Source organism: Bufo gargarizans, chromosome 3, assembly GCF_014858855.1.
Source record: "Bufo gargarizans isolate SCDJY-AF-19 chromosome 3, ASM1485885v1, whole genome shotgun sequence".
NCBI classification, from domain to species: Eukaryota; Metazoa; Chordata; class Amphibia; order Anura; family Bufonidae; genus Bufo; species Bufo gargarizans.
In genome coordinates, this window is record NC_058082.1 from 110,084,382 (window position 1) to 110,329,171 (window position 244,790).

The following is a 244,790-nucleotide window of genomic DNA, read 5'->3' on the forward strand; positions in this document are numbered from 1 at the left end:
CGGCGTGTCACCGTTTAATTGACACTGGCGTCACGAACTCTTTAACTACCTGCCTGTTCCAGTATTTGCCCCAATTGAAGACGACAGTGGATCCCAGGTTAGTGGTCAATCTGCACTACAAAGCCCAGCACACACTACTGACCCCCTGGGACACTGCACTTGGTTGTGCAGGGAAGGCACGGCTCTCTTGGAGAAGTAGTGCCGGCTGGGAACAACATACTGTGGGACAGCAAGCGACATGAGCTGTTTGAAGCTGTCTGTGTCCACCAGCCTAAATGACAGCATTTCATAGGCCAGTAGTTTAGAAATGCTGGCATTCAGGGCCAGGGATCGAGGGTGGCTAGGTGGGAATTTACGCTTTCTATCAAATGTTTGTGAGATGGAGAGCTGAACGCTGGCGTGTGACATGGTTGAGACGCTTGGTGACGGAGGTGGTGGTGGTGGTGTTGGTGGTACATCCCCTGTTTGCTGGGCGGCAGGTGCCAACGTTCCTCCAGAGGCGGAGGAAGAGGCCGAGGCGGCAGCAGCAGAATAGGCCGAGGCGGCAGCAGCAGAAGAGGTAGCAGGGGGAGCCTGAGTGACTTCCTTGGTTTTAAGGTGTTTACTCCACTGCAGTTCATGCTTTGCATGCAGGTGCCTGGTCATGCAGGTTGTGCTCAGGTTCAGAACGTTAATGCCTCGCTTCAGGCTCTGATGGCACAGCGTGCAAACCACTCGGGTCTTGTCGTCAGCACATTGTTTGAAGAAGTGCCATGCCAGGGAACTCCTTGAAGCTGCCTTTGGGGTGCTCGGTCCCAGATGGCGGCGGTCAGTAGCAGGCGGAGTCTCTTGGCGGCGGGTGTTCTGCTTTTGCCCACTGCTCCCTCTTTTGCTACGCTGTTGGCTCGGTCTCACCACTGCCTCTTCCTCCGAACTGTGAAAGTCAGTGGCACGACCTTCATTCCATGTGGGGTCTAGGACCTCATCGTCCCCTGCATCGTCTTCCACCCAGTCTTGATCCCTGACCTCCTGTTCAGTCTGCACACTGCAGAAAGACGCAGCAGTTGGCACCTGTGTTTCGTCATCATCAGAGACATGCTGAGGTGGTATTCCCATGTCCTCATCATCAGGAAACATAAGTGGTTGTGCGTCAGTGCATTCTATGTCTTTCACCGCTGGGGAAGGGCTAGGTGGATGCCCTTGGGAAACCCTGCCAGCGGAGTCTTCAAACAGCATAAGAGACTGCTGCATAACTTGAGGCTGAGACAGTTTCCCTGGTATGCATGGGGGTGATGTGACAGACTGATGGGGTTGGTTTTCAGGCGCCATCTGTGCGCTTTCTGCAGAAGACTGGGTGGGAGATAATGTGAACGTGCTGGATCCACTGTCGGCCACCCAATTGACTAATGCCTGTACCTGCTCAGGCCTTACCATCCTTAGAACGGCATTGGGCCCCACCATATATCGCTGTAAATTCTGGCGGCTACTGGGACCTGAGGTAGTTGGTACACTAGGACGTGTGGATGTGGCAGAACGGCCACGTCCTCTCCCAGCACCAGAGGGTCCACTAACACCACCACGACCATGTCCACGTCCGCGTCCCTTACTAGATGTTTTTCTCATTGTTATGGTTCACCACAACAACAAATATATTATTTGGCCCAATGTATTGTATTCAAATTCAGCGGGATATAAATTTGAGGCCTAGTATTTAGGCGCTGGGTGACCGGTATGGATTTAGTGACAGAATTAGACTTGGAAATGCACAGAAGCGTGTGTGTGAAGTTATTCTGAATGACCCTATGTGCACCTTGAATATTATATACCCTTTTTGGGATAGATTTCAAATAGCTCTGATATAGCAGGAACCACTAAATTATGAAATTGCTAAATTGGGAATTGTATTTCAACCCAGAACAAAAAATGTGCTTTGACGGACACTAAATATCTTGCCCAGCAACAACAGTACAGCGGTAACGAGAGATTTAGCAGGATATAAATTTGAGGCCTAGTATTTAGGCGCTGGGTGACAGGTATGGGTTTAGTGACAGAATTAGACTTGGAAATACACAGTAGAGGGTGTGTGTGAAGTTATTCTGAATGACCCTATGTGCACCTTGAATATTATATACCCTTTTTGGGATAGATTTCAAATAGCTCTGATATAGCAGGAACCACTAAATTATGAAATTGCTAAATTGGGAATTGTATTTCAACCCAGAACAAAAAATGTGCTTTGACGGACACTAAATATCTTTCCAAGCAACAACAGTACAGCGGTAACGAGAGATTTAGCAGGATATAAATTTGAGGCCTAGTATTTAGGCGCTGGGTGACAGGTATGGGTTTAGTGACAGAATTAGACTTGGAAATACACAGTAGCGGGTGTGTGTGAAGTTATTCTGAATGACCCAATGTGCACCTTGAATATTATATACCCTTTTAGGGATAGATTTCAAATAGCTCTGATATAGCAGAAACCACTAAATTATGAAATTGCTAAATTGGGAATTGTACTTCAACCCAGAACAAAAAATGTGCTTTGACGGACACTAAATAACTTTCCCAGCTACAACAGGACAGCGGTAACGAGAGATTTAGCAGGATATAAATTTGAGGCCTAGTATTTAGGCGCTGGGTGACAGGTATGGGTTTAGTGACAGAATTAGACTTGGAAATACACAGTAGCGGGTGTGTGTGAAGTTATTCTGAATGACCCAATGTGCACCTTGAATATTATATACCCTTTTAGGGATAGATTTCAAATAGCTCTGATATAGCAGAAACCACTAAATTATGAAATTGCTAAATTGGGAATTGTACTTCAACCCAGAACAAAAAATGTGCTTTGACGGACACTAAATAACTTTCCCAGCTACAACAGGACAGCGGTAACGAGAGATTTAGCGGGATATAAATTTGAGGCCTAGTATTTAGGCGCTGGGTGACAGGTATGGGTTTAGTGACAGAATTAGACTTGGAAATACACAGTAGCGGGTGTGTGTGAAGTTATTCTGAATGACCCTATGTGCACCTTCAATATGATCTACCCTTTTAGGGATAGATTTCAAATAGCTCTGATATAGCAGAAACCACTAAATTATGAAATTGCTAAATTGGGAATTGTATTTCAACCCAGAACAAAAAATGTGCTTTGACGGACACTAAATAACTTTCCCAGCTACAACAGGACAGCGGTAACGAGAGATTTAGCAGGATATAAATTTGAGGCCTAGTATTTAGGCGCTGGGTGACAGGTATGGGTTTAGTGACAGAATTAGACTTGGAAATACACAGTAGCGGGTGTGTGTGAAGTTATTCTGAATGACCCAATGTGCACCTTGAATATTATATACCCTTTTAGGGATAGATTTCAAATAGCTCTGATATAGCAGAAACCACTAAATTATGAAATTGCTAAATTGGGAATTGTATTTCAACCCAGAACAAAAAATGTGCTTTGACGGACACTAAATAACTTTCCCAGCTACAACAGGACAGCGGTAACGAGAGATTTAGCAGGATATAAATTTGAGGCCTAGTATTTAGGCGCTGGGTGACAGGTATGGGTTTAGTGACAGAATTAGACTTGGAAATACACAGTAGCGGGTGTGTGTGAAGTTATTCTGAATGACCCAATGTGCACCTTGAATATTATATACCCTTTTAGGGATAGATTTCAAATAGCTCTGATATAGCAGAAACCACTAAATTATGAAATTGCTAAATTGGGAATTGTATTTCAACCCAGAACAAAAAATGTGCTTTGACGGACACTAAATAACTTTCCCAGCTACAACAGGACAGCGGTAACGAGAGATTTAGCAGGATATAAATTTGAGGCCTAGTATTTAGGCGCTGGGTGACAGGTATGGGTTTAGTGACAGAATTAGACTTGGAAATACACAGTAGCGGGTGTGTGTGAAGTTATTCTGAATGACCCAATGTGCACCTTGAATATTATATACCCTTTTAGGGATAGATTTCAAATAGCTCTGATATAGCAGAAACCACTAAATTATGAAATTGCTAAATTGGGAATTGTACTTCAACCCAGAACAAAAAATGTGCTTTGACGGACACTAAATAACTTTCCCAGCTACAACAGGACAGCGGTAACGAGAGATTTAGCAGGATATAAATTTGAGGCCTAGTATTTAGGCGCTGGGTGACAGGTATGGGTTTAGTGACAGAATTAGACTTGGAAATACACAGTAGCGGGTGTGTGTGAAGTTATTCTGAATGACCCAATGTGCACCTTGAATATTATATACCCTTTTAGGGATAGATTTCAAATAGCTCTGATATAGCAGAAACCACTAAATTATGAAATTGCTAAATTGGGAATTGTACTTCAACCCAGAACAAAAAATGTGCTTTGACGGACACTAAATAACTTTCCCAGCTACAACAGGACAGCGGTAACGAGAGATTTAGCAGGATATAAATTTGAGGCCTAGTATTTAGGCGCTGGGTGACAGGTATGGGTTTAGTGACAGAATTAGACTTGAAAATACACAGTAGCGGGTGTGTGTGAAGTTATTCTGAATGACCCAATGTGCACCTTGAATATTATATACCCTTTTAGGGATAGATTTCAAATAGCTCTGATATAGCAGAAACCACTAAATTATGAAATTGCTAAATTGGGAATTGTACTTCAACCCAGAACAAAAAATGTGCTTTGACGGACACTAAATAACTTTCCCAGCTACAACAGGACAGCGGTAGTAACGAGAGATTTAGCGGGATATAAATTTGAGGCCTAGTATTTAGGCGCTGGGTGACCGGTATGGATTTAGTGACAGAATTAGACTGGGATATGGCCAAAAAATAACCACACTATTGCTGGTTAAATGCACTTGGTGACGGGCGCAGCTTGCCCCTGATGTAGTATATGGCCAAAAAATGAACAGACTATTGCTGGTTAAATGCACTTGGTGTCACAGCTTGACCAACCACACTACTGAGGGTTAAATGCACTTGGTGACGGGCGCAGCTTGCCCCTGATGTAGTATATGGCCAAAAAATAAACAGACTATTGCTGGTTAAATGCACTTGGTGTGACAGCTTCACCCTGATGTAGGCTTTAGCCAGAAAACAACCACACCATTGAGGGTTAAATGCACTTGGTGACAGGCGCAGCTTGCCCCTGATTTTGTATATGGCCAAAAAATGAACAGACTATTGCTGGTTAAATGCACTTGGTGTGACAGCTTCACCCTGATGTAGGCTTTAGCCAAAAAACAACCACACCATTGAGGGTTAAATGCACTTGGTGACAGGCGCAGCTTGCCCCTGATTTTGTATATGGCCAAAAAATGAACAGACTATTGCTGGTTAAATGCACTTGGTGTGACAGCTTCACCCTGATGTAGGCTTTAGCCAAAAAACAACCACACCATTGAGGGTTAAATGCACTTGGTGACAGGCGCAGCTTGCCCCTGATTTTGTATATGGCCAAAAAATGAACAGACTATTGCTGGTTAAATGCACTTGGTGTGACAGCTTCACCCTGATGTAGGCTTTAGCCAAAAAACAACCACACCATTGAGGGTTAAATGCACTTGGTGACAGGCGCAGCTTGCCCCTGATTTTGTATATGGCCAAAAAATGAACAGACTATTGCTGGTTAAATGCACTTGGTGTGACAGCTTCACCCTGATGTAGGCTTTAGCCAAAAAACAACCACACCATTGAGGGTTAAATGCACTTGGTCGCAGCTTGTGCTGGCGCACCACAAGACACAAAATGGCCGCCGATCACCCCAGAAAAATGTGACTGACAAACGGTCTGGGCAGCCTAAAAACAGTGAGCAATTGAGGATCAGCAGCTCAATGATCCACAGCTGCAGATCGATCAGTTAATCAAGTCCTTTGGAGGAGTTAATCTGCCTAATCTCGCCCTACTGTCGCAGCCGCAACCTCTCCCTACGCTAATCAGAGCAGAGTGACGGGCGGCGCTATGTGACTCCAGCTTAAATAGAGGCTGGGTCACATGGTGCTCTGGCCAATCACAGCCATGCCAATAGTAGAAAGCGTCACAAAAGCGCCAAGAAAGCGACGAACACCGAACCCGAACCCGGACTTTTACGAAAATGTCCGGGTTCGGGTCCGTGTCACGGACACCCCAAAATTCGGTACGAACCCGAACTATACAGTTCGAGTTCGCTCATCCCTAGTTACGAGTCATTTGTCAAAACCACACTCAGGTGGTATTTCACCCCTGAGAGGCTGCATCTCATATACCCGTCCGCTTCCCCCCTCTGCTGGAGGAATTGCGGACATAAAGGCACGTTGTTCCATGTCCTATGGGATTGCCCAATAGTCAAACCCTTTTGGTTAGATGTTTTCTCCCTAATAGGGCAGTTCTTGGGTCCACAACCAACTCTGTGCTCCCCTTCCCCCTCGCTGGCATTGCTTATGATCGGAATTACTGACTTTCCCGCAGGATGTAGGGGTTTGGTTTGTCATATTCTCCTATCAGCTAAACTGGCCATTACCTCGAAGTGGAAATCCCTCCACCCGCCCATGATATTAGAAGTAATCCAAAGGGTTAACAAAACCTGTCTCTTTGAACAAATTATGGCTTCTGCATCTAATAACGCTATCTGCAATACTACAAAATATGAGAAGACATGGAGATTATGGAAATCCTCAAGACACATGTCACCCTCCTAATTCTTTCTCAGCTACAGCAAGGTTTACAGATACCTACCACCCCCCCTTGTACTCCCCCCCCTCCCCCCCCTTCTCCCCTCCCCCCTCTTTCCCCCCTTCCCCACTGGTACACACTGAGGAATTGCTGATGCATTATGTTTTGTTATTTGTCATTTTACTTTGACAATTGCTTTGATCTTTGTTCTTTTAAACTCACCTGTTTGGGAGATTAATTCCAAGCATGCCTGTGCTCACCTGCGTGTGTTGTACAGCATTATTTGCCTTATGATATACTTCAATAAAAAAAATTATTGACTCTAAAAAAAATAGTTATTACTTTACATTCCCCATATGTCTACTTCATGTTTGGATCATTTTGGGAATTATATTTTATTTTTTGGGGATGTTACAAGGCTTAGAAGTTTAGAAGCAAATCTTGAAATTTTTCAGAAATTTTCGAAAACCCAATTTTTAGGGACCAGTTCAGGTCTGAAGTCACTTTGGAAGGGCTTACATAATAGAAACCACCCAAAAATGACCCCATTCTAGAAACTGCACCCCTCAAGGTATTCAAAACTAATTTGACTAACTTTGTTAACCCTTTAGGTGTTCCACAAGAATTAATTAAAAATAGAGATACAATTTCAAAATTTCCCTTTTTTGGCAGATTTTCCATTTTAATAATTAGCAGCCAAACCAAATTCAATATTTATGGCCCTGATTCTGTAGTTTACAGAAACACCCCATATGTGGTCGTAAACCGCTGTACGGGCACACGGCAGGGCGCAGAAGGAAAGGAATGCCATACGGTTTTTGAAAGGCAGGTTTTGCTGGACTGTTCTTTTTTTTACACCATGTCCCATTTGAAGCCCCCCTGATGCAAGCCTAGAGTAGAACTCCAGAAAAGTGACCCCATCTAAGAAACTACACCCCTCAAGGTATTCAAAACATATTTTACAAACGTTGGTAAACCTTTAGGTGTTCCACAAGAGTTATTGGCAAATGGAGATGAAATTTCAATTTTTGGGCAAATTTTAAATTTCAATAAATTTTTCCCAGTAACAAAGCAAGGGTTAACAGCCAAACAAAACTCTATATTTATGGCCCTGATTCTGTAGTTTGCAGAAACACCCCATATATGGTCGTAAACAGCTGTACGGGCACACGGCATGGCGCAGAAGGAAAGGAATGCCATACAGTTTTTGGAAGGCAGATTTTGCTGGACAGTTTTTTCTTTTTTACACCATGTCCCATTTGAAGCCCCCCTGATGCACCTCTAGAGTAGAAACTCCCAAAAAAAGGCCCCATTTTAGAAACTACAGGATAGGGTGGCAGTATTGTTGGTACTAGTTTAGGGTACATATGATTTTGTTGCTCTATATTACACTTTTTGTGAGGCAAGATAACAAGAAATAGCTGTTTTGGCACCGTTTTTATTTTTTGTTATTTACAACATTGATCTGACAGGTTATATCATGTAATATTGTTATAGACCAGGTTGTCACGGATGCGGCGATACCTAATATGTATACTTTTTTTTATTTATGTAAGTTTTACACAATGATTTCTTTTTTTAAGCAAAACAAATCATGTTTTATTGTTTCCATAGTCTGAGAGCCATAATTTTTTCAATTTTTGGGCGATTACTTTGGGTAGGGTATGATTTTTGCGGGATGAGATGACGGTTTTATTTGCACTATTTTGGGGTGTGTGTGACTTTTTGATCACTTGCTATTACACTTTTTGTGATGTAAGGTGACAAAAAATGGTTTATTTAGCACAGTTTTTATTTAAAAAAATGTACGGTATCGACGCGGCGATATCTAATATGTATACTTTTTTTATTTATGTAAGTTTTACACAATGATTTCATTTTTGAAACAAAAAAAAATCATGTTTTAGTGTCTCCATATTCTGAGAACCATTGTTTTTTTCTGTTTTTGGGCGATTGTCTCAGGTAGGGATTCATTTTTTGCGGGATGAGGTGACGGTTAGATTGGTACTATTTTAGTGGGGAAACGCCTTTTTGATCGCTTGCTGTTTTTTTACTTTTTGTGATGTAAGGTGACAAAAAAATGATTTATTTAGCACAGTTTATTATTATTATTATTTTTTAAGGTGTTCATCTGAGGGATTAGGTCATGTGATATTTTTATAGAGCCGGTCGATACGGACGCAGCGATACCTAATATGTATACTTTTTTCCCTCTATTTTTTACCAATTTTTTTTTTTACTTTATTTGGGGAAAATTACTTTTTTATTTTTTCAACTTTTTTTGTTCACTTAATTTTTTGCCCCACTTTGGGACTTGAACTTTTGGGGGTCTAATCCTACAATGCATTCCAATACTTCTGTATTGGAATGCATTGGCTGTAAGAGTAATACAGTGAGTATTACTCATACAGCTTCCGGCCTGTGAAATCCAGGGGGCTGGATCTCACAGGCTCTTCACCGGAAGGCAGCGCGATGCCTCAGGAAGGCATCGCGCTGCCTTCCATGCCATAGGGTCCGCCCCCACAGCCCCATGAGGACCCGATGGCACCGCCGACTACCGCCGCCCGCACAATAAAAAGCGCTGCCTTCCATGCCATAGGGTCCGCCCCCACAGCCCCATGGGGACCCGATGGCACCGCCGACTACCGCCGCCCGCACAATAAAAAGACACAAACCGCAGGTCTGAATTGACCTGCGGTTTGCGGCATTCGTTGAAACGAAAGGGGGGGTTCACGGGACCCCCTCTTCCCACGCATTTAGCCTAGATGCCTGCTCACTGATTTGAGCAGGCACCAGGTTCCGATCACCGCCCGCTTGGCGGTGGTGATCGGAACCATACATGACGTACCGATACATCATGGGTCCTTAAGGACTCGGGATTCATGCCGTACCGGTACGTCATGGGTCCCTAAGGGGTTAAGGCCAAAGTCGTGGACACAACAAATTACGTCCCTAGGATGTGCAGCAGAGCCCTTAGGCTTGAGTGCTCTATGAGCCCTGTCCAACTCGATCTTATGCGAGGGTGGTTGCCCCAGGATCATGTTAAAAATGGCTTCCAGCGTAGCAAAGAGATCTTCGTCACCGGTAGCCTCTGGAAGACCCCGTACTCGGATATTATTCCGGCGCCCTCGGTTATCCAAGTCCTCTAAATGCCGTCCCATGCCCCTGAGCACAGCCGTTTGGGCAGAAATGGATTCATGAAGAGTGGATATATATTTCCTGGTGTCGTCATGGGCATTTTCCAGGGAGTCAACCTGGTCCACCACATGTTTAATATCAGTGCGAACTGCCGCAATTTCAGCTCTGCGGACTTCTGTAACTTCAGAAATAAGAACCCAAAAGTCCTCCTTTGTAGGAAAACGGCTAAAATAGCTTCACCAGGGCTGTGTGAGGTTCAGGTAGGGATGGGGGTCCAAAACGGCAAGTGATGGAGGGCTTGGGGATGTGGCCCAGATGTCAGAAGGGAGAGGAGAGCTGCTGTCCCCTTGGTCCAGCAATGGTGGGGCTGGGGGCTGCTTATTTTGCCACGGCTCATGTAGGGGGGTCCCAGGAAGGCTAGATGCAGGGTCCCCTGGGGTAATAGCCCGTCGCCTAGGAGCCACAGTACCTTTACTTGATGTCGCCCCCCTGAGAAGTGGGTCCAGGAGCCATTATGGCGGGATCCCCCCTTCCAGCAGCAGCAGGCCGAAAATCCGGGGCAGCCGGTGAGAGCCCCAGCACAGGGGATCCGTACGTGGACACCGCCGGCGGCGATCCGGTTCCCTGGAGAGTTCCAGCAGGGGTATGTAGCACTATGTCCTTCTCCCTGCTCAGGTCGCTGGAATCAGGCGGGGCGAGGGAGGAATGGCTGGAGGCCCTCTGTGCCTTGGTGCTGCGTGGTGGAAGCGCCAGACCCGGAACGCAATCCCAGCACTGTTCGAGGGTCCTAGTAGGTGAGGGGGATAGGGGAGGGAGAGGGGTCTTCTTTGGAGCCACTTTTTTCCCCATATGATCCAGGCGTGTTGTATTTGAGTTGTGGCATATGATCCAGGCGTGTGTATCCTCAAGTTGTGGCATATATATTGGAGTATCAAGTTCCACCGGTAAAACGGGACTTAGCCAAGGTTATTCACAATATTACGCTTATGATAAATAAAGCGGACGACCTGGAAAATTGATCCCGCCGCAACAATCTTTGCTTAATAGGAATTCCAGAGAAAGCTGAGGGACAATATTCTGTCAGATTTTTTTTGAAGATTGGATCAGAAATATGGTCGCTAAAGACTACCCCCTGTCTCCTTTCTTTGCAATTGAAAGAGCGCACAGGGTGCCATCCCGTCCTCCGCCTCCGGGGGCCCTCCCAGACAATTTTTTATGAAGCTTTTTATCTTGCCTAGGGCGGCAAAAATCCTTGCACTGGCCCTGCGCACAGGACTAAACAGACACTTGTCATGCAAACTTATTAATGGCTGGGGCTGCTGTTTGGGAGTTCTGATGATTATTTCTATGTCTACTTTTTATGTGTGCTTGTTATTGCTTCCTATGTTGTGGGTTGCAGGAGAATTTTCCGTGCCTCACACTCTCCGTTGCGGCTGCTGAGAATGTCCCTTCTTGTAGAATGTTCTCTTATGTTTTCTTTTTATGGGGGAATTTTTTGAGCAGAGAGACAACTTCGCAATACGGTTGGGCGATGGGCTCCAGCATAACGTATTTTTTGCTAGCCTACAAATATATGTACTGTTGAGTGATGGCGGGTAAATCCAATATTATAGCGTGGAATGTGAGAGGCTTGTGTGCTAAGCCCTGGACCTTTCAAGCCTTACACTCTACCTTTTCTTAGCCAAGGTCATTCACAATATTACGCTTATGATAAATAAAGCGGACGACCTGGAAAATCGATCCCGCCGCAACAATCTTCGCTTAATAGGAATTCCAGAGAAAGCTGAGGGACAATATTTTGTCAGATTTTTTTTGAAGATTGGATCAGAAATATGGTCGCTAAAGATTCCCCCCTGTCTCCTTTCTTTGCTATTGAAAGAGCGCACAGGGTGCCATCCCGTCCTCCGCCTCCGGGGGCCCTCTTAGACCATTTTTTATAAAGCTTCTACATTTCCAGGACCTGGATAGTATTCTTCGCAAGGCCCGGGGCTATCCGGATCATTCCATCGGTGGATACAAGATCTCCCTTTTTCCGGACTTCTCGGCTGAACTGCAACGACGTAGAGCCCGCTTCCTGGATGTGAAACGCACTCTGAGGTCTCATGGAATTAAGTACTCTATGCTCTACCCGTCTAAACTACGTGTACAATTCCAGGGCAAAATCCACTTCTTTGAGTCGCCGGAAGACGCCTACTGTTGGACTGAACAACTAGGATGCCTATATGCCGTGCCAAGAGAAGATCCGTTGTCACAGACCTGAAGATGTCCTTCTGCAGCATTGACGGACATTTGCCTTCATACCAGGGCGGATGAGTATTCTGCTCTCTATTTGCACTAACCTTACTTTCTTCCTGCAGGACAGTATCTGTCGATAATAATGTCTTTTTGCCCTTTCCTGTTGTAGGTTGATATATATGTTTTTTCAGGGGCGCTGCATGCTGCCATGAAGGTTTTTTGATACCAACAGGCAGGGCTCGCGCCACCTGTAATGCGACCTAGGCAGCCGTCTAGGGCGCAATTTAGCAGGGGGCACCGGAACTGTGCGGTTCAAAAAAAGCAAAACGTTGGTTAAGTGGCGGCCGGCCGGCGGAGCCCCTCATGCTGCGCCGCCTCAAAGGCTGAACACTCTAGTAAGCAGGGCCGCCACTTCCATAGAGTCCTTAGGGCCCCCCCCCACACACCGGCCCGCAACTAACTATAGGCAGGACAGTCACACGGAGATGGGCGCTTCTCTCCAGTCATCTGTATCGCCGTCCTCAGGACAGCGATACAGATGGCTGTGCAGCAGGGCAGGGGAGGGAGAAGTGTGTCCCTTCCCCTTCTTCTGATAGGCTGCCGGCCTAGTGCCTGCAGCCTATCAGAGGCCGGTGCAGGCGGCGCGATGACGTCATCGCGCCGTCTGAGCCGTACAGCGCGGGGCACAGGCCGGAAGAGGCCTGCATTGCATCGCTTCCAAGGAGGTAAGTATAAGTGTTTTTTGTTGTTGTTGTCAATACTGGTGGCTACTGGCACATGATGGGGGGGCTGTGTTGAAGTGGGGGCCGAGATCCCCAAGGGTCAAGCCAAGTAATTGCATTCGTGTGAAATATGTTTATGTTATACACATATAGCCTACACTGTGCCACACAATATACAGTTTCTTCTGTAAAAGTCATCAAGTGTCAAGGGGGGGGGGGGGGCCCTTATTGTTTTTCGTCCCAGGCTTGTTTCTTTAGCTATGGCTGAAGTTATGGTAGTTATTCTCCACCATTCTTAATAGGGGGCTTTATTACAACATATAACTCTCTTTCATTGAAATGCTGAGAAAGGGGTGGAACATATGTGATGTCATGATATGAGCAGATTATCTGATAAGGGGGGGCGGCAATTTTTATCTTGCCTAGGGCGGCAAAAATCCTTGCACTGGCCCTGCGCACAGGACTAAACAGACATTTGTCATGCAAACTTATTAATGGCCGGGGCTGCTGTTTGGGAGTTCTGATGATTATTTCTATGTCTACTTTTTATGTGGGCTTGTTATTGCTTCCTATGTTGTGGGTTGCAGGAGAATTTTCCGTGCCTCACACTCTCCGTTGGGGCTGCTGAGAATGTCCCTTCTTGTAGAATGTTCTCTTATGTTTTCTTTTTATGGGGGAATTTTTTGAGCAGAGAGACAACTTCGCAATACGGTTGGGCGATAGGCTCCAGCATAACGTATTTTTTGCTATCCTACAAATATATGTACTGTTGAGTGATAGCGGGTAAAACCAATATTATAGCGTGGAATGTGAGAGGCTTGTGTGCTAAGCCCAGGACCTTTCAAGCCTTACACTCTACCTTTTCTTCGCAAGCTAGAGGGGTCAGTATTCTGGTTCATAGAGCCATTCCGTTTGAATGTAATTCTAGTAAATTAGACTCGGAGGGGCAATATGTGTGCTTACATTGTACTATTTTTAGGGTACAGTTCCTGTTAATAGCTGTCTACATTCCACCCCCATATTCCACTGTGGCAATCAAGGACATTTTGGAATGGATCTCTTACATGCCGCAGAATCCAACTTTGATGGTAGGAGATTTTAATAATTGTCCTGATCCTGAATTGGACAGGTTATCATCGTCGCAGGCTGCAGCGCCTTGTGGAGAGACCTCATTGGCAAGACTATTGAGAGAGGTAGATTTATATGATCTCTGGCGGATTAGATTTTCAATGGAGAGACAATTGTCTTGCTTTTCGGCCTCACACTCCTCTCTGTCCAGGATAGATTTGCCTATTGGGTCGCTGGAGGCCTCTTCTTATGTGTCGGTAGTGGAATACTTACCCCGCAGCCTCTCTGACCACTCCCCCATTCACCTTGGATTGATGCTTGAGGAATCTGGGAGTTATCGGTGTATGTCACTGTGGAAGCTTAATCCATTCTGGATTCAATTATTGGATGAGGAAGAGCCGCTGACCAGATTCATCATATAATTCTTTGATAATAATGAAGGGTCTGCATCTCTCAACTTGGTTTGGGATGCTATGAAGGCGTATGTAAGGGGCCTCTTTATTCAAAGAATCCAGAGGCGTAAATCTAAGTCTAGGGCACTTACTAAGGCCATGCAACTAGAGGTGCAGACATGGGAACACAGGTTCATAGACACCCCGTCCCCACATGTAGTGGCCAAGTGGAAAGAAGCACAAGTTAGGCTCAATGAGCATTTACTACTGTGAGACAGTGACAGGTCTCTCGCAGGTTGGAGGCAAGGAAGGGGTGGATAGTGCGGTCCACACCCCTGTTCCACCTCAGGTGAGACAAGCTGGATGTAATCATCCTGGAATAAAGCACCTCCCAGAGTGTCAGAAGGGGGGAACTGTGTTACCTGAAGACAGAGGCCTGGAGGCTCTGTCTGTGTGGTCTCAGCTGGGCAAGGCTGAGGGACCACAAGGCTGGGAGATAGCCTGGAGGTGGGGGACAAAGCGACGCCTGGGAGGGTCTCAGGGCTATAGTCAGGTGGACTATTAGGCCCCAATCACCCACAAGAGACATTGGTCTGGTGGACAGGGGCCTGGATGCTCTGTCTGGGTGGTCTCAGCTGGGCAAGGCTGAGGGACCACGAGGCTGGGAGATAGCCTGGAGTTGGGGGATGAGGCGACGCCTGGGAGGGTCACAGGGCCATAGTCAGACAGGCTACTGAGCCCCAATCCCCCACAAGAAACAGTGAACTAGAGACAGTGGGCATACTGTGCTCTGTACAGCCAGGAGGCTGTGGGACATTGGTTGACAAAGCCGCACGGGTTCACAGGGTGTGAACTGTAACTTAGGTGAGTCAGGAAACTCTGTGTTAGTTAGAGCCTAGCCGGGCAAGTGTTTATTATTTTGTCATTTTGTTGTTGCTGGTGTTACACAATAAATGCACCGTGTGGACATTATATCCGTGTCTGGTGAAGTAACCTGTGAGAATGACCCCCGGAGAAGAGCTAACACCCCACACTACATATAGCTAGTAATAAACAATTCTTTTTACAACAAAAATATTTTGAGGCGGGTGAAATTACAGGTAGCTTACTAGCAAGGGTGGTCCGTTCACAAGATGGTCCTTCTAGAATTGCAGCCATACGGACTCCTGACGGAGATCTCTCTGTGGAGGATGATACTATATCGAAGGCATTTCATTGCTTTTATAGAGAGTTGTACACCTCAAAGATAACAGTGAATAAAGAGGATATTCAACAATATCTTGCTCATATATCGCTTACTAGGTTATCACTGAAATTTGCTGCTCTCCTGGAAGAACCACTAACACTAGAATTAGAGATTGCCTTGAGCTCCTCTCCTAATGAGAAGCAATATAGGGAGTGTCTCCTTCCTCATCTATTAAATATATTTAATGATGCCCTACAAGTTGGTATCCTCACCGCATCCATGCGTGAAGCTATAGTGGTAGTGATTCCAAAGCCAAATAAGGATTTAACTCAACCCAAATCTTATAGACCCATGTCACTACTACCACATGATGTCAAAATATTAGCTAAAGTATTGGCCAATAGGCTTAATAAAGTTATATCTCCGATAATTCACAAAGATCAATCTGGGTTTAGGCCAGATAGAAGCACGGCAGTTAATCTAAGGAGATTGTTTCTTAATACACAAAGACCAGTACACACAGGGGGATGTCAGGCTGTAGTGTCACTAGACGCTGCTAAGGCCTTCGACAGTATAGAATGGGGTTATCTATGGGAGGTGCTGACCGCTATGGGTTTTGGTAAAGGCTTTATCTCCTTGGTACAGTTATTATATTACTCCCCAGTTGCAAGAATCAGGGCAAATGGGTTGCTGTCCGAATATTTTCCGCTACATGGGGGTACTCAGCAGGGATGCCCCTTGTAACCCTTACTATTCGCAATTGCCATTTAATCGCTTGCCTGTCTGTTGCATACATCGACCCACTGGCGGGGTTTTCAGCTGGATCACCGGGAAGAGAGAGTCTCATTATATGCGGACGACCTATTACTATATGTAGGGAACCTACAATACTCCATAGATTCTGTAATGCAGGAAATTGTTGGATATGGGAATTATTCCGGACTCACCACCATTAACTGGGATAAGTCCACGATTCTTCCACTTGATCCACTCCCAGCCTTACTAGATGTAAAAGGCCTACCCTTACAAGTAGCTGATAGATTTAAGCATCTAGGGGTGGTGTGACCTCATCTCCGATTGATTACATTAAATTAAACATAGAACCATTGAGTGCCAAATTTGTCACTAAATCTAATATTTGGTGTAAACTACCTTTATCAGTTATCGCAGTAATCTTATAAAAATGGTGGTTATGCCTCAGTTGTATCTCCTCCATAACTCTCCAGTTTGGATTCCACAAAGGTTGTTTTTTAAAATTCAAGAGATTTTTAGATCCCTTATTTGGAGGAAAAAGCAGCCGAGAATAAGCATTGCAAAGCTCCAAAATAATAAAGAGGGGGCGGCCTATCTTTACCAAATCCATGGTTCTATTTCATAGCTGCCCAGAGGCAACATTTTAAAGGATGGCTCCAGACTGAAGAGTTGGATTCTTCGGCTGCCATTATCTCATCCATAACAAACAAAGGGCTCCGATTGCCACGGTGGAAGTGGGTTCCTTTTGCTTGACCACATTCCCTACTCTGTCCCTAGTGACCAAAGTATGGTCTAAATTTAAAAGTATGATTGGTGTCAATGTTTTTTGTGATGCTACCCCTTTATGGCGTAATCCCCAAGTGCCTGAGATATTTTGTCTGGAAGGTTTTTCTCCATGGGAGAGAAAGGGCCTATTGTTCCTAGGACAACTTCAATCAGAAGGAGTTTTCAAATAAATCCTTTACGCAGTTGCAGGAGGAGTTTAGTTTACCTAACAAATTTTTCTACCAGTATTTTCTACCAGTCTCAGACGCAATTTCCCAGGGGTGTACAGATCTCTGATTTTCCCCCTGTGGTTAAACAGTTATTAAAAGCCTCTTCCACTAAGGGCCTTATATCTTTGCTATATAGGCATATTATATCTCCTCCTCTTCCACTACCATTAAGGCAAGGGTCCAATAGGAAAAGGATCTTGGAGCATTGTCTCAGGAGCAATGGACAGATATTTTGGCCCTCACTCCCTCTCTGACGGTTAGAGAATCCCAGCGACTATCAAAACTGTACTTTATACATCGAGTATATAGAACCCCACAATTTATTTTCAGAACTGGTGTGCGTTCAGATTCAAAGTGTCCCAGATGTGGGGAAGAGGATGAGACATTGCTCCATATGATTTGGAACTGTGCATGATTGCGATCCACCTGGGAGGATGTTAGACGTATTATAACAATGGCAACTCAGATACGTCTACCCGATGACCCTAGGGTTTGTATACTGGGAATACTGGACTCTCCAGGACTGGGAGACAGGCACTCCCTATGTATTCATAGACTCCTGTTCCAGGCTAGGGTACTAATAGCTAAACACTCTATACGAGAGGCTCCGCCCACAAATCAAGAGTTTATTAATAGAATGAATATAATTTTGAGATTGGAAAAGGGAGTATACTCTAAACGAAAATGTCCAAATAAGTTTCTATCTTTATGGCAGGGGTGGGTTGAGTCAGCGCAACTAGCGTCTCAGGCATTAGTTCATGGAGGCACACTACACACAATAGTCCCCCATTATAAACTAACAATACCTAACATAAATAAAAAACACAAACACAGAAGTTGGATGAAAAGGCCGCAATGCTTTATTATGGGTTACCAAAATATTACCATAAATTATTACTCAATAAATTAGCATAAATAAATAATTTAACCATTAAAATTCCGTCCAATAATCATTAAAAACCACAATCCACTCAGCTGTAGCTGAGCGATAAATCCCACTAATAAAGCACGCGACATAAACAGGGAACAATAATCTAAAGGGAGGGAGGGCGGGCGCAGGTCACAATCTTCTTAAACTGGCACCTCAATACAGCGGAACACCGCAATATAAAGGTGCCAGCTTCCCGCCGTTTTGCTCCCTGTCAAATCAGAGTGATGGATTTCTCCCCCAGCAACCGCCGTAGCCAATCAGGAGAGATCTGGCCAACTTGTCCAAAACTGCTTCCAACCAGCCAAAACCGGTTTCCAGGTAAGCTTAACTTGAGGTAAAATTCACCTGAGGAAATAAGAAGGGGGGGGGGGGAGAGAAAAGGCGCCAAATACCCCTATAACTACAATTAACCCTTTATGTGTATGTGCCCCCATGTCTCCCCCAAGCTAAACGCTCTGGGGGGGCTCATCCAAGACTGTATACGGGGACAAGTGTCTTTCTTACACTCCCTCTCCAGGGGAACCATATAGTTACCGTATAATGTTCAAATGGCTGGCCTATTGTAGATAGACGGAACTGTTTTGGCGCCCAATTGTATAACTACTCTTAAATATACAGATACGGATGTCTCTCTGCTCAGGTTGGGTTGGGGTGGGGGGAAGGGTGTTACTGTGTTATTTTATACAAGTTACAATATTCAATTACTTAAATGCTGCAATATTTATATGGATCTTGATTTACCATAATTGTCATGGGTGTCTGCGTACACCAATGTTTTTGTAAGTTGATGTACTTATGTCCGACTATACAAAAAACTACGGACTCCTTGATGATATTCATGTGATAATGTTTATTTAAAAAAAAAATGTGTGGTATACCTCTGCCTATGTGCTGTATACCTGTAACCATGCAATGTATATATGTACTAATGTACGGTATACCTCTGCCCATGTGCTGTATACCTGTTCCTGTGAAATGTATAACTGTATGCACGCAATTTATAACTGTACCCATGTGCTATATACTATACCTGTGCATATGTGCTGTATACCTGTCCCTATCAGCAGTACATCTATAACGTACTGTATAACTGTGCCGATGTGCTGTATGCCTATTTACCATAAACATGTTCCCATGCACTGTATACCTGTACTGTACCCATGTTCTATATCCCGTATTGGTGCCCATGTACTGTATACCTGTGCCCATGTGCTATATACAGTTGCAAGAAAAAGTATGTGAACCCTTTGGAATGATATGGATTTCTGCACAAATTGGTCATAAAATGTGATCTGATCTTCATCTAAGTCACAACAATAGACAATCGCAGTCTGCTTAAACTAATAACACACAAAGAATTAAATGTTACCATGTTTTTATTGAACACACCATGTAAACATTCACAGTGCAGGTGGGCAAAGTATGTGAACCCTTGGATTTAATAACTGGTTGAACCTCCTTTGGCAGCAATAACTTCAACCAAACATTTCCTGTAGTTGCAGATCAGACGTGCACAACGGTCAGGAGTAATTCTTGACCATTCCTCTTTACAGAACTGTTTCAGCTCAGCAATATTCTTGGGATGTCTGGTGTGAATCGCTTTCTTAAGGTCATGCCACAGCATCTCAATCGGGTTGAGGTCAGGACTCTGACTGGGCCACTCCAGAAGGCGTATTTTCTTCTGTTTAAGCCATTCTGTTGTTGATTTACTTCTATGCTTTGGGTCGTTGTCCTGTTGCAACACCCATCTTCTGTTGAGCTTCAGCTGGTGGACAGATGGCCTTAAAGAGGACCTTTCACCTGGAAAAACATTGTGAACTAAGTATCCTGACATATACAGCGGCGCCCAGGGAACTCACTGCACTTACTATTATCCCTGGGCGCCGCTCCGTTCTCCCGTTATGTCCTCCAGTATCTTCGCTCAGTAAGTTACAGCCTATGAGGTTTTTTCTCCCAGACTGTGAGCTGTCCGCTGTGATTGGCCAGCGCTACAGCCGAGGAGGAGGAGACACCCAGCAAAACAAGGGCAGACTCCGCCTACTATAACTTACTGAGCGAAGATACCGGAGGGCATAACGGAAGAACGGAGTGGCGCCCAGGGATAATAGTAAGTGCAGTGAGATCCCTTAGTTACTTAGTTCACTATGTTTTTCCAAGTGAAAGGTCCTCTTTAAGTTCTCCTTCAAAAATGCCTTGATAAACTTGGGAATTCATTTTTCCTTCAATGATAGCAATCCATCCAGTCCCTGATGCAGCAAAGCAGCCCCAAACCATGATGCCCCCACCACCATACTTCACAGTTGGGATGAGGGTTTGATGTTGGTGTGCTGTGCCTCTTTTCCTCCACACATAGTGTTGTGTGTTTCTTCCAAACAACTCAACTTTGGTTTCCTCTGTCCACAGAATATTTTGCCAGTACTGCTGTGGAACATCCAGGTGCTCTTGTGCAAACTGTAAACAGGCAGCAATGTTTTTTTTTTTTTGGACAGCAGTGGCTTCCTCTGTGGTATCCTCCCATGAAATGCATTCTTGTTTAGTGTTTTACATATCGTAGATTCGCTAACAGGGACATTAGCATATGCAGAGACTTTTGTAAGTCTTTAGCTGACACTGTAGGATTCTTCTTCACCTCATTGAGCAGTCTGCGCTGTGCTCTTGCAGTCATCTTTACAGGACGCCCACTCCTAGGGAGAGTAGCAGCAGTGCTGAACTTTCTCCATTTATAGACCATTTGTCTTACCGTGGACTGATGAACAGCAAGGCTTTTGGAGATACTTTTTTAACCCTTTCCAGCTTTATGCAAGTCAACAATTCTTAATCGTAGGTCTTCTGAGAGCTCTTTTGTGCGAGGCATCATTCATATCAGGCAATGCTTCTTGCGAAAAGCAAACCCAGAACTGGTGTGTGGTTTTATAGGGCAGGGCAGCTGTAACCAACACCTCCAATCTCATCTCATTGATTGGACTCCAGTTGGCTGACACCTCACTCCAATTAGCTCTTGGAGGTGTCATTAGTCTAGGGGTTCACATACTTTTTCCACCTGCACTGTGAATGTTTACATGGTGAGTTCAATAAAAATATGGTAACATTTAATTCTTTGTGTGTTATTAGTTTAAGCAGAATGTGATTGTCTATTGTTGTGACTTAGATGAAGATCAGATCACATTTTATGACCAATTTGTGCAGAAATCCATATCATTCCAAAGGGTTCACATACGTCTGCTTGATACTGTACCATACTACTGCCCATGTGCTGCATACCTCTGTACTCATGTTCTATATACCTACTGCTGCTCATGTGCTGTATATCTGTCCATCCACTGTATACCTGTACCCATGTGCTGTATACCTCTGTCCATCTGCTGTATACCTATGCCCATGTACTATATACCTTACTGGTGCCCATGTGCTGTATACCTCTGTCCATCCGCTGTATACCTGTGCCCATGTGCTGTATACCTCTGTCCATCCACTGTATACTTGTACCCATGTGCTATATACCATACTGGTGCCCATGTGCTGTATACCTCTGTCTATTCGCTGTATACCTGTGCCCATGTGCTATATACCATACTGGTACCCGTGTGCTGTATACCTCTGTCCATCCGCTGTATACCTGTGCCCATGTGCTATATACCATACTGGTGCCCATGTGCTGTATACCTGTCCATCCGCTGTGTACCTGTGTCCATGTGCTATATACCATACTGGTGCCCATGTGCTGTATACCTCTGTCCATCCGCTGTATACCTGTGTCCATGTGCTATATACCATACTGGTGTCTGTGTGCTGTATACCTCTGTCCATCTGCTGTATACCTTTACCCATGTACTATATACCATACTGGTGCCAGTTTGCTGTATACCTCTGTCCATCCGCTGTATACCTGTGCCCATGTGCTATATACCTTACTGGTACCCGTGTGCTGTATACCTCTGTCCATCCGCTGTAGACCTGTGTCCATGTACTATATACCATACCGCGTGCTGTATATCCGTGCGCATGTTCAGCCCTCCTTCCGATGACACACCGTGAGCGGTCCCTAATGCCTGCAGTTCACCCGCACGCCTGAAGAGGCGCTGGTGCTGCATCTCTACGGCTTTGCTACAGCAGGGCGGAGGCAGAGACGGATGCGAGCTAGAAGTAAAGCGCAGAGGTCGCCGACAATTCCATTAGGACGGAGGTAAATACTGACAGGCTGCGTGGTGTCCGTGTTTATAACGTGTTTGATGTATATGGGTAGAGGCATGACTGCAGATGTCTAGACGGGGGTGTAGATGCGCCCATTGTCTGTGCTGGGATTGTCCTCAGGGTCCATTGTCTGTGGCAGCTGCCGGGATGCTGACTGCGTTCACCATTATCCAGCCCAGCGATCATGGCGATCTGGAGTCCCCCACGTCTGTGGAATGGGATTGTCATCTGTTCTCCTGTGCCCCTGCACTGACACACAGTGCTTTCCTGCCTTTCACTCTCAGTCTGATAAGAGACTAAGATGTCCTGATTTCTTATTGTGTAGAGCACAGTGCAGATGGTCTATCATCTCTTATTATACAGGAGCATAGGCAGGGTATTATCTCCTATAGATTAGCCTCTGGTGATAATGCACCGAGCGCGCTAACAGGAGGAGAGCACAGAAACACTGCAGCAGACTGCAAGCTAACCAGAAACCCGCCAAACCCTTCTGATCCAATATGTAACAGCTTCAGAACATCTGAAATAATCATCTGCAGTGTTCCTGGCAGTAATCTGATCAGACGTGGCTCGTCACATGAAGAATCCGTTCTTGGTTGTGTAGAAAATCGCCTTAAGGGGCCATTCACACGTCTGTAAGTGTTTTGCGGACCACATATGGTGGATCTGCAAAACACGGATTTCGGATGTGTGCATTTAGCGGAACGCAAATGGCCATCCCTATGATAGAAATGCCTATTTTTGTCCAGACAAGAATAGGACATGCTGTATCTTTTGTGTGTGGCCGCAGAACGGAGCTACGTAGGCAGACAGCTCACAGTGCGCTGTCAGCATCTTTTGCGGCCCCATTGAAATGAATGGGTCCACACCCGTACAGCAAAATTGCGGAACGGAGGTGGACCCAGAACAACGGACACGGGAATGGACGCTAAAATGAATTAATGAATATACAGACAATCCAAAGTAGATAGTAAAGTTCCCCATACGTATTTATGGGGGGCTCCCTAACTCAGGGATCAGCCACCTTCATCACGCCAGCTGTTCTGAAACTACTACTCCCAGAATCCTCCTTTCTACTCTCTCCATTGGCAACGCCTACACGCTCTGCCAAACTAAACGTGTATGATGAGTCGGGGTCGGCACACCTCATAACACATTGGGGTCCATAGAAATAGCCAGACAGAAAAATACTGCATGGGGCACAGGGAGACATCCGGAGTTTAAACTGACGTGCCAGATGCCAGAGACGATCCCATAGAAAAGTATAGGTTCAGATCTGGCAGTTTCCCCCCTGGCGTTTCGCATATGACATATGAGAGCCCAGCCGTGAAGGTGTTTTCCTGGAGTTAGAGGGGTTGCTCATGTGTTCTACACTGAAGGCCTATCCTCAGGATCGGATATCATTATCTGATCGGTGGGGGTCCGACTTCTGCCCCCGCAGATCAGCTGTATGAAGAGGCTGCAGCACTCTCTTTTAAAAGAGCTGATCAGGCGAGGTGCTAGGAGTGGGATCACCACAATCAGGTATTGATCAGGACAGAACATCAATATTGTGCCCTTTATGTAAAGATGAATCTATGACAAGTCCATATAACAGTAGATCATATGAGGATTGTGTTGGCATGATGGCACATGGTATAAAGTGATGAGACTGCACAGCGCATGACGTGTGATGGCCTTTAAGAACCATACCCATGAGTAATGTGTGAAAGGGCTTACAGTAGATACGATATAATCATGATAAAATTATTTCTACTTGTCATTTCACTTATCAACATTGTCCATAAACTTGAAAACCAACGGTACTTTCCACACTTGCGTTAAAGTTTTCCGGTATTGATTTTCGTCTTCGGGGCTCAATACCAGCAAAAAAAAAAAAAAAAAGTTTTATCCTAATGCATTCTGAATGGAGAGCGTTCCGTTCAGGATGCATCAGTTCAGTCCCTCTTACGTTTTTTGGGCAGAGAAAATACCGCAGCATGCTGCAGTTTTCTCTCCGGCCAAAAATACTGATCACTTGCCGGAATGCCGGCATTAATTTACATTGAAGTGTATTAGTGCCGGATCCGGCATTAAGGGATCCGGCTTTCCGCAGATCCGTCTCACAAATGCATCCATTTGCGTCAGGATTCCGGCGACGGAACTGCCTGCTGGAATCCTCTGCCGCAAGTGTTAAAGTACCCTAATTTAGCTTAAAGCGGTTGTCCAGGCTTTTACCATTGATGACCTATGCTCAGGATAGGTCATCAGTATCAGATCGGCGGGGATCTGACACCCGACACCCCCGCTGATCAGCTGTATGAGGAGACGGCGGGCGCAGTGCGCACACGTGCTGTCTCACGTCTCTCTTCCTGTCCACTGCTGCTACTGCTGCCTATGGTCTTTGCCGTAGACAGCAGCAGTGGACAAGAAGAGAGACGTGAGACGGCACGTGTGCGCACTGCGCGCGCCGTCTCCTCATACAGCTGATCAGCGGGGTGACGGGTGTCAGACCCCCGCCGATCTGATATTGATGACCTATCTTGATTATAGGTTATCAATAGTAAAATCCTGGACAACAGCTTTAATAGAAGAGCACAGAACCAGACCACATCAGAGAGAACCGATGCTCCATTGTACAGTATTGAATGAATTGCAGGCCTGATTCATTTCTTGAAGGGGCATTTCCTGAAATACAGTTTTTTTTAAATAAATGACAGAATAGAGAAAAAAAAAAAAAAAAAAAAAAAGACTCACCGTCACCAATCCCCTTTATTGCACTCACCGTGTCCCTTCTGCTCTCCGCTTCCAGGAGATGCCTGCTCAGCTGTGACCCACCTCTGCCAGTGATTGGCTCAGTGGGCATCTCCTGTCATTTCCTGTGTGTCCATGACCAGGGAGTGTACAGCAGTGGGGACAGAACGGCTGCTTTATTTTCTTCCTTTATAAACCCATTCAGCCAGTCTGTCCCATGGAAACTGATCAAGCGCTTGTGCCCACAAATTCAAGGGCCCCGTGCCTGTATTGTTGACAGTAAATGGCCAGTCTACAGTATACAGGAATGGTGATGTGAACCTACTCTAAGGGCTCATGCACAGAAGCGTAATGTCTCGGTGCCTGTGCTGCAGACTGCAAACAGTGGTCCACAGTGCACAGGCACTGGCCGTCTGCACTCTGTGGATGCAGACTTATTGACTTGAAAGGGTCCGCAATTCGCAAGATACAACTTAAGATAGGACACCCATCTTTTCCGTAGCAAAGGCACGGATCAGAAGCCCACGGAGGCACTTTGAAGCGCTTCTGTGGGCTTTCTGGACCATGCCTATGCACCGCAAAGAGATAAAATATGTTCTATTTTTGTCCATACCTTGCGGATCGCAGACCTATTCGAGTCAGTGGGTCTGCATCCGTAAACAGAATGCACTCGGCCGGTGCCTGTGCATTGTGGACTGCTGTTTGCTGTCCGTAGCACAGACACTGAGCCATTACGCTCATGTGCATGAGTCCTTAGAGTAGGTTCACATCACCAATCCTGTATATTGCGGACTGTCTGTTTACGGTCCGTAATACGGGCACGGGGCCCTTAATCAGTTGTTTCCACAGGATAGACTAGCTGAATGGGCACTGAGCCATTACGCTCGTGTGCATGAGCCCTTAGAGTAGGTTCACATCACCGTTTCGTTTTCCGTTCTTAAGATTCGGATGCTTTTTTTTAAGATTCCGTTATGCTCAGTTATGCAAATGTTGCATCTATTTTAGCCATTTCTGTCTGAGATCCGTTATTTTAGATGGAAAAAAAGAACGAAAAATGAAACAGCCTAAGGCTACTTTCACACTCGTGTTTGGTGCGGCTCCGTCATGGATCTGCACAGATTGATCCGTTCAGATAATACAACCGTCTGCATCCGGATCCGTTTGTATTATCTTTAACATAGCCAAGACGGACCCGTCTTGAACACCATTGAAAGTCAATGGAGGACGGATCCGTTTTCTATTGTCAGTGAAAACTGATCCGTCCCCATTGACTTACATTGTGTGTCAGAACGGATACGTTTGGCTCAGTTTCTGAAAGCAGTGTTTTGGTGTCCGCCTCCAAAGTGGAATGGCGACGGAATGGAGGCACACTGAGCGGATCCTTTTACCTTCAGAATGCATTAGGGCAAAACTGGTCCGTTTTGGACCGCCTGTGAGCCCTGAACGAATCTCAAAAACGGAAAGCTAAAACTTGTGCAATAACCATTAAGATTTTTAGGCATATCTTCTTTGGATAGCTGGATGATAAATATGGCCACCACAGCAACTTCCACGATGTCTGGAACCTATATGAGAGTCGCTTCTACACAGAGGAGAGCGCTTTCTGGGGGAAATGCCCATGACTTGCCCTACACAGCCGCCACCACTACACCCACCGAAGCTTGGGCCATAATCGCGATGGAGCTTTAGGGTATATTCACACAACTGAAAATCTACTTCATACGTGTGAATGGGTTTGTTTCTGCAGCATGCTTTCTTCAAGTCCCATGTAGATGGATGCGGCGGTCAAAGAAATGTATGCAACAAACCTAAAGCATGTGAAGATTACCTTAGAAATTTTAGAAGGTTGCAGCTTTTTCTGTAGGTTCCCTTTATTCTCATACACAGAGTATGAAATATATATATTATATATATACCTTAATTACAGGGGTAGTAAAAGTCTGTGCCTACTGCCCGCGGTGCAGTCGTATTTACAGTAGGCATGCCTGTAGTTTATTTACTCTGGAATCCATTCAGGAGTAAGGTTTGTGTGCTTTTATTGTTTAATAGGGGGAATATATATATATCTATACACACAGTGCTGCCCATAATTATTCATACCCCTGGCAAATTTTGACTTAAAGTTACTTTTATTCAACCAGCAAGTAATTTTCTGACGGGAAATAACATATGTGCCTCCCAAAAGATAATACGACGATGTACAAGAGGCAGTATTGTGTAAAAAAAAAATACTCAGCTTTTATTTACATTTGAGCAAAAAGTGTCCAGTCCAAAATTATGCATACCCTTCTCAATAATCAATAGAAAAGCCTTTATTGGCCATTACAGCAATCAAACGCTTCCTATAATCGCAGACCAGCTTTTTGCATGTCTCCACAGGTATTTTTGCCCATTCATCTTTAGCGATGAGCTCCAAATCTTTCAGGTTGGAGGGTCTTCTTGCCATCACCCTGATCTTTAGCTCCCTCCACAGATTCTCAATTGGATTCAAGTCTGGACTCCCGCTGGGCCACTCCAAAACGCTAATGTTGTTGTCTGCTAACCATTTCTTCACCACTTTTGCTGTGTGTTTTGGGTCATTGTTATGCTGAAATGTCCACTGGTGCCCAAGGCCAAGTTTCTCTGCAGACTGCCTGATGTTGTCGTTGAGAATCCTCATGTATTGCTCTTTTTTCATGGTGCCGTTTACTGTAATTAGTTTCCCTGGTCCATTGGCTGAAAAACACCCCCAAAGCATTAGGTTCCCACCAACATGTTTGACAGTGGGGGTGGTGATCTTTGGATTGAAGGCTTCTCCTTTTTTATGCCAAATGAAGGAAACATCATTGTGACCAAACAATTAAATTTTTGTTTCATCTGACCATAACACAGAAGACCAGAAGTCTTCTTTGTCCAGATGAGCTTTTGCAAAGGCCAAGCGAGCTTTTGTGTGCCTGGTCTGCATCCGTGGAAACCAGCAGTGTGCAGTGTCCGTTGGATTGTCTGCCTTGAGACATTGCCACCAGCATTGCCCAGATTCACCAGGATGGCCTTGGTGGTGATCCTTGGATTTTTTTCACCTCTCTAACTATCCTACTTGCCAGCAAAGGTGTCACTTTTGGCTTCCGACCACGTCCTCTGAGATTTTCCACAGTGCGGAACATCTTGTATTTTTTGCTCAAATGTAAATAAAAGCTGAGAAATGTTTTTTCCCACAATAATGCCTCTTGTACATCGTCTTATTATCTTATGGGAGACACCTATGTCATTTCCCGTCAAAAAATTACTTGCTGGTTGAATAAAAGTAACTAAGTCAAAATTTGTCAGGGGTATATAGTCTGTTAATAATTTCTTGTTTATTGTATTTTTATATTATGTTCATGTAACCTCCTTTTTGATGTACAGGGCCATGGAATTAATAGTGCAAGCTTATCCACGTGGATATGGCTGCGCCTTCAGGCCTTTTTCACATGTCATTGAATCACGGACACTTGCTGTCTGTCTTTTCCATGGAAAGCACACGTATCCCTTTATTTTTAATGTGTTCTTGTTCCTCCACCGGATGCGCATTTTAAAGTTTGTTTAGTGATTTCTATCAGTGATTGTGAGCCAAAATCTGGAGTGGAGACTACACAGATAAAGGTATAATGGAAGGATCTGCTCCTGTTCTGTATTTTTGATCCGCATTTGGTTTTGGCTCACAGTCACTGATGGAAATCACTTATCAAACACTGACGTGTGAATAAGGTCTAGAGGTCCCTTTCCACTGGACAATTCATCAGGTGATTGTCGGGAAGGAAGCACCTAGTCATCAGTGAAGGAGGCTGCTCATTTAGGGGTCGTTCACACGAACGTGTGAAGCCCACGCTGTGGACCGCAAATTGCGGTCCGCAATGCACGGGCACCGTTCGTGGGGCAGGCGCATGGGGATCGCAGACCCATTCACTTGAATGGGTCCGCGATCCTTCCGTTCCGCAGAAAGATAGAGCAAGTTCTATCTTTTTGCGGTGTGGAAGCACGGAACGAAACCCCAGAAAGCACTCCGTAGTGCTTCCGTAGTATTCCATTTCGTTCTGCATCTCCGGATTTGCGGACCCATTGAAATAAATCGTGATGCGGAATGGCCACAGAACGGTGCCCGTGTAGATCTCCTCTACATTATGGGGAGCAGTGATCGCTAATGTTATCGCTCGTCCCCATATGGAATTATTGTTTGCCGCCAGCAGAGCGTGTTTAGACGGTACCATCTGCTGCCCCAAACGCAGATTTAGGCAGGGACGGACTGGGAATTTAAAGTGGCCCTAGAAAAAATACTGAAAGTGACCCCGTTTTGTACTCCGGTCCAAATAGATAGAAAGCAGGGCCAACACAAGTAGACGGGGCCAGCAATACAATACTGCGGCACATTATACTTCTCAACCAAGCCAAATACCACAGTCCATCAATACTGTCAGCAGCACAAAATACATCCCCAAAAACGTCCACTGTCCGACCGCGAGGAGGGCCCAGGCGACCCCCTGGGCATCGGCCCACCGGGAAATTTCCCTGTAAGGTCTATGGCCAATCCGCCCCTGAATTTAGGTGTCCGCCCCAGTTTTAAAGATAGATATAGGAGTAAGGGCTCGTTTACACGAACGTGTTATGCCCATTACCGCATTTGCAGATCCGCAATACACGGGCGCCGTTCCGTGGCCATTCCGCATTCCCATTCATTTCAATGGGTCCACAAATCCGGAGATGCGGAACGGAATGGAATACTACGGAAGCACTACGGAGTGCTTTCTGGGGTTCCGTTCCGTGCTTCCGCACCGCAAAAAGATAGAACTTGCTCTATCTTTTTGCGGAATGGAAGGATTGCGGACCCATTCAAGTGAATGGGTATGCGATCCCCATGTGCCTGCAATTTGCGGTCCACAGCACGGGCACAGGCTTCACGCGAGTCCTTAGATATATAATAGAGATGGGACCCACCCCACATGTGACATTTGTGACAACTGTGAGTCTTCTGAGGAAGCCCATGAGTGTGCTGTGGTGATTGTACAGGAAGTTCTCGCTTAATTTTAGCTCACGAGTAACAAACTGGTGACATTCGTGGAATGTCTGTAAATGGTGTTTGTAACTACTTTATGCCGCCCTCAGTGAAGTTGATGACAGGTTTCCTTTAACGGGGACCTGTCAGCTCTGCAGACAAGCCTCTTTCAGTAAGGACTTGTACTCCGCTTGTAATAACAGTTCTAGAACTTTTCTTACTACTCTGCCCTGTGCAGTTCCTCTCTTATTTCTCCTAGAAATGTATGAATAAATTGGCAATTTGTTTTGACCATCCCCCTTGTTGTAGACACTGTCAGTTCCGATTGGACTGTGTTAGAGGGTGTAGGGGCATGCCATGCTATGAGTGGGTGCTTGGTATTTTATAGTGAATATAATCATTTACTGAACTAGACATATGTATCAGGGGTCAGTACAGAGATCTCTCCCATCATCTATTTATACCCAATACTGTGGGGATGAGGGGACATCCTCTGCGTCTGGAGGAAAGAAGGTTTCTACACAAACATAGAAGAGGATTCTTTACGGTAGGAGCAGTGAGACTATGGAGCTCTCTGCCTGAGGAGGTGGTGATGGTGAGTTCACTAAAAGAGTTCAAGAGGGTCCTGGATGTACAGGTGAAACTCTAAAAATTTGAATATTGTGCAAAGTTCATTTATTTCAGTAATGTAACTTAAAAGGTGAAACTAACATATGAGACTCATTACATGCAAAGCGAGATATTCCAAGCCTTTATTTGTTATAATTTGGATGATTATGGCTTATAGCTTATGAAACCCCAAAGTCACAATCTCAGGTCCCCTTTGCTCAGGGGGTTTGGATTAATTAGCTGACCAGAGTGACACTTTGAGCCTAGAATATTGAACCTTTTCACAAAATTCTAATTTTAAGCTGCATTCATGCAATTCCTTTTAATTTCCATTACTAAAATAAATGGACTATTGCATAATATTCAAATTTTTCGAGTTTCATCTGTATTTCTGGTTCAGTTCAGAATAACAGGCTGAACTGGATGGACAAATGTCTTTTTTTAGCCTTACAAACTATAGGGGAGATTTATCAAACTGGTGTAAAAGTAGACCTGGCTTAGGCTACTTTCACAATAGCGCTTTTTGCGGATCCGTCATGTTTCTGCAAAAACGCTTCCGTTACAATAATACAACCGCCTGCATCTGTCATGAACGGATCCGGTTGTATTATGTCTTCTATAGCCATGACGGATCCGTCTTGAACACCATTGAAAGTCAATGGGGGACAGATCAGTTTTTTTTTGTGCCAGATTGTGTCAGAGAAAACGGATCCGTCCCCATTGACTCAGTTTTGTCAAGCGGACAGCAAAACGTTGCAGGCAGTGTTTTGGTGTCCGCCTCCAGAGCGGAATGGAGGCAAACTGATGCATTCTGAGCGGATCCTTTTCCATTTAGAATGCATTAGGGCAAAACTGATCCGTTTTAGACCGCTTGCGAGAGCCCATGATGGATCTCACAAACGGAAAGCCAAAACGCTAGTGTGAAAGTAGCCTTAGTAGTCCCTAGCAACCAATCAGGTTTCACCTTTAATTTTTCATAGGGGGGGAAAAAGGGGGGGGCCAAGGGGGGAAGAAGGGGGGGAAGGGGGGGGAAAGGGGGGGGGAAAGGAGGGGGGGTAGAGAACACCAACTGCCTAATAAACGTGCCATAAAATATGGGGTCATTGCCCCCATGTGTCCCCCAAGCTATACGCTCTGGTGGGCCCTTACATTATCGTATCAGGCTTTCTAGCTGCTTTCTGGTCTCCTTAATTTTGCTGACACTTTCCTGACAAATGAGTACACAGACATGCAGGGTCAGCGGTTAGCGTCCTTTCCTATTGTGCATCGGATCACCAGGTTGACAGTCCCAAAAATAAAAATCACAGCATCAGAGGAGTTTCCTGAAAATTGTCTTTAGAAGTTAAGCAGTCCAGGCAATGCAGTGATTCAAGTACCTATAGAGAACTGCCGCATGGAATCAATAATAGCCTTTATCTGCAAAGTTCAGATAGATGAAATATTTAAAAACAAGTTCAGGGAAAATGGCGACATCACCGGAAGAGGACACAACGGCAAAAATTCATAATAGTCTAAAAAGTGAAAAGCTGAATAAAGTGCAAGTGCAAAAGATACAAAAGAAATCTATATGCAGGACAGAATCAGTTACCCATAACGTGTCTCCTCTGGGATGGCGCCAACCCCGACGCGCGTTTCGGTGAACCTTCGTCTGGGGGTGGCGTCATCGCTGTAGTACACACTCTAAATACTCCAAAAACACCAATGACAAAGCTCCACACCCATTGCTGAATAAATTATTGCAGGCACCTGGGTCCACGTTCTCATAGGAAACTGGTCGCACGTATGTGACGCAAAACGTCATGTGACCTAATATCGCATCACATGATGACGCAGGCAATCCCGCGATACTACCATTGCAGGCTAGATACCGGCTGCATTAAGTTAATTGTGTGCATGCGCAGACCCGACATTACCTCTCTTTAAACATGATTAGGCTACATGCACGTATGGGGTTTCGTCCCATACGTCCGTTCCGCAAAAAGATAGAACATGTCCTATCTTTTTGCGGAACGGCTGGATCGTGGACCCATTCAAGCGAATGGATCCGCGATCCGCTGCGGCTGCCCCACAGACTGTGCTCGTGCATTGCGGCCCGCATTTTGCCTGCCGGAGCACGACCATGGGGCACACACGCCCGTGTGAAAGAGGCCCAAAGAAGTGATAAATGCGGTGATTCAGCAGGAAACCTACAAACAGGTAGCATTTCCTGCGAAAATGTCACATCATTTTACATGTACATGACTTAAAAAAACAGCAAAGAAATGTTCCAAGAAATACATGTGATCTATTGCTTTTTTATTATTTTTGAGAAATGCCAGATATGAGCATTTTTTATGCGAAATGTTTGTGTAGCATTTTCTAGGACAATACTAGGGGAATTTATTGCCCAGGCATGTCGGATGTGACATGCTGTAAGCTGACACTGTAACATGCAACATGTAATTTCTGGGATTCGAGTCCCCACCTAGCCCTTGGTTGAACTTTAGACTTATGTCTTTTTTCAACCGTATTAACTACGTACCTATTAACAGATACACCTATACAGAAAAGCTGAGTCTAAGAAGACCTCAAATAAATAAGGATCTTTATTGAATATATGTATGAAACAGAATAAGAATAGAGATAAAAATACATCAAGACAAAAGTGCGGTATACACCTGAGCAAAAGTTACATAAATACAACTCTCAAGGGAGGGATGCAAAAAATAAGACACCCCTTAACCACAACTACATTAATGATGCTAGTGCATCACAGTGCATCAAAATTGTACACTAAAAACATCCCTCATATATAATGTAGCATTGGTCGATCACCTACCCATTAATAGGGAGGTCACCTCAGGAGAACCGCACACTTTTAGGCTACTTTCACACTTGCGGCAGAGGATTCCAGCAGGCAGTTCCGTCGCCTAAACTGCCTGCCGGATCCGTCGAAACGTATGCCAACTGATGGCATTTGTCAGACGGATGAGGATACTGATCTGTCTGACAAATGCATTGAAATGCCGGATCTGTCTCTCCGGTGTCATCCGGAAAACGGATTCGGCATTTATATCTTTCTAATTTTTTGCGGTCTGAGCAAGCGCAGACCACAAAAACTGATCCATCTTGCCGGAACACTCGGAGCCGGCATTAATGCATGTCAATGGGAAATGGCAAGTGTTTTCAGTAATTTTGGGCAGAGGTAAAACCGTAGCATGCTGCGGTAATATCTCCGTCCTAAACAGTCAAAAAGACTGAACTGAAGACATCCTGATGCATCCTGAACGGATCGCTCTCCATTCAGAATGCATGAGGATAAAACGGATCAGTTCTTTTCCGGTATTGAGCCCCTAGGACGGAACTCTATGCCGGAAAAGAATAACGCTAGTGTGAAAGTACCCTTCCAACTAAGGCGACTTTCACACTTGCGTTCAGGGCTCCGCTTGTGAGTTCCGTTTGAAGGCTCTCACAAGCGGCCCCGAACGGATCCGTCCAGCCCTAATGCATTCTGAGTGGATGCGGATCCGCTCAGAATGCATCAGTCTGGCGGCGTTCGGCCTCCGCTCCGCTCAGCAGGCGGACACCTGAACGCTGCTTGCAGCGTTCGGCTGTCCGCCTGGCCGTGCGGAGGCAAACGGATCCGTCCAGACTTACAATGTAAGTCAATGGGGACGGATCCGTTTGAAGTTGACACAGTATGGCTCAATTTTCAAACGGATCCGTCCCCCATTGACTTTCAATGTAAAGTCAAAACGGATCCGTTTGCACTATCATGAACAAAAAAAATAAAAACAATTTTTTTTGTTTTTTTTTGTTCATGGTAATGCAAACGGATCCGTTCTGAACGGATCTAAGCGTTTGCATTATAGGTGCGGATCCGTCTGTGCAGATACCAGACGGATCCGCTCCGAACGCAAGTGTGAAAGTAGCCTAAGTCATTTCTTTTGCAACATTTCAGTGTGACAAGCGAGTGGACTAGGTGTGTTGCCTTCTGGTGTAGGAAGAAATTGTGCACATACGGTACGCGCTGGGACATGTACAGGAAAGCTTTGCATGTTGCATACCACCCGACTGTTTGCATAGTCAAAGAGGGATACTTTCGGCTCATTTTGTGAGGGATGGGACATTGCTTCAGCCAGTGACTGACAGCCTTCATAGCCATTTCAAGACAGTAGCAGGAAGTGAGGTGCAGAGGGGACCTAACGCCATCAGAACTGAAGCAGTTGGGGATCGAGGAGTAACATTTTTGATTTTATTTTTTTCCAGCATGTGCTACCCCTGGGACACTTATCTTCTTGCAATTCAATATCCCTTTAAATATTAGCATATACGTCATCTGATTATACATATTTCAATGTCTAAATTGCACAAAATAATGAAGTTGAGGTATAATATACAGGTAGAAACCCTACACATAGCAATGTAGTACATTTATTAGAGCACATTTATTTTTCAGGTCAAAAAGAGGGGCATTTAAGGAGCAAAGAGGGACTTGGGTAAAAAAGAAGGAGGCACGCATTTGTTCTTTATTGCAGTACTTAAACGTTGACCACCAATATACCGTACATTACTTGTGCCAAATTCACAACCGCTGTGCCAGTGTCGGACTGGGATGCCTAGGACCCACCACTAAAATTTATTTTGGAGGCCCACCATGCAGATACATCCAAATATTATCTGCTATAGGCACATGCCCACGAACGTAAAGCGCTCTGTGCCCATGCTGCGGACTGCATACGGCAGTTCCTCAATACACGGGTCACCAGCTGTGTGCATTCCGCATCACGGATGCGGACCCATTCACTTGAATGGGTCCTCAAATTCGGAGATGCGGATCAAAAGCATGGGTCAGAACCCCGACTGAAGCACTACGGAGTGCTTCCGTGGTGTTTACGTCGGATGCGGATCGCGGCCCCCATTCAAGTGAATGGGTCCGCTATCCGCATGCGGCTGCCCCATGGTCGGTGCACGTGCATTGAGGACCGCAATTTGCGATCTGCAGCACGGGCACGGAGCCCTTACGTTCGTGGGCATGTGCCCTAACACAGCAGCAAGATGCTACCAGATGATTGAATATAGGGGTCCCTGCAGCAACTTTGTGAAGGTAGGTCCTGGGGAGAAGAGGACACTGGCAGCTTTCCTCTATACCTAGAAGACATCTCAGCTCTGATCATGTCTATAATAATAAACTGGGGAGTTTCTTTAATAATCTATCAAGGCCGGTTGAGGTGCTGTACACTGAGTATATGTATGTAGTGCTGTAAGCCTACTGTGTTATGTGGCACTCATGTAGGGGGTGGGAGACTAGGGGCCCACCAGGGGATTCTCCTGTACCCCTCCGAGCCTGGCCTGTGCACTATTTCTGTGTAATGCAGTCTTGTCCATTGTCACAGATAGAATACTGCTAGCAAAGTGATTTATAAATGTATGTTAGCGTCGTTAATGTGTTATTTTTTTTTGGGGGGGGGGGGGGAGCGCAGAGGCTCAGCACGAAAGAAAGCAAAGTCCATCAGCTCACCTATTCTGCACGAATGTCAGGGCTGCCTCCCAGAGATCCCGTGACTAGGCTCATGAACATATTTTGTTTCCGTGTCCATTCTGTTTTTTTTTTGTTTGTTTTTTGCGGATAGGATGCGGACCCATTCATTGTAATGGGTCCGCAAAAAATGCGGACAGCATACAGTGGGCTGTCCTCATCCATGTGTCCATTCCTTAGCCCCACAAAAAAAAACAAACATAGAACATGTCCTATTCTTGTCCGCTTTGCAGGCACGGATAGGCATTTCTAAAATGGATCTGCAAAAAATGTATGCAATACAGATGTCACACGGACATCATCTGTATTTTTTGCAGATCCGTGTTTTGCGGAATGCAAAATATATATGGTCGTGTGCATGAGCCCTAAGATTGCCTTTGCACTCGAAACGTTGTCGATTTTAACCTTTGTACCTGCCCAAAGATGAAGTAAAGGATTGAAGATTCTAAGGCCCCTTTCACACGGGCGAGTTTTCCGTGCGGGTGCGATCCGTGCGGCGAACGTATGGCACCCGCACTAAATCCTGACCCATTCATTTCTATGGGGCTGTGCACATGAGCGATGTTTTTAACGCATCACTTGTGCGTTCAGTTGAAATCGCAGCATGCTCTATATTGTCCGATTTCGACGTAACGCAGGCCCCATAGAAATGAATGGGGTGTGTGAAAATCGGATGGCATCCGCAAGCAAGTACGGATGCCGTGCGATTTGCACGCACAGTTGCTAGGAGACGATCGGGATGGAGACCCGATCATTATTATTTTCCCTTATAACATGGTTATAAGGGAAAATAATAGCATTCTGAATACAGAATGCATAGTAAACCAGCGCTAGAGGGGTTAAAAAAAATAAAATAAAAATTTAACTCACCTTAGTCCACTTGATCGCGAAGCCCGGCATCTCCTTGTGTCTCCTCTGCGCTGAGCGGCTGAACAGGACCTGGGGTGAGCTGCTCCATTAAATATCGCTTAAGGACCATCGATGACGTCACTCCGGTCATCACATGGTCTTTTACCATGGTGAATCACCATGGTAAAAGATCATGTGACGTACCATGTGATGACTGGAGTGACGTCATCGAAGGTCCTTAACCTGTATTTAATGGAGCAGCTCACCCCAGGTCCTGTTCAGCCGCTCAGCGCAGAGGAGACACAAGGAGATGCCGGGCTTCGCGATCAAGTGGACTAAGGTGAGTTAAATTATTTTTTATTTTTTTAACCCCTCTAGTGCTGGTTTACTATGCATTCTGTATTCAGAATGCTATTATTTTCCCTTATAACCATGTTATAACAACCGCAAGTGTTGCAACAGATGTCACAGCATACACCATAGGCCGTGACATCTGTCTGCCGTGACCTCCGACCTGTTTTCTGATGATGACTATTGCCTGATACCTCCATGCTTCTCAACAATGTCTCTGACCCGCATGAGTCAGAAGCCAACCACATCGGGAGGATTCCAAGAGGTAGCGTCCTGGTGGTTCCCCTGCAGCGAAGACCAGATCCTTGTAAGGGTGAAAATCAATCTCAAATGTTGCTGGGCGCTGTGGTTCTATACCCAAGGCCCGTGACAGATGTATCCCACTGTATGTATAAAATTTTTTACTGTGTCCTTCTGAAAAGCATAGAGAACTACAATTTCCTCTACAGTGAGAAATGTGGGGCAATACATATAGCACAGAACATTCTTGTGATAAGCTGGATGTATGGAGGCCTGTGGACCCCATCATCAGTTTTCCTGGTGCACCCACCCAAAAATGTACAGAAAGACAAATGGGAACTGAGCCTAAGGCCATCTGCATACGAGTGCGGGTGAACGCACATAAGATCCGCACAATTTATGTTCGTTTCTGCAGAATATCCGCACCAAAATCCACAATTTCTAATTGTGGATTTTGGTGCGGATTAGATGCTGTTTTGATCCAGATCTCACCCTTCCATTAAAAAGGGTGAAACCCGCAGCTAAAACCGCAAACATAATTGACATGTTGCAGATTTGGCAATCTGCAATGCAGGTCAATTTCCGCACAGAAATAATCTACAAAGTGTACATGAGATTTGTATAATCTCATACACTTTGCTGGTACGGTACTAGGCCCTGCGGTTTTTCCGCACAGGAATCAGCAGGGGAAAAAAACGTGCGTATTCCGCAACGTGTGCAGGTGGCTTAAGGGTGCTTTTACAAAGGCAGATTTCCTGCCAATAACAAGCACTGATCGATGATCTGCAAGTCAATCAGCGCTCGTTATTATTTTCATTTTTAACGTTCCATGGTGGTGAGGCGGGGGAGTGCGCAGTTATTACTACAATCGCTCGGAATACCCTTCTGTAGACTTAATATTATGTTGGCCAAACATCCTCTGTTTACACAGAAATGTGCTGCCAACAGGAGATCATTTTTTATGGCCGCATAAAACCTAGGCAAGCATTTGCTTATTTGTCGGGTGATCGGTTGACTGTTCACACAGGCAGTGATTGCAGATGAACATTCCTATGGACGTTCGTTCATCCGATCATGGGTCTAACGTATGTAGAAGGCGCTTAAGGAGAACATACTGCTTATGAAAAAAATCAATACTCACTGATGACAATATATCAATCTATGTACATACTTTAGATAAAACCACCACAGATGTTAATTTAGCCAAGAGAGAGATAGGGTAAAGTACCCAAAGTCTCTATTATCAATGTATTTTTGAGTTGTTAGATAATGCGTCACTATTACTATTGATGTGACTGGATGAAATGACATAATACCATATATTTGATACTGAGCTTTTTGCATGAGTAGTCTTGTAGGAGGGTATATGGCCATAATTGGTGTTTTGCTTGCTCATAACCCCCCCCCTAACAACCCCTGCTAACAAAGAGTGGCTCCCACTCTGGCAGATATGGCCAATCCATGTATTAGGGGGCCTTCACGTGTGGCGGAAAAATCCACCATAAAATGCGCAGCATAAAGACTTTTCCAATGTCATCCCGTCGGAGTGAAAAATGTCAATCCTTGCCCTGCGTTTCCCTGCGGAATAACATTCTGCTGCATGAATAATGTTTGTGGTCTCCATTATAATGTGTTGTGGTCTCCATCCATTTCAATGGGGGATGTAATCTGCACAGAAATCGGCATACTAATCCGTGCATCAAAATCTGCACCATTGTGAAAATCCGCACCTGCTTATTTTCTGGCCGATTTTTCCACCAGGTGTGACAGCATTCTCATAAGGTCAGCCATTCATTTGAATGTAGCTGATCGCTGGATCTACTTCAATTTTACCTTGTAAGGGCTCCTGCACACGACTGTATGTATTTTGCGGTCCGCAAAACACGTATCCGCAAAAAATAAGGATGACTTCCTTGTCCTAATCATGCCCTGAATGAGGACAATAATAGGACACGCGGAAACGTAATACACATGGAGTAACTTACATTTATTTAATTTTTTAGTAAATTCTTTTTTTTCAAATTTTCACACAAATAAACGTTAGCATGATGACTGGTGTCTATCTAGTGTTACAAATAAGAACTACGACAATCACCACTTATTGCATATAAGATCTGCACGGTGCATGTGACCATGGCCAGCCGGATGTAAACATCAAGGGGACCGGAGCAGGTAATTATGAATCTTCTTAGGAGACATGCTGCGGGCACGTGATAAAAAATATTTATTACCTGAAAACCCCCTTTAAGGACTCTGCCTAGTTGGGAACTTAAGAATGTGGTGATTCTTTAAGTTTTTTTCATCTCCACGCTTCAGAAGCCGTAATTTTTTTGTTTTCTGTTGAAAACAAAAAGCCATTTCAGGGCTTGTATTTTGCAGGAATAGTTGTATTTTGTTAAATGTAGGTGTGCATGTATTGTGTAAAAATTGTATAAAAATGTATTGTATAAACAATTGTATATTGTAAAAAAAAAAATTGATGATGATGCAAAATCACATTGGTTCCGCCACTGTTTTTGGGGTTTTGTTTTTATTCCATTCATCGTACTGTATAAAGGACAAATATATTCTCTGGGTCAGTACGATACCAAATTTATGGGGGGGTTTTATGTTTGTTTTTGCACAGTCAACTCTTTTTTTGATTTTTTTTTTGTGTCCCTTGTGTTGTGTATTCAAAGACCCAAAACGTTTCCATTTTTCTATCAATGGAGATGTAAGAGGGTTTGCTTTTTGTGGTGGTGGTTTTCATTGGTAGTGTCTTGGAGTTACAAACTACTTTTTGATATCGTGTAAAAGGTGTCATGGGATGGTGATATCTCTTGTAGGTGACCTAATCTATTTCTAGTGGGAACTCCCCAAAGTTTATGTCCATGCCAACATTTAGAAAAATCGCCAGTTTATCTTGACATTTGTCTCCTGAACCCTCTGAGTAAATTGTGTTATACAGTTACCGTATGATGGTGTCATTTGGTCACAGTATGGTGGTATTGACCAGTTACACTGCTGTGGTGTTATCCGGCTAAGGTATAGTGGTGTTATCCAGTCACAGTATAGTGGTGTTATCCAGTCACAGTATTGTGAGATTATCCTGTCACAGTATTGTGAGATTATCCTGTCACAGTATGATGCCGTTAGCCAGTCACTGTATGTGGGTGTTATTCAGTTACAGTATGGTGGTGTTATTCAGTCATGGTATCTTGGTGTCATCCTGTCGCAGTATCACTGCACATTGGTATTATTCAGTTACAGTATGTTGGCGTTATCTAGTCACAGTATGGTAGTGTAATTCAGTCATAGTATAGTGGTGCTATTCAGTCACTGTATGGTGGTGTTATCGAGTCACAGTATAGTATAGTGGCATTATACACAGTATAGTGGTGTTATCCAGTCACCGTATGGTGGTGTTATTTAGTCACAATTATGGTGATATTAACCAGTACTGTCTGGCAGTGTCTAGTCACAGTATGGAGTTGTCTAATGATAGTATAGTGGTATTATCCATTCACGGTATGGTGTTGTTGTGGTATTATCCAGTCACGGTATGGCGGTGTTATTAAGTCATTGTATGGTAGTGTTATCCAGTCACAATATAATGTGGTATCTAGTCACAATATGGTGGTATTATCCAGTCATGAAATGGTGGTGTTATTTAATCATAGTATAATGGTGTTATCTAGTCACAGTACGGTGGTGGTATATAGTCACAGTATGGTTGTAATATCGAGTTAAAGTATGGTCATATGATCTAGTAAGTCACGGTATGGTGGTGACATTTAGTCACTGTATTACTATTTGGGATAATTGGTTAATCAGTATACAGTATAAATTTCAGATTTACATGGGTAACAAAGTCCACACCATGAACAATACCAATATGATCAATCCTGTCACCGATAAACATATATACGGCCTCACAATTGCTGATCAGTCTCTGATAGATGATAGCTTTATCTTTACATTGTGAGCTGTATACGCAGCCCATATTGCAGATCCTGTGCCCTGAAGAAACCAGCAAAATAGAAATATAGTTTACTGAACAGGGAGGGTGCGGAGTTAGTGGATTTGTAAGAGATGACACAGCGTAATAAACTTGCTTGGAAGGAAGTATTTTTTGGTAATGTTTAGCAACTCTAAATGTAGGAGGTTCTGTTATTGTAGTCCATTTATGGATTCAGGTCCTGGTCCTCAGAAGGGCTGGATTTCTTCTGTACTGTCAATGGTCAGAGATCGAGCTGGTTACTGTGTGGGTTTAGATTTTTTGATTGTTTCCCTAGTTGTAGCATTTATACAGCGTGGTGTGGTTGGGGATATTATAAGGAATTCTGCACAACCTCCTAACCTTGGGAAATGACACATAATATTGGCGGTCTCTGTTTACATCTCCTTGTAGATAGCTGCAGATGTTTGAAGGATGAGACGGTTGAGAATAGAGCTGTTTTAGGCTATGTTCACATGGCTCAAATGTGTCTGAGAAAAAACAATGGCAGATCTGCCTAGGTAAGAGTGCATTATTGGTGTCAGAAATAACATGTCAGCATTTTTATATCATCTGCATAAAAAAACACAAAAAAAAAAACATGTGCACTAGATGCATTTTTCCCATTGAAATCAATGGAAAGCTATTGGTCATAGTTTTGATGCACGTTCCCCTGCGTAAAACATCTGTTTAAAGTGACAGAGTATGCCTCATGTTTAAAGCTGTGTTCACATCAGGTTTTTGTCCCACATTTAGAGTATATTCTTCGTCACCAAAGGGTTCCAGTTTTGACTATGCAGTACTTTTTCCATCTAAAAAAGCAGATCTTATAAGACAGAAATGTCTCAAACGAATGCAAATGTGCATAACTGATGCACAGGATGTTTTTTTTTTTTTTTTTTTTTCAATTTTTTCTTTTCCATTCTGACGGATCAGAAGAGCAAAAATGAAACAGTGATGTGAACTCTCCCTTACCTATATTTTATTTATTTTTTTGCTGGACTCTGCAAAGCATAGTATATTAATATTTTGCATCCTTTTGTTTTCGCAACTTATATGTTAAGCATGGGACAAAAACATGTGAACACAGCCTTTGTCCTGTAAACATTGCCTTAAAAGGAACCTGTCAGCAACTTTATGCTGACCTCACTGACTGCAGCATAAAATAGTGACAGAAATGCTGATGTCAGCGGTGTGTCACTCATGAGCTAAAAGTAAGTGGTTGCTGAGAACCAGCATCATAATCATTGCAGCCCAGGCCTTGAGAAGAGTCAGATCTATCCGAGGAGAGTCCTGGTTATACATAATCTCCTGCTCTCTCGCCCGTCTGCTGAGGACTGGCAGTTCTCTGCTAGAGAGAAAGGGAGACAACTAGGTAGAGGTCTGTCAGTCATCAGCAGGTGGGCAGGAGAGCAGGACTTCATGAATAACCATGACTCTTCTCAGGTGGCCATGACTCTTTTCCAGGACCAGTCTGTAATGATTGTGAAGTTGGTTCTCGGCAACCACTTACTTTTAACTCATAAATGACAGACCGCTGAAATCAACTCACCTGTCTCTACTTTATTCTGCTGTTAGTATGGGCGGCATAAAGTTGATGAAAGGTTCCCTATAATATCGTATCTTTCCGTTGGGAACCAAAATCATAATTTCTGGCAAGCACGTCATCCTTTTTAAAGGGGTTTTCTGACTGTTTTATACTGATGACCTATACTCAGGAAAGGTCTTCAGTATTTAATTGATGGGTATCTGGCACCCGGGACCCCCACCGATCAGCTATTTGAGGTGTCTGCAGCACTCCAGTGAGCTTACAATAGGCCACTGATGTTACGTTCATCAGTAACGTGGCCTACGTGCAGCTCAGTACTATTCAAACTATACCAAGCACATCCGCTATACGGTGTACGGCACAGTGCTTGGTGAGCTGAGAGAAGGCTGCAGCGCCACCACAAGCCACCAGTTCCTTCTCAATCAGCAAGGGTACTGGGTGTCGTAGCACCACCAATCAGATACTGATGACCTATTTGGTTAAGTAACTTTTAGTCTCCCTGAAGTGCCTTTTGCTCAGATCTAGTAATATAGTGGGTGAGGAATAATTTCCATTGCCCAAAGAATCACTTAGCCTGGTATTCTTTATTCTTCACTGCTCCACTGAGGCAAACCAGAAAAAAAGGCTACAATTTGCTAGGGAGCATAAAGATTGGACTGGAGCAATGGAAGAAGGTCATGTGGTCTGATGAGTCCAGATTTACCCTGTTCCAGAGTGATGGGCGCATAGGGGTAAGAAGAGAGGCAGATGAAGTGATGCACCCATCATGCCTAGTGCCTACTGTACAATCCTGTGGGGGCAGTGCTATGATCTGGAGTTGCGGAAGTTGAAATAGAAATTGGATATTATCCAGCTCACCTGTATCAATCCTGTGGATAGGTGCACAGAACAGACCCAACCAAGTCCAGATAATCACGCATGTGTAGGAAAAAGGATCCAGCACTCGTAGTCAAAGTTCTCCGGTCCCGGTCTTTTATTCCACCAAAAGTATCATGTACAAACACAGTAGCACCTTCTCCCACTCTCCCCTGATTTACGCGTTTCGAACACTTCTGTTCTTACTCAAAATCCAGTGTGTCTGTTCCGCCATGAGCTTATATATGCTACACCCCCATCTGCCCAGGAAGAAGGGGCCCCAGACCTAGTCATTAGTGCATCAGAAACCTGTTCAAACACTATACAAAATACACCCATGATAAGTAAAATAAGTTGAATTTTATTAAATAATCCATGTAATTCTATGTGGGCGAGTTGGCACCAATGAAATAAAATAAACATGCGGGTCATGAATAGAAACATATGATATGTACCCGCATGTGAAATCTTTTTCATCGTTGTATCATGTTCTAACATAAGTCGCAGGTGTTATCAAAAATATGCCATCTCCATGCCACTTTATAACAAATCGCATTATGGGAACATGGTTCAGAGGACTCTTCTGTACAGGTATGGTTCTTTTTTCTCTTGGAGCATATTTTTGATAACACCTGCGGGTACATATTATATGTTTCTATTCATGACCTGCATGTTTATTTTATTTTACTTATCACGGGTGTATTTTGTATAGTGTTTGAACAGGTGACTAGGTCTGGCCCCCCCTCTTCCTGGGCGGATGGGGGTGTAGCATATATAAGCTCATGGCGGAACAGACACACTGGATTATGAGTAAGAACAGAAGTGTTCGAAACAAGTAAATCGGGGGAGAGTGGGAGAAGGTGCTACTGTGTTTGTACATGATACTTTTGGTGGAATAAAAGACCGGGACAGGAGAACTTTGACTACGAGTGCTGGATCCTCTTTTTTTCTACACATACAGTACGTTGCTGCAGTTGGTCAGGTCTAGGTTCAGTAACAGTATGTGCTCCAAGAATGAGGTCAGCTGACTACCTGAACATACTGAATGACCAGGTTATTCCATCAATGTTTTTTTCTTCTCTGATGGCACGGGCGTATTCCAAGATGACAATACCAGGATTCACCGGGCTCAAATTGTAAAAGAGTGGTTCAGGGAGCATGAGACATCATTTCCACACATGGATTGGCCACCACAGAGTCCAGACCTTAACCTCATTGAGAATCTTTGGGATGTGCTGGAGAAGGCTTTGCGCAGCAGTCAGACTCTACCATCATCAATGCAAGATCTTGGGGAAAGATTAATGCAACACTGGATGGAAATAAATCTTGTAGAAGCTTATTGAAACAATGCCACAGCAAATGCGTGCCGTAATCAAAACTAAAGGCTTTTTTTTTGGCGGCCACTTTTTTTTGGGGGACAGGCAGTGTGTATATAGCCCTTATGCCTCATTAGCCCCCATTATCAGCCCTTATGCCTCATTAGCCCCCATTATGCCTCTCATTAGCCCCCATTATGCCTCTCAATAGCCCCCATTATGCCCCTCATTAGCCTCCATTATGCCTCTTATTAGCCCCCATTATCCAACCAGCAGCCTCATTTTTTATAAAATAAAAAAACACTTACATCTCTGCTCCAGGATGCCACGGCTCCTCGCCGCCCGTGATTTTCTTCCTCCTGATGTCGGCTCTCGGCTGTGCGCTCTGAACTGGCGCGCACAGCGTGACATCACAAAGCACCTCTTGCTGTGCGCAGCCCTGCACAGCCGAAACCCGAGGACCAGGAAGCGGTAAGTACAGAGTGTTCACCGCTTCCTGGTCCTGCGGTTCTAATGAAAGTGCTTCATTAGTATTTGCCAGCCAGCAGGGCTCGAGGCAGCTGCCGGAGGTGACAGAACCTAAATTTTGAGGCTTCATTAGGGTGTGCCCAGGCACAGCCGGCACACCCCTGTGCGCACCCCTATGACATTTACTATATGAGGACCTTCTCTGAGGCCAAAACTGCTTTCCCTCACTTCCCATACACACTTGCTGTAGCCAGCATCTCCCTGCCAGCCAATCAGATTGGATTACTGAGAGACACGCCTCCTCACTCTGAAGCCTAATGCAGGCATGCAGTGTGAAGGACCGCCCCTCCGTCTTCCTGTCTTCTTAACCAGAGACAGACAAGCCATAGCAACTGTCTTTTAAGGGAGCAGTGGAAAGGGACAGGGGACATTAATGAAAGCTATTATTATAAGGTAATTACAGATATTTTGGTAATCACTGACAGACTAACTCAGGTTTACATGCCTAGCTCTAATAAACTAGCAAATAAAATAAAAAAATGACAGTAACTCTTTAAATGAGATCTCTACTTTTGCATTGTTTGGGCTTTCTGCTCCCTTTCCTGTTATTCCATTTCACATTGCAGCATTTACTGGCTGCCATCTCCATGACTCCAAGGCCAGTAACTGAGTTCATACAGCAATTACCTCTTAGGCCCCTTTCACACGGGCGAGAATTCCACACGGGTGCAATGCGTGAAGTGAACGTGAATCTGAACCCATTTACTTCAATGGGGATGTGCAGATGAGCAGTGATTTTCACGCATCACTTGTGCGTTGCGTGAACATCGCAGCATGCCCTATATTCTGCGTTTTTCACACAACGCAGGCCCCATAGAAATGAATGGGGATGCGTGAAAATTGCATAGCATCCGCGAGCAAGTGTGGAAGCAATGCGATTTTCACGCATGGTTGCTAGGAGATGATGTTAGTAAATTGATAAAAGTCAATTTACTATATTATTTTGGTTATTATGGTTATAAAGGAAAATAATATCATTCTTAATACAGAATGCTTACTAAAATTTTGCTTGAGGGGTTAAAAAATAAAAAATAAACTAACTCACCCCATCCACTTATTCGCGCAGCTGGCATAGTCTTCTTTCTTCATCTTTCAGGAGCTGCAAAAGGACCTTTGGCGACGTCAGCACAGGTTCTGCTGAATGAAGATAGAAGGATCTTCGATTACGTCATCAAAGGTCCTTTTGCAGGTCCTGAAAGATGAAGAAAGAAGACTATGCCAGCTGCGCGAATAAGTGGATGGGGTGAGTTAGTTTATTTTTAATTTTTTAACCCCTCAAGCAAAATTTTAGTAAGTATTCTGTATTAAGAATGCTATCATTTTCCTTTATATCCATGTTATAAGGGAAAATAATAAAATTAATAGAACACCTAACCCAAACCCAAATTTCAGTGAAGAAGTCCGGGTTCGGGTCTGGGTACCACATTCAGTTTTTTCTCACGTTCGTGCAAAACGCATTGCACTCGCACGGAAAAAACGACTGCAGTTGTGCGCCTATTTGCGCGGTTTTCCCGCAATGCACACGTGACGCATTCGGAGCAAATCCGGAACTCCCGTGTGAAAGAGGCCTTAGTGCATACGTGTCAGTGTTCAGGTTCACACAGAACTACCCATTATGCCTCGTTAGCCCCCATATGCCTCAAACTGCCTGACAGATTTTTTCTTTTTTTGTATTATTAATTATTACATAACAACATCAGGGTACACAAACCCTAAGGCCTCTTTCACACGGGCGAGTTTTCCGCGCGCGTGCAATGCGTGAGGTGAATGTATTGCACCCACACTGAATCCGGACCCATTCAATTCTATGGGGCTGTGCAAATGAGAGGTGATTTTCACGCATCACTTGTGCGCTGTGTGAAAATCGGAGCATTCGCTTTATTCAGCGACCCAGGCTTAATAGAAGTGAATGGGGCTGCGTGAAAATCACAGGCATCCGCAAGCAAGTGTGGATGCGGTGAGATTTTCACGCATGGTTGCTAGGTGACGATCGGGATGGGGACCCGATCTTTATTATTTTCCCTTATAACATGATTATAAGGGAAAATAATAGCATTCTTAATACAGAATGCAAAGTAAATTAGGGATGGAGGGGTTTAAAAAAAAAAATAAATTAAACTCACCTCATCCACTTGTTCGCTCTGCCCGGCTCGTCTTCTTTCTTCTTCTTTGATGATTTGGGAGGAAAAGGACCTTTGGTGACGTCACTGCGCTCATCATGAGCGCGGAGCTATCACTTGGCCATCACATGTGATGAGTGCAGTGATGTCACCAAAGGTCCTTTTCCTCCCCGGTCCTCAAAGAAGAAGAATGAAGATGAGCCGGGTAGAGTGAACAAGTGGATGAGGTGAGTTTAATTATTATTTTTATTTTTTTTAACCCCTCCATCCCTAATTTACTTAGTATTCTCATTTATCAGTAAGATTGGCCTATATGAAGATGGTCTTCAGGATCCTTTCCCTCCTTGTGTATTAAGGTAATGAAGGCTGTATTCATGTGGTCAGATAGTCTGTTCCCTTCACAATGGAAGTGAATAGCGCTGCTGTCAGGGAGAAGGAGTGACACTGGCGTCTCCTCCTCCTTGCTCTGAATGTTGAAAATACCGAGGGCCACAGCGGGCGAATGGAGTGGCGCCCAGGAATAATAGTAAATGCACTTAGATCCCTGGGCGCCGTGTCGGCAGCGGTATAACAGACTTTAAAACCAGGGCATGCGATCTGCGGCAATTAACCCCTCAGATGTGGCACCTGATGGGGTTTATTGCCGCCGATGGCAAGCTACGGTTTTACGACTGAACTGAAGACATCCTGATGCATCCTGAACGGATTACTCTCCATTCAGAATGCATAGGGATATGCCCGATCAGTTATTTTCCGGTATAGAGCCCCTGTGACGGAACTCTATGCCGGAAAAGAAAACCGCAAGTGTGAAAGTAACCTTACAAAAACCTCTGGAAGAGCATGACATTAGGAATGGATTAATGGAATTTATTTACCAAAAAAATTAAACATATATTCTACATAATTAAAAAACTAATCTTTATTTCATGATGGAATAACCTTTGGATGGTAATATGTTTTCCTCAAAAAGCATTTTATAAAAAAAAAAATTTGATTAAAATAAAAAAATCGAATTTTTTCGTTTTGTTTTTTTTAAATCATTGAGTTTTATCCACCCTGGTGAAAACATTGTAATGCTTGGCTCTGTCAACGTGGAGAGGGCATGGCAGTTGCAGAGAGCAGAGCATCTATGTGTAACAGCAATGCCCCCGTTGCTCCTAGAGGCTCATATCCATATTTAAACCTAATTTTTCTCAGCAATGAGGGCACATATGAACATGGGACTAACACACATGACTTCAGCTGCCAAGTGCACATTTAACAGGTCAGCCAGTTTAGTTTCGTAGGTAGAAATCTGCTATCAGATAGACTTTAAGGCCTTTTTTTTAGGCTGAGTCATTATGGGGTTAACGTGAATATACCAGCCAGATATATCTGTGACAGCCAGATAAGGACTGTCCTCTGCATATCTGTTTCCTTGCGCAGTAATGTAATCACGTTTTTGTATGCTTTTATGTTTTTGACATAATATGTTTATGACATTTTTAGCCGCCTTCCTTTTTTTTTTTACTATTCATTTAGCCAAGGTTGCTTTCAAGGTTATCACTGTACTGGGAGTTTCCTGAGTAGCAAGCAAACACAACTACAATACATTTAACTACTCATTTTGAAGGGAGTTTTCCGGGACTGAAGAACTGATGACATATCCTTAGGATGGGTCATCAGTATCATATTGCGGGGATTGTGACAGTGGCACCCCCACTAATAGCTAATAGAAGGACCTCGGGCACTGAAAACAGGCATTGGGACTTCACATCCACCATGTAGTGGCCAGGGCTAGTGACTACAGAGCTGCTCCCATTCATTTTATATTCACCTATAGCAAAATCGGGCCTTGTAGCAGCTAGTAATAAATAAAGGAGCCACATGGATTGAATGCGAAGCATACCTGCAAATTTTATAATGAAACTCCATGCAAACCAACAAAAATAAATAATATATATAAATATATATATATATATATATATATATATACACACATACACTTAAAATGGCATAAAAACAGATAATAATGGAGTGAACATATATGTTAAAGGGGTTCTGCAGTTTGTTTTAAACTGATGATCTATCCTCTGGATAGAGCATCAGCATCTGATCGGCGAGGGTCCGATACCTGGGACCTCGGCCGATCAGCTGTTTGAGAAGGCAGCGGTGCTGGCACTAGCACCACGGCCTTCTCACGGTACAGTGACGTCACGACTAGTATCACTGGCCTAGTTGTGGCTAATCTCCACTCAAGGGAACAGAGCTTAGCCCCTCCCAGGCAAGTGATACTAGTCGTGATGTCACTGGGCCTGAGGGAAACCGAGAGAAGGCCGCGGCGCTCCTGGAGTGCCACTGCCTTCTCAAACAGCTGATCGGCAGGGGTTCCCCGGTGTTGGACCCTCGCCGATCAGATGCTGATGATCTGTCCAGAGGATAGATCTTCAGTTTAATAGAACTGCAGAACCCCTTTAAGTTGAACACGTGCAAAACAGTGGTGTGGAGTCACACAGTGGTCTGTACTTGTTCCTATTGAGTTTTAAGATTCTCTGGCAGAGGATCTCAATACTGGAATAAAACAGATCCGTTTTGATTTTGTACATCAGGATGCATCTGTTCCGTTAGGATGCGGTTGTGTGAAATCAAAACGGAAAAAAAGAAATGGATCGGTCACTACATACATTGAAAGTCAATGGGTGGTGGATCTGTTTTTTTAGGCTCCATAGGATCCCTCACCATTGACTTACATTGTTTTCAGTGCCAGATCTATTTATTTCCATTTTTGTGACCGGACACAAAACCGCAGCTTGCAGCGTTTTTGTGTCCGGTCACAAAACAAATTGCTGCCAGAACGGAAAACATCCTGATGCATCTTGAACGGATCTCTTTCCATTCAGAATGCATGAGGACTAAACGGAAATGTTTTTTTTCCAGTATTGAGGTCCTCTGCTGGATATCAATACTGGAAAACAACAACACAAGTGTAAAAAATAGCCTTACTTAGAAACTTTTTTGATGGTCATAGACTCCCTTTAACATCTTTATTGTATGTATGTGTATATCTAGTTTTGATATACAACAGATAGATATGGAAGTGTAGCTAATTACATACCTCCCAACTTAATGGAAGGTCAAAGAGGGACAATTTTGGTTCACTGTGTGAAAGATCCATTTTCCCTGTATATTTGTGTAAGAATTTATTATATATAAATATATATTAAACATATACTATATACACCGCCTGGCCCCAAAAAATGTTGCCACCTAAAAAAAAAGGTTAGACATGCCTTTAGCTTTTATTATGGCATGCATTCGCTGTGGCATTGTTTCGATAAGCTTCTCCAATGTCTCAAGATTTATTTCCATCCAGTGTTGCGTTCATTTTTCACCAAGATCTTGCATTGATGATGGTAGAGTCTGACTGCTGCGCAAAGCCTTCTCCAGCACATCCCAAAGATTCTCAATGGGGTTAAGGTCTGGACTCTGTGGTGGCCAATCCATGTGTGAAAATGATGTCTCATGCTCCCTGAACCACTCTTTCACAATTTGAGCCCGATGAATCCTGGCATTGTCATCTTGGAATATGTCCGTGCCATCAAGGAAGAAAAATCCATTGATGGAATAACCTGGTCATTCAGTATGTTCAGGTAGTCAGCTGACCTCATTCTTGGAGCACATACTGTTGCTGAACCTAGACCTGACTAACTGCAGCAACCCCAGATCATAGCACTGCCCCACAGGCTTGTACAGTAGGCACTAGGCATGATGGGTGCATCACTTCATCTGCCTCTCTTCTTACCCCTATGCGCCCATCACTCTGGAACAGGGTAAATCTGGACTCATCAGACCACATGACCTTCTTCCATTGCGCCAGAGTCCAATCTTTATGCTCCCTAGCAAATTGAACCATTTTTTTATGGTTTGCCTCACTGATTAGTGGTTTTCTTATGGCTACACAGCTGTTCAGTCCCAATCCCTTGAGTTCCCTTTGCATTGTGCGTGTGGAAATGCTCTTACTTTCACTATTAAACATAGCCCTGAGTTCTGCTGTTGTTTTTCTTCGATTTGATTTCACCAAACGTTTAAGTGGTTGCCGATCACGATCATTCAGGATTTTTTCCCACCACATTTTTTCCTCGAATACGATGGGTCCCCACTATCCTTCCAGTTTTTAGTAATGCGTTGGACAGTCCTTAACCCAATTTTAGTAGTTTCTGCAATTTCCTTAGATGTTTTCTCTGCTTGATGTATGCCAATGATTTGACCCTTCTCAAACAGACTAACATCTTTTCCACGACCACAAGATGTGTCTTTCGACATGGTTGTTTAAGAAATGAGAAGCAACTCATTGCACCAGTTGGGGTTAAGTAACTTGTTGCCAGCTGAAAGCTAATCGCCCCATGCAGTAATTATCCAATAGGAGGGCCATAACTATTTGCTTAGTTAAATCCAGGTGGACAGGCAGTGTATAATACACCTTCTTACTGGGTCTTATTTGAGGTTGAATGCAATAAATGAGACACAAGAGTGAACGTATTAAAAAAAGATATATTGTATAATGTGGAAAATTTATACCATAGTTAGTATTGATGAGTATATACGGAGTTACAGTGGAACAAAAAGAAATAAATATTACATAGAGAGAGACTTATACACACATATTGTGTATGACGTTTCATATACTTGATTAACAAACTACTGTGCAATTATAGCTCTTGTGTGAGCTACAGACAACGTATTTATTAAGACAGACCTTCCACAACACACAGACGACCAAACAAGTCAAAATAAAAATGCCAGATTGAATGCTGCTTCCTATACCATTATTTGTTTATCATGGATGACTTTACTGGTATTAAAGGAGCATGCAATCTGTTAAAAAAAAATTAAACTTGCTGCCAGTGAGACCAATGCACAAAAATATACAAACTATTGCACAATCAGAATGTCTAAATGAGACTACGCCTTATTTACACCTGGCTACATTCCTAGAGAGGTGTGATTGTCCCCAAATACAATCCTCTCCATCATATTTGCCTCACAATAGCAGCTACTTTCTTCTACTACAGTGCAGGCTTTGGAGAAAAAAACAAAACAACAAAAATTCAATTTAGAATTTAGCCTGCCTGACTGTACATTATATTATTAAATTGAGAGGCTTCTCCTTTAAAAAAAAAAAAAAGTGAAAAACAAAAACAATACAGAAAGGTCCTCTAATATCTATTTATTGCCTGCAAGGAAAAATATTGTTAAAACCGCACATCTCCAGGTTCTTCTGTAAATTTCTAAGTTTTCCTAAAAGACAAAACTAGTAAAATATTAATAATAACAGACAGAACCTTCTCAAGAGGAGGTTCAAATTGGGAGGCCCCTTCTTCTGCTCTCTTAACACAATTTGGTGATTTTAAACCTTCACTTTCTGCTGGTCTTCTCTGCAATTTAACTTGCCTTATTTCACTCTATAGTTTTTCATTTTGAGCCCCGACCACATGAAATAGAACCCAGTGAGAAGGTCTTCGGCGGCCATATTGAAATTGTCTATACTTCCACCATGAAGCTGTATTTTCCCGCTCTTTTACCTCCATTTTAGGTTCACTCTCTCCACCTTTTGGGACCCTTGCTGGACCCTTTATAGTGTAGCAATTTCTTGAAATATGACCAGTCTTACCACAAGTATAACAAGTCTTCAAATGCCTTTCTTTTTGTGCTGGGCAATACCTTGCAATGTGACCCACCTGTCCACATGCATTCAACCTTATTGTCTATTTCCTGTGACTCGCTTACAGAAACCTGACAATACCTCGCAATATGACCCAGCCGACCAAGTAAAGCATTTTACTGAACATAAGGCTTAAATCCACCGTTTGTATCAAGAGTTCTGACAGAAGACACTTGGACCCTGTTCTTCTCTGTCTTACACCTTTCTCTTTTAGATTGATCAGCCTGATTTGTGCTGGAAGAAGCAGTCGGCCCAACAATATGGCTTCCTGCTGCCTTCAGCCTCTCAGTTAGTTCCTCGTTTTCAACTTTTAAACACTTGTTCTCGCTACCATTAGCTGATCACTAACAGACATAGCAGCAGCACTTTTAGCAGAAACTTTTAATGCTTCAATATCTCTAGTTAGTACTTTCATACCTTTATATAACTCAGCCAGATACTCAACTTTGTTGTGTAGAAATTCATTTTGCTCCTGTAGCTTTGAATACTGTTCTACAATCCAGCAGGCAGCAAAAACTACAGCACATTTCCCTTCCGACTTTGTGAACTTCTTGCCAGAAATTGCATTGGTCACAAAACTTTTGGCTACTAACCAAGGGTCTCTAGAACCACCATTACATTTACAATCGTTTTAGTATCCTTGACCTTTGCAATCTGTTTTCAAGAAACATTCCATGGTAAATTCTACACAAACAACTATACAACCAGCTATAGAATATTACATTCACAAATGTACCTCACAACTACACTCCAACCTTCTACCTGGGGTTTGCCAATTATGTAAGAAATTATTATATATAAATATATATTAAATATATTCTATATACAATACACCCTTTTAGGGTACTTTCTCACTGGCGTTATTTTTTTCCGGCACTGAGTTCTGTCCTAGGGGCTCTATACTGGAAAAGAACTGATCAGTTTTATCCTAATGCATTCTGAATGGAGAGCAATCCGTTCAGGATGCATCAGGAATTCAGGATGTCTTCAGTTCAGTCTTTTTGACTTTTCAGGATGGAGATAATAACGCAGCATGCTGCGGTTTTATCTCCGCCCAAAATTCTGGAATACTTGCCGTAATGCCGGATCTGGCATTAATTTACATTAAAATGTATTAGTGCCGGATCCAGCATTAAAAATATCACAATGCTGGATCTGACCTTCTGGTCTGCGCATGCGCAGACCTTTAAAAATGTGGGGGAAAAAAATTAGAAACTGATCCTTTTGTCATGACAAACGGACAGACGGATCCGTTCTTGCAATGCATTTGTAAGATGGATCCGTCTACAATTGCTTTCCGTTTGCATGCAGATTGCCGGATCCGGCAGGCAGTTCCGGCGACGGAACGGCTTGCCGGATCACTCTGCTGCAAGTGTGAAAGTAGCCTTACTGGGTCTGATTCCAGGTTGGATGCAATAAATGAGACACAAGAGTGAACTAATAAAAAAAAAGATATATTGTATAATGTGGAAAATTGACACCATAGTTATTATTGATGAGTATATACGGAGTTACAGTGGAACAAAAAGAAATAAATATTACATAGAGAGAGACTTATACACACATAGCAATAATTACAATTACTTCACCAATCCAAGATGACAAAACTTATACAACAGACAACTCTTTAACCTTACAGTACATATTTACCACACAGGGCCTTTTTAGGTCTGTCCACCAGTCTCCTCTCCTGTCCCCTTCTAAGTTTCTCCCAGTCTTTTCCAGCTTCCTCCAAACATGGATCTTTTATCCCTTGAAAGCTCTCAACACCCCCCTCCTTGTTAAAGCCCCATATCGGTTATCTGTGAGAAATGGAATCTTGGTCAACCAGTTATTTTAGCATTTTATGACACTCTGCTCTTGTTCACACAATTTTGGTGCCTTTTGTTCTCTGCCAATCAGCATATGTAAGAAATACAGGATCCTACAAGGCATTCATCTGTGAGAATCAAAAGACAAAAGGAGCTAGATGCAACATACTAAGGCTAGTTTCACACTAGCGTTCGGCTGTCCGCTCGTGAGCTCCGTTTGAAGGGGCTCACGAGCGGACCCGAACGCTTCCGTCCAGCCCTGATGCAGTCTGAATGGATGCGGATCCGCTCAGACTGCATCAGTCTGGCGGCGTTCAGCCTCTGCTCCGCTCAGCAGGCGGACACCTGAACGCTGCTTGCAGCGTTCGGGTGTCCGCCTGGCCGTGCGGAGGCGTGCGGACCCGTCCAGACTTACAATGTAAGTCAATGGGGACGGATCCGTTTGAAGATGCCACAATATGGCTCAATCTTCAAACGGATCCGTCCCCCATTGACTTTCAATGTAAAAGTCTGGACGGATCCGCTCAGGCTAATTTCACACTTAGCCATTTTTTGCCAATATAATGCAGATGGATCCGTTCTGAACGGAGCCACCGTCTGCATTAATATAAGCGGATCCGTTCAGAACGGATCCGATCGAACGCTAGTGTGAAAGTAGCCTAATGCGTACAGTCACCTACCCGTCTCCGAGTCACACAAATAAATTCTTTATAATTAGGGTTGAGCGAACCCGAACTGTAAAGTTCGGGTTCGTTCTGAACTTTAGTATTTTTGGACCCGAAAACCGAACTTTTCAGTAAAAGTTCAAGTTCGGTGTTCGGTGAGTTGATGGCGTTTTTTGAAAGGCTGTAGAGCAGCCAATCAACAAGCGTTTAACTTGTGTTAAACGCTTGTTTAAGCATAGCACATGTGCATTTGTGACAGTCAAATACAAGGTCTAAATACTGCAGGTATATTCAGGGTTTAAAAAAACAACCATTTTTTGCAAGACCCTACATCTGGGGCATTTGCTGACAGTCCAATACAAGTATTAGATACTGCTGTTATATTCTGGTATTTAAAAAAACACCCATTTTGTGCAAGACCCTACATCTGGGGCCTTTGCTGCATTTGTCACAGTCAAATACAAGCGTTAGATACTGCTGTTATATTCTGGTCTTAAAAAAACACCCATTTTGCGGCCTTTGTTGCATATGTGACAGTCAAATACAAACTTTAAATACTGCAGTTATATTGTGGTTTTAAAAAAACACCCATTTTGTGGCTAGACACTTCATTTGGGGCCTTTTTTGCATTTGTCACAGTCAAATACAACCAGTCAATACTGCAGTTACATTGTTGGTTGACAAATTAAAATTTTGGGTGACCGTGAAGTAATTGTATAAAATTCGCCTGTCACACTGTTGTGTGATCTCAAGAAATGTTTCCTCTTTATGACACCGGCACTGCCTTACTCTCGGTGAATTTAATTGACTATTGGCGGTTACATTGTCGCCTGACATAAACCATCTGTTAGTTTGGTTGGTGAACGCAAAGAATGAGGAGAGCTTCAAATAAGGGACGTGGCCCCGGTCGTGGTGCTGCTGTTAAAGCTCCTGTTGCAGGGCGAGGACGTGGTCGATCTGTGCCAGCTACACGTACAAGTAAAACACCTTCCTCAGGAGCGAGTAGGCGACAGAACCTTCAGCGTTATTTGGTAGGGCCGAATGCGGTTCTACGAATGGTGAGGCCAGAAAAAGTACAGGCTATAGTAGGTTGGGTTGCTGACAGTGCCTCCAGTTCCTTCACATTGTCTCCCACCCAGTCTCTTGCTGAAAGATCAGAGTTGGCACCTACAGCCCATCTCCATCAGTCTTTCACCTCACCCCCTTGCAAATCAGCCAAGCAGTCTGAGCCCCAAGTCATGCAGCAGTCTGTTATGCTTTTTGATGACTCTGCTGGCAGGATTTCCGTGGGCCATTCAAATAGCCCTGCACCAGAAGTGGAAAAGATTGAGTGCACTGATGCCCAACCACTTATGTTTCATGAGTAGGTTATTGGCTATTTCCTCAGGGGCCTCGCCTAACTGCTCTGACCCCACTTATTACCTTAAACTCCCCGAATAAAACACAGAGACCAAATTTGGATTATAATGGCCACAGCAGCCGTTTATTAACATTAATACAATAACCATAAATAACATCACAGTTTTTTACCCCTGACGAGGGAGGTCCTTGAAGCCCAAAATTCGTTTAAACACAACTCCCCAAAACTGGCACATCCATCTTGCCTCCAGCCGTAAAGCACCAGCTCGGAGACCACCTGACGGACGCCTTTCATCCGAGCCAACTGTCCAACCATGGGAGTCCAGCCCCACCATTGAGGCCCTCTTATTCTCCTGAAGCACCCGTACCACCAACTTCGAGGACCTCCCAACGACGCGCAACCTGACTCATCACCCTCAGAGTTGCGCATTCCTCCACACCCCCAATGCTCGCTCAATTCCTCCTTGTAGCCCCAACGACCACAAGTCAATACCTTCAGATGCACACCATCCGCCCTCCAAAATACCCCCACACCCGGCTCCAACTCTGAATGCCTTACCGCCACCGCCTCAATCCTGGCCATAAACTTACCCAACACCCTATTCACTTTAATCCTTGCTTTATTAAGGCGCTCCACCGAACGTGCCCCACGCCACACCTGTCGAGGCACTATGTCAGACCATACCGTCACCATGCCCGGGAATAAAGACCACAAACGTAACAAATCAAACTTAATATCCCGTAACAACTCTCTCACAGGCCTAACCCCCAAATCGTTTCCCCCCACATGAAGCACCAACACATCCGGCCCCCTACTCAACCGTACATAACGATGAACTTCCCTTAACACCCCTTCCCACAACATACCTCTCACCCCCAACCATCGAACAACCGCGATGTCTCTGTCAAACCCCAACTGCCAACCCTCATGACGAACATCTGCCCTCAAAGCGCCCCAGAACATGAATGAGTGCCCCAATATCCAAACCAACGCAGAGCTGGAACCTGAAAAATATGACAAAGCAAACACAAGAACATATCAGTCCAAGTAACTTCTACAACAATCCCACCCGAATATACAAACCGGATTCCAAAAAAGTTGGAACACTAAACAAATTGTGAATAAAACTGAATGCAATGATGTGGAGATGGCAAATGTCAATATTTTATTTGTAATAGAACGTAGATGACAGATCAAACGTTTAATCCAAGTAAATGTATCATTTTAAAGGAAAAATACGTTGATTCAAATTTTCACGGTGTCAACAAATCCCAAAAAAGTTGGGACAAGTAGCAATAAGAGGCTGCAAAAAGTATATTTGAGCATAACGAAGAGCTGGAAGACCAATTAACACTAATTAGGTCAATTGGCAACATGATTGGGTATAAAAAGAGCTTCTCAGAGTGGCAGTGTCTCTCAGAAGCCAAGATGGGTAGAGGATCACCAATACCCACAATGTTGCACAGAAAGATAGTGGAGCAATATCAGAAAGGTGTTACCCAGCGAAAAATTGCAAAGACTTTGCATCTATCATCATCAACTGTGCATAACATCATCCGAAGATTCAGAGAATCTGGAACAATCTCTGTGCGTAAGGGTCAAGGCCGTAAAACCATACTATGCCCGTGATCTCCAGGCCCTTAAACGACACTGCACCACAAACAGGAATGCTACTGTAAAGGAAATCACAGAATGGGCTCAGGAATACTTCCAGAAACCATTGTCAGTGAACACAATCCACCGTGCCATCCGCCGTTGCCAGCTGAAACTCTACAGTGCAAAGAAGAAGCCATTTCTAAGCAAGAGCCACAAGCTCAGGCGTTTTCACTGGGCCAGGGATCGTTTAAAATGGAGTGTGGCAAAATGGAAGACTGTTCTGTGGTCAGACGAGTCACGATTCAAAGTTATTTTTGGAAATCTGGGACGCCATGTCATCCGGACCAAAGAGGACAAGGACAACCCAAGTTGTTATCAACTCTGATGGTATGGGGTTGCATGAGTGCGTGTGGCATGGACAGCTTGCATGTCTGGAAAGGCACCATCAATGCAGAAAAATATATTTAGGTTCTAGAACAACATATGCTCCCATCCAGATGTCATCTCTTTCAGGGAAGACCCTGCATTTTTCAACAAGATAATGCCAGACCACATTCTGCATCAATCACAACATCATGGCTGCGTAGGAGAAGGATCCGGGTACTGAAATGGCCAGTCTGCAGTCCAGATCTTTCACCTATAGAGAACATTTGGCGCATCCTAAAGAGGAAGGTGCAACAAAGAAGGCCCAAGACGATTGAACAGTTAGAGGCCTGTATTAGACAAGAATGGGAGAACATTCCTATTTCTAAACTTGAGAAACTGGTCTCCTTGGTCCCCAGACGTCTGTTGAGTGTTGTAAGAAGAAGGGGAGATCCCACACAGTGGTGAAAATGGCCTGGTCCCAACTTTTTGGGGATTTGTTGACACCATGAAATTCTGATTCAACATATTTTTCCCTTAAAATGGTACATTTTCTCAGTTTAAACTTTGATTTATGTTCTATTCTGAATAAAATATTAGAAGTTGGCACCTCCACATCATTGCATTCAGTTTTTATTCACGATTTGTATAGTGTCCCAACTTTTTTTGAATCCGGTTTGTAGGACCTAAACCTAACCGACTCCCATCTTCCAATTCTCTTGATCACTTCGTCACTCATTCCCAAACTAGCCGCCTCTGTAGCCGCCCCTATCCTGAACGAGTGCCCCGTAAAATCCCCCGCTGCAATACCCAGCTTCTGTAAACACTGCCTAAACACTGCCAGAAACTGGTAATACGATAAATACGATCCGTCCATGTGTCTCAACAACGGTTCTACCTCTGCCACACCATCCACTACATACTCCCGCAAACACCGTACTGGACAAAGTGAACAACCAGGCACCTCAAACAACCTAACATAACTCCCCCTACCTTCCTTATCCATTTTTGACCTACGGATTTGTATCACCACCCTGTCCCCTGAAAGCACCACATCCTCCCTTAACAACCCCCCGCCAATAGCCTGCATGCTTTGACACACCAACTCACCTAACCAAAACGCCCCAGAAAACGCTAAAGAAAAAGCTGACCTAAACAACTTCACCTCCCAACTCGAACTACAAACCAATTCCAACTGCGAACCCAGGTTCAATAACAGCTCAAAAAAGACTGGTCTCCTTCTGTCCGCAACCTTCTTCCCGCGCCACCAACCCCGCAACACCTGCTTCACTAAGAACATCTTTGTCACATCCGGCCAACCCCTCAATTTGAAACCAAAAGCCAGCCCCACAATCAATTTCGCCACCGACCAACCCAGCTCCCTAACATGGCCCAGAAACAATAATAACGGGATATCCCCCTCATTCACTTGAGCACCCAACTCCTCACACCACCGCTGCCACTCATCCCACACTTTACCGTAAGCCAACCACGTCCCGGTACTCATTGAATCCCGCAGCAGCCTCTCTATGGTACCTCCAACAGCTCCCACATGGACTCTGGACACTCCAATCCCTGGCATCCACTCCCGGCGCTAACTACAGAAACCGCTCGCACTGCGAACGAGAAAGGGCATCCGCAATACAATTAACAACACCTGGCACATGCACCGCTACCACCCAAGCATTACGCGAGAAACAGACTAAAACTAAATGCTGTAACAAACAAACCACCGGCGCCGCCGCCGCCGTCATACTATTAATGGCCTGCACTACCCCCAAATTATTACAATGGAAACAGAATTTTTTATCTCTAAACCGCTCCCCCCACAACACCATTGCTAACACAATCGGGAAAAGTTCTAACAGCGCCAAATTCCGAACCCATCCCTTCTCCACCCAAGCCATCGGCCACCTGCCCGCACACCATTGCCCATGACAGTACACCCCGAAACCCGAACCGCCTGCTGCGTCCGAAAATAACTCAAAGTCAAAATTATCCACAGCTGCCCCCAAAACTAATGTCCTACCATTAAAATGCTGCACAAATTCCGCCCATACCGCCAAATCCCCTTTCAATTCCCTCCCCAACCTAATAAAATGATGAAGGCCGTAACCCCCGTCGTAGCCCCCGTCAATTGTCGACAAAAAATCCTCCCCATTGGCATAACATTTAACATGTTGCACATGGATAAAACGTTTTTTTTTCTTCTTTAACTGAATAAAGCCCGCTAAGTGAAAGGCCTCATTACATTCGGTTGAGCTAGCCCTACAAGACATTGTGCCTGGTTTAAAAGTGAACTTCATGTTGACAGATTCCCATTAAATATGGAGCGAGCTGTTTAGACAGTGCCCCCAGCCTGAGCAAGAAACAGGTGAAATCTGCCTGTGGAAGCCATGAATGTTGATATGGACACGTGTCTGTGTGTTTAGAAGAATTAGGTAGTAGACCTAGAGCCTGATAGTGAGGGACGCTGTATGTGATATATAGCTGGTGATCAGACGGTCTAGCGTTTTTAGTGCTGCTTTAGAGTTTAATTATTTAGTGCTGATGTGATCTCCATGGGAAGCTGGCTGAGGCCACTTTGAAACTAATTCCCTTGATACCACTCAACATTGTGTCCAATGTGTAGTCAGAAACTGAGATTTTTGTCATGTTGAAATTAACGTACAGAATAATGCTACATTCACACGACCATATGAATGAGCCCTCATCGGAAGGGATGCGGACCCGTGTTCCGTTCTGTGGCTCCTCAAAATAAATAGAGCATGTCGTATTCTTGGACAAGAATAGGCATTTTTTATGGTAGCGGCTGCCATCTGCGGTCGGCAAATTGCGGAATGCACACGGGCCGGTGTCCGTGTTTTGCAAAACACTACGGACATGTGAATGTAGTCTAAACCTTCTCCACCTATACTTATTTGAATTAGATTGTGTATTGGGTGGCATTCATTTTATCTATTCTAGAGCAAACAAAAACTGAACAGTAAGACCAGGTTCACATCTGCGTTGTGAACTCTGGCACTGTGATCCGGGCACTGAAAAAGAAAATTGTAGTGGCTCTCCTGTTTTGGTTCCTGGATATAGGTGCACTGTTCTCAGACTGCCCCACAGCATAAATAATATATCTAAAGTATTAACAGGCACTCAATCATCATGAATTGTACCGAAAACAGATATTGTATCAAAATATAAATAGGTCAGTATAGCACAATCATCCAGACAATATATTAACTGTTATATTATAAAAATAAGTTTCTGTCTGTCTGTTCTTTATGCGTGACCAAACGACTGGACCGATCTTTACCAAAATCGGCACACAGGTACATCAGGTGTCCGGGAAGGTTTTAGACCGGGTCTCAGCTCTCTAGGCTGCACCGTTCCTGAGATATTCCCAAAAAATGCCTGCATTAGCCAATAGAAGCCAGCAAGTCTTTCTTTTTATTTCCCAACTGCCATACACACAATCACATGTTGTGACGATGGGGAGTGGGGGAAAATTCTCCACCATATAGCGTGGGTAAATGGGGAAGCAGCTAGGCCTGGACACCAGGAAATGGGAGAAAGTCATATCCTAAGCCGCCCTAATCCTGGCCCTGACTCCTAACCGTATGAACAGACCTAGATGTTAGGTGGGCTCATACACAGAAACCTCGGACTCTGAGTCGCCCTGATGATCCCTGAATAAAGGTTAGGAGCAAGAGACGACCTGTTCCTCCAGAACGCAGATGAACAGGAGTCTCACAGGCCAAGCAGCAAAGGTAAGGGAAGACAGTGAGCAGCAACTGAGTCGGCAGGTAATAACCCAGTGATGCGACAACACACCGGAACAACAAGCACTTACCTGCCGCAGCAGCAATGTAGAAGTCCAGCACCAAGACTACCTGGACCCCTATGCGGACCGAATGCATAGCGGCCCCAGGCAGATCTGCTCACTAACTAGTGGTTTCTCCTCCGGGGAACCCAGGTGCCCTCTCACTGAGAGCACAGACAGAGAGGGGAATGTCTAGCAACCATGCTGGACAACACACCAAACAGACCAGACATGGAACACAACACTAGACATAACAACACACCCTGTACATAAACCCTCACCAAACATATACAAGGGAAGAAATGGAAAAATACGTAAGGATGACATAGAGAAGACAGCTGTGGAGGTTTCTGTTAAGGGGGCAGGAAACAGTAGAGGCCACAGATAAGGGGACGGTCCCCTATGGAGATCAGTGTTAAGGGGCGTGGTGCTGTATAGGTCACTGTTAAGGGGCAGGCCCCTGAGGAGGTCAATGTCAAGTGAGTAGAGTGCTCCGAAACTCACTGTTAAAGGAGCGGGCTGCTATGGAGGTCCCATTTCAAGGAGGTGGGGCACTGTAGGGGGGGTCAGTGTTAAAGGGTTAGGGGCTGTGGAGGTCACTGTTAAGGGGGCGGGGTACTGTAGAGGTCACTGTTATGGGGGATACTGTCTATCTTTTAACGTCACACAGAAACAATAAATGAAATAGGTGAAATATATCCACGCAAGGCCGAGTCCTTCTGCTAGTATTGTATACAATACAAACTTAAAAAATAGAAAATAATTATATTTAGTTTGATTTATGAATCAGTACTCATAGTGAATAGTTGTATTTTTTGCGATATAGACAATGATATAATAGGTCCAATTTCATTAATGAATCAATACACATGATTATCGACATAAAAAGTCCTGTTTCATTCATAAATCACTATACATGATTCTCAGCATAACATCTTGATCCAGATGTTATTAATCAATGTTTACGATTCATAGTGTGTATATATTAATCCCTTAATAGGTATAGATGATAATGTAGTTTATGACTTGGTCAGTTGTTATCACTCTGTTAGAAAAATGTATACAGATTATATGACTCTCTTAATTATGAAGGATAAAATGTTACCACATTAAATTCTTCTCTGGAGCTAGTCTTTTGTGCGAGCAGTATTCCACTTCTAGACTGAACCTCCTTTGCTGCCCGTGTTACAGCCTGGTGCGTGCCCTGTGTTCGGCGTAAGCACGGGTATATTTCATCTATTTCATTTAATGTTTGTGTGTGTCGTTAAAAGATATCGACAGTATCCCCCATAACAGTGACCTCTACAGCACTCTGCCCCCTTAACAGTGACCTCCACAGTCCTCCACCCCTTAACACTGACCCCCCACAGTGCCCTGCCACTTTAAAATGGGATCTCCACAGCAGCCCATACCCTTAACTTTGACCTTCAAAGCAGCCCGCCCCTTTAACAGTGAGTTTCACAGCATACCACACCCGTGACAGTGACCTCCACAGTACCCTGCTGCCATAACAGTGACCTCACAGTACCCTGCTGCCATAACAGTGACCTCCACAGCAGTTGCCCCTTTAATAGTGGCCCCTGCCCCCTTAACAGTGACCTCCACAGTGTCCGCCCCTTTAACTTTTTTTTGCAGAACGGAACAGCTGGCCGTAATATAACAGTCCTATTCTTGTCCGTTATGCGGACAATAAGGCTGGGCCTACATGACAACAATTGTCGCGCGACAATTTTTATAATGGTAGTCTATGGATAGGACTGTTCTATTAGGGGCCAGCTGTTCCGTTCCGCAAAATACGGAATGCACACGGACGTCATCTATATTTTTTGTGGATCCGTTTTTTGCGGACATACGGTTGTGGGCTTTAGGCCTAAGGGTCCATTTACATGTCCGCAAAATAGGTCCGCGTCCGTTCCAGGTCTGCAAAAAATGTGGACAGCACACTGTGTGCTTTTAAGAAAAAACAGGATATTGGGTGAGCACTCTACACTTGGTCTTGTGATAAAAGTTTAATTAAACTCAGATTAAAATACTTATATAGCATAAAATTAACACGTGTATGACATAAATAATATGCACCATAAGATGTAAGAAAATAAAACAATTCACATAAAATCACATAAATTCACAGGTGGGAAGGATCCCTTGTGTCCACAGTGATTGGCTGGAAATTCTGTATTGCTGCAAAGTGATAAGGTGCTCTGCAGTTATCCAGACTCAAATATATATGTGTATAAGTATACACGCACTAGGGGTATATAGTCTAGTCTCTAGTTTGTAGACAATCTTAGATGGTGACCTTCATTCACACAATATTGTATATATGATTAAGTTCCTTTTGGTGGATGACACAATAGATCATGTATTGCGTTTGTTGTAGTCTTGTGCCTGTGATATTTAGGTTTTGTGGCGGTAATATGCAGGTTTTTATAGGTAAACTCTTCTTACCTTCCTTTTTGTTCTTATTAATCTTTCATGCCTTTCTCAAGTTTGGCGTCTCACTGCGCACTCCTCAAGCCAACTTACCCGAGATCTCGCGGGAATTGAGGCACTGTTCCGGCTTTACCTGGCTCACGTGACTTCCGTGTAGTGCAATAAGTGCTGTCTGCATCCGCACATCTGTTCCACAGCCCCGCAAAGAAATAGAACATGTCCTATTCTTGTCCACAGCCACAGAAAAGAAAAGGCATTTGCGGTTGAAAAATGCAGAATGCACGTGGCAGGTGTCTGTGTTTTGCGCATCTGCAATTTGCAGACCGCAAAACTATTGCGGACCTGTAAATGGACCCTAAGGCTACATGCACACAAACGTTGTTTTGGTCCGCATCCGAACCGCAGTATTTGCAGCTTGGATGCAGACCCATTCACTTCAGTGGGGCTGCAAAAGATGTGTACTGTCCGCACCCGTTGCTCTGTTCCGTGGTCCGCAAAGGTCCGCAAAAAAAAAAAATATAACCTGTCCTATTCTTGTCCGTCTTGCGGACAAGAATAGGCAGTTATATTAATGGCTGTCTGTGCCGTTCCGCAAATTGCGGACCGCAAAACACACAACCTAAAAGAGAAGGTGGTATTTATTCATCTTCCCTACAGTGATTTGCCTTGTTTTTTCTATCACTTTCATTGGCGTTTTCAGCAGTTTTTTACGTTGTCAGTGCCACAGCCAGATGTTATTTTAAAGTCTATAGAAAACGAATGAAAAGTCTACATACACAACACGTCTGTCACTTTTGTGGGTTTGTGGCGCAGCATAGTCACGAGTTTTTCCTGAGGTTTTTCATAGAGCTTGTTTACAGGACCTCACAAACAGTGGAAAAATGGTTCATCCCCACAAATTTTGTCTGGCATTTTTTGGGGGTGTAAAAATGGCAGCATAATTGCATGCATTTTTTTGGTCACATGCGTTTTTTGCCCCTTTTTTGTGGTGTTTTTTTTCCTGCGCTTTTTGCAAACAATGTGCTTGTCCACTAGTGCACACAATCGACAGTACCAAAAAGCCCTTTTTACTGCAGAAATTGTAACAAAAAACACAGGTGCAAAAAGCGGCACATAAAACTCTGATTGTATTGGTTATCGAAATATCAACTCTTTCAATACTTCAGTGCCCTGTTCGATACGATACTGACATTGTCAGTATTTCAATACTAAGCTTTGCTATTGGGCAGCTTAGTAGCAGTCCTGATTACGGAATATAGCGTGCGCACAACATGGTGTCATCAGCAGCCACATTATAATGCATTTTGCACGCGCGTGAGAAAAATCGGCATGTTTGGTACCCAAACCCGAACTTCTTCACAGAAGTTCGGGTTTGGTGTTCTGTAGATTGTATTATTTTCCCTTTTAACATGGTTATAAGGGAAAATAATAGCATTCTTAATACAGAATGCATAGTACAATAGGGCTGGAGGGGTTAAAAAAATAATAATAATTTAACTCATCTTAATCCACTTGATCGCGCAGCCCGGCTTCTCTTCTGTCTTCTTCTTTGCTGTGCATAGGAATAGGACCTTTGATGATGTCACTGTGCTCATCACATGGTCCAATCATATGGTTCCTCACCATGGTGAGGGACCATGTGATTGGATCATGTGATGTGACGTCACCAGAGGTCCTTAGCCGGCAGCTCAACATTACAGAAGAAGACAGAGATCCGCAACTACGCGATCAAGTGGACTCGGTGAGTTAATTTTTTTATTTTTTTTAACCCCTCCATCACTATTTTACTTTGCATTCTGTATTCAGAATGCTATTATTTTCCCTTATAACCATGTTATAAGGGAAAATAATACAGATCGGGTCCCCAGCCCGATCCTCACCTAGCAACAATGCGTGAAAATCGCACTGCATCTGCACTTGCTTGCGGAGGCTTGCGATTTTCACGCAGCCCCATTCACTTCTGTGGGGCCTGCGTTGTGTGAAAAATGCAGAATATATAGCATGCTGCGATTTTCACGCAACGCACAAGTGATGCGTGAAAATCACAGCTCATGTGCACAGCCCCATAGAAATTAATGGGTCAGGATTCAGTGCGGGTGCAATGCGTTCAACTCACGCATTGCACCCGTGCGGAAAACTCGCCCGTGTGAAAGCGGCCTAAAGGTTCTGGATTAAATCCTCGTAGGGGGTCTAAGGGAATACATGCAGACTTGCTCCAATTAATCTTTAAACCCGCAATCTTCCCAAATCTTTCAAATATCTCATATGTACGTTTCAATGAATCGTGAGATCCTAAAAAAATGCATAAAGTCATCAGCGTACATAGAGATTTTCTCCTGATGGCTCCTGTATTTAAACCCTATTACGTTTTATCTTGTCTAATCATATTAGCCAGGGGTTCCATCACTAAAGCAAAGAGTAGGGGAGAGAGGGGACAGCCCTATTTCTAATTAGAAGGAGTCAGTCAGGTCCTCATTAAGCACTATCCTTGCTTTTACATCTGTATAAAATAAATGTATCCATAAAATAAAATTCTCCCCAAACCCCATTCTCTTCAGAGTAGCGATCAGGAACGTCCATTCTATTGAATCAAATGCTTTTGAGGCGCCCAGAGTTACTATTAATCTTTCCCCACTATTATCTGATTTTAATTGCATATTTAAAAAACATTGCATTATATTATCCGTAGTTGTTTTATCTGGCATTAATCCGGTTTGATCTATATCTACAAGTGACTTTACAACTCCTTTTAATCTATCTGCTAACACTTTTGCCAGATTGTATTATCTGTGTTTATCTAGGTCTATAAGATTCCATTAATTTAGGATCCTTCTCTGGTTTCAAGATTAATGTGATTAATGATTCCCTGTCAATCTTTTCCTTTCCCTGGAAGCATTCCACATCTTGTAATAATTCATTGGTCAACACTTTTCGATGGATTTTATATAATTCAAAAGGTATTCCATCTGAACCCGGAGATTTATTTTTTACTATGGAATCTAGTATCTTGTCTATTTCAGGTAGTTCAATTTCCCTTTCTAGTCTTGCTTTCTGATCTTCGGACAAGGTTACAATGTCCATCCCTTCAAAAAAAGCATATATTTCATCCTGTCTATGGTTTGATCTACTTTTACTGTATATAACCCTAAAAAATATTCTTTCAACATTTTCTTTTTGAGATCATGTTCTTGAACCAAGTACCCATTTTCATTAAGCAAACTATGAATATAATTAATTCCCTGTTGTGCTCATATTATTATTGAAGCTAACTTCTTTCCTGGCATTTTGCCTATGTTGCTCTGCAAGCAAATATAATTCCTCCTTATACTATATTTGTTTTTCCTCCCATCTCAAATACTTTTCCTCTGTTGGAGTTTCCTCACATTCCCTTTCCAGAGTCCTCAACTCCTGTTCAATTAGGCTGATATATGTACGTCAAAATACCTTGTCTGTTTTAGAGAAACAAGAAAACATATTATGCGGGCCGGAGCTGCCTGCTGGATCCGTCAAAACGCATGCGAACTGATGGCATTTGTCAGACGGATCAGGATCCTGATCCGTCTGACAAATGCATTGAAATGCCGGATCCGTCTTTCCGGTGTCATCCGGAAAAACGGATCCGGCATTTATTTTTTTCAAATTTTTTGTGATCTGAGCATGCGCAGACTGCAAAAATTGATCCATTAATGCATTTCCATGGGAAAAAATGCCAGATTTTTGGCTGGAGATAAAACCGCAGCATGCTGCGGTATTATCTCCGTCCTGAAAAGGCAAAAAGACTGAACCGAAGACATCCTGATGCATCCTGAACAGATTACTCTCTATTCAGAATGCATGGGGATAAACTGATCTTTTTTTCCGTTATTGAGCCCCTAGGAGGAAACTCAATGCCGGAAAAGAATAACGCTAGTGTGAAAGTACCCTAAGTGCTCTATTCTATTAAGTGATATTTCGTGAATTTTTTAAAACACTGCTCTTTTGAAAGGGGGGGGGGGGGGTATGAATACATTTGCTATGAGTTCTTTTGCATGAGGGAGGGCCCCTGGAGAGAGAATGCAAAAAAAAAAAAGATGAAAACCCCCCCCCCCCCCCCCCATGACCCAGACGGTAACACGGTAACAATCCTCTGGCTCTCTTGCTTAGCACATTCTCTGAGTTTTTAGTTATATCTTGGTCAAACTCCTGCATGAAACATACAATATCTCTTCTTTCCACCCCTTCGGGAAAACCAAGAGGCGACTGTTTTCCTTGTTTACCATTCTTTCCTCCCTCTATTATCTCTCCAGTATCTCTCTCCTCCAATCGGGAAATCTCTCCAAACTCACCTTCCATATTACCTGAAACAATTTGTTCAATAGTATGGGCAGACAGAGCCCTCCCCTCAACTGTCAGCCTCCCCGCCTTTTCTGGTTTGGCTTTAGGGGATGTTATCTGTCTGGTCATACCTGTAATCAGTTGTTGTTTAGATCTATCACTTTTCTTACAGCCTGGAGAGATAGAAGTATCCAGATTTATAGGTGGTTTCCCTCTTTTGCCGGCGTGATATTTGGACATATTTCAATCAAGTTCCCCCCCCCCCTTACTTCTTCCCCCCTTTCCCCCTCCCTTTGCCCTTCCTTCCTCTTTCCCTTATCCCCTCTTTTCATCCCACTCTTTCCCTCATTGTGCCCCTTAGTTCTTTCTCTTAACCCTTGATATAGTCAAAGTTATACAATGTCAATCTAATTAATACAATCCTCTCGACGTTAAAATTCCTTCTCACAAATTTCTCTCATACAAATTTTGCACAATATAAATATTAAAACATCTTATAATGTCTTCCATACATAATATAATAGTTGTAAATAGGCTGTACTTTCTTCCACAAGGGCACAAGGTTTAAGATGTACTATCTGGAAACCATATATATTTCCCAATTTTTTTATTTTTTTCCCCTTTCTCTTCTCTTCCTTTCTCCTTTTACTTTTCCGTACTATGTACTCCTCCTGCAAGCGTTCATTAATTTATTAGACCTACTTCGAGAATCAGTAAATATCATATAGTCACGGCTTAATATCTTGGAGGAAGGAGGGAAAAAACTTGATTAATTGTCCCTTATTATTGAACACAGTATCAGTATTATAGTCATGTAAGCAACCCAGCCGAGCCAAATCTTCTATAATAATTTCATACAATTCATACGTGTCAGTTTTAGAGTACAAATTCCCATGCCTGTTCAACCTCCAGTCAAGTTTACCACACTATTGCAGCTAGTATATTAATATATTATTGAGGGCATCTACCATAACCCCCCACCACAGCTCTGCTCGTCAGGTAAAAAACAAAGATTGAGAGGGTGCTTATTCTCACGTGTCCCGACAGTGCAAACATCCTTCTCTGGATTCCATCCAAGCTAGCTCACCTTCCCCGCAGGGGTTTGAGCTTCTGCTTTGACAAGCCTTTGCTTCCTGGTGAGCAAACTCCAGCTTGTTCACCTTCCCCGCTATAGATCTCTTGTCCCTCCGGGGATCCAACAGCCTTCAAAGCCGGGAGATGCTAAGGCTTTCTCTTCTGTCCAAACCGGAGGCGCCCCTCACCGTCCTCCTCTCACCCAGCGATAAGATACACCTGCAGCAAATACTGGGATGTTGACTGGAGCTTCGGTATTGCAGAGGGGTGATGTGCGCGCACTAAAGCTCCCTCTCCACAGGTATCAGGGGCCAGGTGTCAGGTATCAGATGTCACAGTCCCTTGCATAAACGCAGGAGCTGGGAGAAGATCAGTAAAAGGACAACCCTTTTTCAGGGTCTATCAGGGTCCAGTAAATGGAGCTCCCGCTATGTGCGCATATCGATGCACGACAGGTTGGGCCTCGGGCTTGGGGAGAGGAGCCCATGCTATGTGCTGAGTTCGCTCACATGCTCACCTTCTTGCCTTACATACAGTACACTAAGATTACTATGTCTGTACAAACAATTATACGTAAGTACAAACAAGATGGGAATGTCCAGCCATCATATCGCTTGGGAAAGAGATGAGTTCTGTGTCCAGAAGATGAACGTGCTTTGGTCCGACATGTGCATATCAACCCAAGAACAAAAGTAAAAGATGATGGTGGAAGCTGGTAAGATTGTGTCATATACAGAGTGAACCGAGTACTGTATCAACATGGGCTGAAAGGCCACTCTGCCAGGAAGAAGCCATTAGTTAAAACTTGGGTGGACATGGGTCTTCAAAATGGACAATGACCCGAAGCAAACTGCCAAACTGGTTTCAAAGTGGCTTAAGGATAACAAATTCAATGTTTTGGAGTGGCCATCACAAAGCCCTGATCTCAATCCTTTTGAAAATGTATGGGCAAAGCTGTAAAGACAGTTGCGAGCAAGGCAACCAACAAACATGGCTCAGTTACACCAGTTTTGTCAGGAGGAATGGGCCCAAATTCCGACCAACTATTGTGAGAAGCTTGAGGAAGGATATCCAAAACGTTTGTCCCAAGTCATACAGTTTAAGTGCAATGGTACCAAATATTAATGAAATGTATGTAAACTTTTGACTTTGCAGAAAGTAATAAAAATGCCTTAAAACATTCTCTCTCTCTCTCATTATGCTGACATTTGGCAAATAATAATAATTATGGTAATTCTAATTGACCAAAAACAGGAAAAGTTTATTCTGATTTCATGTCAAATATTGAGAAAAACATGCATATGTGTCTTTTTATATAGTGTATATAAACTTCTGGTCTCAACTGTATAAACAATGGACAGGTGGTAAATTTAAAAAAAAACATTTGGGCAAAGTATTAATTTGATATCGAGTATTGTGATACTTTACTTGGTATCTGGCATTGTGACAATAATGGTGTGATCCCACCCAATAATGGTATAAATAAAGGAAAAAAATGTGCTATATACACGTGGACATACAGCCTTAGACTTGAAAAAGTAGTGTTTATCTACTCCGAAACGCGTTGTCACATGTGTAAATAAACAGAATTGTCTCCAACCACTTGAGGTTGTGTTATTGCGCCAGGAGGTATAACAAACGGGGCACCACTAATACTCCACACCCCCTTGTCTCTTACCCAATAATGTGCATTTTAAATGTTACAGAATAAAAAAAGCCACCAGGAACGATTGTGAAAAAAAAGCTATGAAAAAGGTTTTAATCTCATAATGTTTTTAAAATTTTGCATGTGTGTTTGACAGAGGCCTTTCAAACTCAAAATGCTGCTCATTAGGTTTATTGCCTACTTGAATAAGTCACCTGGGGCAGGAATTTGTAATCACAGTCTTTGTTGACTGAAGGTTTGTTCCTCACTCCAAGCATGTAAATTCTTCCAGAAAATGCTTTTAAATTTACCAATTTACTTTCCATGGACAGTGGTACGAGCACAGAAATCTCAGTTGTATCTTCTATGAATGAGGTTCTGTTGTACAGGAATCATCTTTGCTATGGGATAAGCCAGGTTAATAGATAAGACGTGGAGAGTCTGCTAGTTGTAGATTGTTTAACTAACGTTATAACTATCATGAAAGCTCCCCACCACATATAGAGTGATAAATGGTGGCCTAGTGCAAAAAAATCTAAATGATATATTCAATTGGCTAGTAGTAGTCTACTTGGCTTTTTTCCGGGGACCACATTGATGGGCACTGTAGTCAAGGGCCATCTGTGAGAGTGTACAGAAAAAGCTATGCAATGTCAACAGCAGGTAAAGTGGCACAAGGCTTTCCTAGATACTAAATATGCTACAACTAGGCTATTGCATTGATTAGTGGAAATTCGACCACTGTATGCCACCTACGGTATGTCTTTGATGAACCTATGATAGAACATGCCACCAGTGTTTTACCAGAATATATATGTATTTGACACTTATTAAACTCTGCGCCTGGCAAATGGCCATCAGTGAGGCCACATGGAAAAAGTAATACGGGATATATGGTAGCCATAGCCCATGCCACCAACTTCCAGTTGGTGGTGGTGGAGGGTCTAACCAATATTTCCTGGCTGATCGTGTTGATCATATTGTGGTGATATGCCACCTAAGTCTTTGGTGAGACAACCCCTTTAACGGGACACTTCCCTCCAATACAATAGTTTGTATTTCATTTTTAATGGCATAGTAAGTACTATGAAATAATAATAATTAAAAATAAAACAGCCAAAGAAAATGTGTTTTACATAAATATTGAGTTTAAATAATACCCCTTTTAGATAGAAGCAGGGGTGGACTGGGAACTTAAAGTAGGCAGGGATAACAGAAGTATGAGGGGCAGCAATGCCACAGTGCAGCACAAGATATCGCCCTGCAGAACCAAGCAACCCCCTGGGCATCAGCCCAATGGGAAATTTCCATGTAGGGTCTATGGCCAGTGCACCCCTGGATGAAAGTGTTCAGTTATGATGTTTTGATCTAAAACTTTTCCAGTTTTCAGTTTTTTTAACCTTAGACTACTCTATATAATACCAGGGATGTTTTAAACACAGAGAATAGAAAATGCTTGACAGTTGGATTTGAAGGGGTCCTCCGGAAATTACATATTGATGACCCATTCTCAGGATAGGTCATTGATATTTTCAGTATCACTCCTACGCTGACGACACACAAATCTACCTCTGTGGTCCAGATATTACCACCTTACTATCAAGAATCCCACAATGTCTATCTTCTATATCATCCTTCTTCGCCTTTCGCTTTCTAAAACTTAACATCGATAAAACAGAATTCATCATCTTTCCCCCATCTTGCTCTACCCCCCAACAGACCTATCTAGTCAATCAAGTCCGCTGCCTTGGAGTGACCTTGGATTCTGCCCTTTACTTCAGACCGCACATCCAAGCCCTTTCCACCACCTGCCAACTCCAACTCAAAAACATCTCCCGCATCCGGGCTTTCCTTAGCTTTGAATCTGCGAAAATGCTTGTACATGCCCTCATCATCTCCCGCCTAGACTACTGCAACACTCTCCTCTGTGGCCTTCCAGCTAGCACTCTCGCACCCCTCCAATCTATCCTCAACTCTGCTGCCCGACTAATCCACCTCTCACCCTATTACTCTTCTGCCTCTTCCCTCTGCCAATCCCTTCACTGGCTCCCCATTGCCCAGCGAATTCACTTCAAAGTACTAACAAATACATACAAGGCCGTCCATAACCTGTCCTCTCCCTACATCTCTGAGCTACTTTCCCGATACCCCCCCCACACGCACTTTCCGATCCTCACAAGACCTCCTTCTCTCCTCTCCTCTTATCGCCTCTTCCCACAATCGACTCCAAGATTTCTCTGTGCATCCCCCACACTCTGGAACTCACTACCCCAACATATCAAACTCTCACCTATAGTGGAATCCTTCTAAAGAAACCTGAAAACTCACCTCTTCAGACAAGCCTACAACCAGTGACCTTGCTGCCTTTATACCGCCATGAACAACTTCACCCACACCTACTGTTTCCTTCTCCCATACCATGTAGATTGTAAGCCCTCACAGGCAGGGCCCTCTCTCCTTCTGTACCAGTCTGTAACTCGTCTTGTTTATGCTTAGTGCAATTGTCTGTATTATGTATGCATACCTCTTCTCATATGTACAGCGCCATGGAATGAATGGCGCTTTAATAATAAATAATAATAATAATAATAATATGAGATCAGCAGAGGTCCGACTCTCGTACCACTACCTAGCAGCTGTACACGGGGCTCCATGAGCTCCAAGGCCTCTTTCTAGGGCATGTAATGTCACGTTCATCGGTCACATGGCCTAGGCGCAGCTCAGTCTCTTTGAAGTGAATGGGCCTGAGTTGCAATACCAACCACTACTAAGGCTGCCAATCTCACAGGAGTGCTGCCCCCTGCTCAAGCAGGTGATAGGTCAGGGTGACAGGAGTTGGACCTCCACCGATCTCATATTGATGACCTGTCCTATCCAGAGGATAAGCAATCAATATGTAAATCCCAGAGAACCCCTTTAATAAGTGAACCGAGGCTTAGCTTTGCTTGAAGCTGCCTTGGCTTACACTGCATTATACCCTGTCCCCACCCCGATCAGCTGTTAGAAGAGGACAGCACTCTGGGATCATCTTCCTATGCCATGGGGCTGAGCTGCAATACCAAGCACACCCGCTGTACTACAGGGCACGGTGCTTGGAAAGCTGCTGGCAGCCGGCTGCACTCACTAGAGCTCCGGTGAGCATGCTGGCTCCCTGTAACAGATCTGATAATGATGACAGATCCTCACATTTTCCAAAATTCTATACTTTTTCTCTCCTTCCAAATCAAATGAGACCAATGATTTGTCTGTTCCTGGACTGAGCAAATAAAATCAGTGTTGCAAACATAGTGAACAATCAAAAATGCAGCAAGATCTGTCAGAAGTTTCTTGGCATAAAAGGAAAGATTCCTACATTAATAATTCCCTATTGCCAACAGAACATTTTTGTTAGCTCCCAAAAATGTTGCTGGTGTTTGCATTATATATATATATATATATATATATATAGTACAGACCAAAAGTTTGGACACACCTTCTCATTCAAAGAGTTTTCTTTAATTTCCATGACTATGAAAATTGTAGATTCACACTGAAGGCATCAAAACTATGAATTAACACATGTGGAATTATATACATAACAAAAAATTGTGAAACAACTGAAAATATGTCATATTCTAGGTTCTTCAAAGTAGCCACCTTTTGCCTTGATTACTGCTTTGCACACTATTGGCATTCTCTTGATGAGCTTCAAGAGGTAGTTACCTGAAATGGTTTTCACTTCACAGGTGTGCCCTGTCAGGTTTAATACGTGGGATTTCTTGCCTTATAAATGGGGTTGGGACCATCAGTTGCGTTGTGGAGAAGTCAGGTGGATACACAGCTGATAGTCCTACTGAATAGACTGTTAGAATTTGTATTATGGCAAGAAAAAAGCAGCTAAGTAAAGAAAAACAAGTGGCCATCATTACTTTAAGAAATGAAGGTCAGTCAGTCCGAAAAATTGGGAAAACTTTGAAAGTGTCCCCAAGTGCAGTCACAAAAACCATCAAGCGCTACAAAGAAACTGGCTCACATGCGGACCGCCCCAGGAAAGGAAGACCAAGAGTCACCTCTGCTGCGGAGGATAAGTTCATCCGAGTCACCAGCCTCAGAAATCGCAGGTTAACAGCAGCTCAGATTAGAGACCAGGTCAATGCCACACAGAGTTATAGCAGCAGACACATCTCTAGAACAACTGTTAAGAGGAGACTGTGTGAATCAGGCCTTCATGGTAGAATATCTGCTAGGAAACCACTGCTAAGGACAGGCAACAAGCAGAAGAGACTTGTTTGGGCTAAAGAACACAAGGAATGGACATTAGACCAGTGGAAATCTGTGCTTTGGTCTGATGAGTCCAAATTTGAGATCTTTGGTTCCAACCACCGTGTCTTTGTGCGACGCAGAAAAGGTGAACGGATGGACTCTACATGCCTGGTTCCCACCGTGAAGCATGGAGGAGGAGGTGTGATGGTGTGGGGGTGCTTTGCTGGTAACACTGTTGGGGATTTATTCAAAATTGAAGGCATACTGAACCAGCATGGCTAACACAGCATCTTGCAGCGGCATGCTATTCCATCCGGTTTGCGTTTAGTTGGACCATCATTTATTTTTCAACAGGACAATGACCCCAAACACACCTCCAGGCTGTGTAAGGGCTATTTGACCATGAAGGAGAGCGATGGGGTGCTGCGCCAGATGACCTGGCGTCTACAGTCACCAGACCTGAACCCAATCGAGATGGTTTGGGGTGAGCTGGACCGCAGAGTGAAGGCAAAAGGGCCAACAAGTGCTAAGCATCTCTGGGAACTCCTTCAAGACTGTTGGAAGACCATTTCAGGTGACTACCCCTTGAAGCTCATCAAGAGAATGCCAAGAGTGTGCAACGCAGTAATCAAAGCAAAAGGTGGCTACTTTGAAGAACCTAGAATATTACATATTTTCAGTTGTTTCACACTTTATTGTTATGTATATAATTCCACATGTGTTAATTCATAGTTTTGATGCCTTTAGTGTGAATCTACAATTTTCATAGTCATGAAAATAAAGAAAACTCTTTGAATGAGAAGGTGTGTCCAAACTTTTGGTCTGTACTGTATGTCTTTTTGATCGTTTGGAATTACACTTTTTGTGATGTAAGGTGACCTAAAAAATGGAATTTTTTTTGCTCAGTTTTTATTTTTTTAAATTTTTTTCACTGCCTTTATCTGAGGTGGTAGATTATGTGACATTTTTATAGAGCATGTCGTTACGGATGCGGCGATACCTATTATGTCAGGTTTTTTTTCATTTATTTTTTTAAACACTATTTTATAGTGAGGGGACTTTTTTTATTTGAAACTTTATTTTTTTATTATAAAAAAACAATTTTTGGTCGTCACTTTTTTTTTACTTTTTATATATGTCCCACTGGACAGGGTTTGATCCCTGTTTCAATTCAGTACAATACATTCTGTATTATACTGAATTGAACTGTCAGCTTCTTACACAGTAAGACACTGACAGTTGCTTAGGAGACCCAGCCCTCAGGCTGGATCTTCTGGGCTTCCATAGCTGGCAGACCCCGATGCCTGTGTAAGTGCTGACTGCGGCATGTGAAAGGGTTAATCCGCCGACATCACCGCATACAGCGATGCCAGCGGATGCAGCAGGGGCCCGGCTATCAGTAATAGCCCGATCAAATCACGTACATTCACGTGAGGATGTGATTTTGCGCAAAGGGGTTAAAGCTTTGGTTACGGCAGTTACAGACACATATCTAAGATATAACTCCCAGAGAAGAACTCCTGACCTCCCTTTCCACTTTTATTAAAGCTGCAGATTTTCTGTCAGAATCTTCCTCTGATGCTGTACAGTTTTCAGCAAGATCTGCAGCTATTTGGTTGAAATCCTGGAAGGGACAAAAGGGTTTTAAAGCGAGATTGTGTTCCCATCCCTACATGCGAAGGTTAGGGACTTTTCTGGTCATCTTTAGATTATTTTCTGGAAAAGGCATCTGATAGAAAGAAAAGTTTTCCTGTTCCTCAAGTTTTTTGGGGGGGAAGTCAAAGGGTTTTCAGGGTAGACAGAGGTTCAGGCAATCAGATAGTAAAGACAAAGCATGCAAGAAAACAGGGTTTCTTTTTAAGTCTACCCGGGATCCCAAATCCAAAGATGCAATGATGTCAGATGTCAGGTAGGAGGAAGACTTTCCAGTTTTTCCAACCTGGGAAAGTATTACAAACAACAAATGGATTTTAGACATCATAAAGAGAGGGTTTCGAATAGAATTCTCCTCTCGTCTGGAAGATTTTTTTCGTTATGACCAAAAGAAAAGGAAAGGGCAGTAGCGTTAGAATAGGAGTTTTTTTTTCTCTTCTTCAAAAAGAAGTAGCATTCCCGGTTCCAGAGGAAGAAAGGGAGAAAGGTTTTTACTATCTGCTATTTTAGGAAAAACAAAACCAAATGGCTCCTCCAGGGTTATTCTGAATCTAAAACGGCTGAAGTAGAATCTAAAATTTCGCATGGAAGCTATAGCCTGTACCCTAAACCTTCTTTTCCAGGATTGTTGGATGACAAGCTTGAATTTAGAAGATGTGTATTATCAAGTCCCAATAGATGTCAGTTCGCAAAAGTTTTTAAGGACAGCAGTTTGGCTGCAGGGCTCCCTACTCCATCTCCAGTACAGAGCCCTTCTGTTTGGCATTGCACAATCACCTTGTGTTTTAGCCAAAATGATAGCAGAGGTAGTGACTTTTGTAAGGGTAAGGGCAATCTCCCTGGTGCGCTATTTGGGCGACTTTTTAATGTACTATCAATGAAAACAGACATTAAAGCTTCAGACAGATCGTGTTATTCTGCAAGCGCCAGAATAGAAGATAAATTGGTCAAAGTCAAGCCTAGACCCATCACAGGAATGCTTTTTTTTTAGGGATTCTGTTAGACTCCCTTCAGCAGAGATGTTTTGTTCCAGAGGAGAAGGTGACCTCGCTCATTCTCAAAATCAGGGATCTCTTTCAAAATGATTTCTGTTCACTGAGACAAGCCATGTCAATTCTAGGATTAATGAAATCTACAATTCCTGCAGTACTATTCGCTCAGATACATTAAAGGCCAATACAGTCAGATAGCCTAATGAAATGGAATGGCTCTCCCCTAACCTTGGACGTAAAATTCCATCTGTGTTTCACAGCAAGAGTGTGGCTTCTATGATGGACAGACCCAAAGAATTTGTCCTTGGGAGTCCCATGGTCTTCACAAAACTAGATCACTATCATGGCTGATGCAATCCCATGAGGGTGGGAAGCCCATTCGGGAAAGGACTTTTGGCAGGGGCGATGGGACCTTCAAATAAGGAGTCAATCTTCAAACTTCAAGAAGCTGAAAGCAATCCAGCAGGCCATTCGGAAGCTCCCTCCACATCCATCAGAAAGGAGAATAATTTATTCAGACAAAACTACAACAGTCTCTCACATAAATCATTAGGGGCTACAAAAGTAAAGAGTTTAGTACACCTAACCCAGGAAATTTTTCAGATAGCAGAAAAAACTGCCCGTTTCTTAGATCAGTTCATCTAAAAGGGAAGGACAACTGTGTAGCTGACTTCCTGAGCAGAAAGGAAAATAAAACAAGGGAAGTGCCTAAACACTTTAGTGTTCAGTAATTCTTATTGCCCCAAAAGATCATGGTTCACAATGTTACTGCGGTTGATAATGGAGCCTCTATGGATGCTTCCAGCATGGGAGCATCTCCTGTATTATGTCCCAGGCCATAGCTGCTTCAACCTGCAGCTTGGAGATTGAGAGGGTAATAGGGACCCAAAGAGGGTTATCTGACAAAGTAGTTTCTACGTTATTGGCTATATTTAAGGATTTTAGATACTTTTCAACTTTTCGTGGATCTAGCCTGGATCCTTTACAGGCCCTTATATATACCCGATATATTGAATTTTCTGCAGGCAACTTTAGATAAAAATTTAAAATGTGCCACACTGAAAGTACAGTTTGCAGCCCTCAGTTCCTTTTATGACGTTAGGTTGGCGTAACATTCACGGATAAAGAGATTTCTCTCGGCAGCATTCAGGCTACACTCCTCTCTGAGATCCCTCACTCGCCCCTGAATTTTTAGGCCCTTGCCTTTTTTTCTTACTTCAGGTGGTTTCTGATTACCAAGAAAGATATAGTTCTACCCTTTTTTTTTTTTATCAAGATCCCTCCAGTTCTAAAGAAGATAGTTTTTTACTGCTTAGGCTAGTTTCACACTAGCGTTCGTCGGTCCGCTCGTGAGCTCTGTTTGAAGGAGCTCACGAGCGGACCCGAACGCCTCCGTCCAGCCCTGATGCAGTCTGAATGGAGCGGATCCGCTCAGACGGCATCAGTCTGGCGGCGTTCAGCCTCCGCTCCGCTCGCCTCCGCACGGACAGGCGGACAGCTGAACGCTGCTTGCAGCGTTCAGCTGTCCGCCTGGCCGTGCGGAGGCGAGCGGATCCGTTCGGACTTACAATGTAAGTCAATGGGAACGGATCCGCTTGAAGAGGTCACCATATGGCTCAATCTTCAAGCGGATCCGTCCCCCATTGACTTTACATTGAAAGTCTGAACGGATCCGCTCAGGCATCTTGCGCACTTAGAAAATTTTCTAAGTTATTAATGCAGACGGATCCGTACTGAACGGAGCCTCCGTCTGCATTAATATGATCGGATCCGTTCAGAACGGATCCGATCAAGCGCTAGTGTGAAAGTAGCCTTAGATGTCAGGAGGTGTTTAATAGCCTATATTGAGGCTACAAAGGAATTGATTATAGATGAAAACTTGCTGATTTATAGAGCAGCCACCTGGTCATCTCTGCAATACTTTTATAATACTTTATAACTGTATCTGGGTGCTGATGCATCCTTTGGGAGCAAGGTGCTTCAAGCAGTAGTCGTCCCCCCCCGCCTAAATGTTTTGTTCATACTTTAGTTCATATTGGTGAAGGGAAAACAATAATTGCTTACCAGCAATAGTTTTTCTTGAAAACCCATGACCCAAATTTTCCCAAACCTTTTACGTCAATATGCTGCGTTTAAGCTCTTTTCTTTTTGTTAATTTTCATGATTAAGATCCCAATTAAGTCTAGGAAAATAAATTGCCATAGGGTTCCCTGACGGGGGTCTGTTACTTTTTTCTAACCTCTTTTTACTGAATTTTTTTTCTTATTCGCGCCTCCGGAAGGTCTTTTACTTGTAAATCACTGAGGTGTGGTGGGGGTGTGAACTTTTTTTATATCCTCAGGTTTCCTCTCCCGGATGGGAGAACCTTCTCGCATGGGTGCTGTCATGGGTTTCGAGAAGAACAATTACCAGTAAGCAATTAATGTTTTCTGGAGTATTTTTCTTATCTACAATCATGTTTCCATTACATAGCACTCCATGAAACATGATTGTTTTTCCTGTTGGTTTCAGAATAAATCCTCATACTTACCAACAGTTGAAAAGGAAACATCGTGGCATTTAGGCTCGCCCCGAGGATAACTCAGTGAGCAGAACAGAGAAATTAGAAAAAGAGCAAACAGCAGGTGGCGCTACACAGATAGATTTTAGTTAGTTAACTCTATGGCTATACTAAATTTGTAATTACATGCCATTACAAAAGTATTCAGATCCAGGTGCTGGTTTGAAAAACGTAGAATATTTTTTTCGTGGCACATGCCCTTTAACGATTGCCGATGAACATGCTGCATCATCAATCGGTGCTTCTTTTTTTAAAAAAGTTTTTTTTTTATAAATCTTTATTACAATTTTTCCAACCATTACAATCTTAGGTCAGCAATCAATTAAGGGTACTTTCACACTTGCGTTTTTCTTTTCCGGCATAGAGTTCCGTCACAGGGGCTCTATACCGGAAAAGAACTGATCAGTTTTATCCCCATGCATTCTGAATGGAGAGTAATCCGTTCAGTTTGCATCAGGATGTCTTCAGTTCAGTCGTTTTGACTGATCAGGCAAAAGAGAAAACCGCAGCATGCTACGGTTTTATCTCCGGCGAAAAAAACTGAAGACATGCCTGAACGCCGGATCCGGCATTTTTTCCCATAGGGATGTATTAGTGCCGGATCCGGCGTTCAGAATACTGGAATGCCGGATCCGTTGTTCTGTTATGCGCATGCGTAGACTGAAAAAAATAAATGCCGGATCCGTTTTGCCGGATGACACCGGAACGACGGATCCGGCATTTCAATGCATTTTTTCGACTGATCAGGCATTTTTAAGACTGATCAGGATCCTGATCAGTCTTACTAATGCCATCAGTTAGCATACATTTTGCCTGATCCGGCAGGCAGTTCCGGCGACGGAACTGCTTGTCGGATCTCTTTGCCGCAAGTGTGAAAGTAGCCTTATTCTTACATTATATATAGTTTTCCATTCCCCCCCCCCCCCCCCCCCGCTTTCCCCTACAAGAGAGAAAAAAAAAAGAAAGAATAATCAAAAAAAAGAACCACATTCAGTCGGACATAATCATTGGGGTCTGGGGTGATCTGAATTCCCAGGTATTTAACAGGTTCATTAATCGTCCTAATTTCCAACAGTCCCGGTCTGAAGTTGTTCAGGGGATCAATCGGGATACATGCTGATTTAGACCAGTTTATACTGAGACCAGCACGTTTACCATATTGCTCAAATACATGAAAAATCCTAGTGAGTGGTCCATGTGAACCCACAAATAACATAATTTTTTCCTCATGAGTACCATATCTGAACCCCACAATTCCTGAATCTTGCCTAATCATGTCCGCAAATGGCTCAATAGCTATAGCAAACAGCAGAGGGGAGAGGGGACATCCCTGTCTAACCCCTCTGCCAATTGGTATGCTACCCGAATGTTCTCCATTTACTATCACCCTTGCGGAAATTTCAGTATACAATAGCTTTACCCATGTAACAAAATGGTCACCAAATCCCATTTTCTTAATTGTGTTAATCAAAAAGGGCCATTCTATTGTATCGAAAGTCTTTGAGGCATCTATAGTTACAATCAACCGTTCTCCGCAATTTGTGGGTTCAAGCTGGGTATTCACAAAGTATCTCATAATGTTCTCTGTAGTGGTTTGTCCTGACCTGAACCCTGTTTGATCCTCATGAACAAACACCGAGATCACACCCCTAAGTCTAGTTGCCAAAAGCTTAGCTAGTATTTTATCAGTGGTGATCAATGAAATAGGACAGTATGTGTCCATTAAAGTTGGATCCTTGCCCGGCTTTAAAATAAGTGTAATTGAGGCTTCTCGCAGGGAGTCTGGCAATTTTCCCATCTGCTTCGAGGTCTCCCACACCATAAGCAGTTTCGAGATTAATATTTCTTTATATTGAGCATACACCTCAAACAGAATGACATCCATTCTTGGGGCCTTGTTCTTTGTTATCCTATTTAACATATCCTTCACTTCTAAAGGGGTTAAAGGGTCTTCCAGGGACTTACGTTGATCTATTGTTAACCTAGGGATATTAATTTCATCCAGAAACTGTTGTATTTGCTCTGAATTTTTATTTAACTTGCTACTGCATATATCAGCAAAATATTTTTGAAGTAATTCTATTTTGGCTGTTTGTTCAGTATTTTTATGTCCCAATTCATCAACTAGGCAGTGGATATAATTTTTTATTTTTTATTTGTTTTGGGTCGCTACCAAGGCCGCAATTTTTTTTTCAGGTATGTGTGCATATATATAGTTATCCCATACGTAATTTTCTTTTTGCGGTTCTACCAGTAAAAGCAGTTTTAATTCAGAAGCTTTCTCTATCCACACGGTATAATTTTGCTCTGTAGGGTTTTCAATATACTTTTTTTTCATTTTTTTCCGTCTCTTTCCAATTTTGTTATTTTCTCTCTTATTCCTTTCTTATATATTACTGTATATTTTGTAATAATCCCTCTGATAAAGGACTTGGCAGCCTCCCATATCATATTAACTACCGCTGAACCATCGTTCATCTCGAAGAACTCTACTATCTCTCCCAAGATCTTACTGTGTCTATTAATCATATTTATCCATCCTATATTTATATTCATCCCTTTATTTTTATTTTTTGTGTTTTAATATTTATATTAATTGGATTGTGATCCGAAATTCCCCGTTGCCCATATTTCATCCCTACAATATCTAGTAAACCTTTTTTCATTTGTGAAAACTAAATCAATCCGTGATAAGCTCCTGTGAGTCTTTGAAAAACACGAATATTTCCGTACGTTTGGGTACATAACACTCCAAATATCAATCCATCCCATCTCTTCAGTGATATTTTTTAATTTAGATCCCATACAGGGCCCTTGAATATTCCCTATTTTACATCTATCTAATCTTACGTCCATTACGTTGTTAAAATCCCCCAGAACTCACAGTGATTTATCCCCTGCCTTAAGTGCAATATCATACATTTTTAGTAGGACATCAGTTTTAACCCCTTAAGGACTCGGCCCTATTTCACCTTACAGATTTGGCCATTTTTTGCAAATCTGATCAGTGTCACTTTAAGTGCTGATAACTTTAAAAGTCTTTGACTTATCCAGGCCATTCTGAGATTGTTTTTCCGTCACATATTGTACTTCATGACATTGGTAAAATTAAGTTAAAAAAATTAATTTTTATTTATGACAAAATACAAAATTTACCATAAATTTGTAAAAAATTTACAAAATTCCAAGTTTTAATTTCTCTACTTCTATAATACATAGTAATACCTCCCAAAATAGTTATTACTTTACATTCCCCATATGTCTACTTCATGTTTGGATCATTTTGGGAATGATATTTTATTTTTTGGGGATGTTACAAGGCTTAGAAGTTTAGAATCAAATCTTGAAATTTTCAAAAACCCAATTTTTAGGGACCAGTTCAGGTCTGAAGTCACTTTGCGAGGCTTACATAATAGAAACCACCCAAAAATTACCCCATTCTATAAACTACCCCCTTAAGGTATTCAAAACTGATTTTACAAACTTTGTTAACACTTTAGGTATTCCACAAGAATTAATGGAAAATAGAGATACAATTTCAAAATTTCACTTTTTTGGCAGATTTTCCATTTTAATAATTTTTTTCCAGTTACAAAGCAAGGGTTAACAGCAAAACCAAACTCACTATTTATGGCCCTGATTCTGAAGTTTACAGAAACACCCCATATGTGGTCGTAAACTACTGTACGGGCACATGGCAGGGCGCAGAAGGAAAGGAATGCCACACGGTTTTTGAAGGTAGATTTTGCTGGACTGTTTTTTTTTACACCATGTCCCATTTGAAGCCCCCTTGATGCACCCCTAGAGTAGAAACTCCATAAAAGTGACACCATCTAAGAAACTTCACCACTCAAGGTATTCAGAACTGATTTTACAAACATCGTTAACCCTTTAGGTGTTCCACAAGAGTTATTGGCAAATGGAGATGAAATTTCAGAATTTCAATTTTTGGGCAAATTTTCCATTTTAATCCATTTTTCCCAGTAACAAAGCAAGGGTTAACAGCCAAATAAAACTCAATTTTTATGGCCCTGATTCTGTAGTTTACAGAAACACCCCATATGTGGCTGTAAACAGCTGTTCTGGCACACGACATGGCGCAGAAGGAAAGGAATGCCATACGGTTTTTGGAAGGCAGATTTTGCTGGACTGTTTTTTTTTTTTTTTACACCATGTCCCATTTGAAGCCCCCCTGATGCACCCCTAGAGTAAAAACTCCAAAAAAGTGGCCCTATTTTGAAACTACGGGATAGGGTGGCAGTATTGTTGGTACTAGTTTAGGGTACATATGATTTTTGGTTGCTCTATATTACACTTTTTGTGAGGCAAAATAACAAGAAATAGCTTTTTTGGCACCGTTTTTTATTTTTTTCATTTACAACATTCATCTGACAGGTTAGATCATGTGATATTTTTATAGACCAGGTTAGGCGATAACTAATATGTATACTTTTTTTTTATTTATGTAAGTTTTACACAATGATTTCTTTTTTTAAGCAAAAAAAAAAAAAATCATATTTTAGTGTTTCCATAGTCTGAGAGCCATAATTTTTTCAGTTTTTGAGCGATTACCTTGGGTAGGGTATGATTTTTGCAGGATGAGATGACGGTTCTATTGGCACTATTTTGGGGTGCGTGTGACTTTTTGATCGCTTGCTATTACACTTTTTGTGATGTAAGGTGACTAAAAATGGTTTATTTAGCACAGTTTTTATTTTTTATTTTTTACGGTGTTCATCTGAAGGGTTAGGTCATGTGATATTTTTATAGAGCCGGTCGATTCAAACGCGGCGATACCAAATATGTATACTTTTTATTTATTTATGTAAGTTTTACACAATAACAGCTTTTTTATTACAAAAAAATGATGTTTTAGTGTCTCCATATTCTGAGCCATAGTTTTTTTTATTTTTTGGGCGATTGTCTCAGGTAGGGGCTCATTTTTTGCGGGATGAGGTGACGGTTAGATTGGTACTATTTTGTTGGGCAAACACCTATTTGATCGCTTGCTGTTGTACTTTTTGTGATGTAAGGTGACAAAAAAATTGTTTATTTAGCACAGTTTTTATTTTTTATTTTTTACGGTGTTCATCTGAGGGGTTAGGTCATGGGATATGTTTATAGAGCTGGTCGATACGGACGCGGTGATACCTAATATATATACATTTTTCCCCCTATTTTTTACCAATTCTTTTTTAACTTTATTTGGGGAAAATTACGTTTTTGTTAATTTTTACTTAAAAATTTAAATTTTGGGGTGGGAAATCTTTATTTTTTCAACTCTATTTTTCACTTAATTTTTTGTCCCACTTTGGGACTTGAACTTTTGGGGGTCTAATCCTTTACAATGCATTCCAATACTTCTGTATTGGAATGCATTGGCTGTATGAGTAATATACAGTGAGTATTACTCATACAGCTTCCGGCCTGTGAGATCCAGGGGGCTGGATCTCACAGGCTCATCACCGGAAGGCAGCGCGATGCCTTCCTTAGACACCATCCTGCCTTCTATGCCATCGGGTCCCCCCCCCCCCCACAGACACATGGGGACCCGATGGCACCGCCCGCTGCCGCAACCGCAGGTAAAAGCCGCAAACCGCAGGTCTAATTCATGTCAGTAGTAAGAGGATATATGTTTCGTCAAACTAAAAGTGACAGGTACCACGCCCTCTTTTATACAGTTAAACCCGCCCCTTTTATATTGATTGATAGTGTTTGATATAAACTTGATATTAAGTTTATATCGTTTGATACTGCTTGATATTAAGTTTATATCGTTTGATACTGCTTGATATTAAGTTTATATCGCTTGATATTGTTTGATATAAAGAGTATTCGTCCATTAAGGTCTTACCACTTCTGTTAGCTTCTTACTACAGATGGCAACATCCTCCCAGACATTCTTCTCAGATTACTGGTAGGGCTAGAACAGGATGTTGAGTACAGCTTACTACAGATGGTGAAATCTAATGTCCGGCAGTTACAAATAAAAAAAAAAAAAAAAAAAATAAGAGAGACATCAACTAATGAATGTGCTAATAGTTGCAACATGTGTTTTACAACAGGACCCGCCTATATAAAACAGGACACAGTCGGTGCATGGTTAGCACAGAGATACGTATCCCCGTACATGCATAGGTCTATCCAAATATCTGTCTATATCCAGCTATCTGTTATCTAGCTATGTATCTATACATTCATATACCCCATCTAGCTAAATTCTATCTATCCTTCTATCTATCTATTATCTATCTATCTTTCTAGCGACCTATCTATAGTCTATCTATCCATCTATCTGTTTTCTATCTATCTACTTATCTATAGTCTATTTTTCTATCTATCCATCTATTATCTATCCTTCTATCTATCTATCTATCTATCTATCTATCTATCAATTATCTATATTTCTATCTACCTATCTATAGTCTATCTTTACATCTATCTGTTATCTATCTATCTTTCCATTTATCTATCTATCTATACATCCATATACCCCGTCTATCAATTATCTATCTATCTAGCCATCTACCTGTTTTCTATCTATCAATTTATCTACATATCTATCCTTCTATCAATCAATTATCTATCTATCTACCTATCAATCTATATAACAATTTTTACATCTATCTATCATCTATCCTTCTATCTATCTAGCTATCTATTATCTATATTTCTATCTACCTATCTATAGTCTATCTTTACATCTATCTGTTATCTATCTATCTTTCCATTTATCTATCTATACATCCATATACCCCGTCTATCTAAATTCTATCAATTATCTATCTATCTAGCCATCTACCTGTTTTCTATCTATCAATTTATCTACATATCTATCCATCTATCAATCAATTATCTATCTATCTATCTATCTATCTATCTACCTATCAATCTATATAACAATTTTTACATCTATCTATCTATTATCTATCCTTCTATCTATCTATCTATCTATCTATCTATCAATTATCTATATTTCTATCTACCTATCTATAGTCTATCTTTACATCTATCTGTTATCTATCTATCTTTCCATTTATCTATCTAGCTATCTATACAGCCATATACCCCATCTATCTAAAGTCTATCTATCAATTTATCTACCTATCTATCCTTCTAGCTAACAATTATCTATCTATCTTTCTATCTACCTATCTATAGTCTATCTTTCCATCTATCGGTTATCGATCTATCCATTTATCTGTCAATCCATTTTTATCCAGACAACTGTCGATCTATCTATCTATCCATCTATCTTCTGTCTATCCATTTAGCTATCCAACTATCTATCTATCCAGCTATCTGCTATATATCTATGTATCTATACATCCATATACCCCATCTATGTAAATTCTATCAATTATCTATCTATCTAGCCATCTACCTGTTTTCTATCTATCAATTTATCTACATATCTATCCTTCTATCTATCAATTATCTACCTATCAATCTATATAACAATTTATCCATTTATCTATCTTTATAGCTATTTCTATCTATCCATTTTATCTATCAATCCATTTTTATCCAGACAACTGTCTATCCTATCTATCTATCTATTATCTATACTTCTATTAAATGTATATACTGTTGTGCACTGTCACAGATGTCCTAAGACATATCCTACACAACCAACCCCCAAAACTATGTGTCAATACACACCTTAGAATTTCTATGTGCCAAGTATCCCCACCACTCTGTGACAATATACACTGCAATGTTGCAAAGTTGTATTCATTTAAAATGTTTACACAATTTCAAAAATGTTGTACAATATGCTGTAAAAATGTCAAAATGAGCAATTTATCCGTATATCTATCTACCCCAATCTAACGTCTTAATAGATAAATATTTTATCTATCTATCTACCTATCAATCTATATAACAATTTATCAATTTAGCTATCTATCTTTCTATCTATTTCTAACCATCTAGCTACTATAACATGACTAGCTATCAAACATCTATCTATTTACATTTCTATCTATCAAACATCTATTTATCTATTATCTATCTGTCTATTATCTATCTATCTATCTATCTATCTATCTATCTATCTATCTATCAAATGTATCTTTCTATCTATCTAACTGGCTGTCTTTCTATCTATTTTGCCTATCAAGCTAACCATTTATCTAACAATTTATCCATTTATCTATCTATCTTTCTATCTATTTCTAACATCTAGCTACTATAACATGGCTAGCTATCAAACATTTATTTATCTTTCTACCTATCTAACTGTCTGTCTTTCTATCTATTATCTATCTTGCTATCTATTATCTATCCATCTTTCTATCTATTATCTAGATGTCTTTCTATCTATTTAGATATCTATTTATCTAGCTTCTAATATCTATCTAACTTCCAATCTTTCTATCTATTTTCATATCAATATATCCATTTATCTAACAATTTATCCATTGATCTGTCTTTCTATCTTTCTATCATTTTTTCTATCTATCCAGCTAGCTAACAATTTATCCATTTATCTATCTATGATCAATTTATCCGTATATCTGTGCCAATATAGACAGACAAACCCCACCACTCTGTCAATACACAATTTGAAATGTATACACAATACAAAATTTCAAAAATGTTGTACAATATGCTGTAAAAATGTCAAAATGATCAATTTATCCGTATATCTATCTTCCCCAATCTAACGTTTCAATAGATAAATATTTTATCTATCTATCGACCTATCAATCTATATAACAATTTATCCATTTATCTATCTATCTTTCTATCTATTTCTAACCATCTAGCTACTATAACAGGGCTATCTATCAAACATCTATCAAACCATTTTTATCCAGACAACTGTCTATCTATCTATCTATCTAACTATCTGTTATCTATCCATTTATCTATACAAATATCGATTATCTATGTATATATACATCCATATACCCATCTATCTAAATTCTATCTATATATCTATGTATCTATACAGAGAGAAAGTGTGGGCAGCACGCTTGGTGAATAAAGTCTTTTTTTACTTTCTTACAACCTGGATGTGCTGCGGAATTTCTTATTTTTTATGTATCTATACAGCCATATACTTCATCTATCTAAAGTCTATCTATCAATTTATCTACCTATCTATCCTTCTATCTAACAATTATCTATCTATCTTTCTATCTACCTAGCTATAGTCTATCTTTCTAGCTATTTCTATCTATCCATTTTATCTATCAATCCATTTTTATCCAGACAACTGTCTATCTATCTATCTATCTATGGATCGATACAGCCATATACCCATCTATCTAAATTCTATCTACCTATCTTTCTAGCTACCTATCTATAGTCTATCTATCCATCTGTTTTCTATCTATCTACTTATCTATAGTCTATTTTTCCATCTATCTATCTATTATCTATCCTTCTATCTATCTATCAATTATCTATATTTCTATCTACCAATTATCTACATTTCTATATACCTATCTATAGTCTATCTTTCCATTTATCTATCTATATATCTATGTATCTATACAGCCATATACTTCATCTATCTAAAGTTTATCTATCAATTTATCTACCTATCCTTCTATCTAACAATTATCTATCTATCTTTCTATCTACCTAGCTATAGTCTATCTTTCTAGCTATTTCTATCTATCCATTTTATCTATCAATCCATTTTTATCCAGACAACTGTCTATCGATCTATCTATCTATCTATATATCCAGCTATCTGTTATCTATACATTTATCTATCCAACTATCTTATCTATTATCTATCTTTCTATCTATCTATCGATCTAGCTATCTAACAAATGTATCTTGCTATCTATCTAACTGGCTGTCTTTCGATCTGTTTTCCCTATTATTCTATCCATTTTTCTAAAAATGTATCCATTGATCTGTCTTTCTATCTATCTTTCTATCAATTTTTTTCTATCTATCCAGCTATCTAACATTTTATCCATTTATCTATATATGATCAATTTATCCGTATATCGGTGCCAATATAGACAGACAAACCCCACCACTCTGTCAATACACAATTTGAAATGTTTACACAATACAAAATTTCAAAAAATGTTGTACAATATGCTGTAAAAAATGTAAAAATGATCATTGTATCCGTATATCTATCTAGCCCAATCTAACGTTTCAATAGATAAATATTTTATCTATCTATATACCTATCAATCTATATAACAATTTATCCATTTATCTATCTTTCTATCTATTTCTAACCATCTAGCTACTGTAACATGGCTATCTAGCAAACATCTATCTATTTACATTTCTATCTATCAAACATCTATTTATCTATCTAACTGGCTGTCTTTCTATCTTTCTTTCTATCTAGTATCTATCTTTCAATCTATTTATCCATTTATCTAACAAATGTATCTTTCTATCTATCTAACTGGCTGTCTTTCGATCTGTTTTCCCTATCAATCTATCCATTTATCTAACAATGTATCCATTTATCTATCTATCTATCTATTTCTAACCATCTAGCTACTATAAGGCTACTTTCACACTAGCGTTGTTTTAATCCGGCGTTCAATTCCGACACTGGAACTGCCCGTCGGATCCGGAAAAACGTGTGAAAACGGATTACATTTGAATCCTGATCAGGCTTTCGATCACAATGGAAAAATGCATTGGAAAAAACGGATCCGCCATTTATGGACTTTAACTTTTTTTTCACATTTTTCGGGTTTAACATGCAAAAGCCGGATCCGTTTTGACTGAACACACGGGGCCGGATCCGGCGTTAATGCAAGTCAATGGGAAAAAAGCCTGATCAGGCGTTCAGTCAAAGTGTTCAGGCTTTTTGGCCGGAGGTAAAAATACTGCATGCTACGTTTTTCTCAAAAGCCTGATCAGTCAAAAAGACTGAACAGAAGACATCCTGATGCATCCTGAAGGACTGACTCTCCATTCAGAATGCATTAGGATAAAACTGATCAGTTCTTTTCCGGATTTGAGCCCCTAGGACGGAACTCAGCGCCGGAAAAGAAAAACGCTAGTGTGAAAGTAGCCTAACAGGGCTATCTATCAAACATTTATTTACATTTCTATCAAACATCTTTTTATCTATCTACATAGCTAACTGTCTTTCTATCTATTATATATCTAGCTTTCTTTCTATCTATTATCTATCCATCTTTCTATCTATTATCTATATGTCTTTCTATCTATTTTAGCTATCTATTTATCTAGCTTCTAATATCTATCTAACTTCCAATCGTTCTGTCTATTTTCCTATCAATCTATCCATTTATCTAACAATTTATCCATTGATATGCCTGTCTATCTATCTTTCTATCAATTATTCTAGCTATCCAGCTATCTAACAATTTATCTATATATGGTCATTTTATCCGTATAGCTGTGCCAATATAGACAGACAAACCCCACCACGCTGTCATTACACACAGCAATGTTGCAAAGTTGTATTCATTTGAAATGTTTACACAATTCAAAATTTCAAAGTGTTGTACAATATGCTGTAAAAATGTTAAAATGCTCAATTTATCCGTATAGCTATCAATCTTTCTATCCTTCTATCAATCTATCTATTTATCTTTCTATCAAACATCTATTTATCTTTCTATCTAACCGTCTACCTTGCCACTATCTTTCTAGCTATCACATATCTATTTATCTATCATTTTATCTATCTATCTACATACCTACCTATTTGACTATTTATCTAACAATTTATCTAGACATCTATCTATCGATCAATTTATCTATGAACAATCTAACTATCTACCTATCTATCTATTTATCTATCTATCCATTCTATCTATCTGGCATTCTATCTATCTTTATATTTATTATCTATCTTTCTATCTATAACATATCTATTTATCTATCAATTTAGCAACCAACAACATATATATATATATATATATATATAAAGGAAAAATGGCGGCACTGGTACGCAGTCTAGTGGAAATAGGGTGCACGTCTCCAGGGGAATAGGCTTCTTACCCCAATTTTGTAGTCCAGAAAAAATGGGCGGCACTCCAGGAAAAAGTACAAGTGAACTTTAATCACCCACCTGGGTGATTAAAGTTCACTTGTACTTTTTCCTGGAGTGCCGCCCATTTTTTCTGGACTATATATATATATATATATACACACAACTATTTATATAGCTTCCAACAGCTATCAATTTATCTATCTATTTATGTTCAATTTATCCGTATAGCGGCGCCAATATAAACAGACAAACCCCACCACTCGGTCAATACACACAGCAATGTTGCAAAGTTGTATTCATTTAAAATGTTTACACAATTCAAAATTTCAAAGTGTTGTACAATATGATGTAAAAATGTTAAAATGCTCAATTTATCCGTATAGCTATCAATCTTTCTATCCTTCTATCAATCTAGCTATTTATCTTTCTATCAAACATCTATTTATCTTTCTATCTAACCGTCTATCTTGCCACTATCTTGCTAACTATCATATATCTATTTATCTATCAATTTATCTATCTATCTATCTTTATATCTATTACCTATCTTTCCATTATCTTTCTATCTATAACATATCTATTTATCTATCAATTTAGCAATCAACAATCTATCTAAATATCGGCCATTTTATTTATCTAGCTTCTAATATTTATCTAACAGCCTATCTTTCTTTAAATTTTATACAAAATTTATAGTGTTTGACATAAAGTTTTAGTTTGATATAAAATTTTTAGTGTTTGATATAAAGTTTATATCGCTTGATATTGTTTGATATAAAGAGTATTCGTCCATTAAGGTCTTACCACGTCTGTCAGCTTCTTACTACAGAGGGCAACATCTTCCCAGACATTCTTCTCAGATTACTATTAGTGGTAAAACAGGACGTTTGAGTACAGCTTACTACAGATGGTGAAATCTAATGTCAGGCAGTTACAAATTAAAAAAATAAATTTGCTGTTAAATTTATATTGATTCTTGCTACATTTGTATTCATCCATTAAGGTCTTACCACTTCTGTCAGCTTCTTACTACAGAGGGCAACATCCTCCAAGACATTCTTCTCAGATCACTGCTAATGCTAAAACAGGTTGTTAAGTTTCATTTTGATACACTCCCTGATCACCCCCCTGTCATTGATAACCCCCCCTGTAAGGCTCCATTCAGACGTCCGCATGTGTTTTGTGGATCCGATCCACAAAACACATGCAGACTTTTATCAAAATGAAACTTAACAACCTGTTTTAGCATTAGCAGTGATCTGAGAAGAATGTCTTGGAGGATGTTGCCCTCTGTAGTAAGAAGCTGACAGACGTGGTAAGACCTTAATGGACGAATACTCTTTATATCAAACAATATCAAGCGATATAAACTTTATATCAAACACTAAAAATTTTATATCAAACTAAAACTTTATGTCAAACACTATAAATTTTGTATAAAATTTAAAGAAAGATAGGCTGTTAGATAAATATTAGAAGCTAGATAAATAAAATGGCCGATATTTAGATAGATTGTTGATTGCTAAATTGATAGATAAATAGATATGTTATAGATAGAAAGATAATGGAAAGATAGGTAATAGATATAAAGATAGATAGATAGATAAATTGATAGATAAATACAGACGTGGACAAAATTGTTGGTACCCTTTGGTCAATGAAAGAAAAAGTCACAATGGTCACAGAAATAACTTTAATCTGACAAAAGTAATAATAAATTAAAATTCTATAAATGTTAACCAATGAAAGTCAGACATTGTTTTTCAACCATGCTTCAACAGAATTATGTAAAAAAATAAACTCATGAAACAGGCATGGACAAAAATGATGGTACCCCTAGAAAACACAGAACATAATGTGACCAAAGGGACATGTTAATTCAAGGTGTGTCCACTAATTAGCATCACAGGTGTCTACAACCTTGTAATCAGCCATTGGGCCTATATATATGGCTCCAGGTAATCACTGTGTTGTTTGGTGATATGGTGTGTACCACACTCGACATGGACCAGAGGAAGCAAAGGAAAGAGCTGTCTCAAGAGATCAGAAAGAAAATTATAGACAAGCATGTTAAAGGTAAAGGCTATAAGACCATCTCCAAGCAACTAGATGTTCCTGTGAGTACAGTTGCACATATTATTCATAAGTTTAAGATCCATGGGACTGTAGCCAACCTCCCTGGACGTGGCCGCAGGAGGAAAATTGATGACAAATCTAAGAGACGGATAATCCGAATGGTAACAAAAGAGCCTAGAAAGACTTCTAAAGAGATTCAAGGTGAACTTCATGCTCAAGGAACATCAGTGTCAGATCGCACCATCCGTCGTTGTTTGAGCCAAAGTGGACTACATGGGAGACGACCAAGGAGGACACCATTGTTGAAAACGAATCATAAAAAAGCAAGACTGGAATATGCCAAACTACATGTTGACAAGCCACAAAGCTTCTGGGAGAATGTCCTGTGGACAGATGAGACAAAAATCGAAGTTTTTGCCAAGGCACATCAGCTGTATGTTCACAGACGAAAAAATGAAGCATATCAAGAAAAGAACACTGTCCCTACTGTGAAACATGGAGGAGGCTCTGTTATGTTCTGGGGCTGCTTTGCTGCGTCTGGCACAGGGTGTCTTGAATCTGTGCAGGGTACAATGAAATCTCAAGACTATCAAGGAATTCTAGAGAGAAATGTACTAGCCAGTGTCAGAAAGCTTGGTCTCAGTCGCAGGTCATGGGTCTTGCAACAGGACAATGACCCAAAACACACCGCTAAAAACACCCAAGAATGGCTAAGAGGAAAAAATTGGACTATTCTAAAGTGGCCTTCTATGAGCCCTGACCTCAATCCTATTGAGCATCTTTGGAAGGAGCTGAAACATGCAGTCTGGAAAAGGCACCCTTCAAACCGGACACAACTGGAGCAGTTTGCTCATGAGGAGTGGGCCAAAATACCTGCTGAGAGGTGCAGATGTCTCATTGACAGTTACAGGAAGCGTTTGATTGCAGTGATTGCCTCAAAAGGTTGCGCAACAAAATATTAAGTTAGGGGTACCATCATTTTTGTCCATGCCTGTTTCATGAGTTTATTTTTTTACATAATTCTGTTGAAGCATGGTTGAAAAACAATGTCTGACTTTCATTGGTTAACATTTATAGAATTTTAATTTATTATTACTTTTGTCAGATTAAAGTTATTTCTGTGACCATTGTGACTTTTTCTTTCATTGACCAAAGGGTACCAACAATTTTGTCCACGTCTGTAGATATATGATAGTTAGCAAGATAGTGGCAAGATAGACGGTTAGATAGAAAGATAAATAGATGTTTGATAGAAAGATAAATAGCTAGATTGATAGAAGGATAGAAAGATTGATAGCTATACGGATAAATTGAGCATTTTAACATTTTTACATCATATTGTACAACACTTTGAAATTTTGAATTGTGTAAACATTTTAAATGAATACAACTTTGCAACATTGCTGTGTGTATTGACCGAGTGGTGGGGTTTGTCTGTTTATATTGGCGCCGCTATACGGATAAATTGAACATAAATAGATAGATAAATTGATAGCTGTTGGAAGCTATATAAATAGTTGTGTGTATATATATATATATATATATATATATATATATGTTGTTGGTTGCTAAATTGATAGATAAATAGATATGTTATAGATAGAAAGATAGATAATAAATATAAAGATAGATAGAATGCCAGATAGATAGAATGGATAGATAGATAAATAGATAGATAGGTAGATAGTTAGATTGTTCATAGATAAATTGATCGATAGATAGATGTCTAGATAAATTGTTAGATAAATAGTCAAATAGGTAGGTATGTAGATAGATAGATAAAATGATAGATAAATAGATATGTGATAGCTAGAAAGATAGTGGCAAGGTAGACGGTTAGATAGAAAGATAAATAGATGTTTGATAGAAAGATAAATAGATAGATTGATAGAAGGATAGAAAGATTGATAGCTATACGGATAAATTGAGCATTTTAACATTTTTACAGCATATTGTACAACACTTTGAAATTTTGAATTGTGTAAACATTTCAAATGAATACAACTTTGCAACATTGCTGTGTGTAATGACAGCGTGGTGGGGTTTGTCTGTCTATATTGGCACAGCTATACGGATAAAATGACCATATATAGATAAATTGTTAGATAGCTGGATAGCTAGAATAATTGATAGAAAGATAGATAGACAGGCATATCAATGGATAAATTGTTAGATAAATGGATAGATTGATAGGAAAATAGACAGAACGATTGGAAGTTAGATAGATATTAGAAGCTAGATAAATAGATAGCTAAAATAGATAGAAAGACATATAGATAATAGATAGAAAGATGGATAGATAATAGATAGAAAGAAAGCTAGATCTATAATAGATAGAAAGACAGTTAGCTATGTAGATAGATAAAAAGATGTTTGATAGAAATGTAAATAAATGTTTGATAGATAGCCCTGTTATAGTAGCTAGATGGTTAGAAATAGATAGATAGATAGATAAATGGATACATTGTTAGATAAATGGATAATTTGATAGGGAAAACAGATCGAAAGACAGCCAGTTAGATAGATAGAAAGATACATTTGTTAGATAAATGGATAAATAGATTGAAAGATAGATACTAGATAGAAAGAAAGATAGAAAGACAGCCAGTTAGATAGATAAATAGATGTTTGATAGATAGAAATGTAAATAGATAGATGTTTGCTAGATAGCCCTGTTACAGTAGCTAGATGGTTAGAAATAGATAGAAAGATAGATAAATGGATAAATTGTTATATAGATTGATAGGTATATAGATAGATAAAATATTTATCTATTGAAACGTTAGATTGGGCTAGATAGATATACGGATACAATGATCATTTTTACATTTTTTACAGCATATTGTACAACATTTTTTGAAATTTTGTATTGTGTAAACATTTCAAATTGTGTATTGACAGAGTGGTGGGGTTTGTCTGTCTATATTGGCACCGATATACGGATAAATTGATCATATATAGATAAATGGATAAAATGTTAGATAGCTGGATAGATAGAAAAAAATTGATAGAAAGACAGATCAATGGATACATTTTTAGAAAAATGGATAGAATAATAGGGAAAACAGATCGAAAGACAGCCAGTTAGATAGATAGCAAGATACATTTGTTAGATAGCTAGATCGATAGATAGATAGAAAGATAGATAATAGATAAGATAGTTGGATAGATAAATGTATAGATAACAGATAGCTGGATATATAGATAGATAGATAGATCGATAGACAGTTGTCTGGATAAAAATGGATTGATAGATAAAATGGATAGATAGAAATAGCTAGAAAGATAGACTATAGCTAGGTAGATAGAAAGATAGATAGATAATTGTTAGATAGAAGGATAGGTAGATAAATTGATAGATAAACTTTAGATAGATGAAGTATATGGCTGTATAGATACATAGATATATAGATAGATAAATGGAAAGATAGACTATAGATAGGTATATAGAAATGTTGATAATTGGTAGATAGAAATATAGATAATTGATAGATAGATAGAAGGATAGATAATAGATAGATAGATGGAAAAATAGACTATAGATAAGTAGATAGATAGAAAACAGATGGATAGATAGACTATAGATAGGTAGCTATAAAGATAGATAGATAGAATTTAGATAGATGGGTATATGGCTGTATCGATCCATAGATAGATAGATAGACAGTTGTCTGGATAAAAATGGATTGATAGATAAAATGGATAGATAGAAATAGCTAGAAAGATAGACTATAGCTAGGTAGATAGAAAGATAGATAGATAATTGTTAGATAGAAGGATAGATAGGTAGAAAAATTGATAGATAGACTTTAGATAGATGAAGTATATGGCTGTATAGATACATAGATATATAGATAGAATTTAGATAGATGGGTATATGGATGTATATATACATAGATAATCGATATTTGTATAGATAAATGGATAGATAACAGATAGTTAGATAGATAGATAGATAGACAGTTGTCTGGATAAAAATGGTTTGATAGATGTTTGATAGATAGCCCTGTTATAGTAGCTAGATGGTTAGAAATAGATAGAAAGATAGATAGATAAATGGATAAATTGTTATATAGATTGATAGGTCGATAGATAGATAAAATATTTATCTATTGAAACGTTAGATTGGGGAAGATAGATATACGGATAAATTGATCATTTTGACATTTTTACAGCATATTGTACAACATTTTTGAAATTTTGTATTGTGTATACATTTCAAATTGTGTATTGACAGAGTGGTGGGGTTTGTCTGTCTATATTGGCACAGATATACGGATAAATTGATCATAGATAGATAAATGGATAAATTGTTAGCTAGCTGGATAGATAGAAAAAATGATAGAAAGATAGAAAGACAGATCAATGGATAAATTGTTAGATAAATGGATATATTGATATGAAAATAGATAGAAAGATTGGAAGTTAGATAGATATTAGAAGCTAGATAAATAGATATCTAAATAGATAGAAAGACATCTAGATAATAGATAGAAAGATGGATAGATAATAGATAGCAAGATAGATAATAGATAGAAAGACAGACAGTTAGATAGGTAGAAAGATAAATAAATGTTTGATAGCTAGCCATGTTATAGTAGCTAGATGTTAGAAATAGATAGAAAGATAGATAGATAAATGGATAAATTGTTAGATAAATGGTTAGCTTGATAGGCAAAATAGATAGAAAGACAGCCAGTTAGATAGATAGAAAGATACATTTGTTAGATAGATAGATAGATAGATAGATAGATAGATAGATAGATAATAGACAGATAGATAGATAATAGACAGATAGATAATAGATAAATAGATGTTTGATAGATAGAAATGTAAATAGATAGATGTTTGATAGCTAGTCATGTTATAGTAGCTAGATGGTTAGAAATAGATAGAAAGATAGATAGCTAAATTGATAAATTGTTATATAGATTGATAGGTAGATAGATAGATAAAATATTTATCTATTAAGACGTTAGATTGGGGTAGATAGATATACGGATAAATTGCTCATTTTGACATTTTTACAGCATATTGTACAACATTTTTGAAATTGTGTAAACATTTTAAATGAATACAACTTTGCAACATTGCAGTGTATATTGTCACAGAGTGGTGGGGATACTTGGCACATAGAAATTCTAAGGTGTGTATTGACACATAGTTTTGGGGGTTGGTTGTGTAGGATATGTCTTAGGACATCTGTGACAGTGCACAACAGTATATACATTTAATAGAAGTATAGATAATAGATAGATAGATAGGATAGACAGTTGTCTGGATAAAAATGGATTGATAGATAAAATGGATAGATAGAAATAGCTATAAAGATAGATAAATGGATAAATTGTTATATAGATTGATAGGTAGATAATTGATAGATAGAAGGATAGATATGTAGATAAATTGATAGATAGAAAACAGGTAGATGGTTAGATAGATAGATAATTGATAATATTTAGATAGATGGGGTATATGGATGTATAGATACATAGATATATAGCAGATAGCTGGATAGATAGATAGTTGGATAGCTAAATGGATAGATAGAAGATAGATGGATAGATAGATAGATCGACAGTTGTCTGGATAAAAATGGATTGACAGATAAATGGATAGATCGATAACCGATAGATGGAAAGATAGACTATAGATAGGTAGATAGAAAGATAGATAGATAATTGTTAGCTAGAAGGATAGATAGGTAGATAAATTGATAGATAGACTTTAGATAGATGGGGTATATGGCTGTATAGATAGCTAGATAGATAAATGGAAAGATAGATAGATAACAGATAGATGTAAAGATAGACTATAGATAGGTAGATAGAAATATAGATAATTGATAGATAGATAGATAGAAGGATAGATAATAGATAGATAGATGTAAAAATTGTTATATAGATTGATAGGTAGATAGATAGATAGATAATTGATTGATAGAAGGATAGATATGTAGATAAATTGATAGATAGAAAACAGGTAGATGGCTAGATAGATAGATAATTGATAGAATTTAGATAGACGGGGTATATGGATGTATAGATAGATAAATGGAAAGATAGATAGATAACAGATAGATGTAAAGATAGACTATAGATAGGTAGATAGAAATATAGATAATAGATAGCTAGATAGATAGAAGGATAGATGATAGATAGATGTAAAAATTGTTATATAGATTGATAGGTAGATAGATAGATAATTGATTGATAGAAGGATAGATATGTAGATAAATTGATAGATAGAAAACAGGTAGATGGCTAGATAGATAGATAATTGATAGACGGGGTATATGGATGTATAGATAGATAGATAGATAGATAAATGGAAAGATAGATAGATAACAGATAGATGTAAAGATAGACTATAGATAGGTAGATAGAAATATAGATAATTGATAGATAGATAGATAGAAGGATAGATAATAGATGGATAGATAGAAAAATAGACTATAGATAAGTAGATAGATAGAAAACAGATAGATGGATAGATAGACTATAGATAGGTCGCTAGAAAGATAGATAGATAATAGATAGATAGAAGGATAGATAGAATTTAGCTAGATGGGGTATATGAATGTATAGATACATAGCTAGATAACAGATAGCTGGATATAGACAGATATTTGGATAGACCTATGCATGTACGGGGATACGTATCTCTGTGCTAACCATGCACCGACTGTGTCCTGTTTTATATAGGCGGGTCCTGTTGTAAAACACATGTTGCAACTATTAGCACATTCATTAGTTGATGTGTCTCTTATTTTATTTTTATTTTTTTTTATTTGTAACTGCCGGACATTAGATTTCACCATCTGTAGTAAGCTGTACTCAACATCCTGTTCTAGCCCTACCAGTAATCTGAGAAGAATGTCTGGGAGGATGTTGCCATCTGTAGTAAGAAGCTGACAGAAGTGGTAAGACCTTAATGGACGAATACTCTTTATATCAAACAATATCAAGCGATATAAACTTAATATCAAGCAGTATCAAACGATATAAACTTAATATCAAGCAGTATCAAACGATATAAACTTAATATCAAGTTTATATCAAACACTATCAATCAATATAAAAGGGGCGGGTTTAACTGTATAAAAGAGGGCGTGGTACCTGTCACTTTTAGTTTGACGAAACATATATCCTCTTACTACTCATGTCCCGATGAATTAATATACTTACTCCTCTCGCATATGATGTATATACTGAGTGGAAAGAGTGCTGCATCCACGGTCTATCAACCCCAGCCATCAGCTCGCCCGTCAAGTGTGTTTCCTGTAAACAGACTATAGCAGGAAGAGACCTATGTATTGCATCAAAAACCACAACTCTCTTTGAGCCCCTACTCAGCCCCCTAATATTCCATGAAATAATTCTCATATATTTTGTTTTTAAATCTGCCCATTACCAGGGTATCTCAGGACCCCCGGTGGTGGAGAGAGAAAAGGAGCAACGGGGTAAGAGAAGGGGGGCAGGCGGGGAGGGGGGGGGGGAGACAAGGGGGAGAAGGAGGAAAAAAAAAAAAAAAACACCACAACCCCAGCAACCAGCAGACTTTCATCCACCCCTCCGACCCTCCTAAATGACCCAGGAAACCTAAGCCCTGGTTCTCTAACCTAGCATTCCCCCTTGCGGCTCCCCGTCCAACCCAGCCCCCGCTCAGCATTTTATCCTTTCTTTAACCCATTCTCCCGCCGCCTCTGCTATGTCGAAAAACCACAATTTACTTTCCCATTCAATCCTCAACTTAGCCGAAAACATCGAGTATTTCACATTCTTTGAACGCAGTATTTTTTTCACATCAATAAACCGACTTCTTTCATTTACCGTTTCTTTTGCATAGTCGGAAAATACCATAACTGTTGTATCTACATAATCCAGCCTCCCTTTCCTCCTCGCCCTGCGCAATATCTCCTCCTTATCCCTAACCGAGAGCAGATTCAAATCATTACCCTCTGTCTCGTTCCTGGAGGAGGTATCTTTGCCGGCAATCTATGGGCCCTCTCCACAAAATGTTTATAATCAGAAATATCCTGGCCCAGTTGTTCCCTCAACCACGTTTGTATAAAGCTGCGGGGGTCTTGCCCCTCTGCTCCCTCTGGGATTCCTAGGCATCTCAGATTTGCCCTCCTGGACCTATTTTCCAACTGTAGTAGTTTATTTTTCAGTCCCTTATTTTCTGCCATTAGCGTGTTTTTTTTCTTTGACTACTGTCTGCACTAAGTTCTCCACTTCCGATGTTCTTTTCTCCACTTCTATCAATCTGTCTTTATAATTTTGTAGGTTCGCCCTGAGGAGTCCCATCGACTCCCTAATATCTCCCGTCTGGAGGGAGAGGTCCTGTATCGCCATATAAAAATTGTTATTTCTTGAAATATATCTTGCAGGCTAGGAACCTGCTCCAAGGTTTGTTTTTGTTTTTTCAGCCTCATTTAGCTGTTTATTATCTCCCCAGACTGGGAACCCTCCCCAGGTGGCACCATCTCCAGATTTCCCTCTAAGGGCAGTTCCCCCTCTTGGTCTAGAAACACATCCTCATTTTTTTTTCTTTGTAGGGCTACTCTGTCCACGCATGTTAGTCATGAGTAGCTGTTTAGATCTTTCAAATCTTTTAGGCATTGGAGAATCCGAGGTATTCAAGTCCGATTGCCCCTTTGCCTTTTTCCCTGTGCCCTGTCTCGCCATTCCCCTGCTTCGCCCCCGACCACCCTTTCCTCCTCCCTAAACTAGCCCAAATACTCTATAAGTATAGAACCCGCAGGGGGGGCAGTTCACATTCCAGCCCCAATAATATAGCAGTATCTCTATCTCATACACATGAATCAGCAGTTTTCATATATCCACAGTCAGTTATCAATTAGCAGTCCGTCTTTGCTGTTAATAATGTAGTACAATTAATTGATTAGAAACTCTGCAATTAGTAACATCGACAGTTCCAGATAATTAATATCGCAAGGGTCACTGGCAATCCCTTAATTCATTATATTATTTGGATTAGTTCCTATTAGTTCATTGTTACCAGTCCCCATACGTTTTCATATGATTGAATTACAATTCCACTGGTGGTGCTCACACGCTGTAGCGATTTCAGTTACCAATTAGTTGTCTCTGTTTCCACCACATCCATTAGGGGTTGCCCCTTGAGACGGATTAGCAGCTTCCCCTTTATGACACACTAACTACTCCAATTGGAGTTCCTGCTGCTTCAAGCGTCTGAGTGCATACAGTCAACGTCATATATAGCGAAATCAGGTTAGCACAATTAGCACACTGTATTCTTGGCCGTCGGTTATTTTCTTTCCAACCGCGGACCTCTGGACCATCAACCCGCCCTCTGGTTGGTCCTTATAGCCCGAAGCCCACGGTCACTGACGTTCCCTCCACCTCTGCCGTGGTCTAGAGCCTAAGTGCCGGCTTTAATTGGGGAGGGGGGACCACACAAACTCCACATGTATTCTTTAGAGCCTGTTATCCTGGCCCCCTCTACCCCTCCAGCCACACTCCCGCTCACTTGCGGTTATGTCCAGTTAAAGTGACACAGTCCCGATCAGATGAAAAAGGGGCATCTAAGGTCACACCACACTGCCAGAAATTCAAGAGGGAAAAAGGAACATTCACGCTCCTCAAGCAGGCCCCTCACTGTCACACCCAAGTCCTGTACAATTCTTCAGAGGGCCCCTCAGGTGCTTACCACCCACACCAATGGGAAGATGACCATCCGACAACCGGGCATCAGCATAGGGCAATTAATAAACAGCCAGCAGAGGGAGGAGCCGAGAAACAGGCAAAGCGGTGACCAGCACAGCGTCGAGCAATAACAGCCGGCTTCATTGCCGGCCCCATTACAGGAGCTGGAGTGGACCAGCTTCACGGCGGTACATGCTCCTCCCTCGTCCCATCAACCGGTGCTTCCTAACTGGCAAAAAATCTTCCTTTAGATTGTGCCTAAAAATAAACATATTCGTTAATAACATACTGATAAGTTAGGCCTCGTTTACATCGGCTCTTGTATTTTCTTTTGTCTTGCTGTCTTATAGGAGCAGAATATTGCGCCAGACCGGCCAAATGACTGGCACAAACAGTGCTCGACAGACCCCACTGACTCTAATGGGGGATCTGTTGGGTTTCTGTTATGCAGCCCAGAATTTTGCCAGAAAAAAATAGCGCAACATGCTATTTTTTCTTACAATATTGACTTTACTGTGTGTTTCTCAGATAGGGTAATTACATTGTGACACCATTGGAGTGATGTTAGTGATGACTCTGCAGAGTACATTGTGCTAGATAAGCAACTGGAAATAAATATTCCTACATTATATGTCAAAGGTTGCCTGCAAATGAAGATTTAGTAGTATATGACAGTAGGGAGTGTGCTCTATACTCTTTCACCCATATAGAGTATATATAGAGTGTATTGGTGTTTACTTCTTATGTTAATGATTGGGTTGCCTTTTACCAGGGTTGTCCACTGCACTTCCCTTCACAGGCTCTGCTGGGTGGAAGGGGGGATTTAAAAAAAAATACGTTTAGTCAGCCCAGGACCCAAGTGGTGGGGAAATTATACATTGTACGTCCCTTAAAATGTTAGTGTTTTTAAATACCTTCCTGGGTGGGAGATATTATTTTTTATTTTTTAAATGTGCACAACTCCTTTAACAAATATGAAGCATTTTTTTCATTTTCCATCAATGTGTGTTTGGTCATGGTCCAGCCCAAGGGACCCTCACGGATCAAGGGAGAACAGCACTATTGTCTATGCAGGCACAGTAGTCCTTCCATACATGGCTGTGCCTTGTACTGCAGCCCCATTCACCGGACAAGACCAAATGGCTGCTATTGCAACAGCACAACTGGCAGATTTACTAATGAAAATGCACCCGAACTTCCGGTTCCGGCGCTGGGATGCAGACAGCTGCGTTAAGAAGCTCCCGCAGTCTCCTACCTTTAAAATCACCTCTGCTTCTTTTAAATCGGCAAAAGGGGGACAGGAGGAGTGCGGTTAGGTCCCCCAACTCGCCGGATCCATTGGTACATGGACCGATATCTCCTGCGGAGCGGCAAACGGAGGATCTCAAAAGGCAAGAGCAGAGAAGCTGGCGGGATGCTCAGTAAAATGGCAGATGCGCGGCCTTCATCCCCAGTCCCGGTGACTCAGGAAAATGGTGAGTCGCTGATTCAGCCCAGCTCGCAAAGCGATCCCACATAAATTGATTATAAATCTTTGGCCATAGAGGTGGCCAAACATCTGGCACCAGACATCAAGGACAATTTATCTAAGACGCCCCTGCAGCAATTGCATGAAGCAGTGTCCCAGCATGACGCAAGGCTTGAATGTCACAGGATGAGGAGGAATGCATTTCCCCTGCACAGAAGATAAGTGAACTGTTTAAACAAAATACCACTTTATTAGACCGGATTGAAGACCTTGAGAACTGGTCCAGACAAAATAATTTACGTCTTCTGGGCCTACCGGAAATGGTTAAACCACATGCTCTTATAAATCTGTGTGAAAGGGAGCTACCACTGGCTCTGGGGCTGGAGGGATGCCACAAAGTGAAAAGAGCGCGTAGAATTGGCCCTGCAATGGAAATACAGCAGCGACCATTTAGGGAGACACGTGGCGGAACGCCTAGACCCCGTCAAGTGATAATGAAATTCCTGGACTACTGTGATAAGGAGGCAATACTACGTGCCTTTAGATCCAGGAAGGAGACGCTGAAGATGATGGGGCACACAATCCTGCTGTTTGCAGACTATTCCACCGCTGTGGCAAAGAAAAGGAGAGAGTTCAGCCAGATTTGCTCTATTCTACACCAGAGGCGGATAAAGTTCCAACTATTATATCCAGCCAAGTTGCGGGTAACACACCCAGATGGAACTGTGACAATCTACGATGACACGAAAACAACAGGGGAGTGAAAACAACAGGGGACAATCTACGATGACCCAAAAACTACAGTTCCAGACACCAAGGCAACCTCAATTTATCAACTGTCTAAAGAACTCTGAGGGGCAGTTGGTACATAATCCAGCAGTAATCAACTCGATAGTGGGAGAGTTCTATGAAAATTTATATAAAGATGACGGCCAAGTTGACATAACCGATTCCCTTCTGGACAAACTACGGCTTCCCAGGCTGAACGCTGAACAACTCCTGGCCCTGAATTCTGACATTTCCCTGACTGAACTTCAGGTTGTGGTTAAACAATTAAGTAACTCAAAAGTGCCAGGGCCGGATGGATTTCCCGGGAAATATTATAAAGCTCTGTCGAATCGGGTCTTACCGGTTAGGTTAGACTTGTTCAATGAAGTCCTTAAAGGACAATCATCATTAGATAAGGATAATATGTCTTACATCAAATTACTTCCTAAACCGGGGAAGGACCAATTATTGCCAGGGTCGTACAGGCCCATTTCACATTAACGTTGATGCTAAAATCCTATCTAAAATAATAGCGGATCGTTTGGCCAGGAGATTACCCCATGTAATAGGGCATGAACAAGTGGGATTTATTCAGGGAAGATCCGCAGTGACAAATATTAGGACAGTGCTAACAGTTTTGGACAGAATACAACATGCCCCTGATGAGGGAGAGTCTCCAGCCATGCTTACATTAGATGCTGAAAAAGCTTTTGACAATGTTAGGTGGGCATGGCTGGAGGCAGTCCTGGATAAGATGGGATTCACTGGCGCATTCAGGGTCTTTTTGTCTCAGCTATATCATAAACCAACGGCCAGGGTTTACATGCAGGGCTTCTTGTCTAGACCCTTTGGCTTGCAGAAGGGGATTCGCCAAGGCTGTCCCCTGTCCCCCCTTCTATTCAACCTAGCATTGGAACCACTAGCCAGGGAGTTATGTAGCTCTAATGCTTTCGAAGGCATTCGAGTTGGGAAAACCCAGGTGAAAGCTGCGCTATTCGCAGATGATGTCATACTATTTCTGGCAAAGCCATGGGAACATATAGGGAAGATATTTTAGACTTTGGAAGTGTTTGGGAGGTACTCTGGGTACAAAGTTAATACCTTAAATTGGGAGCTACTGCCTCTAGGCCAGGACAATAAACGTACCTGGGTTTCTCCTACTGGGATAAGTCTGTCACAAGCTAAATCTCAAATTACCTACTCGGGCATCAAAATAGGGAAGTCGCCACATTCCATCTATCAACTGAATTACCCACCACCAAATCACCAAAATCAAATATGACCTTGATAGGTGGCAAAGATTGCCCGTCTCTGATGGGGATGTGTCACCTGGTCAAAATGATGGGGATGGCGCGGTTAATTGTATCCTCTCCAAACCATACCTCTACTAGAGGTAAATTCATTAGCTTCATTTGGAACGGAAAGAAGCCCAGAATCTCCTTATGAAAATTAAAGATGCAAAGGGAGCAAGGGGGTCTTAATTTTCCTGACGTTCGGGGGTACAATATAGCCTGCCTCAGTAGACACCTAATAGACTGGTTTAATGATACGGCATACTATTCCAACATACGCCTAGAACGACAATTAGCAGCACCCTGGGACTTAAGGGCGCTTGTACACAGCAGTCTGCCACGTCTCCCGTTTTTAGCTAGACGTTCATTAATCTTGAGAGATTCCATCATTACTTGGAAGATTCTTAGGAAACTTTTTGGTTTGCTGTACCAGTTCTCCAAAAATCTTCTCATCCATAATAACCCAACCTTTATTCCTGGGCAATGTGAAAAACCCTTAAAGAACTCGGCGACTAGGGGAGTGAGGAAAATCGGGGACCTATTCCACGAACAAGAGGCTAGATGGGCAACCTTGTCAGAACTGGAGGATAAGTGGGGCTTACAGGGACCCAACATGTTTCCCTACATGCAGGTTAGGAATTACAGCAGGAGTTTAGTAAAAGATATCACCAATGAGTTATGGCTAAACAAGTTTGATGCCCTTCTAGTTAATAAGAGTAGAAGCTCTATTTTGCTCTTATATAACACTTTGAGGAACATACAGGATGTGGAAAAAATGTATCCTAAAATACATACAGAAATCAGAGTATAATCCCATAATGGAACCCTTCCAGTTGTCGGCATGGTATCTACAAGAAAACCTTAAGGGCCAGCTAGGCAAGTTGAAGCTGGGGAGAGGAGAATCTGCTTAAGGGAGTTAGGAGTTGTATTACTCCGCAAATCTTGAAGGTACTGTAGAAGGGGGCTTGTAAAGTGGCAGAATATACCCAGAGAGGTTGTGTTCAGCTTTTTGGGGAGCTTGGGGAAGGGGGGTAAATGTACTGCTTATAAGTGTAATCAATATTGTACATGTGTAACAATTCATGATTTACAATTATTGTAACTGACATGTATCTGTTGACTCAATATGGCTCAACGACAATAAATATTTGTTAAAAAAAAATAATGCACCAGAATTTTCATGTTTATTAAAGAAGTTATCCAGGAATCGATAGCCGATTACCTATATTTAGCAGTCCCGGCACTTTGGCCGATTAGCTGTTTCAGGTTGCCGCCACGCTCACCGGAGCTCAGCCGGCTTCCAGCAGTTTTCCAAACACAGCACCGTACATTGTATAGTGGCAGTTCTTGGTATTGCAGCTCAACCCCATTGAAGTCAATGAGCTGAGCTGCAACTATGTCATATGACTGACGTACGATGACTTCACATGGCCTAGGAAGAGGCAAATGGACATGGCTGCCAAGTTGTTTGTTGGATGGAGCGCGAATGAAAGAAGGAATGGGAGACACATTTTTTCAAGCGCCAGTTATTAAAATATGCAATAACTGGGATTTGCCACTGTCAAATTCTGTAGGTGTCGCCTTGTCTGAACATGTCTGAGAAGATCTGACTGGAAGACAATAGTCACCTGCCTCTCCCCTTACAAGAAGCAGCTTCAGCTTTGAATTTATGCGCAAAAGTACAAAACTGGTAAAGCTTATGTAAAAACACTTAAAGGGAATGTGTCATCAGAAAACGACATGTTTAACCCCTTAAGTACTGGGCCCATTTTTTGGGTTTTGCATTTACGTTTTTTTCCTCCCCACATTCCGATAGCCAATTTTGCTGTTCACATTTTTTGGCGGGACAAGATGTATTTTTTAATGGTACCATTTAATTTAACATGTCTTTTATTGGAAACCTGTAAATAAGTTCTTTGTGGGGTTAAATAGAAAAAACATAATTCTGCCAAGATTTTTGGGGTTTTGACATGATGGCTTCTTAAACGTGTTCTTTAAATTATATGATGCTCTAAGGCCTCATGCACACGGCCGTGTTCGGCGGCCGAGAGCGGACCGTGGAAACCCGTCCGGGATTCCTCCTGACAGCATGAGCGGACCGCGTCATTGGTTGCTATGACGTTGTATGCTTCATGCAGCCGCTCCTGTACAGTAATACACTATACTAGTGTATTACTGTACAGCAGCGGCTTCATGAAATGCGCGGCATCATAGCAACCAATGACGCCGTCAGCTCATGCTGTCAGGAGGAATCCCGGCCGGGTTTCCACGGTCCGCTCTCGGCCGCCGAACACGGCCGTGTGCATGAGGCCTAATTCTGCAGCTCAATACTAATCCAGCGTTACCACAGTTGTGTATTTTTTTTGTTTTGTTTTACTACTTTAAAAAAAATGAAAACCTTTGCAGAAATCAAACTTTTCTTTGCATCGCCATTTTATGACAGCCATAACTTCTAATTTTGGTTTACAGAGCTGTATGAGGGCTTGTATTTTGCGTAAAGAACTGTAGTTTTTATTGGTTCCATTTTGTGGTACATACGACCACATATTAAAAATAAACATATTAGGTATCGACGAGTCCCAAAAAGTCTGAACTATAAAAAAAAAAAATGTATTCCTGTCCGGTGAATGCCGCAATGGAAAATAAATAACAGTGATCAAAAACTTGTTGTAATATATAGTCCTTTAGTTGTTGTATGTTACCACTCTTGCAGCGAAATTATTCCGATGTGGCCGTACTGTGCTTCCCGCTAGTCTGTAACCAGCCTGCCTTGGGTTCCCTGCCGGAAAGCTTTTAAATTGGTCTGCAAAAAAAAAAAGGAATGTACTCCATATGCATTCGATTTCCGTTCAAAGATAGAACATGTCCTATTATTGTCCGCATAACGGACAAGGATAGTACTGTTCTATTAGGGGCCATCTGTTCCGCAAAAAACAAAATGCACACGGACGTCATCCGTATTTTTTGCGGACCGCAAAATACTGAAAAAGCCATAAGGTCGTGTGCAAGAGGCCTAAGGTATTGTCTTTTTATGTCCGTTCCGGTATTTTTGCGGACTATATGCGGAACCATTTACTTGAATGGGTCCGCAAAATCAATGGAAGGCACTCCATGTGTATTCCATTTCCGTTCCGTAAAAAAGTAGTGCATATCCTATTATTGTCCGCATATCACGGTCCGAGGCCCCATTCAAGTCTGTGGGTTCGCAAAAATGACAGAACGCACACAGAACACATCTGTATGTCATCCGTATTTTGCGGATCCATACTGAAGAAATGCTATGCTCAGCCTATATGGCTCATGTGTTTGTTGATTAATAAGTTACTGTTTCCGATCCGCAAAACACGGATCGCATACAGAAACCATACGGATATGTTTTGTGGAATAACGGGATGGAAGGGGACTTAAATCTGAGGGAAAAAAAATCTCAGATACGGAACAACAGGTCAGTGAAAAACGGACTGCAAAACAACAACGGTCGTGTGCATGAGCCCTTACGCAGATGTGAAACAAGCCTTAAAGACTGAACTATCTTCCTTACTTTATAGTCTAATTTTGAGACAGACTAGTTGCTAGGTATACAGTGCCTAATAGAAAAGCAGTTGTTAGGGAGAGTTCACATCACCGTTATTTTTCCGATCTTCTAAACTGTCAGAAGAACTGAAAAAAAAACTGATCCTGTGCATCAGTTATGCACATTTGGCATCTGTTTGATCCATTTCTGTCTCAGATCTTTTTTTTTTAGATGGAACGGAAGTTTTGCCTGCAGTACTTTTTTTCCCCGTTCTTTTTCCGCACATATTTCCGCTCTTATCATCTTTGTAAGCTCCGCTCCTGGATTTTGGCTTACAAATACTGACCGTGTGAAAGTGACCATCATGGGTATCTATCTATCTTTGTCGACTGTTTCCAATGGCAACCAGCAGACCTTTGAATGTAGCACTGGACTATTCAGGATCATAGATTAAGGCACCTGCAAGGCAATCAATTAACCCGGAGGGCAGATACTTAAGGGCTTGAAGGGAAGTTGGCTTTCTCTACCTGTGAATACAGGAAGCCTGTCTGTTGGCAAAAGTGAGTAAAAGGTTGCAGGTAGTGGGTTTTGGAAGTTGCCAGTAAGAAGCCCTTCAGCTGTTAGTAGTGATGAGCGAACATGTGTTTCAAGTTCGGCATACAAGGTTCTAACCTGAACTAAGAGTTCTGTTATGGATTTCGTGACCACGGACCATCATTTACGGTCTGTAGTAGAATCCATAATACGATTCTTAGATAACCCTAGGATGTTTAGGGTGCTCTCACAACTTTCTGCAACACAAAAACATCCCCCCACGTCAGCCTCTGCGGAAGAAAAGGGTTAATACCTACATTCAGTTCACTGGAATATTAATTCTTCAGAGGAACAGAATGCAAATGGGGGGGGGGGGGGGGAGATTTCTTAAAACTGGTGCAAAGGAAAACCGGTTTAGTTGCTGAGATTCTTTGGAAAATAAAAGGTGGAATCTGATCGCCCCTTTACACGAGCGTGTTTTCCCGCGCGGGAGCATTGTGTGATGGGAGCTCATAGCACCCGCAGTGAATCCTGACTCATTCCTTTCAATGGGTCTGTGTACATGAGCGTTGTTTTTCATGCATTATTTGTGCGTTGCGTGAGAATCGCAGCATGTTCTATATTCTGTGTTTTTTACGCAGCCCTCACCCCATAGAAGTGAATAGGGCTTCAGTGAAAAACTGATTGCATTCCGGACTCAGTCCACATGAAATGCATTTAACTGATTGTAGCTAGGAGATGTTGTTTGTGAACCTTCAGTTTGTTTTTTTTATGCGTGTGGAAAAACGTATCAAAACTAAACAATTGGGAAATTGTTTGAGTTTCACTGACTGCATCCTGACACAATCTGTATCGTTTGTGTGAAAACTACCGCAACACTGCTTGTATACGGCGGGCGCTGTGGTTCAGGCCGCAGCACTGCTGGTATACGGCGGGCGCTGTGGTTCAGGCCGCAGCACTGCTCGTATACGGCGGGCGCTGTGGTTCAGGCCGCAGCACTGCTCGTATACGGCGGGCGCTGTGGCTCAGGCCGCAGCACTGCTTGTATACGGCGGGCGCTGTGGCTCAGGCCGCAGCACTGCCTGTATACGGCGGGCGCTGTGGCTCAGGCCGCAGCACTGCCTGTATACGGCGGGCGCTGTGGTTCAGGCCGCAGCACTGCCTGTATACGGCGGGCGCTGTGGCTCAGGCCGCAGCACTGCCTGTATACGGCGGGCGCTGTGGTTCAGGCCGCAGCACTGCCTGTATACGGCGGGCGCTGTGGTTCAGGCCGCAGCACTGCTTGTATACGGCGGGCGCTGTGGTTCAGGCCGCAGCACTGCTTGTATACGGCGGGCGCTGTGGTTCAGGCCGCAGCACTGCTTGTATACGGCGGGCGCTGTGGTTCAGGCCGCAGCACTGCTTGTATACGGCGGGCGCTGTGGTTCAGGCCGCAGCACTGCTTGTATACGGCGGGCGCTGTGGTTCAGGCCGCAGCACTGCTTGTATACGGCGGGCGCTGTGGTTCAGGCCGCAGCACTGCTTGTATACGGCGGGCGCTGTGGTTCAGGCCGCAGCACTGCTTGTATACGGCGGGCGCTGTGGTTCAGGCCGCAGCACTGCTTGTATACGGCGGGCGCTGTGGTTCAGGCCGCAGCACTGCTTGTATACGGCGGGCGCTGAGGTTCAGGCCGCAGCACTGCTTGTATACGGCGGGCGCTGTGGTTCAGGCCGCAGCACTGCCTGTATACGGCGGGCGCTGTGGTTCAGGCCGCAGCACTGCCTGTATACGGCGGGCGCTGTGGTTCAGGCCGCAGCACTGCCTGTATACGGCGGGCGCTGTGGTTCAGGCCGCAGCACTGCCTGTATACGGCGGGCGCTGTGGTTCAGGCCGCAGCACTGCCTGTATACGGCGGGCGCTGTGGTTCAGGCCGCAGCACTGCCTGTATACGGCGGGCGCTGTGGTTCAGGCCGCAGCACTGCCTGTATACGGCGGGCGCTGTGGTTCAGGCCGCAGCACTGCCTGTATACGGCGGGCGCTGTGGTTCAGGCCGCAGCACTGCCTGTATACGGCGGGCGCTGTGGTTCAGGCCGCAGCACTGCCTGTATACGGCGGGCGCTGTGGTTCAGGCCGCAGCACTGCCTGTATACGGCGGGCGCTGTGGTTCAGGCCGCTGCACTGCCTGTATACGGCGGGCGCTGTGGTTCAGGCCGCTGCACTGCCTGTATACGGCGGGCGCTGTGGTTCAGGCCGCTGCACTGCCTGTATACGGCGGGCGCTGTGGTTCAGGCCGCTGCACTGCCTGTATACGGCGGGCGCTGTGGTTCAGGCCGCAGCACTGCCTGTATACGGCGGGCGCTGTGGTTCAGGCCGCAGCACTGCCTGTATACGGCGGGCGCTGTGGTTCAGGCCGCAGCACTGCCTGTATACGGCGGGCGCTGTGGTTCAGGCCGCAGCACTGCCTGTATACGGCGGGCGCTGTGGTTCAGGCCGCAGCACTGCCTGTATACGGCGGGCGCTGTGGGTCTATACATAGTACTGCTGGTTGCGGCAGTCACTATGGCTCTGTATTTAGCACTTGTGTGGGTTTTTTGTCTGTCGTATCTAGTGACATTTTTAAATATTATTACAATAAGATTCTGTATTGTGTGAATCGCTACATTGTCAAGTCTGTATGCTCCCGACAAAAGGGCATTCATCCTGCAAGTATTCCAGAAATAGAATAATTGTGGATGTGCCCTAGACTGGAGCAGCGCCTGCTTTATATGGCTGCTCAACTTGTCATCTGCACTCTCTGAAATTGCATCATCTGTAATAGCACTGCAATGCATGATGATGTAACCTTAGATGTTTGAGCCGCACTGGGGAGACATTGAGGGTCTTAGATTTCCCCCTGAGCTGCAGTACGATTCAGCTGATTTCTGTGCACCTAGTCATAAATTAGGCAAATCTAAGGCAGTCCATGCGCCTGGAGAGGAAAATGACAGTAGTTTTTCGGCAATGTTTACACCTGTTTCCAGGCATAAATGTTAGTAAATTTGTTGGTGACCCCAGCACACCACTGCTTCTCCCACGTCCAAGTGCTGAACATGACATAAAACTGGCCCTGCCACTAAATACTGTCGCACGACTGGTTAAAAAAGGGACTTGCTTTGCTAAACTCCTTTTAATTGGAGACATATAATCTATAAGGTTCCTGGACTTCCAAGTCCCTGTATCTATACTGACTGCATGGATACAGTAGTGTGTGCTTCTGCAGCCAGTGACTGGCCACATCAGTGATGTGCCGCTTGGTGGAGAGGTCTCTGCTGAGGCCAGTCATTGGCTGCAGAGGTGCATGTGACCACGTCTGTGCAGGGACCCGAAGTCCAGTAAAGACTTCCCAGGAGCAATGGAGTCTGAATAGGGCATTAGTGAGCAGGTAAGTATACCTCTCTTCACAGCTCCTGCTGAGGTAGGGGGACACATGTAAAACAAAAAAAAAAATCTGGACAACCTCTTTAAAGAGGACCTTTCACCAATCCTGACATGCAAGTTTTAATAGTTCCATGCATTCCCCATATAATAACAATTCAGAAGCATCTATTCTTATGTATCTGTGTTGTGCCATTCCTTTATTTCTACTAGAAGTTATGAATGAATTGCTAGCAGTCTGCAGTAAGGGTACAGAGGGGCGGTAACCAGTTGGGGGTGTGTACCTGCACACTCACTCTATCCAATCAGTGCTGCCATGTTCAGACTGTGCAGGTACACCCCCCAACTGGTTACCTCCCCTCTGTACCCTTACTGCAGACGTCTAGCAATTCATTCATAACTTCTAGTAGAAATAAAAAAGTAATGGTACAACATAGAGCCATAAGAATAGATGCTCCAGAATTATCACATGGGGGATGCATGTAGCTATTAAAACAGCCATGTCAGGAACGGTGAATGTTTCTCTTTAAGGGCTTATGCACCTGACTGTTGGCTGTACCGGCAGTCTGTATTCCGTGTTTTGCAGAACGGAACATCTGGCCCTTGATAGAACAGTCCTATCCTTGTACGTAATGCGGACAACAATAGGATGTCTTTGATATTTTTTTGCTGAACAACATGCGAACACGGAATGCACATGGAATCCTTTCCATTTTTGCAGCCCCCTTGAAGTTAACAGTAACGCATACGGGCTGCGAAAACCCCCCAAAACATATGAATACAGGGAAAAAAATACGTTTGTGTGCATGAGCCCTAAGGTGTATGACCCAACCATGATTTGCACAAGGCCTAAGATTTTTGTATCGCTTAATCTTTTCTTTGTACAAGTGTATCTTCTAAGAATTTTCAGTTTTTCTTTTTGCAGAATGCGGGCCAAGAGAAGTCTGTGCCTTTTTATGGTAGTCGTGTTGCCAATATCCCTACTCTGCTTTCACATGTGGAGCAAGACTGAAAAGGTGGTAGCTGTGTGGAACAGAGAAGCCCCTGAGGATGTACTGAATAGCGGTCTATTGCATCCACTTAAAAAATATGCTGGGATGTCCTTAAAATGGAATAATGAAGTGCTACGGTATGTATTCTGCGCGGTTTAAAGTGTAGTAGATGAATACAGTAAAATATGCAATATAACGAAGTAGTTACCAGGCCCCATGCTCAGCCGCTGCTCCATTGAAGCTCCTTCTGTCTGCAGCACTGAAAAAAGTGTGTGGTGTTTTTCAGTCGCATAGGGGGAGATTTATCAAAACTGGTGTAAAGAAAAACTAGCTTAGTTGCGGATAGCAACCAGATTCCAACTTTCATTTTTACAATGGAAATTAATAGGTGGAATCTGGTTGCTATGGGCAACTGAAAAATGAGGTACCTGTGGAAACTGTCTTCAATTCCACTACAAATAAAATGCAGCTTTTACAAGTGTTCTATAGCTTTCAGTTGGCCAATATGTAAGATATTGTGGGGGGGGGGGGGGGGGGGACAAAAAGACGCATTTTGGGGGAAGAAATCGGTGTGAAACCACCTTTAAGACCCTATAGAACACAGAGGCGTTTTCTTTGTGGGCTCCTATATCTTCTCCCATGTAATGTTCTGATTTCTACTTAAAGGGGTTAACCAGTAATGGATAATGATGACCTATCCTCAGGATAAGTCATCATTCTCACATTGGCGGGGGTCTGATTCTCGGCACTCCTGCCAATCAGCTGCTTCAGGGAGCCGCCGAGCTCGCCAGAGCGCAGCTGGCACCCGGCATCTTTCCAAGCACAGTGCCGTGGTAAGTGGCTGTGCTTGGTATTGCAACATTCACATCAATAGGGCTGAGCTGCAGCTAGGCCATGTGACTTATGTACAGTGACGTCACATGGCCTAGAGCAGGGGTGCACAACCTTTTCTGGTTAGGGGCCACATTGTCAGACTGAAGGAATCCCATGGGCCGAAAATAAAAGTTAAAGGGGTATTACCAACTGATATACTGTATGTATTGCATATTGTACATACAGTATACACCATAAATGTCTGGTTACACCTCCAGGACTCCCATCGAATAGGAGAATACATGAGAAATGCATGCGAGCAGCCACAAGACATAGACATGCATGTCTGTCAACAAATGGTTGAGGGCCGCATGTGGCCCCTGGGCCGCAGGTTGTGCACCCCTGGCCTAGAGAGTGGCTGAGGCGCCCAGAGCGACACCCGGGACTCCCACCGATCTGATATTGATGAACTATCCAGAGGAGGGAGAATAATTAACAAGGGAGAATACCTTATGAAATATAGAAAATGGCACAGAATATCAACAAAGACTATATTGGGAAGTGCTGTAAAGTAATCTTACAAACACTATCAACAGTAACTAGAAAGTGGCTAACCCCTTTAAGTTACTAATGTTCTGGAATTAAAACGACTGCATGACTAGTACTGATCTCTAACCTCCCCCCAATCCTGGTACCGCAAATTACATGTGTATTTCATAGAGAGGACTCCTCCTTGCCACCTCCTCCATTATGTGCACACACTCAGAGATGGGTAATGCATTGTGAAACCAGGCTTTTTATTATTTATTTTTATTATTCCAGACTCTTGCCAAAGAACAACTGCAGATGTGAAGTGGAGGCAACTATGGACTTTCCCTTCAGACGAGAGTTATTAGGAAAACCTTACGCGGTGAACTTTACAGAAGATATGGAGCCTTCTGTGCTTGATGAACTGTACAAGAGAAGAGAGCTGGAACACAAAACGTTTAAGATGAGGTAACAAGGCATACATTATAGCAGTTTTTAAAGCCTATAGTGAAAACTCTGTGTGACAGTCGCAATTTCTAGACAAAGCGCTGCTTCTCTGACTCGAACTCACAGCAACACAATGACTTGCAATGCTGTGAGTTTCTGCCAGTTTACTGTACTGAACTCTCATAATGGTGAAAGAACTGTCAGAAGACCTGCAGTCGGGCAGCAACTCGCAGAATCCTAAATCATTATGATGCTGTGAATTCAGGTCAGGGGACTAATCTTCATCTGGAAAATGCAACCGCCACAAGGTCTTTCCGGATTGAACACGCACCTTAAAGGGGTTGTCTGCTTTTTTTTTACTGGACTCCTGGCACCCCTGGCGATCAGCTGTTCAAAGAGAACACATCGCTCATACTAGCCTGTCTCCTCGTCACTGTTTACCTGCTCTTTGTCGGAACTGCAGCGGCGAGTAGGTGTAATTACAACTCTGCTGTGCCAATCCCTTCAAGTGTTCTTTTTTTTAGAAGGTTGAGGCACATTTTCTGCGGGTGTTTCAGAAGTGGATCCACAGGAATTATAAGCATAAAGGAATGACTTGTACTTCTCCATCCTGCTTGCTCTATTTCTGCTTTTGGCTGAAAAACCTGCAGGAAAATCTTGCTCAAAACCTTCTGCACAAAACTGTGAACCTACTCTAAAGGTCCTTGCACACATGAATTTGACAGTGGTGATTATTACTTGGAAAAAAGTACATTTTGTGGCTCACTTGTACAACAATTTTGTAATTATATATTTACGTCACTTGCTCCAGTTTTGAAATATGGGTAGGAAAGTGGGCCTAGTTAGCTATGTTAAGGAGTTTCATTACAGATTTAGTACTCAAACGGGTGGTAAAAAAAGTAGGTGTGGAATAGGAAAACTGGAGTAATTTTTCAAGACAAGTGTGTTATGCTTAATCCTAAGACAAATTTATCAAACCGACATTTGGTTATAATCGGGGTGGATTTGACTTAAATCAAAACGGCTTTAAATCGCGATTTTAAATCACTAGTCAGTAAGGCTTGATTTTAAATCAGTTTTCTACATAAAGACTAATTCTTGCTGGTATAACAATATGCAAGTAGATGAAGATTTTTTTGAATAACAACTTTTCATATTAGTTTGATTCTGTATTCATAGGTTTGTAGAAGTTAGGATTAAGGTCTTTTTCTCAACTCTGTTCATGTTATAACATTTTTGTTGTGAAGAAGAGGCATGTGATCTCTGCTGAGTCAAATTCAGTCTTGAGAACTGCAAAAGTAAACCAAGCATCTGTGATAATATCTTGTAGGCAGAGAAACTGCCCAATAATCTTACAAAAACCTCTGGAAGAGCATGACCTTGTGAATGGACAAAGGGGGAAACTAACTCTCCTTAGGGAGAGAGCGCCTTATTCAGTGTGAGGAGACTTTTAAGCCATACATGCTCCAGGAATTCTGGGAGGGAAGAAATGCCAACGAGCTCTTAACAAGCTTTGCCTCTAATGCCACCAGATGTAAGGCGGCTATCCTAGAAGTCAATATTCAGCTCTTAAAATAAGCCTCGAGACATGACTTGGATATTAAATAAGCCAGCACCTCATCTGCAGACAGCTGTTTCGGACACAGGCCTCCTACCCAGTTAAGCCAGTACTCTCTGCTCTGCACTGATGAGGGGCAATCACCCCGAAACAGCTGTCTGCAGATGAGGTGCTGGCTTACCTCCAGGAGTATATTAAAAATATATATTTGATCAGGAACAAATACAGTACATACAGTATATATCCGCAATGAAATGACTGTAAAAAAACAAACGAAAAAAAACGATGGTCCAGATAGTTGATAATAGTATAGCAAATAGTCCAGAATGGTAAATGCTACATGCCCAGCAGCTATCTATACATAAATGTAAAAGGATCCATTATATGGCAGGAGCTGACATTTCTGAGCGAATTGACACAATGTATTAGCTTTTTATATAAATTCCGAGCTGGTATCTCACCTTTGTTGCTGATTTAAGGCTAATACAAATCGCTGCAAAAAATGCACCAAAATGATACACAACTGACAATACTAGCTAATTCCTCAGGCCAATGTTAAAAGCTGAGAACTTTGCCAATATCTTTCAGTCAGGAACATATCGGAGCCCCTCATGCACCACGTCACGGTGTCTCAGCATGCATGGGGTCCTACCACTCAACTACCCGTGGTGTGTGAACAGGGTCTGAACACTGCTAGAAACCAACGCGCAGCCAGGCTCTCACATGCCTCCATAGTGGTATCACCAGTGCACTGTGAGGTAGGATAAAGCTGTGAGCCGCACCCACAACAGACCATGTGACACAGAAGCTACCAGGTGCAAAGGAACGTTACCAACAAAATGAAGTGGCATATTCCATACACATAGACAAAAACTTGCTGAAAAAGTGGCCTAAACGGGTGGAAATGCTCCTTGTGGTGCATGCAGTCCGCCCGGCATCCTCCACTGTACGCATTTTTTGCTGGAGATTGCTGTTATCTGCGGACCGCATGCAAAGGTATTGTTCCCCCGGTTATAGACCCGCTACAGTGTCTGGGTTTGGAGCATTTCCACTTTTTTCAGTGAGTTTTCTATTTAGGCTAATAGTAAGATGCTGTGGAAGCGAAGGGGTGTGGCCTGCCGCTAGATGGAGTAAGCCGCGTGGTTCATCGCTCCTGCCGGGATTCTGATTGAGATCGCTATTTGCGGTCCTCTGGTGGCCGGGGAGAACCCCGATCAGTGTCTGGAGGAGAGAGGAATCCCCTGCTGTGCTGACAGACAGACAATGCCGAAGAGGGGGAAGAGCAGTGCCCACCCGGACACAGGCTTGTTCATCCAAAATGGCGCTGGAGCGGAGGAGGAGAGTCCGCATGGGGCGATAAGCCCGAGCGCAGCTGCCCGCCTCGGCAGGTTTGCCAGAACAACGGAGTTGGCAAATGACTGGTCTCGCTGCACTGAGACAGCAAACATGTCCTCCTCTGATCAGGAGGATTATCCTTCAGATGAAGTGGGAGATGAAGACCGGGGGAGCCAGGTCCCAGTCTTAAGGGAAAGGTACAGGGGGCAGAATACCCTCAGAATCCCAAAGCACAATAGCCCACTCAAAGATATTATGGGGGCTGTAGTGAGCTGCAACAAAACCCTAAAAGCCCTCAATCCCCAAGTGAGCAGCCTGCAGGAAGATGTATCCTTGTTGAGGCACGATATGCACAAAATATCTGAAAGAACCTCAGAACTGGAAAAAATAATGTCCGAGTTGGAGTATGAGGTCAGGCCTCTCAAGATGGCGGCTAAGTCAACGACAAGAGATATGGCGGCTCTATTTGCTAAGGCTGATGATTTGGCAAACAGATCCTGCCGTAATATCAAATAGTGGGGGTCCCAAAAAAAAACTGAAGGGGCAAACACTACAGAATATATAGAAAAGTGGTTGCATCAGAAATGTAAGGATAAAGGACTGTCCTCACTATACACTGTAGAAAGAGCACATTGGGTGCCCACAAGGCCGCTGCCACTGGGTAGACCAGAGAGACCTATCCTTGCTAAAATGCTATACTTTAAAGACTTACCATTTTGAGGCAGGCTAGAGATGATCTGGTCATAAATTGAGCAGTCATTTTTTTTCCACGCGGATGCAATGCGTTTTTCACGCACTTGATAAAAAAAACTGAAGGTCTACAAACATCTCTCAGCAACCATCAGTGAAAAATGCATTGCATTTTTACTGAAGCCCCATTCATTTCTATGAGGCCAGGGCTGCGTGAAAAACACAGAATATGGCCTCATGCACACAAACGTATTTTGTTTCCATGTCCGTTCCGTATTTTTTTTTTTTTTTTTGCAGATAGGATGCGGACCCATTCATTTCAATGGGTCCGCAAATAAACGCGGACAGCACACTGTGTGCTGCCTGCATCCGTATGTCCGTTCTGTTGCCCCGCAAAAAAAATTGTGCATGTCCTATTTTTTTTCTAGTTTGCGGACAAGGATGGGCATTATTACAATGGATCCGCAAAAAAACGGATGCCATACGGAACGTCATCCCTTTTTTTTTTTTTTTTACGCAACGCAGACCTGATGTACACAGACCCATTGAAATGAATGGGTCGGGATTTAGTGCAGGTGCTATGCGTTCACGTCACACATTGCACCCGCGCGGAAAACTCGCTCGTATGAAAGGGGCCTTAGGTATCTGCAGATCCAGTACTCTGTTTCCGTCTAAACTAAGAGTGGTGGCTATGGTTAGTTTCTATTTAGGAGAACCTAATACACTTCATTTATCTAGGTTAGATTTGTTGAATTGACGTCTATTGTAGAACAACCCCATCCCCTCGTAGTGTATAGTGTACAACACTCCGCAGTATACAGTGTAATACTGCCTAGTATACAGTATCCCATAGTATGCTATACACAGTATACAGCACCCCATAGTATACAGTACCCCACAGTATGCAATACATAGTATAAGACCCCACATTATGCAGTATAGCACCCTACAGTATAGGGCACCCCACAGTATAATAGCATAAAAGCCTCTTTCACCTTTTCCTGATGTAATCTTTGCAAAAAAAAACTATCTGATGGATAGGTGTAGGATGGAGGGATCTGGGAAGTCTCCAGGTAGCTCTGCATTAAGCAACATTATGAAAGAAGTAGGCCTGATTGATACATGGAGGGTGAGACATCCTGCAGAGCGCAGATATTCCTGTGCCTCGTTCACATTCCGTACCCAATCTCGAATAGACCTGGCCTTGGCAAATGATAGTGTTCCCGTTTGTCCATTCCTCTATCAGCCTAGGGCTTTGGATTATTCCTTAATGAAGGTGGAGCTAAAGCTTGGGGGGAAGGGGGGGACCAGACTGGAGGTGAAATTATGGAAGTGTAATGTGTTTTGGCTACAAATCTTGGGTGACCTTTCCGATATGGCTGACTCCATTAACGAATACTTTAAGCTTAATGTGGGTACGGCGTCCCCGTATGCTGTATGGGATGCTATGAAAGCATATCTAAGGGGGCTATTGATCAAGTCTATTAGCGCACATAAAACCAGATCTAGGGAAGCGGATGTTAGGGCGCATAAAGAGGCGGAGGCATTTGGGGTTACACCCTTTCAATGCCTCACTATTGGCCTGGAAGTGGCACAGGAACAACTGAGATGTCATCTCTTACAGGTTGCTGGCAGAAATCGAAGCTTTTATAAGCAACGCTTGTTTGCTGAGGGCGAAAAAGTGGGACATATACTATCTGTTATTTCTAGGGCTCAGCAAGTGTCATCATGTATAACTGAATTGTTGGATCCCCAGGGAAAGTCATGCACAGATTCGGGAGAGATCTTTGGAGTGCTTGAGGGATTCTATTCCTCACTATACCTCTAGAGCCTCTGATTTAAGAGGCAGAGTTAAGATTTATTGAGAAGGCAGACCTATCTTCGCTGACTGTAGAAGAGAGAGAAATGTTAGAAGCCTATTGCTTTGGAGGAGGCCCTTAAAGATATGGCTAATGACAAAGCCCTGGTTCGGATGGTATCCCAGTAGAAGTATACAAGAGCTTTCAGGGAGTAATGTTACCAGAACTGTTAAAGGTTTTCAATTACTCGTTGGGGTGGGCTCTCCCATCTTCTATGCAGGAGGTCCTAATAGTAGTGATTTACAAAGACAGTAAAGCACCTGAGATGTCCCGACTCGTACAGGCCGATTTCCCTTCTAACGGCAGATATTGTCAAAGGTCTTGGCAAAACGTCTGTCTAAAGTGATTTTTAATATTATTCATCCAGATGAAACAGACTTTATGCCCCAGAAATCTACGGCTATTAATATTCATAGAGTAATACCAGTATACAGATCGCGGCAGATAACTAGAGAGAGGGCAATTCTGTCGCTTGATGCTGCCAAGTCCTTTGACAGTGTGGAGTGGGGGTATCTTTGGGGTACGCTGAGATGTATGGGATCTGGACAGCGATTTTATTCAATGGGTACAGGTCCTATACTCTAAACCCGAAGGTGCAGATTCGGGCTAATGGGGGAGTGTCTGACTATATTCAGCTGGCTAGGGGAACTAGACAAGGCTGCCTGCTATCGCCTCTACTCTTTGCTATAGCCATGGAGCCGTTGGCAGCAGCTGTGAGGAAATGTACAGAAATTAAGGGATTCCAATATGGACAGATACATAATAAAATTGCGTTGTATGCGGACAATACTCTCCTATTCTTGGGGGACAGGTCAAGCTCCCTTTCGGCCACAATGTCCCTTTTATAGAGCGGTTTGGTAGATTGGCCAAAATCGGTGCTGATGCCTATTGATGGTCAGGTTGTATCTGCCACGGCCATTGCTAATAATATTCCATGCGTGGAAACTATTAAATATTTAGCTATCCACATTTCACCCAGGATTAGTGACTTTAAAGAGCTAAACCTGTCCCCGCTGTTGGTGAGATATAGATTGAAGGTTAAAGCATGGTGCAAACTATTTTTCTCAGTTGTGAGCAGAGTAAACCTCCTTAAGATAATGATGCTACAACTGTTATATATATACTCCATAATGCCCCGGTCTGGTTGCCATTGGATAGATTTCATAAAATCAATGCGATATTTAGGGACTTAATATGGAGAGGAGGTCAGCCCAGGGTTAAACTGGAGACTTTGCCATATGCTAAAACGGCGGGGGAATTGGCAGTACCAAATCCGTGGGTTCATTATTTAGCAGCGCAGAATAGACATCTTAAGGGGTGGATGGAGTGTACACTTAAAGATATGACTAGTCGGATCTTGCATCATACAATAGGTAAGAGCGACCTGGTGTGGATTTTGGAGGGTGCAGGTATTCATATCTTGGAGGAAAAGAATGGCAAAACAAAGGGATACTTAGAATAGATCTTTCCACCATGTCACAACAGCACCACCAAAGAGAGATGGACTCCTCCCCCAGGGACAGGAAACCTAGAGCACAAAAGGAAGCACTTCCGTCCCCTACATCAGTGGTTTCCTGTCCCTAGGAAGCCTGGAGTAATCTCATAGCCTGGTGGGCTGTGTGTAGGGGTCTGGCTGGGGGACCTGGGAAGTTGAAATCCCTGTGGTTCAGGGTAGCTAGGTCCCCCATATGGCTCCCGGTGTGGAGCCGGTTCTTTCACCCCCAGCTGCAGGTCTTTTGTAGTTGCTGCCTGCCTCCTACTCCCTAATATATATATACATACATTTTTTTTCCATCAATGTACCTGTATGAGGTCTTATTTTTTGCAGGGCAAGTTATAGTTTTTAATGCACCATTTTGGGTACATGTAATGACTGATTTAAAGCCAGTTGTTTAGCTAAAAAAAAGTGTATTAGTGGTCACTAAGGGGTTAAAAAGATAAAATGACACCCTGTATCACAACACCGCACGCCTGGCCTATCTGTTTCGAACACTGCCGTTCTTAATCATGGGCCACATGACCCGCACAAACAGTTACATGACTATACACACACAGCTGGGGGCGAATACAGGTGAAACTCGAAAAATTCTAATATTGTGCAAAAGTTCATTTATTTCAGTAATGCAACTTAAAATTAGAATTTTGTGAAAAGGTTCAATATTCTAGGCTCAAAGTGTCACACTCTAGTCAGCAAAATAATCCCTACCCCTGAGATTGTGACTTTGGGGTTTCATAAGCTATAAGCATCCAAACTATAACAAAGGCTTGAAATATCTCGCTTTGCATGTAATGAGTCTCTCTCATATGTTAGTTTCACCTTTTAAGTTGCATTACTGAAATAAATGAATTTTGCACAATATTCTAATTTTGAGTTTCACCTGTAAACCAGTTGGATTTTTGTTCAAACGGGAACATGCATCCTCATGGCGTTCTTAATAAAGAATATCCTCCAGTAAACTGCATAATCGTAAAGATTAAAGGGTTTCTCTCATTTATTATGTAGAGAATGTTCAATACAAGCCACTTCCTAATGTATTGTTATCCATATTGCTTTCTTTGCTGGCTTGATTCATTTTTTCCATCACATTATACACGGCTTGTTTCCATGTTTACGACCATTCTACAATCCATCAGTGGTGGCTGTGCTTGAACGCTATAGGAAAAAGTGCTGGTCTATGTGCACTCCTGCGGTCCCGCTCACCGGAGAAGCTGGAGCTTTCCCTGTAGTGTGCAAGCAGACGCTGCTGCTGGATTGCAGGGTGGTCGTGACCATGGAAACAAGCATGTATAATATGATGAAAAAAATGATGTATTTTTACTACCCATATTGCCTCCTTTCCTGGCTTCATTCAGTTAGTGTCTTGTATTAACTGTGTATTTGATAAATGCTATTAGCTGAAGTGAGAACTCCTTTTTAATAGCATGCATCCTTAAGAAGATTAGTAGCATGAATCCCTGTGAGAATTGTTAGTGACCTGCATCCTTATGAGGAATACTGGTGACGTGCGTGCTCATGGGGAATACTGGTGACGTGCGTGCCCATGGGGAATACTGGTGACGTGCGTGCCCATGGGGAATACTGGTGACGTGCGTGCCCATGGGGAAAACTGGTGACGTGCGTGCCCATGGGGAATACTGGTGACGTGCGTGCCCATGGGGAATACTGGTGACGTGCGTGCCCATGGGGAATACTGGTGACGTGCGTGCCCATGGGGAATACTGGTGACGTGCGTGCCCATGGGGAATACTGGTGACGTGCGTGCCCATGGGGAATACTGGTGACGTGCGTGCCCATGGGGAATACTGGTGACGTGCGTGCCCATGGGGAATACTGCGGCCCTCCAGCTGTTGTAAAACTACAACTCCCAGGATGCCCAAACGGCCTACAGCAGAGCATTGTGGGAGTTGTAGTTTTAAAACAGCTGGAGGGCCGCAGTTTAAGGATGCCGGGTCTAAGTGATGAGCCAACTCTTCAAAGTCCTAAATTATGTGGAATTGAAGGGTATAAAGGAATTACAATCACATGTGGCTAAGTAGAACTCTGGGTTCAGTTGAAAATTCTGTATACTTTTTAAGACTTGTTTGCTGTTATGGATATAACTAGGGATATTCACCACTAAGGACTGTAAATGATGATCCACCTAGGCACGGAGTCTTTCCCCCACCAAACCAACCAGACACCATGGGTCTGAAGGGTGGAAGAACGAACCCTTTGTGTACCTTTTGGCAGTGAATGTAAAACAGGTGTTACAGGCTGTGCGACAAGTAGGAAATCTACCAGTTTCTGATCTAATGCACCCATTGAGAGGGCCTCCTGAAGAAGTTTATCAAGTTTAGTTAGAATCACTGGAGCGGGGTCATGTGCTATTTTGGTATGTTTCCTGTTTCTCTAACATCTCCATTATGGCAGGTCTTCAATACACTGGCAACGGCCCGTGTACACGCGATCATCATGGATGCGGACCCATTTACTTGAATGGGTCCGCAATCGCTGAGATGTGGAACGGAGGCACGGATCGGAAGCACTAGAGTGCTTCCATGGTGCTTCTGTCCGTGCCTCCGCAAAAAAAGTAACTTTTTTATTTTTTTGCGGTGTGGACGGATCACTGACCCATTCACGTTGAACGGGTCTTGATCCGTCTCAGCCGCAGTACAGACGTTGCCCGTGCATTGGGGACTGCAAATTGCGGTACCCAATGCATGGAACGGATGCACAACGTTATAGATGCCCGCATTCAGTACTACTTCCCCCCCCCCCCCCCCTACTTTGCTGCTCTCGCTACTAGGTCTTGATTCTGTGTCATATTATGTAAGGCTTTCTTCTCCCCTAATGGCAGGTTGCTTTTAAGTTATGAGGGAACTAAATTGTGTCCCATCATCTCCTGGAATCTAGCCAGGGTGGATGCTCAAGATGCCACTGGGTGGAAATCGACGTTTTAGGTGGAGGACTGTTGACCCCAGCATTGGATTCAAATTGTAACCGACGTAAGATGATAATTTACATTGATCAAGTGGGTCATAAGTAGTGCAAACATATCTTGGCTGTAGCTCAGTAGCTTAAATCAATTAAAAGGCCTGGCCTATGGCGCCTTCTTCATGAATTGTAGTTGAAACAGGAAATTGAGAAGACTCTAGGAATGACTTGTCAAAATTTTATTGTGGCAATTGTATCCGTGTTTGGCCAGTTTCAGATAAGTTCACTGCAAGAAATGCTCCGATTGGAAACATAATATTCCATCCTGGACTCTCGTAACGGGACCTCACGGCATTATGATTTAGGTTTCAAAAAGCATTTATTAGATTTTAGAATAAAGAAAAACTAGTGCAATGGGTAACAACATCATTATGAGGTTACAAAGAAAGGAAAAAAAAAAGCCGGATGACAAACTCCATAAATACAATTGGTCAGACCTACATAAGAGCAACAGAAGTGGACAAGTTTGACCAAAAAAATAAAAGCTATAATGTAATACAGTATTAAAAAAATCGGTGAAATAGGAGGACAGCCAGGGCTCCTAAAGCCTTTCAAAGGCAGTAAATGTATCGGTGTGGATAGGGCTCAGTTCTTCATATAGAAGTAGTCTATTGATCCCATCTAGGACTGCTTGGAAACAATAGTAGAGCTGTATGAATTCTGGCAGCTATTATAATGACTTATAATGCTGTGTGTTCCTGCCTGTCATATTCTGTAATGAATTATACGGACATAATGACATCGGTACAGGGACACGCAGCATTATAAATCCGCGAGGTCCTGTTACAGAAGCAGAGCGCAGTAAGGGAAATTGCGTTTCCCACAGTGAACTCGCTCATTTGAGACTCCCACAACCATATTTTCAGTCCATGAAAAACAGCTTCCATGTGCATTCCATATTTTTCTCACTCCCATCAATAGAACAATAGAAAGGGATATTCTAATCTGAAATTGTGACCTGAATAGGACATGCGCTAAGATATGTGGATCAGGCACACTGATCCATAAAACCAAAAAAACGGATGCTCAGGAATTAATTGGTCAGTGTGCTGAAGAAAGTCATTTTCATAATTCTGAGTTTGGATAGAGACCAAAGAGTGGGACTTGGCGTAACTTCCCTGTTGATATTCTGATCTGTAATGTAAGTTACTTTACTGTAAGTTATTCCTGGGTGTTAGAGGCAGAATTTACCCTGGAGAAAAAGGATAGGTCAAGATGCTTTTAAAGGGAACCTGTCGCCTCAAAAATGCATATAAAACCACCAGCATTTAGCCCCCAGTCTGTTTATTAATGATGTGTTTGAGCCAGTAATCTGATGCTCCATACATGACAAAAACGATATTTTAAAAGCCATCAGCGCTATTTTGCCGGTCCTTCTAAAGTCAAAGGAGCAGCGGCCTCCTTGCTTCGAGTCAAGATGAGCACGCCCCCTAACCATCCACTCTTCTGTGTGATTGACATCCTGCAGTGCGGCCTGGGATCGCGTTGGTCTCACGCATGCGCTGTGCGCTCCTTGTTACTGCATGATCCCGGCTCCCGCAGTTAGCCAGGTTTCATTAGCACACCGCGCATGCACGAGACTAACGCGCTCCGAGGTCCATCTAGTCTGCTCTTATGTTTATCCCAAGATAAATAGGAATTTACACGTTTATCCCAGGCATGGAGACCAACAGTTTTGAACGGTGGGGTTCTGAGTGCTGAGACGTCCACCGATCACTAGATCGAAATGAGAAGCACTTGCATGTCGCGCTCTTTTTCATCATCTGCAATGAATAGTGTGATTTAAGATCTTAAATCGTACAATAACACAAACCCTTATCCTCCCCCCTCCGTTCGTTATTCCCCCATGGCTCTTTCAATAAAGTGCACTGATTATATGCTCCTCCTGTCACTTCTTTTTGATTCTTTATGCTTCTTACATGTTTGTCTTTCTCCTAAATTAGTACTTTACACACCTGCCATACATCCATCTTTCATACTACCCTAAAGTGGTAATAAGCTATATCTCTGGTAGGATTTTATCCTGCTATCTCACTGTGTCCTCAGGTAATATCATAATGAGAGATAGATAGATAGATATTATTTATCCATGAAAACCAGTGATATGCAATACATTTTCTTGCCTGGTATATAAGCATAATAGCTTTTTTTTTTTTTCTTTACCATACTAGGCATTATTTTAACATAACCTAGAATACACATCAACGGTGAAATATCTACATTTAAGTGGAATACAGTATTAGTTCCATGACTTCTGTCCAATATCTTCTAAGTCTTGGACAGTTCTACATAAGGTGTATTAGATCTGCGTTATGTGTTTCACATCTTGGGTAATTGTCATCCGCTCAATAGCCCATTTTTTTTTTTCAACAATACCGGAGTTCTATATACCCTGTGAAGCTAATATAATTGAGATACCCTTTGTGCCTCACTCACCGCCAGCACTGGGAAGTGTTTTAGTACTTCCTCCCATTGTTCCTCTGTCAATTCTCCAATATCATTTTTCCATTTATCATATAATGGTGGTCTATTTTTATGTTTCATTTCCATGAGACTTCTATAGTGGAGAGATCACCCCCATTGTAGTTCCCTGCGATCTATAATGGTATGTTTTAGCGCAGGTGTAATACACTCGTTTCTCCTGGGATCATATAGCATGTCTTAGTTGTAAATACAGATAAAATAACTTTTTGGGTATGTTAAATTCTCGTATTTGTGCAATAAGTGCAATTCTCGTATTTGTGCGACTAAGTCCATATCTCTCACATATCTTTATGTCTGATACTTTGTCTATCTCTTTATACATGTATTTGGGTTTATAAATTGTAAATCCAGTTATTTTAGCTATGTCTCTGGATTTCCACCAAACTTTATGTATTGTACGTAGAAGCTGGTATTGGGTGCCTCTGACTTGGAACGTACCATCTTCTAAGGCTGACCTGAGGCATTGTCGGTTGCTGAGATGTCTCGCTATTATTCCTCCTGTATTTCTTCTCGCCATGTCCCCAACCTCTGATATGTTGTAATTGGGATGCTAGATAATACACACACGGGTCTGGTACAGCTAGTCCCCCTTGTGTTTTTGGCCTATGTAGTGATTTTTTATTTTTTTTTATACGTGGGGTACCTCTTTTCTATATTGGATCTCTAAATATTGCATTCACGTTATAATAGAACCTGAGTGGAATCCAGATCGGGGAGTTATGTATAAGATATAGAAGTTGGGGCAGAAGAAACGTTTTAAGTAGATTAGTGCGTCCAATTATAGCAAGAGGCAGTCTAATCCATGCTCGTACTTTTCCTCTAAACCCATTAATCAGTAGTTAGATGTAAGTCTTCAAATTCCTGTGTATTGGTAGATACCTGTGTTCCCAAATATTTAAAGGATGTTACTACTTGTAAGCCCGCTGTACTATACGGGGTTGACTTTCCCTCATTAGCCAGTGGCATCAGGACAGATTTTGACCAGTTGATGACTAGTCCAGATAGCTTACTAAAATAATTTATAACTGTCATGGCTTCCGGGAGAGATGGTTCCCAGTTAGCTAGAAATAAAAGCAAATCGTCCGCATATAGAGTGACTCATTCAGTTAGAATTCCATATTGAAAACCTGTGACCGCACACGCAGTCCTCAGGGCCTCTGCCAGTGGTTCCACTGCCACCGCAAACAGCGGCAACTGCGGACACCCCTGTCTCGTCCCTCTATGCAGCTCAAACGAATCTGAGAGGCTACTATTCACTCTTATTGTAGCCCTGGGGCAAGCATATAATAGTTGTACCCATTTTACAAACTAGCGACCAAAGCCTATTCTCTCAAGCACAATCCACAGGTATCGCCATTCCACACTGTCAAATGATTTAGCCGCATCAAGAGATGCCACCGCTGCATTCGAGGTGTGGACCTGGATATTCAGAAATCGCCTAATATTCACCGCTGTCGACATATTTGGCATAAAGCCGGCCTAGTCAGTGTGAATGAGATGGGTTATTACGGTATTTAAACGGTTTGCCATTAGAGAGATGGGTTGATATGATTCTGCTCCCACAATATCTTTGCCAGGTTTTGGTAACACTATTATAGCCTCATTCATAGATGGCGGTAAACGTTCCATATCTTTGGCCTCCTTACAAACTTCTGATAGTTGGGGAAGAAGTATCGAAGCATATTTTATTTATTTTTATAAATTTTCACCAGTAGCTCATCCCTCCCCGGGGCCTTTATTGGACATATCTTCCAGAGCCACCTCCATTTCCTTTTAGAGTTATGGGACTATCAAGCATAGTTCTTTGTTCTTTCGATAAGGTGCAACGTTTTAATGGTTGGAGAAACCTCTGTATCTCTATCTGATGCACACGTCTTAGGCTACTTTCACACTCGCATTTGGTGCGGATCCGTCATGGCTCTGCACAGACGGATCCGTTCAGATAATACAACAATCTGCATCCATTCAGAACGGATCTGTTTGTATTATCTGTAACATAGCCAAGACTGATCCATCTTGAACCCCATTGAAAGTCAATGGAGGACGGATCCATTTTCTACTGTCAGAGAAAACTGATCCGTCCCCATTGACTTACATTGTGTGATCAGTTTGGCTCAGTTTCATCAGACAGACACCAAAATGCTCCAAAGCGGAATGGAGATGGAACGGAGGAAAACGGATGCATTCTGAGCGGATCCTTTTCCATTCAGAATGCATTAGGGCAAAACTGATCCGTTTTGGACCGCTTGTGAGAGCCCTGAACGGATCTCGCAAACGGAAAGCCAAAACGCCAGTGTGAAAGTAGCTTTAGACTCTTATAAAGAAGAGTAAAACAAGTGCATGATCCTAAGTATTTGTTCCAGCAACATAAGAATTTTCCCCTCTGTGTTTCGAAGAGCAGCTATAGAAGTTTATTTGTTGTTGAGCTTTAGAAACCATTGCTAACAGTCTACCAGCCTTTTCCCCTTATTCATAATAATATATTGGTTTTTAAAAAAATCTTTTATTCCTTGCATTTAATATCAGTCTATCATTCAATATTTGTTGTGCCTCTTACCAGTTTTCCTCTAGCTCAGTCCCTGGGCGAATAATATACTCCGCCTCTGCTGTCTCTACATCCGTTATTAGTTTCTGTATTGTAGCCCTGGTTTCATATTTACATAGTACAAAAGGCCGAAAAAAGACATCTGTCCATCCATCCAGTTCGGCCTGTTATCCTGCAAGTTGATCTAGAGGAAGGCAAAAAAAAAACTTGAGATAGAAGCCAATAATTTTTTTACATCTGCTATCAATAACCCTCGTAAGAAGGCTTTCATAGTTTCCCAAACCACTAGTTTGGAAGCTGAAGGTTAGTTACATTCAAATAATTATTTTAGCGTATCTCCTATTCCACCAACATCTAGCAGTACCCTTAAGTAACCAGTATGGATTAAATTTCCAGATCCTACTGCCTTGTAACTTGGGAGGCAAAAAATTAGCTACCGCCAATACCGGATAATGGTCCGATAGTTTGTGGGGCAAGTAATGTATTTCTTGAAGCGTTTGTTCCATGGCGGCATTACCTAGGATTAAATCTATACTGGATAGGGAGTTGTATGTACTCGAATAACAGGAGTATTGTTTTGTCTGCGGGTTCTTCAATCTCCAGTAATCTAGCAGGAGTGCTTCTTGTATTAATCTCCCAAATGAGGTGATTTCACTTGCCGTTTGTTGCTGACCCATACTCATCCGATCTAGCTAGATCCTATCAATTATTGAAATCTCCCAATATTATTACCGGAATGTCTGGAAGCTACAAAAGCCAGAACACCCCCAAGCACCAGCGGCGAATATGGCGGTGGCATTATTATTATTATTTATGTTGTATAGATTTTACACTGTAGGAAAATATATCTCCCCTCTGACTATCTTTTGGATAGACATGTAAATGCTATATTCCTATGAATAAGGATACGCACTCCTCCCGCATATGTAGAATAAGTGGCATGAAAACAATGCCCCGCCCATTGAGGATTAAGTAATTGGGTTTGGTCCGGCACTAAATGCGTCTCTTGTAGGAAACAGGTTGATTACAGGTTGATATTTTATACTAACCAATATTGCCCTTCTTTTATTGGTTTCTTTTACTCCCCTAATGTTCAAGCTCAAAAACCTAATCATCCCCGCCATGCGTACATTTAATGCAGAATATGATTTCCTGGTCCTGTCCAGGTACAGCGACCTGAAAATGGCATATCCTCAGTGCACAGTAATGGTTCTGACCTCTTTCCCTCCTAACTTCAAATCACATGGTTGCAATTCCCGCAATACAGAATACAACACCCCTCAAACTTTTTGCCTCTAGAAAGGCAATTTTTCAAAACTTCGGCCTCCCCAGCAGGTCCCCACTAAAACACCTTTATTACAGGTCCGTGGGACAAGATAGTACCCGCCACTGAGGTTGACTGCTTTTGGTTAGTTCCACCACCAAATCACAGGGTGGCGCAGCTAAGGTAAATAACTGTACTATATAAATAACCTTTTAACTCTTAACTTGTAAACAAAACACATCCTAGCCCTCTGCACCTCTTTCAGACAGTCTATACTGTAGACTGCTATATTTTATAACCTTTAGGCTGTTATTCATATCTCTCATTCTTATCTTATAGAACCGACCCATTCTGCCTGGCATGCTGTACCATGCACTTGATCTAGTCATTCTCGCGTACATACATACAGCCGCACTATGAGCAGACTTGTTACTTGTGCTTGGGTATAGTTCTTATTACTGTGGTTCTTTTTAGTTTCTTTCCTCTGCTAATTGTCGGTCATGACGATCTAGCCATCTCGTCGCTTCTTTCGGATCCTCAAAGGTAGTGTTCCACATTGCGACTATTCTCCGTTTAGCTGGATAGATCATGGAGTACGGTGCATTTAGTGACCTCAAGCGTCGTTTAATGTCCAGGAATCTGGAGTAGTCAGGAAAGAGTGACACATTGTGTCCGTTAATGGTAAGGTCAGGCATTTCTCTAGCTTTCCTCAAGATAATGTCCCGATCTCTGTAGTGCAGTATTTTCATCAATACGGGTCTTGGAGGTGCACCCGGTGGTAATGGGCCTGTTCAACAGCGAAAAGCGGAGTCAACACCTCTGTTCCAATAATATATATATATATATATATATATATATATATATATATATATGATATATATTTTTTTTTTTAAGCCATAATAAAACATTTCTTAGGATTCGCCCGTTCTGTTTTCTCGGGATTCGCCCCTTCTGTTTTCTCGGGCACCCCCACCAGTCTAACGTTATTTTGGCGGGACCGGTTTTCTAAGTCATCTTGTTTGGCTGCAATCCCATCCATCTGCTGAGTATATTCCTTTAAATCTATTTTTGACGGTATGACATCTTCCACATCTCCAATTCGGCCCTCTAGGGCTGTTGTACGTTCTGCCAACATTTTCAAATCCTGCCGGACAATGGTAATCTTTTAGGGTCAGTTCCTCTGAATCTAATTCTTGTGCCCCCAAATCTATATCCTTGTCATCTATTTATGACAAGGATATAGCTTTATGACAAGGATATAGTGATATCTATTAGGTCTATCAGTGTGCACCCCTTCAGCCCAGTCTCCTTCATTATTGGACTCCATGGTTAACATGTTCTGTATGTACTTTTTTTTTTGTGCTCCCCTTCCAGATAGGGCAGAAGATGTTCGGGCATATTTCTCCAGTTTCTCTGCAGCCTCACGTTGCACTTCTGGCGCCCCAGAGTTGTCACTCTGGCACCATCTTGGATTTCTTTCTACGTTCCTTTGGCGTCCATTTTCTTTTGTCGTGGTTAGGAGCTGTCGTTCTCGCTGCACACTGTATTTAAGGGGCACGTTCGGCGCTGTGGTAGCTAAATATCCGCAGGTTTTCAGGATAAACTGGCTAATGGCGCAGAGGAGCTCGGCGACGTGAGTCTTCTCGCATACCCTTCTTAGCCACACCCTCTCTTTTCTTGTTCTAGTGAGAAGTGCAGTTCTCAGCACTCAGACCCCCACCAATGAAAACTTTTGATATGTCTGACAGACCCCTTACAATGAAAATTATTTGTAATTCGCTTTTCTCACCGGGACTCAAAGTGCAGGAATCGTGCTGTGGCAACTCCCCGAGAAGTTGATGGCTGCGATGTAGGTGCTCAACACCAACACACACTAGGGGCAATTTTGTAGGAAGCCAATTCACTTATTTTTGTAGTGTGGGAGGAAACCGGAGTTCAAGGAGGAAACCCACATAAATAACATAAACTCCATGCAGATGTTGTTCCTGGTCAGGTTGGAACCTGGGACCCTGGCACAGCAAAGCACTAGTACTAACCACTTTGCCAGTTTTCTGCTTTTCAGCGTGAGTTAATGATAATTGTTAAATGAAGAACTTTGTCCTAAATTGCAACTCCTTATAGACCTTCTGACATTCCCTCTACTCCAATGTGTCAGCCCGGGTTAAAGAACTGTTAATCATTGCTAGATTGGTGAACTTGGCATCTGCTAGGCATAATGACCTGAGACTACCAAGGTAAAACTTTCTTATCGGTGTACTTTGGGTTGCTAATAAAAGTCTATTGGTTTTAAGAGTGGCACAGGGTTGGTTAACACTTTCATGACCAAGGGTCATTGATGCCCCAGTGTCCAGGTCAAAATTTACAAATCTGACATGCGTCACTTTATGTGGTAATAGCTTTGGAACACTTTTACTTATCCACGCCATTCTGAGATTGTTTTCTCGTGACACCTTGTACTTCATGATAGTCATATCCTTGCCGGCAAGCGATCCGATTGGTTAGTCTGTGCAGACTAACCAATCGGATCGCAGCAGTGAAAAAAAATGCCGGTTTCAGGCTCTGATCTGTGCTCTGCAGATCAGAGCCTGAAATCAGGTAGTGTCTCTGTTCCCTCCCGATCTGTGCCCCCCGATCTTGCGCCTCAAGCACCCCCCTGTCTGTGCCTGCCCCTGATGCAGTGCAGTTCCCCCGCCCCATCCATATTCAAGTAGTCTGCCCGGGCTGCCCCTGATGCAGTCCGCCCCCTCCATTCTCCCTGCCCCAGTCTCCCTCAATGTTGGCGGCCGTACCCACCACCCCCCCTTTCCAGTGCTGCCCCCGGTCCCCTTGCTGTGTGCGATAGCGGCGGCTCTATTCCTGAGCCGCCGCCATCAGAAGCGAGTGTCTATGCTGACACTCTGTAACCCCATGGATGCCGCGCTTGCGAGCTCCCTCTCTCAACCATCAGGGCTACCACGCTGCGATGGCAGCACCTGATGGTTGCCATGGCAACTGAACGCTTTGCAAAAGCGTCCGCTGTTGCCACCTACAGGGCATCTAATTGTGATGCTCTTGCATTGCAAAGTATAATACTAAGTATAGTACAGCCATCAGCCCAACTGGATTTTCATGATCCAAGAGGGACTTGATAAAAAAAAAAGTGAAAATAAAAAATAAAATAAAAATGTAAATTAAAAGAATATGCCTTTTCCTATAAGAAAAAGTCTCTATAAATATATCGAATGATAGATCCTGTCCGATAAAACACCATACATTTTTTTTTATAAAATATTTTTATTTTTTTTAAAAGCCAAAAAAGCTATTTTTGTCACCTTACATCACAAAAAGTACAACACCCTCTTTGCTTGTTCTAGTGAGAAGTGCAGTTCTCAGCACTAGATTGGTGAACTAGGCATAATGACCTGAGACTACCAAGGTAAAACTTTATCAGTGTACTTTGGGTTGCTAATAAAAGTCTATTGGTTTTAAGAGTGGCACAGGGTTGGTTAACCCTTTCATTACCAATGGTCATTGATGCCCTAGTGTCCAGGTCAAAATTTACAAATCTGACATGCGTCACTTTGTGGTAATAGCTTTGGAACACTTTTAGCCATTCTGAGATTGTTTTCTCGTGACACCTTGTACTTCATGATAGTCATATATTTGAGTCAATATATTTCACCTTTATTTATGAAAAAATCCAAAATGTACCCAAAATTTTGAAAATTTCTATTTCTCTGCTTCTAAAACAGTGATACCTAATAAAATATTTATTACTTAACATTCCCCATATGTCTACTTTATGTTGGCATCCTTTTGGAAATTTTTTTTTTTTTTTTTTTTTTTTTTTTTTTTAGGACGTTAAAAGGCTTAGAAGTTTAGAAGCAATTCTTTAAAGTTTTAAGAAAATTGGCAAAACCCACTTTTCAAGGACCAGTTCAGGTCTGAAGTCACTTTGTGGGGCCTACATAGTGGATACCCCCATAAATGACCCCATTGTAGAAACTACACCCCTCAAGTTACTCAAAACTGATTTTACAAACTTTGTTAACCCATTAGGTGTTCCACGGAAAATGGAGATTACATTTCTAAATTTCAATTTTTTGGCAGATTTTCCATTTTATTACATTTTTTTTTTCTTTAACACATTGAGGGTTAACAGCCAAACAAAACGTAATATTTATTACCCTGATTCCAGAAACACCCCACATGTGGTTGTAAACTGCTGTACGGGCGCACGGCAGGGCGCAGAAGGAAAGGAATGCCATACGGTTTTTGGAAGGCAGATTTTGCTGGATTGGTTTTCTGAACGCCATATGTTTTTTATTTTTCTGCCGATCGCCTTGTGCAGGGGCTCGTTTTTTGCAGAAAGTGTTAAGGGTTTTTATTGGTACCATTTTTGGGTACATAGGTTTTTTTGATCATTCATTATTACACTTTATGGGGCAAAATGAGTTTTCATTTATTTATTTTTACAGCGTTCTTCTGAGGAGTTAGGTCATGTGATAGTTTTATAGAGCAGATCGTTACGGACGTGGCAATACCTAATGTGTATACTTTTTCTTATTTAAGTTTCACACAATAATAGCATTTCTGAAACCAAAAAAATGAGAGCCATAGCTTTTATTTTTTGGGTGATTGTCTTAAATAGGGTATCATTTTTTGCAGGATGAGGTGATGGTTTGATTGGTACTATTTTGGGGGTCATAAGCCTTTTTGATTGCTTGCTGTTGCACTTTTTGTGATGCAAGGTGACAAAAATAGAATTTTTTTTTTTATGGTGTTTTATTGGACTGGATCTATCATGTGATATATTTATAGAGACGGACGTGGTGACACCTAATATGTGTATTTTTATTTTTATTTTTTTTATAGGAAAAGGCAATTTCTTTTAATTTACATATTTTTTTATTTTTTTATTTTAAATTTTTATTTTTTCACTTTTTATCAAGTACCTCTTGGAACATGAAGATCCAGTGGGGCTGTACTATACTTATTATACTTTGCAATGCAAGAGCATTACAATTAGATGCCCTGTAGGTGGTAACAGCGGACGCTTTTGCAAAGTGTCCGGTTGCCATGGCAACCATCAGGTGCTGCCATCGCAGAGCGGCAGCCCCGATGGTTGAGAGCTCCCTCCCTCTATTAACCCCATGGATGCCGCAAGCGTGGCATCTATGGGGTTACATCAGAGTGTCAGCATAGAGCTGACACTCTCTTCTGATGGTGGCTCAGGAATAGAGCCGCCGCTATCGCACACAGCAGGGGGACCGGGGGCAGCGCTGGAAAGGGGGGGGGGGTACAGCTGCCAACATTGAGGGAGGCTGGGGCAGGAGGGGCGGGGAGAATGGAGGGGGCGGACCGCATCAGGGGCAGCCCGGGCAGACTACTTGAATATGGATGGGGCGGGGGAACTGCACTGCATCAGGGGCAGGCACGGACAGGGGGGTGTTGGAGGCGCAAGATCGGGGGGTACAGATCGGGGGGGAACAGAGACACTACCTGATTTCAGGCTCTGATCTGCAGAGCGCAGATCAGAGCCTGAAACCGGCATTTTTTTCACTGCCGCGATCCGATTGGTTAGTCTGCACAGACTAACCAATCGTATTGCTTGCCGGCAAGGAGCCATTCTGATTGGTCCCTTGCCGGCATTACTGCACTGTATGCTGTCCGTGACTGCAGCAGTGCAGGGGCAGAAGCTTTAATCCAAGCGCTCTGCAGCGCTTGGATTAAAGAGCTGGTTTGACGTTTATAGACGTGATAGCTGCACGGGGCATGTGCAAATATCACGTATATAAACGTATTGCAGTCGTGAAGGGGTTAAACATGTCCACACTGGCATTGCAGCTCGGTGAAAGAGCAGAGTTGCATTTCCACATACAACTTGTGGAGAAGGTTTTGAGAAGCCATGTTTGTCTAGCCTTGTACAAGCCCTTTATAGGGTTTTTCCGGGTTCAGGGCTGATCCCAGATATAAGATCCCCTTGACTTTTACCATGTACAGGTGGAGCATTGGAGCATTTCTTTGCTCCGGTGCGCTCCTTGCTTTGCGCTGCATTGTGCAGGTACTTTGCTTCACACCAGTGTTTCCGCCTAGCAGGGAACCCGGTGATGTCACTGGCACAAATGGCCGGTGTATAGTGCCATTCTGAGCGGTTTTAGAGGCGGGTATTGGGCATTGATGCATTAAGCATACGGGCTTGTTACAGAGTTTTATGTCCGACTTGACTGAAAATTTGCATTTGCAAAACGCGCCCCTTTCTTTCAGGATCTGTTCCGTTTTTTGCGGAACGGATGCGGACCAGTTGCGTACTCATTCATTTTCAATGGGTCCTGAAAAAATTCGGACAGCACAATGTGTGCTGTCCGTTTCCGTTGTTCCGTTCCGCATGTCCGATAAAATATAAAACTTGTCCTATTATCCGCTAAAATCGGTTCCTTTTCAGGAACAACTGATCCGCAAAAAAAACGGACCAAAATTCGGGATATAGAAAAATACTGACGTGTGAATGGACCCTTAGAATGGAATAGAAGATACAATTCTTGGTAGATTTGTAGGGAGTGTTTTTTTTTTTTAATCCACAGCATGTCGTGTATATTACAGATTAAGGCCTCATGCACACGACCGTTGTGTGCATCCGTGGCCGTTGTGCCGTTTTCCGTTTTTTTTCACGGACCCATTGACTTTCAATGGGTCCGTGGAAAAATCGGAAAATGCACCGTTTGGCAGCCGCATCCGTGAGCCGTGTTTCCTGGCCGTGAAAAAAATATGACCTGTCCTATTTTTTTCACGGCCAACGGTTCACGGGCCCATTCAAGTCAATGGGTCCGTGAAAGAACACGGATGCACACAAGATTGGCATCCGTGTCCGTGATCCGTGGCCGTAGGTTTTAGTTTCATACAGACGGATCCGAAGATCCGTCTGCATAAAAGCTTTTTCTGATCTAAGTTTTCACTTCGTGAAAACTCATTTCCGACAGTATATTCTAACACAGAAGCGTTCCCATGGTGATGGGGACGCTTCTAGTTAGAATACACTGCAAACTTTGTACAAGACTGCCCCCTGCTGCCTGGCAGCACCCAATCTCTTACAGGGGGATAGGATAGTACAATTAACCCCATCATATCCCCCTGTAAGAGATCAGGGCTGCCAGGCAGCAGGGGGCAGACCCCCCCCCCCCCCTCCCCAGTTTGAATATCATTGTGCGGCCCCCCCCCCTCCCCTGTTGTTAACTCGTTGGTGGCCAGTGTGCGCACCCCCCCTCCCTCCCTCTATTGTTTTAATACATTGGGGCCAGTGTGCGCGCCCCCCCCCCCAACCCCCCCTCCCTCCCTCTATTGTTTTAATACATTGGGGCCAGTGTGCGCGCGCCCCCCCAACCCCCCCTCCCTCCCTCTATTGTTTTAATACATTGGGGCCAGTGTGCGCACCCCCCCAACCCCCCCCCCCCCCCCTCCCTCCCTCTATTGTAATCATCATCGGTGGCAGCGGAGTAGAAGATTTTCATACTTACCTGCTTCTTGCTGCTGCGATGTCTGCGTCCGGCCGGGAGCTCCTCCTACTGGTAAGTGACAGGTCTGTGCGGCGCATTGCTGTCACTTACCAGTAGGAGGAGCTCCCGGCCGGACGCAGACATCGCAGCAGCAAGAAGCAGGTAAGTATGAAAATCTTCTACTCCGCTGCCACCGATGATGATTACAATAGAGGGAGGGAGGGGGGGGGGGGGGTTGGGGGGGTGCGCACACTGGCCCCAATGTATTAAAACAATAGAGGGAGGGAGGGGGGGGGGGGGTTGGGGGGGCGCGCGCACACTGGCCCCAATGTATTAAAATAATAGAGGGGGGGTTGGGGGGCGCGCGCACACTGGCCCCAATGTATTAAAACAATAGAGGGAGGGAGGGGGGTGCGCACACTGGCCACCAACGAGTTAACAACAGGGGAGGGGGGGCCCACTGGCCACCAATGAGTTAAAAACAGGGGGGGGGGGTCTGCCCCCTGCTGCCTGGCAGCACCTGCCAGGCAGCAGGGGGCAGTCATGTACAGTTTTTTTGTATATTCTAACCTGAAGCGTCTCCATCACCATGGGAACGCCTCTGTGTTAGAATATACTGTCGGAAATGAGTTTCACGATGTAGCTCATATCCGACAGTATATTCTAACATAGAGGCGTTCCCATGGTGATGGGGACGCTACAAGTTAAAATATACCATCGGATTGGAGAAAACTCCAATCCGATGGTATAACAGAACTCCAGACTTTACATTGAAAGTCAATGGGGACGGATCCGTTTGAAATGGCACCATATTGTGTCAACATCAAACGGATCCGTCCCCATTGACTTGCATTGTAATTCAGGACGGATCCGTTTGGCTCCGCACGGCCAGGCGGACACCAAAATGACTTTTTTTTCATGTCCGTGGATCCTCCAAAAATCAAGGAAGACCCACGGACGGAAAAACGGTCACGGATCACGGACCAACGGAACCCCGTTTTGCGGACCGTGAAAAAAAACGTCCGTGTGCATGAGGCCTAAGGGTCTAGTCACATGTCAGTATTTTTCTATATCCCGAATTTTGGTCTGTTTTTTGCGGATCCGTTGTTCCTGCAAAAAATGTTTCCGTATGTCATCCGTTTTTTTCAGATCCATTGACTTTGTATTGTACCAGGAACCGATTTTTTGCGGATAATAATAGGACAAGTTTTATATTTTATCGGACATGCGGAACGGAACAACGGAAACGCTGTCCGAATTTTTTCAGGACCCATTGAAAATGAACAGGTACGCAACTGGTCCGCATCCGTTCTGCAAAAAACGGAACGGATACGGAAAGAAACAACGGACGTGTGAATGGACCCTTATACAAATTAACCCTGCAAATTTCAGTCTTCAATGGAAATGGTGAATTCTGCTGCAAAAATGTGCAAATGATCACATTTTGAGCAAATCTGTGCTTGAAAATCCAAATGTGGCTCAGTCATCTGGGCTTTCTAGCTATAGTTTAATTTTTTTTATTATTTAACCAAAGTTTTAACTGCATCAATACATTTTACCATTGCGATCTTCAGAAATGGCTTTACATTACACCATAATGAGAGGCTCACGGCAGAGCCCTTGTGTCTTGTATGCAGGGTTGCCAACTAATTTTTTACGGACAAGTTGGAAAATCATAATGATAAAGATTATAAGTAATACATGTCTATATCTAAGTAAACTGATAAGAACGCATTACCAGCATTTACTGTGGGCTGTAAAATAATTACCACCAAAATAACCTAGTTAAGTACCACAAGATTTTTTTTTTTTTTTACGGTCACAGGAAAGTCGCCTATTTTTACTGACCTGTTATGTCTGTTATAGGGGCCATATACAGCGCGGAACTGTACTATAGCTGTGTGCTTGAGTCCATGGCGTACCTGTATGTCTTTTACTGACTACGGTTGTATTGAAAAGCGCATTCTATCTGCATCTGTACTGGCTGAAAAGTATGCCTAAAGGACAGCCTTTGACTTGTATTTGGCCAAAACTTCTTCATACATTTTCTTGGTGTATACACACACAGCGCACCCCAGTTGGTGTGAAGCCAAATTAAACTTTTTAACTAGTATTATTATTTTTTTGGTGTAGTTTTGTCTTTTGTTAAATTTTTATTCGACATTACATTACTTTCACACTCGCGTTTTCGGCGGATCCGTCATAGATCTGCAAAAACTGATTTGTTACGATATTACAACAATACAACCGCATGCATCCGTCGTGAACAGATCTGTTTGTATTATCTGTAACATACCCAAGATGGATCCGTCCTGAACTCCATTGAAAGTCAATGGGAGACGGATCCGTTTTTCTATTGTCAGAAAACAGATCCGTCCCCATTGACTTACATTATGTGCCAGGACGGATCCGTTTGGCTCAGTTTCGTCAAGCGGAGGCAACGTTTTGGTGCCGCCTCCAGAGCGGAATGGAGACTGATTGGAGGCAAACTGATGCATTCTGAGCGGATCCTTATCCATTCAGAATGCATTAGGGCAAAACTGATCCGTTTGGGACCGCTTGTGAGAGCCCTGAACGGATCTCACAAACGGAAAGCCAAAACGCAAGTAGGACAGTAGCCTTACAAAAAGATTGTATCTAAACCTGATTTAATGAGACTTTCTATTTTGACTTCTTTTTTTCAGATCCTTTAGTCCAGCAGACAAGATTATTATTGCAGAAGCAAATTCTCCATTGCAGTACCCCGTTCAGGGTGTGGAAGTCCGTCCTCTGAAGACAATACTCATTCCAGGTGTGTGACTGTTCTTTTATTCTGTTTATTACTGAATATTCACACCCAGAGGATTTTGTGCAAAAATTTCTGCAGCCAGAACTCCGTTCCATCTGAATAAAGTTGGTTCCAGAGTATGGGAGAGTCGCAGACATCTCTACCCCATGTGAATAGATCCTGTCTGTCTGGTTTTCATCTTGTGTTAACCACATAGTCTTCCAGCATATCTAGCAATGGATTATTTTATCTTTACTCACCCTAGAGAACAGACATTGCATTTATTGACTGAATACACCAGACACACCTAATGACACCACTCTTCTCAGAGGCGAACATTGGTCCTCTGTGAATTATCATGTAATTAACCCTTTGCTGGGCAGTGAGAATTTGTTAAATTGTGCAGATTGTGTTATCCCTGCACAGGCTCATTTGTCCTTGCATATGAAGGTATGGATCATGTGTTTTAATGTGTATGTTCAGGTCCTGGTGTGCGTTATTAAACCTATAGCATGCCCTTTTGCTGTAGGTTATGCTACTTTTATTTTACAATCTTTGATGAAGGTTCCCTAGTAACTTTAGTGGGAAAAAGATCGGCATTAAAACCACAGTAAAGGCCACAACCATAGCAATGTCTATGGTACCTATGTCTCTTTTAAAAACCAGAAGTATGGTTGAGTGAGTCGCGCTTCTGATCATAGATCCAGTCGATTTTGTTAAACTTCATTAACTGCCTCCGGACCGCCTAACGCAGGATTGCAGTCCGGAGGCGGTCGATTCATTCCTCCTTGACGCGCCGGCGCGTCATCTCGCAAGACGCGAGATTTCCTGTGACCGCGTGCACACAGGAGCGCACGTTCACAGGAAACGGCAGGTAAACGAGTGCATCTACAGCCTGCCAGTGGCAATCGTTCGCTGGCAGGCTGTAGATGCGATTTTTTTATTTTATTTTTTTGTAACCCTTGAAAGGTATATCAGACGCTGTTTTGTTAACGGCGTCTGATATACCTGGTCCTCTGGTGGTCCCTTTTGCTTGGATCGACCTCCAGAGGACACAGGTAGCTCTGTAAGTAGCACCACACACCGCTACACTACACCCCCCCATCCCCTGCCACTTATTAACCCCTTATTAACCCCTGATCACCCCATATAGACTCCCTGATCACCCCCCTGTAAGGATCCATTCAGACGTCTGTATGTGTTTTGCGGATCCGCGGGTCTGCAAAACACGGATACAGACAATGTGCTTTCCGCATTTTGCGGATCCACACATTGCCAGAACTATATAGAAAATGCCTTTTCTTGTCCGCAATTGCGGACAAGAATAGGACATGTTCTATAGGCTCTACAAAAAACGCAGTGTTCGCCCGATCTTGTGCGCACACTTGCGTTCAGTCCGCCCCACCTCAGTGACAATTTTTTTTAGGAACTCGCCATGCCCCTCACGGAATACCTTGGGGTGTCTTATTTCCAAAATGGGGTCACTTGGGGTATTTATACTGCCCTGGCATTTTAGGGGCCCTAAAGTGTGAGAAGTCTGGAATCCAAATGCCTAAAAATGCCCTCCTAAAAGGTACTCATTGGAATTTGGGCCCCTTTGCGCATCTTGGCTGCAAAAAAGTGTCACACATGTGGTATCGCCGTACTCAGAAGAAGTAGGGCAATGTGGTTTGGGGTGTATTTTTTCATATACCCAAACTTTGTGTGAGAAATATCTCTGTCAAATGACAACTTTGTATAAAAAAATTGAAAAAGTTGTCTTTTAGAGAGATTTCTCACCCAGCATGGGTATATGTAAAAAGACCCCCCCAAAACACGTTGCCCTACTTCTTCTGAGTACGGCGATACCACATGTGTGACACTTTTTTGCAGCCAAGATGCGTAAAGGGGCCCAATTTCCAATGAGTACTTTCAGGATTTCACAGGGCATTTTTACAAATTTGGATTTCAAACTACTTCTCACACTTTAGGGCCCCCTAAAATGCCAGGGCAGTATAAATACCCCACATGTGACCCCATTTTGGAAAGACACCCCAAGGTATTCCGTGAGGGGTATGGTTAGTTCATGTAAAATTTTATTTTTTGTCACAAGTTAGTGGAATATGAGACTTTGAAAATAAAAAAAATAAAAAAATAATATTCATTTTCCGCTAACTTGTGACAAAAAATAAAAAAAATCCATGAACTCACTATGCCCATCAGCAAATACCTTAGGGTGTCTACTTTCCGAAATGGGGTCATTTGTGGGGTATTTCTACTTTCTGGGCATTGTAGAACCTCAGGAAACATGACAGGTGCCCAGAAAGTCAGAGCTGCTTCAAAATGCAGAAATTCACATTTTTGCACCATAGTTTGTAAACGCTATAACTTTTACCCAAGCCAATAAATGCACTTATTGCATTTTTTTTATCAGACATGTAGAACAATAAATTTAGAGAAAAATTTATATAAAAATGTCGTTTTAATTGAAAAATTTTACAACCGAAAGTGAAAAATGACGTTTTTTGCCAAAATTTTGGTCAATTTCGATTAATATAAAAAAAAGTAAAAATGTCAGCAGCAATGAAATGCCACCAAATGAAAGCTCTATTAGTGAGAAGAAAAGGAGGTAAAATTCATTTGGGTGGTAAGTTGTATGACTGAGCAATAAACTTTGAAAGTAGTGTAGTGCAGAAGTGTAAAAAGTGGCCTGGTCATTAAGGGGGTTTAAGCTAGGGGGGCTGAGGTAGTTAATGCTGCTTCCTTACAGCATTTGCCATGTATTTGCTCCGTGTAGGAAAACTTTCTCGTCCAAAGTTGCGCGAGACTTCGGTACCAAGGTACTTCGGATTCCTATTTTAAATCCACAGATTGGTAAACGACTTCGATATTCCTAAGTCTCGCACAACTTCAGATGAGATACACGGAGCAAATACATTGTAAATGCTGTACAGAAACAGCATTACAAACAAAGATTTTTAATCAACTTCGGGTCTATGATCTGAAGCTCGTTTCGCTCAACCCTAACCAGAAGCCCTTATACAGTTTTTACCAGTGCTGTGGAGTTGGTATACCAAAGGTCTGACTCCTTCATAAAGGGACAATATTTAGTAATAATAAATTTCCTGTAGTAAAATGGTAATATCCAGCTTTTTCTCACCATTATATCAATAATCAGGCTGCTTAGATAGAACATAAAAGCAATTTGTTGGAATACAATTTCTGAACAAGCTACAAAATAAGCAAATAACTTGTGTCGCCTAGAAAATACATGGCACACTGGTGACATGGCTGAATAGGGATGAAGGCAATGAGACTATATAGACCTCTACTGTACTTCTCAATTGCTGGAATTATGTAAAAAAATAAAGCTTTTTCCCTAGTCTTCTCCATGACACCACATCCTGAGGCTGACTTCCTCTGATAGGACAGAAAAAACAGAGGTTTAAATTGTATTTATTTTAAATGGAAATGCCCCTTTAAGTGCCCCGTCCCAACACCTCTCCTGGCTCTGCTACACCACCCTCACCATCAGAAGTTCATGAATGATAGAGCTCTTTAAGCCCTGCTGAAAACCTGTGCATGCAGATGCAGCTTTCTTTTCAGTGACTGTGCTCAGTAAGAGCGGGTCCAGAGTGAGTAGTGTCTGACACTGAGGGCACATGCATGGGTTTTTAGTAGGGCTCAGAGAGCGGAGAGACCGTGCAGGATGGGACACTTCAGTGCCTCATTGGTACCTCTTTGACCCTTCAGTGACAATAAAAACCTTTTTTTTTTTTTTTTTTTTTTTTTTTTGAAGGTTGCAGCCTTGGACAAGTACTATAAAAGTATGGATAGACTTGCTGCTTCTGTAGCCATGTCAGGGGACAAGTTAACATTTTAATTATTCTAAGTAAATATGCAATAACTGGAAAACTTTGTTATGCTTTTAATAGTAAGAAATCTATGAACTTGTCCTTAGAAAAAGTATTGTCTTAGTCATATCCTCCTTCATGGATGCCCTGATAGAACATAAACATAATTTATTATTAACATTTCTAAAATTCCTAAGGAAGTAAAATTTTATTACACAATATTAATTTATTTTTATTTTTTTAAGCTGGTCTGTACCTTTTTTTTATTTTTTATTTTTTTATTCCCGACCCCAGCCAAAAATAGCCCCCAAACTCCACAGCACTGGATTTTACTACTGTTTTTGTGTGGTGTGTGTTGCCAGAGTTGCTGTTCAGCTCACAGCAGTTCAAAGATTTGTTATATGCCTCCAGTTTTATCTAGCCTTTAATCCTGCCTGTCATAATGACAGATGACTTTCTTCAAAACAGGAAGCATATTATGAGGCTCAATGGCCACAGTGAAAAATGCAATGCTTCTGTCTGAAGTTGATTTAAATTGTGGGTCATTTTCTGATGACTCATTGCCTCCAGAGACGTCTGTCACGGTCTTTGAGTGGTCAAACTCATGTTGAGTACATTGAACTTCGCTGGATAGCCATGTGTGATATCTAACTCTAAAAACAATATTGGAACCATTTTGATAGATGTCTCCAAGAAATAAGTTACCATAAAGCTTTAACATTTGCATTTGTTCTTTTAGGACTTAGTTTGCTGGATCTCAAAAAGAAAAACTCTTATCAGGTAAGCCTACTATTCACACATTGGCAAATTATGTATTGGTCATTATGACCTGTTGATTGTGAGCCTGTGTGCCATGGCAATTTTACAGTTCTGCTTGGATCCATATAATAGTAACATTAAAAACAATCTTTCACCAGTTTTAGGCTGCCCTCAGAACAGCATAAACTGGGAGCAGCATAAATTGGTGACAGATACCCTGAGCAAAAAAGGTGGGCAGCTTTCTTGGACTAAGTCATTTTATTAAAATTTCATTGACCAGCTTCAGTGTGAGCCAAGTGCTGAGTTCTCTCTATTCACTGCCCTCGTCAAGGAGTCCTCATATTTACAAGCTCCTGGGTCAGGAGCTCCTGAATGAGGGCTCCCAGGGGTACAGTGTATTAAATGGCCTTCAGTGTTCGGCTCATGCTTGAGCTGATCAATCCAAATTTTAAGAAAAAGGATTGGGAAAGTAAGTGATCAAGTTTATGCTGCTCTCAAAGTGCCATAAAAGGGGGTTCACAAATTTTTGTTTTGTTTTGTTTTTCTTATCTTTCATTAAGGCAACTATAAATAAGTTATGCTATGATTTTGCTAAAGCAGACAACAACAATAAAAAAAAAATAGGTAAAATGCATCTAAGCTGCAGAAATTATTACTAAATGGAATAAAACTAGAGACAAGAGAAGGACTTGGGTTTTCTGGTGACGAATAAGCTAAGCAGCAGTGCTCAATGTCAGGCCGCAACATCAAAAGCATATTAAATCTTGGGGTGTATAAAATGAGCTGAAAACCTGTGACCCAGTGTTATAGTATGAATTGTGAGTCTGAGTTCACATCGCCGTTAAGTTTTCCATTCTTCTGATCCGTTTGTTTTGGGGGGGTTTAAGCACCTGTTGTGCTTATTTTGCTTCTGGATTGGTCAATTTCATCTGAGATCCGCTATTTTTGACGGAAGAAGTCCTTCGTGGAGGACTTTTTCTTTTCATCTAAAATATCGGATCTCAGATGGAACTGCTAAAAAAAAAAAAAATATACAAAAGAAGCACAGTGGATCAGAAGAGTGGAGAACTAAAGGTTGATGTGAACCCAGCCTAAGACCACATCTCTAATCTAGTATTGAATTTTGTGTAAAAAAATTAAAATTTACAGGAGAGCTGGATAGGGTTCAAGGGCAGTGGACTTTTTGTTTGATGTTTTGAGAGTTACCTCTGTGAGATGCTAAAATATTTTGGCTTGTTCATGAACAAATACTTACAAAGTAACAAAGTAAATACAAAGAACTGACACAGGATTTCTTCATCCCAATGGAAACATTAATCACATGTAGAGTAAAGACAATGTAGACATCTGTATAGGAAGGTTTTTATTTTTACAGTTAGAGCAGTCACTATTGAAAGCTGTGGAGCCGGGGGGTGTCCTGATCTGGGCAATGGGGGTCTGATCTGGGCAATGGGGGTCGTCAGATCTGAGAAGGGGAGATCTGAGCACTGAGGGTCCGACGCTGGGAGTCTGATTTTTGTTGTCTGATCCAAGCATTGGGGTTCTTATTTTGGGGGTCTGATTTGGAGGTCTGATGAGGTTTGGGGATCTTATTTAGGGGGTCTGATTTGGAGGTCTGAGGTTTGGGGGGTCTGAAGATTGGGGATCCGATTTAAGTCTGATCTAAGATCTGATGAAAAATATATATATTTTTTTTCTCTGCTAATGAAAAATAAGAAAATAATATATTTATCAGACCTCAGATCAGATGAAAAATCTTTTTCTCTTCTTTCTTTGTTAAAACCTAGGTGCGTCTTGTAGGGCGAAAAATACGGTGACTTGTGTGTAAATGTATAGCTTGTGGCTCCTGATAGTCATACATTATTATTATTTTTTTGGCTCTGTCTGTAAGGTTGGCCACCCCTGCTCTATACCATTTGCTAACTGTAAAAGGGCTTGTCTGCTTTTGTTATATTGATAAACTATCATCAGGATAGGTCATTAGTATCAGATCAGTGGGGGCTGACTGCTGGCACCCCTGCAAACCTGTTTGAAGAGAGCACTGTGCTTGTACGAACTCTGTTTGCCGCTGCAACGACGACAGCGAACAGGTGTAATTAGAGCTATGCTATCCCTATTCTCTTCAATGGGACAGCTCCGTCCTATTCACTTGAATAAGAAGGAGCCGTCCCATTGAAGTGAATGGGGAGGGCAGGGTTCTGATTACACTTGCTGGCTGTCAAGACTGCAGCCAGGATAAGGCTACTTTCACATTAGCGTTCGGGGCTCCGCTTGTGAGTTCCGTTTAAAGGCTCTCACAAGCGGCCCCGAACGCATCCGTACGGCCCCAATGCATTCTGAGTGGATGCGGAACCGCTCAGAATGCATCAGTCTGGCGGTGTTTGGCCTCCGCTCTGCTCAGCAGGCGGACACCCGAACTTGCAGCGTTCGGGTGTCCGCCTGGCCGTGGCAGCCGGATCCGTCCAGACTTACAATGTAAGTCAATGGGGACGGATCCGTTTGAATTTGACACTATATGGCTCAATTTTCAAACTGATCCGTCCCCCATTGACTTTCAATGTAAAGTCTGGACGGATCCATCTGCAGCTACTTTCACACTTTCACACTTTTTCTGCAATATAATGCAGACTGATCCGCTCTGAACGGATCCCATCGTCTGCATTATATGAGCGGATCCGTCTGGGCAGACCCCAGACGGATCCGCTCTGAACGCAAGTGTGAAAGTAGCCTTACACAATGCTGCTTTCTCTTCAAACCGCTGAATGAAGGGGCCCCCCACCAATCTGATATTGATGACCTATCCTGAGGATAGGCTATCAATATAATAATAGCAATGTAATGTAAAATTTAATGTAACTGATCAAGGTTTGGATTGTCCTTTATTTCAGCCTATGTAACTTTCACAAGTGACACATAAAGGAAGAATATGCAAGTGATCCTGCTTGCTTCGTACACAAGTAATGAACTGAAAAACACTGAAATTGTTTGGGGAAACTCTGATTTTCATAGACTGACTGGTGCATAAACCCTATGGCCCCTTGCTGTGCTAGCAGGAGTTTTATCCATTATAAAATCTGCACGGAGGGAGACCTTTACCAAAATTTCTTTCAAGGATGCAAGCAATCCTAAACACTGAAGAACATGACCTACAGGAAGTCGGGTTTTACTAGAATATGCAGTTTTGGGGGGATTGAGGGCACTGTCAGCAGGTTTGTCCTTCTATAGTCTTTGACTTGTATGCAAGATATAATAATAGCCTGTATACAAAGCAAAAGAACCTGTTTACATTACATGCCTGAAATGTCATAAATGGCGGAGGTGAGAATACCCTTTGATATGGTCAATGCCATAAATCAAGGCTCCAGTGGTGAGCCACAGGGCATTAGGTCACAATCCACATGTGATACTCCAATCTCCAGCCACTGGTCATCTCCTCAGAAATGTAAGTTTCTTTGTAATTCAACAAGATCACCCTAGACTGGTGCTGAGATCCAATGTGCTGAACGTGTCAAGACTACAAAATAAAAATACGACCTTCACCTCTACCTGACAATATTCAATGTATTTCTTCTCCCAGGTGAGCTTGTCATGCATCATGGGAACCTTCAACATAGCTGCAGAAGTGGACAGTGTCACAACAAAAGGCGCAGGAGAAAAACAAATCGCATTATCAAGCCCCTTGTTGGATAATCTCAACTGTCAGCTTCAGTTAATTTCTTATACCAACACTGTATTCCACCCAAACACTGTGGACACCGGTGAGTAATTTTAACCAGGCAAGATTACTTGGAGCGATATGCAAAATGTGCGTCTATTAAATCTATCTGGTCACTGACAGGCCTTTAGGCCTCTTTCACACAAACCATACCGATTGGCTCCGGATGCGTTCATTGTGCGTTCAGTGAAACTCGCACCATTTCGCAAGCAAGTTCAGTCAGTTTTGTCTGAATTTGCGTTCAGTGTTGCAGGATGCATCCGGAGGCAATGCATTTTTTACTGACGCCCCATTCACTTCTATGGGATTAGAGCAGCGTGAAAAACGAAGAATATAGAACATGCTGAGATTCTCACGCGACGTAGAAATGACTCGTGAAAAAACAAACAAAAAAAAAAAAAAACGCTCTTGCACAGAACAATTGAAATGAATGGGTCAGGATTCAGTGCTGGTGCTATGCGTTCAGTTCACGCATCGCACCCACGCAGAAAACTTGTGTGCAAGGGGCCTTAGGGTGTCTTCATATGCAGCAGATTGCGTTGCAGAAATTTTCTGTAAATGAACCTTAAGTGCATTCATCTGAATAGGTCTTGCAGAAATCCATGCGACTAGAACTGCTTTTCATTCTAAGAATATCTGGAATAAAATCTGCCACATGTGAAGCCACCCTTAGGAAAACGAAGTTTTGGGATTAGACATGATGAATTCATAATTACATTTGGTTAATATAAATAACTGTCAGTTTGCAGAGAGTCAACGGATTTTTCCATGCTATGGACTCGATCCCGAATCTTTACTAGATCTTCTCTTATTAATGAGATATCGCTCTGCACTGACCCCAATTGAGTGGACATTCCTTGCACTAAAGTACCATTATTTTCCACAGCACTTAGGATTCTGTCCAAGACAGCTGGGTCGTATTCGGTTCGCATTTGTACAGAGAGGCTTTCCTCGCCTACCTCCTGATCCGCGTCCTCTAGACCATCCTGGGAGAGTTCATCGTTTTGGGAGGTTTTAGCGGATTTTTTCGTCTTAGCAGGGAGTTTGGTTTTAGCAGGATTTTTATCATTTAGAAAGGGCGACTTCAAAAACTTGTCGATTTTGTTCTCTGGGGTCTTTGCCCCAGGCTTAATTGCAGAGGAATCAACTGAGCGTCGTTTTGGGGCCATTCTCCCAAGATTTATCCTCGCCTCTGTCTTTTCTTTTACTTTGTACTCTCCTTTATATTTCTTTTGATTCTTTTCACGCCGGCTGCCTTATTTATTTATTTTTTTTGCGTAACGCAAAGTTTCGGCAATAAACTACACCCTCTTTGCTGCCATGTACACTACTAACCCCTCTCTTCACCAATAGCATAGAAATCAGCAGTACTGCAAGTGTAGACTGAATAAAATGGAATACTTATTTCTCACGTGACCAGAGTGTGATGTCCAGAGCCTTAGTCCCAGTGCACGCTGTGGCTAACGGAGGAGAGGGGCGACGGCGATATAAGGTATAACGGCAGCAAGATATCCGGCAGAGTGACAGTCCAGCATCCGCAGAAAGCAGCAGGGTGAAACCAAGCGAGCAAGGCAATTCGGCCACAGGGAGAGGAAGACGGCAGGCAGGGCAGCACCAGCAGAGCCCATCAATCAGAGCCAGTCAAGGGCCCAAGCAGAGCAGCCACAGCGAGGACGGCAGACAAGAAGCGCCGAACGGCAGACAGCAGGCAGAGGAGCGGGGCAGGCGAAGAGGCAAGGAAGCACGGCCGAGGGACAGAACACCCAGAGCAGGACGAGAGAAGCAGCAGCAGCACACGGCAGCAACAGGAGAAGCGATCAGCGGCCAGACCAGGTAAGATTCAGCGTCTCAGAGCACGAGTCTTGGCATCAGCTGTTTGGCTTCAGCTGGTCAGCGTTAGCCTGGAGGGGAGAGACCAGCACTGGGGAGGATCGAGACGCGCTCCCTCACGTCATCCCGCCCACACTCTCTGCAAACTGACATGGGCATATTAAAATCTAAAACTTTGCTTCTTGCTTCAGAAAATCAAGCACTTCAAAACAAGATAGAGGACTTAGAAAATAGATCAAGGCGCAACAACGTTCGTATAATCGGTTTCCCAGAAGGAGTTGAAGGCCGTCATCTAGAGGAACAACTTAAAGATGTGCTTATGAATAGCTTTGGCAGCGATAACTTTTCCTCTGTTTCAAATAGAAAGAGCCCACCGAATTCCGGGAGGGAAACCCATCCCATGGAGACCCCCCGCGTGCAGTCTTAATTAAATTATTACTGTCCGCGGATAGAGATAGTATCTTGAGGAGAGCAAGAGAATGTACACCTATTGAATATCAGGGTACAAAACTGCTCTTCTTTCCTGATTTTGCGTGGCAGACTCAGGAAAGAAAAAGAAATTTTATAGAGATAAAGAAACGCTTGGCGGCTAAGGAGGTTAAATACTCCTTACAATACCCAGCGAAATTAAGAGTAATTCATAACGGGTCTTCCCTTTTTTTTGAGTCACCACAACAGGCATCAGACTGGATGGATCAAATGGGCATCTGAAATTGTGCTTCACTATGATTGGAGGAGGGGGGGCCAGGCTGGGGGAGAACGGCCGGAGGTTAGAGGTTCGCTGACTAGCTCGGGTGGATCAAGAGTGGGGGGGGGGGGGACCCACCTTGCAGGAATGGTCTGTTTTTTTTTTTTTTTTTTCCCTTTTGTGAGAGATGTCCACTAGAATTGTAGCTTGGAACGTCAGAGGACTTGGGGAAAGAGTTAAAAGGCAAGCGCTTATGGACGCATTAAAAAGATATCTTCCAGCAATTATCTGTATAGTAGAAACTCACCTAACTAGGGAAACCTTGTCCCGCCTGACAACGGGATGGCAGTCCCAATCGTATCATTCTACCTTTAGTGGCTCCTCCAGGGGTATTTCGGTTCTTATTCATAACTCCATAGACTTCACCCTTATAAAATCTCATATAGATGCCCAGGGCAGATTTATTTTCTTGCATGGCAAGCTTAATGGTGATAGTTATATCGTAGCCTTTTTCTATATACCTCCGCCATTTTCAATGTACCCACTGCTTCAGTTAATGCTCTTTTCTGAAAAGAGACCAGAATGCCGCTTAATCCTGATAGGGGATTTTAATGCGGTCATTGATCCTAATAAAGACAGATTTTCACTTGATGTGGAAAAGGGGAGGTATCCTTGTAACTCCCCGCTGCCTCAATTCTGCTCGGAGGTGGGAGTGGTGGATATATGGGAACATCTTGGTGGAGGAAAGAGTATACTCCTGTGTCAGTAGGGGGGGCAGAGCAATGTCTAGGATCGATCTAGCATTTACTAATGAGAGCAATCTGAGTAATATCTGTAAGATGCGATACGGAGTAAGAACAGTTTCGGACCATTCACCCCTACTGGTTGAGGTTCGCAGCGGGAAGAATAAGGATACTAGGGGGCTAGGATTTAAGCTAAATCCATATTGGCTCACTATTCTGGACAATCTGCAGACGATTAAACTACTGATATCCTCCGTTTAGGAGGTTAACCTTCCCTCTGCTAATATCAACATAGTATGGGATGCCTTGAAAGCATATTTGAGGGGGGGTCTTTATAAGCGAGATTGCCGCAGTAAAGAGAACATTTAGGAAGAAAGAGGAGGAACTGGGTAAGATCGCTGCACGCACAGCTGAGCGATACGCTAGCCATCCCACTGAGCACAATAGGCAAGAGATGCAGAAGGCTAGTTGCTCCTTGGAGAAATATGTAACAGAGAAAGCAAATCACAGGGTATTCTTCAAGGGGCTCAATTATTTCATAGAGTCTGGACGTCCGGGCAAGCTTCTAGCTAGAATAATTTCGCAACAAGATAAGAAAAAACAATCTATCATCTCAATTCGTAATGTAGAGGGCGAAACCATAACAGACCCAGAGGGAATTGGGAATATTTTTCTACAATATTTTGCTCAGATATATAGATCTTCCCCTGGACTGTCGTCTGAACTGGTGATGCGGTTCCTGGAGAAAATTCCACTTTCTACGTTAAATGAAACTCAAAAAGAATATCTGGAGGAGGAGCTCTCTTGCTGAGTTGCAGGAGGCCCTTGGGTCCGTCTCGGGGAACTCATCGCCAGGAACAGACGGCCTTCCATATGAGGTCTATCGCAAGCATAGTGAGGTGATCCTCCCCCAGCTGCTGGAGGTTTTTTCCCAAGCAGCACAGGGAGGGAGATTACCACACTCTATGATGGAGGCCCTTATTGTTCTAATTCTAAAAAAGGATAAAGATCCGGCCGAATTGAGCTCCTATAGACCAATCTCCCTATTAAATACAGACGCTAAGTTACTATCAAAAGTCCTTGCTAGGAGGCTCTCGCGGGTTATTCCTACGATTATTCATCCGGATCAAAACGGCTTTATGCCAAACAGGGGCACCCATCACAATTTGCATAGGCTATTTATGAATATTCAATCCCCGGGGCGCGGCGCCCGCTCCATCCTGTCGTTGGATGCTACTAAAGCCTTCGACAGGGTGGAGTGGATTTTTCTTTGGGAGGTAATGAAAAAAATGGGCTTCAACGACATATCCGGACTTGAGATCAATTGGGAGAAGACCGTACTTCTCCCGATAGACGAGCTGCGAGGCGAATTAAATAATCAGATAACGATCTCTGATTCAATAAAGTACCTGGGGATAATAATTTCCGCCAAACCTCAGGAATATCTACAGCTTAACCTGTTCCCCTTGCTGATGAAGTTGAGAGCAAAAATTAAGATATGGCAGAAAATTCTGCAAGCAAGAACGGATAGAATTTCATTAATAAAAATGGTAGTGCTGTCCCAGGTTCTTTATGTCCTGCGCAACTCGCCTATAGGGATTACAGACAAGCATTTCAGATTGATAGAGCGGATGCTTAATGACTTACTATGGGGGAGGAAGCGTGTGAGACTGAAGGCACTTTATTTCTCCATGCCTTATAGGCGGGGAGGTCTTAACCACTTCAGCCCCGCTAGGTGAAACCCCCTTCATGACCAGAGCACTTTTTACACTTCGGCACTACACTCCTTTCACCGTTTATCGCTCGGTCATGCAACTTACCACCCAAATGAATTTTACCTCCTTTTCTTCTCACTAATGGAGCTTTCATTTGGTGGTATTTTATTGCTGCTGACATTTTTACTTTTTTTGTTATTAATCAAAATGTAACAATTTTTTTGCAAAAAAATGACATTTTTCACTTTCAGCTGTAAAATTTTGCAAAAAAAACGACATCCATATATACATTTTTCGCCAAATTTATTGTTCTACATGTCTTTGATAAAAAAAAAATGTTTGGGCAAAAAAAAAAAAATGGTTTGGGTAAAAGTTATAGCATTTACAAACTATGGTACAAAAATGTGAATTTCCGCTTTTTGAAACAGCTCTGACTTTCTGAGCACCTGTCATGTTTCCTGAGGTTCTACAATCCCCAAACAGTAGAAAAACCCCACAAATGACCCCATTTCGGAAAGTAGACACCCTAAGGTATTCGCTGATGGGCATAGTGAGTTCATAGAACTTTTTATTTTTTGTCACAAGTTAGCGGAAAATGATGATTATTTTATTTATTTATTTTTTTCTTACAAAGTCTCATATTCCACTAACTTGCGACAAAAAATAAAAAATTCTAGGAACTCGCCATGCCCCTTACGGAATACCTTGGGGTGTCTTCTTTCCAAAATGGGGTCACTTGTGGCATAGTTATACTGCCCTGGCAATTTAGGGGCCCAAATGTGTGAGAAGTACCTTGCAATCAAAATGTGTAAAAAATGACCGGTGAAATCCAAAAGGTGCACTTTGGAATATGTGCCCCTTTGCCCACCTTGGCAGCAAAAAAGTGTCGCACATCTGGTATCGCCGTACTCAGGAGAAGTTGGGCAATGTGTTTTGGGGTGTCATTTTACATATACCCATGCTGGGTGAGAAAAATATCTTGGTCAAATGCCAACTTTGTATAAAAAAATGGGAAAAGTTGTCTTTTGCCAAGATATTTCTCTCATCCAGCATGGGTATATGTAAAATGACACCCCAAAACACATTCCCCAACTTCTCCTGAGTACGGCGATACCAGATGTGTCACACTTTTTTGCTGCCAAGGTGGGCAAAGGGGCACATATTCCAAAGTGCACCTTTCAGATTTTGCAGGCCATTTTTTACACATTTTGATTGCAAGGTACTTCTCACACATTTGGGCCCCTAAATTGCCAGGGCAGTATAACTACGCCACAAGTGACCCCATTTTGGAAAGAAGACACCCCAAGGTATTCCGTGAGGGGCACGGCGAGTTCCTAGAATTTTTTATTTTTTGTCACAAGTTAGCGGAAAATGATGATTTTTTTATTTTTTTTTCTCTTTTTTCCTTACAAAGTCTCATATGCCACTAACTTGCGACAAAAAATAAAAAATTCTAGGAACTCGCCATGCCCCTCACGGAATACCTTGGGGTGTCTTCTTTCCAAAATGGGGTCACTTGTGGCGTAGTTATACTGCCCTGGCAATTTAGGGGCCCAAATGTGTGAGAAGTACCTTGCAATCAAAATTTGTAAAAAATGGCCTGCAAAATCCAAAAGGTGCACTTTGGAATACTGTGCCCCTTTGCCCACCTTGGCAGCAAAAAAGTGTGACACATCTGGTATCGCCGTACTCAGGAGAAGTTGGGGAATGTGTTTTGGGGTGTCATTTTACATATACCCATGCTGGATGAGAGAAATATCTTGGCAAAAGACAACTTTTCCCAATTTTTTTATACAAAGTTGGCATTTGACCAAGATATTTTTCTCACCCAGCATGGGTATATGTAAAATGACACCCCAAAACACATTCCCCAACTTCTCCTGAGTACGGCGATACCAGATGTGACACTTTTTTGCAGCCTAGATGCGCAAAGGGGCCCAAATTCCTTTTAGGAGGGCATTTTTAGACATTTGGATCCCAGACTTCTTCTCACACTTTCGGGCCCCTAAAAAGCCAGGGCAGTATAAATACCCCACATGTGACCCCACTTTGGAAAGAAGACACCCAAAGGTATTCAATGAGGGGCCTGGTGAGTTCCTAGAAATTTTTTATTTTTTGCATAAGTTAGCGGAAATTGATTTTTTTTGGTTTTTTTCTCACAAAGTCTCACTTTCTGCTAACTTAGGACAAAAATTTCAATCTTTCATGGACTCAATATGCCCCTCAGCGAATACCTTGGGGTGTCTTCTTTCCGAAATGGGGTCACATGTGGGGTATTTATACTGCCCTGGCTTTTTAGGGGCCCTAAAGCGTGAGAAGAAGTCTGGAATATAAATGTCTAAAAATGTTTACGCATTTGGATTCCGTGAGGGGTATGGTGCGTCCATGTGAGATTTAATTTTTTGACACAAGTTAGTAGAATATGAGACTTAGTAAGAAAAAACAAAAACAAACAAAAAATTTCCGCTAACTTGTGCCCAAAAAAATGTCTGAATGGAGCCTTACAGGGGGGGGGGTGATCAATGACAGGGGGGGGGTGATCAATGACAGGGGGGGGGGTGATCAATGACAGGGGGGTAATCACCCATATAGACTCCCGGATCACCCCCCTGTCACTGATCACCCCCCCTGTAAGGCTCCATTCAGACATCCGCATGATTTTTTACGGATCCATGGATACATGGATCGTATCCACAAAACACATGCGGACGTCTGAATGGAGCCTTACAGGGGGGTTATCAATGACAGGGGGTGATCAGGGTGATCACCCCCCTGTCACTGATCACCCCCCCTGTAAGGCTCCATTCAGACATCCGCATGATTTTTTACGGATCCATGGATACATGGATCGGATCCACAAAACACATGCGGACGTCTGAATGGAGCCTTACAGGGGGGTTATCAATGACAGGGGGTCATCAGGGTGATCACCCCCCTGTCACTGATCACCCCCCCTGTAAGGCTCCATTCAGACATCCGCATGATTTTTTACGGATCCATGGATACATGCGGACGTCTGAATGGAGCCTTACAGGGGGGTTATCAATGACAGGGGGTGATCAGGGTGATCACCCCCCTGTAAGGATCCATTCAGACATCCGCATGATTTTTTACGGATCCATGGATACATGGATCGGATCCACAAAACACATGCTGACGTCTGAATGGAGCCTTACAGGGGGGTTATCAATGACAGGGGGGTGATCAGGGAGTGTATATGGGTGATCACCCACCTGTCATTGATCACTTCCTGTAAGGCTCCATTTAGACGTCCGCATGTGTTTTGCGGATCCGATCCATGGATCCGTAAAAATCATGCGGACGTCTGAATGGAGCCTTACAGGGGGGTGATCAATGACAGGGGGGTGATCAATGACAGGGGGTGATCAGGGAGTGTATATGGGTGATCACCCGCCTGTCATTGATCACCCCCCTGTAAGGCTCCATTTAGACGTCCGTATGCGTTTTGCGGATCCGATCCATGTATCCGTGGATCCGTAAAAATCATACGGACGTCTGAACGGAGCATGACAGGGCGGTGATCAATGACAGGGCGGTGATCAATGACAGGGCGGTGATCAATGACAGGGGGGTGATCAGGGAGTTTATATGGGGTGATCATGGGTGATCAGGGGTTTATAAGGGGTTAATAAGTGACGGGGGGGGGGGGGTGTAGTGTACTGTAGTGTAGTGTGGTGTTTGGTGCGACTGTACTGACCTACCTGAGTCCTCTGGTGGTCGATCCTAACAAAAGGGACCACCAGAGGACCAGGTAGGAGGTATATTAGACGCTGTTATGAAAACAGCGTCTAATATACCTGTTAGGGGTTAAAAAATTCGGATCTCCAGCCTGCCAGCGAGCGATCGCCGCTGGCAGGCTGGAGATCCACTCGCTTACCTTCCGTTCCTGTGAGCACGCGTTCACAGGAAATCTCGCGTCTCGCGAGATGACGCATATATGCGTGACTGTGCGCAGGGCTGCCACCTCCGGAACGCGAATCTGCGTTAGGCGGTCCGGAGGTGGTTAATCTCCCATATTTTAGGGGTTATTTTGTGGCCTCCCAACTCTGCCTTTTTAGTGACTGGGAAAATAGTCCTTTCTGCAGTAAAGTGGTGAAGGAGGCAGGTTTTTCTGATTTCTTCACTGTACTGGAATCCGATTACCTATTAAATATACTGAGCGGGTACACACTTTTCTGCAGAATGGCTATAAAGACCTGGTCGGTTATAAGGGCTTGGTGCGCAGTTAAGGCATCGCTTATCTGCACCCCATTATGGCACAATCCGAAACTTCTTAATCTAAACGATTTAAGTTGCAGTCAGTACTGGAGGACTAAAAATGTGCAGTACTTACATCAAGTAGTCAGCGGTGGACAAATTCTGCCCCTTATGGAACTAAGGGCAAAATTAGGTGAGGTGGCCTGCTTCGCATATTTTCAATTGAGGTCAGCACTCTTTAGCACTTTGAACAGTCACATTTTTATTATAGACACTCCTTTATTTTTACAGGATTTAATTTGTAAGAAAACTGCCACGAGAATTAAACTATCTTACTGTTATACTGACACTTAATGGATAATTTTTTTCGGGATGTTCTTTCTCCAGGACAGAGAGCCTGGTCCTCTCCTTTCAGAGGAGGGTCTCCCAAACTGGGAATATAGGCGAAAGCTTAAAATTGGTTTCACACAATTCTAATCACATTGTTGTTCAATTTAATATTCTGCACAAAATTTATGCGACACCTATATGGCTATACAGAAGAGGACTCCGGACCTCCTCTAACTGCCCCCGCTGCGGCGATCCTGGGGCAGATCATCTACATCTGTTCTGGGACTGCCCAATGGTGAGGAGGTACTGGAGCCTGGTCCAAAAAAATCTGACGCGTAAACTTAAAATTGTTGTTCCTCTGTTTCCTAGGATATGGGTCCTGGGAGATTTATCTGAGGTCAATCATTTTTTTATTTATTTTTTCTCCCTGTGGGGGGGTGGCGGGTTGGTGGGAAGAGACGGGGAAAATGCTATCTGTCCGGCTTTTCAGCATTTATTCTATAGATGTAGAATGTGAAGGTTCAAATGTCGACACTATTATGTATATTCGTATGAAATTGTTAACCACGTTCACAGATTAGAATTGGCGGACTTATGGATCTTATAATGTTAATTATGTAATATGTATTTAAGTTTTTGTATCACAATAAATAAAATTTTATAAAAAAAAATAAAAAATATATAAATAACTAAATTGGTGCTCAGGAGATATTACAGTAGACTAACTACATTATATGTATATACCATATACCCAAAACTGTCCTAAATACAACATATCAGAATAAAAAATAATTTGTAAATAAAAACACTGTTTAATAATGATTCATAGGTATATAAAAATACTTAAAATACAATAAATCAAAGCCTTAGGTGTGAACTAGGGTCCAGGGAATTGTTTTAAAAGTGCTTGTGCAGGGACCATGCGGCTAGCACTAGTCACAAAGACATCCATTTAATGCAGCTGAAAGCAACCATTAATATTAACTGGATTAATAGTCTTATTATTATTTATTATTAAAGCGCCATTGATTCCATAGCACTGTACATATGATAAGGGGTATACATACATAATACAGACAATTGCACGAAGCATAAACAAGATGAGTTACAGACTGGTACAGAAGGAGAGAGGGCCCTGCCCGTGAGGGCTTAGTATCTAAATGGTATGGGAGAAGGACACAGTAGGTGCGGGTTAAGTTGGTCATGGCAGTATAGAGGCAGCAGGGTCACTGGTTGTAGGCTTGTCTGAAGAGGTGGGTTTTCAGGTTTCTTTTGAAGGATTCCACTGTAGGTGAGAGTCTGATATGTTGGGGTAGCAAGTTCCAGAGTGTGGGGGATAGTCTTAATGCTGGAATTAATAGCAAATGTAATAAATGTGGTATTTTCCAGGTCGGGAGCTGTGTATTTAATACATTGTTGCGCCTTTGAGCGCTTTACCCATTAAAGCAGTCAATATCTGGAAGTAAGATTTACAGAAACGCAGGTGTGAAAGTAGCCTAAATATGTCCAGAAAAGTCATTTGCTGCCAGCCCAGCAGCTAATTCAATGATCCGTGCTGTAAAAATGAATAGAAGTCTTTTTATAAAACAATATTGCAAAAATGTATCAATGTTGATATAACTATCAATGCTGTTGTTGCAACAGACAAAAGTTCATATGGCCAGGTCACATATCGTGTTGCAAAGTTCCAAATTATTATAGATGTTAATAGACACTTGTATATGGGTCTCTTGCCAAACTGGTCACGATTTAGGCTTGCATGCACGACTTTTATCCCCGCTTCAAAAATCTTCCTCTAAGCGGAAACCTAATGGACCCCATTATAGTCTATGGGGCCCGTAGGCTCCGTTCTATTTTACATCATTTATGTGTAATTATTGGTATATACGCCTGAGTTTCTCACTATAATTTTCATGGTTATTTGATTTGTACTCAAAGGCACCAGATATGTTGAGTTACTCAGCGTATTGGCAGATTTTATGCATTTTGAGGTTTCAAGTGAGCCGCCCTAACTTTCTTTTTGCAAATAAGGCATAATGTTTCACAATATAAAATATTCCAATATATGGAGATCGTGATTCTCTGCTGTATATGTTGGCAATCATGAGCTATAAATTGGTGCATATTAGTTCATTCACCATTGATACACAAAGTAAATGGCTTTGCCTGGCCGGCACTCGCTGTTAGTTTCATTTCGTCCAGCCTTCCATGCGCAGTATTCTGTACATCACGATAAAGTATTCCGCTGTATTACCCAGCCTTCTGTGAGAACCAATATATAGAACTTCAGATCCAGTGACTATGCATCAGTAGAATTAGATAAATGGGTGTTCCTTTCAAATGATCTGCAAACGTAGAATTTTTTTGTATTTATATGCTTCACTATTGAGGTCCTAATGGTAAAGTACATAAATAGGTTGCTTGACTGGGCACTTATCCACCTTATTCCTAGTTGAGCCTACCACATCTAATTTATACTCGCCTTTATAGTGGTGGACAGGGACTACAGTTTACCTGCATTGTTCTGCCTCTGCCCCAGCAGACAATGCTTGATACTTGACTCTGATATTAAATAAGCCAGCACCTCATCTGCAGACAGCTGTTTCGGGGTAATTGCCCCTAATCAGTGCAGAGTAGAAAGTACTGGCTTAACAAGCCTACAACCAGTGACCCTGCTGCCTCTATACCGCCATGACCAACTTAACCCGCACCTACTGTGTCCTTCTCCCATACCATGTAGATTGTAAGCCCTCGCGGGCAGGGCCCTCTCTCCTTCTGTACCAGTCTGTAACTCGTCTTGTTTATGATTAGTGCAATTATCTGTATTATGTATGCATACCTCTTCTCATATGTACAGCGCTATGGAATGAATGGCGCTTTAATAATAAATAATAACTGGGTGAGAGGCCAAAGTCAGGATTTTGGTGGCAGGGGGGTACTATCTCTCCTTAGGGAGAGAGCCACTTAATATCAGCTGTCTGCAGATGAGGTGCTGGCTTCTTATTTAATATCGGACATGTCGCAAGGCCTATTTAAAAGGTCGAAAATTTACTTCTAGGATAGCTGCCTTACATCTGGTGGCATTAGAGGCAAAGCTTTTTAAGAGCTTATTTGCATTCCTTTCTTCCCAGAATTCCAGAGGAGCATGTATGGCCTATAAGTCTCCTCACACCGATTAAGGTGCTCTCTTCCCAAGGAGAAATAATACCCCAAAAACCTGCATTGTTGAAATGGAGGTTAGGTCGTATGAGGTTCGGGCTGCTACGGTTTCTCCCCTTTTTACTTTACACTGTTTAGATTGCATGCCGTCTTATCAACATGTCAGAAGAGCATGTTAAAGATGCTTTCAATCAGAGCCAAATACGTTTGCTCTACTGCTCCAAATTGTCTTAATCCTAGGATTTTACATTCATGTAAGAAACCACACTGACACCATGCAAGGGTCAAAGCAGTTCTCATTTATTACAGGAGGTGAAGAAGTTTATAAGTACATCAGAGGGGGCATTCCCCCTGAGGCTCGTGGCATTGTTCCATTGGCTAGAATACAAAAATAAGAAAAGAGCTAACACTTGGCATCTGCGCATTGTGCATTGTTTTACTAACTTTGGTATGCAAACTAAGTGCAAGCGCCATATTGTAATGTCTTCACATTAACATCAGTACAGCATACGTTATATGACACATCAGGGAGGAGGATCCTTATGGATAAGGTGAAGTCTTTGTGCTTAGTCCCAACTTGAGTGACTAAGGTGTTGTCTGAGAGCTGGAGGATATAGGGGGCATCTTGGTTGATCAAGAATGATATCTACATCTCTGTCCCCTCTTGGATCTCATTCTATCCCTAACAATGCCCAGCACATCTGTCCTCTGTCTCGACTATCCTCTTCACCAGCTTCCATGACAACCTATTCCTTATGAATAGCCTCCCATGAAACGTCATCTCTCCAGATGGTATTGTACATGGGGGAGGGGTGGGGACCAACAGAATGAAGTGAACCTTGTCTCTCATCCTCAATATCCTCATACAGTTATCCCATTATCTCCGGAGTGAGTTAAGTTACGACTTTGGATAGAAGCTTCCTAATGCAAGGGAGGACACAACGAACTATTACTGCCGGTATCAATAATACAATAACTAGGACCATTCCGATTTGTAACAAGGTCTGTTTCCAATTTCTCGATTTTATTGTGAACATAAAAACTATTAATACTGAGAATCTTTGGGTAATGCTATCCATGGGTCACTGGGCTGGAAGTATCGGACTGTAACAGCTTTGTTTTTTCCTTTTTTGCACAACTTTTTCATGGCCCAGAAACCTATTTTTACGATCACATTTGATATCCATATTCTTTGAGCCAGGATCAGCAGACACACAAGAGGGAACAAAAAACACCATCCTTTCAAGTCTCCAGGCGCAACATTTTCTTGCACTGACTAGCGTAGATCCAATTAGGCTTTCTTTTGAGCTTCACTGATGTGCTTGTGGCCAACAACACTTGGAATGGACCATCAAAACAGGGTTTTATAACGTGTCTTTTTACCACCACCGAGACACAAGTGGGTTCCTGGTACTTTATCAGGATCTGGGAGTGAAGCAAAAACTGTAGAATGTGTATTAGTCAAATGTTTGTGCAAACTGATCACATAATCTGTCAGACAACCATGTTGCATCTGGAGCTGCTGTGGGAAATACAATCATGTCCAAGGGGCTGACCCAAAAAGGACCTTAAATGGACTAAGGCCTGTCTTATGGTTAGTATACCTTACTGAAAAGAGGGCTACCAGCAGCCTCTCTGTTCATGGCTTACCAGTCTCTGCCATGGCTTTATAAATCTTTAACTTTAGTGTCCTGTTCAGTTCCTTTTTCCTACCCTATCCCTACTTTGTGGATGATACAAACCTTCATCTCCTGCATAACTTCACCTGTGAAGTGAACACCTCTGTCACTTTCAATTTTCTCAGGTACCCCATACCCGCATGCAACTTTGGCCATAATCCTCTTTGCTGTGGCCTTAGCTGCCAGGTATGCTTCTGGCCATCCTGAAAAAGTCATCACACACAAATACATACTTGTACATGTCCACCTTCAGTAGTTGAATGCAGTCTTTAGGCGTTGAAACAGATACAAAGGGCAAGACATGTGTTTCTGGGGTACCTTAACCACCTTGCCCAGGTAGCTCTGGGCACAAATCATACATCCCTGAGTATATCTGGCTGCTACAGTGCTGAACCCTGGGGAGTACCATGTGCTAAATCGCACACCGCAGTTTTTTGACTGGTGCGTCACCTCATGGGTTGCCTGTGCCATCGTGGATTAGAGGGACCTGGGAAGGCAGAGTTTCCCTTGGAACTGTATTAGGCCTTCCTCATTTGCAGTCCCTCTTTTTTTACATCCACTAGTCCCTTTCCTCCTTCCCTGCCTTGTTCTGTAAGGTCTTAAGAGCTTCCAGGGAGACGGGAGGAGTAATTTCAGGGACCTGAGCTGTGTCCACTAAGGCAGGGGTCTAGCTAGGCAATTTGGCAGCTATTGTTGCTGCCTGATCTGCCTTGGCTTTTCCCTTTGCCTCCTCTGAGTCTGTTTTACAGTGACCTTTGTTTTTATCACTGCCACTCAAGTTAGCGACAAGAGGGCTTCCATAATAGACCTCCCTGCTTCCCCATTTTGATGGGTTTAACGGAAATGGTCAGGAAGTCTCTGGCTTCCAAATGGGCCCATAGTCATGGGATATACCTGGAACCAGCATAAATGTTGGCTGCTTTTTTCCTCTGCATATCTTCAAGCCATCTCCAGAGCCCTTAGCTCTGCTTCTTAGGTAGACGTGTGGTGGTAATAACTATGCATTTTTTTTTGTGTCCTGTTTAGTCACCACTGCCCAACCTGTGTAGTACCTGCCATCCTGGCCATATCTCGAACTATCCACAAAGAGCACATAATCTGGCTTATTTAATGGCTGATTTACCACATGGTCAAATCCCACTGTCTCTCGTGACATCATCTGCAAACAGTCAGGAGCCTCTTCCTCTGGATCTGGAAGAAAAGTTTAAGTACCTTAACTCTTTCCTCCCCCTTGCTCCAGAGACAACAGGGTGGCTGGATTCAAAATATTACACCTTTTGGACAGTATTTTGTCAGGCAACAAAATGGAACACTGCATTCTCAAATGGCGGGTAGCAAAAAGATTTTTGAGTTGTACTTGCATGAGGATAGATGGCATATCATGAGGCGCAAGCACTGTCCCTTTTGTGGTTCAGGACCATCTCATAGCTTTTATCAAGCATGGCTTGTACAACTGCTATAGCTCTGGCCACGGGTCAAGTCTGGCTGAATAATATGCCACAGGGTGTTGTTGCTGGCCATGCAGTTGGGTGAGGACAGCGAAGGCATGGCCATTTACTTCTGTACCATACAATCTAAATGTAATTATCTGATAGGCCCAGTGCGGGGGGAGTACAAAATTGCCAGGTTTAGGGCATAAAAGGTATCAACCACCTCATCTGCAAGGTGAAGGGGACTTAAAGACAAACAATCATAAAGAGGCTGCACCAAACTTGCGTACCTAAGGTCTGCAATAAGAAACGAGGACCAAAAATGGCCTCAGTGCATTAATGTTTCTGGGCAAAGGGGTGTCCTCCACAGCCGTCTTACATTCAGAGGTGAATTGTTTCACCCCAGGAAGATAACAGTAATGCAGCAAAACTGAAACTTATTTTATTTTTATTTTTTCACCTAGCAGCCATGACAGGAGTGACATGGCTGCAGTATACATACTAGGCGAGTTCTGGGCTCCTTGCGGCAGCACCACCCAGGTGTACTGTTTACCCTTGTGTGTAAAGGCAAACCATTACCAACTGTCTGATTTGACAAATGTTTCTTTTTTAGGTCCACTACATTCAATCAGTGAAGTGGGTAGGGGCAGTGGGGACCTAAGCCAACAAGGTGTATGTATTGGGCACAATGGGGCTGTTACAAACTGTGGCTTCATTGACAGCACGTAGGTCATGTACCATCTGGTACTGGGTGGGTTTGCCCTTCTCACTTTTCTTTTCACAGGGTACAAAAGAGTATTAGAAGGGGATGCAATCTCCTTGATAACCGGTAATCCCCCCCCATCCTTTTTCAAAAAGTCTCGGACTGTTTGAGATATGGCTTCTGACAAGCCCTTCCTGGTTAAGGGCAAATCTAACATGGATGCGTTTTGTAAAAAGGAGTACTATTTTCCCATCCACTTCTACACAAGAACGGGTTGTGGAGATTGTCAGGGGAGGACATGCTTGCTGTGCACAACTGTCTTGGCTTCTCCATTATCAATCATAAAAACAGGACTATTTCTTTATCACACAGAGTAAGGGATATCATTTGGGCCGGACTTGAATCTGCTAAAATGTTTAAGGGCACAGACGATACTGGATTGCCCGTTTCCTAATCTTGGTCTAACTTTTACCCTCCACCTGTCTTTGTGTCATCCTCACTGCCTCCCCAACCATCCCTAAAAACAGGGGTGTTTGTGGGGACGGACAGTGATCTGGGCACGGTCAAAAAAGAATACAATCCTTTTATGTGCTGTGGACGAGGAGTACCACACACAGCACAACACTCTCTCTCCCATCTGGGTTCTGGGTCCCGCAGACTCTGCAGGTCCATCCCCCAGGACCATTATAGGGTATCAGACTTTTTCCTTTCTCTGTTGGGGAGGTGGTTTAATATTTATCATAACATTCATAATCCCACTTTCTCAGTCTCTCTACACCTCCTCATTACTCACAGCCAGACTCATGCCTGTTCTTTGAGCTTAACTTTCAGCCACCCTTTATTTCCCTGCATGCTTTTTCTCACTACTCTGGGATTCACCTTTCATTAGCTCGCTGATGTCCGTTCTTTCTTACTACTTCTGCAGCATCTTATCTCAAGGTTGGCAACTTCATCTCTATTCTTCAGCAACATTATAAGAAAGACAGAACAGAAGCGGTCTGGCCTTAAAGCTACAATTTACCACAGTTGAGACCATTTCCATCACAATACCTTCCTTTTGTGATTCTAGCAGATGGACAGGACCGCGTACTTCACTTGACCTGGAGTCCTGAACATCTGCACCAACCACAAAAACCTGTTATGAATAGAGATGAAGTTGCCTCAAAGTGCTGACTTAATCCTAGTAAAGGAAGGAAGAAAACATAGAAGTTCAGGCATTTCATCTAATTTAACAATTAAACCATACTACAAGTAATAGCTAATTATAGGTATATGTATATCCTTCACTTACGGAGTTCAGTACTCTGTGGTGCTACTTAGATCTATGTGTATTTTCTCGTGTTTGTAGCCGTATCAGGAAAAATACCAATAACTAAGATGGCTGTTGGGCAGGGAGTGAAGTTTTCTCAGTTAAGATGGCCGCTGGACGGCCAGAAGTTGCAGGAGTTACGATGGCAGCTAGGCCGGAAATTGGATTAGTTAAGATGGCCGATGGTGAGGAAGTTACCTCAGTTAAGATGGCTGCTGGGGGTGTAGTAGGTTCTCTCAGCACAATTACTTGTCTGTTCATCGTACATATCTGTCCAGCCTAATTTCTTATACTTAATTATTTTCATGCTGATGCTTGCATTGTTTTTTTTTATAACATCTAGAATGTTCTAAATTCAAGGCCACATGTCCTGTGTTCACTCCTGTGAGAAACTTTGTAATAATTTCACTCCTTTTTGGCCTAAAGCCAGAGCACACACCTCCCTGTGTCTCTGATTTTTATTTTTTCCATTCTCGATTTGAACTCTTAATTTGGCCTCATCACCTCAGTAGGGGTGATTTCGCGCACAGTAAACTTGGCTGTGTGACCCCCTTCTACTAGTCTGTTTTCTATTTGGCAACACACAAGGTCACATTCCTGGTCCACACAGACATAACATTTCAATGTAGAACAGACCTAAAGAAACATTTCCCATACATTAACACACACAAGTCTTTGAACTTATTAACAAATAACATTTTCTGGAGTATTAGACATTGTACTCGCTATCACACATCCCAATAGTGTGACGTCACTCCACTTACAACTGCGGCCCCCGCTGTCTCCCTTCAAACACCTCAGCCACCAGCTGCGGGGCAGTATATACACCGGGCAACAGACACAGCACCTTCCATGGTACACAGACAGACAAGACACGACACTCCCTGAGAGGGATGGCAGTCACAACTGGACTCTACTCTTGACAGCCTTTCCTCCCAAGGGGGAGACACAATCAGGGCGCCAACTTATGTCCTTCTCGGGCTACCAACTGAGGGGCAGTATACTCTCCCTCAGGCAGGGACGGGGACTGTCCCATGAGTTTGACCACTCGACACAAACGAGACAAAAACAACCGTCACCTCCCCCCCCCTTTTTTTTTATTTTTATATATTTTTTATTAGTAATGCATCATCTCATGCATGTTATATAAGAAGCAAATACAGGATGCATTGTTTTTTCAAGTACACGTCAAAGACAGAATCAAGTACACAGTAGTTGACATAGTTGAAACATGACATGTTCAAGTAAAAGAACATAGGAAACAAATTCCCCACCCACCCCTCCCTAAAGGATGTCTGCACCCATTCCTCCCCTCCCAACTACAAATTCAGATGTGGGTAATTTCATGAGGACGCTACCACTGGACAAGAGCCCTAAGTCCGTACTTCTAATTTTCCCTAATTGCCTTTTAGCAGAGCCTTAGAGTACCACTCTGTGTATTTGGGCACCTTCCCCTTTTAACCACCAAGCAGAGCTCATCCCTGTGCAGAATATTTCCCCTGGCTCCCATGTCTGGTCTGCCAGCCCGGGACCAATCCCTCTGCCACCGCAGGCAGAAATTATTATAGCCCCCATCTTGAGCCCCCCCCCCCCCCCCCAGGGGAATTCTCTTGTGCTTGACACGAAAACGCAGGAAAGAGGTTTCCACAGTAGAGCAAATCTTCCTTCTCAGTTTAAGGTTCCAAGGACTCGAGATTTAAACATCAGCCGAAGCTGCTATTTACTGTGTAACATCAACCAGCAGAAATATTACCACAGCACGGCGGGGTAAAGCAAGAGGCAGGCAGTTTTGTCTCTGGGGCGGCAGTTCCCGTCCTCAAGTGTCATCCACTGTGCTCCAGGAACCCAAACCTTCTGCTACCGATGCTACCTTCTCTTGAGCCCCACGTTGGGCGCCAAACTGTTAAAGATGCTCTCAATCAGAGCCAAATACAAATTGTCTTAATCCTAGGATTTTACATCCATGGAAGAAACCACACTGACACCATGCAAGGGTCAAAGCAGTTATTTATTACAGGAAGTTAAGCAGTTTATAAGTACATCAGAGGGGGGCATTCCTCTTGAGGCTCGAGGCATTGTTCCATTGGCTAGAATACAAAATAAGAAAAGAGAACACTTGGCATCTGCGCATTGTGCATTGTTTTACAAACTTTTGTATGTAACCGATGTAAACATCTAAGTGCAAGCACCATATTGTAATGTCTTCACATTAACAGCAGTACAGCATACGTCCTATGACACATCAGGGAGGAGGGTCCTCTTGGATAAGGTGAAACCTTTGTGCTTAGTCCCAACTTCAGTGAATAAGGCGTTCTTCGTAGAGCTGGAGGATATAGGGGCCATCTTAGTTGATCAAGACTGATATCCACATCTCTATCGCTTTCTTACCAGAATTCCAGAGGAGCATGTATGGCCTAGAAGTCTCCTCACACCGATTTAAGGCGCTCTCCTCTTAAGGAGAAATAATACCCCATAAAACCTGCATTGTTGAAATGGAGGTTAGGTCGTATGAGGTTCGGGCTGCTACGATTTCTCCCCTTTTACTTTACACTGTTTAGATTGCATGCTGTCTTATCGGCATGTCAGAGTATGGAGTGCTAAATTCCATTAAGTCAGAGACCACATTACTTTACTTTAAACTAAAAGCAACTACACCACCAATGAGAAAAATCTCACTATCTTTTTTGCGGGGCCACGGAACGGAACTACGGTTGTGGACAGCACACAGTGTGCTATCCACATCTTTTAGTGGCCCCATTAAAATGAATGGGTCTGCATTGAAATGAACGGATGCAGACCCATTGATACGGATTTTTGGGTGGACCCTAATTTGACATCTTTTCGAAGGCTAATATGGCACAGTAACGGAGGCTCTTGCTTTGGTCAATCATGCTTTTTTAGTCTCAATATACTCCATGGGAACAAATAAGAAGGCTGTGTTAATATTACTGCCTCTTGTATTAATTTCATATGAAATTCAGCAAACCCAAATGGAGACGAATGGGACAGTGGTGAAAAAAAGTAATGATCTGCCTCTAGATATACTGTATATGAGCTAAATGATGGTTGACATAATCTATAACTAAAATTGTTGCTACATGTGAGTCTGCGGCCGCAGATATATACTTGTGGTTTACAGTTGATTCCAACAGGGACGGCTTTCAAAGCTAATCATATATAGCACCAAGGACAGAAGTTGTCAACTAACCTGATTTGTTTTTATGAGGAGGTGAGTAGTAGCCTGGACAGAGGGGCGGCTGTGGATGTAGTGTTTCTGGATTTTGCAAAGGCTTTTGATACTGTCCCTCATAGATGTTTAATATGTAAAGTAAGGTCTATAGGCTTTGGAAAGTATAGTTTGTGATATTACAGAGAATCAAGAGCACTCCCGCGCTCCCATACAAAAAATCCACCAACCTCCAGTTAGAGGTCCGCTGCACAGTGTATATAACGGGCTTTGCTGCTGCTGCCACCCAGGATACAAAATTGATAGAATGTAGTTGCCTTATGGCATGGGTGTCAAACATGCGGCCCGCAATGAATATCTTTGCGGCCCGGCAAAGATGCAGCATCGCAGACTGCTATGTATGAGCCGGGAGAGAGGAGGGGCTGGAGTCCGTAACTAGGGGCGGGGCCCGGTGCAGTCACTGTACTCTTACACCGGGCCCCGCCGCTCACCAAAGTATTTATAAATGTGAATCCTTATCCTGTTATTAAGTTGAACTAACGCTGCCCTCTCCCATGTTCCCATGTCCCCCTTACTTAAGCTTCAATAGCAGGCAGAGAGGACAGCAGCAGTAACGTCACTCACTGACGTCGAGCGCCTGCTCCGCCCACTTTATGAATGAAGCAGGCGGAGCAGACGCGCGACGTCAGTGAGTGACGTTACTGGTGCCGTCCGCTCTGCCTGCTATGGAAGCGTGTTCGTAAGTGCTGTGGGGATACAGGGGAACATGGGAACATGGGAGAGGGCAGCGTTAGTTCAACTTAATAACAGGATAAGGATTCACGTTTATAAATACTTCGGTGAGCAGAGGGCCGGTGTATTGGGGGACACTGTTATGAGGGGGATCTGTGGATGACATATAGCAGTGTCATCCACAGATCCCCCCCCCCATAACAGTTCCATCCACAGATCCCCCCACCTCATAACAATGCCATCCACAGATATCCCACCCCATAGCAGTACCATCCACAGATATCCCACCCCATAACAGTTCCATCCACAGATCCCCCACCTCATAACAATGACATCCACAGATCCCCCATAACAGCACCATCCACAGATCCCCCACCCCATAACAATGCCATCCACAGATCCCCCCACCCCATAACAATGCCATCCACAGATATCCCACCCCATAGCAGTGCCATCCACAGATCCCCATAACAGTGCCATCCACAGATCCCCCATAACAGTGCCATCCACAGATCCCCCATAACAGTGCCATCCACAGATCCCCCATAACAGTGCCATCCACAGATCCCCCATAACAGTGCCATCCACAGATCCCCCATAACAGTGCCATCCACAGATCCCCCATAACAGTGCCATCCACAGATCCCCCATAACAGTGCCATCCACAGGTCCCCCATAACAGTGCCATCCACAGGTCCCCCATAACAGTGCCATCCACAGGTCCCCCATAACAGTGCCATCCACAGGTCCCCCATAACAGTGCCATCCACAGGTCCCCCATAACAGTGCCATCCACAGGTCCCCCATAACAGTGCCATCCACAGGTCCCCCATAACAGTGCCATCCACAGGTCCCCCATAACAGTGCCATCCACAGATCCCCCACATGACAGTGCGTCATCCACAGATCCCCCATAATAGTGTCACGCACAGACCACCATTAATTCAAAGCCCACCAAAAGCACAACTTTTGGTTAAAAATATTTTTTTCTTATTTTCCTCCTCAAAAACCTAGGCGCGTCTATATATATATATATATATATATATATATATATATATATATATATATATATATATATATATATATATATATATATATATATATATATATATATATATATATATATTATAATCATTCCTCCTTGGTGGTTTTATCGTGAATACATTTTCACTTTTTGATATTTGTTGATTTATTACCTAGTTGCCACGTCGGCTTGGTCTTGCGGTTTAGCTGGTTTCCTAGTAACCACAATATTTTTGCGAGCATCATTACGTCATAACGACACCTGCGGCTTCCCGTTCCCGTTTTTTTTTTTTTTGATGCGGCCCACATAAACTTAAATTTTGTTTTTTTGGCCCATGTTAGCCTTTGAGTTTGACATGCTTGCCTTATGGTATAAACTTACACTGGCGCTGGTAGGTAGAAATATAACAGATTGAGTACAGTGGCTAGATAAATGTTCCGCTATAATAGAGAATAAGTATCAATTGACGATGCGGTTAAATAATCACCGCGGTGGTAGTTACTGGTGGTAGATCTAAAAAATTAAGATACTTTATTATAACTGGCTGTAAAATTCAAATAAAAATCATTTTTATTAATGTTAGTTAAAAATTGAGTAAGGGATAATTCATCACCGCACCAAATAAAAATAATATCAATAAAACGCTTCCAGAGGACCAGACCCGCACCGAGCTCCCCATTGGGGAAGATGGTAAGCTCCTCCCATCTCCCCACATATAGGTTAGCGAAACTCTGTGCGAATCTGGTCCCCATAGCGGTCCCCCATGTCTGTAGATAGAAATCGGGGCCGTATTTAAAGTAGTTGTGCTCTAAAATCAAAGTGATACAATTGCCGATGAATTGTATTTGATCCTTTTGGCACCTTGCTGTCTTTATTTAGGAAGTATTCTGTGGCTTCCCGCCCTTTACTATTTTCAATGATAGTGTATAGGGAGGTTACATCGAGTATAACGAATATAAAATCCGATTGCCATTTGATTCCTTGTAAGATTTGTACAATATGTTTTGTGTTTTTGGTAGGCTTGTAGTTTTTTTTACTTGGGGTTGTAATGGCACAGCCACATATTTAGATAAATTTGCCGTAAGGCTCTCAATCCCAGAAATGATGGGCCTACCTGGAGGTTTATCTATCTTTATTTTTGTGGATCTTTGGCAAATAGTAGAAGGGGATCCTAGGATTCTGGTTGTTAATGTATAGCGCCTCTTCAGTTGATAAGATCCCATCTCTTTTCCATTTATTACTCAGTACACTTAACTACTTTTTGAATGTTTCCGTAGGGTTCATAGGGAGTTTCTTGTACGTTTTGTGGTCAGAGAGTAATCTAATAGATTCTGCATGATACTTTCTTGGCTACAAAAACAGATTTACAACCTACAATAGATAAGATAAAACAACTAAACCGTAATCTTCTACTAAAAGAGAACAAACACGGAACAGATTTGATAACAACAAATATAAAGGAAGAGGACTTTAATATTCCTCTTATTACTAGATACAGTACAGGAGCAGGGAATTTTAGGAAAATCATTAGGAGTTATTGGGACATCCTAAAACAGGATAGTGTTTTATGGGTGATAAAATTCCATCAAAACCTAAATTCATTTTTAGGAAAGCCCCAAATTTAAATATCCTTATCGCTCCATCTATCAAGTCTAATAGTTTAACCAATAGGACCAATTACAATATAATGGGTTTCTCCCCCTGCAAAACATGCCGGAATTGTAAAATTACCATAGACCATACAAAAAAAAAAAAAAAAACATAAAAGCTTTAAATACCTTTCAAATTAAAAACTACATTACTTGCAATACGAGAGGAGTGATTTATTTTATTAAATGTCCCTGTGACAAATTGTATATAGGTAGAACAAAACGGTTACTAAAAACCAGGATAAGCAAGCATGTTCCAAATATAATTTTAAAAAAATTAAAAATAAATTCATGGACATCCCTTATCTAGACATTATCAACAACACCATGCAGCAAAATTTCGGGGCTCTATTTTTGGAGGCTTGGAAAAAGTGATAGAAGACAAAAGGGGCGGCAACTTTATCAAAAAAATGTCCAGAGCGGAAAGCAGCTGGATATTTAAATTAAACAGCCTCGCCCCCAATGGACTCAATCATGAAATCAAACTTTTTGCCTTCCAGTGAATTTGCATAATCTGCATATTGGAGCCGCCTTGGAACTATCCTTTGGGTTCTTTTTCTCTCCCTGTGTGTAATAAGAGCAGGTGTTGCTCTGGCAACCAGGACGTCTATATAACGCCCAGACTTGAAGTGTTAGACCATCCCTGATGAAGGAGCACGACGGCTCAAACGCGTCGGATGAACTTTGATCTCTGGGAGCACCAGTAGTACTTCGTGGTGATGTCACACGCACAGAAGATCCTGGATGCCGAATCTGCAGTCTGTTCCCTCGCACCACACAGCTACCGGCCGGAGCAGTGTGAATGCTGGTAGGTGAGCAGTGAAGATTTGTTTTCTCCACACTTCCCTGCACACAGGAACGGGAACTGTGTAAGCATCCAAAGGACCTAGATCGTTTTTCCAGCTCACATCTAAAGAAAAGGTAACTACCACCACGGTGATTATTTAACCGCATCGTCAATTGATACTTATTCTCTATTATAGCGGAACATTTATCTAGCCACTGTACTCAATCTGTTATATTTCTACCTACCAGCGCCAGTGTAAGTTTATACCGTAAGGTAACTACATTCTATCAAAGTACAGTTTGTAATTGGATTGAAAACTGGTTCAGGGTTCAGTGCTGGGCTCTTTATTATTTAATTTATTTATTAATGATATTGAGGATGGGATTTATAGCACCATTTCTATTTTTGCAGATAATACAATGCTATGTAGAACTGTACAGTCTATAAAAGATGTCCATGTACTACAAGCAGCAGACTTGAACGCTCTAAGTGATTGGGCATTAACTTGGCAAATGAGGTTCAATGTGGACAAATGTGAAGTTATGCATCTTGGTAGTAATAATTTCTGTGCTTCATATGTCCTAGGGTATTTAACACTGGGAGAGTCACTTGTAGAGAAGGATTTGGGTCTCCTTGTGGAGGGTAGATTAAATTACAGCACACAATGTCAATCAGCTGCTTCTAAGGCCACCAGGATATTGTCATGCATTAAACGAGGCATGGACTCGTGCGGCAGGGATGTAATACTACCACTTTACAAAGCATTGGTGCTGCCTCATCTGGAGTATGCAGTTCAGTTCTGGGCACCAGTCCATAGAAAGGACGCACTACAGCTGGAAAAAGTACAGAGGAGAGAGACTAAAATAAGGGGCATGGAGGGTCTTGGTTAGGAAGAAAGATTAAATGAATTGAATTTATTTAGTCTCGAAAAGAGAGGTCTAAGGGGGGGACATGATTAACCTATACAAATATATAAATGGGCCATACAAAAAGTGCGGTGAAAAACTGTTACATGTAAAAAGCGCTCAAAAGACAAGGGGGCACTGCCTCCGACTGGAGAAGAAAAAGTTCAGTCTTCGGAAGCATCAAAGCTTCTTTACTGTAAGAACTGTGTAATAGACTTCCTCAGGACGTCACAGCAGGAAGTGGAGAATAAAAAAAAAAAGTTTAGATGAATTCTTAAAAGTAAACAACATTAATGCTTATGTAAACGTGTAGAAATCAGAGTCTCAATTCCTTCTGGGATTCTCATCCCCACCTATCGCTTGGTTGAACTTGATGGACTTGTGTCTCTTTTCAGCTGCATTAACTATGTAACCAGTAAAGTGAGGTAATTGTATTCCTCCAGTTTCTTATCACCTCTCACTGTCAATTCTTCATTTACCGACAATCCGGAAACTATATGCAATCATTAGTTTGGGATCATGATAGAATATATATATATATATATATATATATATATATATATATATATATATATATATATATATATATATATTCTGTCAGCTGATGTTTTAATCATTCTTTCCTTATTTTTCTTTTTGCACTTTTTGTTTTTGTATATATGTAAATAAAGGGTAAGTTTTAAACCTAATGTGAGTATTTTTGGCGATCTAAAAGATCGTTGGGCTTTCAGTGTTGACATAATCTCAAAGCTAATATTGGTATAAAAACTGCCACTCTGTATATCAGATCTCAGTGGAGGAGTACCACTTCTCTGTAATAGGTGTATTTGCACTGTGCAGTACAGAATCAGGCTTTATAACTGTTATATTACATGTAATTGAGGTAATGGCTGCTATGATGGTGTTTTAACTCTTGGCTTGAGAAAGTTATTGGGTAGAATAGAAATAATCTGATGGGTATATCAAATAAAACAGAATCTTGTCTCTCAGATCTCAATATGTTCGGTATCGAAAATACAAATGCCATTGCCTTTTGAAAACTTGGAAGCATATGTAGCCTGACAGCTATATCTATATCTTATGCCTATTTCCAGTGATTTATAAAATGGCAAAGGGAACTGGATGTGAAATGTGACTTTTCTCAGATCCAAGAAATACTCATTAACCCCTTCCCAACATATGACTTAATAGTACGTCATGGTAATCGGGCAAGCACCGGAGCGGTGCATGCCAAATCACTGCAGGGGCGACGCAGTCCCTGATATCCGCTGGCATTGCTGTAAAAGCCGATGCAGACGGATTAACACCTTACCTGTCAACGCTGACCACGGCATAGAAGGGGTTTGTGGCCGGTGAGGGAACCCATCGGGTCCGTGCTGCTGTGGCGGGGACCCAATGGGTGACAAGGAAGCCTGATGCCGTGCAGAGGCTGCCCAATACCTTGAACAACATCGGGACCTGCCTTCTACAGGGGCTGAGGAGATCAAGCCCCAAGCTAGGTCTCCTAGGCAACCTGTTAGTGCATTACTGGATTGCAGAGGGGATCAGACCCTCAAAAGTTGAAGTCCCACAGTGGGACAGAAATAAAGTTAAAAAAAAAATGTTTGTAATTAGTTTCAAGAAACAAAAATGCCCCTTTCCTCTGATTTTATAATAAAAAATAGGGGGAAAAAAAGGATAAAACACATTAGGTATCACTGTGTCCATAACAACTGGCTCTATAAATATATCACCTGATCCAATCCCATCCAATACACTATAAAAAATATATAAATAGAAACGATGAAAAAAAATGCCAATTTTTTTGTCGCCTAACATCGCATAAAGTGCAACACCAAGTGATCAAAAAGGCATATACCCACCAAATTAGTACCATTCAAACAGTCACCTCATCCTGCAAAAAATGACACTACCTTAGACGGTCAAAAAAGAAAAAGCTATGACTATGGAGATACAAAAACATTATTTTATTTTTTATGTTTTCAAAAATGCTATTATGTAAAACTTAAATAATAAAGTATACATATTGGGTATTGCCACGGCTGTAACATTCTGCTCTATAAAAATGTCACATGACTTAACCCCTCAGGTGAACGCTGTTAAAAGAAATAAAAAAAACTGTGCCAAAACAACACATTTTTTTGGGGTCACCTTGCCCCATAAAGTGTAATAATGAATCATCAAAAAATATATGTGTGTGGTTTACGATCACAAACTTATCAGTTAGACACCCCTTCCTAGCTTCAAGTTTTCCAATCATTGTTGGCTAGGCGTGTACATATGATAATGTCGGTGATATCATTGTATTACCCAAAATGCATTTCTGCTGTTGGTGTAATGTTACTCATTTACCCCTAGGGGACACTATTACCTAAGCCAGGCATGCTCAACCTGTGGCCTTCCAGCTGTTGTAAAACTACTCCCACAATGCCCTGCTGTAGGCTGTTCGGGCATGCTGGGAGTTGTAGTTTTGCAACAGCTGGAGGGCCACAGGTTGAGCATGCCTGACCTAAGCTATTAGTATCATCCTAGTAAGGGTTAAATATCCGAGTTTGACTTTATCTCACATTCTATGCACATGACATGTGGAACTTTAAATCAGAGCTGAGGGATTAATTTTGGCACAAAACCAACTAAAACAGACTTTGTGGTACCATTCTGATTTCTCACTCTCAAATTTGTTACAGATAATAATATAATGAACCTTGTTCTCTCAGAGATATGGGTCTCCTCTGTTACACCAACGGGAGATTGATGGTTAGTTCAAATAACACATCTTTCCCGGAACAGAGACTCGTTAACTAAGTCCATATTTAAACTGTTTTCATCATACTCTAGGAATGTTTGCGTTCCTATTGAGAAATATATATCAACAGATACATTAATAGTCCTTTAATACGTAACAATATAAAACAATAAATGTCTTATTGATTTTCTTATACAAAAACTAAGGTTGATTATAAGTGTATATAGATATTACAGATTTTCTGCTTCATTAATAGATGCCAAACTGTAGAGGTAATTAGCACCAGCTGCATCCTAGAAAATATCCTTATCTTAGTAATAAATCCATAAGGAGACAAGAATGCCTTTTCTCAGACTGGTACATCCATGAGAAGAAATCTTATGAACAGTGTCCTTTCCATGAACTTCTCTCGGCCATCTTTATAATATAAAACATGTAACAATATGGTCTCTTATAGCAGGGCACGACAAATCCCAGGTCGCCATGGCGACCAGGAATTTAGTCTTGGCGCTTGGTCGGGCTATTAGTGGGCCCGTTTTCAAAGGTGCCCGGGCAATGGGTGCGGAGCTGTCGTTCTGTCCGGAGGCAGCACCGTTTGAAACTGCTCAGTCACGGCACACAATAGCAGAGATGCTGGCAGCAGGGAGGGGAGGGACTCTGGAGGAGTGTAATCTGATCCTAGAGTGGAAGCTGGCTTCTGCCAGCCCCTCCCCACCCACCAACCAATCAGAGCTAAGGCAAGCACTAACAGCTCTGAGTCTGAGTCACTGACACAAGTACAGGGAGTCTAAGAAAGAATCAAATGAGTCACAGGTTAAAAGAATCTAAAGATCCGACTTGGTTAGAGACTCATTCGATTATTTGAGTTAAAAGAACAGTCAGTCATACTCTAGAACAGTTTACACTGAGGCTGTCAGCTGATGCAGTGATGAGATTAAGGGACAGCAGCAGAGAGATGAGAGAAGTGACAGGACAGAGTTTAGATTACAGTTTGAATTAACCCTTTAGGATCAAATTGGCTTCTCAAGGAGATATATATGTCAAAGGCATCCCTTCTTCTGTCTTCAGTAGCTATATAACTAAGGGTACTTTCACACTTGCGGCAGGACGGATCCGGCAGACTGTTCACCCTGTCGGATCCGTCCTTCCGCTGTTTCCCCGGACCACCGCTCCGTCCCAATTGACTATAATAGGGGCGGAGCTCCGACGCAGCACGGCAGTGCATGGTGAAAGGCCGCCGGACTAAAAGTACTGCATGTCCAACTTTTTAGTCCAGCGGCCTCACTGCGAACTGCCGTGCTGCGCCGGAGCTCCGCCCCGTCCCCATTATAGTCAATAGGGTCCGGGGACGGAGCGGTGGTATATGTAACATGGTATACAGCATTATTGGGGGGGAGCACTATGGGGGAACCTACTAGTGGCTTTATGACGCAGCTCCGCCTGGTTCCTAACTTTTTTAGCTGGCTCCTAGATTCCAAGGAAATTTGTCAAGCCCTGTCTTATGGGTCTAATCAAATCCACTATAATTAATTAGGATATTTAGAGAAGTGTTATATAATTATGAAAAGGCACAACAGGTAAATCCATTCAACTTTTTTATTTATTTTTATTTTAACAATAGGATCCTCCCTTCTCCACTTTCTCTGCACTTTCTCCAACCCCCAAATTTCAAACCCCCTGTTTTTTCTTATAGTGGGCTGATACTGTGTGTTTCCACACCTTTCTTAATGTTACGAATGTGTTCTTGCACACGTGTTTATTTTCTCAGAGTCCTTCCTACATACTGGAGGCCACATGGGCACTGATGTGAATGTGTACATAGAAACCACAAGTTGCCATCACAGACCTTGGCTGAAAAACATCTCAAAAGGTCAATTAAAAAGGATCCACCGTAATTGTATTGATTCACAAGATTATGATAAAGTACATTAATTGAACATAGGTTCCTGGAAAATGGATATAAAAGGATTCTTAAAGAAATGTAAGGAGAAGGTGGTAAAAGAAGATGGGGGGGGGGGGGGAAGGAAAAAAAATTTGAAGTGAAAATGAATTTTTGTGAAGGATGAGGAGGAACGAAGATTAACTTTTATTACACAATACAGTAGTAATGCAGGTCTGATATAAAAAAAATGCTATGTAAAAACTGGTCAGTTTTGAAAAATGATCCGGTTTTGGGGGGGGGGGGGAGTAATCCTAAAAATAAAACACTATTTCTTTCAGAAAAGCCCCACATGTTAAAGATAAATTGGTCCACAGTTTTTTACCCATTAATCAACCAAAAAAATAGAAAACGCCAATTCACATGGTTTGGTTTCTGTGCACCTTGTAAAAACCACAGGGTAAATGAACAAAGTCAAACGGAGGAGGTTACTTCTAGAAGCAAAGGAACATGTTTTAAAATAGAACTGACATGTGAATGTATAGGGGTGATCTACATGCTGAGTGCCCATGTGGCCTCCAGTATGTAGGAAGGACTCTGAGAAAATTAAAAACACGTGTGCAAGAATACACTTGTAACATTAACAAAGGTGTGGAAACAGTGTATCAGCCCACTATAAGAAAGAAGGATTGGAGAAAGTGCGGACAAAGTGGAGAGGGGAGGATCCTACTGTAAAAATAAATAAAAAAGTTGAATGGATCTACCGTTTTGGGCACACTACAACCGATTGGATTAAATGTGGAGTTTGATATAAAGACCTGTTTAAAATGAAAAATGGTATAATGTATAGCTTGAAGTCTAATATCAAGACCTGTGTAAAATGAAGAACGATAGAATGTATCATTTAGAGTTGCGTGCGGTCTTTGGGATATCTCTAGATCGCTGAAGGATTGGTGGGATTGCATAACATGAACAGAAAAGTTTGAAGTGTGTATGGGACTTAAATTCTATGTATGTGTAATAAATCCCCTGAAGGAATGGATAAGACGTTTTGTGGTGATATGCTAGACAAATATAAATTATCAGGTTGAGAGGAATACAGAAAGTTTTGTCATCTATTCGCTATTTATTTATTTGGATATGAAAATGCCAATTAGATGTTTTGTGTTGGGATTTGTATGTTGTATAAGGGATAATATATGAAATCGGAAGTTTAGTTTAATTGAGTTTTTAGTAGCCATATTATGTATTAAGAATGTTTCTCTAAGGAGCTTTTTATTGACAACGCCCATACCATTACAAAAGGGTGTGTCTCAGTTCAGTATAGAGTTGCCCCTGACGAAGCGAGAGCGAAACCCGGGTCGGGCAGGTGGAGGAACTTGATGCGTTTTTATGTAATTTTATATGAATTTATCTGTTTTAAACTTTGTAAGTATAATTTAAAAAAAGCATGATTACTAGAACATCTACGGTATTTCACTATGTCGAGTTGTCTTGTATAATATCTAGGAGACTAAGAGATCGACTGAAGTGGAAACCCGGACTTTAATCCAGTGACAGATCGCTTTAGAAATATACTGTCTGTGTGCCTTTGAACACTAACCTCTCCATTGATGCTTCTGGAGCTGCACGTTTTTTTAACATATCTCCCATATTTGGTTTGGCTGTGATAAAATTTAAATATGGGGGATTCAGCCCGCTCAACCCCTAGCAGGTGTAGATTGCTAGGGCGAAATACAGATACAAACGCAAAAACACAAAATGCAATCGCACTCTGCAACCAGCACTCTGCCCTGCCTTTATGCTGGATGTTGAATAAGGCATTGGTGTACATTTTGGCCAAAGCGTAATAAGCCACTCACCACGTCAAGGTTGCCTTAGTGAGTGGTCCCTAACACTAGTTCCTACCTTTTATTGGCCATGACAGCCACGCCATAGCAATCTGCACCTGCTAGGGGTTGTGCGGGCTGAATCCCCCATATTTTTTCTTTGTAGTATATATTGGAGGCGTGGCGATCTCCATGCAGTCATGCACACCTGACCAGTTAGTATGCCCTGGAGGCTGGTTTTAAAGTCAGTATAAAACTGAGTCTGCTTATATAGCACCTACCAGTAGCCATTAGGCTCCAGGAGAAGTATATAGTGGGCTCAGCATGCATGTTGGCACTTGCATCCCTGGATCCGATGAAAGCTGTAATGGCACCGGACGGGGTTAAAAGCAGAGTGTGCTTGGCGTGCATGCTGTACCTACACTCCCTGGACTTTGTGTGGCTGTCATGGCCCATAGAAGGTAGGAACTAGTGTTAGGGACCACTCATTAAGGCAACATTGACGTGGTGAGTGGCTTATTACGCTTTGGCCAAAATGTACACCAATGCCTTATTCAACATCCAGCATAAAGGCAGGGCAAAATTTAAATATACTGGTCCAAAATGGAGAAAATACTGATATTCAACTTGAATCAAGTATGGTCCCTGTTAGATCGCTGATTGTTCTATATTTTGATTAAAGGGCATTTGTCAGATTTGTACCTATGGATCTGGTTGACCGGTTACATGTGCACTTGGCAGCTGAAGACATCTGTGTTGGTCCATTGTTCATTTGTGCCCACATTGCTGAGAACAATGAAGCTTCAATATATGCAAATGAGCCCCTCTCTACAACTGCCGCGACAGATGCCCTTTAAGGCAGCAAAGTCATTGGTCCCTAGAGATGGTCCTTGTGATAGTTTTCTTTGTTATATTCCAAGATTTGGGCTAGATGGAACAACTTTATTGGTTCACATAATATTGCAGCTCTTATGGTTGCTTGTGGTTCTTTTTTTTTTAAATCCTATATAATATATAGTGATGTGCAGCCTTCAGTAAACATTTTGACATGCTCTCCAATGAATGTTCTTTGCCATTGTTCGTAAACCCTTTGTTATTTCTGGATTTATTTTTTATTTTTTCTCTGTTTTTGAAGATATAAAGAAAATAAATAATTGTGATTCAGGATAAATGTCAGTGTCTCTTTGCTTGCCTTTCAGTCCAGTTTCAGAGTGGTGGGCATACAACTACATTTACCATTAAGGTCCGTCATCCCATCATCCCGAAGCTATATGATATGGGACCGAGTAAATGTAAGTAACATCGTATATTATAGGTTAACATGTACGTACCTGTCATCTGCAAGCAGCACGTTATAGAGCAGGAGGAGCTGAGCAGATTGATATATATTCAGTGTGTATATTGCATTAGATTTCAATCTTTGCTCACTATGGGCATCAGTCTAGTGGGCAGTCCCAGCAATTTTTTTTTATCGATCCTATGTTGAAAGGTGGGTCCTCCCACTGGACTCATAAGACTAGAATAAGCAACATTGTAAGACTAAATATTATCCCATCCAACAAGCTTCTGCTCTATAACATTTGGCCAGCAAATAGACAAGCATGTTCAACATGGCAGGGTAACTTACCTTTTAGGCTACCCATGATAAAGTCTGGCACTTCTGATCCTCCTTTAAAAAAGTCTCTAGTCTCAGAGTTTCAGTGTAACAGATTTTACAAGAATAAGAGATTGAGTGAAAAATAGAAGTGGCGGACTACGTGCACAGACAGCTAAACAGATGTGCTGTCCCCATCTTTTAGCGGCCCCATTGAAATGAATGGGTCCGCACTCTTTCCTCGAAATTGCAGAACAGATGTGGACCCAGAACTACTGTTGTGTGAATGCAGCCTCATACTGATGACCTATCCTCGGCTTACCAAGCAAAGCTCTGTACATTGTATAGCTGATGTGCTTGGTAATGCAGCTCAGCCCATTCACTACAGAGGACAGGTCATCGGTATAAAAGTCTCGGAAAACCACTTTCACTTTAGCTTGCTGGAACGTAATGAGGGAATTATCAGCTGTCAGGAAATGAAGTCTGGCTGATGGAAAATAGTTTCCTATTGGATTATTAGTGGATTAAAAGCAGGCCGTGAATGGTAAATAATGAGGGGATTATGGTGCATTACTAGATGTAACCTCAGCAGTAAATGGTCTTGTGCTGTTTGGCACATGGATTATTTGCATGGGGTGAGGACAGTTTGTTTATCTCATACGTGCTTCTTTCCAATGAAGTTAGATTTGACTGTTCAGAGGATGTGGGAATACAGTGATACCCTTAAACGCAGCCACTTGTCCCTGCGGTATGTCAAGTGTTAGCACTCGAGATGTACAACATGGAGTATGAATTGTGAAATGTAACTTTAGTACAAATGTATTGAACTGCTTACATACATTACAAGGAATCTGCCACCAACCTATGTCCCACGATCGTTTTTCACTTTCCCCAATAACCACTCTGACTCAGCTGCGGATTTTAATAGGCCACAGCAGCCGTTTTTATTATTTACATCTATACAGATTATGAACATTACCGACGAAGGAAGGTCCTCGAAGCCTAAAATAATAAAATCCCATATAGGGGAACTCCACCTTGCCTCCAGCCGTTAAACACCAGCTAGGAGGCACCAACCTATGGACCCCTTAAATCCGCCACCAACCAAGGGAGTCCAGCCCCAACTGTAGGGCCCTTCCCTCTTTGGCAACCTGGCAACTTCGAGGAACTCCCACCAACACGCAGCCTTGAAACCTTAAGCCTGCGTGTCCCTCCACATAAATACAGGCATCTTAATGCACCCTTGCAACCCCAAGCACCATAAGTCGATACCCACAGCATTTAAATTCACCTAATCACCCCTCAAAAACTCACCCACCCCTTGTTCCAATTACCGATGCCGAACTACCACGGAACCGTTCCGAGCCAAAAACCTATCCAACGCATGATTCAACTTGATTCTGGCCTTGTTAATTTTTTCCACAGACCAAGCCTCTCTCCACACCTTCCGAGGCACTATGTAAGACCAAACCCTCAACATCACTCTCCGACCAAGCGATCGCAGCTGTGCCGCTGCCCTCAAGGCTCGCCAAAACACACAAGAATGGCCTAAGATCCATATGAGAGCTGATGAGGAACCTGAAAAAAAAAAACGATAACAGGAACACACTAGCACCACCAAACATAAACCACCATAAAATATCCTAAACAGAACCCCCCCCAACCCGTGACCTACCCAGCTGGACATAAGAGCAGAATCTCCTTGATTCCCAACGGCCAATTTTATGAATAACTTCCTTTCCCAAGCCTTGTTGAGCCGCTTCCGTAGCCGCCCTTATCCAGAAAGAATAACCTGTATAGTCTCTGGGATCCACCCCCAACAACGACAGCGTTTGACGCAAAAAACTGCAACAAACTGAAAACGAGACACTCGTCCCATCTGCGTGAACCAACAACGGTTAACTCACCTGACGCCCAACGACCTCCTAATCTGCTAAACACTTCACCGGACACACATCACAACCTGGAACAGAAAAAAGAACCACACGACAACCTCTACCTTCCACATCAGTTTTTGACCTCCTAAACCCAAATGCCACCCTGTCACCATAAAGGTCGACATCTTCCCCAAAAAACCCACCCGGACGATTAATACTCCCATTAACTTATTACCCAAGCCGAAGAGCTCCAAAAAAGGCCAACGCAAATGCTAAGTGAAATAAGACCTCAAAGTTTGAATGACACACTATCCCCCAAATATGACAATACCAAAAAATTAAAGTTCCGTGCACTGAGCCCACTGTTTGTCCCGCCGCCAAAGGAACCCCAAAACCTGCAAATACTGACTCCAAAGTGTGCAACAATAACTAACAGACCCCTGAAACAGGAGGGCCCAAACACAAAAATTCATCCAAATAATGGATGGACCGGCCACCTGAAACGTCAACCTCACCCACTCCAGAAACGTACAAAGTTTCATAATATGCGCACGACAGCGAAAACTCCATAGGAGGGCACAGGTCCACGAAATAACCCCTTTCTGGTAACAACCCAACAAATGCATACTCTCTGGATGCACTGGAAGCAAGCGAAACGCCGCTTCCACATCCACTTTCTCCAGCAATGCCCCAGTCGCCGGACCTATTCCACTTCCGCATTAGAGGTATAGACCACAGCACAAAGCTCTGGGTCGATAGTCAGTGACCGATGTGCCACGCGGGAATGGTGAATGAGCCTAAATTTATTCGCCCTTTTTTTTTTTTTTGGGGTATCACCACTACACAAAGTGGTGATGCCCTTAAATCTGCAAACTGACCTGCCGTCCTACAGGGGCACTGCAAACTGACCTGCCGTCCTACCCAATTGCACCTACTTTTCCAACTTATTAGTAACCACCCTGGGATATTCCCTCGCTGACGGCAAATTCCTGACTCCCAAAACTGCTTTTTACAGATGTTGCTCTCCTTTTTGCAGATGTTAAGCCCTTTGTAAACTTTATTTTTTTTTTGTCATTTATTGCCCTTTTTACAGTATCTGTAAGCCATGGTGGTGGTGGGGGGTTAATTTTAGCCGTTTATGCTTGTTACCTGAAGGAATAAAAGTTTTAGTGCAATTACTCAATGTGGATTTAGAGCTCTCCCATTTATCCTCAATATTATTATGTGACCGTAGCTGATTCCAGTCTATGCCCTGAAATACTGCCCTCAACCCAGGGAAATTAGCCTTTTTAAAATTCAGTGTTTTTGCTCTGCCTGACAGTCTGCGTCTTATAGTTTAGGGGGAATATGATTTATATTGTGGTCACTATTACTTAGTGTTTCTCGAACAGTAAGGCTACTTTCACACTAGTGTTTTTTGAGGATCTGTCGTGGATTTTCAAAAAACGCTTCCATTACAATAATACAACCTCATGCATCTGTCATGAACGGATCCGGTTGTATTATGTCTTGTATAGCCATGACCGATCAGTCATGAACACCATTGAAAGTCAATGGGGAACGGATCTGTTTTCTATTAGAGAAAACTGATCCATTCTGACACACAATGTAGGGACAGATCCGTATTCTCTGACACAATAGAAAACTGATCTTGCTCCACATCGCAAAAAAAAAAACGCTACATTTTGGTGCATTCCGTTTTGTTCACTTCTGTCCCCATTGACAATGAATGGGGACAAAACTGAAGCGTTTTCATCCGCTATTGAGATCCTATGACGGATCTCAATAGCGGAATTGAAAACGCTAGTGTGAAAGTAGCCTTACATTTCCAGCAAGCTCTGCATCATTAGAAATTACCAAATCTAACAAAGCATTGCCCCTAATGTGATATTCTACAAACTGGTCCATAAAGTGGTCCTGCAGCAAGTTGAGGAATCTTCTCCCCTTTGCAGTTGAGGCAGAACCATGACCCCAGTCAATGTCTGGAAAGTTAAAATCTCCCATTATGACCACTGTACCAGCCTGTGCCGCCTGCTCTATTTGGTTATACAGTTGAGTTTCTATCTCCTCTGTGATGTTAGGGGGTCTATAGATTACACCAAGTATTATTTTTTCAGTGTTTATATCCCTTTGAACTTCCACCCATAAGGTTTACACATCCTCACGCACAATTGCCTCTTTCTCACTTGTCTTCAGATCACTCCTCACATATAGGCACACACCACCATCTTTTCTATTGACCTGGTCTTTCCTAAATAGTGTAAAACCCTCAATATTAACAGTCCAGTCATGCGAAGAGCCCAACCATGTCTCAGCCACCCCAACTACATCTATGTGTTCTTCTAGTGCCATAGCCTCCAGCTCCCCCATTTTGCTAGCTAGACTTCTGGCATTTGTGAAAATACATTTTAAATTACTATTACCTGTAAAGTGAATATCCATGAGTTTTTGGTTACCTTGGTTGGTTTGTATGTAACAGGTTCTTGTTACCAGCAGTTCTATTTTTCATTGGTGTAGCGTTCTGCCCAGTCTTCTCCCTACTTTCCTCGCTAACCCCAGCCCCCACTAAATCCCCACTGTCCCCTCCTATATCCCACTCTATCTACACTATCTACCCATTATTAGTATGACCCCCTCACCCTCTTTCCAGATCCTAGTTTAAAAGCTCCTCCAGCCATCTAACCACCCCCCCCCCCCAGAGCAGTTGCACACTCCCCATTTGAGGTGCAGCCCATCCCTACTATAGAGCCTGTAACCAACCAAGAAGTCGGCCCAGTTCTCCATGAACCCTTCCTTCCTGCACCAGCTTCTGAGCCACTTATTTAACTCCCTAAGCTCCCAAATCTGCTGGGGCCGATGTTCTCTGCAACAGTAGGTATTGCGAGTCCCTATCTACAGATGTTTGGGCCTGTGGTGGCTACTTGAGAAAGACCTGCGTCGAAACGTTGTGCTATAGTTGTTGGAGGAATATAGGCCTTATTATTTTACCTGTTGGATGCTGTTACTCATTCCATGCTATGGTGGCTGGCTAGACTGCTCAGATGATATCATTTTTCAGCCAGAATAAGAAGCGATTAAAGGCACAGCACACATTTTGCATAATCGGTAAGTGTAAAATGATTATGGTGCCTTCCTCCTAAACGTGAAGCATGCAATAGCATACTATTTTGGATATGAGTCCTCATTAACACCTTCTGTAGCTTGCAGTTAATTGTCGTACAGTTTAGCCATTAACGGTGGTGCCCGATTTCTATCTAGTTAATTTAACTGCAGAACTATTTCACTCTGCCGTAAAAGTTGAGAAATTTTTCCGGCCACACACAGCTCGCTCACACGTGATAATTGCACTGTATACGGAAGACTGAATACATATCTATTGTTTTCACAGCGAAGTACAATATCAGCGCCCTGGTCACCATAGCAACTAAAACGTTCCTTCGCTATGATAAGCTGCAAGATTTGATTGAAAGCATCAGGAAATTTTATCCGACGGTGACCATAATAATTGCCGATGACAGTGAGAAGCCACAGAAGGTCGAGGGACCCTTCATCGAACACTACATCATGCCCTTTGGGAAGGTACAGAATTAATGTGTGTGTGTGCATATGTATGTATGTACAGTGGGATGCGAAAGTTTGGGCAACCTTGTTAATCGTCATGATTTTCCTGTATAAATCGTTTGTTGTTACGATAAAAAAAGTCAGTTAAATATATCATATAGGAGACACACACAGTGATATTTGAGAAGTGAAATAAAGTTTATTGGATGTACAGAAAGTGTGCTAGAATTGTTTAAACACAATTAGGCAGGTGCATAAATCTGGGCACTGTTGTCATTTTATTGATTCCAAAACCTTTAGAACTAATTATTGGAACTCAAATTGGCTTGGTAAGCGCAGTGACCCCTGACCTACATACACAGGTGAATCCAATAATGAGAAAGAGTAATTAAGGGGGTCAATTGTAAGTTTCCCTCCTCTTTTCATTTTCTCTGAAGAGTAGCAACATGGGGGGGTCTGAAAACAACTCTCAAATGACCTGAAGACAAAGATTGTTCACCATCATGGTTTAGGGGAAGGATACAGAAAGCTGTCTCAGAGATTTCAGCTGTCTGTTTCCACAGTTAGGAACATATTGAGGAAATGGAAGACCACAGGCTCAGTTCAAGTTAAGGCTCGAAGTGGCAGACCAAGAAAAATCTCGGATAGACAGAAGCGACAAATGGTGAGAACAGTCAGTCAACCCACAGACCAGCACCAAAGACCTACAACATCATCTTGCTGCAGATGGAGTCACTGTGCATCGTTCAACCATTCAGCACACTTTACACAAAGAGATGCTGTATGCGAGAGCGATGCAGAGGAAGCCTTTTCTTCGCCCACAGCACAAAAAGTGCCGCTTAAGGTGGGCTAAAGCACATTTGGACAAGCCAGCTTAATTTTGGAATAAGGTGCTGTGGACTGATGAAACTAAAATTGAGTTATTTGGCCATAACAATGGGCGTTATGCATGGAGGAAAAAGAACACAGCATTCCAAGAAAAACACCTGCTACCTACAGTAAAATCTGGTGGTGGTTCCACCATGCTGTGGGGCTGTGTGGCCAGTCCAGGGACTGGGAATCTCGTCAAAGTTGAGGGACGCTTGGATTCCACTCAGTATCAGCAGATTCTGGAGACCAATGTCCAGGAATCAGTGACAAAGCTGAAGCTGCGTCGGGGCTGGATCTTTCAACAAGACAACGACCCTAAACACTGCTCAAAATCCACTAAGGCATTTATGCCGAGGAACAAGTACAACATTCTGGAATGGCCATCTCAGTCCCCAGACCTGAATATAATTGAAATTCTGTGGTGTGACTTAAAGAGAGCTGTCCATGCTCGGAAGCCATCAAACCTGAATGAACTAAAGATGTTTTGTAAAGAGGAATGGTCCAAAATACCTTCAACCAGAATCCAGAATCCAGACTCTCATTGGAACCTGCAGGAAGCGTTTAGAGGCTGTAATTTCTGCAAAAGGAGGATCTACTAAATATTGATTTAATTTCTTTTTTGTGGTGCCCAAATTTATGCACCTGCCTAATTTTTGTTTAAACAATTATAGCACACTTTCTGTAAATCCAATAAACTTCATTTCACTTCTCAAATATCACTGTGTGTGTCTCCTATATGATATATTTAACTGACATTTTTTATCGCAACAACAAACTATTTATACAGGAAAATCATGACAATTAACAAGGTTGCCCAAACTTTCGCATCCCACTGTATGTATGTATGTAGAGATAGATATATATATCTATATAACAAAAAATTGATGAGCCAATATTTCAGTAGGTGCAATTCCTTGGGGCAGACCACGGACTTGATCCTGATTAGATATATGTAGTAAAAAATCCAAGGCAGCACACAAATATCCGTGAAAAACAGAAGGGTATTTTATTCACCCATGTGAAAACGGCAACGTTTCAGCTCTCTATAGAGCCTTTGTCAAGCCATAGCATTCAGTGCAAAATCAGGTGCTTATAAAGCATACAAAATTACTGTGTAATTACATGATTACATTCCAATTAATACAGAAAATCATAAAAAAGTGAATCTTAATTGTACAAATTCATAATATACATGATGTAATCAAACCTTGTAATTGATCAAAACTGTGATGGATAAAATCAATAATCCAGATAGTTATGGTGCATAAACATGATTATTAATCATTAATTGCAGGTGCCCATGATTGTGTATTATTGATTTTATCTATCACAGTTTTGACACTTATTTTGATAAATTACAAGGTTTGATTAAATCATGTATATTATGAATTTGCACAATTAAGATTCACTTTAATTTATGATTTTCTGTATTAATTGGAATGTAATCGTAGTGTGGGAGGGGCCGCAGGTAGTTTTTAAGCTCACAGCAGCTCCTCGTGGAATGAAGGAGGGGTCCGGTGCTCTGGCGTGGTTGCGCTCAGATCTCAGATGATGGCCATGTTGGAGGCGGGGCCTAAGTCACATGGGGCTGGGGGGAAGGATGATGCTGGCGCTTATTGATGACATCAGAGGCCATCTCTCTGTCTCAGAGCGGCAGATTTTAAAAAGGAGTTCCCTTTGGCTGAAGTTCTGCCTCCCCTAGGTGAACTAAACAGCCAGTGTCGGTAATTCAACTTTCAGGAGGGGGTGCCTGCCCAAGAAGATGAGTGCTTCCAGTGAGGATACAGGCATAAGAAATTGTTTATTCCTAGGGCCATAAAAAGGAAATACCCCTTTGCCACCAAGACCAAATCCTGGTATCATTCGCCTAAAATTGATGTGGCTATTGCCAAAATTTCTAGAAAGGGTTCTCTGCCCTTTGAAGATTTGAGGACTCTTAAGGGAACCCATTGATAAAAAGGCGGAGGGGTTCCTTAAGAAAGCCTGGGAGTCCACGGGGGCAGCTCTTAAACAAAGCATAGCAGGTACCTCAGTGGCTAGGTCCATGATATTATGGATTGATCAGCTCTCATCAGACATCCAAAATGACTTGCCTAAGGAGCAACTACTTCCCTCTCTTCCCGCAATTAGGCAGGCAGACGCCTTTTAGGCAGATTCTTCTTCTGATACCCTAAGGCTGTACGCTATGGCTGCTGCCTTGAATAACTCGGCTAGACGAGCTCTATGGGTAAAGAACTGGTCAGGGGATCTCGGCTCCCAAAAATCTTTGTGTGCCATACCATGTGAGGGTGAGTTACTTTTTGGTTTTGGTACTCAGATTTATTAGAAAAAGCAGGGGATAAGAAGAAAGGGTTCCCTCTTCCTCAGTCCTTTAGGCAATATCTGTCCTTTCGTGCGAAGGGGAGGGGGCCAGGATAGAGGTAAAGGCCTGTCAGGCTTTAGATGGAGGGGTTCCTATAAAGGTAGCGGCTTTATGTCTAACCAGCCCTCCTCCTCAAAAACAGCCCAATTCCCAATGACTGGGTCTTGTGGGTAGATTTCCTAGTTTATACACCATCAATTGTGGAAAAACTGGGTTGGGTAATTAACTGGCCTACAAGATGGAAGTTTTTTGGGGGGAATCTTATTAGATTCTGGGGTTCAAAAGTATTTTCTTCCCAGACAGAAACTTGAGAAAATGTTTGCTTTGGTGCAGGAAGTTTCCTCTGCTCCTTTTAAAACTATCAGGAAGGGTATGTCTCTATTAGGTCTGTTTACCGCCACTTTTCCTGCAGTTCCATGGGGTCAGCTGCATTCTAGGAGTTTACAATTACAGCTTTTAGATTCCTGGGATGGTTCTCAGTCAGACCTGGATAGAAAGATTACGTTGTCTAATATTATCTCTTTCTTAGTTTGGTGGTTACAGGAGGAAAATGTATGAAGAGGTCTTGATTGGAACCCTCGATGTTTGGCGGTAATAACCACAGATGCTAGCCCCTGGGGGGGAGATAAACTGTCAGGGGTCTTGGGAACCAGAGTCTAAAACTAGATCCTTAAATTACAAGGAGACTCTTGCAGTTTTTAAGGCCCTTCAATCCTTAGATACTTCCATCAGGGGTAAAGATGTAAGAATTTTGTCCGACAGTACAACTACTGTGTCCCTGATCAACAGACAAGGAACTACCAGATGTGCAAGTCTAATGTCATTGTCTTTTCAGTTTCTCTCTCTCTCTCTCTCTCTGGCAGAATCTCAACTAAATTCAATATCAGCGGTTCACTTAAGAGGAGACCTGAACCTGAGAGCAGAATATCTCAGCAGACAGTTAAATTCAGAAGTGTTCCGTAAGATCTCTGCCTCATGGGGCATGCCTCAGGTAGATCTTTCCCACGAGAGTGAACAGACAGGTCAGCAGATTCTACTCCCTCTCTGGCGGACAGACCTCTAGCAGTGGACGCTTTATCTAAAAAATGGGATTGGGACCTAGCGTACGCTTTCCCCCGCTGGTGCTGGTCCCCAGGGTCATCAAGAAGATGAAGGAAGAAAGGGCCAAAGTCATCCTGGTGGCTCCTTTTTTTTGGGCCTCGGAGGGCTTGGTTCTCCTGTCTAAAAGCCATGTCACTGGGGGATCCCTGGGTCCTTCCGGAGCTTCCCAATTTGCTCTTACAGGGCCCAGTATGTCGTCCGGAGGTGCTCAATCTCCACTTGATGGCTTGGCTTTTGAAAGGATAACTTTAAAGGCTAAGGGATTGTCTAATGCCGTCATCTCAACTTTGCAAGCCAGCAGAAAAGAGGTTACGTATAAGATTTGTCAGGATCTGGAGAAAATTTCTGTCTACGATTTAACCTGGTTTCCTTTGATCCGGGAAAACCCAGCTTGGCGGACATTTTGGATTTTCTGCAGAAAGGTCTGGAGAAGGGTTTGAGAGTGGCCACTCAAAGTTCAGGTTTCTTCCTTAGGGGCGTTGTTTGGCAAGAAGATTGCGGATCATCCCTGGATCATCAGATTCCTTAAATCAGTCAAGAGACTTCAGTTATCTGTGCCGATACGATCACCATCTTGGAACCTTTCAGTGGTTCTTCAGTCCTTATGTGTAGGTCTTTTTCAGCCCTTATCTGATGTTCCTCTTAGACTGCTAGTTCAGAAGACCGCCCTCTCAGTCGTAATAACATCGACTCGTTTCTTAGGAGAGTTAGCAGCCTTATCTGACAGAGAGCCCTATACTCAGATCCTAAAAGATAGAATAATCTTTAAACCGGATACAGCATTTCTGCCCAAAGTGGTCTCTGCTTTTCATATGTCCCAGGAGGTGGTGCTGCCCTCCTTCTGTGCTAATCCCTCTTCTGAGGGAGAAAGGCGTTTTAATGTGTTGGATGTACGTAGATGTGTTCTGGAGTACATAGACAGGACTATAAGGGCTTCAGGAAGTCTGAGACTTTTTTTTTTTTTTTTTTAGATGTCAGGGCCAAATAAAGGGGACAAAGTAAGAGGAGACCATCTAATCTGAAGGCCCATTCTACTCGTGCAGTGGCATCTTCCTGGGCGGAAAGGAGAGGTGCCTCATTGACCAGATTTGTAGAGCGGCTACCTGGTTGTCTCCACTCACTTTTTTCCGTCACTATAGACTGGACGTGGGTTCCTTTTCTTCCTTGGCTTTTGTCCGTAAGGTGCTTCGGGCTGTGGTCCCACCCTAATTTCTTCTCTGGTATTCTCTTTGGTGGTGCTGTCATGACATGGGGGAAAGCCAGTAATTGTTTCCTCATGGTCACGACAGCACCACAGGGCTTTGTACACAATTGGTGTTCACGAGGTGTGGCAAAAAAAAGTTTATTTTGTTAAGTGGTATGCATTATTTCAGATGTTAACTAACTGGAAGGCTTTCTAGATCTCTGTAATTCACTGATGTATGGGACGGAAGTGCTTCCTTTTGTGCTCTAGGTTTCCTGTCCCGGGGGGGGGGGGGGGGGTCCGGTCCATCTCTCTGGTGGTGCTGTCGTGACCATGAGGAAACAGAATTACCGGTGAGTAATTACCAGCTTTTATCTGTAAACAAATGACTGCATTGATGGCATTAAGGGCAAGGAGAGATCTCGTATCTAAACTGGCCCAAAATACATGCTCATGTGCTATGAAAATTAATTTGATACAAAGGACACATTCTCTTGATCCGCTACCATCAACTCATCTCTGGCATTTAAAAATTAGTGTAACTGAACTGGAATTTGGAATATTTGTCTAGACGTCCAGATTTTATTTTATGAATTAGATTATAGGCTCTGTTCACATTGCCACTGGAGCCTCCCTCCTTTGTCACATTTGATGGCAAGTGTACAGGGACAGACTGGCACTATATCTTACCAGTGGGCTGCCCAGGGCCGTCTGACCCTTTTGCAGGCAAAAAAAATGTTTGCCTGCGGCAGATTATGCCGTCTAATCAGTGTGCCGCCGGCAAATAATGATTCTGTATGGAGACGAGCAATACTGTGGAGGAGATTGCTGCATGTAATAGCAGCATTCTCCTTCACTGACGATCAGGCGATTGTCTGGAAGGAAGGCTTCCTTCCTGGCAATCGTAAAGTTTATCTGCAGATCTGTAGCAAATCCCTCTAATTGACATGCAGACTTTGCTGCACATTTCAGCCAACGTATGCTGGCCAAGGCCTGCAATATATGTTCACCAGCCGTGTGCCGTATCATGAATGTGAACCCATTGACTTGTCTTCGCACTGCAAAAAATAACTATTTTTGTGGTGTGGACGGATCGCGGACCCGTTCAAGTTGAATGGGTCTGCATCCGCCAGCATAGGCCACACTGACAGTGCCCATGCATTGGGAACTGTGAATTGCGGTCCCGAATGCACAGCATGGGCGGCAGATGTTTGTGTGAAATCTGTCACAGAAATCTGTAGCATAAATTGACATGATGTGGATTTAAAATCTACACTGCAGGTCAGTTTCCACAGATTCTCCTTTTTTTATTTTATTTTTTGTCGTTTTGCGGAGTGTGTGAATATTTGTTTAAAGCTCATACACTTTCAAAATCTGCAGCAGAAAGGGTGTAGCCAAAAGGTTTCACATGTTTTATTTTTTGTGCAGGATTAATTTTTTCCATCACATTATACACTTGTTTCCATGGTTACAAACACCCTGCAATCTAGCAGCAGTGGTCATGCTTGCAGACTATAGGGAAAAGTACCGGCCTCTCTGGTGGCCGGGACCGTGGGAGCGCACATAGGCTGGTGCTTTTTTCTATAGTGTATAAGCACTGCCACCAATGCTGGATTGCAGGGTGGTTGTTACCATGGAAATGAGCAGTGTATAATCCAGCAAGAAAAGGAAACAAAATAGATAATAATACATTAGTAGGTGGCTTATAATAACTTGCACTACATCATAAATGCCATAGAAGTGACACAACACCTTTAATCTCAATTGGAGTCTTTTTTTTTTTTTCTTTAGCAAGCTCCAAACAATGTGTCCCACCCTATCTCCTGGCAGAATCTGTGATTAAATTTGGAAACTAAATGATTTTAGAGGCAGCAGGGCTGGCTCCAGGCTCATGTGGTCCCTTGGGCGATAAAGTATCAGTGGGCCCCCTTACACAGTGATGACTCTGAGTACAGATGATATAGTAAATGTCTCCTCCATGCTATGTAACAGCACAGATAACAGCAATGGCTTTCTGAGTACAGAAAATGTAGTAGTGTTACCTGCAGTCCTATGCAGGGCTGTCTTTAATATTGATTGGACCCTGGCCAAAAATTTATTTGGGCCCCCTGGATCCCGCCTTCCCACACCTTAGCAGGCAATCACGCCCTCCACCACAACACACACCAAAAATCCACACATCTGGTAGAGTCCAGTGAATGACTGTAAATACTTCCAGTTCTGAAGACCCCAGCGGCTCAGGATCAGTGCTCTGGGCAGCTGGGCTCAGGCTGGAAGTGGGCACCGCTCTGCAGGAAGGAGACCAGGGCTCGGCTCACCCTAGTGTTACAGTGCACCCCAGCACCCCACATTATGCAGTATAGCACCCTATAGTATACAGCAACCCACAGTATGCAGTATAGCACCCTATAGTATACAGCACCACACAGTATGCAGTATAGCACCCCACACTATACAGTACACCACATTATATAGTAGAGCAGTATAGCAGCCCACAGTATACAACACCTCACAGTATACAGTAGAGCAGTATAGCACCTCACCGTATACAGCACCACACACTATACAGCCCCCCAGACTATACAGTACAGCAGTATAGCACTCCACAATATACAGCACCCACAGTATACAGCCCCCCATAGTATACAGTACAGCAGTATAGCACTCCACAATATACAGCACCCACTGTATACAGACCCCCACAGTACAGCAGTATAGCACCCACAGTATACAGCCCCACACTGTACAGTACAGCAGTATAGCACTCCACAATATACAGCACCCACAGTATACAACACAGCAGTATACCACTCCACAATATACAGCACCCACAGTATACAGTATACAGCCCCCCACACTATACAGTACAGCAGTATACAGGCCCCCACAGTATACAGCACCCCACTATATAGTAGTTTTCAGTATATTAGCATAACAGCCCCTGTCACCTTTTTCTGATGTAATCTTCACAAAAAAAGCTCCACAGTTAAGGCAAACTTCTACAGTAACACTCCTGGTAGGACCTTGAAGACCTCAGTCATGTATCCAGTAATATTGCTAGGTTACTGGTCACATGGTGATGTCATCTAAGGTCCTAGAGAATAACAGCTCTTAAGTACGCTACCTGGAGTGTCGGCAGGCATGGCAGCACCCCCTGTGTAGCTGACAGCCTGACACCCGGGGCAGTGGCTAGCAGGGCTCAAGAGGCAGCTGCCTTGGGCCCCCCAGGAGCAACTGGGCCTGGGGCATCTGCCCCTTATTGAAGACGGCCCTGGTCCTATGTAAAACCACAGAAAACACTAGTTCTCATAATGTGGTAGTGTTGCCTACGTCCTTAGTGTGCCTCTCTGTGGCTCTTCCACAGAATCCATGCTGGCGGCGCTGCCTTATCTTTCATAATCCTCTTCTTGCCCCGCACAGAACGTCCTGATGCAGCTGCGTCAAGACATAGGAACACTGTGGGCATGGTGATGGTGAGACACACATACACACACACACACACACACACACACACACACTGGGACAGAGAGCTACATGGGGACAGAGATACATACACATACATACACATACATACATACATACACATACATACACATACACATACATACACATACATACATACATACACACACACACACACACACACACACACACACCTGTGCGATGGTGAGATCGTCAACCAACTTCTATCTAATGTGTGTGGGGCCACCTTAAGGGGGCATTAAAAGGGAATTCCACCTTTAGTTATGTCTCTGTGGATAGTACATTGCCACCCGAAGGTACATCTAGGGTAGGGTAAGATTAGTTGTTAGAGACCCAGCACTAGTCTTCCCACATCCCTAGTTCCTGTTCACCATTGGCGCAGCGTTTGGTGTATATAATGCATACTTAGGGATTTAATTGATATTAATAAAAGTTAAGTTTTAAATGGTATCTCTTTAGGATTATACACATTTAGCTATGCTCCAACCCTTTGTTACTTTCTAATATGACTCCCACTGATTCCCAGTACTGAAGGGGCATGGACTGGGGTTTAAAAGGGAATTATCAACATGTACCAGAAGGTGGTCTAAAATGTAACCCATTAAGCACTGGCTAAACTGTGGTATGGAGTCTAAGCAATACCTTGGGGAGACACACACACACACACACACTCTGGGACGGACAGACACACACGCACACACAACACACTCTGGGACGGACACGCATAGCTAGGCCTCGCCACACTCTTCCTACAGGAACACAGCTCTCTGCTCCTCTCCCACTGGTCACATGAACAGATTACATCAGGAAGGTCCTTTTATCCCAGTAAGAAACTCCATCTACCCTGTTCCCACCCCAGCAGTGCTCTCTGCAAAAAATTGTCTGCATTGCTGGGGGTAAGCTTCCCTAGAATCCAGAATATGCACTTCAATGAAGACCACATAGCTGAACGAGTGAGTGGGCGCAGTGGGCCCGACACTTGCCCGGGTGTGCCGGGTGCTGAGGCTGGCCCGGAGAGGCAGATCAGCATCTTTTTTTTTTTTTCTGCCTCTGAATTTAAACCAAATGAACATTTACCAGTGTTGGACTGAAGTCCCTTGGGCCCAACCTCTGGGTATAGGGGACCTTAATAATGGACCCAGAGTAAAACAGGGCCTTTGTCAGTTTGTCAGAACTTGGGCCCACAAGAGGATCCTCTGGTGGCCCAAGTTTGACTCTGGACATTACTGTCTCTATGTAGTAAGCTTTGTTCTGGTACTGTATCTATGTAAGGTGCCTTGCAAAAGTATTCACCCCCTTGACTTTTTTTTTTCATATTTTGTTACATTACAGACTTAAATTCAATGTTTTGTTAATCTGAATTTTGTGATGGCTCAGAACACCAAAAGTTGGTGAAGTAAAATGAGAAAAATATATAAATAAAACTATTGTTTAGAAATGGAAAACAGAAAATTGTACTGTGCGTATGTTCGGAAGCCCATAAAAAGCATAATTAGTTGAATGATGTCCACCTGTGTGCAATTCAAGTGTCACATGATTTGTCATTATATATACACACCTTTTTTGAAAGGACCCAGAGGCTGCAACACCTAAGCAAGAGGCATCACTAACCAAACACTGCCACAAAGGCGAAGGAACTCTCCAAACAAGTATGGGACAATGTTGTCAGGGTTAGGTTATATATAAAAAAAAAATATATATATATATATATATATATATATATATATCTCTCCAAATCTTTGATGATCCCCAGAAGCACCATCAAATCTATCATAACCAAATGGAAAGAACATGGCACAACAGCAAACCTGCCAAGAGATGGCCGACCACCAAAACTCATGGACCGGACAGAAACCTAAGGTAACCCTGGAGGAGCTGCGGAGTTCCACAGCAGAGACTGGAGTATCTGTACATAGGACGACAATAAGCCATACGCTCCATAGAGTTGGGCTTTATTGCAGAGTGGCCAGAAGAAAGCCATTACTTTCAGCTAAAAACAAAAAGGCACGTTGCGAGTTTGCGAAAAGGCATGTGGGAGACTCCCAAAATGTATGGAGGAAGGTGCTCTGGTCTAATAAGACTGAAATCGAACTTATAGGGTTTTCTTTGATGGCCGAAGTCTGGCCCAAGACATCACATCACCCAAAGAACACCATCCCCACAATGAAACATGGCGGTGGTAGCATCATGCTGTTGGGATGTTTTTCATGAGCCGGGACTGGGAAACTGGTCAGTGAGGGACAGATAGATGGTGCTAAATACAGGGATATTCTTGAGCAAAACTTGTACCACTCTGTGCGTGATTTGAGGCTAGGACGGAGGTTCATCTTCCAGCAGGACGATGACCCCCAAACACTGCTACAGCAACACTTGAGTGGTTTAAGGGTAAACATGGGAAAGCCAAAGCCCAGATCTCAATCCAATAGAAAATCTGTGGTCAGACTTAAAGATGCTGTTCACAAGCGCAAACCATCCAACTTGAAGGAGCTGGAGCAGTTCTGCAAGGAGCAATGGGCAAAATCCCAGTGGTAAGATGTGGCAAGCTCATAGAGACTTATCCAAAGCGACTTGAAGCTGTGATTGCTGCAAAAGGTGGCTCTACAAAGTATTGTCTTTAGGGGGTGAATAGTTATGCACATTTACTTTTTCTGTTATTTTGTCCTATTTGTTGTTTGCTTCACAATGAAGATTTTTTTATTTATTTTTAAAGTTGTGGGCATGTTCTATACATTAAATGATCCTCAATCCATGTTCATTCCAGGTTGTAAGGCACCAAAATCCAAAAAAAGTGTCAAGGGGGGAGGGGGAGGTGGAGGTAAATACTTTTTGCAAAGCACTGTAGTAAGCTTTATTCTAGTACTGTATCTATGTAGTAAGCTTTGGCACTAAAACCATTGTACGTCATTGGCCACCGGATACGTTTTTCTTTGTGTCCGAAAAACCTGGCTCTGGCAACATTGACTTGCATGGTTTTTGGTGCCGGATCCAGCTTTTTTCCTATGCCACACACAAATGCGGTCTGCAGCAATTTTCACAGATGGCTGCTAGGAAATGCTGGGTAGTTAAAACAACATGGACAAGTTTTACATCACCTGTCTGAATCAACCTAAAATTTTGGAACCCTGACGGACTCTACTATAATTTAATGGGGTCCATCGACTGCTGTTGAGGTCAGTTGTATGACCAGTCTGGTAATCCAGCACAGCCTCATTTATAAAATGGGAAGTTTTTATTTCTGTGTAGCCTGAAACACGTCAACGTTTTGAACCTTGACACCAGTAGACTGTGGTTTTAGATTTGTGGCTCTGCTGGATTACAGTTTTGTCTGTGGCTGGAGTTCTCTCACCACGTCATGCCCAGCCCACATGGAGTGAGAAGCTGCTGGTACATAGAGCTGGTTACGGTGGAAACATTTTGTACTAAATGTCTTTTATAGCATTGTCCTTTGTTCATAATCGGCCCAACGTGGATGTCAACATAGTCTTAGATAGCTGTAGAACTAGATACCCTCAAAAACCTAATGTCGTTCAGCCTCCGTTGGTCATTTTAAAACTTGTACCCTGTGAAATCCTCACTAATAAACCAGTTGTGACAGATAAATGATCCATCATGGATCGTGTAAACGATCCATGATGGATCATTTATCTGTCAGAAACTATGACGCCAAGGTCGTATTTACAGGTAGTGCTGGTCTCTGTTTTGAATCTGATTTTTCTTTTCTTTTTTTCTTTCCTGTATTATGGAAAGTGTAGTATAAATGGTGCAGATTTAAAATTAGCAGCTTGTAAATTTTCCTCGGATTTCACCCAAAAGTTCAGATCTGTGTCAAATCGGCAATAAACTCCACAACCAAAAAAACGCAGCATGTTTACTGTATGTTACATACAGATTGTGTCACTGAGTTGCTCCAGACTTCACCATTTGCATACCAAAGAATAAAATCATCATGAAAATCCACACTGACATGCTACAAATTTCAAAATCCATACCACAGGTCGAAATATGCTGTGGATTTGCAGCACAATAATCCACACGTAATCCACATTGTGTGCTAGTAGTCTAATTGTGCACTAACTGCAGCTTAATATGTTAATTTATCTAAAATGTGGACACCATTCCTTGCATTGCAATCCTACTTTTCTGTTATAGGTCCGTAAACTTGTGAGTTTCTGGCACCACCTAGTGTATCTTGTTGTTACTGCAGGACTTTTCCAATGGATACTACAATTCTTCTCTATCTTTTAAAACATAATAAATGTTTATTTTTTATTCATAACTACGACCTTTAAGCAGAAAGCTATGCTTTTCCTGTGCAGCCATAGCACGTTTCTTATAATAGGGGGTGCACTTTGTTTTAACCCTCTTACAAGTATCATTTTCGTTAAGCACTGTTGCTGTAGGTTACCATTGACCTTGTTGCAGTGACCATGGTGCCTAGTTAAGCTGTTGGATTATTATGTCACTGTTGCTATATCTTTTAACCCTTAGGATACCGTAGTTTTTATTTTTATATATATATATATATATATATATATATATATATATATATATATATATATATATATATATATATATATTTTTTTTTTTTTTCCTTCCCCCATCTTCCTTGAGACATAAACTTTTTATATTTCCTTTTACATAGCTGTATGAGGGCTTATTTTTTGCGGGACAAGTTGTACTTTCTAATACCATCATTCATTATGGCATACAATGTAGTGGGAAGCGGTAAAAAAAATTCCAAATGGGGTGAAATTGGAAAAAAATATGCAATTCCTCCACTGTTATACGGGTTTTGTTCCCACTGCATTTTATTTGCGGTAAAACTGACCCATGCCCTTCATTCTCTGGTTCAGTATGATTACGATACCACATATGTATAGGTGTTTTTATGTCTAAATAGTGTAAAATTTTTTTTTATTGATATCATTTTGGAGTTAGTCAGAGAAGCAATGAAAAAAATTGCCATTTTGACCTTTTTTTCCATTACGCCATTCGCCCTATTGGAAAAATATTTTTTGATTTTAATAGTTTGGGCGTTTTCGGTCACACTGATACCCATGATGTTTATATTTTTGGTTGTTTTTTTATTATACGGAAAGGGGGGTGATTTTTAAACTTTTTTTTTATATTTTTTTATATATAACTAAAAAAAAAATTATGATTTCAAAGCTTATATATCAGCCTATAAAATCTTTATTTTTTTTTTCATTTTCAACAATCATGTATTTTTAAAATGAATATTACTGTCTATTGTTCATTTTTTATGTTGGCTTGCCATCTGGTGGCCAATATAAGGATTGCAGCATGAATGCTGTGAGTCTAGTCAGCGAGACTCAAAGCAACTACATCGGTAGGATGCCCAGAAGCGCAAGCTCCTGGGTTTGACGCATTAGATGCCGTGGTCTCTTGATCACAGCATCTAAACCCTTTTTTAATAATGCCGATCGCAATAATTAGCCGCTGGTCTCTGCTGTTTGAAACAGCTGAGACCTGCTGGCCATGACGCCCGCTGCATGTGCGAGTGGGCGCCATGTTTACACATGTACAGCGCTGGTAGCGCTGTGCCATGTATCAAGTTATTTAGTTAACGTTATGTTGCATATGTGTAGCAGGGGTACCACAAGGGATAGTACATCGCTAAGGAGGGTAAAATTCCCTGTGTTCACAGGCTGATCACATAGCTGTCTAATGGTGGGGAAACGTCCATTACATCTCACCTTTCTTGGGGAGTCATGTACGTTGGGCAGGATGTGAAAAATCTTGTAGGTGAGCTGTAATGGGTACAAGGGAAAACCTGTGACTAAGTTATACAGGTATGCATTGTAAAAGTGTCAAAAGTTGCATAACATGTAGATGCAAGGGGACCTGTTAAGAATTGTGACTTCATTTGATGGTTCTAAAGAGATGATAAATAGCAGTGCATGTTGTCTATAAAAATATCACATGATCTAACTTATTGGGTAAATATTGTTTAAAAAACAAAACAAAAATGATGCCAAAACAGTTTGTCACCTCACCATCCAAAAAACATAATATCAATTGATCAAAAAGTTGTATGGATCCCAAAATGGTAGCAATAAAAACGTTGCCTCTTCCCGCAAAAAGAGTCCTCACACGAGACCATAGACAGAAAAAGTAAAAAAAATATATATATGGCTTCAAGAAAATGGTGACATAAAAACATGATTTCTTTTCTAAAAATGCTCTTATTGTGTAAACTTTAAGACATATTTGGTATCGCTGCATCCTTAACGACTGGCTCTATAAAAATATTACATGATCAACCCTATCAGTTGAATGGTGTTAAAAAGATGCTTGCTTTTTTTTTTACCTCACCTTCCAAAAAATTTGATAAAATACAGTCTGAAAACCAATTGTTCCCCAAAATCGTGCCGATAAAAATTAGTTTGTCCTTCAAAAAATAAGCCATCACCCAGCTCGGTCAACATAAAATAGTTTTGCTCTTAAAAACCATGCTAGAAAATCTGTATGCCGCTCCTTCCCTTTTGAGCCCTGGCATATCCCCAAACAGCAGGTTTACGAACACAATTGGGGTGTTAATGTATTTAGGAAAAAATGGGTAGGAAATTGTGGGGTGATATTCTGCTGTTATCCTGTGTGAATAGAAAGTTAGGGCTTTTTTGCTTTCTTAAAAAAATATATATATATTTTTCATTTTCGCAGCCAAGGATTATAAATTGTGAAATGTCTGTTGGGTCAAGTGCTCACTACACCCCTTAAAAATTCCATAGGTGGTGTAGTTTTCAAAATGTCACTTTTTGGGTTTTCCACTGTGGGGGCACCTCGGGTCTTTTCAAATGCAACACAGCACCTAAAGACCATTCCAGCAAAATCTGCCCTTCAAAAACCATATGGCGTGCCTTGCCTTCTGAGCACTGCTGTGTAACCATAGAAACTGCAGATCAGGGTAAAAAATATTCAGGTTTTTTGTTGTTCACCCTTGATGTGTTAGGCCTCATGCACACAGTGTTTTTTCACTGTCAGTGATTTTGCTTCAGTGGTCCGTGTCCGATTTTGCTTCAGTTGTGTTTCCTTGTGTCTTCCTTTATTTTTTGGTCTGAGAGGGGAAAAAAAAGGAAGGTTAATGAAAAGTGTAATTTTATGCACCAAGGTCTTGTAGAAAAAAATGGACGCGGACACGGATGACATACCAGTTGTGCATCCGTTTTTTTTGACGGACCCATTGACTTGAATGGGTCTGTCCTGCGTTTTCCACTGACAAGAATAGGACCGGTTATATTTTTTGACGGACTGGAATCACGGATGCGGAGAAAAAAACGGAGGACTACTAGTTTTTTTTTCACAGCTACATAGAAATGAATGGGACCTCCGCTAAACTGTGAAAAATTACAGAACGGATGCACACAACGGTCGTGTGCATGAGGCCTTAAGGGAATGGATAAAAATTGAAAATCTGCAAAAAAAATTTTGAAATTTTGCTTTTCTTCCTGTGGAATATTTAAAGGGTTAACAACATTTGTAGATTTAAGTAGTTTGAGGGGTGTAGTTTCTGTTGTGAGCTCCTCAAAGTGACTTAAGAACTGAACTGATCCTTAAAAGTTGATTTTGGAAATGTTCCTAAATTTCCAAAATTGCTTGTAAATTCTAAACCTTCTAATGTCCTAAAAAATACTTTTTTTTTTACTAATTTTGGTTATGCAATTTTAAACTCGTGGTGAATGTTAATGAAGTATTTTATTAGGTATCACTATCTGCCTTAAAAGCAGAGAGATAAAATTTAGAAAATAGTGAATTTTTCTGAATTTTCTGAAAGTTCTGGATTTAAAAAATAAAATAAAGGTAGCACATATTGACTCAAATGTATCCATCTACATGAAGTAAAATGTCACGAGAAAAACCATCTCAGAACGGCCTGGATAAGTAAAAGCATTCCAAAGTTATTACCACATAAAGTGACGCATGTCAGATTAGCAAAATTAGGCCTGGTCAGGAAGGAGCAAATGGCCCGGTCTGGAAACGGTTAAGAATCTTTTTACATAAAAATGCTTAATCAAAAGAAAAAACTTTGTCCCGCTGCTAAATATGGGGTACAAAGGAAGACTTGACAGATCTGCTAGGATACAAGAGAAAACTAAAGCTTTGTTCACATGTGCGGCTGTCCTCTCCAGCAGACACACAAATGTGCACCATATTTGCCGGGTAGCAGCTAGATCTCGCCAGAGAAAATTGTAGTCATTGGGCATTCCGGTAACATCCACCAATGCCGGATCCGGAGAACTTCGGCATCCTGTTCTCTGCCTTAAGGCTAGGGCTACATGGCGATGTGTTGCAGTAAAGTCGTGCAACTTTTTTTTTAATGATGGTCAATGGTGTCACACTGTGACACGACAGTCACAAAAAAGCCATCCAAGTTGGATTTCTGTGCGACTGTCACTTTGCAGCATGTCAGTGTGACACTATTGACTATCGTTACAAAAAATGTCGCGGGACACATGTGGCAGTGTAGTTGTACTCTTGCGACGCAATGCCGTGTAGCCCTAGCCTAACAGTCTGCCGGAGAGCTGTTCCGTGAATGTGAAGCTAGCCTAAGCACACATCTGACGATAGTTTGTGTATATGGGGCTTTACTGATGTAACTCTCTTAATCTCGATACCTCAGCCAAGTCACTGTTCCCATAATCCTATATAACGTTTGTCATGTCTTCTTTTCTAGGGGTGGTTTGCTGGTAGAAACCTGGCCGTCTCCCAAGTAACCACAAAATATGTGTTATGGGTCGATGATGATTTCCTCTTTTGTCCTCAAACAAAGATTGAAAAACTAGTGGACGTCTTAGAGAAGACGAGCTTGGATCTGGTGAGTACGCCTGTTACAAAGTGCTTTGTAGTTGATTGAGTATTCAGTTGGCGGCAATAATGGAGGGGGTGATACATGCAGGAACATGCCCATAATGAGTTAAGCCTGGACTTCACTGCAACTTTTTGTAGCGTGATTGATTTTAACAAATTTTCTGTTAATTGCAGTCACTTGGACTGTAGCTGTAGTTCAGTAATTAAAATCAATCAGTCGCAGTGTAGCCCTAGCCTTGGGGTTAGGCCTGTGATGTGTTAGAGAACCTGTCACCAAAAAATGTAATGCAATCTGAAAGCACCAGGTTATAGAGCAGGAGAAGCTGAGTAGATTGAGATCTAGTTTTGTGGGATAAGATTCAGTATAACTTGTAATTTTTGCATCTGCAGCCCTGTGAAGTGCTATCAGTACAGCAGGAAGGGGTCATCGGTGACTGACCGCTATCTCTCTATACACACTTGGGGCCCTTGCACACGACTATATGCCCTCCGAGACATACGGTCTGTGAGCGGGCCATATGTCCCCGGAGCGGCATTGATCGTGTGCAGGGGAGCGCACAGCTTCATAGGTTAGGGTACTTTCACACTAGCGTTTCCAGTGTTGAGTTCCATCACAGGAGCTCTATACCGGAAAAAAACTGATCCCATTTTATCCTAATGCATTCTGAATGGAGAGCGTTCCGTTCAGGATGCATCAGTTCAGTCCCTCTTACGTTTTTTGGCTGGAGAAAATACCGCAGCATGCTGCAGTTTTCTCTCCGGCCAAAAATCCTGAACACTTTCCAGAATGCCGGATCCGGCATTCATTTCCATTGAACTGTATTAGTGCCGGATCCTGGCATTAAGTGTTTTGGTATAACGGATCCAGTTTTCCAGTCTGCGCATGCGCAGACCTTTTAAAAATGCATTAAAAAAATATATACCGGATCAGTTTTTCCGGATGATACTGGAGAGACGGTACTGGTATTTCAATGCATTTGTCAAATGCCATCCGTTTGCGTCCAGGTCGACCGGAATCCTCTTCATCCGTTTCACTCTATGCATTGCACAGGGTGAAATCCACAATGAGTGTGTGCAGTAGATGAGGGACTCCCCGCAGTGCAGCAGGTTCTTCACTGTAGGAGCAGTCCTGTGTCTGCCTCACTTGGCTAAATTCACTTGAAAGGGAAGCTGCAGTTTCGGATACAGTGGCATGGACTTAGTTATATAGTTAATACAGTTAAAGACATGTCCATCATTTTGGAAAGTACTTTCTGCTTATTGGTAGGGGCTCTATGGGTTTGTACCCCACAGATCTCACACAATGTCTTATCCCATGGATAAATGATCAGTGTTATATCCCAGAAAGCGGATGATCACACATCGGCATGAAAGCTGACATGTATTCATGTAACAGAAATCGGCAGCTGACCCGGTCACCTGTTTGCTGGGTGTGCGACAGATCTGCCTTTCCATGGGAAATCTGCAGAAATAAGAAGCCTCATCTGCTGAAACCCTATTCACATTCATGAGATGTGGATTGTCTTCGGATTTTATGCCATGAGCGAATCGACTTAGGATGAAACAGTTGCATAAAACTTTGTTCTAATACTGTACAGAGCAATTTGGGAAATGTTTATTTTTTACAGTACAAACTAATTTATGAAGTTACTGCGTAAAGTCTCGCGAGACTTCGTGAAGCAATCATTTCGGCTCATCGGAGCCAATACATTCTAATACTGTACGGAGCTCCTGCTCCGTACAGTATTAGAACAAAGTTTTATGCCAAACGACTTCTTCGGATGTTTCATGTGAAGCCGACTTGCTCGTCCCTAGCCTTGATCCATTCACATATGGCATTTAAGAGCAGGGTTAGAAAGTGCACATTCAAATATATTGCTTTAGCGACATCTAGTGGTAGCCCGGGATAAAAGCAGTCTACGGTGAGCTCTGTGTATTTCTGTACAGTGATCCCTCAAGATACTATGGCTTCAGGATGCAATATTTTTAACTTACGATGGGTCAGCAAAGACTATTGTAAGTTTAAACTAGACTCAACATACAATGACTCGGTCAGATCCAACCAATCAAGGTCACTTCTCTGGCTGTATTCCTTGCTAGTTAGCAGCTATTCCTGACTGTTATATGTAAGGACTTGTTCTATCAGTCTTAGTTATCTGCTTAATTTTTCTTAAATCATTTTCTCTTATATTGGATTGCATTTTGGGGCTTTAGAACCAATTACTCAAGTATGGTTGTCCTGGAACCAATTACCGTATTTTTCACCCTATAAGATGCACTTCCTGCCCCCCTTCCCCTCAAAGTCAGGGGGGGGGTCAGTGCATATTATAGGGTGAATACTAATGAGCTGATTAGTACAGGAGGACTGGAAAGCAGTGAATGCAGCGCGACCCAGGCTCTATATACTTACCATTTCCTGGTCTTCTGTCTGTCTGTCAAACGCGGTGCTGTGACTCGTGCACAGCATAAGGACATTGGCGCGCTGTAGTTCGTGCTGTGTGGCATCAGGTCTCGGCACAGCATGCGGCAGAATGGACCGGAAGAGTGTTGGGTCCTCACAGTAGCAGCGTCTGGAACAGGAGAGGTAAGGTGATTTATTGTTTTTGTCTGATCTGAATGGGGGTCTTATTGACATGCCAGTCTGAATAGGGGTCTTAACATTGGGTGTCTGATAAAATTTTTTATTTTTTTTCCTCCTCGTCTTATAGGGGGCGAAAAATACGGTAATGTAACTTTAGGGACCACTGTATTGTATTTCAGTACACTGAGTGTGTTCTTTGACAATGTTGCAGAATATCTCACTGCCAGTTAATCCCCTTTTCATGTACATTAAAGGGAACCTGTCATCAACCTTTATGCTGCCCATACTAATGCAGTGTCCCACTCACGTGACCGTGGGCCCCACAAACGTATTTTAGTTATGTATTAATGTCATGTGATATGCCTGTATTTTGTATTTTATCTCCTGTCATATTCTCCATGTCATAATGTGATTCCATATGCAAATATCCTTTACACGGGCCTAGTCAGGATGCACTACACTTGTTTCTCCACAAGATGGAGCAGTGTCAGTGTGTATATATAACTTAGCTCAGACCTAAGTTAGGCAGTTAAAGGGGTTGTCCAGGTTCAGAGCTGAACCTGGACATACCTCCATTTTCACCCAGGCAGCCCCCCTGACATGAGCATCGGAGCAGTTCATGCTCCGATGCTCTCCTTTGCCCTGCGCTAAATCGCGCAGGGCAAAGGCATTTTTCAGAGTTCCGGTGACATACCGGGCTCTCCATGGGGCTGACAGGAACCCCGGTGACGTCACCGGCACTGATGGGCGGGATTTGGCTCTGCCCTAGCCAGTAAAACGGCTAGGGCAGAGCTAAAGCCCGCCCCTCAGAGCCGGTGACGTCACCGAACACACTGCTGGGCGGAAGTTACCGCCTGGCAGTGTGTTATTGAAAACAAAAGAGCCCGTGCCCTGCACAATCTAGCGCAGGGCACTGGAGCGCATCGGAGCATGAGATGCTCCGATGCTAGGCTCAGGGGGGCTGCCGGGGTGAAAATAAGGGTATGTCTGGGTTCAGCTCTGAACCCGGACAACCCCTTTAAGTTCAGGATACAAGAACAAGGTGTGCTGTGTTTTTATCGTATACGTCAAACGGAGGCATAAAACGTGATGTGAACCCACCCTTATTTAATCTACTGTACTTTGGTATTAGTCCTTTAATCACTTTATGGCTCGAGAAAAAAATGTCTAGACTTGGTGAATGACTTTTAAAAAATAGAGGGTTAATTTGTGTCCCTCTATAATATAATTTCTTATAATTGAGAGTATTGTCTCTTTAGTCACTTTCTATTGTAGTGAAAATTAAAATCACATTTGTTGAATAGTAACTCGTATGGCAAGGGTTTTGAAGAATGAGTACTGCATCTTCTAATTCATGTATATTTATATACTTTTCAAGGTTGGTGGTGCTGTAAGAGAAATTACCGGATATTACACAACATTCCGCCAAACTATCAGTGTTGTCCCTGGAGACAAGGAAGGCGACTGTCTTAAGACCATTCAGGGTTATCATCATGTCATCGAAGGCTTCCCTAACTGTGTGGTGGCAGATGGCGTGGTCAACTTCTTTCTGGCACGGACAGACAAGGTTTTAAAAGTTGGATTTGACCCTCGGTTATCTAGAATTGCTCATTTAGGTAAGTTTTGGAGTTTTTATATGGAAAAGTTATAGACTGCTAACCAACCCCCGCTGTGTAGTTACTGTCCAGTATGATGGATCCTACAGCTGGTCTCGGCACACTGTCTGTGTGATGGGTGGACTGTTTCAGATCACACTATAAAGACCTCCAGTCACAGGTCGGTGTGCCCAGAATTTGGTGGGAACATGGCCTGTTTAGGATCATGAGTTCTTATTGAAAAGTGTTTTTACTTGCTATGGCCTTTCAGATGTGCTAAGCCACACACAAGAATGGTAGGCATGAAGTGAATTGTCATGTACAGACGTTGACAAAATTGTTGGTACCCTTTGGTCAATGAAAGAAAAAGTCACAATGGTCACAGAAATAACTTTAATCTGACAAAAGTAATAATAAATTAAAATTCTATAAATGTTAACCAATGAAAGTCAGACATTGTTTTTCAACCATGCTTCAACAGAATTATGTAAAAAAATAAACTCATGAAACAGGCATGGACAAAAATGATGGTACCCCTAACTTAATATTTTGTTGCGCAACCTTTTGAGGCAATCACTGCAATCAAACGCTTCCTGTAACTGTCAATGAGACATCTGCACCTCTCAGCAGGTATTTTGGCCCACTCCTCATGAGCAAACTGCTCCAGTTGTGTCCGGTTTGAAGGGTGCCTTTTCCAGACTGCATGTTTCAGCTCCTTCCAAAGATGCTCAATAGGATTGAGGTCAGGGCTCATAGAAGGCCACTTTAGAATAGTCCAATTTTTTCCTCTTAGCCATTCTTGGGTGTTTTTAGCGGTGTGTTTTGGGTCATTGTCCTGTTGCAAGACCCATGACCTGCGACTGAGACCAAGCTTTCTGACACTGGCTAGTACATTTCTCTCTAGAATTCCTTGATAGTCTTGAGATTTCATTGTACCCTGCACAGATTCAAGACACCCTGTGCCAGACGCAGCAAAGCAGCCCCAGAACATAACAGAGCCTCCTCCATGTTTCACAGTAGGGACAGTGTTCTTTTCTTGATATGCTTCATTTTTTCGTCTGTGAACATACAGCTGATGTGCCTTGGCAAAAACTTCGATTTTTGTCTCATCTGTCCACAGGACATTCTCCCAGAAGCTTTGTGGCTTGTCAACATGTAGTTTGGCATATTCCAGTCTTGCTTTTTTATGATTCGTTTTCAACAATGGTGTCCTCCTTGGTCGTCTCCCATGTAGTCCACTTTGGCTCAAACAACGACGGATGGTGCGATCTGACACTGATGTTCCTTGAGCATGAAGTTCACCTTGAATCTCTTTAGAAGTCTTTCTAGGCTCTTTTGTTACCATTCGGATTATCCGTCTCTTAGATTTGTCATCAATTTTCCTCCTGCGGCCACGTCCAGGGAGGTTGGCTACAGTCCCATGGATCTTAAACTTATGAATAATATGTGCAACTGTACTCACAGGAACATCTAGTTGCTTGGAGATGGTCTTATAGCCTTTACCTTTAACATGCTTGTCTATAATTTTCTTTCTGATCTCTTGAGACAGCTCTTTCCTTTGCTTCCTCTGGTCCATGTCGAGTGTGGTACACACCATATCACCAAACAACACAGTGATTACCTGGAGCCATATATATAGGCCCAATGGCTGATTACAAGGTTGTAGACACCTGTGATGCTAATTAGTGGACACACCTTGAATTAACATGTCCCTTTGGTCACATTATGTTCTGTGTTTTCTAGGGGTACCATCATTTTTGTCCATGCCTGTTTCATGAGTTTATTTTTTTACATAATTCTGTTGAAGCATGGTTGAAAAACAATGTCTGACTTTCATTGGTTAACATTTATAGAATTTTAATTTATTATTACTTTTGTCAGATTAAAGTTATTTCTGTGACCATTGTGACTTTTTCTTTCATTGACCAAAGGGTACCAACAATTTTGTCCACGTCTGTATGTGACACTTTAGCCTTAAATCGACTTCACTTTAAGGGTCCATTCACACGTCCGTGGTGTATTGCAGATCCGCAATACACCCGTCCGGCACACCCCCCCATAAAAATGCCTATTCTTGTTCGCAATTGCGGACAAGATTAGGACATGTTCTATTTTTTTTGGGATCGGAATTGGGGACCCGGAAGTGCGGAAGAGCTGCGGACTGGAAGATCGGGGCACACTTTGGAAATGCGGATGCGGAGTGCACATAGTGTGCTCTCTGCATCCATTCAGTCCCCATAGAGAATGAATGGGTCCGCAATTTTGCAGAACGGATGCGGACCCATTCATTTCTATGGGGGCCGCATAATGTGCTGCCTGGATCCAAAAATGTGGACCCGCACTTCCGGGTCCGCAATTCCGATCCCGAAAAAAATAGAACATGTCCTATTCTTGTCCGCAATTGCGGACAAGATTAGGCATTTTCTATTAAGTGCAGGTGATGTGCGGTCCGCAAAATGCGGAACGCACATTGCCGGTGTCTGTGTTTTGCGGATCCGCAAAACGCACACGGATGTGCAAATGGACCCTAATCCTGTAAAAAGTATCTGGATTATCTAGTCCCTCAAAAACAGAATGCGCAGCCATATATAAAGTGAGATTAATTTAACTTTTTTTTTTTGCAATACTACCCCAAACCATAGCTCCAATATGTCCACAGACCGGAGCTTCAAGAGGAAAGAAAGAAAGCACTGTATGAGAGTTAAACATCTTCATCACATGAGTAATTTGGTTTCCCATGCTTGTTATGTTTCTAAAGTCTCTTTGAAGAAATAATTAAAATCTCAAAAATGGGTACACGTGGTAAATTTGCCACGTGTTCCTACTGTAGGCACACAAAAATGATCATTTAAGTAGCAAAAATATTACATATATGCCTATCGTACACAGTCAATAAATTAGAAGAATTTTCTGAATGAGCGAAGTACTCAGACCAAAAATACAATAAAAAAACATGCCTTCATAAAGTGCCTAGTGCAGGGATGCTCAACCTGCGGCCCTCCAGCTGTTGGAAAACTACAACTCCCATCATGCCCTGCTGTAGGCTGTCCGGGCATGCTGGGAGTTGTATTTTTGCAAAATCTGGAGGGCCGCAGGTTGGGCTTCCCTGGCCTAGTGCAATGTAAAATGCTATAAGAAGCATATATGTCCTCTATGTTGGACTTGGACAGTACTACATTTGATATATTACATTTACAAAAGCAAAAACCTGTGGTGCAGTTTTCAGTGTGTGGACTGAATAGGTCCAAGGGTTGGTGATGCACATGGTGCCTCTGTCCTACATGCAGTAGAACAAAGATCTGCAACCTCTGGCACTCCAGCTGTGGTAAAACTACAACTCCCAGCATGCATACTTGCCTATAAAAGTGAATGGAGCATGTTGGAGTTGGAGTTTCACCCCAGCTGGAGTGCCAGAGGTTGCTGACCCCCTACAGTAGAAGCTTCCTCAGGAGTAAATGGAATAAAGCAGCATACGGGTATAAAAAGTAGTAAAACGTGACCAATTGGGAATACTCAGTTAAACACCTGGCAGAACCTGAGTCAGTTATGTGTTCCCATTTGTGGGTTGAGACAGACATGGATAATGTTGGGAGTAGTTATCCAGCGGGGTAAGTATATATAGCTGCACATTCACTCTAATGGGCTTGTATACATGTGCGGTATAATCTTGTATTACTGTCATTGTTTGATTCCAACTTCACATTATAAAATATAAATTGTGCACTGCAAGGTGACATAGCTCATGTGGGTCCTGGCATGCCTTTACAGGAATACCCTTAGGCTTCTTTCACAGCTTCACTTTCCCTTTCCACTATTGAGATCTGTCATAGGGTCTCAATAGGGAAGGGGGGGGGGGACGCTTCAGTTTTGTCCCCTTTCATTGTCGATGGGGACAAAACTGAACTGAAGGGAACTGAATACACCAGAATGCATTCCGTTCCATTTGGTTGCATCCCAATGGCGGACAGAATAACTCTGAAAGCACAGTTTTTCTGTCCGCAATGTGGTGCTGAGCAAGATGGATCCGTTTTCTCTGACACAATAGAAAACTGATCTGTCCCCCATTGACTTTCAATAGTGTTCATGACTGATCCGTCTTGGCTATTAACCGGATCCGTTCATAACTGATACAGATGGTTGTATTATCGTGACTGAAGTGTTTTTGCTGATCCCGCGAAAACGCCGGTGTGAAAGTAGCCTTAGTTGGGCCTAGACCGATAAACTGAAAATAAGGGCTGTTTCACACGAGCGAGTCCATTGCGGGAATGGCGCTCCGTGTGCGAGTGTGATCCTCCGCTCTGGACTTGCAGGAGCGCACGGCATTATCATGATTTATAATGCTATGTGTCTCTGCTTGATCTTATTTCTACAGAATTATACTGACAGCTTTATGTCACTATGATTCTGTAGAAATAAGGTCAAGCAGAGACACATAGCATTATAAATCATGATAATGCCGTGCGCTCCTGCAAGTCCAGAGCGGAGGATCACACTCGCACATGGAGTGTGATTCCCGCAATGGACTCGCTCGTGTGAAACAGCCCTAATGTAGATACAGTAGATAGAAGTACCGTAGATTTTCATTACTGATTCTGCCCCCAGCAAGTTCTGATTTCTCCACTTACTATACGTCTGTTTTTTTATCTTGGCCTCTTCATAGAATTCTTCGTAGATGGACTTGGCACCCTTCATGTGGGCTCCTGTGATGACGTTGTTGTTAACCATGCCTCCAAAATACACCTCCCATGGTCCAATACAAAAAGTGACAAAGCATATTCGAAATTTCGTTATCCCAAATCCTTTTCCAAATTCAATGTTCAACATCTGCTCTTTTACTTCAAGAACCACTTCAAGTGCATGACTGGGAACTGAATGGTCCGTAGGGAAGGACCTGGGGTAGATTTTTTTAGTTTGTACAATATCTAGATGACTGGCTGCATTCAGAATCGGCGATATTTCTGGAGAATTTTTCTACCATCAGATTCCTGTACCGCAATGGGAAAAAAATACTTTATAGAGACCAAGACATGGAGTCAGAAGGAGGAATTGTATGGGGTTTAAGGAAATGTTGCACTGCACATATAGCTTGGAAATAAAGGGATCTCTGTTTTACAAAATCAACCGAGAAGATGGTTTTAGTAAAACTAGGTACAGTTAGTAAAAATGCTGCTAATTAAAATTCTAATTCGAATGCTGAAAAGAATTGCACATAACGGTAGCATTTTATCACTGCACTGAAAAAAATGTATATATCTCTATAGTCACACTGAGTCACTCTGCTAGATACACCATGAAGCGGCTCTTTCACTGGGCAATCATAAACGGAGGAGGACTATAAGAGAATAAGGAATATCTATTGGCTCAATGCACAACTCTGCCACCACCGGAAGACTGCCTAACGTTACAAAGCATTTATTATGGGCATGTAATTGGCTACCAGCATGAGACTGCCTGGTTTACTCCATTTATTAATCTGTCCATTTCAATATAGGTGGCACGTTCTTCACTTCAGCTACAAAATGGTGTTCCTTAATTATTGTGCGTACACTGGCGATGACTTTGTACTCTTCGAGATCTGCATTGATGAATTATCAAAGGGTCTGTTTGCTTTCAGACATTTTACGATTTAGCTTTTTTCATGTTTTTGTATTTGTTTGAAAGAGAACTACCAGAATAAGGCTCTAGTGTATATGAGAAATGGTGAGAAGGTCCAGTTCTGCTCCTATGACATTTCTTTGAATGTCTGAAGATCCTGAATAAACTTGCATAATAGACTAGATCCAATTAATGTAGTTTTCCAGGAGTTGAATACTATCCTCAGTATAGGTCACCAGTATCTGATCAGTTGGGGCCCGACTCCTGGCATCCCTGCCGATCAGCTGTTTCTAGAGGCTTTTATTCTCCAGTGAGTGCCGCGGCCACGTTACAGCATACCAAGCACAGCGGAATACAATGTATAGCAGCTGCACTTTGTATTGCTGTCCATTTACCTGAATGGACTGAACTGCACATAGCCCATGACCTCAATGAGGGACGTCATTGGCCTAGGAAGAGTCTGTAGCGCCCGTACACTCACCAATCAGATACTGATGAGATATCCTGAGGATAGGTCATCTATAGCAGTGTTTCCCAACCAGTGTGCCTTCAGCTATTGCAAAACTACAACTCCCAGCATGCCCGCACAGCCAAAGTCTGTCCAGGCATACTGGGAGTTGTAGTTTTGCAACAGCTGGAGGCATACTGGTTGGGAAACACTATGGTCTACTCCTAGAAAACAGTTATCAGATCAAGATGATGGGAGAAGGCAAAGAGGGATGTTCAAGGGGCTCCAGCATGGGGCATCCATTGTGCAGTTTCCTACAGCTCTTAAAGGGGTTGTGTCACTTCAGCAAGTGGCATTTATTATGTAGAGAATGTTAACACAAGCAGTGGCCTAACTAGAACTGATTAGGCCCCACTAGACATTTATAAATGGGGCCGCCTCCCAGCAACTTCTTTGCAACCCCCAACTCTCATGCTATTTGCTGAAGTGACACAACCCCTTTAAGCTGGCCATGCACATTAGGTTACTGTTGGCTGAACCTGGCATTTTTGGTGGGATTGGCTGGTCATCTAATGTGAATGGGGGGGCCTCACACCTTTACCCAGACGGCAGATGTCAAGGGTGAGAAGGATCGGGCAGTAAGATTTCAACATGACCAGATCCTTTTGTTTCCAGGTGAGATAATCTGCCACCAGAGGAGCCTGGCAGCAGTGTATCCCCATCTCCTGATCGAGAACACCTGCACACGGCTCAGCAGGGCGTCCATGTGTATAGGGGGAGCTGGAGAAATAGCTGTCAGTTGAACATGATGTGTATGGCCAGCCTTAGACAATCCCAGCTTAAAGATTTGTGCATTTGAAAAGACTTCAAGGGCATCTCCAGCAGCAGAGATGTGACTTTACTATGACTTATTGCACAGATCTTTTGTTTCTCCGTCCACCTGTGCTACTTTATGGAAATAAATGCAGTATAAATGTTTGCCCGCCAGATTTCTTAGTCTAAGGGCTGTTTCACACGAGCGGATGCCGTGCGTGGCATCCGCTCCGTGAAAGACAGCCAAAACCCGATGCAGACTGCAGAGGCACGGAGCATTAACATGACTGATAATGCTCTGTGCCTCTCTGTGATCTCTTTACTGCAAAGTCACAGTGACAACTTTATCTCACTATGATTTCTTAGTAAAGAGATCACAGAGAGGCACGGAGCATTATCAGTCATGTTAATGCTCCGTGCCTCTGCAGTTTGCATCGGGTCTTGGCTGTCTTTCACGGAGCGGATGTCACGCACGGCATCCGCTCGTGTGAAACAGCCCTAAGGGTCCATTCACACGTCCGTTGTTTCTTTCCTGATCTGTTCCGTTTTTTGCGGAACAGATCTGGACCAGTTCTGTACCTATTCATTTTCAATGGGTCCTGAAAAAAAATCGGACATTGTGCTGTCCGATTATTATTATTATAATTTTTTATTTTATTTTTTTTCCATGACCCATTGAAAATAAATGGGTACAGAACTGGTCCAGACCTGTTCCGCAAAAAACGGAACAGATCAGGAAAGAAACAACGGACGTGTGAATGGCCCCTCATGGTGAAAATTCGCAGCCAGGTGCCTCTGACCTTGCAGGTTTTTGCACTGAAGTCTACATTACATTACTATTAATAATTTAATTGATAGAACACAGACAGGAAGTGTTGTCATGGGGGCAGAGAAACTGATAATGGCTTTTGACCTGTAATTTAAATCGCATCCAAAAGTACCTCAAGATTTTATTTTTTGACATTTTTTGGGTTTACTAAATGACTTGTGTAAATCCTCTTCTAGTTCTTCTTTCCAGGCCTTAGACTACATAAACCCGGTCCAGGTACAGCAGCAGGCTACTTCCTGTTTCATCACACTCTTCTTTTTCTGATTGGCTTACATACTGATCATTACAAGTAATGTAGGTGGTATTCTGGTCACACTGGGACCTCGTGTATCAAAATTGCTATCAATAACCAATCGGATGCCATATTTAATTGTTCCATTGATGTTTATGAAATCAAAGCTGGGCTCTGGTTGAAACTGGTACAGTTCCTTTATCTTCACTCTGATCTACATGTGACCCAGTGATTCATGGGTGTAGACGACAAACTGATTTTCACAAGGTATCTACAGCAGATTATTTTTTTTCAGTAGGCACTATGGGTGGATTCCTAATGGCGTGTCTTGCACTGCAAAAGCTATTGCACTGTTCATTTGATATTGTGATATCTGTATATATTTGTAATAAGCAGTGACCTCAACGATTATGCCACCTCCGTTATTCACGTTGTTTGTTTATTAGAGATACATTGATCCATAATATAACTGATGACAACGCATACTATTTCTTTTTAATGTTTTTTTTATAAAAATGTGATTAGATGCTTATATAAAGAATTGGTAGTGTGAAATTTAATATATGCTTTAGAAAATTGTGTTTTATGTATTAAAGGGACATAAATGCCTGATAGTTGGGATCCCATCAGGAGAATGCTCCTCCAGTGACCGTGGATGCACCCAGCTCATGCCATTGAAATCAATGAAAGGTGGCCATGGGTTTGTCCAGTGCGGTCTATAGTGGATACAGCAAGAGCCAAGCAAATATTCTGCTTTGGTTTTTAACTGCACAAAAGCGTATAAATGAATGAAAATGTCTGTAACTTATAAAAGGTCCCATATGAGAATGCACTGAAACTGTTATGTAAAAACGGCGATTGATTTTCTCATGTACTATGTTCAGGGTTTTTACTTGGAAGCAGTTCTAGAACCATTGCTTATCCATGTAAATATACTTTTGTATTCTACTTGTGACCATTATTTGACCCTATACTACAAAGAGGGTGGGTTGGGGCATGGGCATATTCCTAAAGTAGCTCTATCAGCTTAAGGCCTCATGCACACGACCATTGTGTGCATCCGTGGCCGTTGTGCCGTTCTGGTTTTTTTCGTGGACCCATTGACTTTCAATGGGTCCGTGGAAAAATCGGAAAATGCACTGTTTGGCAGCCGCATCCGTGATCCGTTTTTCCTGGCTGTGAAAAAATAGGACCTGTCCTATTTTTTTTCACGGCCAACGGTTCACGGACTCATTCAAGTCAATGGGTCCGTGAAAAAACACAGATGCACACAAGATTGTCATCCGCGTCCGTGATCCGTGTCCGTTTTCTCCTATCATTTCAATGGCAAACTTGACTTGGATTATTTTTTTTTGCATTTTTCATGTCCGTGGATCCTCCAAAAATCAAGGAAGACCCACGGACGAAAAAAACTGTCACAGATCACAGACCTACGGACCTCGTTTTTGCGGACCTTAAAAAAAAATAAACGGTCGTGTGCATAAGGCCTAAAGGGCAGCATATACACCCTTCTAACCCTAAAAGCCAAAGGTTGATTAATACAAGTGCTGAAAGAATACAGTGAACTCTGGTTATGACAATGCTGTATTCATGAGGAGTGACCTCCTCCGCTCACCCATCAGGGAAGTGATTTGACAAGTTGCAGGTATACATGTATACACTTCAGCCTTCAAATCGCTGCCTTGAAGGGTGGGAAGAAGTTCTCAGGAATATACTACTCAACGCTATGGGTTCACTGTCTAATGTCCGTGATCGTGTTGGCCAAATGGCACCATTTTTTGGTGTGAGCTGTTTTGGCTATTAGTAGTATGCTCAACTTACATATTCCATATGTATCAGTCCTTCTTTCAACTGGATATTCAAATTCAGTGTGTAGAGACTATGAATTAACACATGTGGAATTATATACATAACAAAGTGTGAAACAACTGAAAATGTCATTCTAGGTTCTTCAAAGTAGCCACCTTTTTGCTTTGATTACTGCTTTGCACACTCTTGGCATTCTCTTGATGAGCTTCAAGAGGTAGTCACCTGAAATGGTCTTCCAACAGTCTTGAAGGAGTTCCCAGAGATGCTTAGCACTTGTTGGCCCTTTTGCCTTTACTCTGCGGTTCAGGTGACCCCAAACAATCTCGATTGGGTTCAGGTCCGGTGACTGTGGAGGCCAGGTCATCTGGTGCAGCACCCCATCACTATCCTTCATGGTCAAAAAGCCCTTACACAGCCTGGAGGTGTGTTTGGGGTCATTGTCCTGTTGAAAAATAAATGATGGTCCAACTAAACGCAAACCGGATGGAATAGCATGCCGCTGCAAGATGCTGTGGTAGCCATGCTGGTTCAGTATGCCTTCAATTTTGAATAAATCCCCAACAGTGCCACCAGCAAAGCACCATCACACCTCCTCCATGCTTCACGATGGGAACCAGGCATGTAGAGTCCATCCATTCACCTTTTCTGCATCCCACAAAGATACGGTGGTTGGAACCAAAGATCTCAAATTTCGACTTATCAGACCAAAGCAGATTTCCACTGGTCTAATGTCCATTCCTTGTGTTCTTTAGCCCAAACAAGTCTCTTCTGCTTGTTGCCTGTCCTTAGCAGTGGTTTCCTAGCAGATATTCTACCATGAAGGCCTGATTCACACAGTCTCCTCTTAACAGTTGTTCTAGAGATGTGTCTGCTGCTAGAACTCAGTGGCATTGACCTGGTCTCTAATCGGAGCTGCTGTCAACCTGCGTTTTCTGAGGCTGGTGACTCGGATGAACTTATCCTCCGCAGCAGAGGTGACTCTTGGTCTTCCTTTCCTGGGGCGGTCCGCATGTGAGCCAGTTTCTTTGTAGCGCTTGATGGTTTTTGTGACTGCACTTGGGGACACTTTCAAAGTTTTCCCAATTTTTCGGACTGACTGACCTTCATTTCTTAAAGTAATGATGGCCACTCATTTTTCTTTACTTAGCTGCTTTTTTTCTTGCCATAATACAAATTCTAACAGTCTATTCAGTAGGACTATCAGCTGTGTATCCACCTGTCTTCTCCACAACGCAACTGATGGCCCCAACCCCATTTATAAGGCAAGAAATCCCACACCTGTGAAGTGAAAACCATTTCAGGTGACTATCTCTTGAAGCTCATCAAGAGAATGCCAAGAGTGTGCAAAGCAGTAATCAAAGCAAAAGGTGGCTACTTTGAAGAACCTAGAATATGACATATTTTCAGTTTCACACTTTTTTGTTATGTATATAATTCCACATGTGTTAATTCATAGTTTTGATGCCTTCAGTGTGAATCTACAATTTTCAGTCATGAAAATAAAGAAAACTCTTTGAATGAGAAGGTGTCCAAACTTTTGGTCTGTACTGTAGATGTGTGTGTGTATGTATATGTGTGTGTGTATGTATATGTGTGTGTGTATGTATATGTGTGTGTGTATGTATATGTGTGTGTGTATGTATATGTGTGTGTGTATGTATATATGTATATATATATATGTGTGTATATATATATATATATTTATTTATTTATTTTTTTTAAGGGATCACTCTCTCAGGTGGTTGCAATCAGACTTGTTTGCAGCATACAGGATTTAACCCTGAAATTTCTCTGTTTTTAAAAGTGATACCTCATAAAATATTTATTACTTAACATTCCCCATATGTCTACTTTATATTGGCATCATTTTGTAAATGTCATTTATTTATTTTTTAGGACGTTAGAAGGCTTACAATTTTAGAAGAAATTCTTAACATTTTTAAGAGCATTTCCAAAACCCACTTCTTAAAGACCAGTTCAGGTCTGAAGTCACTTTGTGGGGCTTACATAGTGGAAACCCCTTTATAAATGACACCCTACACCCCTCAAGCTACTCAAAATTGATTTTACAAACTCTGTTAGCCCTTTAGGTGTTCCACAAGAAGTAAAAGAAAATAGAAGACCTTTCAGAATTTGACCTTTTTGGCAGATTTTTCCATTTTAATCAATTTTCTTTTTCTTTAACACATCGAGGGTTAACAGCCAAACTCAATATTTATTACCCTGATTCTGCTGTTTACAGAAACACCCCACATATGGTCATAAACTGATGTAAGGGAACACGGCAGGGCGCAGAAGGAAAGGAGCGTCTTATGGTTTTTGGAAGGCAGATTTTGCTGAACTGGTTTTTAGCTGCCCTGTCCCAATTTAAGCCCCCTGATGCACCCTTATAGTAGAAACTCCCCAAAAAGTTACCCCATTTTGGAAACTGTCACAGTGGGGGAAACTCCCCACCGTACAATTAGCGTCCCGTACAATTAGCGTCCCTAATTCTGGCCCTGACTCCTAACCGTATGAGCTAACCCAGATAGTAGGAGGGCTCATACTCCGGAACCTCTGGGCCCTACTAACCCTCAGGAAACCCCTGGACTAGGAGCAGGGTAAAGAAGACCTGTTCCTCCAAAATACGGACGAACAGGAGTCTCCACCGGCCAAGCTCCAAAGAAAGGAGACTGTATACAGCATATGGAATTGGCAGGTAAGCGATGAATGCAAAACACTTACCTGCCACAGGCACACCGACTGGAACCCGTGCACAAGTGCTGATGTCCACACACATTAAGGACACAGGTATCCAGGACACACATAGCTGCGTATGGACAATTGGTCCCCCCTCCGGGGAACCAGAGACTCCCTTCCGGAGGATACAATGTAAGACAGGGGAATGTCTAGCAAAAATGCTGGACACCAAACGCCACCAGACATGTAACATCAAACTAGACATACAAACACCCTGAACATAACCCACTCCAAACAAATAAGGATAGGAAGGGAAGGAAACGCTGGAATGACATTGACAACTAGGATGGCCCTCAGATGACAAAGAGCTAGGAGCAAGGTCCTAGTCCAACAAAGGCAGTAGAACCACTGCCCCCAGCCAGCAAGCCACAGGTTTATATCAAGCTTGTGCCACACCCAGGAAACACCTTAATCCTCACTAGCCAGAAGATTAACCCCTTGCTGACCAAACAGCAGGGAGGCACACCTTAAAGGGGAAGTGCAAGTCCAAACTACACGTTCCCCTCTGGCAACCAGTCTGCACGGCAACCGCGTCACTGTCAAACACCAATTTGACCATGACAGAAACTAGCGGATAATGTGCCAGTTATATTGGTACTATTTTGGGGTACATATGATTTTTAATTGCTCTATATTATGTTTTTTGCGAGCCAAGGTAACCAAAAAAATTGCTGTTTTAGCACATCATTTTTATTTTTTACAACATTCATCTGACAGGGTAGATTATGTGCTATTTTTGTTGTTACAAAAGCAATGATATCAAATATGTCTACTTTCTTTGTTTCAGTTTTACATAAAGCATTTTTGAAAAAAGTGTGTTTTTGTGTCTCCATTTTCTGAACGGCAGAAAAATTTAAAGAAATATGGCGATCGTCTTGTGCAGGGGCTCGTTTTTTGCAGGAAGAGTTGACATTTTTATTGATACCATTCTTGGGCACATATGATTTTTTTGATCATTCATTATTACACTTTATGGGGCAAGGTGACCAAAAAATGGGTAATTTTGGCACTTATTTTATTTTTTTCTAGTGTTTATCTGGGGGGTTAGGTCATGTGATATTTTTATAGAGCAGATCGCTATGGACGCGGAAATACCGAATGTATTTTTATTTTTTTATTTCACTTTAGCACAATTAGCAGTTTTGAAGCAAAAAAAATCATATTTTAATGTCTCCATTGTCTGAGAGTGACAGCTTTTTTATTTTTTGACAGATTGTCTTGGGTAGAATAATTTTTTGCGGGATGATGTGACAGTTTGGTACTTTTTTGGAGGGCATACGCCTTTTTTGATTGGTGTTGCAATTTTTGTGATGTAAGGTGACAAAAATGGCTTTTTTTTTTAATAGGTTTTTTTATTTTTTACCGTGTTGACTTGAGGGGTTAGGTCATGTGATTTATATTTTATAGGGCTGGTTTTTCCGGATGCGGCGATACCTAATGTGTAAATTCTTTATTTATTCAGAATTTTTTCTTTACAGTGTGAGAAAAAATAAAACCAATGTAGCATGCAGTAAATAAATTCGTTATACATGGCATTGAACATCATGTTTTGTAATGAAATCATGCATAAAGAAAAGTTATTTTTTTAAAAACAGTCAAACTCTTAATAAGTTGTCGCTTAGATAAGAAAAGTAATTATATGAAAATTAAGGACCGAAGTCTTTAATTAACTGCACAATAGAATGATTACTAACTGATTATGGAACTATTCCACCACTGTCGTTCTGATAATTCGGAGGAAATCAATTCTAAATTACTTAGTGGAATAATATACCGTAGCCGAGTCGTTCCGGCTACACATCAAAATGAACAATAACTGGGGGAAAAACAAGGTTAACAGAGTGATAAGAGGGTAGGGGAGGGAAATTGGGGATTAATCTGAGGGTGTGACTCAGGGGTCAGTAATATTAAAGCAGAGTGATTAGAGAAATTCGGTGATGGGATCACATTCTAAACTTGATCCAAGGGTCCCATGATTGATCTGCGTTTTCCATCATCTCTAATAAATCTTGATTTCTCAGTTATGCAGAGTATTCATCTCCTTTAACCATTCTAGGATAGAAGGGGGTTCTTTTTCTTTCCATAATCTTGGGATCAATAACTTGGCAACGTTTATAATGTGTAGGGTCAAAGTATGTCTAATAGCAGAGGTGTTTGTCAAATATGCAACATAAAATGAGAATTGGGGGGATTTCAGCTGTCGTATTGATAATTTTGTTAATTATAATGGTCTTCCAGAAAGTTTCTAGCTTTTTGCAATGGATCCAAATAGGAGAGGTAGTACCCCGCTCAATTCCACATCTCCAGCATAGTGGGGATATGTCTGGGAATATGCGGTTGAGTAAGACAGGGGTCCTGTACCATCGAGAGACTATCTTAAAATTAATTCTTGTATTTTGGGGCTTATGGATCTAGATCTTGCATTCAAGATAATATCCTTTCTCAGAGTTGTTGAAATCTCTACCTAGTTCTGTTAATTCCAAGAAGTATCCGTTAAGATCTATGTATGACTATGTATGAAATAAATGTAATCTCATGCGTTAAGTTCTTTATTGGCGAGAGGAGCAGTCCGGTCACCTTCTTTATCTTATTTTTAAGATCTTTATATCTGGGGGGGATTAATGCTCCCACTGGAGTGTCTGAGTTGTAAGGTATTAAAAACTGTGAGCTTATTAGCTTTATTCCATACTTTTAGGGGAAAAGCTAGTTAAGGGGTCTCCTGTCTTTTTTGTTCTAGGTTGGAAAGGGTTCTCCCCTGTTTTCCATAATGGCAAGTGGTGTTCTGGGGGTAGTGATGCCTTCTCCACATCTATCCATCTTTTTTTAGAAGGTTTACTGAACTATTCAAGTAATTTAGTAGTGTGTATTGACTGGTATTTTTGAAAATCAGGAACCCCCAAACCACCACTCGCCCTAGGCATGGAGATAGTGTTGTATTGTATTTCTGTTGCAATTAGATCTCCATATGAATTTTAATATCTTCTTCCTGAGAGCATTATATAAATATTTAGGTACATCAATGGGCAAGGCCTGTAAGATGCACAATATTTTAGGTAGTAATACCATCTTAATGGCGTTTATGCGCCTGAACCAAGATATAAAGTCTCTCACAATCCTTAAAAGTTGAATCCAACTTGGTGAGAATGAGTAGAAAATGTAAGGTATATAATTCCCAAAGGTTTTTGCTTATATTTATACCTAGGTACTAGGTACCTAGGATGTGAACGTTGGTTTCAAGAGGGTAGTAGAGATGATCTCCTGCCATACTGGTTGGGGGGCGTAGTCACATTATACACCTCAGACTTGTGTAAGTTGATTTTAAAATATGAGATGGAGCTGAATTCTTCTAGCTCTTTCAGAAGCATGGGAATCCCCTGCAAGGGATTAGTTATCATAAATAGTGTCATTGGCATATGCTGCTACTTTATGCTGTTCTTTTAGATGTTGAAATTCCCTGAATCAGAGGGTTGGATCTAATCTTAATGAGCAGTGGTTCCAAAGCCAGAATAAAGAATCGGCGACAAGGGGCACCCTTGCCATGTGCAGTTTGTGATTTGGAAGGGGGTTGACAATGAATCCTTTACCCTGACAGCAGCCGATGGGAGGGTGTACATAACCAGAATTTTTGACACAAATGTTTGAGGGATCTCAAAAGCGTTCAAGACCTCCTCCAGATCTCGTTTTGGGATGAAACCCGTCTGATCCGAATGGATCAGACGGTGAACAACCCCCCCTTAACCTGTTTGCAAGTACTTTCGCTAGTATCTTGTAATCGGTATTGAGTAGCGAAATAGGGCGATATGCCCCCACCTCTGTCTTATCTTTCTTTCTTCAGGATTAAGGAAATGGAGGCTTCACTCAAGGAGGGGGGGAGTGAACCACTCCTCCAAGATTCATTAAACCTTTGCAGAAGAAGAGGCAGTACGGTTTTGCGATATGCTCTGTAAAATTCAAGGTATGCCATCCCTGCCCGGAGCCGTATTGCCCTTTATTTTGTCAACAGCTTTCTCCACCTCTTCAAGAGAAAGTGGCAAATTTTGTTTGGCACCATCTTGCCCGGAAAGGCAAGGAAGTGCCATACCTTCAAAAAAAGAGCCTGGGCTCCGTCATCCACGCCGAGGTCCGACCGATACACTTTAGTAAAATGTTCTACGATGGCAGCTTTGATTCTAAAGCTGTGAAAAAAGAAAGAGGCCTCACTATATTACCGTAAATGAGGGCAAACAGAGAACCAATCATATAAACCTAAAAATTTTGCTAGAAAAACAACCATAGAATGCCCAATAAAAATATAAATGCTTTATTATCTCATCAATTGATCAAAAAATTCATAAGACTTTTTTACAGAATTACTATGGAGAATAGTCAGCAAAACAACCTGGATGCAGTAGTTAGCATATTCTGCCCTTTTCCGCATAATCCTCATACTATATGCCCCTCTTATCATGGCCTTCAAGGAATCCCTCACATAATGTATGTGTATTTGGATCCATAATTTAGTGCCCAGAATTCTGAAATGTCTTTCCCAATTTTTTCTTGGTCACCGACAACCTGTATCCAATGTGGGTTTAGCCTAAAGGATTTTTTCCCCACGGGGGTTAGGGTCAGCCCTCGAAATTAACATTGGAGTATGATCGGATATACCATGTGGTTCGTAGTTCATTTTTTTAATCAGTTCCAAAAAATCTGCAAAAATCTGCACTTGCTAGAAATAGATCTATCCTAAACATGGCCCTGCAAGATCTACTAAAACAGGAGAAGGACTTTTTTTTTCCCTTACAAGAACTGCCACACATCTATAAGACCCATCTCCCGGCAGATCCCGCTAAGGATCGTGGTTTGATCATTAATACTCCCCCTTCCGCTATACTCGGATACCCTGTCCTTATTATCCATAAAAGAATTAAAGTCTCCCGACACTAATATAGGACACGGATCCCACTCACATAAGTACTCTGTAAGATTCCTAAGTACTTCCGAGGAGAAAGGGGGAGGAATATATACAAACGCAAGTACGCATATCAGTCCCTTCCACCGGCCATATAGGAATACAAATCTTCCCGCTTTATCAATCCATTGATCATATGGCTCATAATCCACATTCCTATGTATGTAAACACTAACACCTCGTGAATAGGCCGAGTAGTGGGAGTGGTATTCGTACTGCGTCCAAGGTTTTCGCAATCTAATATTCGCAGGGCCTTTCTTAACGTATATGTTGGGGAGGATCGCTCCATCCTTTCTTTGGACGCCGAGAAGGCCTTTGACAGGGTGGAGTGGCCCTTCCTGTGGGCGACTTTAGATAAAATGAATTTGGGCAAACATTTCATTAAATGGATACAGTTACTTTATTCGGATTCTAGGGCCAGGGTTAAGATAAATGGGATCGACTCGGAACAGCTTCCCCTACAGCGAGGTACACGGCAGGGTTGTCCCCTTTCACCTCTGATATTTGCCCTAGCTCTGGAACCTCTCGCTTGTAAAATCCGGCAGTCTAATCAGATCATAGGATTTGGAGGGAGAGGAGAGGAAGATAAGATTAGTCTATACGCGGACGACATTCTTGTATTCCTGAGGCAGGGATGGAAAGCCGTTAAACCTGTTATGACTATCTTGAAAGAATATGGGGCGATATCGGGGTATAAAGTAAACTGGGATAAATCTAAACTTCTCCCTCTGGTCCGAGTGCCCCCTGACAGGCCCTTAGGCATAAAGTTACTCGGACTAACTGATTCCATCCGATATCTGGGTATCAGTATAAGTGCGGACCTGTCTCGATATAATTCCTTAAATATAACTCCTATGGTTAATAAGATCAGGGAGAAGATCCGGTCTTGGCAGAAGCTGCCCCTGTCACAGGAGAAAAGGATTGCACTGATTAAGATGGTGGTCCTCCCTATTGCATTATACCCTCTGACAGCATGCCCGATATGGATTGATGATTCCATTTTTGGGTTAGTGGACAAATTGATGAACGACTTAATCTGGGGGAGGGGAAGGGTTAGGATTAATCAAAAATATCTCTGTATATTGGAGAGAAGGGGTGGCCTTTCCCTTCCATTCCTCCAGGGATACTATATTGCAGCACAGATAAAGTGGTGTTTGGGAGGGGGGAGGGCAGAAAGCCAGGCCGCTTTGTTGTTGGGTATCCTCTCAAGGGATTTTCAGGGGCCATATGGGGATATTTTTTCGGTCTTGGAGACTGGTCATTTGGATATGAGGAAAAAACAATGTTTGATTAGCGATACACTAAATAAGGTTTGGAATAAGATAAAAAAAATTACTGGGTGAGACATTCCCTACTCACTTTACCCCACTTTGGCACAATTATAATTTAAAAGAATTTAAGTCAATTGTAGATTATAAATACTGGAATTCACATGGAATTAACCGCTTAACTCATATAATATCACAGGGTAATATTATTCCCTTAGATGAATTAATAAAAGGTACACCGTCCTTAGATATAGGTATGCACAAATTAGTCACGCATATATGAGCACTCAGGATAAAAGTTTATTGGCCATTAGGACAAGCCCCTTTTTGGATTATTGTTTCAGATTTAAGGATACTCAACTTACACACTCTCAAATATATCATAAACTCCGGGACTGTTTGGGGGAAATAACTATATTTAAAAGTGAGGGAGGCTGGGAAGCTGAATTGGGCGAGGGGAACAGCTTGGAATGGGATATGGTATATCAAAACATAAAAAAAAGTATCAATCTCTCAGAAATACAGATTGATACAGTTCAAGATTGTTCACCGCCTATACTACTTCCTCGCCAAGATATATAAGGAAAGGAAGGACTTGTGTTGGAAATGTTCATCAGAAAATGCGGAATTAGGTCATATACTATGGAATTGTCCAGAAGTGCGTGGGTTTTGGACTAGTATTTATGAGGAATTATATAAAATATATAAGATCAAATTGAAGCAAAGTTTTACACAGGCAATATTGGGTCTTTTCCCCCGCTCTGAGCTGACCCCCTACCAATTACGAGTTAGCATGGATGGTTTTATGGTGGCAAAGGCCTTGATAATTAAATATTGGGGTACGAAAAATAGCCCTAGTTTTTCTGAATGGAGGGCTTGGCTAGACACTATTGAGGCCTATAGAAGAGTGGCAAGGAAATTGGAGTGATGGCTCCCCGAGGGGGCAGGCTCCCAAGATCCCTTATACTGGGAATTTTTGGAAACGGAAGTCAAGATAGATATTTAAATGCGGACGGATCCCGCAGCAGGGAAACAAAAGGGATGGGGTGGGTTAAAAGGAACAAGTGTATTAACTTGTATAAAGTATATTTGTAAATTTTAACTGGTTGATATGAGAACTTGTATATTTGCTCCAGAAAATAATAAAGGATAAAAAAATATATATAATACAGAGTCCATAGTATATACACAGAATGCATATTATAATACTCAGAATCAATAGTATATACACAGCATGCATAATATAATACAGAGTACATAGTATATACACAGAATGTATATTATAATACTCAGAATCCATAGTATATACAAAAAAAAAAAAAAAAAACCTCCTCCAGATAGGACCAGTTTAGTCTGTCAAACGCTTTTTCCGCGTCTGTTGTGTTAGGGGTATATTTTTTTGAGCTAGTTGTATAGCGTGAAGAATCCTATATATGTTGTCTTTGGACTCTCTACCCTCGGTAAAACCGACTTGATCATTGTGTATAATGTTGGGTATTATGTTCTTTAGTCTATTCGATACCTAATATGTATACTTTTTTTATTTATTTTTTTACTTTAACACACTAGCATATTTGAAAAAAAAGTTTGTCATGTTCTGAGAGCTATAGTTTTTTTTATCTTTTTTTTTGAATTTTTTATTTTTGAGTTATTTTCTTATGTATGGGCTTTTTTATTTTTTTGGGGATGAGGTGACTGGTTTATTGGTATAATTATGTTGGACATACTTGGTGTTGCCCTTTTTGTGATGTAAGGCTACTTTCACACTTGCGTTCGGGGCTCCGCTTGTGAGTTCCATTTAAAGGCTCTCACAACCGGCCCCGAACGCATCCGTCCAGCCCTGATGCAGTCTGAATGGATGTGGATCCGCTCAGAATGCATCAGTCTGGCAGCGTTCAGCCTCCGCTCCGCTCAGCAGGCGGACACCTGAACGCTGCTTGCAGTGTTCGGGTGTCCGCCTGGCCGTGCGGAGGCAAACGGATCCGTCCAGACTTACAATGTAAGTCAATGGGGATGGATCCGTTTGAATTTGACACTATATTGCTCAATTTTCAAACGGATCCGTCCCCCATTGACTTTCAATGTAAAGTCTAGATGGATCCTTCTGAAGCTACTTTCACACTTAGAATTTTTTCTACAAAATAATGCAGACTGATCCGTTCTGAACGGATCCCATCGTCCGCATTATATGAGCGGATCCGCTCTGAACGCAAGTGTGAAAGTAGCCTTAGGTGACAAAAATGGCATTATTATTTTTTTTTACAGTTTTTATTTTTGCATGGTGTTTATCGGACAGGATGGATCATTTGATATATTTATAATGCCGGTCATTAAGGACGCAGCGATGCCTAATATGTATTAGCAAATACCTTCTATGTCCCGGTCAGCGCTGACCGAGGCATAGAAGGGGTTAATGTGCTGGCATACAGCAGGGGTCTGGCTAACGGAAACATTCGGTCCCCTGCAGCTGATCAGGCGGGCGCAGCTTCTGCACCTGCCCAATCAGCGGGCCGTAATAGTACGGCGCTGGGTGGCAAGTCACGTCCCGCTACACCGTACTATTGCCGCACTGGTTGGGAAGGGGTTAATGTCCAAACTGGTGCTTTATTTTGGCACTTCAGCACCCGCACAAACATAAGCATCAAAAATAAACACCTGCCTGTCTGAGCTCTGACCAAGGCACAGTACTTTCCCTGACTCTCCTCTAAGCACAGCTTATACACATGGTCTTAGGCTCCAGCCCTTAGCAGATTCGCTCACCGAACACAAGTCCATATAGGTAAGAGAGATGGCTACACGTACATAGCCTCGTGGCCCCTCGGACCTCCTGGCTGAGACCACCCAGAGCCTTTGTAGGCCTCTGTTTCCAAGTTTTCTCTCTCCAGACTGACACACAGAGGGTTGGTTTTATCCCTCCTTGATTACAGCAGGCCTCACCTGTGATGACCTAAGGTAAAAGACAATACATAGACTGGAAGGGTGTGGACTGGCAGATCCTGCTACCAAACCTATCCACCAGTCCAAATAAAATCCAGCCCAAAACAAAATGTAAACAAAGCTGTCTCTGCAAACTATGCTTTGCTGAAACCCCTGCAGCTTTCTGGATTTTATTGATCTTGCCCAGCTGAGGTATCTGGGTGGGATATAAACAGCTTCCAGCGCTCACACCGTACACATCCCCACATATCTCCCCCCCACTCTTCTTCAGACTGGAGGTCTGAGCATTTTCCGACATCGCACTGTATCCTCCGGACGATGTGGCCAATGTCGCACTTTCCTTTTTTTTTGCCACACCCAGGCCAGCAGAGCTCGATTTGTCACAAACACTGACTTAATGCCTAAGGGACTCCGGTGCCCATCTAATGGCCAGATACTCTTTCTCCTCTTTCACGAGCGACAATGATGCGATCTCGCACTCTTTGATCGCTCTCTTTTATCAACAGATAGCATATATTTTTTTGGCTTCTGAAACTCTTTTCATAATGTTTTTATATGATCAACATGCTCTACATTTGGATTCTTTTGGTCACGCCTTTTCTTGGACTGCTACAGCTCTTGATTGAACTGTTCGCACAGTGGCTCCCCGCCATAGTCGTGTCCAGACAGTTTCTCCTTTGTTTTGTGGAGATCCTTCAGCAGAGCATGCTTGCCCCTGCTCACTTCTTTAAAATGCATCTGGTTCATTTCTTTCTATAAAGAATGTTCAAGCCTTGACCGATGCTCGTACACCACTATGCACCGAGGTGCTGCGTGTGGACATCCTGGTGGGCGCTTCTAAGTAACTTACTCTCCTCCTCCCGCAGTTTTAATATAATATTTTGTAGCCCAGCAATCTCACTCTCCTCCCTCTGCAGTTGGGTCAGTTGCTGATTGAGCAGCTCTATGCTCTTGCAGTATTCGAGCTTCAGATTGCTGTGCTCCACCTGTAAGCTGGACAGCTGCTTCTTCATTTCTTCATTCTGATTCTTGAGAATCTCTGGTGGTGTGAATTAAGAGTCCAATAGCGATTCATAGAAACTGGCTTCTTTTTGTTCAGGGCCTCCAGGGCCTTCTAGTTTATAGACTAAATAATCTTCTTTTGTCGTCTTGTGCTCTTTTCTTTCTTTTCAGCAGTGATTTCCTAAGATTTGGCGGAAGTTTCAGAGTCTTCTTCAGTGGCTTTTTCCACTTCGGCAGACTCTCCTTCGGCCTCTTCTTTGGGCTCTGCAGCATCTGGGGAGTTCTCCCACTCCAACTCATCAGCCTTTCTCTGTGAGTCACCATCCTCTTTGATAGCCTTCTCATCAGTCTTGGATATGGAATCATATACCTGCACTCTTAATTCCTCCTTTTCGTCGTCATCGAAGGTGGAGGTACGGGGAATATTGGGGTCTTTTTTTTTTTTTTAATCAGACTCTTCATCTTCCTCTTTTGGCATTCCCTCCAGAGGCTCACCTAGGACATTGTTCTCCATTCGTGTATTCTCCAGGAGATCCATCCCAGAGAAGTAGACAGCATCTGTATATTGGTCGTCCATCTCACTGTATTTCATCCCCAGAAGGCTATGGACTTCCTTTAGGGCGATGGAGCGGATGTCTTTCATGACCAGGTCCTGGCTACTCACTGCCATGAGTCTCTTGGTGTCTTCATCCATATAGGCCCTTTCAACTTGGGCAGCAGAAACTTCTTCCATCTCCTCGGCCGCCACCTGCAGCGCCACCATCTTCAGACCCATTCTCAACAGGTGCTGACTTGGATTTCTTGCCCTCTTCTACCTGGCGCTTCAACTGTTTCATATGAACCTTATTTCTCTCTGCTTGGTCTTTATACCTTTCATCTTCCAGTTGCATTAGCATATCCTTCACCTTTTTCTCTGAGCGACAGACTTGAGTTTCTTTTTATTTTCTTTACTGACTTAAAATGTTATCCCTGGATGCTTTAATGTCTTCCAACTCTCTGGTAACCTTTCATTTACGCCTGAAATTTACAGTTGTTGGATGGCGTCTTCTCTAACTAAGCTTTGCTGAAACCCCTGCAGCTTTGTGGATTTTATTTCTCACCCAGCTGAGGTATCCAGGTGGGATATGCACACATTCCAGCACTCTCACTGTACACATCACATAATTATATATATTTTAATTTTTTTCCTAACTCGGAGACAGCAGAACTTGCTATAATGCTACACTATTTTCGTAGCTCTTTTCCATTGCTATGAGAAATGCTGAGTGCCAGCCCACTCTGTTGTTTACCAGCCACCTGGTGGTTGGCACTTTAGTAACAGTGAGATGAGACTTCCCCTTTAAGAACCTGAACATTTTTCAGAGACCTGCTTCTTCCTGCCTATGAACCAGCCATGGCTAGGTTCATACCATGTTTTACATAACTGAAGAATGCCACAAAAATGCATACCTCAGGCCTACAGTATGTAGCTGTATGCCTATATTCTGTATATCTGCTACTGTAAGGTATCCTTTGGCATATCTCTAGCTAACATTTCTGTATACAGATTACATTTACTCTTGGAGCATTTCCTGGTGCATACACCAAGCCACAGATTTTTCCCATGGACTGACGTAGAAGACAGAATTACCCACATTACTTAGGGAACATACATACTTCCCTATGATAGGGGAGAAATGAGTGTGTGTAATTCTTTTAGAAATCTTCAGCAGGCACATGCCTCAACTTTGTAATATACTTCAGTTCTTGATATTAAGCTACTGAGGAGGTAGCTGAGTTTCTATACAAGTCCCAACATCGGTGAGGAATATATGCAATATGGTAAACTATGAAAGTAGAACATTTGGACCATGAGTTTTCCATATAAGCACTTGTGGGGTCATTTATTATTAAGACCAGCTATTTATATGCCAGTCTTAATACCGCTGCACTGGCGGTGGATGCACCCAAGTTATGTAGGCGCAGGCTTGTATATAACTTAGGCGCATCTTCCGGTGGCATACAACAAGCTTAAACCCATGCCAGCTCCCTTGCTGGCATAGATGGAAGCCATTTTCTATGCCAAGAACTGGCATAGAAAATGATAAATGAGGGTTAGAAGTTGACCGTAGAGTGAGATGGCTGTGTGAGTTAGCAGCTCCTCACAGACATCCATGTTACCCTCTTCAGAAGCAGCTACAGCTGACCCAAAAATGGTCAAAATTGGAAAAGACAAAGCGAGAGACCCTCTAGTACCACAGAGAGCCGCAAAACAGCAAGCTGAGATGGATAAATTCATTCATAAAGCAGCGGCTCCAAACCCGAAGCGAAACCCTAAGATGGTGCAGCTTCCCGCCTCAGATGCAGGGCCAGACGGTCTAACATCTCAGGCAAGTGTTCAAGAGCCTAGAACTAAAGCGTTTCTAAAGAAAACGATATTGTATGCTCTAAACCTGATGTTTCAGGAGCTATCGGAGATTAAAAGAAAAATCTACTCTATAGGTCACAGAGTTGACCAAGTTGAGAAGGTAGTCTTTGATTCACTTAACTTTTGTGACATGTCTGGGCACATGATTAAAGCTCAGGAAACTCAACCGAGCGTTCGCGCTGATAGAAGACATTGAGAATAGAAGTAGACGGAAAAACATCCGAATCAAAGGATGGTGGCTCGGCAGATATTCACTTCGCTCCTGGGGCCAGAAAGAGCCGCGAAAATTACAGTGGATCGCATACACAGAGCTCTGCACCCTACACCCAAAGAAGAACGAGCAAGGGACATAATTTGTGGACACAGCTGCAATATTGCAGGCCAGTAGGAGCCTGCATTACAATATGAAGATAACATATTTAACCTTTATCAATATGTCTCACCGTCCACACTGTCGAAGAGGCGCATACTTCTGCCTCTTCTCCAGAAGCTGCGAGAGCTACAGATTCCATACACGTGGCTATACACAAAGATGGCCGCCGAATCACCATTCATACCAGAAGATCTATCGGCTGCCTGGGGCAAAATAGAGATCCCTCCTATAAATATACCATCTTGTAAGCCGATCTCAGAGGTCACCTTACCGAATCTTCCCCACATTGAACCTTGGGAGGAGGTGATACATCCTCGCTCTTTGTCCACATTCAAGAGCCCTGGGAAGACATCAACCTGAACACAGGGGACACATGAGTTCCCATACCAGGACTTGCCTCTACCAGAGCTGTATCACAGGACTGGTAAAATGTTATATAGGGAGGGGGTTAGGAGGGATCTCGGTTTAATTTGATTTTAGTCATACTGAGATCAGGTCACAAATGTGTTTATGCATATATATATATAACTGTTTGAATTAACACTATTCTGGGAGAAATAATGCATTCTCAAGTGGGCTGTCAATCAGTGCACTATCCTCGTGCCAAGCACTCCTTTTCCACGTTCCTCTCTTATCTCCTCTTCCCTTGCTCCGCTCTTCTCCCACCCCCCCCCCTCCTTCGTCCGCCATTCCCCTGTACATGGCTCCCTCCATTCGCCTCAGGATGACATCATACTGGGGAAAGGGAAACTGATGGGGCATTATTTTATCTTGTCCATTATCCTATGTGCGGTGTGGTGGGAAGGGAGGGTATTCATCTCAACCGGGGTGGGGCGGGATGACAAAACCTCATTGAGGGTTAGGAAGACCTAGTCAAATAACTCTGATACATAAGGGCCCTAACAGGGTCAGAAACAAACATAATCAATAGGGTAAGCACCTGTGTCTCAGCTCAGGATGAACATCTACCCTGAAACCCCTACACCCTCCTGGGTGTTGTGGATGCACATTACACCAATTGAATTGTGTTCTACCGACATAGTTCATTAACTAATATGTGTATTCTTTCTTACCTGGGCAACTAGGGGTTGTTGGATCCATTGGTCCTTTAGTTACTGTTTTTCGCTTTTCTGTATATGTTTATTTGTTTTTTGCCTTGTCAGTTATTCTCACTAACACAAATGATGCTCCCATTTACCATTCTTCTAAATGGCAGACCTCATAATTTGCACATATAATGTTAGGGGTTTGAATGCTCCAACAAAACGCAGTCACTTGTTGTCCCTGTTGATGATACAAGAGACACACTTCAAAGCACACAAAATTCCCAAATTACCTACCACGTTCTTCAAGTCTTGGTTCCACCACACCATTGACACATCTGCATCCAAAGGGGTCTCTATAGCCTTTCACAAAGTCATTCCATTTGTACTCACATCACAACTCCAAGACCGATATGGTAGAGCACCTTTTCTTTTTTTAGAAGGGCAAGATTGGTACTACCACGTACACTTTCGCAAATCTATATGCTCCAAACACCAGACAGTCTCAGTGGATTATGGGAAGGCTAGAAGAACTGCAAGCATTTGCAGAGGGTCCCATCATAATTGGAGGGGACCTCAATTTAGCTTTGAATCCCGGCTTAGACTCCTCTTCAAAACATATAGCACAGTCAAAAAACACTCTCAATAGATTGAACAACCGCATGCAGTTAATGGGTCTCTCGGATGCATGGAGAACGTTGCACCCGACGGACCTAGACTACACGTTTTTCTCCAAAACACATCAGCGAATTGACTACCTCATTATACATGACCGCATCTTACTGGCTTTAAAGAAAGCTGAAATAGGTCCAACCACTTTTTCAGACCATGCACCCGTATTAATGCAACTAACAATCAAAGACTTGCCTAAAAGGGACTGGACCAGGCGTCTCAATGAAACATTGCTGGATGATAAAAAAGAATTAGACCGCCTAATGAAACACCTTCAGTTCTTTTTTGACACAAACTCGACACCAGCCATGTAAGAACCCATAATCTGGGAAACACATAAAACATATATAAGAGGGTTATTCATAGCATTTGGTACACAGGTAAAAAATAGGTGGGAGAAACTAATAACGACCCTATTATTACACATCAGAGTCCTGGAGAAAAGGCATTAAAAAAACACATCTAATCTACTTGAAGAGGTGTCTAAAATGTGAGAACAATTAAAATTACTATTAAACACAAGAATGGCCAAAAATGTGCTCTATTATCAACAAAAAATCTATGCTCACGGAGACAAAGTTGGAAAATTGATGTCAGCTTTAATCAAGAAGCGTAAAGAAAAAACTTTTATAACCTCAATTAACAACCAATCAGGCAGTATGGTCACTCGTACCTCTGATATAGCAGCAGCAGCCTTCAAAGAATATTACTCTTCCCTATAAAACTTAGCGAATCAAGAATCTCCATCAAATATCCGCAACAAACAAACAAATATATTAGCTTTCTTTGAAGGACTGGATCTCTCTACAGTCTCAGAAGCTGATAAACAAATACTAACCCAACCAATCACAATACAGGAAGTAAAAGACACAATGCTCTCTTTCCAACTGGGAAAAAGCCTGGGCACTGAAGGACTAACTCTTAGATACTATAAAAAGTTTCAAGACATCCTCCTGCCGCGTCTCACTTTATTATGTAACAATCTACTCAATGGAGGTCATCTTCCACGACAAGCGCTGGAAGCACACATAACAATTCTCCCTAAGGAAGGAAAAGATCCTAACCTATGCTCCAGCTACAGGCTCATATCATTAAAATCTGGGCCAAACTACTAACTAGACGTCTGACTGGTATTTTACCTAACATAATTAAACCTGATCAAATGGGTTTTGTCAAAGGAAGAGAAGGCAGATATAATGCCATAGGCCTGTTAAACTCAATATATCTGTCAAAAGCAGAAAAGCATCCTCTTGTGCTCGTAGGCACTGATGCTGATAAGGCGTTTGACAGGGTCGCCTGGGATTTTATGCACCATACATGAGTGAGAGTAAATGGAACTCTGTCTCAGTCCTTCAGCATAACAAATGGCATGAGGCAAGGATGTCCTCTTTCCCCCCTCCTTATTTATAATGACAATGGAAATACTACTTCAAAAGCTCAGACAGTATGATGTTATAAAGGGCTTTACCCAAAACTCAGACACCCATCTCATATCAGCCTTTGCGGATGACCTTTTATTACTGATCACTAACCCAAACACTGCAATACCCAGACTATGAGACCTTTTTCAACAATATGGCAATATCTAAAATTTCAAAATAAACTATTCTAAATATGACCTCCCAAATATCTCACTTGCTCTACCTCAGGCGACCCTGTTGAGCCAAATTTTCCCGTTTCATTGGGCAGAGAACTCCATAAAATATCTAGGAGTGCAAATCCGAAACAAACTCGAGGATCTGT

At 42.3% G+C, this 244,790-nt stretch overlaps 1 protein-coding gene across 2 annotated transcripts; it reads left to right on the plus strand.

Annotated features, from left to right (window-relative positions):
• The first annotated feature begins 22,158 nt into the window (after positions 1-22,158).
• On the plus strand, positions 22,159-222,090 carry B4GALNT1 (beta-1,4-N-acetyl-galactosaminyltransferase 1). 2 transcript variants are annotated; one of them, XM_044286578.1, is made up of 11 exons: positions 22,159-22,236; positions 117,745-117,948; positions 119,447-119,620; positions 145,965-146,071; positions 150,620-150,660; positions 154,217-154,397; positions 188,096-188,188; positions 193,756-193,946; positions 211,623-211,763; positions 215,716-215,953; positions 220,593-222,090. In XM_044286578.1, the coding sequence occupies exons 1-11, from the start codon at positions 22,184-22,186 to the stop codon at positions 220,802-220,804; spliced, it is 1,635 nt and encodes a 544-aa protein (XP_044142513.1). In that variant the 5' UTR covers positions 22,159-22,183; the 3' UTR covers positions 220,805-222,090. The 2 variants fall into 2 exon arrangements, with proteins under 2 accessions (XP_044142513.1, XP_044142514.1); XM_044286579.1 differs by lacking the exon at positions 22,159-22,236 and adding an exon at positions 42,018-42,049.
• Positions 222,091-244,790: the final 22,700 nt, after the last annotated feature.

What these genes read in the sequence shown, in the direction of transcription:
- B4GALNT1 (XM_044286578.1), top strand. Translation starts at nt 22,184, where the DNA reads ATGCGAGCTAGAAGTAAAGCGCAGAGGTCGCCGACAATTCCATTAGGA. An exon ending in ACAATTCCATTAGGACGGAG is followed by an intron (nt 22,237 to 117,744) that starts GTAAATACTGAC and finishes TTCTTTTTGCAG; the next exon opens with AATGCGGGCCAAGAGAAGTC. An exon ending in ACATCATGCCCTTTGGGAAG is followed by an intron (nt 193,947 to 211,622) that starts GTACAGAATTAA and finishes CTTCTTTTCTAG; the next exon opens with GGGTGGTTTGCTGGTAGAAA.